This window comes from Gorilla gorilla, chromosome X, assembly GCF_029281585.2.
Source record: "Gorilla gorilla gorilla isolate KB3781 chromosome X, NHGRI_mGorGor1-v2.1_pri, whole genome shotgun sequence".
In the NCBI taxonomy this organism is placed as follows: Eukaryota; Metazoa; Chordata; class Mammalia; order Primates; family Hominidae; genus Gorilla; species Gorilla gorilla.
Window position 1 is genome coordinate 173,972,976 of NC_073247.2, and position 288,358 is coordinate 174,261,333.

Sequence of the window (288,358 nt, forward strand, 5' to 3'; positions counted from 1 at the left end):
TTTCCTGCAGATAGTGGTGTACAAATTTCCCTGTTCAAACAGTTAGCGGTGTAGATATTTCCATGTTCATAGAGATAGCGGTGTAGATATTTCCATGTTTATACAGATAGCGGTGAAGATGTATGCATGTTTACACTGATAGCGGTGTAGATATTTCCATGTTCATCCAGATGGCTGTGTAGATATATCCATGTTCATACAGATAGCGGTGTAGATATTTCCATGTTCATACAGATAGCGGTGCAGATATTTCCATGTTCATCCAGATGGCTGTGTAGATATATCCATGTTCATACAGATGGCGGTGAAGATATTTCCATGTTCATACAGATAGCGGTGTAGATATTTCCTTGCTCATACAAATAGCGGTGTAGATATTTCCATGTTCATACAGATAGCGGTGTATGTATTTCCATGTTCATACAGATAGCGGTGTAGATATTTCCATTTTCTTGCAGATAGCGGTGTACATATTTCCCTATTCAAACAGTTAGCGGTGTAGATATTTCCATGTTTGTAAAGATAGCGGTGTATATATTTCCATGTTTATACAGATAGCGGTGAAGATGTATGCATGTTTACACAGATAGCGGTGTAGATATTTCCATGTATATACAGATAGCGGTGTTGATATTTCCATGTGTATACAGATAGCGGTGTAGATATCTCCTTCTTCATACAGATGGCGGTGTAGATATTTATATGTTCATACAGATAGCGGTGCAGATATGTCCATGTTCATATAGATGGCGGTGTAGGTATTTCCATGTTTATAGAGATAGCGGTGTAGTTATTTCCATGTGTAAAGAGATAGCTGTGTAGATATTTCCATGTATATGCAGATAGCTGTGTAGATATTTCCATTTTCATGCAGATAGCGGTGTAGATATTTCCATGTTCAAACAGATAGCGGTGTAGATATTTCCATGTTCATCCAGATGGCTGTGTAGATATATCCATGTTCATGCAGATGGCGGTGAAGATATTTCCATGTTCATACAGATAGCGGTGTAGATATTTCCATGTTCATACAGATAGCGGTGCTGATATTTCCTTGTTCATCCACATGGCTGTGTAGATATTTCCATGTTCATAGAGATGGCGGTGAAGATATTTCCATGTTCATACAGATATCGGTGTAGATATTTCCATGTTCATACAGATAGCGGTGTAGATATTTCCATGTTCATACAGATAGCGGTGCTGATATTTCCATGTTTATACAGGTAGCGGTGTAGGTATTTCCATGTTTATACAGATATCGGTGTAGATATTTCCATGTTTATACAGGTAGCGGTGTAGATATTTCCATGTTTATACATATAGCGGTGTAGATATCTTCATCTTAATTCAGATGGCGGTGTAGATATTTATATGTTCATATAGATGACGGTGCAGACATTTCCATGTTCATACTGATGGCGGTGTAGATATTTCCATGTTTATAGAGATAGCGGTGTACTTATTTCCATGTGTAAAGAGATAACTTTGTAGATATTTCCATGTATGTGCAGATAGCTGTGTAGATATTTCCATTTTCATGCAGATAGCGGTGTAGATATTTCCATTTTCAAACAGATAGCGGTGTAGATATTTCCATGTTCATACAGATAGCGGTGTAGATATTTCCATGTTTATACAGATAGCGGTGAAGATGTATGCATGTTTACACAGATAGCGGTGTAGATATTTCCATTTTCTTGCAGATAGCGGTGTACATATTTCCCTATTCAAACAGTTAGCGGTGTAGATATTTCCATGTTTGTAAAGATAGCGGTGTATATATATCCATGTTTATACAGATAGCGGTGAAGATGTATGCATGTTTACACAGATAGCGGTGTAGATATTTCCATGTATATACAGATAGCGGAGTAGATATTTCCATGTTTATACAGATAGCGGTGTAGATATCTCCTTCTTCATACAGATGGCGGTGTAGATATTTATATGTTCATACAGATAGCGGTGTAGATATGTCCATGTTCATACAGATGGCGGTGTAGATATTTCCATGTTTATAGAGATAGCGGTGTAGTTATTTCCATGTGTAAAGAGATAGCTGTGTAGATATTTCCACGTATATGCAGATAGCTGTGTAAATATTTCCATTTTCATGCAGATAGCGGTGTAGATATTTCCATGTTCAAACAGATAGCGGTGTAGATATTTCCATGTTCATCCAGATGGCAGTGTAGATATATCCATGTTCATACAGATGGCGGTGAAGATATTTCCATGTTCATACAGATAGCGGTGTAGATATTTCCATGTTCATACAGATAGCGGTGCTGATATTTCCTTGTTCATCCAGATGGCTGTGTAGATATTTCCATGTTCATAGAGATGTCGGTGAAGATATTTCCATGTTCATATGGATATCGGTGTAGATATTTCCATGTTCATACAGATAGCGGTGTAGATATTTCCATGTTCATACAGTTAGCGGTGCTGATATTTCCATGTTTATACAGGTAGCAGTGTAGGTATTTCCATGTTTATACAGATAGCGGTGTAGATATTTCCATGTTTATACAGGTATCGGTGTAGATATTTCCATGTTTATACATATAGCGGTGTAGATATCTTCATCTTAATTCAGATGGCGGTGTAGATATTTATATGTTCATACAGATGACGGTGCAGATATTTCCATGTTCATACTGATGGCTGTGTAGATATTTCCATGTTTATAGAGATAGCGGTGTACTTATTTCCATGTGTAAAGCGATAGCTTTGTAGATATTTCCATGTATGTGCAGATAGCTGTGTAGATATTTCCATTTTCATGCAGATAGCGGTGTAGATATTTCCATTTTCAAACAGATAGCGGTGTAGATATTTCCATGTTCATACAGATAGCGGTTTAGATATTTCCATGTTTATACAGATAGCGGTGAAGATGTATGCATGTTTACGCATATAGCGGTGTAGATATTTCCATGTTCATACAGAAATCGGTGTAGATATTTCCATGTTTATACAGATAGCGGTGAAGGTGTATGCATGTTTACACAGATAGCGGTGTAGATAATTCCATGTTCATCCAGATGGCTGTGTAGATATTTCCACGTTCATCCAGATGGCTGTGTAGATATATCCATGTTCATACAGATGGCGGTGAAGATATTTCCATGTTCATACAGATAGCGGTGTAGATATTTCCATGTTTTTACAGGTAGCGGTGTAGATATTTCCATATTTATACAGATAGCGGTGTAGGTATTTCCATGTTTATACAGATAGCGGTGTAGATATTTCCATGTTTATTCAGATAGCGGTGTAGATATTTCCATGTTTATACAGATAGCAGTGCAGATATTTCTGTGTTTATACAGATAGCCGTGTAGATATTTCCATCAGCATTCAGCTGGCGGTGTAGATATTTGCAAGCTGATACAGATGGCGGTGTAGATATTTCCAAGTTTATAGAGATGGCGTACAGATATTTCCATGTTCTCACCGACGGCGGTGTAAATATTTCCATGTTTATAGAGATGGCGGTGTAGATATTTCCATGTTTATACACTTATCGCTGTAGATATTTCCATGTTTATTCACATAGCAGTGTTGATATTTCCATGTTTATACAAGTAGCGGTGTAGTTATTTCCATGTGTAAAGAGATAGCTGTGTAGATATTTCCATGTATATGCAGATAGCTGTGTAGATATTTCCATTTTCCTGCAGATAGTGGTGTACAAATTTCCCTGTTCAAACAGTTAGCGGTGTAGATATTTCCATGTTCATAGAGATAGCGGTGTAGATATTTCCATGTTTATACAGATAGCGGTGAAGATGTATGCATGTTTACACTGATAGCGGTGTAGATATTTCCATGTTCATCCAGATGGCTGTGTAGATATATCCATGTTCATACAGATAGCGGTGTAGATATTTCCATGTTCATACAGATAGCGGTGCAGATATTTCCATGTTCATCCAGATGGCTGTGTAGATATATCCATGTTCATACAGATGGCGGTGAAGATATTTCCATGTTCATACAGATAGCGGTGTAGATATTTCCTTGCTCATACAAATAGCGGTGTAGATATTTCCATGTTCATACAGATAGCGGTGTATGTATTTCCATGTTCATACAGATAGCGGTGTAGATATTTCCATTTTCTTGCAGATAGCGGTGTACATATTTCCCTATTCAAACAGTTAGCGGTGTAGATATTTCCATGTTTGTAAAGATAGCGGTGTATATATTTCCATGTTTATACAGATAGCGGTGAAGATGTATGCATGTTTACACAGATAGCGGTGTAGATATTTCCATGTATATACAGATAGCGGTGTTGATATTTCCATGTGTATACAGATAGCGGTGTAGATATCTCCTTCTTCATACAGATGGCGGTGTAGATATTTATATGTTCATACAGATAGCGGTGCAGATATGTCCATGTTCATACAGATGGCGGTGTAGGTATTTCCATGTTTATAGAGATAGCGGTGTAGTTATTTCCATGTGTAAAGAGATAGCTGTGTAGATATTTCCATGTATATGCAGATAGCTGTGTAGATATTTCCATTTTCATGCAGATAGCGGTGTAGATATTTCCATGTTCAAACAGATAGCGGTGTAGATATTTCCATGTTCATCCAGATGGCTGTGTAGATATATCCATGTTCATGCAGATGGCGGTGAAGATATTTCCATGTTCATACAGATAGCGGTGTAGATATTTCCATGTTCATACAGATAGCGGTGCTGATATTTCCTTGTTCATCCACATGGCTGTGTAGATATTTCCATGTTCATAGAGATGGCGGTGAAGATATTTCCATGTTCATACAGATATCGGTGTAGATATTTCCATGTTCATACAGATAGCGGTGTAGATATTTCCATGTTCATACAGATAGCGGTGCTGATATTTCCATGTTTATACAGGTAGCGGTGTAGGTATTTCCATGTTTATACAGATATCGGTGTAGATATTTCCATGTTTATACAGGTAGCGGTGTAGATATTTCCATGTTTATACATATAGCGGTGTAGATATCTTCATCTTAATTCAGATGGCGGTGTAGATATTTATATGTTCATATAGATGACGGTGCAGATATTTCCATGTTCATACTGATGGCGGTGTAGATATTTCCATGTTTATAGAGATAGCGGTGTACTTATTTCCATGTGTAAAGAGATAACTTTGTAGATATTTCCATGTATGTGCAGATAGCTGTGTAGATATTTCCATTTTCATGCAGATAGCGGTGTAGATATTTCCATTTTCAAACAGATAGCGGTGTAGATATTTCCATGTTCATACAGATAGCGGTGTAGATATTTCCATGTTTATACAGATAGCGGTGAAGATGTATGCATGTTTACACAGATAGCGGTGTAGATATTTCCATGTTCATACAGAAAACGGTGTAGATATTTCCATGTTTATACAGATAGCGGTGAAGATGTATGCATGTTTACACAGATAGCGGTGTAGATAATTCCATGTTCATCCAGATGGCTGTGTAGATATTTCCACGTTCATCCAGATGGCTGTGTAGATATATCCATGTTCATACAGATGGCGGTGAAGATATTTCCATGTTCATACAGATAGCGGTGTAGATATTTCCATGTTTTTACAGGTAGCGGTGTAGATATTTCCATGTTTATACAGATAGCGGTGTAGATATTTCCATGTTTATACAGATAGCAGTGCAGATATTTCTGTGTTTATACAGATAGCCGTGTAGATATTTCCATCATCATTCAGCTGGCGGTGTAGATATTTGCAAGCTGATACAGATGGCGGTGTAGATATTTCCAAGTTTATAGAGATGGCGTACAGATATTTCCATGTTCTCACCGACGGCGGTGTAAATATTTCCATGTTTATAGAGATGGCGGTGTAAATATTTCCATGTTTATACACTTATCGCTGTAGATATTTCCATGTTTATTCAGATAGCAGTGTTGATATTTCCATGTTTATACAAATAGCGGTGTAGATATTTCCATGTTTATAGAGATAGCGGTATAGATATTTCCATGTTGATACACATAGCGGTGTAGATATTTCCATGTTTATAGAGATAGCGGTGTAGATATGTCCAAGTTTATAGAGATGGCGGCTTGGATATTTCCATTTTTATATATGTGGCGGTGTATATATTTCCATGTTTATGCAGATGGCGATGTAGATATTTCCATGTTTATACAGATGGCGGTGTGGATATTTCCATGTTTATACAGATGGCGGTGTAGATACTTCCATATTTATACAGATGGCGCTGTAGATATTTTCATGTTCATACAGATAGCGGTGTAGATATTTCCATGTTTATAGAGATGGCGCTGTAGATATTTCCTTGTTTATACACATAGCAGTGTAGATATTTCCATGTTTAAAGAGATGGCGGTGTAGATATTTCCATGTTTGTACAGGTAGCGGTGAAGATATTTCCATATTTATACAGGTAGCGGTACAGATATGTGAATTCATTAAACCTCTTTTTCTTTATAAATTACCCATTCTTGGGTATGTCTTTATCAGCAGCATGAAAATTGACTAATACACTCACTGTCCATGAATGATACTCTGTTAGCCCATTTGCATTGTTATAAAGAAATACCTGAGGCTGGGTTATTTATAAAGAAATGCGGTTTATTTGGCTCCTTGTTGTGAAGGCTGTACATGAAGCATAGTACTGGCACCTGCTTCCAGGGAGGGCATCAGGAACCTTCCAATCATGGTGGAAGGTGAAGGGAAACCAGCATATCACATGGTGAGAGCGGAAGCAAGAGAGACAGGGAAGAGGTGTCAGTCTCTTTTAAACAACCAGATATCGCATGAACTCACAGGGTAAGAACTCATTCATTACCAAGAGGACAGCACCAAGCCATTCAGGAGGCATCTATCTCCAACATTGGGGATCACATTTTAACGTGAGATTTGAAGGGGACAAACATCCAAACTATGTCAGATACCAAAGCTGGCAATGCTTATTATCTTTAGCTGTTCCAGGTTCTGGGAAAAGGGAGAGAGTTAGCTTCCCTCGTCTATGCTGTGCTACTCCATATTATATTAGTAATTATTGTTCTCTAAAGGTTTTTGAAAGCAAATAAACAAATGCAAGGCAAAATATACGAAATGCAAGGCAAAACATACGAAATGCAAGGCAAATGCATTAAAAACTTTTGAGTGTTAATATATAGATTTTATTTTATCTTTTTAATTTCTTTTGCTTAACCAAATAGATTATGTAGTTTTGATTAACTGGCCATGAAATAGCTCTGTCTACATAGAATTTCCCATGAATAATTGGTTGTGGAGACTTTTGTGTGTGACCCCAATCCTCCCTCAAAACTGAAGTTTGCCCAGCTATTGGGAGTGTTGGCAAATCATGCCTCTCAGCTGATTCTCTCTAGAATTTATTCTCAGGAGATCTAATTAATAACTTGTCAAGCTGATGTCCATCCTTGGGGACAACTCGTATCTGAAGAATGGCCAGTGAAAGGTATTAAAACTCCATACTCCTGCCTCAATTTAGGGCAACTCTGAAGGGTCACCCCAGCTTCTCAGCTCCCCCTTGAGATTAGCTGAGGTATTTGTTGTGACTGCCTCACATCTCAACTCCCTTTGTCCAATTCAGCTTTTTAGCCACAGTTGTTGGCTCCTAGGATTTTACCCGGTTAAATGTTCTCTACACAAATCTCTATCTCAAATCTGCTTTACAGGGAACGTGGCCTCAGACAGGTTTTCATTAGGTTCTGGACGTAACTCTCATTAGTCATTGATATGATTCGGCTGTGTCTCCATCCGAATCTCACCTTGATTGTAATTATCCCCGCATGTCAAGGATGGAGTCAGGTGGAGATCATTGAATCATAGGGGCGGGTTCCCCCTACTGTTCTCCTGGTAGCGAATAAGTCTCACGAGATCTGATGCTTTTAAAATGGGAGCTTCCCTACACAAGCTTTCTTCTCTGCTACCATTTAAGATGTGCCTTTGCTTCTTTTTTGCCTTCTGCCGTGACTGTGAGGCCTCCCCAGCCATGTGGAATTGTGAGTTCATTAAACCTCTTTCCTTTCTAAATTACCCGGTCTTGGGTATGACTTTATTAGCAGCATGACAACAAACTAGTGCAGTCTGTTCTATAAGCCCAAGTCGGATCACAGAGTCCCGCTTTCTGTTTTTTTTTCTAGCCCATATTTCTACTAAAACTTGACTCATATAGACTTAAAACAAAATAATTAAGCATGGCTAGTAATTATTTAATATTTTATACGTGTCAGGTACTGTATTTTGTAACTTATCTTTTAATAATCTTTCCAAATCTCTAAAAGGAGAATTCTGCTCTTTTATAGAGAAAACAAGGATGGCTCAATCTTTTGATTTTTATTACAAGCTTTATTTTGTATAACATATAATAAACTAAAAATATTGAAAGTTTAGAAACCATCAGCACACAATCGAGGTGATGGAAATATACTTCACCTCCAGTTTCCTGATGCCTCTTTATAATACATTTCTCTGGCCCGTCATTCCTGGCCCTTAAAAACCACCAAACTGCTTTCTGTCACTGGACAGTAATTTATACAGTCAAAAAATGTATATAAATAAAATTTTACACTATGCACTTTTTTGTCTGACATTTTATGTTTTTTTCTCTGCATGTTTTACCTCTAGGGTCTGCCTTGTTTCACTTAGTATAGTTATTTTGAGATTCATTCATGTTATAGTATGTATCCATAATTAATTCGGATAAAGCAAGTTAATTCATTAATGTATTGATTGATATTTAGACTGTTTCTAGTTTGGGCTATTATGAATACATGTGCTATGAACATTTGTGTTGATATCATTATATGAACACCTACTTTTATCTCTCTTGGGTAAATACCCAGGAGTGCAATGGCTGAGTCTTACGGCAGAAGTATGTTTAACTTTTTAAGGGACTCTTAAACTGTTTTTCAAAGGTTACACTTTTTTGTATTCCCATCAGCAGTGTATGAGAGTTTCAGCTTCTCCACATCCAAGCCAGTGCTTGGCTATTATCAGTCATGCTAATCTTAGCTATTTAAAAATAGATAGTGGCGTCTCATTTTGGTTTTAATTTGCATTGCCCTAAGCATTAATTATGTTGAGCATATGTGCTTATTTACCAAACAAATGTCTACTTTGAAATGTCTGTTCCAGTCTTTCACCCAAGTTTTAAATGGGGTTGTTTGTTTTTCATTATTAAATTTTGAGCTTTTAAAATATATTTTTGATGCAAGCCTTTCATCAGATATATGAATTGCAAATATTTTCTCCCAGCCTGCAGCTTGTCTTTTCAGTCTCTTAATAGATTCTTTTGAAGAGCAGATTCTTTTTTTTAAATTTGATGAGTTCTTCTTATCAATATATTATTATATAAATCATGCTGTGGGGTCATATCAAAGAAAGCTTTGCCTGACTCAAAGTCCCAAATGTTTTCACATCTTCCCTCTCCTCTCCTTTGGGAACTGAGATTACACGTAAATTCAGTTACTTGAAATTTACTGTCTACTATTGCTCTGTTCATGTTTTTTAAAAGTTTATTTTCTCTCTATATTTTATTTTGAGAGGTGTCTATCTTTTCTTCTTTAATGACTAACGTGCTATCAGCCTACCATGTAGCTGGGACTACAGCCGCATGCTACTATGCCCCGCTAATTTTTGTATTTTTAGTAGAGATGGGATTTCACCATATTGGTCAGGCTGGTCCTGAACTCCTGACTTCGTGATCCACCTGCCTCGGCCTCACAAAATGCTGAGATTACAGGCGTGAGCCACTGCGCCCAGCCTCCTTTAGTGTATCTTGCATGTCTCTATTTTAGAACATATAGAATACTGTTTCAATAAGCATTTGAATGTTCTTAACTGATAACTCTGGCACCTTGATTTACTCTGGATCAGTTCTGACTCAGTGATTTTTCTCCTTATTATGAGCCACGTTCTTCTGTCTTTTGTTGTTACTGTTGTGTCTCTGCTAAACTGTGTCTGGATGTCAGATATGGTGACTTTTATCTTATTGAGTGCTGGAAGTATATATAAATATTCTTGATCTTTGTATTGGTATGTATTTAAGTTTAGTTGGAAAGAGTTTGACTCTTTTTGGTCTTGCTTTAAAAATTCATTAGGTGGGATCAGACCAGTTCTCATTTTAGAGCTAATCACTCCCAACTAGTGAGGCAAGATCCTTCTGGGTATCCCTGGGAATCTTGAGGTGTTCCTGGTTTGGCTGATAAAATAAGCACTATTACTGGACCTTGGTGAGCATGTGTACTGTTACTTTTCATCTTATCTGGGTGTTGTTTCCCCAACCGTAGGTACTTTTCTCTAGGCCTGTCCTAACAATTACTTAGCTATGTACTTTAGGGGGACCCTTTGCAGAGCTCTGGAGTTCTCTTTCTGTGCAGCCCCTTCTTCTCGGAAACCTTGTCCTGAGAGCTCATGTCAACATGGTTTCTGTGGACTCTCAGCTCTGTCCCCTCAGCTCAGGGAGAACGATGGGCTCCTCTTGGGCTTTTCTCCTGGAGTAGTGGGCTGGAAAACTTTCTCCAGGCATAAATTAGGGCAGTTGATAGGCTCACCTTGTTTGAGACTGACTTTACAGGGTCTTGCAAACTTTTGTGGCATACATTTTGGCCATTTTTTTGGTTGTTTCAGGAGGGAGAGAAAGTCCAGTTCTTGTTACTCCATCATGGTCATTGCAGAAGTCAACCTAACTGATATTTATCAATACAGTCTGTTGCTACACATTGAACTTGCTTAAGATAATTTTTAGATGGCACAGAACTTTCTGTCCATTGAATGAGACTCTCTGCTTATTTTGCAAGTGCTCATTTGTATGGAGACATTTGTATGGAGAAACTTCAAAAAGTTTGTGGAAAAATGAAGTTAAAAGATAAACATTGAAAATGTGATCTTCGGTTTTCATCCCTAAAGAACTGATGGTCCTGGGAACTTAACAATGTCAATGCAGTCTCTTATACATTATTAACTTAAGAAAAATGGGTGCCCTTTCCACATTTGTTGAGATTGGGAAACAAAAAGAAGTCAGAAGGAGCCAAATCAGAGCTGTAAGGTGGATGCCTGACAATTTCCCATTGAGACTCTCACAAAATTGCCTTTGCTTGATGACAGGAATGAGCAGAAACATTGTGGTGTTAGAGGACTGTCTGCTAAAGCTTTCCCAGGTATTTTGCCCTAAAACTTTGGCTAACTTATTCAAAACACTCTCATGATATGCAGATATTATTGTTCTTTGACCTTCCACAAAGTCAACAAGCAAAATGCCTGGAATGTCCCCAAAAAACTGTTGCCGTGACCTTTGCTCTTGAGTGATCCCCTTTAGCTTTGACTGGACCACTTCCACCTTTGGTAGCCATTGCTTTGATTGTGTTTTGCCCTCAGGATCATACTGGGAAAGCCATGTTTTATCTTCTGTTACAATTCTTCAAAGAAATCCTTCAGGATCTTGACCCTAGTTCTTTAAAATTTCCATTGAGAGCTCTCCTCTTGTCTGCAGCTGATCTGAGCACAACACTTTTGGCACCCATGCAGTGGAAAGTTGGTTCAACTTTAATTTTTTAGTCAGAACTGTGTAAGCTGAACCAATTAAGATGTCTACAATGTTGGCTATTGTTTGTGCTGTTGATTATCAGTCCTCTTCAATTAGGGCACAAACAAGATTAATTTTTTTCCTTGCAAATTGATATGGATGATCTGTCCCTGTGGACTTCATCTTCCACATCATCTCGTTTCTTCTTTAAAAAAGCTGTCCGCTTGTGAACTACTGATTTCTTTGGTGCATTGTCCCCTCAAGCTTCTTGTAAAGCATCAGTGATTTCACCATTCTTTCACTCAAGCTTCATCATAATCTAATGTTTGTTCTTGCTTCAATTTTAGCAGAATTTACATTGCTCTGCTAGGGGCTCTTTTCAAACTAATGTCTACTCCTTCTTACTGTCTCAAACTAGATCCTGTTCAAACATGCTATAATAAATTAGTATGAGTTTATTTTGCTGCCAAAATTGAAACCTTTGCATAGTTTTTTTCATAATATACATTTTCCATGAACTTTTTAAGGCCTCTCATGTATCCACAGGTAGAGTGCCTTACCTATTCTGACTTCAGTCAATTATTCAAGACCTTTCCTTGTCAGTGATACATTAGAAAGGTAGAGTATTGAAAAATAAGAGTAGCTTCTGCTGATTAAGAAATACTATATCTTTTTCTACTTCTTTCTTTTTTTTTTTCTTTTTTTTTTTTTTTTTGATACAGCATCTTTCTCTGTCACCCAGGCTGGTGTGCAGTGGTGTGATCTCAGCTCACTGCAACCTCTGCCTCCCAGGGTCAAGTGATTCTCCTGCCTCAGCCTCCCGAGTAGCTGGGACTATAGGTGCCTGCCACCACACCCAGCTAATTTTTGTATTTTTAGTGGAGACAAGGTTTTACCATATTGGCCAGGCTGGTCTTGAACTCCTGACCTTGTGATCTGCCTGATTCGGCCTCCCAAAGCGCTGGGATTACAGTCATGAGCCACCGTACCTAGCTTTCTACTTCTTTCTTATTATTTTCCTCCTCTCTCATTCCTATATTCTCTCCTTTCTCCTACTTTCCTCCCCACTCCCTGTTTCCTTCCTTTCATCTTTCCTATTTTCAAGACTTAATATTTCTTGAACCTCCGATGTTATCATAGTATGTTATTTGTTTAATTTTCACATAACAATAATAGTTTAAATACAAATAATATTTATTTTCATCCCCATGTTATCAGTATAACAGTAAAGATGTGGAGAGGCCAGCTGGGCATGGTGGCTCAAGCCTGTAATCCCAGCACATTGGGAGGCCGAGGTGGGTGGATCACGAGGTCAGGAGATCGAGACCATCCTGGCTAACATGGTGAAACCCCATCTCTACTAAAAAATAGAAAAAATTAGCTGGGCGTGGTGGCACGTGCCTGTAGTCCCAGCTACTCGGGAGGCTGAGGCAGGAGAATAGTGTGAACCCGGGAGGCAGAACTTGCAGTGAGCCAAGATCACGCCACTGCACTCCAGCCTGGGTGACAGAGCGAGACTCTGTCTCAAAAAATAAATAAATAAATAAATGAAAATAAAATTAAAAAAATGATGTGGAGAGGCCAAACCAATGGCTCTTATATCCACGTTCTTTCTTCTAAATGATTTCACCTTAGTTTTGGTCTGCATCTCTAACCATAGCTAGTTGCAGCAGGACTTCTATCTGGCCTTGCTGCTCTCATTTTTGGACCTCCTCACTGAAATCAAATTGATCTTTCTAAAATGCAAACCTGGTCTTAGTATTTTATTACTTAAAACCCATTGGTGGCTTTCCATGATTTATGGAATAAAGTCAAAATTCCTGTTTTTGCCCATGTTTCTGTGTGCCTCTCATCCCTACATTTACTGATTCCTGTGTGCCATAAATTGCCAGTTGTCCAGAGTTCATTCTCTTTTTGTACTTGGGAGGACTTCTGCATCCTGCAACTTTTCCCCTGAAACGTGCTTGGAAAATACCTACTCATTTTTTTCAGATTCAGGTTAGCTTTTTACTTCAGTTTCTTTTCCTGAAGCTTATACTGACTGCTCCATATGGCTTTGGGGATTAGCTACTCATTCCTTTGTGCCCTTTGTAGATACACATTTATCATGGAGTCTTTTTTTTTTTTTTTTTTTTTGAGACAGAGTCTCACTCTGTCACCAGGCTGGAGTGCAGTGGTGTGATCTCAGCTCACTGCAACCTTTACCTTCCAGGTTCAACTGATTCTCTTGCCTCAGCCTCCCAAGTAACTACAGGCGTGCACCACCGTGCCCAGCTAATTTTTGTATTTTTAGTAGAGACGGGGTTTCACTATGTTGGCCAGGATGGTCTCGATCTCTTGACCTCGTGATCTGCCCACGTTGGCCTCCCAAAGTGCTGGGATTACAGGCATGAACCACCGCTCCCAATCAGTCATGCAGTCTTTATACTTACTTGTTTACTTGCCTGTGAGCTCACTGAATGCAGGGACTATTTCCTTGTTGCGCTAGCACCTACACCAGTACCTGGTATCCAGAAGCTGTATGCTAAATGTTTGTTGAGTGGCTGTTTGACTGAATGATTGTACTCCTAATTAGTAGATAGAAAGCCATGAACTTCCCAGTTCATCATTCTTTGTGCTCAATTCTGGTTTCTTTATTGTGTTCAAAAGAGTTCCTTAGTGACATAAAACTATGGAGCTAGTATGTCAGCTCATTTAAGCAATGATTGGTTTATGTATATAAGAGACTTCAATAATTATATATTTTTATTTCAGTTTCAGTAAATGATCAATTGATTAATTTTCTCTGTTTTGGCTTATTGTTCACATTTAATATCAAATAAAAGTGTTTTACTTAAAATTATTCATGCCAATTATGACAGTTAGGTGAATATTACTTTGATTTACATTCCAGTAGTAGTTTTGGTTGAACCCTGAATATGCTAAGACGTCCCTTTTCTTTTTTCTTATGAACAGGCTACTGTGTTTACATATATTATTAAAATCTTCTTTGAAAATACGAAGAATGTTACATTTCTTATATTTAGTTCTCTGTGCTTCAGAATTCCTGTGATACTTGCACTTAAGTCCTTCTGAGCAGTTGATGTTGATATTTATGTGGTTAATTTCATGAAACGTGGTGGTTTTCATTTCTATCATTAATTTATACAGGAGATAGACTGTTTTCCAGGTGTAAGCTCAGTCATATAATTAGAAAATTTATAAGCAGAAAGGAGTTATTTGGTCTAACCCATTTATTCTACAGATAGAGAAATTAGAGTCCAGAAACTCTGTCTTCTTTAAAGTCTTACAGGTATTTAAGAAAAAAGAATAGACTTGAGGTTTCTGTGCTCTGAACCCAGTGATCTTGACACTGTAACGATCTTCATCCATATTATTCACAGAAGTAAATATAATCACATATTAAATAAGAAACAAAAATACTAAGGAGATATTATACTGAAAAATGAAATAATATTATCTTAATTATTTTGATCAGATTCAATCTATAGCAGCTTGAAGGCTAATAATTCCAATGATTCTCTGAATAAACCATTTTTCTAATAAGATTACAGGTTTTAGTAATCTAATTATTTTGACTGATGCAAATGTTACCCCGCCAGTCTGAAAAATGTGTTTATTTATATGTCATAAAGAATAATTTATTCCAAAAAGGCTAATTTTCAAAATATATGTATCTTCTGAAACTGTATCTATTTTTTCCCCACGTTTTCTAAATATATTTTAGAGGGCATTTGTAGATTTTCATGGTGCTGAAAAATTAAGGTATAATGGTCTCATGAAGGAGAATAATGTCATTTAGACATTGTAATTTTGGAGGATCACAATACTTTTTGGAATGTGGTTGTTGCAGCACTGGTCACTTATACTAATTATATAATAACATACTATACTAATGCAATAATATACCATATGAAATTATTCAGTGGTAAATTTGTCTTAAATCCTCTAGAATACTGCAAAGAAATAGTTTATATAAGAAAGAGTACCATAGCAGATGTGAACACAATATTTCCTATTTTTTTCTTCTTTTTTATTTTTTTGAAGACAAGTTCTCACTCTGTTGCCCAGACTGGAGTTCAGTGCCATGTTCATAGTTCACTGCAACCTCAAACTCCCAAGCTCAAGTGATCCTCTTGATTCAGCCTCTGAAGTAGCTGTGCCTATAGGTGTGCACCACCACACCGGCTAAGTTTTAAAATTTTTTATAGATATGTTGCCCAAGCTGGTCTCAAATTCTTGAGCTCAAGAGATCTTCTCACCTTGGCCTCCCAGAGTGTTGGGATTACAGGCATGAGCCACCATACTCAGCCAATATTTCTTTTGTAAAAGACATTTTCTAACATACTTCTCATTTTAACTAACATAATATTCAAAGTGTAGATCTGAGAAAGAGATAGTGCCTGCAGATCTGGGATCCTACATGCTAATATTATGGGATGCATTCAGATTTGATCAGCAGATATTCCATTTATTCTAGAACACCACCAGCAGAAGAATGTAATTACGTCTATCACTAAAACTTTGTGTCAATACAGACTACTGTATTTGTTATCATAGATGGTCCTTGGATGGCAGCCTTAAGCAATTTTAAACCTAGACAGGTGATGTACTTTTTCTTCTTGGATAATTTTCATGGTTTTATCTAATTTGGTTGTAACTAATGTGTTTAATATGGCTTGCTTGTTTTTTAAAAAGTTGTTCAGTATCCTTAGAACTCAGTGCTGATTTCTTTTTCTAGCAGGCCTTTTATATAGGACATCTCACTTTCTCCTGGCTCTCTACTACTAGCATGAGGTCTCTGAAAAATCAAGACAGCAAAATAATTTGTTATAGAACAGCCTATGTAGAGGGACAGGGGAGGAGTCATATTCCAAGAGGGAAAGACCTTTGAGCCAGGCTCAATTTGTAGAGGCTGTTGAATGAAAATGAGAGAGAGAGAATGCACACTTTATTGCACTATTAAAGCAAAATTCTGACAATAACTTCTAAAAATGATTCAACTCTTATACACTGAGAATATGACAGACCTTCCAAAAGTATAATTTCTTATATGAACGTCCAGGTATATAAGGAAAAATAACTATTTCATACCAATATCTCCAGCCGCCTTTATTGTTGGTTCACCACATAGGTTTTTATCAGAATCGCAGAACATTAATTTTTTAAAGTAGCTACCATTACAACTAGCTTGAGAAGAACTTTCTTTTTAATAATTCGACCCAGATGCATTCTAGATACTCCAGTGTTACGAATCGATGGCTTCATGAGGAGCCGCTGTTGACTCATGCTATCTCTGGACACACTGACAGGAAACGTTTTCTTACACCTGTTTTCCTCCTGCTTTTCCTTGGTAGGACTTAGTGCCTTGGCATAGTTCAGTATCAATGGCAGTCATAGAGAAGTGTTACAGAAACCCAGCTTATTCCAACTTGTGAATTATTTGGCACCCAGGAACCAGGTCTTACAATCTTCAACCCACTTTTTCCTAACATGGCCCCTTTTCTGAAATGTTTATTTATATATGATGTAGGCCTGGGGAAAGGACATGGACTTTCAAAGAAAATATTCTCCAATAGATCTCTCAACTCCAGAGAACCTTCTGACTAAATCTGAAAGAATTCCACTGTGCTCTGATAACATCCTTTAATAATGAAGGAAAAGATATTTTTCCCCCAGGAGGATTTTGTAGTGAAAGAGATGGCATAATTTTCTTAAAAAATGTTGTTTATAATCTCATTTGTTTTTTCATTTGTGGGGTGTGTCTTAAATCCTAAATGGTACATCCTTTTTAAAATACTTCTAGTAATAAAATGTTTCTGAAGTTATGTTGTAAGTATCATTGGACTATGTTTAATAATGTTAAGTTGATCCCACTTCCCCTGAAATTATATACATAAATGCTGAAAGTATAAATTTACATATACAACTTCATGGAACATTTTTCTTCCAAGTGTGCATTTGCTAGAATTTGCATTGAAAGGTTTTGGAAGGAGCCTGTTGGTATGAATCCTGTGTGAGCAACACTCAGATTTGTTGCATACTGAACAGCATGCTAAATCTCACTTCACAATCTTAGATTTCTCATCTACCATCTTGAGCTGAATTTAAAATGTAACTGCAGTTTATTATGTCACCTGTTCGTCAAACACTGATGCAAAGCTTAGTTTTCAGTGTGAAGAACCCATGACTAGAGAAGGGAAGAAGAAAGGGTCAAGCAGACCTCATTAAAGAGTGTATGGGCAAGAAAACACATCAGATGTCTTGATAGGTTTTTTAAAGTCCTGTTAGACTTGTCATGATTTCCAAAACACTAAATGCCATCTAGTATTTTGGACCCTCCAAAATTACAGTAGAATATTATTATGGGTCATCTTAATTGGAAATATACAGGGAAATCCTGATGATTAATGTAGACTAGTGATAGCTCTCACACATTTATATAACCTATGTTGAAAAAGAAAGAAGAAAGTCAGGAAGGAAAGAAGGAAAAAGAGCGGAGAGAGAGGAACAAGAAAACACGTGGATTTGTGGAAATGAAAATTTTTAAATTACTAATTTGCAAGAATGGGTAAGAAAAATACCGAGTATGAACATAAATGCTTTCAATTCCGTTTGTCTCTTAATCCTTCTCAGTCCGTGGCCAGTTTTGAAACTTGGTGTAACTTCCTTCCTTTATTCCTCCCTCCCTTGCTCCCTCCATCCCTTCTTGCCAGCCTCCTTCCCTTCCTCTCTCCTTGAGTTTCCTTCTTCTTTCTTGTTCCCTCCCTCCCTCCCTCTCTCTTTTTTCCCCTTAGTTTCCCCAGAAGCACATATACCAGCCATTTGAATGCTTTCTGCTCATAGATACTGCCAAGCCCCCTCACCCAGACTGCTGACTAGATTTGGTAGAATGGAGTGAGAAACATAGACTTTGTGTCTGTGGCGGCCACCTCTGATGTTGCAGACTTTTGCCGTGATTATGCACTCCAGCCGAGGGACGCTAGAGAGGTTGAAATTTCAACTGTGGGATTTGCCATTTTGGAATTTGCAGAAATGTACTGGATATGCTAACAGCAGCCTGGCTAGCCTCCACTTCACAAGGAAGTATTTAAATATACACGTGTAATATGAAGAAAATTGCATTAGATCATAAGGGATGAATTATTTTGTAAATGACTATACCATCAAATACCATACCTGATATCAATCATCTTCATCAGACAGTATCTGTGTATGTAAGTAGATAAACAAAAAAGCAGGAGTTTATTTCTCTCTAATGTATCCTCGACTCTCTAGCAGTGACCTCTGAAATGTCTCTTCTGATCCAGACTTGTTTGAATCATGTGCAACATTTTAGATTTGTCTTTTCTCTGCAAGTTTTTTTTCATTAAGTACCATAACATATTGAACCAAAGAGTTTTGCTTGCTTTCTATTGATGACACATGATTTTGGCTTTTATCTTCAGTGGAAAATCAATGTGTCACACGGAGTTCACTAAGAAAAAGGTATGGGGCCTCTTTGTAATTCTTTGTCAGATGATTGCTTTATCTTGATTTATGCCTTCAAACTTTTTCCCATTCAGCAGAAAATATTGTGTCGCTATCTGTGAGAGCAAAGCGATCTATACCAATTTATGCTCTAAGTGTAGCCTCCTTCCAGAACTGCTTATGGAACATATCAACTCACTATAGATTAGGGACATAATGGATTCTTCTTTCTTAAAAGTGGCAGATTGACAATTTTAGTTCATATACAAGCTTTTATATTAACATTAAAACAATATTTCTATGTAAAGTAAAATATTGTAGTTGATTATTATTTGAGGGCCTCCCAGAATTTCAAGGTCTGAAAATAAATTCAGTGTTCCTGGTGGTAACAAAATTGCCCCTACTTCCTTGTATCAGGACTGCCATTTGGAACTGCTGGGGAAGCTCTTTTCAGAAATTATTTTCAAAACAGCATTGTTGCCTTTTGCCAAACTGAAATCTGGTTGTAAACTTTTGAAAACTAGTTCCTTGGAATGGAATTCAAGTTGTCTTCTAAGCAATTTTTTTTAACTCAAACATACATTCTGTCTTGCTTTATTATGTCGCTATTTGTGTAGGAAACATATTTCTATTTTTACCATTTTCAATTTATTTACATTTACATTTACATTTGTGTGTATATATATATACACACATACATACACTTTAAGTTCTGGGATACATTTGCAGAACTTGCAGTTTTGTGAAATAGGTATACATGTGCTGTCGTGGTTTGCTGCACCCATCAACTCGTCATCTACATTAAGTATTTCTCCTAATGCTATCCCTCCTCTTTCCTTCCTACCCACTGACAGGCCCCAGTGTGTGATGTTCCCCTCCCTGTGTCTATGTGTTCTCATTGTTCAACTCCCACTTATGAGTGAGAACATGTGGTGTTTGGTTTTCTGTTCTTGTGATAGTTTGCTGAGAATGATGGTTTCCAGCTTCATCCATGTCTCTGCAAAAGACATTAATCCATCCTTTTTTATAGCTGCATGGTATTCCATGGTGTATATGTGCCACATATTCTTTATCCAGTCTATCATTGATGGGCATTTGGGTTGGTTCCTAGTCTTTGCTCTTGTGAATAGTGCTGCAATAAACATATGTGTGAATGTGTCTTTATAGTAGAATGATTTATAATCCTTTGGATGTGTACCTAGTAATGAGACTGTTAGGTCAAATGATATTTCTAGTTCTGGATCCTTGAGGAATTGCTACACTGTCTTCCACAATGGTTGAACTAATTTACACTCCCACCAACAGTGTAAAAGCATTCCTATTTCTCCACATCCTCTCTAGCACCTGTTGTTTCCTGACTTTTTAATGATTGCCATTCTAACTGGCGCGAGATGGTATCTCATTGGACCAGGGGTGATGAGCTTTTTTTTTTTTTTCTTCGAGACAGCCTCACTCTGTCACCCAGGGTGGAGTGCAGTGGCACAATTTCGGCTCACTGCAACCTCCACCTAATGGGTTCAAGCAATTCTCCTGTCTTAGCCTCTTGAGTAGCTGGGATTACAGATATATACCACCACGCCTGGCTAAAGTTTTTTTGTGTGTTTTTGGTAGAGACAGAGTTTCACCATAGTGGCCAGGCAAGTCTCAAACTCCTGACCTTGTGATCCACTCGCCTTGGCCTCCCAAAGTGATGGGATTACAGGCGTGAGCCACCACGCCCAGCCTATGATGAGCTTTTTCTCATGTGTTTATTGGCCGCATAAATGTCTTCTTTTGAGAAGTGTCTGTTCATATCCTTTTCCCACTTTTTGATGGGGTTGTTTTTTTCTTGTAAATTTGTTTAAGTTCCTTGTAGATTCTGGATATTAGCCCTTTGTTAGATGGATAGATTGCAAAAATTTTCTCCCACTCTGTAGGTTGTGTGTTCACTCCGATGATAGTGTCTTTTGCTGTGCAGAAGCTATCTTTAGTTTAATTAGATCCCATTTCTCAATTTTGGCTTTTGTTGCCACTGCTTTTGGTGTTTTGGTCGTGAAGTCTTTGCCTATGCCTATGTTCTGAATGGTATTGGCTAGGTTGTCTTCTAGAGTTTTTATGGTTTTAGATCTTATGTTTAAGTCTTTAATCCATCTTGAGTTAATTATTTTATAAGGTGTAAGGAAGGGGTCCACTTTCAGCTTTCTTCATTTGGCTAGCCAGTTTTCCCATCACCATTTATTAAATAGTCAATCTTTCCCCATTGTTTGTTTTCGTCAGGTGTGTCAGAGATATGTTGTATATTTCATGGTACAATGCCTTCTGTCAATGGGGAAAAATAACAAGCATATATGGGATGAATGAAGTCTGCTATGGTTAAGGTTGAGAATATTTACTGATCCTTGAGTTCAGTCTCCAGGAATGTTGGAAATAGAGAATGGAGATAATGGAGATAAAGAAAAGTTCTGAAAATGACACTTCCCATAGTGTCAAAATTGTGATCTATTGCAGAATTCTGTGATACATCAAAATCTCTGTTTATACTGAGGTTTGTTATTGTGTATGAGCATATCTTTATCAGGTGTAGGCTATTTCTATACTTTCATGTCTTTAAATCAATGTTTCTATTCACATATGTATATGTGCAAATAGAAGCATGTTAATATTATATATATATTTTCTGTCATTACCATGATTGCTATGATTATCATTAGCATGTATTATTAGTGTGACCGAAGTATCATCAGTATCAGTTTCTTTCTCACTGCAGTGCTCCTGTAATGCTTCATTTCTACAGAGCCAACCTACACCCACCGTTTCCCTGACTATAACTTTACCTAAAGTATAAGCCCTTATAAAGCCATGAAAGCCTACCAAGAATTGTCAAAGAAGCTAGGCAGCAGCCAGGCTCTGCCTTAGGAAAAGATTTTACTTGTTATTATCATGTGCAGTACTTAACTACTTGTTTTGACCTCTAAGATTTTGCTCTCCTATATTTCTATCCCCTGGCTTTCTGATATTTCATGTGATTATATTTGAAATTTTAACCTTGCTTTTCTTTTTGGAATCTCTGATATCTCTGCTGCCACAGGTAATGACAGGTTCCTCTCTAACTGTTGGTGTTATCCCTGGTCAGATTATTACTGATGACAGAAGTAGATGTTTTACGTGGATTCTCTCGATATCAGAAACAAATACAGATATCACAACTCAAAAATGACAGACTGATAACCATTATGAACTTAGATGCAACATTCTTAATACAATATTAGCAAATTGAGTCTAGGAATATTTAAAAATGATAATGTGTTTTAACCAAGTGGGGTTTATCTCAAGTTGGTTTCAACAACTGAAAATCTACCATGCTGACAGAAAAAAGAAAAATCACGTGACACTCTCAATAGATGCAAAAAAGGAATTTACAAAATGTAACACATTTTTTAAATTAAAAACTCCCAGCAAACTGAGGATAGAAAAGTACATTTTCAAACTGATTATGTGTTTACAAAAAATCTATAGCAAACATCTTACTTAAAATGGTGAAAGCCTTAATACTTTCTACATAAGATTATGAAAAATGCAATGATGTCCTCTCTCCCTAGTTCTTTAAAGTATTGCATTCAATATTAAATAAGTGGAAATATATACCAAGTTCATTGATAAATATTTAATACTTATGAGATGATAATTCTCCTGAAATTGATCTCTAGATTCAGTGGAATTCCCATGAAACCTTATAGGTCCTTTTGGATAAATTACAAAACTGATTCTAAAACAGGGAGAAAGAAAGAAGGGAAGGAAGGAGGAATGGACAGAAAGAAGAAAGAAATAAAGAGAAAAGAAAAGAAAATAAGAAATAAGTGACACCCAAGTTGGGAAGAAAGAAAAATACTATTCTCACGTGATGTCAACATATACATAGAAAATCCTTAGGCATCTGCAGAAGTGTGCTAGAGGTATGAAGTGAATTTAACAAAGTTGTAGGATGAAAGATCAATAAATAAAATCAATTGTGTTTCTATACACAATCAACACCAATTAGAAAATAAAATTATGTAAGCAATTTAACTTATAATAGCCTCAAAAATAATAAAATAATTCAGAATAAATTTAATAAAAGGTATGCTGATCCAAAATTTCTAAATCACTAATACGAGAGATTGAATAGGTAGAAATATGTATCAAGTTCATTGGTAAATATACATGTCATACTTATTAGATGATAATTCTTCTGAAACTGATCTCCAGATTTGGCACAATCCCAGTCAAACCTATAGGCCTTTTTGGAGAAATTACAAAGCTGATTCTAATTTTTTTTTTTAAATGCAGAAGTCCTAGAATAGCCAGAGCATGTTTTAGAAAGAAGAATAAAGTTGGAAAACTTTCCAAATTTCAAGACATATTGTAAAGCTACACTAAACAGTACAGTAAACTTACTGGCATGAAGAAGACATATATATCAGTGAAACAGAATAAATAATTTAGAAATATATCCTGCCTTACATGGCCAAAGTTGCCAAAATATTTCAATAAGGAAATCAATGTCTTTATAAAGATGGTACTATTAAAATTGGATATTAAATGGAGAATATGAACTTCAGAATTACCTCACACCATATCCTCAAATTAACTCAACATGTATTTTATACATAATGTAAATATAAAAAGTATAAAGCTTACTGAATAGGAAAAATTTTTAATAATCTTACTATAGCTAAAAATTTTTTAGATAAGAAAAGGATGGATGAAAATGGAAAAAAATAGTAAGTTGGACTTCATGAAATTAAGACTTTTGCAACTTAAAACATAGCATCAAAAAATGAAAAGGCAAACCACAGATTGGGACAGAATAATTTTAAATATGTCTGATAAAGAACTTTCATCTAGAATGTACACATAACTAAAAAACTAAATAACAAAACACAAATAACTCATTTAACGTAATATTTTGACCTAAATGGGCCAAATATTTGTACAGATATTTTAATTTAAAAAGAGATGGTGTCCAATACACAAATGAAAAGATACTTAACATTACCCGTCATCAGGGAAATTCAAGTTAAAACCACATTGAGGTACCACTGTACACCCACTGGAGTGGCTGACACGAGCAGAACTGACCATACCACATGATGTGAAGAATTGCTATTCACACCTGGCTAGTGGGACTTCAAAATGGTACAGACATTTTGGAAAGCAGTTTGGCAGTTTCTTTTAATGTTAAACTTAGTACTGATCATATAGCCAAATAATTCCACTGCGACTCAAAATAAATAAAAACATATCCGTACCAAGCCTCATCCTTGAAGTTCATAGCAGATGTGTCCATCAACTTGTAAATGGATAAACCAGTTGTAGATGGAGTACCACTCAACAATAAAAAGGAGCAAACTGATACAACAGCAATATAAATGAATATCAAAAGCATTATGCTCAGTGAAAGAAGCTAGACATGAAAGACACCAATGTATCATTCCACTAATAGGATACTCTAGAAAATGCAAACTGTAGAAACAGAAGCAGATTAGTGGTTGCCTGTGTTCAGGAATGGAGAAAAGATCAAATGCAAAACAGCAAAAGAAAACGTTTTGTGATGATGCAGATTTTCTGTATCTTGATCATGATTGTGGTCAAATGATGATATTCATCTGCCATAACCCATTAAATTGCACATTGAAAAGGGTGAATTTTACTGTGTGTACATTATACTTAAATGGAGCTGTAAATATGTTTGGAGCTTATCTGTGAACATTAGTTGCAGAGCAGGAGTTACTTTTATAGAGTGGAAATCTGCTGAGTGCCAACTTGAGAAGGGTTGAAAAAAATTAGAACCTTCTTCCAACACATTTCAGTTAGAACACTCTTAGGATGTCGTTACAGCTGCGCTCTATATTGGTGTCTCTGATGAAATCACATGTCTGACGATCTCAGCATGCCTTTAATCAACAGAATATACACGTGTTTTCTTTTATTACTATAAAGGATATACCAAACAACTTTTTCAAGACTTTACTTCAAAAAGGCACGTAGTTTTGCAACATTTTTGGTAAGTCTTTAATTATTTCAAAATGAAAAATTGAAAATAAAATGCAATTATTTACTCAGGCCCCCCAAAAAAAGGTCTGTACGGGGAATGCATGTGGTGTGTGTGTGTGTAAGTGTGTGATTTGAAGAATTGAAAAAATTTTAGTGGGGTTTTGTAGCATCACTTTGATAGCATCCTGTAATTTTGTATTGTGTTTGAAATAAAAATAAAGTGAATACACTGATAAAAGAATTTGAAAAGAATTTGCATTATTGCCTAAATTATGTGTGGTTTCCACAGTGGCATGAATCGAGCATCTTTAACCTACATAACAATATATCAGAAGTATTAGGTAAAAAATAAGTAAACTAGTATAACAAAGTTAAATATTTCTAAAGTAAAATTATAGCTTTATTTTTTTTCCTGAAATGTTTTGAGGAGATATTTACACCAAAAGATATTATCACTGATCAATGAAACTTTTTAAGAATTTGCTTGTGTCCCACCAATATTTGATTACATAGTGCTTCTGTGAGTTCCATTTCATTAATTTAGCTTTGACAGGAGAGAAGGCAATGGCTCTGCAGCCTCTCTCGGTGTGGCATGATCCTGGTTCCGCTGGCTGATCTCTATTAGAACCATGGCCTTAATCATGCCTTTCATGCTTCTAACTTGATTTGCATTTGTTGTGTGATCCAAATTTATTCTCTCGTTTAGTCGCTTCCACCCATAGAAAAGCAGGTCTTTTTCATTTCTCCTTCACCATTGCCCCCATTTTTTCTTTTTGTCCTCCCATGATGAAAAACAAGACAGAAAACAAACTATAACAACAACAGACACCTTTTGTCTGTGGTCACCAATGCATTGTAGCACTAAACTTTGTTAAAAATCTCTAGATCTGACCTCTATATCTGCTGTTCCCAGAGTTTTTCAATGTGTTCTCTAGACTGCTGTGACCCACTGACAGAAAGTCTAGCTATATTTAATTGAAAGTTATTACTGTCTGATATGGTTTGGCTGTGTCCCCACTGAAATCTCATCTTGCACTGTAGCTCCCATAATTCACATGTTGTGGGAGGGACCCAGTGAGAGGTAAGTGGATCATGGGGGCAGTTTTCCCCACACTGTTCTAGTGGTAGTGAATAAGTCTCATGAGATCTGATGGTTTTATAAGGGGAAACCCCTTTCGCCTTTCACTTGGTTCTCATTTGCTGTTTGCCTGCTGCCATGTAAGATGCGCCTTTCGCCTTCTGCCATAACTGTGAGGCCTCCTCAGCCATGTGGAACTGTGAATTCATTAAACCTCTTTTTCTTTATAAATGACCCAGTCTTGGGTATGTCTTTATCAGCAGCATGAAAATTGACTAATACACTCACTGTCCATGAATGATACTCTGTTAGCCCATTTGCATTGTTATAAAGAAATACCTGAGGCTGGGTAATTTATAAAGAAATGCGGTTTATTTGGCTCCTTGTTGTGAAGGCTGTACATGAAGCATAGTACTGGCACCTGCTTCCAGGGAGGGCCTCAGGAACCTTCCAATCATGGTGGAAGGTGAAGGGAAACCAGCATATCACATGGTGAGAGCGGAAGCAAGAGAGACAGGGAGGAGGTGTCAGTCTCTTTTAAACAACCAGATATCGCATGAACTCACAGGGTAAGAACTCATTCATTACCAAGAGGACAGCACCAAGCCATTCAGGAGGCATCTATCTCCAACATTGGGGATCACATTTTAACGTGAGATTTGAAGGGGACAAACATCCAAACTATGTCAGATACCAAAGCTGACAATGCTTAGGATCTTTAGCTGTTCCAGGTTCTGGGAAAAGGGAGAGAGTTAGCTTCCCTCGTCTATGCTCTGCTACTCCATATTATATTAGTAATTATTGTTCTCTAAAGGTTCTTAAAAGCAAATAAACAAATGCAAGGCAAAACATATAAAAGGCAAGGCAAAACATACGAAATGCAAGGCAAATGCATTAAAAAACTTTTGAGTGTTAATACATAGATTTTATTTTATCTTTTTAATTTCTTTTGCTTAACCAAATAGATTATGTAGTTTTGATTAACTGGCCATGAAATAGCTCTGCCTACATGGAATTTCCCATGAATAATTGGTTGTGGAGACTTTTGTGTGTGACCCAAATCCTCCCTCAAAACTGAAGTTTGCCCAGCTATTGGGAGTGTTGGCAAATCATGCCTCTCAGCTGATTCTCTCTAGAATTTATTCTCAGGAGATCTAATTAATAACTTGTCAAGCTGATGTCCATCCTTGGGGACAACTCGTATCTGAAGAATGGCCAGTGAAAGGTATTAAAACTCCATACTCCTGCCTCAATTTAGGGCAACTCTGAAGGGTCGCCCCAGCTTCTCAGCTCCCCCTTGAGATTAGCTGAGGTATTTGTTGTGACTGCCTCACATCTCAACTCCCTTTATCCAATTCAGCTTTTTCGCCACAGTTGTTGGTTCCTAGGATTTTACCCAGTTAAATGTTCTCTACACAAATCTCTATCTCAAATCTGCTTTACAGGGAATGTGGCCTCAGACAGGTTTTCATTAGGTTCTGGACGTAACTCTCATTAGTCATTGATATGATTCGGCTGTGTCTCCATCCGAATCTCACCTTGATTGTAATTATCCCCGCATGTCAAGGATGGAGTCAGGTGGAGATCATTGAATCATAGGGGCGGGTTCCCCCTACTGTTCTCCTGGTAGCGAATAAGTCTCACGAGATCTGATGCTTTTAAAATGGGAGCTTCCCTACACAAGCTTTCTTCTCTGCTACCATTTAAGATGTGCCTTTGCTTCTTTTTTGCCTTCTGCCGTGACTGTGAGGCCTCCCCAGCCATGTGGAATTGTGAGTTCCTTAAACCTCTTTCCTTTCTAAATTACCCGGTCTTGGGTATGACTTTATTAGCAGCGTGAGAACAAACTAGTGCAGTCTGTTCTATAAGCCCAAGTCGGATCACAGAGTCCCGCTTTCTGTTTTTTTTTTCTAGCCCATATTTCTACTAAAACTTGACTCATATAGACTTAAAACAAAATAATTAAGCATGGCTAGTATTTATTTATTATTTTATACGTGTCAGGTACTGTATTTTGTAACTTATCTTTTAATAATCTTTCCAAATCTCTAAAAGGAGAACTCTGCTCTTTTATAGAGAAAATAAGGATGGCTCTGAAAATGTTAGCATTAGGGGAAGTAGGGTGAGGGACATAGGGGGCACTTTGTGTTATTTGTGCATTTTGCTATCAATCTAAAATCAGGTCAAAATAAAAATTAAAAAAAATGGGTAGTAGAAGCAGGTTGTTAAGATTTTCAGTGTGACTCTAGAATTTTTTTGTTTGTTGTTTGTTTTGGAGTGTAGTGGTAAGATCTCTGCTCACTGCAACCTCCACTTCCCAGGCTCAAGCAATTCTCCTGCCTCAGTCTCCCAAGTAGCTGGGATTATAGGTGCCCGCCACCACACCCAGCTAAGTTTTCTATTTTTTTTTTTTTAGTAGAGATGGGGTTTCAGCATGTTGGCCAGTCCAGTCTCCTACTCCTGACTTCAAGTCATCCGCCCGCCTCAGCCTCCCGAAGTGCTGGGATTATAGGCATGAGCTCCCACTCCTGGCCCAAAGTTCATATTTTAACTACTAACCTAAATTATTTTAAAAACAAAAGCCTCCTTGGACTCAAACCAGGTCAGAGTGACATGATCATGTGCCTGTTTTGTGCAGGGTGAAGTGAGATTATTATCTAGGAAATAGCTGAAATGTCTTGTTGTGGGCATACATATTTCATATAAATTCTAAGCTTCATATTAGCACTTAGATTATAATTATCTAAAGAATAGAGAACAATTTCATATAATTTTCAGTGTATCAGGCGAATCAAAAGTGTACATACAAGCATGCAGATGAATTTCAGTGAATATAGTGGTGACAATGCTCAACAGAATATATGTCCCCCACCCAACCCTGCTTCTTGCTCTTTCACTGTCCTAAAGATAGAACAAAATGGTTCAGGCATCCAGCTTGTCCCCTCCACACTTCACACTTTTACTTAATAGCAGCTTATCTTTAACACTTTGTCATCTTTAAGATGTTGCTAATTCTTTCTGGTAGATCCCAGGACTGAGGATGAGGAAGAATGATTTTATTTAAATAAAGTTGCTTAATAAAAAACAATTTTTTTAGTTTTAAAATATTTTCATTATTTTATAAAATTTTTGTGGGTACATAGGAGGTTTATATATTTGTGGGGTACATGAGATGTTTTGATACAGGCATGCAGTGTGAAATAATCACGTCATGAGGAATGGGCTTTCCATCCCCTCAAGCATTTATCCTCTGAGTTAAAAACTATTCAATTGGCTGGGCACGGTGGCTCACGCCTGTAGTCCCAGCTCTTTGGGAGGCCGAGGTTGGCGGATCGCCTGAGGTCAGGAGTTTGAGACCAGCCTGGCCAACATGATGAAACCCCATCTCTACTAAAAATACAAAAATTAGCCGGGTGTGGTGGCGAGTGCCTGTCATCCCAGCTACTCGGGAGGCTGAGACAGGAGAATCATTTGAACCTGGGAGGTGGAGGTTACAGTGAGCCGAGATCATGCCATTGTACTCCAGCCTGAGTGACAAGAGTGAAACTCCATGTCAAAAACAAACAAAAATCAATTACATTCTTTAAGTTATTAAAATTAAACATTGTAAATGATTTTTTTTCCCAAAGCTTTTTCAAAGAAAAAAAAGTAGAAACAAAGACACTTTCTACTGATTTCCAATATGGTGACTCTGTATTTCTAGCATGTGTTAAGGTGAAAAATTGATTTTATGTTTAATACAAAACATAGCATAATGTAATGAAAAGCAAGATTGTAATGATAAAGGAAAATAACACTAGTGCTAATTTTTTTCAATTTGAAGCATTGGATTAAAATGAATTAGGTTATATTCCAACATGTTTATATTGAATTTCTTTTTTCTCCAATTGGTTTCTTTTTATTAATGGGTGAGTGTTGCATTTGTATAAGGTTTCCCTATTATATTCAATTGTTTTGAGATGCTTTTAATTTGAAGTTTTTATGTTTTCTTTTTGATGTATACATGTTATGCTTTTATGCTGAATTTGATAATTGGTGCTGTATATGCAAAGCAAATGTAATTTCCCAGCTTTTATTTTTTAAAGCCCTGGGAAGCAACATAATAAAGTAGAAATAGTATCAAGACAGGAGTTAGAATACCTGGATTCTAAAATTTAAATTAAATTAGGATCTAGTGACATTATAGGTGTTCCTTGATCTTCTGATGACCTGATTCCTCAAAAGAAAAATAAAATAATCTATAAATTGTTTCTAATTCTAAAACTCTATAAATCCTATTTTTAAAATTATAATTAGTTGAACTCTATAAGGTCACAAAAATCCCTATTAAGAAACTAAAATAAAATTTTATCATATCTTAAAAATACTCTGATCTTTTTTTATATGCTGACATGAATTCTAATTATTTTTGAGCCCCTAAAAAACATTTAAGATCACAGTTTATGTTTTATTATTGACTTTCAGATAATTAACATTTTACTGATAGATATGAACAAATCTACTCTAACAGAGATAGTCATTAGTTTATTTCTCTCTTTTCAGTATCAACAAAAAGTATCGATTTACCAATAACAATGAATTAATTGCCTGAAATAAATGAAACGTAAGCAGCAAAAGTGAACTTTTTAGTATAACTCTTCTTGTAAACATTGACTTAGTTCAAAGGGAGCTTATCTTTAAAAAAACAAGCGCTAATTCATGTCTATTGGTATAGATATAATCTTTTTTTCCTTGAAAATAGATCCTACTATACTCCAGACACTATGCCACTAGGTGCAGATATTAACACAAATAGCAGGTGATCATTGTCCTCATGGAGTTTATTTTAAAGAGAACAAAGTGAGACAAAGGCACACAAGCAAAGAACTACAATACAAAGGGGATGGCATCTGACTCAGCATGGAGGTGTCACGGAAGGTGTTGTTTTGCTTAGGTTTTGAAGTGTGGGTAGGAGATGGCCCATGTTGAGAGTGGGAACTGGGAATTAAAAAGATGAGGAGGTCTCTGCAAATCTACATGGATGGGAAGTAGCATGCTGATGTGGGAAACAACTAAAAAGTTCCAGAATGCATGGTTTATAAAGCGTGAGTCAGAGAGGGCTAGACCAGTAGCCAGATCAAGGATATCTCAGATGTTATAGTCATGAATTAGTGCATTGACCTGCAGGCCATGGGAGTCACTGAAGGTTTCAGTCAGGTAAGTGAGCTGATCAGAACAGTCCTTTAGATAGGCCGCTCTTTTGGCTGTAATGGGGACACGTTTGAAGTAGGGCTATAGCTAAAAATATACAGACACTTCCTCTTGTCTACAGCCCTGCTGGCATCTGTTGTATTTTGACTTTTTAATAATAGCCATTCCAACCGCTATGAAATGGTATCTCATTGTGTTTTGATTTGCATTTTTCTGATGATTAGTGATTCTAAGCATTTTTTTTTTCGTGTATTTGTTGGCCATTTGTATGTGTTCTTTTGAGAAGTGTTTGTTCATGTCCTTTGCCCATTTTTTAATTGGGTTATTTTTTTTTCTAATTGATTTAAGTTCCCTGTAGATTCTGGATACTAAAAAACAAACAAAAACCAGAAGTAAATAAATTCTCAGGACACACACACCCACACCCACACCCACAGAGAGAGAGAGAGAGAGAGAGAGCGCGCGCCTAGGTAAGAGGCCACCAACCACCAGGGTCTAAACTGGGAACACTTTCTAGTACAGAATGAATGGAAAGGATTCATGAAATATCTAGAAAGTAACGTTAATGAGATTTACATGTATGGAGTGAATGAGGAGAAACAGGGATCATTCAGGATTCTGGTGGGAATAACAGGGGGAGCCATTAGTTGAAATTTTGAAGTGGGAGAAGGAGAGGGAGTTTTAGGGAGAAAGATGAGTTGTTTTTTTAGGTATTTCAAACCCTTGAAGCTTCTATGGGAAATCGAAGTGGAAATAACAGTCTGTGGGTTGGGACAATAAAGAAAGAAATTGGTTGAAGACTAGGGGAAGAGTATAGAGCAAAGAAATATTTAAGATAATAAACATATAGAGATAGCTGAAAATGTGGGACTGGATTACAAAGGAAGAATGATTTAGTTATGAAGCCCAAGGGCTGACAGGAATGGGTGACTAGTCGAGGAGTTCATATGCATCTGTTATTGTATGAATAAAAAAAATTATCTGTTCCTTCCTAAAGATATCTTCAACCTGTTTTTGGATACATATGGGCACTGCTTTTCACTCTCTTAGCCCCATTTCTTATTTTAGCCTCTGCTGTAGCGATCAGTTCTGCACAGGCTTTGACCCAGGCTTTGACTAGTTGGTGCAGGTGTGATATGACACTTACCTGGAATGGCCCACAGTTTGTGGCTGCTCTTACTTAAGCAGGTGGGATGCTCATGTAGGTGTAACCTAGCAGCTTGGTAGAGTTTATGCCCATGGGGCAACCTGTGACCACTCAAAAATAAAGCCCTTTCCTCCTCCCAGATTGAGGAGTCTTGCATTATGTAATAAAACTCCTTAGAAGGCCTATTAGGTTCCAATACAGCATTAGGCAACTTGATAAGGTATCCCATCATCAGCCTTCCTTTCTTCCCTCATTCCTCTGCCTCTCACTCTTTCTTCCTAAGTTAACTTCTTAGATAAAATGCCAACTTTCTATATTTTGTCTCACATCAGGGAAAATAATTGTATACCCCATTTCAAAAGCACATAAAAAGGTTACTGTATAGAAAATTTGTCTTTAAGAGATTAAGCTGTAATTTTCCAAATACTTTAAAATTTTATTTCAGATACGTTTTTCATTTTTATAAGCTTCATCTAAAAGCAGAGTTCACCTAAGAATATACCTAAGAGCATATTACATAGAATATATTTTATATTTCAGTAGTTTAGCTAGGATTCTTTCAAAATTGAGAGGATCTACAAATATTTCTAACACATTAGTTTTCAGTCTTAAGGCTGAGTCAAGAACAAAGCTCCTAAACTTTGCATTGGTGATTGAGAACATTTTAAAATTGTTATTTAATTCATTAATTTATTTTTAAAAAAATTTCACATTGTAATTATATAGATTTATAGGATACAATTTGATGTTTCAATGAATATGTATGTTGTCTAATGATCCAATAAGGATAGTTAGTGTATTAATTACCTCATGCATTCATCATTTCTTTTTAATAAGAAATTTCAAAATCCTTTCTTCTAGATACTTTGTAATATACAATACTTTACTTTTAACTATAGTCACCCTGCTTTGCAAAGAACACTACAACTTATTCTTCCTATATAATTGTGATTTCATAACTGTTAACCAATCTATCTCCATTTTGCCCTCCCCACTTCTTCCTCACTGTTTGGTAACCACTATTCTACTCTACTTCTCTATTAACATTTTTTTTTTTAAGATTCCACATATGAGCGAGATCATGCGGTATTTGCTTTCTGTGTCTGGCTTATTTCACTTAACATTGTATCCTACAGGGTCATCCATGTTGTTGCAACTGGCAGAATTTCATTCTTTTTTTATGGCTGAATAGTATTTCATTGTGTGTGTGTCCATATATATATATATATATATATATATAATTTTATGTATAATTATAATTACACATAAAATTATATATAATTATAATTAATTTTATGCATAATTCTAATTACACATAAAATTATATATAATTATAATTATAATTATATATAATTATATATAATAATATATATTATATGTAATATATAATATACATAACATACATAATGTATATTATATATAATATACATAATGTATATTATATACATTATACATTATATATATTATAATATACATAATATATATTATGTATATAATATACATAATATGTATTATATATAAAATATACATAATATATAATGTATATTATACATATAATATATATTATATATTAATAATATATTAATATCAATATTAATTATTATTAATTATTATTAATTGTTATTAATTATTAATTAATAATTATTATTTATTATTAATAATTAATTAATAATTATTATTTATTATTAATATTATTAATATTAATATATAATATATTAATATTAATAATATATTAATATATTATATATTATACATAATATATTATATATAATATACATAATATGTATTATATATAATATACATAATATATATTATATATATATAATTCACTTGTTTGTTTTTATACACATAGGTTGATTCCATATCTGATTATTAGAAATAGTGCTACAGTAAACATAAGAGTGCAGATATTTTTCAAACACAATGATTTCATTTCCTATGGATATATACCCAGTAGTGGGATTGCTGGGTTATGTGATCGAATGATTGTTTTTTTTTTTTATTTTTTATTTTTTAGCGAACTTCCATAAAGTTTTGCTTAATGGTTGTACTAGTTTACAACCCCATCAACAGTGCGTAAGTGTTCCGTTTTCTCCACTTCCTTGCCAACTCTTGTTATCTTTTACCTTTTTGCTAATAGCCATTCTAATGGGTGAACTGGTATCTCATTGCGGTTTTGATTTGCATTTCCCTGATGGTTAGTGATGTTGAACATGATTTTATTATATATTCGTCTTGACCCTTTCTATATTTTCTCTTGTGGCATTTCTTTTAGTTTATTTTGTCCTTTTTTTTTTTTTTTTTGCGAAGGAGTCTTGCTCTGTTGCCCAAGCTGGAGTGCAGTGGTGCAATCGGGGCTCACGGCAACCTCCATCTCCCTGGTTCAAGCAATTCCCCTGCCTCAGCCTGCTGAGTAGCTGGGGTTACAGGCACACGCCATCATGTTTGGCTAAATTTTTGTATTTTTAGTAGAGAAATGATTTCACCATATTGGTCAGGCTGGTCTCAAACTCCTGACCTCAGGCAATCCGCCTGCCTCAGCCTCCCAGTTTTGCCCATTTTTAAATAAGTTATTTATGTTTTTGCTGTTGAGTTGTTTAAGTTTGTTATATAATCTGGGCATTAACTCCTTAGCAGATGTATAGTTTGCAAATATTGTATCCCATTCTGTAAGTTGTTTTTTCACTCTGTTAAGTTTCCTTTGCTGTGCAAAAGCATTTTAGTTTGATGAAACCCCATTTATCTCTTTTTGCTTTTGTTGCCTGTGCTTTTGACGTCTCATTTAAAAAATCCTTGTAGAACCCAAAGTTATAGAGAATTTCCCACATGTTATCTTCTAGTAGTTTTTCATAGTTTTCAATCTTACCTTTAGGTCTTTAATCGCATTTGAGTTGATTTTTGTATAAGGTAAAAGATAGGGGTCTAATTTCATTATCCCACATATAGATATCCAGTCTTCTCAGTACCATTTAATGAAGAGACTGTCTTTACCCCTGTGTGTGCTCTTGACTCCTTTTTTGAAAATCAGTTGACTTTAGGTATGAGAATTTATTTCTGAGCTGTATATTCTCTTCCATTGGTCTATGTGTTTGCTTTATGGCAGTGCCATGCTGTTTTGCTTACTATGGCTTTGTAGTATATTTTGAAGTCAGGTAGTGTGGTGCCTCCAGCTTTGTTATTTTTGCACAGGATTGCTTTGGTTATTTGGGGTCTTTTCTGGTTTCATACAAATTTTAGGGTATTTTTTTCTATTTCTGTGAAGAATTTCATTGGTATTTTGATAGGGATTGCATTGAATCTGTAGGACATTTTGTTAGTATGGTCATTTCAATAGTATCAGTTCTTCCATTCCATGAGTACATAGTGTCCATTTTTTGTGGATCGTAAATTTTTCCATCAGTGTGTTATAGTTTTCATTGTAGAGATCTTTCACGACCTTGATTAAATTTATCTGCAGATTTCTTGGTAGCTATTGTAAATGGAATTCCTTTCTTGATGACTTTTTCAGATAGTTCACTATTAGTGTATAGAAACAACACTGAATTTTCTGTGTTGATTTTGTATACTACAACTTTACTGAATTTATTTATGATTTCTAGTAGTTTTTGGTCAAGTCTTTAGGGTTCTCACTCTATATAAGTATATATAGAAAGAACCCTAAAGAGAGAGAGATCATATATATCTATATGATCATATATATAGATGTATACATATGTATGTGAGATCACATTTTCTACAAACAGAAACAATCTGACTTCCTTCTTTCCAGTTTGGATCCCTCTTATTTATTTCTTTTGTCTAATTGCTCTGGCTCTGACCTCCAGTACTATGCTAAATAGAAGTGGTAGAAGTTGACATCCTTGTCTTCCTCCATATCATAGAGGAAAAGCATTTAACTATTCACCATAAATAAGATGTTAGCTGTGGGTTTGTCACATATGGCCTTTACTGCGTTGAGGTACACTCCTATACCTACTTTCTTGACAGTTTTTATCATAAAGGAATGTTGACTTTTGTCAAGTGTTCTTTTTGCATCTGTTGAAATGATCACATGGTTTTTGTTCTTCTTTCTATTGTGGTGGTGTATCATATTTACTGATTTGTGCGTGTTAAGCCATCCTTTCATCCCTGGGATGAACCCCACTTGATTATAGTGAATACTCTTTTTAGTGTGCTGTCGAAGTCAGTTCACTTGTATCTTGTTGAGAATTTTTGTATCTATGTTCTTCAGGAATATTGGCCTGTTATTTTCATTTTGTGCGTGTCTTTGTCTGGTTTTAGAATCAGGATGTTGCGAGCCTCATAAGATGAGTATGGAAGTATTCCTTCCTCATTACTTTTGTGGAAAAGTTTGTGGAGAATTGGTAGTTATTCTTTAACTGTTTGGTAGAATTCAGCAGTGAAGACATCAGGTCCTGGGTGTTGGTTGTTGTTGTTGTTGTTTTGATGGAAGATGTTTTATTATTGATTCAATTTCCAAACTCATTATTGATGTGTTCAGATGTTATATTTCCTCACAATTTAATCTGGGTAGTTGTATGTGTGCAGAAATTTATTCATTTTATTCTACATTATCAAATTTGTTGGCATATAGTTATGAGTAATGTCTTACAATCCCTTCTATTTCTGTGGTGTATCAGTTGTAATGTCTCCTTTTTCATCTTTTATTTATTTGAATTTTCTCTCCTTTTGTCTTAGTTTAGCTAAAGGTTTGTCAGTTTTACCTTTACACTTTGTCTTATTTATCTTTTGAAATATTTTTTAGTGTCTGTTTCATTTATATCTGCTGTGAGCTTTATTATTTCCTTCCTTCTACCAATTTTGGGTTTAGTTTGTTTTTGATGTTCTAGTTACTTGAAGTGTATAATTTTGCTTTGTGATTTGAAAATCTTTCTTCTTTTTTTGGTGTAGGCTTTTATTGCTATAAATTTCCCTCTTAGAACTGCTTTTGCTACGTTCCATAGGTTTGGGTATGTTGGATTTTCATTCTTACTTGTCTCAGTGACTTTTGAAATTTTCCTATTAATGTCTTAATGAGACCTATTGATTTCTTGGGTGCGTGCTATTTAATTTCCATGTTTTTATAAAATTTCCAAGGGCTTTCCTGTTGTTGATTTCTGACTTTATATCCCTGTAATCAGAAAAGATACTTCATATGATATCTGTCTTCTTAAGTTTGTTAAGACTTATTATGTGTCATAATGTATGACTGGTCCTAGAGAATGTTTGGTGTACAGTTGAGAATAATTTGTATTCTGCAGCTGTTGGATGATGTATTAGTCTGTTTTCATACTGCTGATAAAGACATACCCGAGACTGGGTAATTTACAGAGAAAAAGAGGTTTAGTGGACTCATAGTTCCACGTGGCTGGGGAGGTCTCCCAATCATGATGGAAGGCGAAAGACACATCTTACATGGTAGCAAACAAAATAGAATTGAGAACCAAGTGAAAGGGTTCCCCCTTATAAAACCATCAGATCTTGTTAGACGTATTCACTACCACAAGAACAGTATGGGGGAACCGCCCCCATGATTCAATTATCTCCCACTGGTTCCCTCCCACAACATGTATGAATTATGGGAGCTATAATCAAGATGAGATTTGGGTGGGGATATACAGCCAAACCATATCAGGTGAGATCTTCTTTACCTGCTAGGTCCATTTGGTCTATGGTATAGTTTGAGTCTGTCATTTTTTGGTTGATTTTCTCTTCATAGAATCTGTCCATTTTTAAAGTGGAGTGTTGAAATTTCCTACTAATATTGTATTGCAGTCTATCTCTACCTTTAAATCTAATATTTGCTTTATATATCTGGTTGTTCTGGTGTTGGGTACATATATAGTTACACCTAAGTAATATATATGTTATGTCCTCGTATTGAATTGGGCCTTTTATCATTTCATTATACAGTGACATTCTTTTTTTATATAGTTTTTTTATTTAAAGCCTTTTAAAATATGACATGCCTGTGGCTACTCCTGCTTGCTTTTCATTTGTTTGCATAAAATATATTTTTCCATCTCTTCACTTTCAGTCTATTTGTCTTTAATAGTGAGGTAAGTATCATGTAGGCAGCATATAGGTGGGTTTTGCTATCTGAATCCATTCATCCACTTTATATCTTTTAAGTAGAGTTTAATCCACTTCTATTCAAGTTTATTATTGATAAATTAGGACTTCCTTCTACCATTTCATTAGTTGTTTTTTAGATTACTTGTTCACTTCTTCCTTTCTTATTGTTTATCCCTCTAGTTTGGTGGTTTTCTGTGGTGCTAAGCTTTGTTTCTTTTCCCTTTTTTGGTGTGTGTGTGTGTATCTGCTGTAATTTCTTTCTTTCTGGTTAGTGAAACTAACATACAGAGTCCTGTATTTGTAACAGACTATTTTATACTGATAACAACTTAACTTCTGTCACATAAAAATACTCTTGACTTCTCCCCCCCACACACATAATTTATATTTTTGTTACCTTACATTGCATCTTTATGAATGGTAGACTCCATGGAACATAGGATCTATGTCACAACTAAATCAATTATTTAATGGCAGCATTAAAGCAGCCCAAAGAATGTGAAAAACTGGTGTGGGTGTATTTAACTTTTTAAAAACTATGTTTCATAATGTTTTCATTAAAAAGTCTTTATCAGTTTGCTAATGCCTAATTTTTACAACCAGCCACCATAGATTTTACAGGATAAATATATTATTTCAGTGGTAATTGAAGCAGAATTTTTGTTGCTCTTCTTACCCTTAGAGATTGTGTATTATCCTCAGACGTAATTCTTTGATTTTTTTTTCTTTTCATGTTGTTACACATAGTTACCAACAATCAACGTGAGAATAACCTTTGAATATTTTCAAGCATTAAGATTTGTTTATACAGCTGCACAATTAGACAACCAACACTCTTGGGTCTTTACCTCTCAGCATACACCTGATTATTAACTTAAAGGTATGATGGGAAAAGTATCAATTTTTGTTGGTCACCTAGATTTGGAAATATGTAATAACTATAAGCTTGGGTCTGCTTCTTCAGAAGCCTAGGAATTGGAGTGATGGTTCTCTGAAGAGGCTGGAAACAAAGTATGTGTTTCCAGAAGGCTTAATAGAATATGTTGAGACATAGGCCATTAACACAAAAGTGAAAGAAATGCAAAAAATGTATGAAAGTAAGGATTTGAGAAGGGAAATTTTATTTTTAAGTCTAAGATTCCTATGAATTATATGAAAATAAATGTCCTATCCTTAAAATTAGCCAAAGGAAGCACTTTACTTATCAATATGATATGACTTTTCATACTCTTATCTAAAGATATCCTAAACTAAGATCCAGTTTTCTAAGTAAAGACGTTTTAATCATGCTTTAAAGCATGTTAGATGATTCCTACCACATCACATCATGTTGTTTACATGTATGATTTAAACTGCATTTATTCTTCAACTCACTGGTTCCTTAGGCTTCTTATCTTTCCTTGCACGCTTAGATAATTTTATGTTAAATTGATTTTTAGAAGTTTAGTTGCTGGGCGTAGTGGCTGTCGCCTGTAAACCCAGTACTTTGGGAATTCAAGGCAGGTGGATTGCTTGAGTCTTGGAGTTTCAGGCCTGCCTGGGAAAGATGACAAACCCCATTGGTACAAAAATAAAAATATTAGCTGGATATGGTGGCACATGCCTGTGGTCCCAGCTACTCCAAGGCTGAGGTGGGAGGATGGCTTGAGTCCGAGAGGCAGAGGTGTGAGCCAAGATCATGCCCTGCTCTTCAGCCTGGGCAACCAAGCCAGACCCTGTTTCAAAAAAAAAAATCTAGTGAGATTTGATTTCTATTTCTATGTGATTCAAAACTAGGAGAGCTTCAAGGCTAATGACTATTAAAAAATGGCCATTGCTACTTGCATTTTCTATGAAGCCAGCATACACAGCAACGTGCAACCTAAAAACCAAGCTATTTAATAAGTAGATTAGATTTCAGGTTTGATTGTCTTTGAGGTTTGATTATTGCAGAGATCAATTGCCAGAAAAAATACAGACTAATTCTGTATTTGGTCCTTTTATCATATGAAACATCCCATCGTTGGGTATAAATTAAGAGCAAATACGGATGTTTATACCGATAGCGGTGCAGATATTTCCATGTTTATACAGATAGCGGTGTAGATATTTCCATGTTCATACAGATAGCGGTGTAGATATTTCCATGTTCATACAGATAGCGGTGTAGCTATTTCCATGTTCATACAGATAGCGGTGTAGATATTTCCATGTTCATCCAGATGGCTGTGTAGATATATCCATGTTCATACAGATGGCAGTGAAGATATTTCCATGCTCATACAGATAGCGGTGTAGGTATTTTCATGTTCATACAGATAGCGGTGTAGATATTTCCATGTTCATACAGATAGAGGGGCTGATATTTCCATGTTCATACAGATAGCGGTGCTGATATTTCCATGTTTATACAGGTAGCGGTGTAGATATTTCCATGTTTATACAGATAGCGGAGTAGATATTTCCATGTTCATACAGATAGCGGTGTAGATATTTCCATGTTTATACAGATAGCGGTGCAGATTTCTCCATCTTAATACAGATGGCAGTGCAGATATTTATATGTTCATACAGATGGCCGTGCAGATATTTCCATGTTCATACAGATGGTGGTGTAGATATTTCCATGTGTAAAGAGATAGCTGTGTAGATATTTCCATGTATATGCAGATAGCTGTGAAGATATTTCCATTTTCATGCAGATAGCGGTTTAGATATTTCCAAGTTCAAACAGATAGCGGTGTAGATATTTCCATGTTCATACAGATAGCGGTGTAGATATTTCCATGTTTAAACAGATAGCGGTGAAGATGTATGCATGTTTACACAGATAGCGGTGTGGATATTTCCATGTTCATACAGATAGCGGTGTAGATATTTCCATGTTCATCCAGATGGCTGTGTAGATATATCCATTTTCATAGAGTTAGCGGTGTAGATATTTCCATGTTCATACAGATAGTGGTGTAGATATTTCCATGTTCATACAGATAGCGGTGTAGCTATTTCCATGTTCATACAGATAGCGGTGTAGATATTTCCATGTTCGTACAGATAGCGGTGTAGGTATTTCAATGTTCATACAGATAGCGGTGCTGATATTTCCATGTTTATACAGGTAGCGGTGCAGATATTTCCATGTTTATACAGATAGCGGTGTAGATATTTCCATGTTTATAAAGATAGCGGTGTAGATATTTCCAGGTTTATACAGATAGCGGTGTAGATATTTCCATGTTCATACATATAGCGGTGTAGCTATTTCCATGTTCATACAGATAGCGGTGTAGATATCTCCATATTAATACAGCTGGCGGTGTAGATATTTATATGTTCATACAGATGGCGGTGCAGATATTTCCATGTTCATACAGATGACGGTGTAAATATTTCCATGTTTATAGAGACAGCGGTGTAGTCATTTCCATGTGTAAAGAAATAGCTTTGTAGATATTTCCATGTATATGCAGATAGCTGTGTAGATATATCCATTTTCATGCAGATTGCGGTGTAGATATTTCCATGTTCAAACACATAGCGGTGTAGATATTTCCATGTTCATACAGATAGCGGTGTAGATATTTCCATGTTTATACAGATAGCGGTGAAGATGTATGCATGTTTACACAGATAGCGGTGTAGATATTTCCATGTTCATGCAGATAGCGGTGTAGGTATTTCCATGTTCATCCAGATGGCTGTGTAGATATATCAATGTTCATACAGATAGCGGTGTAGATATTTCCATGTTCATAAAGATAGCGGTGTAGATATTTCCATGTTCATACAGATAGCGGTGTAGCTATTTCCATGTTCATACAGATAGCGGTGTAGATATTTCCATGTTCAAACAGATAGCGGTGTAGATATTTCCATGTTCATACAGATAGCGGTGCTGATATTTCCATGTTCATACAGATAGCGGTGTAGATATTTCCATGTTCATACAGATAGCGGTGTAGATATTTCCATGTTCATACAGATAGCGGTGTAGATATTTCCATGTTCATACAGATAGCGGTGCTGATATTTCCATGTTTATATAGGTAGCAGTGTAGATATTTCCGTGTTCATACAGATAGCGGTGTAGATATTTCCATGTTTATACAGATAGCGGTGTAGATATTTCCATGTTCATACAGATAGCGGTGCTGATATTTCCATGTTTATATAGGTAGCAGTGTAGATATTTCCGTGTTCATACAGATAGCGGTGTAGATATTTCCATGTTTATACAGATAGCGGTGTAGATATTTCCATGTTCGTACAGATAGCGGTGTGGATATCTCCATCTTAATACAGATGGTGGTGTAGTTATTTATATGTTCATACAGATGGCGGTGCAGATATTTCCATGTTCATACAGATGGCGGTGTAGATATTTACATGTTCATACAGATGGCGGTATTGCTATTTCCATGTTCATGGAGATAGCGGTGTAGATATTTCCATGTTAATCCAGATGGCTGTGTAGAGATATCCATGTTCATACAGATGGCGGTGAAGATATTTCCATGTTCATACAGATAGCGGTGTAGATATTTCCATGTTCATACAGATAGTGGTGTAGATATTTCCATGTTCATACAGATAGGGGGGCTGATATTTCCATGTTCATACAGATAGCGGTGCTGATATTTCCATGTTTATACAGGTAGCGGTGTAGATATTTCCAGGTTTATACAGATAGCGGTGTAGACATTTCCATGTTTATACAGATAGTGGTGTAGATATTTCCATGTTTATACAGATAGAGGTGTAGATATCTCCATCTTAATACAGATGGCAGTTTAGATATGTATATGTTCATACAGATGGCCGTGCAGATATTTCCATGTTCATACAGATGGCGGTGTAGATATATCCATGTTCATACAGATAGTGGTGAAGTTTTTTCCATGTGTAAAGAGATATCTGTGTAGATATTTCCAGGTATACGCAGATAGCTGTGTAGACATTTCCATTTTCATGCAGATAGCGGTTTAGATATTTCCATGTTCAAACAGATAGCGGTGTAGATATTTCCATGTTCATACAGATAGCTTTGTAGATATATCCATGTTTATACAGATAGCGGCGAAGATGAATGCATGTTTACACAGATAGCGGTGTAGATATTTCCATGTTTATACAGATAGCGGTGTAGATATTTCCATGTTCATACAGATAGTGCTGTAGATATTTCCATGTTCATACAGATAGCGGTGCAGCTATTTCCATGTTCATACAGATAGCGGTGTAGATATTTCCATGTTCGTACAGATAGCGGTGTAGATATTTCCATGTTCATACAGATAGCGGTGCTTATATTTCCATGTTTATACAGATAGCGGTGTAGATATTTCCATGTTCATACAGATAGCGGTGTAGATATTTCCATGTTCATACAGATAGCGGTGTAGATATTTCCATGTTCATCCAGAAGGCTGTGTAGATATTTCCATGTTCATACAGATAGCGGTGCTGATATTTCCATGTTTATATAGGTAGCAGTGTAGATATTTCCGTGTTCATACAGATAGCGGTGTAGATATTTCCATGTTTATACAGATAGCGGTGTAGATATTTCCAGGTTTATACAGATAGCGGTGTAGATATCTCCATCTTAATACAGATGGTGGTGTAGTTATTTATATGTTCATACAGATGGCGGTGCAGATATTTCCATGTTCATACAGATGGCGGTGTAGATATTTACATGTTCATACAGATGGCGGTATTGCTATTTCCATGTTCATGGAGATAGCGGTGTAGATATTTCCATGTTAATCCAGATGGCTGTGTAGAGATATCCATGTTCATACAGATGGCGGTGAAGATATTTCCATGTTCATACAGATAGCGGTGTAGATATTTCCATGTTCATACAGATAGTGGTGTAGATATTTCCATGTTCATACAGATAGGGGGGCTGATATTTCCATGTTCATACAGATAGCGGTTCTGATATTTCCATGTTTATACAGGTAGCGGTGTAGATATTTCCAGGTTTATACAGATAGCGGTGTAGACATTTCCATGTTTATACAGATAGTGGTGTAGATATTTCCATGTTTATACAGATAGAGGTGTAGATATCTCCATCTTAATACAGATGGCAGTTTAGATATGTATATGTTCATACAGATGGCCGTGCAGATATTTCCATGTTCATACAGATGGCGGTGTAGATATATCCATGTTCATACAGATAGTGGTGAAGTTTTTTCCATGTGTAAAGAGATATCTGTGTAGATATTTCCAGGTATACGCAGATAGCTGTGTAGACATTTCCATTTTCATGCAGATAGCGGTTTAGATATTTCCATGTTCAAACAGATAGCGGTGTAGATATTTCCATGTTCATACAGATAGCTTTGTAGATATATCCATGTTTATACAGATAGCGGCGAAGATGAATGCATGTTTACACAGATAGCGGTGTAGATATTTCCATGTTTATACAGATAGCGGTGTAGATATTTCCATGTTCATACAGATAGTGCTGTAGATATTTCCATGTTCATACAGATAGCGGTGCAGCTATTTCCATGTTCATACAGATAGCGGTGTAGATATTTCCATGTTCGTACAGATAGCGGTGTAGATATTTCCATGTTCATACAGATAGCGGTGCTTATATTTCCATGTTTATACAGATAGCGGTGTAGATATTTCCATGTTCATACAGATAGCGGTGTAGATATTTCCATGTTCACAAAGATAGCGGTGTAGATATTTCCATGTTCATACAGATAGCGGTGTAGATATTTCCATGTTCATCCAGATGGCTGTGTAGATATATCCATGTTCATACAGATGGCGGTGAAGATATTTCCATGTTCATACAGATAGCGGTGCAGATATTTCCATGTTCATACAGATAGCTGTGTAGATATTGCCATGTTTATATCGATAGCGGTGCTGATACTTCCATGTTTATACAGGTAGCAGTGTACATATTTCCATGTTCATACAGATAGCGGTGTAGATATTTCCATGTTCATACAGATAGCGGTGTAGATAATTCCATGTTCATAGAGATAGCGGTGTAGATATTTACATGTTCATACAGATAGCGGTGCTGATATATCCATGTTTATACAGGTAGCAGTGTAGACATTTCCATGTTTATACAGATAATGGTGTAGATATTTCCAAGTTTATTCAGATAGCAGTGTAGATATCTCCATCTTAATACAGATGGCGTTGTAGATATTTATATGTTCATACAGATGGCGGTGCAGATATTTCCATGTTCATACAGATGGCGGTGTAGATATATCCATGTTCATACAGATAGCGGTGTAGTTATTTCCATGTGTAAAGAGATAGCTGTGTAGATATTTCCATGTATATGCAGATAGCTGTGTAGATATTTCCATTTTCATGCAGATAGCGGTGTATATATTTCCCTGTTCAAACAGATAGCGGTGTGGATATTTCCATGTTCATACAGATAGAGGTGTAGATATTTCCATGTTCATACAGATAGTGGTGTAGATATTTCCATGTTCATACAGATAGCGGTGTAGCTATTTCCATGTTCATACAGATAGCGGTGTAGATATTTCCATGTTCATAGAGATAGCGGTGTAGATATTTACATGTTCATACAGATAGCGGTGCTGATATTTCCATGTTTTTACAGGTAGCGGTGTAGATATTTCCATGTTTATACAGATACTAATGTAGATATTTCCATGTTTATTCAGATAGCGGTGTAGATATTTCCAAGTTTATACAGATAGCGGTGTAGATATCTCCATCTTAATACAGATGGCGGTGTAGATATTTATATGTTCCTACAGATGGCGGCGCAGATATTTCCATGTTCATATAGATGGCGGTGTAGATATTTCCATGTTTATAGAGATAGCAGTGTAGTTATTTCCATGTGTAAAGAGATAGCTTTGTAGATATTTCCATGTGTATGCAGATAGCTGTGTAGATATTTCCATTTTCATGCAGATAGCGGTGTAGATATTTCCATGTTCAAACAGATAGCGGTGTAGATATTTCCATGTTCATACACATAGCGGTGTAGATATTTCCATGTTTATACAGAAAGCAGTGAAGATGTATGCATGTTTACAAGGATAGCAGTGTAGATATTTCCATGTTCATGCAGATAGCGGTGTAGATATTTCCATGTTCATCCAGATGGCATTGTAGATATATCCATGTTCATACAGATGGCAGTGAAGATATTTCCATGTTCATACAGATAGCGGTGTAGATATTCCCATGTTTGTACAGATAGCGGTGTAGATATTTCCATGTTTATACAGATAGCAGTGTAGATATTTCCATGTTTATGCAGATATCGGTGTAGATATCTCCTTCTTAATACAGATGGCGGTGTAGATATTTATATGTTCATACAGATGGAAGTGCAGATATTTCGATGTTCATACAGATGGCGGTGTAGATATTTCCATGTTCATACAGATAGCGGTGTAGTTATTTCCATGTGTAAAGAGATAGCTGTGTAGATCTTCCCATGTATATTCAGATAGCTGTGTAGATATTTCCATTTTCATGCAGATAGCGGTGTATATATTTCCCTGTTCAAACAGATAGCGGTGTAGATATTTCCATGTTCATACAGATAGTGGTGTAGATATTTCCATGTTCATACAGATAGCGGTGTAGATATTTCCATGTTCAAAGAGATAGCGGTGTAGATATTTCCATGTTCATACAGATAGCTGTGCTGATACTTCCATTTTTATACAGGTAGCGGTGTAGATATTTCCATGTTTATACAGATAGTGGTGTAGATATTTCCATGTTTATACAGATAGCGGTGTAGATATTTCCAAGTTTATACAGACAGATGTGTAGATATCTCCATCTTAATACAGATGGCGGTGTAGATATTTATATGTTCATACAGATGGCGGTGCAGATATTTCCATGTTCATATAGATGGCGGTGTAGATATTTCCATGTTTATAGAGATAGCGGTGTAGTTATTTCCGTGTGTGAAGAGATAGATTTGTAGATATTTCCATCTGTATGCAGATATCTGTGTAGATATTTCCATTTTCATGCGGATAGCGGTGTAGATATTTCCATGTTCAAACAGATAGCTGTGTAGATATTTCCATGTTCATACAGATAGCGGTGTAGATATTTCCATGTTTATACAGATAGCGGTGAAGATGTATGCATGTTTACAAGGATAGCAGTGTAGATATTTCCATGTTCATCCAGATAGCGGTGTAGATATTTCCATGTTCATCCAGATGGCTGTGTAGATATATCCATGTTCATACAAAAGGCAGTGAACATATTTCCATGTTCATACAGATAGCGGTGTAGATATATCCATGTTCATACAGATAGCAGTGTAGATATTTCCGTGTTCATACCGATAGCGGTGCTGATATTTCCATGTTTATACATGTAACGGTGTAGATATTTCCATGTTTACACAGATAGCGGTGTAGATATTTCCATGTTTATACAGATTGCAGTGTAGATATTTCCATGTTTATACAGATAGCGGTGTAGATATCTCCTTCTTAATACAGATGGCGGTGTAGATATTTATATGTTCATACAGATGGCGGCGCAGATATTTCCATGTTCATACAGATGGCGGTGTAGATATTTCCATGTTCATACAGATAGCGGTGTAGTTATTTCCATGTGTAAAGAGATAGCTGTGTAGATATTTCCATGTATATGCAGATAGCTGTGTAGATATTTCCATTTTCATGCAGATAGCGGTGTATATATTTCCCTGTTCAAACAGATAGAGGTGTAGATATTTCCATTTTCATACAGATAGAGTTGTAGATATTTCCATGTTCATACAGATAGTGGTGTAGATATTTCCATGTTCATACAGATAGCGGTGTAGCTCTTTCCATGTTCATACAGATAGCGGTGTAGATATTTCCATGTTCATAGAGATAGCGGTGTAGATATTTACATGTTCATACAGATAGCGGTGCTGATATTTCCATGTTTTTACAGGTAGCGGTGTAGATATTTCCATGTTTATACAGATACTAATGTAGATAATTCCATGTTTATTCAGATAGCGGTGTAGATATTTCCAAGTTTATACAGATAGCGGTGTAGATATCTCCATCTTAATACAGATGGCGGTGTAGATATTTATATGTTCATACAGATGGCGGTGCAGATATTTCCATGTTCATATAGATGGCGGTGTAGATATTTCCATGTTTATAGAGATAGCAGTGTAGTTATTTCCATGTGTAAAGAGATAGCTTTGTAGATATTTCCATGTGTACAGATAGCTGTGTAGATATTTCCATTTTCATGCAGATAGCGGTGTAGATATTTCCATGTTCAAACAGATAGCGGTGTAGATATTTCCATGTTCATACACATAGCGGTGTAGATATTTCCATGTTTATACAGAAAGCGGTGAAGATGTATGCATGTTTACAAGGATAGCAGTGTAGATATTTCCATGTTCATGCAGATAGCGGTGTAGATATTTCCATGTTCATCCAGATGGCATTGTAGATATATCCATGTTCATACAGATGGCAGTCAAGATATTTCCATGTTCATACCGATAGCGGTGCTGATATTTCCATGTTTATACAGGTAGCGATGTAGATATTTCCATGTTTGTACAGATAGCGGTGTAGATATTTCCATGTTTATACAGATAGCAGTGTAGATATTTCCATGTTTATACAGATATCGGTGTAGATATCTCCTTCTTAATACAGATGGCGGTGTAGATATTTATATGTTCATACAGATGGCAGTGCAGATATTTCGATGTTCATACAGATGGCGGTGTAGATATTTCCATGTTCATACAGATAGCGGTGTAGTTATTTCCATGTGTAAAGAGATAGCTGTGTAGATCTTCCCATGTATATTCAGATAGCTGTGTAGATATTTCCATTTTCATGCAGATTGCGGTGTATATATTTCCCTGTTCATACAGATAGCGGTGTAGATATTTCCATGTTCATACAGATAGTGGTGTAGATATTTCCATGTTCATACAGATAGCGGTGTAGCTATTTCCATGTTCATACAGATAGCGGTGTGGATATTTCCATGTTCATAGAGATAGCGGGGTAGATATTTCCATGTTCATACAGATAGCGGTGCTTATATTTCCATGTTTATACAGGTAGCGGTGTAGATATTTCCATGTTTATACAGATAGCGGTGAAGATGTATGCATGTTTACACATATAGCGGTGTAGATATTTTCATGTTCATCCAGATGGCTGTGTAGATATTTCCATGTTCATACTGATAGCGGTGTAGATATTTCCATGTTCATCCAGATGGCTGTGTAGATATATCCATGTTCACACAGATGGCAGTGAAGATATTTCCATGTTCATACAGATAGCGGTGTAGATATTTCTATGTTCATACAGATAGCGGTGTAGATATTTCCGTGTTCATACCGATAGCGGTGCTGATATTTCCATGTTTATACAGGTAGCGGTGTAGAAATTTCCATGTTTATACAGATAGCGGTGTAGATATTTCCATGTTTATACAGATAGCAGTGTAGATATTTCCATGTTTATACAGATAGCGGTGTAGATATCTCCTTCTTAATACAGATGGCAGTGTAGATATTTATATGTTCATAGAGATGGCGGTGCAGATATTTCCATGTTCATACAGATAGCGGTGTAGATATTTCCATGTTTATAGAGATAGCAGTGTAGTTATTTCCATGTGTAAAGAGATAGCTTTGTAGATATTTCCATGTATATGCAGATAGCTGTGTAGATATTTCCATTTTCATGCAGATAGCGGTGAAGATGTATACATGTTTACACAGATAGCGGTGTAGATATTTCCATGTTCATACAGATAGCGGTGTAGATATTTCCATGTTCATACAGATGGCTGTGTAGATATATCTATGTTCTTACAGATGGCGGAGAAGATATTTCCATGTTCATACAGATAGCGGTGTAGATATTTCCATGTTCATACAGATAGCGGTGTAGATATTTCCATGTTCACAAAGATAGCGGTGTAGATATTTCCATGTTCATACAGATAGCGGTGTAGATATTTCCATGTTCATCCAGATGGCTGTGTAGATATATCCATGTTCATACAGATGGCGGTGAAGATATTTCCATGTTCATACAGATAGCGGTGCAGATATTTCCATGTTCATACAGATAGCTGTGTAGATATTGCCATGTTTATATCGATAGCGGTGCTGATACTTCCATGTTTATACAGGTAGCAGTGTACATATTTCCATGTTCATACAGATAGCGGTGTAGATATTTCCATGTTCATACAGATAGCGGTGTAGATAATTCCATGTTCATAGAGATAGCGGTGTAGATATTTACATGTTCATACAGATAGCGGTGCTGATATATCCATGTTTATACAGGTAGCAGTGTAGACATTTCCATGTTTATACAGATAATGGTGTAGATATTTCCAAGTTTATTCAGATAGCGGTGTAGGTATCTCCATCTTAATACAGATGGCGTTGTAGATATTTATATGTTCATACAGATGGCGGTGCAGATATTTCCATGTTCATACAGATGGCGGTGTAGATATTTCCATGTTCATACAGATAGCGGTGTAGTTATTTCCATGTGTAAAGAGATAGCTGTGTAGATATTTCCATGTATATGCAGATAGCTGTGTAGATATTTCCATTTTCATGCAGATAGCGGTGTATATATTTCCCTTTTCAAACAGATAGCGGTGTGGATATTTCCATGTTCATACAGATAGAGGTGTAGATATTTCCATGTTCATACAGATAGTGGTGTAGATATTTCCATGTTCATACAGATAGCGGTGTAGCTATTTCCATGTTCATACAGATAGCGGTGTAGATATTTCCATGTTCATAGAGATAGCGGTGTAGATATTTACATGTTCATACAGATAGCGGTGCTGATATTTCCATGTTTTTACAGGTAGCGGTGTAGATATTTCCATGTTTATACAGATACTAATGTAGATATTTCCATTTTTATTCAGATAGCGGTGTAGATATTTCCAAGTTGATACAGATAGCGGTGTAGATATCTCCATCTTAATACAGATGGCGGTGTAGATATTTATATGTTCATACAGATGGCGGCGCAGATATTTCCATGTTCATATAGATGGCGGTGTAGATATTTCCATGTTTATAGAGATAGCAGTGTAGTTATTTCCATGTGTAAAGAGATAGCTTTGTAGATATTTCCATGTGTATGCAGATAGCTGTGTAGATATTTCCATTTTCATGCAGATAGCGGTGTAGATATTTCCATGTTCAAACAGATAGCGGTGTAGATATTTCCATGTTCATACACATAGCGGTGTAGATATTTCCATGTTTATACAGAAAGCAGTGAAGATGTATGCATGTTTACAAGGATAGCAGTGTAGATATTTCCATGTTCATGCAGATAGCGGTGTAGATATTTCCATGTTCATCCAGATGGCATTGTAGATATATCCATGTTCATACAGATGGCAGTGAAGATATTTCCATGTTCATACAGATAGCGGTGTAGATATTTCCATGTTCATACAGATAGCGGTGGAGATATTTCCGTGTTCATACCGATAGTGGTGCTGATATTTCCATGTTTATACAGGTAGCGATGTAGATATTCCCATGTTTGTACAGATAGCGGTGTAGATATTTCCATGTTTATACAGATAGCAGTGTAGATATTTCCATGTTTATGCAGATATCGGTGTAGATATCTCCTTCTTAATACAGATGGCGGTGTAGATATTTATATGTTCATACAGATGGCAGTGCAGATATTTCGATGTTCATACAGATGGCGGTGTAGATATTTCCATGTTCATACAGATAGCGGTGAAGATGTTTCCATGTTCATAGAGATAGCGGGGTAGATATTTCCATGTTCATACAGATAGCGGTGCTTATATTTCCATGTTTATACAGGTAGCGGTGTAGATATTTCCATGTTTATACAGATAGCGGTGAAGATGTATGCATGTTTACACATATAGCGGTGTAGATATTTTCATGTTCATCCAGATGGCTGTGTAGATATTTCCATGTTCATACTGATAGCGGTGTAGATATTTCCATGTTCATCCAGATGGCTGTGTAGATATATCCATGTTCACACAGATGGCAGTGAAGATATTTCCATGTTCATACAGATAGCGGTGTAGATATTTCCATGTTCATACAGATAGCGGTGTAGATATTTCCGTGTTCATACCGATAGCGGTGCTGATATTTCCATGTTTATACAGGTAGCGGTGTAGAAATTTCCATGTTTATACAGATAGCGGTGTAGATATTTCCATGTTTATACAGATAGCAGTGTAGATATTTCCATGTTTATACAGATAGCGGTGTAGATATCTCCTTCTTAATACAGATGGCAGTGTAGATATTTATATGTTCATAGAGATGGCGGTGCAGATATTTCCATGTTCATACAGATGGCGGTGTAGATATTTCCATGTTCATACAGATAGCGGTGTAGTTATTTCCATGTGTAAAGAGATAGCTGTATAGATATTTCCATGTATATGCAGATAGCTGTGTAGATATTTCCATTTTCATGCAGATAGCGGTGTATATATTTCCCTGTTCAAACAGATAGCGGTGTAGCTATTTCCATGTTCATACAGATGGCGGTGTAGATATTTCCATGTTCATCCAGATGGCTGTGTAGATATATCCATGTTCATACAGATGGCGGTGAAGATATTTCCATGTTCATACAGATAGCGGTGTAGATATTTCCATGTTCATACAGATAGTGGTGTAGATATTTCCATGTTCATACAGGTAGCGGTATAGCTATTTCCATGTTCATACAGATAGCGGTGTAGATATTTCCATGTTCATCCAGATGGCTGTGTAGCTATTTACGTGTTCATACAGATAGCGGTGCTGATATTTCCATGTTTATACAGGTAGCAGTGAAGATATTTCCTTGTTTATACAGAAAGCGGCATAGATATTTCCATGTTTATACAGATAGCGGTGTAGATATTTCCAAGTTTATACAGATAGCGGTGTAGATATCTCCATCTTAATACAGATGGCGGTGTAGATATTTATATGTTCATACAGATGTCGGTGCAGATATTTCCATGTTCATACAGATAGCGGTGTAGATATTTCCATGTTTATGGAGATAGCAGTGTAGTTATTTCCATGTGTAAAGAGATAGCTTTGTAGATATTTCCATGTATATGCAGATAGCTGTGTAGATATTTCCATTTTCATGCAGATAGCGGTGAAGATGTATACATGTTTACACAGATAGCGGTGTAGATATTTCCATGTTCATACAGATAGCGGTGTAGATATTTCCATGTTCATACAGATGGCTGTGTAGATATATCTATGTTCTTACAGATGGCGGAGAAGATATTTCCATGTTCATACAGATAGCGGTGTAGATATTTCCATGTTCATACAGATAGCGGTGTAGATATTTCCATGTTCACACAGATAGCGGTGTAGATATTTCCATGTTCATACAGATAGCGGTGTAGATATTTCCATGTTCATCCAGATGGCTGTGTAGATATATCCATGTTCATACAGATGGCGGTGAAGATATTTCCATGTTCATACAGATAGCGGTGCAGATATTTCCATGTTCATACAGATAGCTGTGTAGATATTGAAATGTTTATATCGATAGCGGTGCTGATACTTCCATGTTTATACAGGTAGCAGTGTACATATTTCCATGTTCATACAGATAGCGGTGTAGATATTTCCATGTTCATACAGATAGCGGTGTAGATAATTCCATGTTCATAGAGATAGCGGTGTAGATATTTACATGTTCATACAGATAGCGGTGCTGATATATCCATGTTTATACAGGTAGCAGTGTAGACTTTTCCATGTTTATACAGATAATGGTGTAGATATTTCCAAGTTTATTCAGATAGCAGTGTAGATATCTCCATCTTAATACAGATGGCGGTGTAGATATTTATATGTTCATACAGATGGCGGTGCAGATATATCCATGTTCATACAGATGGCAGTGTATATATTTCCATGTTCATACAGATAGCGGTGTAGTTATTTCCATGTGTAAAGAGATAGCTGTGTAGATTTTCCCATGTATATGCAGATAGCTGTGTAGATATTTCCATTTTCAAGCACATAGCGGTGTATATACTTCCCTGTTCAAACAGATACCGGTGTAGATATTTCCATGTTCATACAGATAGTGGTGTAGATATTTCCATGTTCATACAGATAGCGGTGTAGCTATTTCCATGTTCATACAGATAGCGGTGTGGATATTTCCATGTTCATAGAGGTAGCGGTGTAGATATTTCCATGTTGATACAGATAGTGGTGTAGATATTTCCATGTTTATACAGATAGCGGTGTAGATATTTCCATGTTTGTACACATAGCGGTGTAGATATTTCCATGTTTATACAGATAGCGGTGTAGATATCTCCATCTTAATACAGATGGCGGTGTAGATATTTATATGTTCATACAGATGGCGGTGCAGATATTTCCATGTTCATACAGATGGCGGTGAAGATATTTCCATGTTCATACAGATGGCGGTGTAGATATTTCCATGTTCATACTGATAGCGGTGCTGATATTTCCATGTTTATACAGGTAGCGGTGTAGATATTTCCATGTTTATACAGATAGCGGTGTAGATATTTCCATGTTTATACACATAGCGGTGTAGATATTTCCATGTTTATACAGATAGCTGTGCAGATATCTCCATCTTAATACAGATGGCCTTGTAGATATTTATATGTTCATTCAGATGGCGGTGCAGATATTTCCATGTTCATACAGATGGCGGTGTAGATATTTCCATGTTCATACAGATAGCGGTGTAGTTATTTCCATGTGTAAAGAGATAGCTGTGTAGATATTTCCATGTATATGCAGATATCTGTGTAGACATTTCCATTTTCATGCATATAGCGGTGTATATATTTCCCTGTTCAAACAGTTAGCGGTGTAGATATTTACATGTTCATAGAGATAGCAGTGTACATATTTCCATGTTTATACAGATAGCGGTGAAGATGTATGCATGTTTACACAGATAGCGGTGTAGATATTTCCATGTTCATCCAGAGGCTGCGTAGATATATCCATGTTCATACAGATAGCGGTGTAGATATTTCCATGTTCATGCAGATAGCGGTGCAGATATTTCCATGTTCATCCAGATGGCTGCGTAGATATATCCATGTTCATACAGATGGCGGTGAAGTTATTTCCATGTTCATACAGATGGCGGTGTAGATATTTGCATGTTCATACAGATAGCGGTGTAGATATTTCCATGTTCATACAGATAGCGGTGTATGTATTTCCATGTTCAGATAGCGGTGTAGATATTTCCATGTTCATCCAGATGGCTGTGTATATATATCCATCTTCATTCAGATAGCGGTGTAGATATTTCCATGTTCATCCAGATGGCTGTGTAGCTATTTCCATGTTTATACAGATAGCGGTGTAGATATTTCCAAGTTTATACAGATAGCGGTGAAGATGTATGCATGTTTACACAGATAGCGGTGTAGATATTTCTATGTTCATACAGATAGTGGTGTAGATATTTTCATGTTCATCCAGATGGCTGTGTAGACATATCCATTTTCATACAGATGGCGTTGAAGATATTTCCATGTTCATACAGATAGCGGTGTAGATATTTCCATGTTCATACAGATAGCTGGTTAGATATTTCCATGTTCATACAGATGGCTCTGTAGATATATCCATGTTCATACAGATGGCGGTGAAGATATTTCCATGTTCATACAGATGGCAGTGTAGATATTTCCATGTTCATACCGATAGCGGTGCTGTTATTTCCATGTTTATACAGGTAGCGGTGTAGATATTTCCATGTTCATACAGATAGCGGTGTAGTTATTTCCATGTGTAAAGAGATAGCTGTGTAGATATTTCCATGTATATGCAGATAGCTGTGTAGACATTTCCATTTTCATGCATATAGCGGTGTATATATTTCCCTGTTCAAACAGTTAGCGGTGTAGATATTTACATGTTCATAGAGATAGCAGTGTAGATATTTCCATGTTTATACAGATAGCGGTGAAGATGTATGCATGTTTACACAGATAGCGGTGTAGATATTTCCATGTTCATCCAGAGGCTGCGTAGATATATCCATGTTCATACAGATAGCGGTGTAGATATTTCCATGTTCATGCAGATAGCGGTGCAGATATTTCCATGTTCATCCAGATGGCTGTGTAGATATATCCATGTTCATACAGATGGCGGTGAAGTTATTTCCATGTTCATACAGATGGCGGTGTAGATATTTGCATGTTCATACAGATAGCGGTGTAGATATTTCCATGTTCATACAGATAGCGGTGTATGTATTTCCATGTTCATAGAGATAGCGGTGTAGATATTTCCATGTTCATCCAGATGGCTGTGTATATATATCCATGTTCATTCAGATAGCGGTGTAGATATTTCCATGTTCATCCAGATGGCTGTGTAGCTATTTCCATGTTTATACAGATAGCGGTGTAGATATTTCCAAGTTTATACAGATAGCGGTGAAGATGTATGCATGTTTACACAGATAGCGGTGTAGATATTTCTATGTTCATACAGATAGTGGTGTAGATGTTTTCATGTTCATCCAGATGGCTGTGTAGACATATCCATTTTCATACAGATGGCGTTGAAGATATTTCCATGTTCATACAGATAGCGGTGTAGATATTTCCATGTTCATACAGATAGCTGGTTAGATATTTCCATGTTCATACAGATGGCTGTGTAGATATATCCATTTTCATACAGATGGCGTTGAAGATATTTCCATGTTCATACAGATAGCGGTGTAGATATGTCCATGTTCATACAGATAGCGGTGTAGATATTTCCGTGTTCATACCGATAGCGGTGCTGATATTTCCATGTTTATACAGGTAGCGGTGTAGAAATTTCCATGTTTATACAGATAGCGGTGTAGATATTTCCATGTTTATACAGATAGCAGTGTAGATATTTCCATGTTTATACAGATAGCGGTGTAGATATCTCCTTCTTAATACAGATGGCAGTGTAGATATTTATATGTTCATAGAGATGGCGGTGCAGATATTTCCATGTTCATACAGATGGCGGTGCAGATATATCCATGTTCATACAGATGGCAGTGTATATATTTCCATGTTCATACAGATAGCGGTGTAGTTATTTCCATGTGTAAAGAGATAGCTGTGTAGATTTTCCCATGTATATGCAGATAGCTGTGTAGATATTTCCATTTTCAAGCACATAGCGGTGTATATACTTCCCTGTTCAAACAGATACCGGTGTAGATATTTCCATGTTCATACAGATAGTGGTGTAGATATTTCCATGTTCATACAGATAGCGGTGTAGCTATTTCCATGTTCATACAGATAGCGGTGTGGATATTTCCATGTTCATAGAGGTAGCGGTGTAGATATTTCCATGTTGATACAGATAGTGGTGTAGATATTTCCATGTTTATACAGATAGCGGTGTAGATATTTCCATGTTTGTACACATAGCGGTGTAGATATTTCCATGTTTATACAGATAGCGGTGTAGATATCTCCATCTTAATACAGATGGCGGTGTAGATATTTATATGTTCATACAGATGGCGGTGCAGATATTTCCATGTTCATACAGATGGCGGTGAAGATATTTCCATGTTCATACAGATGGCGGTGTAGATATTTCCATGTTCATACTGATAGCGGTGCTGATATTTCCATGTTTATACAGGTAGCGGTGTAGATATTTCCATGTTTATACAGATAGCGGTGTAGATATTTCCATGTTTATACACATAGCGGTGTAGATATTTCCATGTTTATACAGATAGCTGTGCAGATATCTCCATCTTAATACAGATGGCCTTGTAGATATTTATATGTTCATTCAGATGGCGGTGCAGATATTTCCATGTTCATACAGATGGCGGTGTAGATATTTCCATGTTCATACAGATAGCGGTGTAGTTATTTCCATGTGTAAAGAGATAGCTGTGTAGATATTTCCATGTATATGCAGATATCTGTGTAGACATTTCCATTTTCATGCATATAGCGGTGTATATATTTCCCTGTTCAAACAGTTAGCGGTGTAGATATTTACATGTTCATAGAGATAGCAGTGTACATATTTCCATGTTTATACAGATAGCGGTGAAGATGTATGCATGTTTACACAGATAGCGGTGTAGATATTTCCATGTTCATCCAGAGGCTGCGTAGATATATCCATGTTCATACAGATAGCGGTGTAGATATTTCCATGTTCATGCAGATAGCGGTGCAGATATTTCCATGTTCATCCAGATGGCTGCGTAGATATATCCATGTTCATACAGATGGCGGTGAAGTTATTTCCATGTTCATACAGATGGCGGTGTAGATATTTGCATGTTCATACAGATAGCGGTGTAGATATTTCCATGTTCATACAGATAGCGGTGTATGTATTTCCATGTTCAGATAGCGGTGTAGATATTTCCATGTTCATCCAGATGGCTGTGTATATATATCCATCTTCATTCAGATAGCGGTGTAGATATTTCCATGTTCATCCAGATGGCTGTGTAGCTATTTCCATGTTTATACAGATAGCGGTGTAGATATTTCCAAGTTTATACAGATAGCGGTGAAGATGTATGCATGTTTACACAGATAGCGGTGTAGATATTTCTATGTTCATACAGATAGTGGTGTAGATATTTTCATGTTCATCCAGATGGCTGTGTAGACATATCCATTTTCATACAGATGGCGTTGAAGATATTTCCATGTTCATACAGATAGCGGTGTAGATATTTCCATGTTCATACAGATAGCTGGTTAGATATTTCCATGTTCATACAGATGGCTCTGTAGATATATCCATGTTCATACAGATGGCGGTGAAGATATTTCCATGTTCATACAGATGGCAGTGTAGATATTTCCATGTTCATACCGATAGCGGTGCTGTTATTTCCATGTTTATACAGGTAGCGGTGTAGATATTTCCATGTTCATACAGATAGCGGTGTAGTTATTTCCATGTGTAAAGAGATAGCTGTGTAGATATTTCCATGTATATGCAGATAGCTGTGTAGACATTTCCATTTTCATGCATATAGCGGTGTATATATTTCCCTGTTCAAACAGTTAGCGGTGTAGATATTTACATGTTCATAGAGATAGCAGTGTAGATATTTCCATGTTTATACAGATAGCGGTGAAGATGTATGCATGTTTACACAGATAGCGGTGTAGATATTTCCATGTTCATCCAGAGGCTGCGTAGATATATCCATGTTCATACAGATAGCGGTGTAGATATTTCCATGTTCATGCAGATAGCGGTGCAGATATTTCCATGTTCATCCAGATGGCTGTGTAGATATATCCATGTTCATACAGATGGCGGTGAAGTTATTTCCATGTTCATACAGATGGCGGTGTAGATATTTGCATGTTCATACAGATAGCGGTGTAGATATTTCCATGTTCATACAGATAGCGGTGTATGTATTTCCATGTTCATAGAGATAGCGGTGTAGATATTTCCATGTTCATCCAGATGGCTGTGTATATATATCCATGTTCATTCAGATAGCGGTGTAGATATTTCCATGTTCATCCAGATGGCTGTGTAGCTATTTCCATGTTTATACAGATAGCGGTGTAGATATTTCCAAGTTTATACAGATAGCGGTGAAGATGTATGCATGTTTACACAGATAGCGGTGTAGATATTTCTATGTTCATACAGATAGTGGTGTAGATGTTTTCATGTTCATCCAGATGGCTGTGTAGACATATCCATTTTCATACAGATGGCGTTGAAGATATTTCCATGTTCATACAGATAGCGGTGTAGATATTTCCATGTTCATACAGATAGCTGGTTAGATATTTCCATGTTCATACAGATGGCTGTGTAGATATATCCATTTTCATACAGATGGCGTTGAAGATATTTCCATGTTCATACAGATAGCGGTGTAGATATGTCCATGTTCATACAGATAGCGGTGTAGATATTTCCGTGTTCATACCGATAGCGGTGCTGATATTTCCATGTTTATACAGGTAGCGGTGTAGAAATTTCCATGTTTATACAGATAGCGGTGTAGATATTTCCATGTTTATACAGATAGCAGTGTAGATATTTCCATGTTTATACAGATAGCGGTGTAGATATCTCCTTCTTAATACAGATGGCAGTGTAGATATTTATATGTTCATAGAGATGGCGGTGCAGATATTTCCATGTTCATACAGATGGCGGTGTAGATATTTCCATGTTCATACAGATAGCGGTGTAGTTATTTCCATGTGTAAAGAGATAGCTGTATAGATATTTCCATGTATATGCAGATAGCTGTGTAGATATTTCCATTTTCATGCAGATAGCGGTGTATATATTTCCCTGTTCAAACAGATAGCGGTGTAGCTATTTCCATGTTCATACAGATGGCGGTGTAGATATTTCCATGTTCATCCAGATGGCTGTGTAGATATATCCATGTTCATACAGATGGCGGTGAAGATATTTCCATGTTCATACAGATAGCGGTGTAGATATTTCCATGTTCATACAGATAGTGGTGTAGATATTTCCATGTTCATACAGGTAGCGGTATAGCTATTTCCATGTTCATACAGATAGCGGTGTAGATATTTCCATGTTCATCCAGATGGCTGTGTAGCTATTTACGTGTTCATACAGATAGCGGTGCTGATATTTCCATGTTTATACAGGTAGCAGTGAAGATATTTCCTTGTTTATTCAGAAAGCGGCATAGATATTTCCATGTTTATACAGATAGCGGTGTAGATATTTCCAAGTTTATACAGATAGCGGTGTAGATATCTCCATCTTAATACAGATGGCGGTGTAGATATTTGTATGTTCATACAGATGTCGGTGCAGATATTTCCATGTTCATACAGATAGCGGTGTAGATATTTCCATGTTTATGGAGATAGCAGTGTAGTTATTTCCATGTGTAAAGAGATAGCTTTGTAGATATTTCCATGTATATGCAGATAGCTGTGTAGATATTTCCATTTTCATGCAGATAGCGGTGAAGATGTATACATGTTTACACAGATAGCGGTGTAGATATTTCCATGTTCATACAGATAGCGGTGTAGATATTTCCATGTTCATACAGATGGCTGTGTAGATATATCTATGTTCTTACAGATGGCGGAGAAGATATTTCCATGTTCATACAGATAGCGGTGTAGATATTTCCATGTTCATACAGATAGCGGTGTAGATATTTCCATGTTCACACAGATAGCGGTGTAGATATTTCCATGTTCATACAGATAGCGGTGTAGATATTTCCATGTTCATCCAGATGGCTGTGTAGATATATCCATGTTCATACAGATGGCGGTGAAGATATTTCCATGTTCATACAGATAGCGGTGCAGATATTTCCATGTTCATACAGATAGCTGTGTAGATATTGCCATGTTTATATCGATAGCGGTGCTGATACTTCCATGTTTATACAGGTAGCAGTGTACATATTTCCATGTTCATACAGATAGCGGTGTAGATATTTCCATGTTCATACAGATAGCGGTGTAGATAATTCCATGTTCATAGAGATAGCGGTGTAGATATTTACATGTTCATACAGATAGCGGTGCTGATATATCCATGTTTATACAGGTAGCAGTGTAGACATTTCCATGTTTATACAGATAATGGTGTAGATATTTCCAAGTTTATTCAGATAGCAGTGTAGATATCTCCATCTTAATACAGATGGCGGTGTAGATATTTATATGTGCATACAGATGGCGGTGCAGATATATCCATGTTCATACAGATGGCAGTGTATATATTTCCATGTTCATACAGATAGCGGTGTAGTTATTTCCATGTGTAAAGAGATAGCTGTGTAGATTTTCCCATGTATATGCAGATAGCTGTGTAGATATTTCCATTTTCAAGCACATAGCGGTGTATATACTTCCCTGTTCAAACAGATACCGGTGTAGATATTTCCATGTTCATACAGATAGTGGTGTAGATATTTCCATGTTCATACAGATAGCGGTCTAGCTATTTCCATGTTCATACAGATAGCGGTGTGGATATTTCCATGTTCATAGAGGTAGCGGTGTAGATATTTCCATGTTGATACAGATAGCGGTGTAGATATTTCCATGTTTATACAGATAGCGGTGTAGATATTTCCATGTTTGTACACATAGTGGTGTAGATATTTCCATGTTTATACAGATAGCGGTGTAGATATCTCCATCTTAATACAGATGGCGGTGTAGATATTTATATGTTCATACAGATGGCGGTGCAGATATTTCCATGTTCATACAGATGGCGGTGAAGATATTTCCATGTTCATACAGATGGCGGTGTAGATATTTCCATGTTCATACTGATAGCGGTGCTGATATTTCCATGTTTATACAGGTAGCGGTGTAGATATTTCCATGTTTATACAGATAGCGGTGTAGATATTTCCATGTTTATACACATAGCGGTGTAGATATTTCCATGTTTATACAGATAGCTGTGTAGATATCTCCATCTTAATACAGATGGCCTTGTAGATATTTATATGTTCATTCAGATGGCGGTGCAGATATTTCCATGTTCATACAGATGGCGGTGTAGATATTTCCATGTTCATACAGATAGCGGTGTAGTTATTTCCATGTGTAAAGAGATAGCTGTGTAGATATTTCCATGTATATGCAGATAGCTGTGTAGACATTTCCATTTTCATGCATATAGCGGTGTATATATTTCCCTGTTCAAACAGTTAGCGGTGTAGATATTTACATGTTCATAGAGATAGCAGTGTAGATATTTCCATGTTTATACAGATAGCGGTGAAGATGTATGCATGTTTACACAGATAGCGGTGTAGATATTTCCATGTTCATCCAGATGGCTGTGTAGATATATCCATGTTCATACAGATAGCGGTGTAGATATTTCCATGTTCATGCAGATAGCGGTGCAGATATTTCCATGTTCATCCAGATGGCTGTGTAGATATATCCATGTTCATACAGATGGCGGTGAAGTTATTTCCATGTTCATACAGATGGCGGTGTAGATATTTCCATGTTCATACAGATAGCGGTGTAGATATTTCCATGTTCATACAGATAGCGGTGTATGTATTTCCATGTTCATACAGATAGCGGTGTAGATATTTCCATGTTCATCCAGATGGCTGTATAGATATATCCATGTTCATTCAGATAGCGGTGTAGATATTTCCATGTTCATCCAGATGGCTGTGTAGCTATTTCCATGTTTATACAGATAGCGGTGTAGATATTTCCAAGTTTATACAGATAGCGGTGAAGATGTATGCATGTTTACACAGATAGCGGTGTAGATATTTCTATGTTCATACAGATAGCGGTGTAGATATTTCCATGTTCATACAGATGGCTGTGTAGATATATCTATGTTCTTACAGATGGCGGAGAAGATATTTCCATGTTCATACAGATAGCGGTGTAGATATTTCCATGTTCATACAGATAGCGGTGTAGATATTTCCATGTTCACAAAGATAGCGGTGTAGATATTTCCATGTTCATACAGATAGCGGTGTAGATATTTCCATGTTCATCCAGATGGCTGTGTAGATATATCCATGTTCATACAGATGGCGGTGAAGATATTTCCATGTTCATACAGATAGCGGTGCAGATATTTCCATGTTCATACAGATAGCTGTGTAGATATTGCCATGTTTATATCGATAGCGGTGCTGATACTTCCATGTTTATACAGGTAGCAGTGTACATATTTCCATGTTCATACAGATAGCGGTGTAGATATTTCCATGTTCATACAGATAGCGGTGTAGATAATTCCATGTTCATAGAGATAGCGGTGTAGATATTTACATGTTCATACAGATAGCGGTGCTGATATATCCATGTTTATACAGGTAGCAGTGTAGACATTTCCATGTTTATACAGATAATGGTGTAGATATTTCCAAGTTTATTCAGATAGCGGTGTAGGTATCTCCATCTTAATACAGATGGCGTTGTAGATATTTATATGTTCATACAGATGGCGGTGCAGATATTTCCATGTTCATACAGATGGCGGTGTAGATATTTCCATGTTCATACAGATAGCGGTGTAGTTATTTCCATGTGTAAAGAGATAGCTGTGTAGATATTTCCATGTATATGCAGATAGCTGTGTAGATATTTCCATTTTCATGCAGATAGCGGTGTATATATTTCCCTTTTCAAACAGATAGCGGTGTGGATATTTCCATGTTCATACAGATAGAGGTGTAGATATTTCCATGTTCATACAGATAGTGGTGTAGATATTTCCATGTTCATACAGATAGCGGTGTAGCTATTTCCATGTTCATACAGATAGCGGTGTAGATATTTCCATGTTCATAGAGATAGCGGTGTAGATATTTACATGTTCATACAGATAGCGGTGCTGATATTTCCATGTTTTTACAGGTAGCGGTGTAGATATTTCCATGTTTATACAGATACTAATGTAGATATTTCCATTTTTATTCAGATAGCGGTGTAGATATTTCCAAGTTGATACAGATAGCGGTGTAGATATCTCCATCTTAATACAGATGGCGGTGTAGATATTTATATGTTCATACAGATGGCGGCGCAGATATTTCCATGTTCATATAGATGGCGGTGTAGATATTTCCATGTTTATAGAGATAGCAGTGTAGTTATTTCCATGTGTAAAGAGATAGCTTTGTAGATATTTCCATGTGTATGCAGATAGCTGTGTAGATATTTCCATTTTCATGCAGATAGCGGTGTAGATATTTCCATGTTCAAACAGATAGCGGTGTAGATATTTCCATGTTCATACACATAGCGGTGTAGATATTTCCATGTTTATACAGAAAGCAGTGAAGATGTATGCATGTTTACAAGGATAGCAGTGTAGATATTTCCATGTTCATGCAGATAGCGGTGTAGATATTTCCATGTTCATCCAGATGGCATTGTAGATATATCCATGTTCATACAGATGGCAGTGAAGATATTTCCATGTTCATACAGATAGCGGTGTAGATATTTCCATGTTCATACAGATAGCGGTGGAGATATTTCCGTGTTCATACCGATAGTGGTGCTGATATTTCCATGTTTATACAGGTAGCGATGTAGATATTCCCATGTTTGTACAGATAGCGGTGTAGATATTTCCATGTTTATACAGATAGCAGTGTAGATATTTCCATGTTTATGCAGATATCGGTGTAGATATCTCCTTCTTAATACAGATGGCGGTGTAGATATTTATATGTTCATACAGATGGCAGTGCAGATATTTCGATGTTCATACAGATGGCGGTGTAGATATTTCCATGTTCATACAGATAGCGGTGAAGATGTTTCCATGTTCATAGAGATAGCGGGGTAGATATTTCCATGTTCATACAGATAGCGGTGCTTATATTTCCATGTTTATACAGGTAGCGGTGTAGATATTTCCATGTTTATACAGATAGCGGTGAAGATGTATGCATGTTTACACATATAGCGGTGTAGATATTTTCATGTTCATCCAGATGGCTGTGTAGATATTTCCATGTTCATACTGATAGCGGTGTAGATATTTCCATGTTCATCCAGATGGCTGTGTAGATATATCCATGTTCACACAGATGGCAGTGAAGATATTTCCATGTTCATACAGATAGCGGTGTAGATATGTCCATGTTCATACAGATAGCGGTGTAGATATTTCCGTGTTCATACCGATAGCGGTGCTGATATTTCCATGTTTATACAGGTAGCGGTGTAGAAATTTCCATGTTTATACAGATAGCGGTGTAGATATTTCCATGTTTATACAGATAGCAGTGTAGATATTTCCATGTTTATACAGATAGCGGTGTAGATATCTCCTTCTTAATACAGATGGCAGTGTAGATATTTATATGTTCATAGAGATGGCGGTGCAGATATTTCCATGTTCATACAGATGGCGGTGTAGATATTTCCATGTTCATACAGATAGCGGTGTAGTTATTTCCATGTGTAAAGAGATAGCTGTATAGATATTTCCATGTATATGCAGATAGCTGTGTAGATATTTCCATTTTCATGCAGATAGCGGTGTATATATTTCCCTGTTCAAACAGATAGCGGTGTAGCTATTTCCATGTTCATACAGATGGCGGTGTAGATATTTCCATGTTCATCCAGATGGCTGTGTAGATATATCCATGTTCATACAGATGGCGGTGAAGATATTTCCATGTTCATACAGATAGCGGTGTAGATATTTCCATGTTCATACAGATAGTGGTGTAGATATTTCCATGTTCATACAGGTAGCGGTATAGCTATTTCCATGTTCATACAGATAGCGGTGTAGATATTTCCATGTTCATCCAGATGGCTGTGTAGCTATTTACGTGTTCATACAGATAGCGGTGCTGATATTTCCATGTTTATACAGGTAGCAGTGAAGATATTTCCTTGTTTATACAGAAAGCGGCATAGATATTTCCATGTTTATACAGATAGCGGTGTAGATATTTCCAAGTTTATACAGATAGCGGTGTAGATATCTCCATCTTAATACAGATGGCGGTGTAGATATTTATATGTTCATACAGATGTCGGTGCAGATATTTCCATGTTCATACAGATAGCGGTGTAGATATTTCCATGTTTATGGAGATAGCAGTGTAGTTATTTCCATGTGTAAAGAGATAGCTTTGTAGATATTTCCATGTATATGCAGATAGCTGTGTAGATATTTCCATTTTCATGCAGATAGCGGTGAAGATGTATACATGTTTACACAGATAGCGGTGTAGATATTTCCATGTTCATACAGATAGCGGTGTAGATATTTCCATGTTCATACAGATGGCTGTGTAGATATATCTATGTTCTTACAGATGGCGGAGAAGATATTTCCATGTTCATACAGATAGCGGTGTAGATATTTCCATGTTCATACAGATAGCGGTGTAGATATTTCCATGTTCACACAGATAGCGGTGTAGATATTTCCATGTTCATACAGATAGCGGTGTAGATATTTCCATGTTCATCCAGATGGCTGTGTAGATATATCCATGTTCATACAGATGGCGGTGAAGATATTTCCATGTTCATACAGATAGCGGTGCAGATATTTCCATGTTCATACAGATAGCTGTGTAGATATTGAAATGTTTATATCGATAGCGGTGCTGATACTTCCATGTTTATACAGGTAGCAGTGTACATATTTCCATGTTCATACAGATAGCGGTGTAGATATTTCCATGTTCATACAGATAGCGGTGTAGATAATTCCATGTTCATAGAGATAGCGGTGTAGATATTTACATGTTCATACAGATAGCGGTGCTGATATATCCATGTTTATACAGGTAGCAGTGTAGACTTTTCCATGTTTATACAGATAATGGTGTAGATATTTCCAAGTTTATTCAGATAGCAGTGTAGATATCTCCATCTTAATACAGATGGCGGTGTAGATATTTATATGTTCATACAGATGGCGGTGCAGATATATCCATGTTCATACAGATGGCAGTGTATATATTTCCATGTTCATACAGATAGCGGTGTAGTTATTTCCATGTGTAAAGAGATAGCTGTGTAGATTTTCCCATGTATATGCAGATAGCTGTGTAGATATTTCCATTTTCAAGCACATAGCGGTGTATATACTTCCCTGTTCAAACAGATACCGGTGTAGATATTTCCATGTTCATACAGATAGTGGTGTAGATATTTCCATGTTCATACAGATAGCGGTGTAGCTATTTCCATGTTCATACAGATAGCGGTGTGGATATTTCCATGTTCATAGAGGTAGCGGTGTAGATATTTCCATGTTGATACAGATAGTGGTGTAGATATTTCCATGTTTATACAGATAGCGGTGTAGATATTTCCATGTTTGTACACATAGCGGTGTAGATATTTCCATGTTTATACAGATAGCGGTGTAGATATCTCCATCTTAATACAGATGGCGGTGTAGATATTTATATGTTCATACAGATGGCGGTGCAGATATTTCCATGTTCATACAGATGGCGGTGAAGATATTTCCATGTTCATACAGATGGCGGTGTAGATATTTCCATGTTCATACTGATAGCGGTGCTGATATTTCCATGTTTATACAGGTAGCGGTGTAGATATTTCCATGTTTATACAGATAGCGGTGTAGATATTTCCATGTTTATACACATAGCGGTGTAGATATTTCCATGTTTATACAGATAGCTGTGCAGATATCTCCATCTTAATACAGATGGCCTTGTAGATATTTATATGTTCATTCAGATGGCGGTGCAGATATTTCCATGTTCATACAGATGGCGGTGTAGATATTTCCATGTTCATACAGATAGCGGTGTAGTTATTTCCATGTGTAAAGAGATAGCTGTGTAGATATTTCCATGTATATGCAGATATCTGTGTAGACATTTCCATTTTCATGCATATAGCGGTGTATATATTTCCCTGTTCAAACAGTTAGCGGTGTAGATATTTACATGTTCATAGAGATAGCAGTGTACATATTTCCATGTTTATACAGATAGCGGTGAAGATGTATGCATGTTTACACAGATAGCGGTGTAGATATTTCCATGTTCATCCAGAGGCTGCGTAGATATATCCATGTTCATACAGATAGCGGTGTAGATATTTCCATGTTCATGCAGATAGCGGTGCAGATATTTCCATGTTCATCCAGATGGCTGCGTAGATATATCCATGTTCATACAGATGGCGGTGAAGTTATTTCCATGTTCATACAGATGGCGGTGTAGATATTTGCATGTTCATACAGATAGCGGTGTAGATATTTCCATGTTCATACAGATAGCGGTGTATGTATTTCCATGTTCAGATAGCGGTGTAGATATTTCCATGTTCATCCAGATGGCTGTGTATATATATCCATCTTCATTCAGATAGCGGTGTAGATATTTCCATGTTCATCCAGATGGCTGTGTAGCTATTTCCATGTTTATACAGATAGCGGTGTAGATATTTCCAAGTTTATACAGATAGCGGTGAAGATGTATGCATGTTTACACAGATAGCGGTGTAGATATTTCTATGTTCATACAGATAGTGGTGTAGATATTTTCATGTTCATCCAGATGGCTGTGTAGACATATCCATTTTCATACAGATGGCGTTGAAGATATTTCCATGTTCATACAGATAGCGGTGTAGATATTTCCATGTTCATACAGATAGCTGGTTAGATATTTCCATGTTCATACAGATGGCTCTGTAGATATATCCATGTTCATACAGATGGCGGTGAAGATATTTCCATGTTCATACAGATGGCAGTGTAGATATTTCCATGTTCATACCGATAGCGGTGCTGTTATTTCCATGTTTATACAGGTAGCGGTGTAGATATTTCCATGTTCATACAGATAGCGGTGTAGTTATTTCCATGTGTAAAGAGATAGCTGTGTAGATATTTCCATGTATATGCAGATAGCTGTGTAGACATTTCCATTTTCATGCATATAGCGGTGTATATATTTCCCTGTTCAAACAGTTAGCGGTGTAGATATTTACATGTTCATAGAGATAGCAGTGTAGATATTTCCATGTTTATACAGATAGCGGTGAAGATGTATGCATGTTTACACAGATAGCGGTGTAGATATTTCCATGTTCATCCAGAGGCTGCGTAGATATATCCATGTTCATACAGATAGCGGTGTAGATATTTCCATGTTCATGCAGATAGCGGTGCAGATATTTCCATGTTCATCCAGATGGCTGTGTAGATATATCCATGTTCATACAGATGGCGGTGAAGTTATTTCCATGTTCATACAGATGGCGGTGTAGATATTTGCATGTTCATACAGATAGCGGTGTAGATATTTCCATGTTCATACAGATAGCGGTGTATGTATTTCCATGTTCATAGAGATAGCGGTGTAGATATTTCCATGTTCATCCAGATGGCTGTGTATATATATCCATGTTCATTCAGATAGCGGTGTAGATATTTCCATGTTCATCCAGATGGCTGTGTAGCTATTTCCATGTTTATACAGATAGCGGTGTAGATATTTCCAAGTTTATACAGATAGCGGTGAAGATGTATGCATGTTTACACAGATAGCGGTGTAGATATTTCTATGTTCATACAGATAGTGGTGTAGATGTTTTCATGTTCATCCAGATGGCTGTGTAGACATATCCATTTTCATACAGATGGCGTTGAAGATATTTCCATGTTCATACAGATAGCGGTGTAGATATTTCCATGTTCATACAGATAGCTGGTTAGATATTTCCATGTTCATACAGATGGCTGTGTAGATATATCCATTTTCATACAGATGGCGTTGAAGATATTTCCATGTTCATACAGATAGCGGTGTAGATATGTCCATGTTCATACAGATAGCGGTGTAGATATTTCCGTGTTCATACCGATAGCGGTGCTGATATTTCCATGTTTATACAGGTAGCGGTGTAGAAATTTCCATGTTTATACAGATAGCGGTGTAGATATTTCCATGTTTATACAGATAGCAGTGTAGATATTTCCATGTTTATACAGATAGCGGTGTAGATATCTCCTTCTTAATACAGATGGCAGTGTAGATATTTATATGTTCATAGAGATGGCGGTGCAGATATTTCCATGTTCATACAGATGGCGGTGTAGATATTTCCATGTTCATACAGATAGCGGTGTAGTTATTTCCATGTGTAAAGAGATAGCTGTATAGATATTTCCATGTATATGCAGATAGCTGTGTAGATATTTCCATTTTCATGCAGATAGCGGTGTATATATTTCCCTGTTCAAACAGATAGCGGTGTAGCTATTTCCATGTTCATACAGATGGCGGTGTAGATATTTCCATGTTCATCCAGATGGCTGTGTAGATATATCCATGTTCATACAGATGGCGGTGAAGATATTTCCATGTTCATACAGATAGCGGTGTAGATATTTCCATGTTCATACAGATAGTGGTGTAGATATTTCCATGTTCATACAGGTAGCGGTATAGCTATTTCCATGTTCATACAGATAGCGGTGTAGATATTTCCATGTTCATCCAGATGGCTGTGTAGCTATTTACGTGTTCATACAGATAGCGGTGCTGATATTTCCATGTTTATACAGGTAGCAGTGAAGATATTTCCTTGTTTATACAGAAAGCGGCATAGATATTTCCATGTTTATACAGATAGCGGTGTAGATATTTCCAAGTTTATACAGATAGCGGTGTAGATATCTCCATCTTAATACAGATGGCGGTGTAGATATTTGTATGTTCATACAGATGTCGGTGCAGATATTTCCATGTTCATACAGATAGCGGTGTAGATATTTCCATGTTTATGGAGATAGCAGTGTAGTTATTTCCATGTGTAAAGAGATAGCTTTGTAGATATTTCCATGTATATGCAGATAGCTGTGTAGATATTTCCATTTTCATGCAGATAGCGGTGAAGATGTATACATGTTTACACAGATAGCGGTGTAGATATTTCCATGTTCATACAGATAGCGGTGTAGATATTTCCATGTTCATACAGATGGCTGTGTAGATATATCTATGTTCTTACAGATGGCGGAGAAGATATTTCCATGTTCATACAGATAGCGGTGTAGATATTTCCATGTTCATACAGATAGCGGTGTAGATATTTCCATGTTCACACAGATAGCGGTGTAGATATTTCCATGTTCATACAGATAGCGGTGTAGATATTTCCATGTTCATCCAGATGGCTGTGTAGATATATCCATGTTCATACAGATGGCGGTGAAGATATTTCCATGTTCATACAGATAGCGGTGCAGATATTTCCATGTTCATACAGATAGCTGTGTAGATATTGCCATGTTTATATCGATAGCGGTGCTGATACTTCCATGTTTATACAGGTAGCAGTGTACATATTTCCATGTTCATACAGATAGCGGTGTAGATATTTCCATGTTCATACAGATAGCGGTGTAGATAATTCCATGTTCATAGAGATAGCGGTGTAGATATTTACATGTTCATACAGATAGCGGTGCTGATATATCCATGTTTATACAGGTAGCAGTGTAGACATTTCCATGTTTATACAGATAATGGTGTAGATATTTCCAAGTTTATTCAGATAGCAGTGTAGATATCTCCATCTTAATACAGATGGCGGTGTAGATATTTATATGTGCATACAGATGGCGGTGCAGATATATCCATGTTCATACAGATGGCAGTGTATATATTTCCATGTTCATACAGATAGCGGTGTAGTTATTTCCATGTGTAAAGAGATAGCTGTGTAGATTTTCCCATGTATATGCAGATAGCTGTGTAGATATTTCCATTTTCAAGCACATAGCGGTGTATATACTTCCCTGTTCAAACAGATACCGGTGTAGATATTTCCATGTTCATACAGATAGTGGTGTAGATATTTCCATGTTCATACAGATAGCGGTCTAGCTATTTCCATGTTCATACAGATAGCGGTGTGGATATTTCCATGTTCATAGAGGTAGCGGTGTAGATATTTCCATGTTGATACAGATAGCGGTGTAGATATTTCCATGTTTATACAGATAGCGGTGTAGATATTTCCATGTTTGTACACATAGCGGTGTAGATATTTCCATGTTTATACAGATAGCGGTGTAGATATCTCCATCTTAATACAGATGGCGGTGTAGATATTTATATGTTCATACAGATGGCGGTGCAGATATTTCCATGTTCATACAGATGGCGGTGAAGATATTTCCATGTTCATACAGATGGCGGTGTAGATATTTCCATGTTCATACTGATAGCGGTGCTGATATTTCCATGTTTATACAGGTAGCGGTGTAGATATTTCCATGTTTATACAGATAGCGGTGTAGATATTTCCATGTTTATACACATAGCGGTGTAGATATTTCCATGTTTATACAGATAGCTGTGTAGATATCTCCATCTTAATACAGATGGCCTTGTAGATATTTATATGTTCATTCAGATGGCGGTGCAGATATTTCCATGTTCATACAGATGGCGGTGTAGATATTTCCATGTTCATACAGATAGCGGTGTAGTTATTTCCATGTGTAAAGAGATAGCTGTGTAGATATTTCCATGTATATGCAGATAGCTGTGTAGACATTTCCATTTTCATGCATATAGCGGTGTATATATTTCCCTGTTCAAACAGTTAGCGGTGTAGATATTTACATGTTCATAGAGATAGCAGTGTAGATATTTCCATGTTTATACAGATAGCGGTGAAGATGTATGCATGTTTACACAGATAGCGGTGTAGATATTTCCATGTTCATCCAGATGGCTGTGTAGATATATCCATGTTCATACAGATAGCGGTGTAGATATTTCCATGTTCATGCAGATAGCGGTGCAGATATTTCCATGTTCATCCAGATGGCTGTGTAGATATATCCATGTTCATACAGATGGCGGTGAAGTTATTTCCATGTTCATACAGATGGCGGTGTAGATATTTCCATGTTCATACAGATAGCGGTGTAGATATTTCCATGTTCATACAGATAGCGGTGTATGTATTTCCATGTTCATACAGATAGCGGTGTAGATATTTCCATGTTCATCCAGATGGCTGTATAGATATATCCATGTTCATTCAGATAGCGGTGTAGATATTTCCATGTTCATCCAGATGGCTGTGTAGCTATTTCCATGTTTATACAGATAGCGGTGTAGATATTTCCAAGTTTATACAGATAGCGGTGAAGATGTATGCATGTTTACACAGATAGCGGTGTAGATATTTCTATGTTCATACAGATAGTGGTGTAGATATTTTCATGTTCATCCAGATGGCTGTGTAGACATATCCATTTTCATACAGATGGCGTTGAAGATATTTCCATGTTCATACAGATAGCGGTGTAGATATTTCCATGTTCATACAGATAGCTGGTTAGATATTTCAATGTTCATACAGATGGCTCTGTAGATATATCCATGTTCATACAGATGGCGGTGAAGATATTTCCATGTTCCTACAGATGGCAGTGTAGATATTTCCATGTTCATACCGATAGCGGTGCTGTTATTTCCATGTTTATACAGGTAGCGGTGTAGATATTTCCATGTTCATACAGATAGCGGTGTAGATATTTCCATGTTTATACAGACAGCAGTGTAGATATTTCCTTGTTTATACACATAGCGGTGTAGATTTCTCCTTCTTAATACAGACGGCGGTGTAGATGTTTATATGTTCATACAGATGGCGGTGCAGATATTTCCATGTTCATACAGATAGAGGTGTAGATATTTCCATGTTCATACAGATAGCGGTGTAGATATTTCCATGTTCATACAGATAGAGGTGTAGATATTTCCATGTTCATACAGATAGCGGTGTAGATATTTCCATGTTCATACAGATAGCGGTGCTGATATTTCCATGTTTATACAGGTAGCGGTGTAGATATTTCCATGTTTATACAGATAGCGGTGTAGATATCTCCATCTTAATAGAGATGGCGGTGTAGATATTTATATGTTCATACAGATGGCGGTGCAGATATTCCCATGTTAATACAGATGGCGGTGTAGATATTTCCATGCTCATACAGATAGCGGTGTAGTTTTTCCCATGTGTAAAGAGATAGCTGTATAGATATTTCCATGTATATGCAGATAGCTGTGTAGATATTTCCATTTTCATGCAGATAGCGGTGTATATATTTCCATGTTCAAACAGATAGCGGTGTAGATATTTCCATGTTTATACAGATAGCGGTGAAGATGTATGCATGTCTACACAGATAGCAGTGTAGATATTTCCATGTTCATCCAGATGGCTGTGTAGATATATCCATGTTCATACAGATAGCGGTGTAGATATTTCCATGTTCATACAGATAGTGGTGTAGATATTTCCATGTTCATAAAGATAGTGGTGTAGCTATTTCCATGTTCATACAGATAGTGGTGTAGATATTTCCATGTTCAAGGAGATAGCGGTGTAGATATTTCCATGTTCATACAGATAGCTGTGCTGATATTTCCATATTTATACAGGTAGCGGTGTAGATATTTCCATGTTTATACAGATAGTGGTGTAGATATTTCCATGTTTATACAGATAGCGGTGTAGATATTTCCAAGTTTATACTGATAGATGTGTAGATATCTCCATCTTAATACAGATGGTGGTGTAGATATTTATATGTTCATACAGATGGCGGTGCAGATATTTCCGTGTTCATATAGATGGCCGTGTGGATATTTCCATGTTTATAGAGATAGCGGTGTAGTTATTTCCATGTGCAAAGAGACAGCTTTGTAGATATTTCCATGTGTATGCAGATAGCTGTGTAGATATTTCCATTTTCATGCGGATAGCGGTGTAGATATTTCCATGTTCAAACAGATAGCGGTGTAGATATTTCCATGTTCATACAGATAGCGGTGTAGATATTTCCATGTTTATACAGATAGCGGTGAAGATGTATGCATGTTTACAAGGATAGCAGTGTAGATATTTCCATGTTCATTCAGATAGCGGTGTAGATATTTCCATGTTCATCCAGATGGCTGTGTAGATATATCCATGTTCATACAGATGGCAGTGAAGATATTTCCATGTTCACACAGAAGGCGGTGTAGATATTTCCATGTTCCTACACATAGCGGTGTAGATATTTCCATGTTCATACCGATAGCGGTGCTGTTATTTCCATGTTTATACAGGTAGCGGTGTAGATATTTCCATGTTCATACAGATAGCGGTGTAGATATTTCCATGTTTATACAGACAGCAGTGTAGATATTTCCTTGTTTATACAGATAGCGGTGTAGATATCTCCTTCTTAATACAGACGGCGGTGTAGATGTTTATATGTTCATACAGATGGCGGTGCAGATATTTCCATGTTTATACAGATGGCGGTGTAGATATTTCCATGTTTATAGAGATAGCGGTGTAGATATCTCCTTCTTAATACAGATGGCGGTGTAGATGTTTATATGTTCATAAAGATGGCGGTGCAGATTTTTCGATGTTCATACAGATAGCTGTGTAGATATTTCCATGCATATGCAGATAGCTGTGTAGATATTTCCATTTTCATGCAGATAGCGGTGTAGATATTTCCATGTTCAAACAGATAGCGGTGCAGATATTTCCATGTTCATACAGATAGCGATGTAGATATTTCCATGTTCATACAGATAGAGGTGTAGATATTTCCATGTTCATACAGAGAGCGGTGTAGATATTTTCATGTTCATACAGATAGCGGTGCTGATATTTCCATGTTTATACAGGTAGCGGTGTAGATATTTCCATGTTTATACAGATAGCGGTGTAGATATCTCCATCTTAATACAGATGGCTGTGTAGATATTTATATGTTCATACAGATGGCGGTGCAGATATTCCCATGTTAATACAGATGGCGGTGTAGATATTTCCATGTTCAAATAGATAGCGGTGTAGATATTTCCAAGTTTATACAGATAGAGGTGAAGATGTATGCATGTCTACACAGATAGCAGTGTAGATATTTCCATGTTCATCCAGATGGCTGTGTAGATATATCCATGTTCATACAGATAGCGGTGTAGATATTTCCATGTTCATACAGATAGCGGTGTAGATATTTCCATGTTCATACAGATGGCTGTGTAGATATATCCATGTTCATACAGATAGCGGTGTAGATATTTCCATGTTCATACAGATAGCGGTGTAGATATTTCCATGTTCATACAGATAGCGGTGTAGCTATTTCCATGTTCATACAGATAGCGGTGTAGATATTTCCATGTTCAAAGAGATAGTGGTGTAGATATTTCCATGTTCATACAGATAGCTGTGCTGATATTTCCATGTTTATACAGGTAGTGGTGTAGATATTTCCATGTTTATACAGATAGTGGTGTAGATATTTCCATGTTTATACAGATAGCGGTGTAGATATTTCCAAGTTTATACAGATAGATGTGTAGATATCTCCATCTTAATACAGATGGTGGTGTAGATATTTATATGTTCATACAGATGGCGGTGCAGATATTTCCATGTTCATATAGATGGCGGTGTAGATATTTCCATGTTTATAGAGATAGCGGTGTAGTTATTTCCATGTGTAAAGAGATAGCTTTGTAGATATTTCCATGTGTATGCAGATAGCTGTGTAGATATTTCCATTTTCATGCGGATAGCGGTGTAGATATTTCCATGTTCAAACAGATAGCGGTGTAGATATTTCCATGTTCATACAGATAGCGGTGTAGATATTTCCATGTTTATACAGATAGCGGTGAAGATGTATGCATGTTTACAAGGATAGCAGTGTAGATATTTCCATGTTCATACAGATAGCGGTGTAGATATTTCCATGTTCATCCAGATGGCTGTGTAGATATATCCATGTTCATACAAAAGGCAGTGAACATATTTCCATGTTCATACAGATAGCGGTGTAGATATTTCCATGTTCATACAGATAGCGGTGTAGATATTTCCGTGTTCATACCGATAGCGGTGCTGATATTTCCATGTTTATACATGTAACGGTGTAGATATTTCCATGTTTACACAGATAGCGGTGTAGATATTTCCATGTTTATACAGATTGCAGTGTAGATATTTCCATGTTTATACAGATAGCGGTGTAGATATCTCCTTCTTAATACAGATGGCGGTGTAGATATTTATATGTTCATACAGATGGCGGTGCAGATATTTCCATGTTCATACAGATGGCGGTGTAGATATTTCCATGTTCATACAGATAGCGGTGTAGTTATTTCCATGTGTAAAGAGATAGCTGTGTAGATATTTCCATGTATGTGCAGATAGCTGTGTAGATATTTCCATTTTCATGCAGATAGCGGTGTATATATTTCCCTGTTCAAACAGATAGCGGTGTAGATATTTCCATGTTCATACAGATAGAGGTGTAGATATTTCCATGTTCATACAGATAGTGGTGTAGATATTTCCATGTTCATACAGATAGCTGTGTAGCTATTTCCATGTTCATACAGATAGCGGTGGAGATATTTCCATGTTCATAGAGATAGTGGTGTAGATATTTACATGTTCATACAGATAGCGGTGCTGATATTTCCATGTTTATACAGGTAGCGATGTAGGTATTTCCATGTTTGTACAGATAGCGGTGTAGATATTTCCATGTTTATACAGATAGCAGTGTAGATATTTCCATGTTTATACAGATATCGGCGTAGATATCTCCTTCTTAATACAGATGGTGGTGTAGATATTTATATGTCCATACAGATGGCAGTGCAGATATTTCGATGTTCATACAGATGGCGGTGTAGATATTTCCATGTTCATACAGATAGCGGTGTAGTTATTTCCATGTGTAAAGAGATACCTGTGTAGATCTTCCCATGTATATTCAGATAGCTGTGTAGATATTTCCATTTTCATGCAGATAGCGGTGTATATATTTCCCTGTTCAAACAGATAGCGGTGTAGATATTTCCATGTTCATACAGATAGTGGTGTAGATATTTCCATGTTCATACAGATAGCGGTGTACCTATTTCCATGTTCATACAGATAGCGGTGTGGATATTTCCATGTTTATAGAGATAGCGGGGTAGATATTTCCATGTTCATACAGATATCGGTGCTGATATTTCCATGTTTATACAGGTAGCGGTGTAGATATTTCCATGTTTATACAGATAGCGGTGAAGATGTATGCATGTTTACACATATAGCGCTGTAGATATTTTCATGTTCATCCAGATGGCTGTGTTGATATTTCCATGTTCATACAGATAGCGGTGTAGATATTTCCATGTTCATCCAGATGGCTGTGTAGATATATCCATGTTCACACAGATGGCAGTGAAGATATTTCCATGTTCATACAGATAGCGGTGTAGATATTTCCATGTTCATACAGATAGCGGTGTAGATATTTCCGTGTTCATACCGATAGCGGTGCTGATATTTCCATGTTTATACAGGCAGCGGTGTAGAAATTTCCATGTTTATACAGATAGCGGTGTAGATATTTCCATGTTTATACAGATAGCAGTGTAGCTATTTCCATGTTTATACAGATAGCGGTGTAGATATCTCCTTCTTAATACAGATGGCAGTGTAGATATTTATATGTTCATAGAGATGGCGGTGCAGATATTTCCATGTTCATACAGATGGCGGTGTAGATATTTCCATGTTCATACAGATAGCGGTGTAGTTATTTCCATGTGTAAAGAGATAGCTGTATAGATATTTCCATGTATATGCAGATAGCTGTGTAGATATTTCCATTTTCATGCATATAGCGGTGTATATATTTCCCTGTTCAAACAGATAGCGGTGTAGCTATTTCCATGTTCATACAGATGGCGGTGTAGATATTTCCATGTTCATCCAGATGGCTGTGTAGATATATCCATGTTCATACAGATGGCGGTGAAGATATTTCCATGTTCATACAGATAGCGGTGTAGATATTTCCATGTTCATACAGATAGTGGTGTAGATATTTCCATGTTCATACAGATAGCGGTGTAGCTATTTCCATGTTCATACAGATAGCGGTGTAGATATTTCCATGTTCATCCAGATGGCTGTGTAGCTATTTACGTGTTCATACAGATAGCGGTGCTGATATTTCCATGTTTATACAGGTAGCAGTGAAGATATTTCCTTGTTTATACAGAAAGCGGCATAGATATTTCCATGTTTATACAGATAGCGGTGTAGATATTTCCAAGTTTATACAGATAGCGGTGTAGATATCTCCATCTTAATACAGATGGCGGTGTAGATATTTATATGTTCATACAGATGTCGGTGCAGATATATCCATGTTCATACAGATAGCGGTGTAGATATTTCCATGTTTATAGAGATAGCTTTGTAGTTATTTCCATGTATATGCAGATAGCTGTGTAGATATTTCCATTTTCATGCAGGTAGCGGTGAAGATGTATACATGTTTACACAGATAGCGGTGTAGATATTTCCATGTTCATACAGATAGCGGTGTAGATATTTCCATGTTCATACAGATGTCTGTGTAGATATATCTATGTTCTTACAGATGGCGGAGAAGATATTTCCATGTTCATACAGATAGCGGTGTAGATATTTCCATGTTCATACAGATTGCGGTGTAGATATTTCCATGTTCACACAGATAGCGGTGTAGATATTTCCATTTTCATACAGATAGCGGTGTAGATATTTCCATGTTCATCCAGATGGCTGTGTAGATATATCCATGTTCATACAGATGGCGGTGAAGATATTTCCATGTTCATACACATAGCGGTGCAGATATTTCCATGTTCATACAGATAGCCGTGTAGATATTGCCATGTTTATATCGATAGCGGTGCTGATACTTCCATGTTTATACAGGTAGCAGTGTACATATTTCCATGTTCATACAGATAGCGGTGTAGATATTTCCATGTTCATACAGATAGCGGTGTAGATAATTCCATGTTCATAGAGATAGCGGTGTAGATATTTACATGTTCATACAGATAGCGGTGCTGATATATCCATGTTTATACAGGTAGCAGTGTAGACATTTCCATGTTTATACAGATAATGGTGTAGATATTTCCAAGTTTATTCAGATAGCGTTGTAGATATCTCCATCTTAATACAGATGGCGGTGTAGATATTTGTATGTTCATACAGATGGCGGTGCAGATATTTCCATGTTCATACAGATGGCAGTGTATATATTTCCATGTTCATACAGATAGCGGTGTAGTTATTTCCATGTGTAAAGAGATAGCTGTGTAGATTTTCCCATGTATATGCAGATAGCTGTGTAGATATTTCCATTTTCAAGCAGATAGCGGTGTATATACTTCCCTGTTCAAACAGATACCGGTGTAGATATTTCCATGTTCATACAGATAGTGGTGTAGATATTTACATGTTCATACAGATGGCGGTGTAGCTATTTCCATGTTCATACAGATAGCGGTGTGGATATTACCATGTTCATAGAGGTAGCGGTGTAGATATTTCCATGTTGATACAGATAGCGGTGTAGATATTTCCATGTTTATACAGATAGCGGTGTAGATATTTCCATGTTTGTACACATAGCGGTGTAGATATTTCCATGTTTATACAGATAGCGGTGTAGATATCTCCATCTTAATACAGATGGCGGTGTAGATATTTATATGTTCATACAGATGGCGGTGCAGATATTTCCATGTTCATACAGATGGCGGTGTAGATATTTCCATGTTCATACAGATAGCGGTGTAGTTATTTCCATGTGTAAAGAGATAGCTGTGTAGATATTTCCATGTATATGCAGATAGCTGTGTAGACATTTCCATTTTCATGCATATAGCGGTGTATATATTTCCCTGTTCAAACAGTTAGCGGTGTAGATATTTACATGTTCATAAAGATAGCAGTGTAGATATTTCCATGTTTATACAGATAGCGGTGAAGATGTATGCATGTTTACACAGATAGCGGTGTAGATATTTCCATGTTCATCCAGATGGCTGTGTAGATATATCCATGTTCATACAGATAGCGGTGTAGATATTTCCATGTTCATACAGATAGCGGTGCAGATATTTCCATGTTCATCCAGATGGCTGTGTAGATATATCCATGTTCATACAGATGGCGGTGAAGATATTTCCATGTTCATACAGATGGCGGTGTAGTTATTTACATGTTCATACAGATAGCGGTGTAGATATTTCCATGTTCATACAGATAGCGGTGTATGTATTTCCATGTTCATACAGATAGCGGTGTATATATTTCCATGTTCATCCAGATGGCTGTGTAGATATATCCATGTTCATTCAGATAGCGGTGTAGATATTTCCATGTTCATCCAGATGGCTGTGTAGCTATTTCCATGTTTATACAGATAGCGGTGTAGATATTTCCAAGTTTATACAGATAGCGGTGAAGATGTATGCATGTTTACACAGATAGCGGTGTAGATATTTCTATGTCCATACAGATAGCGGTGTAGATATTTTCATGTTCATCCAGATGGCTGTGTAGACATATCCATTTTCATACAGATGGCGTTGAAGATATTTCCATGTTCATACAGATAGCGGTGTAGATATTTCCATGTTCATACAGATAGCTGGTTAGATATTTCCATGTTCATACAGATGGCTGTGTAGATATATCCATGTTGATACAGATGGCGGTGAAGATATTTCCATGTTCATACAGATGGCAGTGTAGATATTTCCATGTTCATACCGATAGCGGTGCTGTTATTTCCATGTTTATACAGGTAGTGGTGTAGATATTTCCATGTTCATACAGATAGCGGTGTAGATATTTCCATGTTTATACAGACAGCAGTGTAGATATTTCCTTGTTTATACAGATAGAAGTGTAGATATTTCCATTGATATACAGATAGCTGTGTAGATATTTGCATGTTCATACAGATAGCGGTGTAGATATTTCCATGTTCATACAGATAGCGGTGTAGATATTTCCATGTTCATACAGATAGCGGTGCTGATATTTCCATGTTCAAACAGATAGCGGTGTAGATATTTCCATGCTCATACAGATAGCGGTGTACTTTTTCCCATGTGTAAAGAGATAGCTGTATAGATATTTCCATGTATATGTAGATAGCTGTGTAGATATTTCCATTTTCATGCAGATAGCGGTGTATATATTTCCATGTTCAAACAGATAGCGGTGTAGATATTTCCATGTTTATACAGATAGCGGTGAAGATGTATGCATGTCTACACAGATAGCAGTGTAGATATTTCCATGTTCATCCAGATGGCTGTGTAGATATATCCATGTTCATACAGATAGCGGTGTAGATATTTCCATGTTCATACAGATAGCGGTGTAGATATTTCCATGTTCATCCAGATGGCTGTATAGATATATCCATGTTCATACAGATAGCGGTGTAGATATTTCCATGTTCATACAGATAGTGGTGTCGATATTTCCATGTTCATAAAGATAGTGGTGTAGCTATTTCCATGTTCATACAGATAGTGGTGTAGATATTTCCATGTTCAAGGAGATAGCGGTGTAGATATTTCCATGTTCATACAGATAGCTGTGCTGATATTTCCATATTTATACAGGTAGCGGTGTAGATATTTCCATGTTTATACAGATAGTGGTGTAGATATTTCCATGTTTATACAGATAGTGGTGTAGATATTTCCAAGTTTATACACATAGATGTGTAGATATCTCCATCTTAATACAGATGGTGGTGTAGATATTTATATGTTCATACAGATGGCGGTGCAGATATTTCCGTGTTCATATAGATGGCCGTGTAGATATTTCCATGTTTATAGAGATAGCGGTGTAGTTATTTCCATGTGCAAAGAGATAGCTTTGTAGATATTTCCATGTGTATGCAGAGAGCTGTGTAGATATTTCCATTTTCATGCGGATAGCGGTGTAGATATTTCCATGTTCAAACAGATAGCGGTGTAGATATTTCCATGTTCATACAGATAGCGGTGTAGATATTTCCATGTTTATACAGATAGCGGTGAAGATGTATGCATGTTTACAAGGATAGCAGTGTAGATATTTCCATGTTCATTCAGATAGCGGTGTAGATATTTCCATGTTCATCCAGATGGCTGTGTAGATATATCCATGTTCATACAGATGGCAGTGAAGATATTTCCATGTTCACACAGAAGGCGGTGTAGATATTTCCATGTTCCTACACATAGCGGTGTAGATATTTCCATGTTCATACCGATAGCGGTGCTGTTATTTCCATGTTTATACAGGTAGCGGTGTAGATATTTCCATGTTAATACAGATAGCGGTGTAGATATTTCCATGTTTATACAGATAGCAGTGTAGATATTTCCTTGTTTATACAGATAGCGGTTTAGATATCTCCTTCTTAATACAGACGGCGGTGTAGATGTTTATATGTTCATACAGATGGCGGTGCAGATATTTCCATGTTCATACAGATGGCGGTGTAGATATTTCCGTGTTTATAGAGATAGCGGTGTAGATATATCCTTCTTAATACAGATGGCGGTGTAGATGTTTATATGTTCATAAGGATGGCGGTGCAGATATTTCGATGTTCATACAGATAGCTGTGTAGATATTTCCATGTATATGCAGATAGCTTTGTAGATATTTCCATTTTCATGCAGATAGCGGTGTAGATATTTCCATGTTCAAACAGATAGCGGTGTAGATATTTCCATGTTCATACAGATAGCGATGTAGATATTTCCATGTTCATACAGATAGAGGTGTAGATATTTCCATGTTCATACAGAGAGCGGTGCAGATATTTCCATCTTCATACAGATAGCGGTGCTGATATTTCCATGTTTATACAGGTAGCTGTGTAGATATTTCCATGTTTATACAGATAGCGGTGTAGATATCTCCATCTTAATACAGATGGCTGTGTAGATATTTATATGTTCATACAGATGGCGGTGCAGATATTCCCATGTTAATACAGATGGCGGTGTAGATATTTCCATGTTCAAACAGATAGCGGTGTAGATATTTCCACGTTTATACAGATAGCGGTGAAGATGTATGCATGTCTACACAGATAGCAGTGTAGATATTTCCATGTTCATCCAGATGGCTGTGTAGATATATCCATGTTCATACAGATAGCGGTGTAGATATTTCCATGTTTATACAGATAGCGGTGTAGATATTTCCATGTTCATACAGATGGGTGTGTATATATATCCATGTTCATACAGATAGCGGTGTAGATATTTCCATGTTCATACAGATAGTGGTGTAGATATTTCCATGTTCATACAGATAGCGGTGTAGCTATTTCCATGTTCATACAGATAGCGGTGTAGATATTTCCATGTTCAAAGAGATAGTGGTGTAGATATTTCCATGTTCATACAGATAGCTGTGCTGATATTTCCATGTTTATACAGGTAGTTGTGTAGATATTTCCATGTTTATACAGATAGTGGTGTAGATATTTCCATGTTTATACAGATGGCGGTGTAGATATTTCCAAGTTTATACAGATAGATGTGTAGATATCTCCATCTTAATACAGATGGCGGTGTAGATATTTATATGTTCATACAGATGGCGGTGCAGATATTTCCATGTTCATATAGATGGCGGTGTAAATATTTCCATGTTTATAGAGATAGCGGTGTAGTTATTTCCATGTGTAAAGAGATAGCTTTGTAGATATTTCCATGTGTATGCAGATAGCTGTGTAGATATTTCCATTTTCATGCGGATAGCGGTATAGATATTTCCATGATCAGATAGCGGTGTAGATATTTCCATGTTCATACAGATAGCGGTGTAGATATTTCCATGTTTATACAGATAGCGGTGAAGATGTATGCATGTTTACAAGGATAGCAGAGTAGATATTTCCATGTTCATACAGATAGCGGTGTAGATATTTCCATGTTCATCCAGATGGCTGTGTAGATATATCCATGTTCATACAAAAGGCAGTGAACATATTTCCATGTTCATACAGATAGCGGTGTAGATATTTCCATGTTCATACAGATAGCGGTGTAGATATTTCCGTGTTCATACCGATAGCGGTGCTGATATTTCCATGTTTATACATGTAACGGTGTAGATATTTCCATGTTTACACAGATAGCGGTGTAGATATTTCCATGTTTATACAGATTGCAGTGTAGATATTTCCATGTTTATACAGATAGCGGTGTAGATATCTCCTTCTTAATACAGATGGCGGTGTAGATATTTATATGTTCATACAGATGGCGGTGCAGATATTTCCATGTTCATACAGATGGCGGTGTAGATATTTCCATGTTCATACATATAGCGGTGTAGTTATTTCCATGTTTAAAGAGATAGCTGTGTAGATATTTCCATGTATGTGCAGATAGCTCTGTAGATATTTCCATTTTCATGCAGATAGCGGTGTATATATTTCCCTCTTCAAACTGATAGCGGTGTAGATATTTCCATGTTCATACAGATAGAGGTGTAGATATTTCCATGTTCATACAGATAGTGGTGTCGATATTTCCATGTTCATACAGATAGCGGTGTAGCTATTTCCATGTTCATACAGATAGCGGTGTAGATATTTCCATTTTCATAGAGATAGCGGTGTAGATATTCACATGTTCATACAGATAGCGGTGCTGATATTTCCATGTTTTTACAGGTAGCGGTGTAGATATTTCCATGTTTATACAGATACTAATGTAGATATTTCCATGTTTATTCAGATAGCGGTGTAGATATTTCCAAGTTTATACAGATAGCGGTGTAGATATCTCCATCTTAATACAGATGGCGGTGTAGATATTTATATGTTCATACAGATGGCGGTGCAGATATTTCCATGTTCATATAGATGGCGGTGTAGATATTTCCATGTTTATAGAGATAGCAGTGTAGTTATTTCCATGTGTAAAGAGATAGCTTTGTAGATATTTCCATGTGTATGCAGATAGCTGTGTAGATATTTCCATTTTCATGCAGATAGCGGTGTAGATATTTCCATCTTCAAACAGATAGCGGTGTAGATATTTCTATGTTCATACACATAGCGGTGTAGATATTTCCATGTTTATACAGAAAGCGGTGAAGATGTATGCATGTTTACAAGGATAGCAGTGTAGATATTTCCATGCTCATGCAGATAGCGGTGTAGATATTTCCACGTTCATCCAGATGGCATTGTAGATATATCCATGTTCATACAGATGCCAGTGAAGATATTTCCATGTTCATATAGATAGCGGTGTAGATATTTCCATGTTCATACAGATAGCGGTGGAGATATTTCCGTGTTCATACCGATAGCGGTGCTGATATTTCCATGTTTATACAGGTAGCGATGTAGATATTTCCATGTTTGTACAGATAGCGGTGTAGATATTTCCATGTTTATACAGATAGCAGTGTAGATATTTCCATGTTTATACAGATATCGGTGTAGATATCTCCTTATTAATACAGATGGCGTTGTAGATATTTATATGTTCATACAGATGGCAGTGCAGATATTTCGATGTTCATACAGATGGCGGTGTAGATATTTCCATGTTCATACAGATAGCGGTGTAGTTATTTCCATGTGTAAAGAGATAGCTGTGTAGATCTTCCCATGTATATTCAGATAGCTGTGTAGATATTTCCATTTTCATGCAGATAGCGGTGTATATATTTCCCTGTTCAAACAGATAGCGGTGTAGATATTTCCATGTTCATACAGATAGTGGTGTAGATATTTCCATGTTCATACAGATAGCGGTGTAGCTATTTCCATGTTCATACAGATAGCGGTGTGGATATTTCCATGTTCATAGAGATAGCGGGGTAGATATTTCCATGTTCATACAGATAGCGGTGCTGATATTTCCATGTTTATACAGGTAGCGGTGTAGATATTTCCATGTTTATACAGATAGCGGTGAAGATGTATGCATGTTTACACATATAGCGGTGTAGATATTTTCATGTTCATCCAGATGGCTGTGTAGATATTTCCATGTTCATACAGATAGCGGTGTAGATATTTCCATGTTCATCCAGATGGCTGTGTAGATATATCCATGTTCACACAGATGGCAGTGAAGATATTTCCATGTTCGTACAGATAGCGGTGTAGATATTTCCATGTTCCTACAGATAGCGGTGTAGATATTTCCGTGTTCATACCGATAGCGGTGCTGATATTTCCATGGTTATACAGGTAGCGGTGTAGGAATTTCCATGTTTATACAGATAGCGGTGTAAATATTTCCATGTTTATACAGATAGCAGTGTAGATATTTTCATGTTTATACAGATAGCGGTGTAGATATCTCCTTCTTAATACAGATGGCGGTGTAGATATTTCCATGTTCATACAGATAGCGGTGTAGTTATTTCCATGTGTAAAGAGATAGCTGTATAGATATTTCCATGTATATGCAGATAGCTGTGTAGATATTTCCATTTTCATGCAGATAGCGGTGTATATATTTCCCTGTTCAAACAGATAGCGGTGTAGATATTTCCATGTTCATACAGATAGTGGTGTAGATATTTCCATGTTCATCCAGATGGCTGTGTAGATATATCCATGTTCATACAGATGGCGGTGAAGATATTTCCATGTTCATACAGATAGCGGTGTAGATATTTCCATGTTCATACAGATAGTGGTGTAGATATTTCCATGTTCATACAGATAGCGATGTAGCTATTTCCATGTTCATACAGACAGCGGTGTAGATATTTCCATGTTCATCCAGATGGCTGTGTAGCTATTTACGTGTTCATACAGATAGCGGTGCTGATATTTCCATGTTTATACAGGTAGCAGTGAAGATATTTCCTTGTTTATACAGAAAGCGGCATAGAGATTTCCATGTTTATACAGATAGCGGTGTAGATATTTCCAAGTTTATACAGATAGCGGTGTAGATATCTCCATCTTAATACAGATGGCGGTGTAGATATTTATATGTTCATACAGATGTCGGTGCAGATATTTCCATGTTCATACAGATGGCGGTGTAGATATTTCCATGTTTATAGAGATAGCAGTGTAGTTATTTCCATGTGTAAAGAGATAGCTTTGTAGATATTTCCATGTATATGCAGATAGCTGTGTAGATATTTCCATTTTCATGCAGATAGTGGTGAAGATGTATACATGTTTACACAGATAGCGGTGTAGATATTTCCATGTTCATACAGATAGCGGTGTAGATATTTCCATGTTCATACAGATGGCTGTGTAGATATATCTATGTTCTTACAGATGGCGGAGAAGATATTTCCATGTTCATACAGATAGCGGTGTAGATATTTCCATGTTCATACAGATAGCGGTGTAGATATTTCCATGTTCATACAGATAGCGGTGTAGATATTTCCATGTTCATACAGATAGCGGTGTAGATATTTCCATGTTTATACAGGTAGCAGTGTACATATTTCCATGTTTATACAGATAGCGGTGTAGATATTTCCATGTTCATACAGATAGCGTTGTAGATAATTCCATGTTCATAGAGATAGCGGTGTAGATATTTACATGTTCATACAGATAGCGGTGCTGATATATCCATGTTTATACAGGTAGCAGTGTAGACCTTTCCATGTTTATACAGATAGTGGTGTAGATATTTCCAAGTTTATTCAGATAGCGGTGTAGATACCTCCATCTTAATACAGATGGCGGTGGAGATATTTATATGTTCATACAGATGGCGGTGCAGATATTTCCATGTTCATAGAGATGGCAGTGTATATATTTCCATGTTCATACAGATAGAGGTGTAGTTATTTCCATGTGTAAAGAGATAGCTGTGTAGATTTTGCCACGTATAGGCAGATAGCTGGGTAGATATTTCCATTTTCAAGCAGATAGCGGTGTATATACTTCCCTGTTCAAACAGATACCGGTTTAGATATTTCCATGTTCATACAGATAGTGGTGTAGATATTTCCATGTTCATACAGATAGCGGTGCAGCTATTTCCATGTTCATACACATAGCAGTGTGGATATTTCCATGTTCATAGAGGTAGCGGTGTAGATATTTCCATGTTGATACAGATAGCGGTGTAGATATTTCCATGTTTATACAGATAGCGGTGTAGATATTTCCATGTTTATAGAGATAGCGGTGTAGTTATTTCCATGTGTAAAGAGATAGCTGTGTAGATATTTCCATGTTTATAGAGATAGCGGTGTAGTTATTTCCATGTGCAAAGAGATAGCTGTGTAGATATTTCCATTTATATGCAGATAATTGTGTAGATATTTCCATTTTCATGCAGATAGCGGTGTAGATATTTCCATGTTCATACAGATAGCGGTGTAGATATTTCCATGTTTATACAGATAGCGGTGAAGATGTATGCATGTTTACACAGATAGCGGTGTTGATATTTCCATGTTCATACAGATAGCGGTGTAGATATTTCCATGTTCATCCAGACGGCTGTGTAGAGATATCCATGTTCATACAGATGGCGGTGAAGATATTTCCATGTTCATACAGATGGCTGTGTAGATATATCCATGTTCATACAGATGGCGGTGACGATATTTCTATGTTCATACAGATGGTGGTGTGGATATTTCCATGTTCATACAGATAGCGGTGCTGATATTTCCATGTTTATACAGGTATCGGTGTATATATTTCCATGTTTATACAGATAGCGGTGTAGATATTTCCATGTTTATACAGATAGCGGTGTAGATATTTCCATGTTTATACAGTTAGCGGTGTAGATATCTCCATCTTAATACAGATGGCGGTGTAGATATATATGTTCATACAGATGGCGGTGCAGATATTTCCATGTTCATACGGATGGCGGTGAAGATATTTCCATGTTCATACAGATGGCGGTGTAGAAACTTCCATGTTCATACTGATAGCGGTGCTGATATCTCCATGTTTATACAGGTAGCGGTGTAGATATTTCCATGTTTATACAGATAGCGGTGTAGATATTTCCATGTTTATACACATAGCGGTGTAGATATTTCCATGTTTATACAGATTGCGGTGTAGATATTTCCATGTTTATGCAGATAGTTGTGTAGATATCTCCATCTTAATACAGATGGCGGTGTAGATATTTAAATGTTCATTCAGATGGCTGTGTAGACATATCCATGTTCATACAGATGGCGGTGAAGATATTTCCATGTTCATGCAGATAGCGGTGTAGATATTTCCATGTTCATACAGATAGCGGTGTAGATATTTCCATGTTAATACAGATGGCTGTGTAGATATATCCATGCTCCTACAGATGGCGGTGAAGATATTTCCATGTTCATACAGATGGCGGTGTAGATATTTCCATGTTCATACAGATAGCGGGGCTGATATTTCCATGTTTGTACATGTAGCGGTGTAGATATTTCCATGTTTATACAGATAGCAGTGTAGATATTTCCATGTTCATACAGATAGTGGTGTAGATATTTCCATCTTCATACAGATAGCGGTGTAGCTATTTCCATGTTCATACAGACAGCTGTGTAGATATTTCCATGTTCATCCAGATGGCTGTGTAGCTATTTACGTGTTCAAACAGATAGCGGTGCTGATATTTCCATGTTTATACAGGTAGCAGTGAAGATATTTCCTTGTTTATACAGAAAGCGGCATAGATATTTCCAAGTTTATACAGATAGCGGTGTAGATATTTCCAAGTTTATACAGATAGCAGTGTAGATATCTCCATCTTAATACAGATGGCGGTGTAGATATTTATATGTTCATACAGATGTCGGTGCAGATATTTCCATGTTCATACAGATGGCGGTGTAGATATTTCCATGTTTATAGAGATAGCAGTGTAGTTATTTCCATGTGTAAAGAGATAGCTTTGTAGATATTTCCATGTATATGCAGATAGCTGTGTAGATATTTCCATTTTCATGCAGATAGTGGTGAAGATGTATACATGTTTACACAGATAGCGGTGTAGATATTTCCATGTTCATACAGATAGCGGTGTAGATATTTCCATGTTCATACAGATGGCTGTGTAGATATATCTATGTTCTTACAGATGGCGGAGAAGATATTTCCATGTTCATACAGATAGCGGTGTAGATATTTCCATGTTCATACAGATAGCGGTGTAGATATTTCCATGTTCATACAGATAGCGGTGTAGATATTTCCATGTTCATACAGATAGCGGTGTAGATATTTCCATGTTTATACAGGTAGCAGTGTACATATTTCCATGTTTATACAGATAGCGGTGTAGATATTTCCATGTTCATACAGATAGCGTTGTAGATAATTCCATGTTCATAGAGATAGCGGTGTAGATATTTACATGTTCATACAGATAGCGGTGCTGATATATCCATGTTTATACAGGTAGCAGTGTAGACCTTTCCATGTTTATACAGATAGTGGTGTAGATATTTCCAAGTTTATTCAGATAGCGGTGTAGATACCTCCATCTTAATACAGATGGCGGTGGAGATATTTATATGTTCATACAGATGGCGGTGCAGATATTTCCATGTTCATAGAGATGGCAGTGTATATATTTCCATGTTCATACAGATAGAGGTGTAGTTATTTCCATGTGTAAAGAGATAGCTGTGTAGATTTTCCCACGTATAGGCAGATAGCTGGGTAGATATTTCCATTTTCAAGCAGATAGCGGTGTATATACTTCCCTGTTCAAACAGATACCGGTTTAGATATTTCCATGTTCATACAGATAGTGGTGTAGATATTTCCATGTTCATACAGATAGCGGTGCAGCTATTTCCATGTTCATACACATAGCAGTGTGGATATTTCCATGTTCATAGAGGTAGCGGTGTAGATATTTCCATGTTGATACAGATAGCGGTGTAGATATTTCCATGTTTATACAGATAGCGGTGTAGATATTTCCATGTTTATAGAGATAGCGGTGTAGTTATTTCCATGTGTAAAGAGATAGCTGTGTAGATATTTCCATGTTTATAGAGATAGCGGTGTAGTTATTTCCATGTGCAAAGAGATAGCTGTGTAGATATTTCCATTTATATGCAGATAATTGTGTAGATATTTCCATTTTCATGCAGATAGCGGTGTAGATATTTCCATGTTCATACAGATAGCGGTGTAGATATTTCCATGTTTATACAGATAGCGGTGAAGATGTATGCATGTTTACACAGATAGCGGTGTTGATATTTCCATGTTCATACAGATAGCGGTGTAGATATTTCCATGTTCATCCAGACGGCTGTGTAGAGATATCCATGTTCATACAGATGGCGGTGAAGATATTTCCATGTTCATACAGATGGCTGTGTAGATATATCCATGTTCATACAGATGGCGGTGACGATATTTCTATGTTCATACAGATGGTGGTGTGGATATTTCCATGTTCATACAGATAGCGGTGCTGATATTTCCATGTTTATACAGGTATCGGTGTATATATTTCCATGTTTATACAGATAGCGGTGTAGATATTTCCATGTTTATACAGATAGCGGTGTAGATATTTCCATGTTTATACAGTTAGCAGTGTAGATATCTCCATCTTAATACAGATGGCGGTGTAGATATATATGTTCATACAGATGGCGGTGCAGATATTTCCATGTTCATACGGATGGCGGTGAAGATATTTCCATGTTCATACAGATGGCGGTGTAGAAACTTCCATGTTCATACTGATAGCGGTGCTGATATCTCCATGTTTATACAGGTAGCGGTGTAGATATTTCCATGTTTATACAGATAGCGGTGTAGATATTTCCATGTTTATACACATAGCGGTGTAGATATTTCCATGTTTATACAGATTGCGGTGTAGATATTTCCATGTTTATGCAGATAGTTGTGTAGATATCTCCATCTTAATACAGATGGCGGTGTAGATATTTAAATGTTCATTCAGATGGCTGTGTAGACATATCCATGTTCATACAGATGGCGGTGAAGATATTTCCATGTTCATGCAGATAGCGGTGTAGATATTTCCATGTTCATACAGATAGCGGTGTAGATATTTCCATGTTAATACAGATGGCTGTGTAGATATATCCATGCTCCTGCAGATGGCGGTGAAGATATTTCCATGTTCATACAGATGGCGGTGTAGATATTTCCATGTTCATACAGATAGCGGGGCTGATATTTCCATGTTTGTACATGTAGCGGTGTAGATATTTCCATGTTTATACAGATAGCAGTGTAGATATTTCCATGTTCATACAGATAGTGGTGTAGATATTTCCATCTTCATACAGATAGCGGTGTAGCTATTTCCATGTTCATACAGACAGCTGTGTAGATATTTCCATGTTCATCCAGATGGCTGTGTAGCTATTTACGTGTTCAAACAGATAGCGGTGCTGATATTTCCATGTTTATACAGGTAGCAGTGAAGATATTTCCTTGTTTATACAGAAAGCGGCATAGATATTTCCAAGTTTATACAGATAGCGGTGTAGATATTTCCAAGTTTATACAGATAGCAGTGTAGATATCTCCATCTTAATACAGATGGCGGTGTAGATATTTATATGTTCATACAGATGTCGGTGCAGATATTTCCATGTTCATACAGATGGCGGTGTAGATATTTCCATGTTTATAGAGATAGCAGTGTAGTTATTTCCATGTGTAAAGAGATAGCTTTGTAGATATTTCCATGTATATGCAGATAGCTGTGTAGATATTTCCATTTTCATGCAGATAGTGGTGAAGATGTATACATGTTTACACAGATAGCGGTGTAGATATTTCCATGTTCGTACAGATAGCGGTGTAGATATTTCCATGTTCATACAGATGGCTGTGTAGATATATCTATGTTCTTACAGATGGCGGAGAAGATATTTCCATGTTCATACAGATAGCGGTGTAGATATTTCCATGTTCATACAGATAGCGGTGTAGATATTTCCATGTTCATACAGATAGCGGTGTAGATATTTCCATGTTTATACAGGTAGCGGTGTACATATTTCCATGTTTATACAGATAGCGGTGTAGATATTTCCATGTTCATACAGATAGCGGTGTAGATAATTCCATGTTCATAGAGATAGCGGTGTAGATATTTACATATTCATACAGATAGCGGTGCTGATATATCCATGTTTATACAGGTAGCAGTGTAGACCTTTCCATGTTTATACAGATAGTGGTGTAGATATTTCCAAGTTTATTCAGATAGCGGTGTAGATATCTCCATCTTAATACAGATGGCGGTGTAGATATTTATATGTTCATACAGATGGCGGTGCAGATATTTCCATGTTCATACAGATGGCAGTGTATATATTTCCATGTTCATACAGATAGCGGTGTAGTTATTTCCATGTGTAAAGAGATAGCTGTGTAGATTTTCCCATGTATATGCAGATAGCTGTGTAGATATTTCCATTTTCAAGCAGATAGCGGTGTATATACTTCCCTGTTCAAACAGATACCGGTGTAGATATTTCCATGTTCATACAGATAGTGGTGTAGGTATTTCCATGTTCATACAGATAGCGGTGTAGCTATTTCCATGTTCATACAGATAGCGTTGTGGATATTTCCATGTTTATACAGATAGCGGTGTAGATATTTCCATGTTTATACACATAGCGGTGTAGATATTTCCATGTTTATACAGATTGCGGTGTAGATATTTCCATGTTTATGCAGATAGTTGTGTAGATATCTCCATCTTAATACAGATGGCGGTGTAGATATTTAAATGTTCATTCAGATGGCTGTGTAGACATATCCATGTTCATACAGATGGCGGTGAAGATATTTCCATGTTCATGCAGATAGCGGTGTAGATATTTCCATGTTCATACAGATAGCGGTGTAGATATTTCCATGTTAATACAGATGGCTGTGTAGATATATCCATGCTCCTACAGATGGCGGTGAAGATATTTCCATGTTCATACAGATGGCGGTGTAGATATTTCCATGTTCATACAGATAGCGGGGCTGATATTTCCATGTTTGTACATGTAGCGGTGTAGATATTTCCATGTTTATACAGATAGCAGTGTAGATATTTCCATGTTCATACAGATAGTGGTGTAGATATTTCCATCTTCATACAGATAGCGGTGTAGCTATTTCCATGTTCATACAGACAGCTGTGTAGATATTTCCATGTTCATCCAGATGGCTGTGTAGCTATTTACGTGTTCAAACAGATAGCGGTGCTGATATTTCCATGTTTATACAGGTAGCAGTGAAGATATTTCCTTGTTTATACAGAAAGCGGCATAGATATTTCCAAGTTTATACAGATAGCGGTGTAGATATTTCCAAGTTTATACAGAAGCAGTGTAGATATCTCCATCTTAATACAGATGGCGGTGTAGATATTTATATGTTCATACAGATGTCGGTGCAGATATTTCCATGTTCATACAGATGGCGGTGTAGATATTTCCATGTTTATAGAGATAGCAGTGTAGTTATTTCCATGTGTAAAGAGATAGCTTTGTAGATATTTCCATGTATATGCAGATAGCTGTGTAGATATTTCCATTTTCATGCAGATAGTGGTGAAGATGTATACATGTTTACACAGATAGCGGTGTAGATATTTCCATGTTCATACAGATAGCGGTGTAGATATTTCCATGTTCATACAGATGGCTGTGTAGATATATCTATGTTCTTACAGATGGCGGAGAAGATATTTCCATGTTCATACAGATAGCGGTGTAGATATTTCCATGTTCATACAGATAGCGGTGTAGATATTTCCATGTTCATACAGATAGCGGTGTAGATATTTCCATGTTCATACAGATAGCGGTGTAGATATTTCCATGTTTATACAGGTAGCAGTGTACATATTTCCATGTTTATACAGATAGCGGTGTAGATATTTCCATGTTCATACAGATAGCGTTGTAGATAATTCCATGTTCATAGAGATAGCGGTGTAGATATTTACATGTTCATACAGATAGCGGTGCTGATATATCCATGTTTATACAGGTAGCAGTGTAGACCTTTCCATGTTTATACAGATAGTGGTGTAGATATTTCCAAGTTTATTCAGATAGCGGTGTAGATACCTCCATCTTAATACAGATGGCGGTGGAGATATTTATATGTTCATACAGATGGCGGTGCAGATATTTCCATGTTCATAGAGATGGCAGTGTATATATTTCCATGTTCATACAGATAGAGGTGTAGTTATTTCCATGTGTAAAGAGATAGCTGTGTAGATTTTCCCACGTATAGGCAGATAGCTGGGTAGATATTTCCATTTTCAAGCAGATAGCGGTGTATATACTTCCCTGTTCAAACAGATACCGGTTTAGATATTTCCATGTTCATACAGATAGTGGTGTAGATATTTCCATGTTCATACAGATAGCGGTGCAGCTATTTCCATGTTCATACACATAGCAGTGTGGATATTTCCATGTTCATAGAGGTAGCGGTGTAGATATTTCCATGTTGATACAGATAGCGGTGTAGATATTTCCATGTTTATACAGATAGCGGTGTAGATATTTCCATGTTTATAGAGATAGCGGTGTAGTTATTTCCATGTGTAAAGAGATAGCTGTGTAGATATTTCCATGTTTATAGAGATAGCGGTGTAGTTATTTCCATGTGCAAAGAGATAGCTGTGTAGATATTTCCATTTATATGCAGATAATTGTGTAGATATTTCCATTTTCATGCAGATAGCGGTGTAGATATTTCCATGTTCATACAGATAGCGGTGTAGATATTTCCATGTTTATACAGATAGCGGTGAAGATGTATGCATGTTTACACAGATAGCGGTGTTGATATTTCCATGTTCATACAGATAGCGGTGTAGATATTTCCATGTTCATCCAGACGGCTGTGTAGAGATATCCATGTTCATACAGATGGCGGTGAAGATATTTCCATGTTCATACAGATGGCTGTGTAGATATATCCATGTTCATACAGATGGCGGTGACGATATTTCTATGTTCATACAGATGGTGGTGTGGATATTTCCATGTTCATACAGATAGCGGTGCTGATATTTCCATGTTTATACAGGTATCGGTGTATATATTTCCATGTTTATACAGATAGCGGTGTAGATATTTCCATGTTTATACAGATAGCGGTGTAGATATTTCCATGTTTATACAGTTAGCAGTGTAGATATCTCCATCTTAATACAGATGGCGGTGTAGATATATATGTTCATACAGATGGCGGTGCAGATATTTCCATGTTCATACGGATGGCGGTGAAGATATTTCCATGTTCATACAGATGGCGGTGTAGAAACTTCCATGTTCATACTGATAGCGGTGCTGATATCTCCATGTTTATACAGGTAGCGGTGTAGATATTTCCATGTTTATACAGATAGCGGTGTAGATATTTCCATGTTTATACACATAGCGGTGTAGATATTTCCATGTTTATACAGATTGCGGTGTAGATATTTCCATGTTTATGCAGATAGTTGTGTAGATATCTCCATCTTAATACAGATGGCGGTGTAGATATTTAAATGTTCATTCAGATGGCTGTGTAGACATATCCATGTTCATACAGATGGCGGTGAAGATATTTCCATGTTCATGCAGATAGCGGTGTAGATATTTCCATGTTCATACAGATAGCGGTGTAGATATTTCCATGTTAATACAGATGGCTGTGTAGATATATCCATGCTCCTGCAGATGGCGGTGAAGATATTTCCATGTTCATACAGATGGCGGTGTAGATATTTCCATGTTCATACAGATAGCGGGGCTGATATTTCCATGTTTGTACATGTAGCGGTGTAGATATTTCCATGTTTATACAGATAGCAGTGTAGATATTTCCATGTTCATACAGATAGTGGTGTAGATATTTCCATCTTCATACAGATAGCGGTGTAGCTATTTCCATGTTCATACAGACAGCTGTGTAGATATTTCCATGTTCATCCAGATGGCTGTGTAGCTATTTACGTGTTCAAACAGATAGCGGTGCTGATATTTCCATGTTTATACAGGTAGCAGTGAAGATATTTCCTTGTTTATACAGAAAGCGGCATAGATATTTCCAAGTTTATACAGATAGCGGTGTAGATATTTCCAAGTTTATACAGATAGCAGTGTAGATATCTCCATCTTAATACAGATGGCGGTGTAGATATTTATATGTTCATACAGATGTCGGTGCAGATATTTCCATGTTCATACAGATGGCGGTGTAGATATTTCCATGTTTATAGAGATAGCAGTGTAGTTATTTCCATGTGTAAAGAGATAGCTTTGTAGATATTTCCATGTATATGCAGATAGCTGTGTAGATATTTCCATTTTCATGCAGATAGTGGTGAAGATGTATACATGTTTACACAGATAGCGGTGTAGATATTTCCATGTTCGTACAGATAGCGGTGTAGATATTTCCATGTTCATACAGATGGCTGTGTAGATATATCTATGTTCTTACAGATGGCGGAGAAGATATTTCCATGTTCATACAGATAGCGGTGTAGATATTTCCATGTTCATACAGATAGCGGTGTAGATATTTCCATGTTCATACAGATAGCGGTGTAGATATTTCCATGTTTATACAGGTAGCGGTGTACATATTTCCATGTTTATACAGATAGCGGTGTAGATATTTCCATGTTCATACAGATAGCGGTGTAGATAATTCCATGTTCATAGAGATAGCGGTGTAGATATTTACATATTCATACAGATAGCGGTGCTGATATATCCATGTTTATACAGGTAGCAGTGTAGACCTTTCCATGTTTATACAGATAGTGGTGTAGATATTTCCAAGTTTATTCAGATAGCGGTGTAGATATCTCCATCTTAATACAGATGGCGGTGTAGATATTTATATGTTCATACAGATGGCGGTGCAGATATTTCCATGTTCATACAGATGGCAGTGTATATATTTCCATGTTCATACAGATAGCGGTGTAGTTATTTCCATGTGTAAAGAGATAGCTGTGTAGATTTTCCCATGTATATGCAGATAGCTGTGTAGATATTTCCATTTTCAAGCAGATAGCGGTGTATATACTTCCCTGTTCAAACAGATACCGGTGTAGATATTTCCATGTTCATACAGATAGTGGTGTAGGTATTTCCATGTTCATACAGATAGCGGTGTAGCTATTTCCATGTTCATACAGATAGCGTTGTGGATATTTCCATGTTCATAGAGGTAGCGGTGTAGATATTTCCATGTTGATACAGATAGCGGTGTAGATATTTCCATGTTTATACAGATAGCGGTGTAGATATTTCCATGTTTATAGAGATAGCTGTGTAGTTATTTCCATGTGTAAAGAGATAGCTGTGTAGATATTTCCATGTTTATAGAGATAGCGGTGTAGTTATTTCCATGTGCAAAGAGATAGCTGTGTAGATATTTCCATTTATATGCAGATAATTGTGTAGATATTTCCATTTTCATGCAGATAGCGGTGTAGATATTTCCATGTTCATACAGATAGCGGTGTAGATATTTCCATGTTCATACAGATAGCGATGTAGATATTTCCATGTTCATACAGATAGCCGTGTAGATATTGCCATGTTCATAACGATAGCGGTGCTGATAGTTCCATGTTTATACAGGTAGCGGTGTACATATTTCCGTGTTTATACAGGTAGCGGTGTAGATATTTCCATGTTCATATAGATAGCGGTGTAGATATTTCCATGTTTATACAGATAGCGGTGTAGATATCTCCTTCTTAATACAGATTGCGGTGTAGATATTTATATGTTCATACAGACGGCGGTGCAGATATTTCCATGTTCATACAGATGGTGGTGTAGATATTTCCATGTTCATACAGATAGCGGTGTAGATATTTCCATGTTCATCCAGATGGCTTTGTAGACATATCCATGTTCATACAGATGGCGGTGAAGATATTTCCATGTTCATACAGATAGCGGTGTAGATATTTCCATGTTCATACACATAGCGGTGTAGATATTTCCATGTTCATACAGAAAACGGTGTAGATATTTCCATTTTTATACAGATAGCGGTGAAGATGTATGCATGTTTACACAGATAACGGTGTAGATAATTCCATGTTCATCCAGATGGCTGTATAGATATTTCCACGTTCATCCAGATGGCTGTGTAGATATATCCATGTTCATACAGATGGTGGTGAAGATATTTCCATGTTTATGCAGATGGCGGTGTAGATATTTCCATGTTCATACCGATAGCGGTGCTGATATTTCCATGTTCATACAGGTAACTGTGTAGGTATTTCCATGTTTATACAGATAGTGGTGTAGATATTTCTATGTTTATACACATAGCGGTGTAGATATTTCCATGTTTATACTGATAGCGGTGTAGATATCTCCATCTTAATACAGGTGGCGGTGTAGATATTTATATGTTCATACAGATGGCGGTGCAGATATTTCCATGTTCATACAGATGGCGGTGTAGATATTACCATGTTTATAGAGATAGCGGTGTAGTTATTTCCATGTGTAAAGAGATAGCTGTATAGATATTTCCATGTATATGCAGATAGCTGTGTAGATATTTCCATTTTCATGCAGATAGCGGTGTAGGTATTTCCATGTTCAAACAGATAGCGGTGTAGATATTTCCATGTTCATACAGATAGCGGTGTAGATATTTCCATGTTCATACAGATAGCGGTGCAGATATTTCCATGTTCATCCAGATGGCTGTGTAGATATATCCATGTTCATACAGATGGAGGTGAAATTATTTCCATGTTCATACAGATAGCGGTGTAGATATTTCCATGTTCATACAGGTAGCGGTGTAGATATTTCCATGTTCATACAGATAGCGGTGTATGTATTTCCATGTTCATACAGATAGCGGTGTAGACATTTCCATGTTCATCCAGATGGCTGTGTAGATATTTCCATGTTCATACAGATAGCGGTGTAGATATTTCCATGTTCATACAGATAGCGGTGTAGATATTTCGATGTTCATCCTGATGGCTGTGTAGATATATCCATGTTCATACAGATGGCGGTGAAGATATTTCCATGTTCATAGAGATAGCGGTGTAGATATTTCCATGTTCATACAGATAGCCGTGTTGATATTGCCAAGTTCATACCGATAGCGGTGCTGATACTTCCATGTTTATACAGGTAGCGGTGTACATATTTCCGTGTTTATACAGATAGCGGTGTAGATATTTCCATGTTCGTACAGATGGCGGTGTAGATATTTCCATGTTTATAGAGATACCGGTGTAGTTATTTCCATGTGTAAAGAGATAGCTGTGTAGATATTTCCATGTATATGCAGATAGCTGTGTAGATATTTCCATTTTCATGCAGATAGCGGTGTAGATATTTCCATGTTTATTCAGATAGCGGTGTAGATATTTCCATGGTTATACAGATAGCGGTGTAGATATCTCCATCTTAATACAGATGGCGGTGTAGATATTTATATGTTCATACAGATAGCAGTGCTGATATTTCCATGTTTATACAGGTAGCCGTGTAGATAATTCCATGTTCATACAGATAGCGGTGTATATATTTCCATGTTCATACAGATGGCGGTGAAGATATTTCCATGTTCATACAGATTGCGGTGCACATATTTCCTTGTTCATACAGATAGTGGTGTAGATATTTCCATGTTCATACAGATAGCGGGGCTGATATTTCCTTGTTCATACAGATAGCGGTGCTGATATTTCCATGTTTATACAGGTAGCGGTGTAGATATTTCCATGTTTATACAGATAGCGGTGAAGATATTTCCATGTTTATACAGATAGCGGTGTAGATGTCTCCATCTTTATACAGATGGCTGTGTAGATATTTATATGTTCATAGAGATGGCGGTGCAGATATTTCCATGTTCATACAGATGGCGGTGTAGATATTACCATGTTTATAGAGATAGCGGTGTAGTTATTTCCATGTGTAAAGAGATAGCTGTATAGATATTTCCATGTATATGCAGATAGCTGTGTAGATATTTCCATTTTCATGCAGATAGCGGAGTAGATGTTTCCATGTTCAAACAGATAGCGGTGTAGATATTTCCATGTTCATACAGATAGCGGTGTAGATATTTCCATGTTCATCTAGATGGCTGTGTAGCTATTTCCATGTTCCTACAGATGGTGGTGTAGATATTTCCATATGCATACCGATAGCGGTGTAGATATTTCCATGTTCATACAGATTGCGGTGCTGATATTTCCATGTTCATACAGATGGCTGTGTAGATATATCCATGTTCATACAGATGGCGGTGAAGATATTTCCATGTTCATACAGATGGCGGTGTGGATATTTCCATGTTCATACAGATTGCGGTGTAGATATTTCCATGTTCATACAGATGGCTGTGTAGATATATCCATGTTCATACAGATGGCGGTGAAGATATTTCCATGTTCATACAGAAAGCGGTGTAGATATTTCCATGTTCATACAGATTGCGGTGTAGACATTTCCATGTTCATACAAATGGCTCTGTAGATATATCCATGCTCATACAGATGGCGGTGAAGATATTTCCATGTTCATACAGATGGCGGTGTAGATATTTCCATGTTCATACCGTTAGCGGTGCTGATATTTCCATGTTCATACAGGTAGCTGTGTAGATATTTCCATGTTTACACAGATAGCACTGTAGATATTTCTATGTTTATACACATAGCGGTGTAGATATATCCATGTTTATACAGATAGCGTTGCTGATATTTCCATGTTTATGCAGATAGCGGTGTAGATATCTCCATCTTAATACAGATGGCTGTGTAGATATTTATATGTTCATACTGATGGCGGTGCAGATATTTCCATGTTCATACAGATGACGGTGTAGATACTTCCATGTTCATACAGATAGCGGTGTAGTTATTTCCATGTGTAAAGAGATAGCTGTGTAAATATTTCCATGTATATGCAGATAGCTGTGTAGATATTTCCATTTTCATGCAGATAGTGGTGTACATATTTCCCTGTTCAAACAGTTAGCGGTGTAGATATTTCCATGTTCATAGAGATAGCGGTGTAGATATTTCCATGTTTATACAGATAGCGGTGAAGATATATGCATGTTTACACTTATAGCGGTGTAGATATTTCCATGTTCATCCAGATGGCTGTGTAGATATATCCATGTTCATACAGATAGCGGTGTAGATATTTCCATGTTCATACAGATAGCGGTGCAGATATTTCCATGTTCATCCAGATGGCTGTGTAGATATATCCATGTTCATACAGATGGCGGTGAAGATATTTCCATGTTCATACAGATAGCGGTGTAGATATTTCCTTGCTCATACAAATAGCGGTGTAGATATTTCCATGTTCATACAGATAGCGGTGTATGTATTTCCATGTTCATACAGATAGCGGTGTAGATATTTCCATTTTCTTGCAGATAGCGGTGTACATATTTCCCTATTCAAACAGTTAGCGGTGTAGATATTTCCATGTTTGTAAAGATAGCGGTGTATATATTTCCATGTTTATACAGATAGCGGTGAAGATGTATGCATGTTTACACAGATAGCGGTGTAGATATTTCCATGTATATACAGATAGCGGAGTAGATATTTCCATGTTTATACAGATAGCGGTGTAGATATCTCCTTCTTCATACAGATGGCGGTGTAGATATTTATATGTTCATACAGATAGCGGTGTAGATATGTCCATGTTCATACAGATGGCGGTGTAGATATTTCCATGTTTATAGAGATAGCGGTGTAGTTATTTCCATGTGTAAAGAGATAGCTGTGTAGATATTTCCACGTATATGCAGATAGCTGTGTAAATATTTCCATTTTCATGCAGATAGCGGTGTAGATATTTCCATGTTCAAACAGATAGCGGTGTAGATATTTCCATGTTCATCCAGATGGCTGTGTAGATATATCCATGTTCATACAGATGGCGGTGAAGATATTTCCATGTTCATACAGATAGCGGTGTAGATATTTCCATGTTCATACAGATAGCGGTGCTGATATTTCCTTGTTCATCCAGATGGCTGTGTAGATATTTCCATGTTCATAGAGATGTCGGTGAAGATATTTCCATGTTCATATGGATATCGGTGTAGATATTTCCATGTTCATACAGATAGCGGTGTAGATATTTCCATGTTCATACAGATAGCGGTGCTGATATTTCCATGTTTATACAGGTAGCAGTGTAGGTATTTCCATGTTTATACAGATAGCGGTGTAGATATTTCCATGTTTATACAGGTATCGGTGTAGATATTTCCATGTTTATACATATAGCGGTGTAGATATCTTCATCTTAATTCAGATGGCGGTGTAGATATTTATATGTTCATACAGATGACGGTGCAGATATTTCCATGTTCATACTGATGGCTGTGTAGATATTTCCATGTTTATAGAGATAGCGGTGTACTTATTTCCATGTGTAAAGCGATAGCTTTGTAGATATTTCCATGTATGTGCAGATAGCTGTGTAGATATTTCCATTTTCATGCAGATAGCGGTGTAGATATTTCCATTTTCAAACAGATAGCGGTGTAGATATTTCCATGTTCATACAGATAGCGGTTTAGATATTTCCATGTTTATACAGATAGCGGTGAAGATGTATGCATGTTTACGCATATAGCGGTGTAGATATTTCCATGTTCATACAGAAATCGGTGTAGATATTTCCATGTTTATACAGATAGCGGTGAAGGTGTATGCATGTTTACACAGATAGCGGTGTAGATAATTCCATGTTCATCCAGATGGCTGTGTAGATATTTCCACGTTCATCCAGATGGCTGTGTAGATATATCCATGTTCATACAGATGGCGGTGAAGATATTTCCATGTTCATACAGATAGCGGTGTAGATATTTCCATGTTTTTACAGGTAGCGGTGTAGATATTTCCATATTTATACAGATAGCGGTGTAGGTATTTCCATGTTTATACAGATAGCGGTGTAGATATTTCCATGTTTATTCAGATAGCGGTGTAGATATTTCCATGTTTATACAGATAGCAGTGCAGATATTTCTGTGTTTATACAGATAGCCGTGTAGATATTTCCATCAGCATTCAGCTGGCGGTGTAGATATTTGCAAGCTGATACAGATGGCGGTGTAGATATTTCCAAGTTTATAGAGATGGCGTACAGATATTTCCATGTTCTCACCGACGGCGGTGTAAATATTTCCATGTTTATAGAGATGGCGGTGTAGATATTTCCATGTTTATACACTTATCGCTGTAGATATTTCCATGTTTATTCACATAGCAGTGTTGATATTTCCATGTTTATACAAGTAGCGGTGTAGTTATTTCCATGTGTAAAGAGATAGCTGTGTAGATATTTCCATGTATATGCAGATAGCTTTGTAGATATTTCCATTTTCATGCAGATAGTGGTGTACAAATTTCCCTGTTCAAACAGTTAGCGGTGTAGATATTTCCATGTTCATAGAGATAGCGGTGTAGATATTTCCATGTTTATACAGATAGCGGTGAAGATGTATGCATGTTTACACTGATAGCGGTGTAGATATTTCCATGTTCATCCAGATGGCTGTGTAGATATATCCATGTTCATACAGATAGCGGTGTAGATATTTCCATGTTCATACAGATAGCGGTGCAGATATTTCCATGTTCATCCAGATGGCTGTGTAGATATATCCATGTTCATACAGATGGCGGTGAAGATATTTCCATGTTCATACAGATAGCGGTGTAGATATTTCCTTGCTCATACAAATAGCGGTGTAGATATTTCCATGTTCATACAGATAGCGGTGTATGTATTTCCATGTTCATACAGATAGCGGTGTAGATATTTCCATTTTCTTGCAGATAGCGGTGTACATATTTCCCTATTCAAACAGTTAGCGGTGTAGATATTTCCATGTTTGTAAAGATAGCGGTGTATATATTTCCATGTTTATACAGATAGCGGTGAAGATGTATGCATGTTTACACAGATAGCGGTGTAGATATTTCCATGTATATACAGATAGCGGAGTAGATATTTCCATGTTTATACAGATAGCGGTGTAGATATCTCCTTCTTCATACAGATGGCGGTGTAGATATTTATATGTTCATACAGATAGCGGTGTAGATATGTCCATGTTCATACAGATGGCGGTGTAGATATTTCCATGTTTATAGAGATAGCGGTGTAGTTATTTCCATGTGTAAAGAGATAGCTGTGTAGATATTTCCACGTATATGCAGATAGCTGTGTAAATATTTCCATTTTCATGCAGATAGCGGTGTAGATATTTCCATGTTCAAACAGATAGCGGTGTAGATATTTCCATGTTCATCCAGATGGCTGTGTAGATATATCCATGTTCATACAGATGGCGGTGAAGATATTTCCATGTTCATACAGATAGCGGTGTAGATATTTCCATGTTCATACAGATAGCGGTGCTGATATTTCCTTGTTCATCCAGATGGCTGTGTAGATATTTCCATGTTCATAGAGATGTCGGTGAAGATATTTCCATGTTCATATGGATATCGGTGTAGATATTTCCATGTTCATACAGATAGCGGTGTAGATATTTCCATGTTCATACAGATAGCGGTGCTGATATTTCCATGTTTATACAGGTAGCAGTGTAGGTATTTCCATGTTTATACAGATAGCGGTGTAGATATTTCCATGTTTATACAGGTATCGGTGTAGATATTTCCATGTTTATACATATAGCGGTGTAGATATCTTCATCTTAATTCAGATGGCGGTGTAGATATTTATATGTTCATACAGATGACGGTGCAGATATTTCCATGTTCATACTGATGGCTGTGTAGATATTTCCATGTTTATAGAGATAGCGGTGTACTTATTTCCATGTGTAAAGCGATAGCTTTGTAGATATTTCCATGTATGTGCAGATAGCTGTGTAGATATTTCCATTTTCATGCAGATAGCGGTGTAGATATTTCCATTTTCAAACAGATAGCGGTGTAGATATTTCCATGTTCATACAGATAGCGGTTTAGATATTTCCATGTTTATACAGATAGCGGTGAAGATGTATGCATGTTTACGCATATAGCGGTGTAGATATTTCCATGTTCATACAGAAATCGGTGTAGATATTTCCATGTTTATACAGATAGCGGTGAAGGTGTATGCATGTTTACACAGATAGCGGTGTAGATAATTCCATGTTCATCCAGATGGCTGTGTAGATATTTCCACGTTCATCCAGATGGCTGTGTAGATATATCCATGTTCATACAGATGGCGGTGAAGATATTTCCATGTTCATACAGATAGCGGTGTAGATATTTCCATGTTTTTACAGGTAGCGGTGTAGATATTTCCATATTTATACAGATAGCGGTGTAGGTATTTCCATGTTTATACAGATAGCGGTGTAGATATTTCCATGTTTATTCAGATAGCGGTGTAGATATTTCCATGTTTATACAGATAGCAGTGCAGATATTTCTGTGTTTATACAGATAGCCGTGTAGATATTTCCATCAGCATTCAGCTGGCGGTGTAGATATTTGCAAGCTGATACAGATGGCGGTGTAGATATTTCCAAGTTTATAGAGATGGCGTACAGATATTTCCATGTTCTCACCGACGGCGGTGTAAATATTTCCATGTTTATAGAGATGGCGGTGTAGATATTTCCATGTTTATACACTTATCGCTGTAGATATTTCCATGTTTATTCACATAGCAGTGTTGATATTTCCATGTTTATACAAGTAGCGGTGTAGTTATTTCCATGTGTAAAGAGATAGCTGTGTAGATATTTCCATGTATATGCAGATAGCTGTGTAGATATTTCCATTTTCATGCAGATAGTGGTGTACAAATTTCCCTGTTCAAACAGTTAGCGGTGTAGATATTTCCATGTTCATAGAGATAGCGGTGTAGATATTTCCATGTTTATACAGATAGCGGTGAAGATGTATGCATGTTTACACTGATAGCGGTGTAGATATTTCCATGTTCATCCAGATGGCTGTGTAGATATATCCATGTTCATACAGATAGCGGTGTAGATATTTCCATGTTCATACAGATAGCGGTGCAGATATTTCCATGTTCATCCAGATGGCTGTGTAGATATATCCATGTTCATACAGATGGCGGTGAAGATATTTCCATGTTCATACAGATAGCGGTGTAGATATTTCCTTGCTCATACAAATAGCGGTGTAGATATTTCCATGTTCATACAGATAGCGGTGTATGTATTTCCATGTTCATACAGATAGCGGTGTAGATATTTCCATTTTCTTGCAGATAGCGGTGTACATATTTCCCTATTCAAACAGTTAGCGGTGTAGATATTTCCATGTTTGTAAAGATAGCGGTGTATATATTTCCATGTTTATACAGATAGCGGTGAAGATGTATGCATGTTTACACAGATAGCGGTGTAGATATTTCCATGTATATACAGATAGCGGTGTTGATATTTCCATGTGTATACAGATAGCGGTGTAGATATCTCCTTCTTCATACAGATGGCGGTGTAGATATTTATATGTTCATACAGATAGCGGTGCAGATATGTCCATGTTCATACAGATGGCGGTGTAGGTATTTCCATGTTTATAGAGATAGCGGTGTAGTTATTTCCATGTGTAAAGAGATAGCTGTGTAGATATTTCCATGTATATGCAGATAGCTGTGTAGATATTTCCATTTTCATGCAGATAGCGGTGTAGATATTTCCATGTTCAAACAGATAGCGGTGTAGATATTTCCATGTTCATCCAGATGGCTGTGTAGATATATCCATGTTCATGCAGATGGCGGTGAAGATATTTCCATGTTCATACAGATAGCGGTGTAGATATTTCCATGTTCATACAGATAGCGGTGCTGATATTTCCTTGTTCATCCACATGGCTGTGTAGATATTTCCATGTTCATAGAGATGGCGGTGAAGATATTTCCATGTTCATACAGATATCGGTGTAGATATTTCCATGTTCATACAGATAGCGGTGTAGATATTTCCATGTTCATACAGATAGCGGTGCTGATATTTCCATGTTTATACAGGTAGCGGTGTAGGTATTTCCATGTTTATACAGATATCGGTGTAGATATTTCCATGTTTATACAGGTAGCGGTGTAGATATTTCCATGTTTATACATATAGCGGTGTAGATATCTTCATCTTAATTCAGATGGCGGTGTAGATATTTATATGTTCATATAGATGACGGTGCAGACATTTCCATGTTCATACTGATGGCGGTGTAGATATTTCCATGTTTATAGAGATAGCGGTGTACTTATTTCCATGTGTAAAGAGATAACTTTGTAGATATTTCCATGTATGTGCAGATAGCTGTGTAGATATTTCCATTTTCATGCAGATAGCGGTGTAGATATTTCCATTTTCAAACAGATAGCGGTGTAGATATTTCCATGTTCATACAGATAGCGGTGTAGATATTTCCATGTTTATACAGATAGCGGTGAAGATGTATGCATGTTTACACAGATAGCGGTGTAGATATTTCCATTTTCTTGCAGATAGCGGTGTACATATTTCCCTATTCAAACAGTTAGCGGTGTAGATATTTCCATGTTTGTAAAGATAGCGGTGTATATATATCCATGTTTATACAGATAGCGGTGAAGATGTATGCATGTTTACACAGATAGCGGTGTAGATATTTCCATGTATATACAGATAGCGGAGTAGATATTTCCATGTTTATACAGATAGCGGTGTAGATATCTCCTTCTTCATACAGATGGCGGTGTAGATATTTATATGTTCATACAGATAGCGGTGTAGATATGTCCATGTTCATACAGATGGCGGTGTAGATATTTCCATGTTTATAGAGATAGCGGTGTAGTTATTTCCATGTGTAAAGAGATAGCTGTGTAGATATTTCCACGTATATGCAGATAGCTGTGTAAATATTTCCATTTTCATGCAGATAGCGGTGTAGATATTTCCATGTTCAAACAGATAGCGGTGTAGATATTTCCATGTTCATCCAGATGGCAGTGTAGATATATCCATGTTCATACAGATGGCGGTGAAGATATTTCCATGTTCATACAGATAGCGGTGTAGATATTTCCATGTTCATACAGATAGCGGTGCTGATATTTCCTTGTTCATCCAGATGGCTGTGTAGATATTTCCATGTTCATAGAGATGTCGGTGAAGATATTTCCATGTTCATATGGATATCGGTGTAGATATTTCCATGTTCATACAGATAGCGGTGTAGATATTTCCATGTTCATACAGTTAGCGGTGCTGATATTTCCATGTTTATACAGGTAGCAGTGTAGGTATTTCCATGTTTATACAGATAGCGGTGTAGATATTTCCATGTTTATACAGGTATCGGTGTAGATATTTCCATGTTTATACATATAGCGGTGTAGATATCTTCATCTTAATTCAGATGGCGGTGTAGATATTTATATGTTCATACAGATGACGGTGCAGATATTTCCATGTTCATACTGATGGCTGTGTAGATATTTCCATGTTTATAGAGATAGCGGTGTACTTATTTCCATGTGTAAAGCGATAGCTTTGTAGATATTTCCATGTATGTGCAGATAGCTGTGTAGATATTTCCATTTTCATGCAGATAGCGGTGTAGATATTTCCATTTTCAAACAGATAGCGGTGTAGATATTTCCATGTTCATACAGATTGCGGTGTAGACATTTCCATGTTCATACAAATGGCTCTGTAGATATATCCATGCTCATACAGATGTCGGTGAAGATATTTCCATGTTCATACAGATGGCGGTGTAGATATTTCCATGTTCATACCGTTAGCGGTGCTGATATTTCCATGTTCATACAGGTAGCTGTGTAGATATTTCCATGTTTACACAGATAGCACTGTAGATATTTCTATGTTTATACACATAGCGGTGTACATATATCCATGTTTATACAGATAGCGTTGCTGATATTTCCATGTTTATGCAGATAGCGGTGTAGATATCTCCATCTTAATACAGATGGCTGTGTAGATATTTATATGTTCATACTGATGGCGGTGCAGATATTTCCATGTTCATACAGATGACGGTGTAGATACTTCCATGTTCATACAGATAGCGGTGTAGTTATTTCCATGTGTAAAGAGATAGCTGTGTAAATATTTCCATGTATATGCAGATAGCTGTGTAGATATTTCCATTTTCATGCAGATAGTGGTGTACATATTTCCCTGTTCAAACAGTTAGCGGTGTAGATATTTCCATGTTCATAGAGATAGCGGTGTAGATATTTCCATGTTTATACAGATAGCGGTGAAGATATATGCATGTTTACACTTATAGCGGTGTAGATATTTCCATGTTCATCCAGATGGCTGTGTAGATATATCCATGTTCATACAGATAGCGGTGTAGATATTTCCATGTTCATACAGATAGCGGTGCAGATATTTCCATGTTCATCCAGATGGCTGTGTAGATATATCCATGTTCATACAGATGGCGGTGAAGATATTTCCATGTTCATACAGATAGCGGTGTAGATATTTCCTTGCTCATACAAATAGCGGTGTAGATATTTCCATGTTCATACAGATAGCGGTGTATGTATTTCCATGTTCATACAGATAGCGGTGTAGATATTTCCATTTTCTTGCAGATAGCGGTGTACATATTTCCCTATTCAAACAGTTAGCGGTGTAGATATTTCCATGTTTGTAAAGATAGCGGTGTATATATTTCCATGTTTATACAGATAGCGGTGAAGATGTATGCATGTTTACACAGATAGCGGTGTAGATATTTCCATGTATATACAGATAGCGGAGTAGATATTTCCATGTTTATACAGATAGCGGTGTAGATATCTCCTTCTTCATACAGATGGCGGTGTAGATATTTATATGTTCATACAGATAGCGGTGTAGATATGTCCATGTTCATACAGATGGCGGTGTAGATATTTCCATGTTTATAGAGATAGCGGTGTAGTTATTTCCATGTGTAAAGAGATAGCTGTGTAGATATTTCCACGTATATGCAGATAGCTGTGTAAATATTTCCATTTTCATGCAGATAGCGGTGTAGATATTTCCATGTTCAAACAGATAGCGGTGTAGATATTTCCATGTTCATCCAGATGGCTGTGTAGATATATCCATGTTCATACAGATGGCGGTGAAGATATTTCCATGTTCATACAGATAGCGGTGTAGATATTTCCATGTTCATACAGATAGCGGTGCTGATATTTCCTTGTTCATCCAGATGGCTGTGTAGATATTTCCATGTTCATAGAGATGTCGGTGAAGATATTTCCATGTTCATATGGATATCGGTGTAGATATTTCCATGTTCATACAGATAGCGGTGTAGATATTTCCATGTTCATACAGATAGCGGTGCTGATATTTCCATGTTTATACAGGTAGCAGTGTAGGTATTTCCATGTTTATACAGATAGCGGTGTAGATATTTCCATGTTTATACAGGTATCGGTGTAGATATTTCCATGTTTATACATATAGCGGTGTAGATATCTTCATCTTAATTCAGATGGCGGTGTAGATATTTATATGTTCATACAGATGACGGTGCAGATATTTCCATGTTCATACTGATGGCTGTGTAGATATTTCCATGTTTATAGAGATAGCGGTGTACTTATTTCCATGTGTAAAGCGATAGCTTTGTAGATATTTCCATGTATGTGCAGATAGCTGTGTAGATATTTCCATTTTCATGCAGATAGCGGTGTAGATATTTCCATTTTCAAACAGATAGCGGTGTAGATATTTCCATGTTCATACAGATAGCGGTTTAGATATTTCCATGTTTATACAGATAGCGGTGAAGATGTATGCATGTTTACGCATATAGCGGTGTAGATATTTCCATGTTCATACAGAAATCGGTGTAGATATTTCCATGTTTATACAGATAGCGGTGAAGGTGTATGCATGTTTACACAGATAGCGGTGTAGATAATTCCATGTTCATCCAGATGGCTGTGTAGATATTTCCACGTTCATCCAGATGGCTGTGTAGATATATCCATGTTCATACAGATGGCGGTGAAGATATTTCCATGTTCATACAGATAGCGGTGTAGATATTTCCATGTTTTTACAGGTAGCGGTGTAGATATTTCCATATTTATACAGATAGCGGTGTAGGTATTTCCATGTTTATACAGATAGCGGTGTAGATATTTCCATGTTTATTCAGATAGCGGTGTAGATATTTCCATGTTTATACAGATAGCAGTGCAGATATTTCTGTGTTTATACAGATAGCCGTGTAGATATTTCCATCAGCATTCAGCTGGCGGTGTAGATATTTGCAAGCTGATACAGATGGCGGTGTAGATATTTCCAAGTTTATAGAGATGGCGTACAGATATTTCCATGTTCTCACCGACGGCGGTGTAAATATTTCCATGTTTATAGAGATGGCGGTGTAGATATTTCCATGTTTATACACTTATCGCTGTAGATATTTCCATGTTTATTCACATAGCAGTGTTGATATTTCCATGTTTATACAAGTAGCGGTGTAGTTATTTCCATGTGTAAAGAGATAGCTGTGTAGATATTTCCATGTATATGCAGATAGCTGTGTAGATATTTCCATTTTCATGCAGATAGTGGTGTACAAATTTCCCTGTTCAAACAGTTAGCGGTGTAGATATTTCCATGTTCATAGAGATAGCGGTGTAGATATTTCCATGTTTATACAGATAGCGGTGAAGATGTATGCATGTTTACACTGATAGCGGTGTAGATATTTCCATGTTCATCCAGATGGCTGTGTAGATATATCCATGTTCATACAGATAGCGGTGTAGATATTTCCATGTTCATACAGATAGCGGTGCAGATATTTCCATGTTCATCCAGATGGCTGTGTAGATATATCCATGTTCATACAGATGGCGGTGAAGATATTTCCATGTTCATACAGATAGCGGTGTAGATATTTCCTTGCTCATACAAATAGCGGTGTAGATATTTCCATGTTCATACAGATAGCGGTGTATGTATTTCCATGTTCATACAGATAGCGGTGTAGATATTTCCATTTTCTTGCAGATAGCGGTGTACATATTTCCCTATTCAAACAGTTAGCGGTGTAGATATTTCCATGTTTGTAAAGATAGCGGTGTATATATTTCCATGTTTATACAGATAGCGGTGAAGATGTATGCATGTTTACACAGATAGCGGTGTAGATATTTCCATGTATATACAGATAGCGGTGTTGATATTTCCATGTGTATACAGATAGCGGTGTAGATATCTCCTTCTTCATACAGATGGCGGTGTAGATATTTATATGTTCATACAGATAGCGGTGCAGATATGTCCATGTTCATACAGATGGCGGTGTAGGTATTTCCATGTTTATAGAGATAGCGGTGTAGTTATTTCCATGTGTAAAGAGATAGCTGTGTAGATATTTCCATGTATATGCAGATAGCTGTGTAGATATTTCCATTTTCATGCAGATAGCGGTGTAGATATTTCCATGTTCAAACAGATAGCGGTGTAGATATTTCCATGTTCATCCAGATGGCTGTGTAGATATATCCATGTTCATGCAGATGGCGGTGAAGATATTTCCATGTTCATACAGATAGCGGTGTAGATATTTCCATGTTCATACAGATAGCGGTGCTGATATTTCCTTGTTCATCCACATGGCTGTGTAGATATTTCCATGTTCATAGAGATGGCGGTGAAGATATTTCCATGTTCATACAGATATCGGTGTAGATATTTCCATGTTCATACAGATAGCGGTGTAGATATTTCCATGTTCATACAGATAGCGGTGCTGATATTTCCATGTTTATACAGGTAGCGGTGTAGGTATTTCCATGTTTATACAGATATCGGTGTAGATATTTCCATGTTTATACAGGTAGCGGTGTAGATATTTCCATGTTTATACATATAGCGGTGTAGATATCTTCATCTTAATTCAGATGGCGGTGTAGATATTTATATGTTCATATAGATGACGGTGCAGACATTTCCATGTTCATACTGATGGCGGTGTAGATATTTCCATGTTTATAGAGATAGCGGTGTACTTATTTCCATGTGTAAAGAGATAACTTTGTAGATATTTCCATGTATGTGCAGATAGCTGTGTAGATATTTCCATTTTCATGCAGATAGCGGTGTAGATATTTCCATTTTCAAACAGATAGCGGTGTAGATATTTCCATGTTCATACAGATAGCGGTGTAGATATTTCCATGTTTATACAGATAGCGGTGAAGATGTATGCATGTTTACACAGATAGCGGTGTAGATATTTCCATTTTCTTGCAGATAGCGGTGTACATATTTCCCTATTCAAACAGTTAGCGGTGTAGATATTTCCATGTTTGTAAAGATAGCGGTGTATATATATCCATGTTTATACAGATAGCGGTGAAGATGTATGCATGTTTACACAGATAGCGGTGTAGATATTTCCATGTATATACAGATAGCGGAGTAGATATTTCCATGTTTATACAGATAGCGGTGTAGATATCTCCTTCTTCATACAGATGGCGGTGTAGATATTTATATGTTCATACAGATAGCGGTGTAGATATGTCCATGTTCATACAGATGGCGGTGTAGATATTTCCATGTTTATAGAGATAGCGGTGTAGTTATTTCCATGTGTAAAGAGATAGCTGTGTAGATATTTCCACGTATATGCAGATAGCTGTGTAAATATTTCCATTTTCATGCAGATAGCGGTGTAGATATTTCCATGTTCAAACAGATAGCGGTGTAGATATTTCCATGTTCATCCAGATGGCAGTGTAGATATATCCATGTTCATACAGATGGCGGTGAAGATATTTCCATGTTCATACAGATAGCGGTGTAGATATTTCCATGTTCATACAGATAGCGGTGCTGATATTTCCTTGTTCATCCAGATGGCTGTGTAGATATTTCCATGTTCATAGAGATGTCGGTGAAGATATTTCCATGTTCATATGGATATCGGTGTAGATATTTCCATGTTCATACAGATAGCGGTGTAGATATTTCCATGTTCATACAGTTAGCGGTGCTGATATTTCCATGTTTATACAGGTAGCAGTGTAGGTATTTCCATGTTTATACAGATAGCGGTGTAGATATTTCCATGTTTATACAGGTATCGGTGTAGATATTTCCATGTTTATACATATAGCGGTGTAGATATCTTCATCTTAATTCAGATGGCGGTGTAGATATTTATATGTTCATACAGATGACGGTGCAGATATTTCCATGTTCATACTGATGGCTGTGTAGATATTTCCATGTTTATAGAGATAGCGGTGTACTTATTTCCATGTGTAAAGCGATAGCTTTGTAGATATTTCCATGTATGTGCAGATAGCTGTGTAGATATTTCCATTTTCATGCAGATAGCGGTGTAGATATTTCCATTTTCAAACAGATAGCGGTGTAGATATTTCCATGTTCATACAGATAGCGGTTTAGATATTTCCATGTTTATACAGATAGCGGTGAAGATGTATGCATGTTTACGCATATAGCGGTGTAGATATTTCCATGTTCATACAGAAATCGGTGTAGATATTTCCATGTTTATACAGATAGCGGTGAAGGTGTATGCATGTTTACACAGATAGCGGTGTAGATAATTCCATGTTCATCCAGATGGCTGTGTAGATATTTCCACGTTCATCCAGATGGCTGTGTAGATATATCCATGTTCATACAGATGGCGGTGAAGATATTTCCATGTTCATACAGATAGCGGTGTAGATATTTCCATGTTTTTACAGGTAGCGGTGTAGATATTTCCATATTTATACAGATAGCGGTGTAGGTATTTCCATGTTTATACAGATAGCGGTGTAGATATTTCCATGTTTATTCAGATAGCGGTGTAGATATTTCCATGTTTATACAGATAGCAGTGCAGATATTTCTGTGTTTATACAGATAGCCGTGTAGATATTTCCATCAGCATTCAGCTGGCGGTGTAGATATTTGCAAGCTGATACAGATGGCGGTGTAGATATTTCCAAGTTTATAGAGATGGCGTACAGATATTTCCATGTTCTCACCGACGGCGGTGTAAATATTTCCATGTTTATAGAGATGGCGGTGTAGATATTTCCATGTTTATACACTTATCGCTGTAGATATTTCCATGTTTATTCACATAGCAGTGTTGATATTTCCATGTTTATACAAGTAGCGGTGTAGTTATTTCCATGTTTAAAGAGATAGCTGTGTAGATATTTCCATGTATATGCAGATAGCTGTGTAGATATTTCCATTTTCCTGCAGATAGTGGTGTACAAATTTCCCTGTTCAAACAGTTAGCGGTGTAGATATTTCCATGTTCATAGAGATAGCGGTGTAGATATTTCCATGTTTATACAGATAGCGGTGAAGATGTATGCATGTTTACACTGATAGCGGTGTAGATATTTCCATGTTCATCCAGATGGCTGTGTAGATATATCCATGTTCATACAGATAGCGGTGTAGATATTTCCATGTTCATACAGATAGCGGTGCAGATATTTCCATGTTCATCCAGATGGCTGTGTAGATATATCCATGTTCATACAGATGGCGGTGAAGATATTTCCATGTTCATACAGATAGCGGTGTAGATATTTCCTTGCTCATACAAATAGCGGTGTAGATATTTCCATGTTCATACAGATAGCGGTGTATGTATTTCCATGTTCATACAGATAGCGGTGTAGATATTTCCATTTTCTTGCAGATAGCGGTGTACATATTTCCCTATTCAAACAGTTAGCGGTGTAGATATTTCCATGTTTGTAAAGATAGCGGTGTATATATTTCCATGTTTATACAGATAGCGGTGAAGATGTATGCATGTTTACACAGATAGCGGTGTAGATATTTCCATGTATATACAGATAGCGGTGTTGATATTTCCATGTGTATACAGATAGCGGTGTAGATATCTCCTTCTTCATACAGATGGCGGTGTAGATATTTATATGTTCATACAGATAGCGGTGCAGATATGTCCATGTTCATACAGATGGCGGTGTAGGTATTTCCATGTTTATAGAGATAGCGGTGTAGTTATTTCCATGTGTAAAGAGATAGCTGTGTAGATATTTCCATGTATATGCAGATAGCTGTGTAGATATTTCCATTTTCATGCAGATAGCGGTGTAGATATTTCCATGTTCAAACAGATAGCGGTGTAGATATTTCCATGTTCATCCAGATGGCTGTGTAGATATATCCATGTTCATGCAGATGGCGGTGAAGATATTTCCATGTTCATACAGATAGCGGTGTAGATATTTCCATGTTCATACAGATAGCGGTGCTGATATTTCCTTGTTCATCCACATGGCTGTGTAGATATTTCCATGTTCATAGAGATGGCGGTGAAGATATTTCCATGTTCATACAGATATCGGTGTAGATATTTCCATGTTCATACAGATAGCGGTGTAGATATTTCCATGTTCATACAGATAGCGGTGCTGATATTTCCATGTTTATACAGGTAGCGGTGTAGGTATTTCCATGTTTATACAGATATCGGTGTAGATATTTCCATGTTTATACAGGTAGCGGTGTAGATATTTCCATGTTTATACATATAGCGGTGTAGATATCTTCATCTTAATTCAGATGGCGGTGTAGATATTTATATGTTCATATAGATGACGGTGCAGATATTTCCATGTTCATACTGATGGCGGTGTAGATATTTCCATGTTTATAGAGATAGCGGTGTACTTATTTCCATGTGTAAAGAGATAACTTTGTAGATATTTCCATGTATGTGCAGATAGCTGTGTAGATATTTCCATTTTCATGCAGATAGCGGTGTAGATATTTCCATTTTCAAACAGATAGCGGTGTAGATATTTCCATGTTCATACAGATAGCGGTGTAGATATTTCCATGTTTATACAGATAGCGGTGAAGATGTATGCATGTTTACACAGATAGCGGTGTAGATATTTCCATGTTCATACAGAAAACGGTGTAGATATTTCCATGTTTATACAGATAGCGGTGAAGATGTATGCATGTTTACACAGATAGCGGTGTAGATAATTCCATGTTCATCCAGATGGCTGTGTAGATATTTCCACGTTCATCCAGATGGCTGTGTAGATATATCCATGTTCATACAGATGGCGGTGAAGATATTTCCATGTTCATACAGATAGCGGTGTAGATATTTCCATGTTTTTACAGGTAGCGGTGTAGATATTTCCATGTTTATACAGATAGCGGTGTAGATATTTCCATGTTTATACAGATAGCAGTGCAGATATTTCTGTGTTTATACAGATAGCCGTGTAGATATTTCCATCATCATTCAGCTGGCGGTGTAGATATTTGCAAGCTGATACAGATGGCGGTGTAGATATTTCCAAGTTTATAGAGATGGCGTACAGATATTTCCATGTTCTCACCGACGGCGGTGTAAATATTTCCATGTTTATAGAGATGGCGGTGTAAATATTTCCATGTTTATACACTTATCGCTGTAGATATTTCCATGTTTATTCAGATAGCAGTGTTGATATTTCCATGTTTATACAAATAGCGGTGTAGATATTTCCATGTTTATAGAGATAGCGGTATAGATATTTCCATGTTGATACACATAGCGGTGTAGATATTTCCATGTTTATAGAGATAGCGGTGTAGATATGTCCAAGTTTATAGAGATGGCGGCTTGGATATTTCCATTTTTATATATGTGGCGGTGTATATATTTCCATGTTTATGCAGATGGCGATGTAGATATTTCCATGTTTATACAGATGGCGGTGTGGATATTTCCATGTTTATACAGATGGCGGTGTAGATACTTCCATATTTATACAGATGGCGCTGTAGATATTTTCATGTTCATACAGATAGCGGTGTAGATATTTCCATGTTTATAGAGATGGCGCTGTAGATATTTCCTTGTTTATACACATAGCAGTGTAGATATTTCCATGTTTAAAGAGATGGCGGTGTAGATATTTCCATGTTTGTACAGGTAGCGGTGAAGATATTTCCATATTTATACAGGTAGCGGTACAGATATGTGAATTCATTAAACCTCTTTTTCTTTATAAATTACCCATTCTTGGGTATGTCTTTATCAGCAGCATGAAAATTGACTAATACACTCACTGTCCATGAATGATACTCTGTTAGCCCATTTGCATTGTTATAAAGAAATACCTGAGGCTGGGTTATTTATAAAGAAATGCGGTTTATTTGGCTCCTTGTTGTGAAGGCTGTACATGAAGCATAGTACTGGCACCTGCTTCCAGGGAGGGCATCAGGAACCTTCCAATCATGGTGGAAGGTGAAGGGAAACCAGCATATCACATGGTGAGAGCGGAAGCAAGAGAGACAGGGAAGAGGTGTCAGTCTCTTTTAAACAACCAGATATCGCATGAACTCACAGGGTAAGAACTCATTCATTACCAAGAGGACAGCACCAAGCCATTCAGGAGGCATCTATCTCCAACATTGGGGATCACATTTTAACGTGAGATTTGAAGGGGACAAACATCCAAACTATGTCAGATACCAAAGCTGGCAATGCTTATTATCTTTAGCTGTTCCAGGTTCTGGGAAAAGGGAGAGAGTTAGCTTCCCTCGTCTATGCTGTGCTACTCCATATTATATTAGTAATTATTGTTCTCTAAAGGTTTTTGAAAGCAAATAAACAAATGCAAGGCAAAATATACGAAATGCAAGGCAAAACATACGAAATGCAAGGCAAATGCATTAAAAACTTTTGAGTGTTAATATATAGATTTTATTTTATCTTTTTAATTTCTTTTGCTTAACCAAATAGATTATGTAGTTTTGATTAACTGGCCATGAAATAGCTCTGTCTACATAGAATTTCCCATGAATAATTGGTTGTGGAGACTTTTGTGTGTGACCCCAATCCTCCCTCAAAACTGAAGTTTGCCCAGCTATTGGGAGTGTTGGCAAATCATGCCTCTCAGCTGATTCTCTCTAGAATTTATTCTCAGGAGATCTAATTAATAACTTGTCAAGCTGATGTCCATCCTTGGGGACAACTCGTATCTGAAGAATGGCCAGTGAAAGGTATTAAAACTCCATACTCCTGCCTCAATTTAGGGCAACTCTGAAGGGTCACCCCAGCTTCTCAGCTCCCCCTTGAGATTAGCTGAGGTATTTGTTGTGACTGCCTCACATCTCAACTCCCTTTGTCCAATTCAGCTTTTTAGCCACAGTTGTTGGCTCCTAGGATTTTACCCGGTTAAATGTTCTCTACACAAATCTCTATCTCAAATCTGCTTTACAGGGAACGTGGCCTCAGACAGGTTTTCATTAGGTTCTGGACGTAACTCTCATTAGTCATTGATATGATTCGGCTGTGTCTCCATCCGAATCTCACCTTGATTGTAATTATCCCCGCATGTCAAGGATGGAGTCAGGTGGAGATCATTGAATCATAGGGGCGGGTTCCCCCTACTGTTCTCCTGGTAGCGAATAAGTCTCACGAGATCTGATGCTTTTAAAATGGGAGCTTCCCTACACAAGCTTTCTTCTCTGCTACCATTTAAGATGTGCCTTTGCTTCTTTTTTGCCTTCTGCCGTGACTGTGAGGCCTCCCCAGCCATGTGGAATTGTGAGTTCATTAAACCTCTTTCCTTTCTAAATTACCCGGTCTTGGGTATGACTTTATTAGCAGCATGACAACAAACTAGTGCAGTCTGTTCTATAAGCCCAAGTCGGATCACAGAGTCCCGCTTTCTGTTTTTTTTTCTAGCCCATATTTCTACTAAAACTTGACTCATATAGACTTAAAACAAAATAATTAAGCATGGCTAGTAATTATTTAATATTTTATACGTGTCAGGTACTGTATTTTGTAACTTATCTTTTAATAATCTTTCCAAATCTCTAAAAGGAGAATTCTGCTCTTTTATAGAGAAAACAAGGATGGCTCAATCTTTTGATTTTTATTACAAGCTTTATTTTGTATAACATATAATAAACTAAAAATATTGAAAGTTTAGAAACCATCAGCACACAATCGAGGTGATGGAAATATACTTCACCTCCAGTTTCCTGATGCCTCTTTATAATACATTTCTCTGGCCCGTCATTCCTGGCCCTTAAAAACCACCAAACTGCTTTCTGTCACTGGACAGTAATTTATACAGTCAAAAAATGTATATAAATAAAATTTTACACTATGCACTTTTTTGTCTGACATTTTATGTTTTTTTCTCTGCATGTTTTACCTCTAGGGTCTGCCTTGTTTCACTTAGTATAGTTATTTTGAGATTCATTCATGTTATAGTATGTATCCATAATTAATTCGGATAAAGCAAGTTAATTCATTAATGTATTGATTGATATTTAGACTGTTTCTAGTTTGGGCTATTATGAATACATGTGCTATGAACATTTGTGTTGATATCATTATATGAACACCTACTTTTATCTCTCTTGGGTAAATACCCAGGAGTGCAATGGCTGAGTCTTACGGCAGAAGTATGTTTAACTTTTTAAGGGACTCTTAAACTGTTTTTCAAAGGTTACACTTTTTTGTATTCCCATCAGCAGTGTATGAGAGTTTCAGCTTCTCCACATCCAAGCCAGTGCTTGGCTATTATCAGTCATGCTAATCTTAGCTATTTAAAAATAGATAGTGGCGTCTCATTTTGGTTTTAATTTGCATTGCCCTAAGCATTAATTATGTTGAGCATATGTGCTTATTTACCAAACAAATGTCTACTTTGAAATGTCTGTTCCAGTCTTTCACCCAAGTTTTAAATGGGGTTGTTTGTTTTTCATTATTAAATTTTGAGCTTTTAAAATATATTTTTGATGCAAGCCTTTCATCAGATATATGAATTGCAAATATTTTCTCCCAGCCTGCAGCTTGTCTTTTCAGTCTCTTAATAGATTCTTTTGAAGAGCAGATTCTTTTTTTTAAATTTGATGAGTTCTTCTTATCAATATATTATTATATAAATCATGCTGTGGGGTCATATCAAAGAAAGCTTTGCCTGACTCAAAGTCCCAAATGTTTTCACATCTTCCCTCTCCTCTCCTTTGGGAACTGAGATTACACGTAAATTCAGTTACTTGAAATTTACTGTCTACTATTGCTCTGTTCATGTTTTTTAAAAGTTTATTTTCTCTCTATATTTTATTTTGAGAGGTGTCTATCTTTTCTTCTTTAATGACTAACGTGCTATCAGCCTACCATGTAGCTGGGACTACAGCCGCATGCTACTATGCCCCGCTAATTTTTGTATTTTTAGTAGAGATGGGATTTCACCATATTGGTCAGGCTGGTCCTGAACTCCTGACTTCGTGATCCACCTGCCTCGGCCTCACAAAATGCTGAGATTACAGGCGTGAGCCACTGCGCCCAGCCTCCTTTAGTGTATCTTGCATGTCTCTATTTTAGAACATATAGAATACTGTTTCAATAAGCATTTGAATGTTCTTAACTGATAACTCTGGCACCTTGATTTACTCTGGATCAGTTCTGACTCAGTGATTTTTCTCCTTATTATGAGCCACGTTCTTCTGTCTTTTGTTGTTACTGTTGTGTCTCTGCTAAACTGTGTCTGGATGTCAGATATGGTGACTTTTATCTTATTGAGTGCTGGAAGTATATATAAATATTCTTGATCTTTGTATTGGTATGTATTTAAGTTTAGTTGGAAAGAGTTTGACTCTTTTTGGTCTTGCTTTAAAAATTCATTAGGTGGGATCAGACCAGTTCTCATTTTAGAGCTAATCACTCCCAACTAGTGAGGCAAGATCCTTCTGGGTATCCCTGGGAATCTTGAGGTGTTCCTGGTTTGGCTGATAAAATAAGCACTATTACTGGACCTTGGTGAGCATGTGTACTGTTACTTTTCATCTTATCTGGGTGTTGTTTCCCCAACCGTAGGTACTTTTCTCTAGGCCTGTCCTAACAATTACTTAGCTATGTACTTTAGGGGGACCCTTTGCAGAGCTCTGGAGTTCTCTTTCTGTGCAGCCCCTTCTTCTCGGAAACCTTGTCCTGAGAGCTCATGTCAACATGGTTTCTGTGGACTCTCAGCTCTGTCCCCTCAGCTCAGGGAGAACGATGGGCTCCTCTTGGGCTTTTCTCCTGGAGTAGTGGGCTGGAAAACTTTCTCCAGGCATAAATTAGGGCAGTTGATAGGCTCACCTTGTTTGAGACTGACTTTACAGGGTCTTGCAAACTTTTGTGGCATACATTTTGGCCATTTTTTTGGTTGTTTCAGGAGGGAGAGAAAGTGTAGTTCTTGTTACTCCATCATGGTCATTGCAGAAGTCAACCTAACTGATATTTATCAATACAGTCTGTTGCTACACATTGAACTTGCTTAAGATAATTTTTAGATGGCACAGAACTTTCTGTCCATTGAATGAGACTCTCTGCTTATTTTGCAAGTGCTCATTTGTATGGAGACATTTGTATGGAGAAACTTCAAAAAGTTTGTGGAAAAATGAAGTTAAAAGATAAACATTGAAAATGTGATCTTCGGTTTTCATCCCTAAAGAACTGATGGTCCTGGGAACTTAACAATGTCAATGCAGTCTCTTATACATTATTAACTTAAGAAAAATGGGTGCCCTTTCCACATTTGTTGAGATTGGGAAACAAAAAGAAGTCAGAAGGAGCCAAATCAGAGCTGTAAGGTGGATGCCTGACAATTTCCCATTGAGACTCTCACAAAATTGCCTTTGCTTGATGACAGGAATGAGCAGAAACATTGTGGTGTTAGAGGACTGTCTGCTAAAGCTTTCCCAGGTATTTTGCCCTAAAACTTTGGCTAACTTATTCAAAACACTCTCATGATATGCAGATATTATTGTTCTTTGACCTTCCACAAAGTCAACAAGCAAAATGCCTGGAATGTCCCCAAAAAACTGTTGCCGTGACCTTTGCTCTTGAGTGATCCCCTTTAGCTTTGACTGGACCACTTCCACCTTTGGTAGCCATTGCTTTGATTGTGTTTTGCCCTCAGGATCATACTGGGAAAGCCATGTTTTATCTTCTGTTACAATTCTTCAAAGAAATCCTTCAGGATCTTGACCCTAGTTCTTTAAAATTTCCATTGAGAGCTCTCCTCTTGTCTGCAGCTGATCTGAGCACAACACTTTTGGCACCCATGCAGTGGAAAGTTGGTTCAACTTTAATTTTTTAGTCAGAACTGTGTAAGCTGAACCAATTAAGATGTCTACAATGTTGGCTATTGTTTGTGCTGTTGATTATCAGTCCTCTTCAATTAGGGCACAAACAAGATTAATTTTTTTCCTTGCAAATTGATATGGATGATCTGTCCCTGTGGACTTCATCTTCCACATCATCTCGTTTCTTCTTTAAAAAAGCTGTCCGCTTGTGAACTACTGATTTCTTTGGTGCATTGTCCCCTCAAGCTTCTTGTAAAGCATCAGTGATTTCACCATTCTTTCACTCAAGCTTCATCATAATCTAATGTTTGTTCTTGCTTCAATTTTAGCAGAATTTACATTGCTCTGCTAGGGGCTCTTTTCAAACTAATGTCTACTCCTTCTTACTGTCTCAAACTAGATCCTGTTCAAACATGCTATAATAAATTAGTATGAGTTTATTTTGCTGCCAAAATTGAAACCTTTGCATAGTTTTTTTCATAATATACATTTTCCATGAACTTTTTAAGGCCTCTCATGTATCCACAGGTAGAGTGCCTTACCTATTCTGACTTCAGTCAATTATTCAAGACCTTTCCTTGTCAGTGATACATTAGAAAGGTAGAGTATTGAAAAATAAGAGTAGCTTCTGCTGATTAAGAAATACTATATCTTTTTCTACTTCTTTCTCTTTTTTTTTCTTTTTTTTTTTTTTTTTGATACAGCATCTTTCTCTGTCACCCAGGCTGGTGTGCAGTGGTGTGATCTCAGCTCACTGCAACCTCTGCCTCCCAGGGTCAAGTGATTCTCCTGCCTCAGCCTCCCGAGTAGCTGGGACTATAGGTGCCTGCCACCACACCCAGCTAATTTTTGTATTTTTAGTGGAGACAAGGTTTTACCATATTGGCCAGGCTGGTCTTGAACTCCTGACCTTGTGATCTGCCTGATTCGGCCTCCCAAAGCGCTGGGATTACAGTCATGAGCCACCGTACCTAGCTTTCTACTTCTTTCTTATTATTTTCCTCCTCTCTCATTCCTATATTCTCTCCTTTCTCCTACTTTCCTCCCCACTCCCTGTTTCCTTCCTTTCATCTTTCCTATTTTCAAGACTTAATATTTCTTGAACCTCCGATGTTATCATAGTATGTTATTTGTTTAATTTTCACATAACAATAATAGTTTAAATACAAATAATATTTATTTTCATCCCCATGTTATCAGTATAACAGTAAAGATGTGGAGAGGCCAGCTGGGCATGGTGGCTCAAGCCTGTAATCCCAGCACATTGGGAGGCCGAGGTGGGTGGATCACGAGGTCAGGAGATCGAGACCATCCTGGCTAACATGGTGAAACCCCATCTCTACTAAAAAATAGAAAAAATTAGCTGGGCGTGGTGGCACGTGCCTGTAGTCCCAGCTACTCGGGAGGCTGAGGCAGGAGAATAGTGTGAACCCGGGAGGCAGAACTTGCAGTGAGCCAAGATCACGCCACTGCACTCCAGCCTGGGTGACAGAGCGAGACTCTGTCTCAAAAAATAAATAAATAAATAAATGAAAATAAAATTAAAAAAATGATGTGGAGAGGCCAAACCAATGGCTCTTATATCCACGTTCTTTCTTCTAAATGATTTCACCTTAGTTTTGGTCTGCATCTCTAACCATAGCTAGTTGCAGCAGGACTTCTATCTGGCCTTGCTGCTCTCATTTTTGGACCTCCTCACTGAAATCAAATTGATCTTTCTAAAATGCAAACCTGGTCTTAGTATTTTATTACTTAAAACCCATTGGTGGCTTTCCATGATTTATGGAATAAAGTCAAAATTCCTGTTTTTGCCCATGTTTCTGTGTGCCTCTCATCCCTACATTTACTGATTCCTGTGTGCCATAAATTGCCAGTTGTCCAGAGTTCATTCTCTTTTTGTACTTGGGAGGACTTCTGCATCCTGCAACTTTTCCCCTGAAACGTGCTTGGAAAATACCTACTCATTTTTTTCAGATTCAGGTTAGCTTTTTACTTCAGTTTCTTTTCCTGAAGCTTATACTGACTGCTCCATATGGCTTTGGGGATTAGCTACTCATTCCTTTGTGCCCTTTGTAGATACACATTTATCATGGAGTCTTTTTTTTTTTTTTTTTTTTTGAGACAGAGTCTCACTCTGTCACCAGGCTGGAGTGCAGTGGTGTGATCTCAGCTCACTGCAACCTTTACCTTCCAGGTTCAACTGATTCTCTTGCCTCAGCCTCCCAAGTAACTACAGGCGTGCACCACCGTGCCCAGCTAATTTTTGTATTTTTAGTAGAGACGGGGTTTCACTATGTTGGCCAGGATGGTCTCGATCTCTTGACCTCGTGATCTGCCCACGTTGGCCTCCCAAAGTGCTGGGATTACAGGCATGAACCACCGCTCCCAATCAGTCATGCAGTCTTTATACTTACTTGTTTACTTGCCTGTGAGCTCACTGAATGCAGGGACTATTTCCTTGTTGCGCTAGCACCTACACCAGTACCTGGTATCCAGAAGCTGTATGCTAAATGTTTGTTGAGTGGCTGTTTGACTGAATGATTGTACTCCTAATTAGTAGATAGAAAGCCATGAACTTCCCAGTTCATCATTCTTTGTGCTCAATTCTGGTTTCTTTATTGTGTTCAAAAGAGTTCCTTAGTGACATAAAACTATGGAGCTAGTATGTCAGCTCATTTAAGCAATGATTGGTTTATGTATATAAGAGACTTCAATAATTATATATTTTTATTTCAGTTTCAGTAAATGATCAATTGATTAATTTTCTCTGTTTTGGCTTATTGTTCACATTTAATATCAAATAAAAGTGTTTTACTTAAAATTATTCATGCCAATTATGACAGTTAGGTGAATATTACTTTGATTTACATTCCAGTAGTAGTTTTGGTTGAACCCTGAATATGCTAAGACGTCCCTTTTCTTTTTTCTTATGAACAGGCTACTGTGTTTACATATATTATTAAAATCTTCTTTGAAAATACGAAGAATGTTACATTTCTTATATTTAGTTCTCTGTGCTTCAGAATTCCTGTGATACTTGCACTTAAGTCCTTCTGAGCAGTTGATGTTGATATTTATGTGGTTAATTTCATGAAACGTGGTGGTTTTCATTTCTATCATTAATTTATACAGGAGATAGACTGTTTTCCAGGTGTAAGCTCAGTCATATAATTAGAAAATTTATAAGCAGAAAGGAGTTATTTGGTCTAACCCATTTATTCTACAGATAGAGAAATTAGAGTCCAGAAACTCTGTCTTCTTTAAAGTCTTACAGGTATTTAAGAAAAAAGAATAGACTTGAGGTTTCTGTGCTCTGAACCCAGTGATCTTGACACTGTAACGATCTTCATCCATATTATTCACAGAAGTAAATATAATCACATATTAAATAAGAAACAAAAATACTAAGGAGATATTATACTGAAAAATGAAATAATATTATCTTAATTATTTTGATCAGATTCAATCTATAGCAGCTTGAAGGCTAATAATTCCAATGATTCTCTGAATAAACCATTTTTCTAATAAGATTACAGGTTTTAGTAATCTAATTATTTTGACTGATGCAAATGTTACCCCGCCAGTCTGAAAAATGTGTTTATTTATATGTCATAAAGAATAATTTATTCCAAAAAGGCTAATTTTCAAAATATATGTATCTTCTGAAACTGTATCTATTTTTTCCCCACGTTTTCTAAATATATTTTAGAGGGCATTTGTAGATTTTCATGGTGCTGAAAAATTAAGGTATAATGGTCTCATGAAGGAGAATAATGTCATTTAGACATTGTAATTTTGGAGGATCACAATACTTTTTGGAATGTGGTTGTTGCAGCACTGGTCACTTATACTAATTATATAATAACATACTATACTAATGCAATAATATACCATATGAAATTATTCAGTGGTAAATTTGTCTTAAATCCTCTAGAATACTGCAAAGAAATAGTTTATATAAGAAAGAGTACCATAGCAGATGTGAACACAATATTTCCTATTTTTTTCTTCTTTTTTATTTTTTTGAAGACAAGTTCTCACTCTGTTGCCCAGACTGGAGTTCAGTGCCATGTTCATAGTTCACTGCAACCTCAAACTCCCAAGCTCAAGTGATCCTCTTGATTCAGCCTCTGAAGTAGCTGTGCCTATAGGTGTGCACCACCACACCGGCTAAGTTTTAAAATTTTTTATAGATATGTTGCCCAAGCTGGTCTCAAATTCTTGAGCTCAAGAGATCTTCTCACCTTGGCCTCCCAGAGTGTTGGGATTACAGGCATGAGCCACCATACTCAGCCAATATTTCTTTTGTAAAAGACATTTTCTAACATACTTCTCATTTTAACTAACATAATATTCAAAGTGTAGATCTGAGAAAGAGATAGTGCCTGCAGATCTGGGATCCTACATGCTAATATTATGGGATGCATTCAGATTTGATCAGCAGATATTCCATTTATTCTAGAACACCACCAGCAGAAGAATGTAATTACGTCTATCACTAAAACTTTGTGTCAATACAGACTACTGTATTTGTTATCATAGATGGTCCTTGGATGGCAGCCTTAAGCAATTTTAAACCTAGACAGGTGATGTACTTTTTCTTCTTGGATAATTTTCATGGTTTTATCTAATTTGGTTGTAACTAATGTGTTTAATATGGCTTGCTTGTTTTTTAAAAAGTTGTTCAGTATCCTTAGAACTCAGTGCTGATTTCTTTTTCTAGCAGGCCTTTTATATAGGACATCTCACTTTCTCCTGGCTCTCTACTACTAGCATGAGGTCTCTGAAAAATCAAGACAGCAAAATAATTTGTTATAGAACAGCCTATGTAGAGGGACAGGGGAGGAGTCATATTCCAAGAGGGAAAGACCTTTGAGCCAGGCTCAATTTGTAGAGGCTGTTGAATGAAAATGAGAGAGAGAGAATGCACACTTTATTGCACTATTAAAGCAAAATTCTGACAATAACTTCTAAAAATGATTCAACTCTTATACACTGAGAATATGACAGACCTTCCAAAAGTATAATTTCTTATATGAACGTCCAGGTATATAAGGAAAAATAACTATTTCATACCAATATCTCCAGCCGCCTTTATTGTTGGTTCACCACATAGGTTTTTATCAGAATCGCAGAACATTAATTTTTTAAAGTAGCTACCATTACAACTAGCTTGAGAAGAACTTTCTTTTTAATAATTCGACCCAGATGCATTCTAGATACTCCAGTGTTACGAATCGATGGCTTCATGAGGAGCCGCTGTTGACTCATGCTATCTCTGGACACACTGACAGGAAACGTTTTCTTACACCTGTTTTCCTCCTGCTTTTCCTTGGTAGGACTTAGTGCCTTGGCATAGTTCAGTATCAATGGCAGTCATAGAGAAGTGTTACAGAAACCCAGCTTATTCCAACTTGTGAATTATTTGGCACCCAGGAACCAGGTCTTACAATCTTCAACCCACTTTTTCCTAACATGGCCCCTTTTCTGAAATGTTTATTTATATATGATGTAGGCCTGGGGAAAGGACATGGACTTTCAAAGAAAATATTCTCCAATAGATCTCTCAACTCCAGAGAACCTTCTGACTAAATCTGAAAGAATTCCACTGTGCTCTGATAACATCCTTTAATAATGAAGGAAAAGATATTTTTCCCCCAGGAGGATTTTGTAGTGAAAGAGATGGCATAATTTTCTTAAAAAATGTTGTTTATAATCTCATTTGTTTTTTCATTTGTGGGGTGTGTCTTAAATCCTAAATGGTACATCCTTTTTAAAATACTTCTAGTAATAAAATGTTTCTGAAGTTATGTTGTAAGTATCATTGGACTATGTTTAATAATGTTAAGTTGATCCCACTTCCCCTGAAATTATATACATAAATGCTGAAAGTATAAATTTACATATACAACTTCATGGAACATTTTTCTTCCAAGTGTGCATTTGCTAGAATTTGCATTGAAAGGTTTTGGAAGGAGCCTGTTGGTATGAATCCTGTGTGAGCAACACTCAGATTTGTTGCATACTGAACAGCATGCTAAATCTCACTTCACAATCTTAGATTTCTCATCTACCATCTTGAGCTGAATTTAAAATGTAACTGCAGTTTATTATGTCACCTGTTCGTCAAACACTGATGCAAAGCTTAGTTTTCAGTGTGAAGAACCCATGACTAGAGAAGGGAAGAAGAAAGGGTCAAGCAGACCTCATTAAAGAGTGTATGGGCAAGAAAACACATCAGATGTCTTGATAGGTTTTTTAAAGTCCTGTTAGACTTGTCATGATTTCCAAAACACTAAATGCCATCTAGTATTTTGGACCCTCCAAAATTACAGTAGAATATTATTATGGGTCATCTTAATTGGAAATATACAGGGAAATCCTGATGATTAATGTAGACTAGTGATAGCTCTCACACATTTATATAACCTATGTTGAAAAAGAAAGAAGAAAGTCAGGAAGGAAAGAAGGAAAAAGAGCGGAGAGAGAGGAACAAGAAAACACGTGGATTTGTGGAAATGAAAATTTTTAAATTACTAATTTGCAAGAATGGGTAAGAAAAATACCGAGTATGAACATAAATGCTTTCAATTCCGTTTGTCTCTTAATCCTTCTCAGTCCGTGGCCAGTTTTGAAACTTGGTGTAACTTCCTTCCTTTATTCCTCCCTCCCTTGCTCCCTCCATCCCTTCTTGCCAGCCTCCTTCCCTTCCTCTCTCCTTGAGTTTCCTTCTTCTTTCTTGTTCCCTCCCTCCCTCCCTCTCTCTTTTTTCCCCTTAGTTTCCCCAGAAGCACATATACCAGCCATTTGAATGCTTTCTGCTCATAGATACTGCCAAGCCCCCTCACCCAGACTGCTGACTAGATTTGGTAGAATGGAGTGAGAAACATAGACTTTGTGTCTGTGGCGGCCACCTCTGATGTTGCAGACTTTTGCCGTGATTATGCACTCCAGCCGAGGGACGCTAGAGAGGTTGAAATTTCAACTGTGGGATTTGCCATTTTGGAATTTGCAGAAATGTACTGGATATGCTAACAGCAGCCTGGCTAGCCTCCACTTCACAAGGAAGTATTTAAATATACACGTGTAATATGAAGAAAATTGCATTAGATCATAAGGGATGAATTATTTTGTAAATGACTATACCATCAAATACCATACCTGATATCAATCATCTTCATCAGACAGTATCTGTGTATGTAAGTAGATAAACAAAAAAGCAGGAGTTTATTTCTCTCTAATGTATCCTCGACTCTCTAGCAGTGACCTCTGAAATGTCTCTTCTGATCCAGACTTGTTTGAATCATGTGCAACATTTTAGATTTGTCTTTTCTCTGCAAGTTTTTTTTCATTAAGTACCATAACATATTGAACCAAATAGTTTTGCTTGCTTTCTATTGATGACACATGATTTTGGCTTTTATCTTCAGTGGAAAATCAATGTGTCACACGGAGTTCACTAAGAAAAAGGTATGGGGCCTCTTTGTAATTCTTTGTCAGATGATTGCTTTATCTTGATTTATGCCTTCAAACTTTTTCCCATTCAGCAGAAAATATTGTGTCGCTATCTGTGAGAGCAAAGCGATCTATACCAATTTATGCTCTAAGTGTAGCCTCCTTCCAGAACTGCTTATGGAACATATCAACTCACTATAGATTAGGGACATAATGGATTCTTCTTTCTTAAAAGTGGCAGATTGACAATTTTAGTTCATATACAAGCTTTTATATTAACATTAAAACAATATTTCTATGTAAAGTAAAATATTGTAGTTGATTATTATTTGAGGGCCTCCCAGAATTTCAAGGTCTGAAAATAAATTCAGTGTTCCTGGTGGTAACAAAATTGCCCCTACTTCCTTGTATCAGGACTGCCATTTGGAACTGCTGGGGAAGCTCTTTTCAGAAATTATTTTCAAAACAGCATTGTTGCCTTTTGCCAAACTGAAATCTGGTTGTAAACTTTTGAAAACTAGTTCCTTGGAATGGAATTCAAGTTGTCTTCTAAGCAATTTTTTTTAACTCAAACATACATTCTGTCTTGCTTTATTATGTCGCTATTTGTGTAGGAAACATATTTCTATTTTTACCATTTTCAATTTATTTACATTTACATTTACATTTGTGTGTATATATATATACACACATACATACACTTTAAGTTCTGGGATACATTTGCAGAACTTGCAGTTTTGTGAAATAGGTATACATGTGCTGTCGTGGTTTGCTGCACCCATCAACTCGTCATCTACATTAAGTATTTCTCCTAATGCTATCCCTCCTCTTTCCTTCCTACCCACTGACAGGCCCCAGTGTGTGATGTTCCCCTCCCTGTGTCTATGTGTTCTCATTGTTCAACTCCCACTTATGAGTGAGAACATGTGGTGTTTGGTTTTCTGTTCTTGTGATAGTTTGCTGAGAATGATGGTTTCCAGCTTCATCCATGTCTCTGCAAAAGACATTAATCCATCCTTTTTTATAGCTGCATGGTATTCCATGGTGTATATGTGCCACATATTCTTTATCCAGTCTATCATTGATGGGCATTTGGGTTGGTTCCTAGTCTTTGCTCTTGTGAATAGTGCTGCAATAAACATATGTGTGAATGTGTCTTTATAGTAGAATGATTTATAATCCTTTGGATGTGTACCTAGTAATGAGACTGTTAGGTCAAATGATATTTCTAGTTCTGGATCCTTGAGGAATTGCTACACTGTCTTCCACAATGGTTGAACTAATTTACACTCCCACCAACAGTGTAAAAGCATTCCTATTTCTCCACATCCTCTCTAGCACCTGTTGTTTCCTGACTTTTTAATGATTGCCATTCTAACTGGCGCGAGATGGTATCTCATTGGACCAGGGGTGATGAGCTTTTTTTTTTTTTTCTTCGAGACAGCCTCACTCTGTCACCCAGGGTGGAGTGCAGTGGCACAATTTCGGCTCACTGCAACCTCCACCTAATGGGTTCAAGCAATTCTCCTGTCTTAGCCTCTTGAGTAGCTGGGATTACAGATATATACCACCACGCCTGGCTAAAGTTTTTTTGTGTGTTTTTGGTAGAGACAGAGTTTCACCATAGTGGCCAGGCAAGTCTCAAACTCCTGACCTTGTGATCCACTCGCCTTGGCCTCCCAAAGTGATGGGATTACAGGCGTGAGCCACCACGCCCAGCCTATGATGAGCTTTTTCTCATGTGTTTATTGGCCGCATAAATGTCTTCTTTTGAGAAGTGTCTGTTCATATCCTTTTCCCACTTTTTGATGGGGTTGTTTTTTTCTTGTAAATTTGTTTAAGTTCCTTGTAGATTCTGGATATTAGCCCTTTGTTAGATGGATAGATTGCAAAAATTTTCTCCCACTCTGTAGGTTGTGTGTTCACTCCGATGATAGTGTCTTTTGCTGTGCAGAAGCTATCTTTAGTTTAATTAGATCCCATTTCTCAATTTTGGCTTTTGTTGCCACTGCTTTTGGTGTTTTGGTCGTGAAGTCTTTGCCTATGCCTATGTTCTGAATGGTATTGGCTAGGTTGTCTTCTAGAGTTTTTATGGTTTTAGATCTTATGTTTAAGTCTTTAATCCATCTTGAGTTAATTATTTTATAAGGTGTAAGGAAGGGGTCCACTTTCAGCTTTCTTCATTTGGCTAGCCAGTTTTCCCATCACCATTTATTAAATAGTCAATCTTTCCCCATTGTTTGTTTTCGTCAGGTGTGTCAGAGATATGTTGTATATTTCATGGTACAATGCCTTCTGTCAATGGGGAAAAATAACAAGCATATATGGGATGAATGAAGTCTGCTATGGTTAAGGTTGAGAATATTTACTGATCCTTGAGTTCAGTCTCCAGGAATGTTGGAAATAGAGAATGGAGATAATGGAGATAAAGAAAAGTTCTGAAAATGACACTTCCCATAGTGTCAAAATTGTGATCTATTGCAGAATTCTGTGATACATCAAAATCTCTGTTTATACTGAGGTTTGTTATTGTGTATGAGCATATCTTTATCAGGTGTAGGCTATTTCTATACTTTCATGTCTTTAAATCAATGTTTCTATTCACATATGTATATGTGCAAATAGAAGCATGTTAATATTATATATATATTTTCTGTCATTACCATGATTGCTATGATTATCATTAGCATGTATTATTAGTGTGACCGAAGTATCATCAGTATCAGTTTCTTTCTCACTGCAGTGCTCCTGTAATGCTTCATTTCTACAGAGCCAACCTACACCCACCGTTTCCCTGACTATAACTTTACCTAAAGTATAAGCCCTTATAAAGCCATGAAAGCCTACCAAGAATTGTCAAAGAAGCTAGGCAGCAGCCAGGCTCTGCCTTAGGAAAAGATTTTACTTGTTATTATCATGTGCAGTACTTAACTACTTGTTTTGACCTCTAAGATTTTGCTCTCCTATATTTCTATCCCCTGGCTTTCTGATATTTCATGTGATTATATTTGAAATTTTAACCTTGCTTTTCTTTTTGGAATCTCTGATATCTCTGCTGCCACAGGTAATGACAGGTTCCTCTCTAACTGTTGGTGTTATCCCTGGTCAGATTATTACTGATGACAGAAGTAGATGTTTTACGTGGATTCTCTCGATATCAGAAACAAATACAGATATCACAACTCAAAAATGACAGACTGATAACCATTATGAACTTAGATGCAACATTCTTAATACAATATTAGCAAATTGAGTCTAGGAATATTTAAAAATGATAATGTGTTTTAACCAAGTGGGGTTTATCTCAAGTTGGTTTCAACAACTGAAAATCTACCATGCTGACAGAAAAAAGAAAAATCACGTGACACTCTCAATAGATGCAAAAAAGGAATTTACAAAATGTAACACATTTTTTAAATTAAAAACTCCCAGCAAACTGAGGATAGAAAAGTACATTTTCAAACTGATTATGTGTTTACAAAAAATCTATAGCAAACATCTTACTTAAAATGGTGAAAGCCTTAATACTTTCTACATAAGATTATGAAAAATGCAATGATGTCCTCTCTCCCTAGTTCTTTAAAGTATTGCATTCAATATTAAATAAGTGGAAATATATACCAAGTTCATTGATAAATATTTAATACTTATGAGATGATAATTCTCCTGAAATTGATCTCTAGATTCAGTGGAATTCCCATGAAACCTTATAGGTCCTTTTGGATAAATTACAAAACTGATTCTAAAACAGGGAGAAAGAAAGAAGGGAAGGAAGGAGGAATGGACAGAAAGAAGAAAGAAATAAAGAGAAAAGAAAAGAAAATAAGAAATAAGTGACACCCAAGTTGGGAAGAAAGAAAAATACTATTCTCACGTGATGTCAACATATACATAGAAAATCCTTAGGCATCTGCAGAAGTGTGCTAGAGGTATGAAGTGAATTTAACAAAGTTGTAGGATGAAAGATCAATAAATAAAATCAATTGTGTTTCTATACACAATCAACACCAATTAGAAAATAAAATTATGTAAGCAATTTAACTTATAATAGCCTCAAAAATAATAAAATAATTCAGAATAAATTTAATAAAAGGTATGCTGATCCAAAATTTCTAAATCACTAATACGAGAGATTGAATAGGTAGAAATATGTATCAAGTTCATTGGTAAATATACATGTCATACTTATTAGATGATAATTCTTCTGAAACTGATCTCCAGATTTGGCACAATCCCAGTCAAACCTATAGGCCTTTTTGGAGAAATTACAAAGCTGATTCTAATTTTTTTTTTTAAATGCAGAAGTCCTAGAATAGCCAGAGCATGTTTTAGAAAGAAGAATAAAGTTGGAAAACTTTCCAAATTTCAAGACATATTGTAAAGCTACACTAAACAGTACAGTAAACTTACTGGCATGAAGAAGACATATATATCAGTGAAACAGAATAAATAATTTAGAAATATATCCTGCCTTACATGGCCAAAGTTGCCAAAATATTTCAATAAGGAAATCAATGTCTTTATAAAGATGGTACTATTAAAATTGGATATTAAATGGAGAATATGAACTTCAGAATTACCTCACACCATATCCTCAAATTAACTCAACATGTATTTTATACATAATGTAAATATAAAAAGTATAAAGCTTACTGAATAGGAAAAATTTTTAATAATCTTACTATAGCTAAAAATTTTTTAGATAAGAAAAGGATGGATGAAAATGGAAAAAAATAGTAAGTTGGACTTCATGAAATTAAGACTTTTGCAACTTAAAACATAGCATCAAAAAATGAAAAGGCAAACCACAGATTGGGACAGAATAATTTTAAATATGTCTGATAAAGAACTTTCATCTAGAATGTACACATAACTAAAAAACTAAATAACAAAACACAAATAACTCATTTAACGTAATATTTTGACCTAAATGGGCCAAATATTTGTACAGATATTTTAATTTAAAAAGAGATGGTGTCCAATACACAAATGAAAAGATACTTAACATTACCCGTCATCAGGGAAATTCAAGTTAAAACCACATTGAGGTACCACTGTACACCCACTGGAGTGGCTGACACGAGCAGAACTGACCATACCACATGATGTGAAGAATTGCTATTCACACCTGGCTAGTGGGACTTCAAAATGGTACAGACATTTTGGAAAGCAGTTTGGCAGTTTCTTTTAATGTTAAACTTAGTACTGATCATATAGCCAAATAATTCCACTGCGACTCAAAATAAATAAAAACATATCCGTACCAAGCCTCATCCTTGAAGTTCATAGCAGATGTGTCCATCAACTTGTAAATGGATAAACCAGTTGTAGATGGAGTACCACTCAACAATAAAAAGGAGCAAACTGATACAACAGCAATATAAATGAATATCAAAAGCATTATGCTCAGTGAAAGAAGCTAGACATGAAAGACACCAATGTATCATTCCACTAATAGGATACTCTAGAAAATGCAAACTGTAGAAACAGAAGCAGATTAGTGGTTGCCTGTGTTCAGGAATGGAGAAAAGATCAAATGCAAAACAGCAAAAGAAAACGTTTTGTGATGATGCAGATTTTCTGTATCTTGATCATGATTGTGGTCAAATGATGATATTCATCTGCCATAACCCATTAAATTGCACATTGAAAAGGGTGAATTTTACTGTGTGTACATTATACTTAAATGGAGCTGTAAATATGTTTGGAGCTTATCTGTGAACATTAGTTGCAGAGCAGGAGTTACTTTTATAGAGTGGAAATCTGCTGAGTGCCAACTTGAGAAGGGTTGAAAAAAATTAGAACCTTCTTCCAACACATTTCAGTTAGAACACTCTTAGGATGTCGTTACAGCTGCGCTCTATATTGGTGTCTCTGATGAAATCACATGTCTGACGATCTCAGCATGCCTTTAATCAACAGAATATACACGTGTTTTCTTTTATTACTATAAAGGATATACCAAACAACTTTTTCAAGACTTTACTTCAAAAAGGCACGTAGTTTTGCAACATTTTTGGTAAGTCTTTAATTATTTCAAAATGAAAAATTGAAAATAAAATGCAATTATTTACTCAGGCCCCCCAAAAAAAGGTCTGTACGGGGAATGCATGTGGTGTGTGTGTGTGTAAGTGTGTGATTTGAAGAATTGAAAAAATTTTAGTGGGGTTTTGTAGCATCACTTTGATAGCATCCTGTAATTTTGTATTGTGTTTGAAATAAAAATAAAGTGAATACACTGATAAAAGAATTTGAAAAGAATTTGCATTATTGCCTAAATTATGTGTGGTTTCCACAGTGGCATGAATCGAGCATCTTTAACCTACATAACAATATATCAGAAGTATTAGGTAAAAAATAAGTAAACTAGTATAACAAAGTTAAATATTTCTAAAGTAAAATTATAGCTTTATTTTTTTTCCTGAAATGTTTTGAGGAGATATTTACACCAAAAGATATTATCACTGATCAATGAAACTTTTTAAGAATTTGCTTGTGTCCCACCAATATTTGATTACATAGTGCTTCTGTGAGTTCCATTTCATTAATTTAGCTTTGACAGGAGAGAAGGCAATGGCTCTGCAGCCTCTCTCGGTGTGGCATGATCCTGGTTCCGCTGGCTGATCTCTATTAGAACCATGGCCTTAATCATGCCTTTCATGCTTCTAACTTGATTTGCATTTGTTGTGTGATCCAAATTTATTCTCTCGTTTAGTCGCTTCCACCCATAGAAAAGCAGGTCTTTTTCATTTCTCCTTCACCATTGCCCCCATTTTTTCTTTTTGTCCTCCCATGATGAAAAACAAGACAGAAAACAAACTATAACAACAACAGACACCTTTTGTCTGTGGTCACCAATGCATTGTAGCACTAAACTTTGTTAAAAATCTCTAGATCTGACCTCTATATCTGCTGTTCCCAGAGTTTTTCAATGTGTTCTCTAGACTGCTGTGACCCACTGACAGAAAGTCTAGCTATATTTAATTGAAAGTTATTACTGTCTGATATGGTTTGGCTGTGTCCCCACTGAAATCTCATCTTGCACTGTAGCTCCCATAATTCACATGTTGTGGGAGGGACCCAGTGAGAGGTAAGTGGATCATGGGGGCAGTTTTCCCCACACTGTTCTAGTGGTAGTGAATAAGTCTCATGAGATCTGATGGTTTTATAAGGGGAAACCCCTTTCGCCTTTCACTTGGTTCTCATTTGCTGTTTGCCTGCTGCCATGTAAGATGCGCCTTTCGCCTTCTGCCATAACTGTGAGGCCTCCTCAGCCATGTGGAACTGTGAATTCATTAAACCTCTTTTTCTTTATAAATGACCCAGTCTTGGGTATGTCTTTATCAGCAGCATGAAAATTGACTAATACACTCACTGTCCATGAATGATACTCTGTTAGCCCATTTGCATTGTTATAAAGAAATACCTGAGGCTGGGTAATTTATAAAGAAATGCGGTTTATTTGGCTCCTTGTTGTGAAGGCTGTACATGAAGCATAGTACTGGCACCTGCTTCCAGGGAGGGCCTCAGGAACCTTCCAATCATGGTGGAAGGTGAAGGGAAACCAGCATATCACATGGTGAGAGCGGAAGCAAGAGAGACAGGGAGGAGGTGTCAGTCTCTTTTAAACAACCAGATATCGCATGAACTCACAGGGTAAGAACTCATTCATTACCAAGAGGACAGCACCAAGCCATTCAGGAGGCATCTATCTCCAACATTGGGGATCACATTTTAACGTGAGATTTGAAGGGGACAAACATCCAAACTATGTCAGATACCAAAGCTGACAATGCTTAGGATCTTTAGCTGTTCCAGGTTCTGGGAAAAGGGAGAGAGTTAGCTTCCCTCGTCTATGCTCTGCTACTCCATATTATATTAGTAATTATTGTTCTCTAAAGGTTCTTAAAAGCAAATAAACAAATGCAAGGCAAAACATATAAAAGGCAAGGCAAAACATACGAAATGCAAGGCAAATGCATTAAAAAACTTTTGAGTGTTAATACATAGATTTTATTTTATCTTTTTAATTTCTTTTGCTTAACCAAATAGATTATGTAGTTTTGATTAACTGGCCATGAAATAGCTCTGCCTACATGGAATTTCCCATGAATAATTGGTTGTGGAGACTTTTGTGTGTGACCCAAATCCTCCCTCAAAACTGAAGTTTGCCCAGCTATTGGGAGTGTTGGCAAATCATGCCTCTCAGCTGATTCTCTCTAGAATTTATTCTCAGGAGATCTAATTAATAACTTGTCAAGCTGATGTCCATCCTTGGGGACAACTCGTATCTGAAGAATGGCCAGTGAAAGGTATTAAAACTCCATACTCCTGCCTCAATTTAGGGCAACTCTGAAGGGTCGCCCCAGCTTCTCAGCTCCCCCTTGAGATTAGCTGAGGTATTTGTTGTGACTGCCTCACATCTCAACTCCCTTTATCCAATTCAGCTTTTTCGCCACAGTTGTTGGTTCCTAGGATTTTACCCAGTTAAATGTTCTCTACACAAATCTCTATCTCAAATCTGCTTTACAGGGAATGTGGCCTCAGACAGGTTTTCATTAGGTTCTGGACGTAACTCTCATTAGTCATTGATATGATTCGGCTGTGTCTCCATCCGAATCTCACCTTGATTGTAATTATCCCCGCATGTCAAGGATGGAGTCAGGTGGAGATCATTGAATCATAGGGGCGGGTTCCCCCTACTGTTCTCCTGGTAGCGAATAAGTCTCACGAGATCTGATGCTTTTAAAATGGGAGCTTCCCTACACAAGCTTTCTTCTCTGCTACCATTTAAGATGTGCCTTTGCTTCTTTTTTGCCTTCTGCCGTGACTGTGAGGCCTCCCCAGCCATGTGGAATTGTGAGTTCCTTAAACCTCTTTCCTTTCTAAATTACCCGGTCTTGGGTATGACTTTATTAGCAGCGTGAGAACAAACTAGTGCAGTCTGTTCTATAAGCCCAAGTCGGATCACAGAGTCCCGCTTTCTGTTTTTTTTTTCTAGCCCATATTTCTACTAAAACTTGACTCATATAGACTTAAAACAAAATAATTAAGCATGGCTAGTATTTATTTATTATTTTATACGTGTCAGGTACTGTATTTTGTAACTTATCTTTTAATAATCTTTCCAAATCTCTAAAAGGAGAACTCTGCTCTTTTATAGAGAAAATAAGGATGGCTCTGAAAATGTTAGCATTAGGGGAAGTAGGGTGAGGGACATAGGGGGCACTTTGTGTTATTTGTGCATTTTGCTATCAATCTAAAATCAGGTCAAAATAAAAATTAAAAAAAATGGGTAGTAGAAGCAGGTTGTTAAGATTTTCAGTGTGACTCTAGAATTTTTTTGTTTGTTGTTTGTTTTGGAGTGTAGTGGTAAGATCTCTGCTCACTGCAACCTCCACTTCCCAGGCTCAAGCAATTCTCCTGCCTCAGTCTCCCAAGTAGCTGGGATTATAGGTGCCCGCCACCACACCCAGCTAAGTTTTCTATTTTTTTTTTTTTAGTAGAGATGGGGTTTCAGCATGTTGGCCAGTCCAGTCTCCTACTCCTGACTTCAAGTCATCCGCCCGCCTCAGCCTCCCGAAGTGCTGGGATTATAGGCATGAGCTCCCACTCCTGGCCCAAAGTTCATATTTTAACTACTAACCTAAATTATTTTAAAAACAAAAGCCTCCTTGGACTCAAACCAGGTCAGAGTGACATGATCATGTGCCTGTTTTGTGCAGGGTGAAGTGAGATTATTATCTAGGAAATAGCTGAAATGTCTTGTTGTGGGCATACATATTTCATATAAATTCTAAGCTTCATATTAGCACTTAGATTATAATTATCTAAAGAATAGAGAACAATTTCATATAATTTTCAGTGTATCAGGCGAATCAAAAGTGTACATACAAGCATGCAGATGAATTTCAGTGAATATAGTGGTGACAATGCTCAACAGAATATATGTCCCCCACCCAACCCTGCTTCTTGCTCTTTCACTGTCCTAAAGATAGAACAAAATGGTTCAGGCATCCAGCTTGTCCCCTCCACACTTCACACTTTTACTTAATAGCAGCTTATCTTTAACACTTTGTCATCTTTAAGATGTTGCTAATTCTTTCTGGTAGATCCCAGGACTGAGGATGAGGAAGAATGATTTTATTTAAATAAAGTTGCTTAATAAAAAACAATTTTTTTAGTTTTAAAATATTTTCATTATTTTATAAAATTTTTGTGGGTACATAGGAGGTTTATATATTTGTGGGGTACATGAGATGTTTTGATACAGGCATGCAGTGTGAAATAATCACGTCATGAGGAATGGGCTTTCCATCCCCTCAAGCATTTATCCTCTGAGTTAAAAACTATTCAATTGGCTGGGCACGGTGGCTCACGCCTGTAGTCCCAGCTCTTTGGGAGGCCGAGGTTGGCGGATCGCCTGAGGTCAGGAGTTTGAGACCAGCCTGGCCAACATGATGAAACCCCATCTCTACTAAAAATACAAAAATTAGCCGGGTGTGGTGGCGAGTGCCTGTCATCCCAGCTACTCGGGAGGCTGAGACAGGAGAATCATTTGAACCTGGGAGGTGGAGGTTACAGTGAGCCGAGATCATGCCATTGTACTCCAGCCTGAGTGACAAGAGTGAAACTCCATGTCAAAAACAAACAAAAATCAATTACATTCTTTAAGTTATTAAAATTAAACATTGTAAATGATTTTTTTTCCCAAAGCTTTTTCAAAGAAAAAAAAGTAGAAACAAAGACACTTTCTACTGATTTCCAATATGGTGACTCTGTATTTCTAGCATGTGTTAAGGTGAAAAATTGATTTTATGTTTAATACAAAACATAGCATAATGTAATGAAAAGCAAGATTGTAATGATAAAGGAAAATAACACTAGTGCTAATTTTTTTCAATTTGAAGCATTGGATTAAAATGAATTAGGTTATATTCCAACATGTTTATATTGAATTTCTTTTTTCTCCAATTGGTTTCTTTTTATTAATGGGTGAGTGTTGCATTTGTATAAGGTTTCCCTATTATATTCAATTGTTTTGAGATGCTTTTAATTTGAAGTTTTTATGTTTTCTTTTTGATGTATACATGTTATGCTTTTATGCTGAATTTGATAATTGGTGCTGTATATGCAAAGCAAATGTAATTTCCCAGCTTTTATTTTTTAAAGCCCTGGGAAGCAACATAATAAAGTAGAAATAGTATCAAGACAGGAGTTAGAATACCTGGATTCTAAAATTTAAATTAAATTAGGATCTAGTGACATTATAGGTGTTCCTTGATCTTCTGATGACCTGATTCCTCAAAAGAAAAATAAAATAATCTATAAATTGTTTCTAATTCTAAAACTCTATAAATCCTATTTTTAAAATTATAATTAGTTGAACTCTATAAGGTCACAAAAATCCCTATTAAGAAACTAAAATAAAATTTTATCATATCTTAAAAATACTCTGATCTTTTTTTATATGCTGACATGAATTCTAATTATTTTTGAGCCCCTAAAAAACATTTAAGATCACAGTTTATGTTTTATTATTGACTTTCAGATAATTAACATTTTACTGATAGATATGAACAAATCTACTCTAACAGAGATAGTCATTAGTTTATTTCTCTCTTTTCAGTATCAACAAAAAGTATCGATTTACCAATAACAATGAATTAATTGCCTGAAATAAATGAAACGTAAGCAGCAAAAGTGAACTTTTTAGTATAACTCTTCTTGTAAACATTGACTTAGTTCAAAGGGAGCTTATCTTTAAAAAAACAAGCGCTAATTCATGTCTATTGGTATAGATATAATCTTTTTTTCCTTGAAAATAGATCCTACTATACTCCAGACACTATGCCACTAGGTGCAGATATTAACACAAATAGCAGGTGATCATTGTCCTCATGGAGTTTATTTTAAAGAGAACAAAGTGAGACAAAGGCACACAAGCAAAGAACTACAATACAAAGGGGATGGCATCTGACTCAGCATGGAGGTGTCACGGAAGGTGTTGTTTTGCTTAGGTTTTGAAGTGTGGGTAGGAGATGGCCCATGTTGAGAGTGGGAACTGGGAATTAAAAAGATGAGGAGGTCTCTGCAAATCTACATGGATGGGAAGTAGCATGCTGATGTGGGAAACAACTAAAAAGTTCCAGAATGCATGGTTTATAAAGCGTGAGTCAGAGAGGGCTAGACCAGTAGCCAGATCAAGGATATCTCAGATGTTATAGTCATGAATTAGTGCATTGACCTGCAGGCCATGGGAGTCACTGAAGGTTTCAGTCAGGTAAGTGAGCTGATCAGAACAGTCCTTTAGATAGGCCGCTCTTTTGGCTGTAATGGGGACACGTTTGAAGTAGGGCTATAGCTAAAAATATACAGACACTTCCTCTTGTCTACAGCCCTGCTGGCATCTGTTGTATTTTGACTTTTTAATAATAGCCATTCCAACCGCTATGAAATGGTATCTCATTGTGTTTTGATTTGCATTTTTCTGATGATTAGTGATTCTAAGCATTTTTTTTTTCGTGTATTTGTTGGCCATTTGTATGTGTTCTTTTGAGAAGTGTTTGTTCATGTCCTTTGCCCATTTTTTAATTGGGTTATTTTTTTTTCTAATTGATTTAAGTTCCCTGTAGATTCTGGATACTAAAAAACAAACAAAAACCAGAAGTAAATAAATTCTCAGGACACACACACCCACACCCACACCCACAGAGAGAGAGAGAGAGAGAGAGAGCGCGCGCCTAGGTAAGAGGCCACCAACCACCAGGGTCTAAACTGGGAACACTTTCTAGTACAGAATGAATGGAAAGGATTCATGAAATATCTAGAAAGTAACGTTAATGAGATTTACATGTATGGAGTGAATGAGGAGAAACAGGGATCATTCAGGATTCTGGTGGGAATAACAGGGGGAGCCATTAGTTGAAATTTTGAAGTGGGAGAAGGAGAGGGAGTTTTAGGGAGAAAGATGAGTTGTTTTTTTAGGTATTTCAAACCCTTGAAGCTTCTATGGGAAATCGAAGTGGAAATAACAGTCTGTGGGTTGGGACAATAAAGAAAGAAATTGGTTGAAGACTAGGGGAAGAGTATAGAGCAAAGAAATATTTAAGATAATAAACATATAGAGATAGCTGAAAATGTGGGACTGGATTACAAAGGAAGAATGATTTAGTTATGAAGCCCAAGGGCTGACAGGAATGGGTGACTAGTCGAGGAGTTCATATGCATCTGTTATTGTATGAATAAAAAAAATTATCTGTTCCTTCCTAAAGATATCTTCAACCTGTTTTTGGATACATATGGGCACTGCTTTTCACTCTCTTAGCCCCATTTCTTATTTTAGCCTCTGCTGTAGCGATCAGTTCTGCACAGGCTTTGACCCAGGCTTTGACTAGTTGGTGCAGGTGTGATATGACACTTACCTGGAATGGCCCACAGTTTGTGGCTGCTCTTACTTAAGCAGGTGGGATGCTCATGTAGGTGTAACCTAGCAGCTTGGTAGAGTTTATGCCCATGGGGCAACCTGTGACCACTCAAAAATAAAGCCCTTTCCTCCTCCCAGATTGAGGAGTCTTGCATTATGTAATAAAACTCCTTAGAAGGCCTATTAGGTTCCAATACAGCATTAGGCAACTTGATAAGGTATCCCATCATCAGCCTTCCTTTCTTCCCTCATTCCTCTGCCTCTCACTCTTTCTTCCTAAGTTAACTTCTTAGATAAAATGCCAACTTTCTATATTTTGTCTCACATCAGGGAAAATAATTGTATACCCCATTTCAAAAGCACATAAAAAGGTTACTGTATAGAAAATTTGTCTTTAAGAGATTAAGCTGTAATTTTCCAAATACTTTAAAATTTTATTTCAGATACGTTTTTCATTTTTATAAGCTTCATCTAAAAGCAGAGTTCACCTAAGAATATACCTAAGAGCATATTACATAGAATATATTTTATATTTCAGTAGTTTAGCTAGGATTCTTTCAAAATTGAGAGGATCTACAAATATTTCTAACACATTAGTTTTCAGTCTTAAGGCTGAGTCAAGAACAAAGCTCCTAAACTTTGCATTGGTGATTGAGAACATTTTAAAATTGTTATTTAATTCATTAATTTATTTTTAAAAAAATTTCACATTGTAATTATATAGATTTATAGGATACAATTTGATGTTTCAATGAATATGTATGTTGTCTAATGATCCAATAAGGATAGTTAGTGTATTAATTACCTCATGCATTCATCATTTCTTTTTAATAAGAAATTTCAAAATCCTTTCTTCTAGATACTTTGTAATATACAATACTTTACTTTTAACTATAGTCACCCTGCTTTGCAAAGAACACTACAACTTATTCTTCCTATATAATTGTGATTTCATAACTGTTAACCAATCTATCTCCATTTTGCCCTCCCCACTTCTTCCTCACTGTTTGGTAACCACTATTCTACTCTACTTCTCTATTAACATTTTTTTTTTTAAGATTCCACATATGAGCGAGATCATGCGGTATTTGCTTTCTGTGTCTGGCTTATTTCACTTAACATTGTATCCTACAGGGTCATCCATGTTGTTGCAACTGGCAGAATTTCATTCTTTTTTTATGGCTGAATAGTATTTCATTGTGTGTGTGTCCATATATATATATATATATATATATATAATTTTATGTATAATTATAATTACACATAAAATTATATATAATTATAATTAATTTTATGCATAATTCTAATTACACATAAAATTATATATAATTATAATTATAATTATATATAATTATATATAATAATATATATTATATGTAATATATAATATACATAACATACATAATGTATATTATATATAATATACATAATGTATATTATATACATTATACATTATATATATTATAATATACATAATATATATTATGTATATAATATACATAATATGTATTATATATAAAATATACATAATATATAATGTATATTATACATATAATATATATTATATATTAATAATATATTAATATCAATATTAATTATTATTAATTATTATTAATTGTTATTAATTATTAATTAATAATTATTATTTATTATTAATAATTAATTAATAATTATTATTTATTATTAATATTATTAATATTAATATATAATATATTAATATTAATAATATATTAATATATTATATATTATACATAATATATTATATATAATATACATAATATGTATTATATATAATATACATAATATATATTATATATATATAATTCACTTGTTTGTTTTTATACACATAGGTTGATTCCATATCTGATTATTAGAAATAGTGCTACAGTAAACATAAGAGTGCAGATATTTTTCAAACACAATGATTTCATTTCCTATGGATATATACCCAGTAGTGGGATTGCTGGGTTATGTGATCGAATGATTGTTTTTTTTTTTTATTTTTTATTTTTTAGCGAACTTCCATAAAGTTTTGCTTAATGGTTGTACTAGTTTACAACCCCATCAACAGTGCGTAAGTGTTCCGTTTTCTCCACTTCCTTGCCAACTCTTGTTATCTTTTACCTTTTTGCTAATAGCCATTCTAATGGGTGAACTGGTATCTCATTGCGGTTTTGATTTGCATTTCCCTGATGGTTAGTGATGTTGAACATGATTTTATTATATATTCGTCTTGACCCTTTCTATATTTTCTCTTGTGGCATTTCTTTTAGTTTATTTTGTCCTTTTTTTTTTTTTTTTTGCGAAGGAGTCTTGCTCTGTTGCCCAAGCTGGAGTGCAGTGGTGCAATCGGGGCTCACGGCAACCTCCATCTCCCTGGTTCAAGCAATTCCCCTGCCTCAGCCTGCTGAGTAGCTGGGGTTACAGGCACACGCCATCATGTTTGGCTAAATTTTTGTATTTTTAGTAGAGAAATGATTTCACCATATTGGTCAGGCTGGTCTCAAACTCCTGACCTCAGGCAATCCGCCTGCCTCAGCCTCCCAGTTTTGCCCATTTTTAAATAAGTTATTTATGTTTTTGCTGTTGAGTTGTTTAAGTTTGTTATATAATCTGGGCATTAACTCCTTAGCAGATGTATAGTTTGCAAATATTGTATCCCATTCTGTAAGTTGTTTTTTCACTCTGTTAAGTTTCCTTTGCTGTGCAAAAGCATTTTAGTTTGATGAAACCCCATTTATCTCTTTTTGCTTTTGTTGCCTGTGCTTTTGACGTCTCATTTAAAAAATCCTTGTAGAACCCAAAGTTATAGAGAATTTCCCACATGTTATCTTCTAGTAGTTTTTCATAGTTTTCAATCTTACCTTTAGGTCTTTAATCGCATTTGAGTTGATTTTTGTATAAGGTAAAAGATAGGGGTCTAATTTCATTATCCCACATATAGATATCCAGTCTTCTCAGTACCATTTAATGAAGAGACTGTCTTTACCCCTGTGTGTGCTCTTGACTCCTTTTTTGAAAATCAGTTGACTTTAGGTATGAGAATTTATTTCTGAGCTGTATATTCTCTTCCATTGGTCTATGTGTTTGCTTTATGGCAGTGCCATGCTGTTTTGCTTACTATGGCTTTGTAGTATATTTTGAAGTCAGGTAGTGTGGTGCCTCCAGCTTTGTTATTTTTGCACAGGATTGCTTTGGTTATTTGGGGTCTTTTCTGGTTTCATACAAATTTTAGGGTATTTTTTTCTATTTCTGTGAAGAATTTCATTGGTATTTTGATAGGGATTGCATTGAATCTGTAGGACATTTTGTTAGTATGGTCATTTCAATAGTATCAGTTCTTCCATTCCATGAGTACATAGTGTCCATTTTTTGTGGATCGTAAATTTTTCCATCAGTGTGTTATAGTTTTCATTGTAGAGATCTTTCACGACCTTGATTAAATTTATCTGCAGATTTCTTGGTAGCTATTGTAAATGGAATTCCTTTCTTGATGACTTTTTCAGATAGTTCACTATTAGTGTATAGAAACAACACTGAATTTTCTGTGTTGATTTTGTATACTACAACTTTACTGAATTTATTTATGATTTCTAGTAGTTTTTGGTCAAGTCTTTAGGGTTCTCACTCTATATAAGTATATATAGAAAGAACCCTAAAGAGAGAGAGATCATATATATCTATATGATCATATATATAGATGTATACATATGTATGTGAGATCACATTTTCTACAAACAGAAACAATCTGACTTCCTTCTTTCCAGTTTGGATCCCTCTTATTTATTTCTTTTGTCTAATTGCTCTGGCTCTGACCTCCAGTACTATGCTAAATAGAAGTGGTAGAAGTTGACATCCTTGTCTTCCTCCATATCATAGAGGAAAAGCATTTAACTATTCACCATAAATAAGATGTTAGCTGTGGGTTTGTCACATATGGCCTTTACTGCGTTGAGGTACACTCCTATACCTACTTTCTTGACAGTTTTTATCATAAAGGAATGTTGACTTTTGTCAAGTGTTCTTTTTGCATCTGTTGAAATGATCACATGGTTTTTGTTCTTCTTTCTATTGTGGTGGTGTATCATATTTACTGATTTGTGCGTGTTAAGCCATCCTTTCATCCCTGGGATGAACCCCACTTGATTATAGTGAATACTCTTTTTAGTGTGCTGTCGAAGTCAGTTCACTTGTATCTTGTTGAGAATTTTTGTATCTATGTTCTTCAGGAATATTGGCCTGTTATTTTCATTTTGTGCGTGTCTTTGTCTGGTTTTAGAATCAGGATGTTGCGAGCCTCATAAGATGAGTATGGAAGTATTCCTTCCTCATTACTTTTGTGGAAAAGTTTGTGGAGAATTGGTAGTTATTCTTTAACTGTTTGGTAGAATTCAGCAGTGAAGACATCAGGTCCTGGGTGTTGGTTGTTGTTGTTGTTGTTTTGATGGAAGATGTTTTATTATTGATTCAATTTCCAAACTCATTATTGATGTGTTCAGATGTTATATTTCCTCACAATTTAATCTGGGTAGTTGTATGTGTGCAGAAATTTATTCATTTTATTCTACATTATCAAATTTGTTGGCATATAGTTATGAGTAATGTCTTACAATCCCTTCTATTTCTGTGGTGTATCAGTTGTAATGTCTCCTTTTTCATCTTTTATTTATTTGAATTTTCTCTCCTTTTGTCTTAGTTTAGCTAAAGGTTTGTCAGTTTTACCTTTACACTTTGTCTTATTTATCTTTTGAAATATTTTTTAGTGTCTGTTTCATTTATATCTGCTGTGAGCTTTATTATTTCCTTCCTTCTACCAATTTTGGGTTTAGTTTGTTTTTGATGTTCTAGTTACTTGAAGTGTATAATTTTGCTTTGTGATTTGAAAATCTTTCTTCTTTTTTTGGTGTAGGCTTTTATTGCTATAAATTTCCCTCTTAGAACTGCTTTTGCTACGTTCCATAGGTTTGGGTATGTTGGATTTTCATTCTTACTTGTCTCAGTGACTTTTGAAATTTTCCTATTAATGTCTTAATGAGACCTATTGATTTCTTGGGTGCGTGCTATTTAATTTCCATGTTTTTATAAAATTTCCAAGGGCTTTCCTGTTGTTGATTTCTGACTTTATATCCCTGTAATCAGAAAAGATACTTCATATGATATCTGTCTTCTTAAGTTTGTTAAGACTTATTATGTGTCATAATGTATGACTGGTCCTAGAGAATGTTTGGTGTACAGTTGAGAATAATTTGTATTCTGCAGCTGTTGGATGATGTATTAGTCTGTTTTCATACTGCTGATAAAGACATACCCGAGACTGGGTAATTTACAGAGAAAAAGAGGTTTAGTGGACTCATAGTTCCACGTGGCTGGGGAGGTCTCCCAATCATGATGGAAGGCGAAAGACACATCTTACATGGTAGCAAACAAAATAGAATTGAGAACCAAGTGAAAGGGTTCCCCCTTATAAAACCATCAGATCTTGTTAGACGTATTCACTACCACAAGAACAGTATGGGGGAACCGCCCCCATGATTCAATTATCTCCCACTGGTTCCCTCCCACAACATGTATGAATTATGGGAGCTATAATCAAGATGAGATTTGGGTGGGGATATACAGCCAAACCATATCAGGTGAGATCTTCTTTACCTGCTAGGTCCATTTGGTCTATGGTATAGTTTGAGTCTGTCATTTTTTGGTTGATTTTCTCTTCATAGAATCTGTCCATTTTTAAAGTGGAGTGTTGAAATTTCCTACTAATATTGTATTGCAGTCTATCTCTACCTTTAAATCTAATATTTGCTTTATATATCTGGTTGTTCTGGTGTTGGGTACATATATAGTTACACCTAAGTAATATATATGTTATGTCCTCGTATTGAATTGGGCCTTTTATCATTTCATTATACAGTGACATTCTTTTTTTATATAGTTTTTTTATTTAAAGCCTTTTAAAATATGACATGCCTGTGGCTACTCCTGCTTGCTTTTCATTTGTTTGCATAAAATATATTTTTCCATCTCTTCACTTTCAGTCTATTTGTCTTTAATAGTGAGGTAAGTATCATGTAGGCAGCATATAGGTGGGTTTTGCTATCTGAATCCATTCATCCACTTTATATCTTTTAAGTAGAGTTTAATCCACTTCTATTCAAGTTTATTATTGATAAATTAGGACTTCCTTCTACCATTTCATTAGTTGTTTTTTAGATTACTTGTTCACTTCTTCCTTTCTTATTGTTTATCCCTCTAGTTTGGTGGTTTTCTGTGGTGCTAAGCTTTGTTTCTTTTCCCTTTTTTGGTGTGTGTGTGTGTATCTGCTGTAATTTCTTTCTTTCTGGTTAGTGAAACTAACATACAGAGTCCTGTATTTGTAACAGACTATTTTATACTGATAACAACTTAACTTCTGTCACATAAAAATACTCTTGACTTCTCCCCCCCACACACATAATTTATATTTTTGTTACCTTACATTGCATCTTTATGAATGGTAGACTCCATGGAACATAGGATCTATGTCACAACTAAATCAATTATTTAATGGCAGCATTAAAGCAGCCCAAAGAATGTGAAAAACTGGTGTGGGTGTATTTAACTTTTTAAAAACTATGTTTCATAATGTTTTCATTAAAAAGTCTTTATCAGTTTGCTAATGCCTAATTTTTACAACCAGCCACCATAGATTTTACAGGATAAATATATTATTTCAGTGGTAATTGAAGCAGAATTTTTGTTGCTCTTCTTACCCTTAGAGATTGTGTATTATCCTCAGACGTAATTCTTTGATTTTTTTTTCTTTTCATGTTGTTACACATAGTTACCAACAATCAACGTGAGAATAACCTTTGAATATTTTCAAGCATTAAGATTTGTTTATACAGCTGCACAATTAGACAACCAACACTCTTGGGTCTTTACCTCTCAGCATACACCTGATTATTAACTTAAAGGTATGATGGGAAAAGTATCAATTTTTGTTGGTCACCTAGATTTGGAAATATGTAATAACTATAAGCTTGGGTCTGCTTCTTCAGAAGCCTAGGAATTGGAGTGATGGTTCTCTGAAGAGGCTGGAAACAAAGTATGTGTTTCCAGAAGGCTTAATAGAATATGTTGAGACATAGGCCATTAACACAAAAGTGAAAGAAATGCAAAAAATGTATGAAAGTAAGGATTTGAGAAGGGAAATTTTATTTTTAAGTCTAAGATTCCTATGAATTATATGAAAATAAATGTCCTATCCTTAAAATTAGCCAAAGGAAGCACTTTACTTATCAATATGATATGACTTTTCATACTCTTATCTAAAGATATCCTAAACTAAGATCCAGTTTTCTAAGTAAAGACGTTTTAATCATGCTTTAAAGCATGTTAGATGATTCCTACCACATCACATCATGTTGTTTACATGTATGATTTAAACTGCATTTATTCTTCAACTCACTGGTTCCTTAGGCTTCTTATCTTTCCTTGCACGCTTAGATAATTTTATGTTAAATTGATTTTTAGAAGTTTAGTTGCTGGGCGTAGTGGCTGTCGCCTGTAAACCCAGTACTTTGGGAATTCAAGGCAGGTGGATTGCTTGAGTCTTGGAGTTTGAGGCCTGCCTGGGAAAGATGACAAACCCCATTGGTACAAAAATAAAAATATTAGCTGGATATGGTGGCACATGCCTGTGGTCCCAGCTACTCCAAGGCTGAGGTGGGAGGATGGCTTGAGTCCGAGAGGCAGAGGTGTGAGCCAAGATCATGCCCTGCTCTTCAGCCTGGGCAACCAAGCCAGACCCTGTTTCAAAAAAAAAAATCTAGTGAGATTTGATTTCTATTTCTATGTGATTCAAAACTAGGAGAGCTTCAAGGCTAATGACTATTAAAAAATGGCCATTGCTACTTGCATTTTCTATGAAGCCAGCATACACAGCAACGTGCAACCTAAAAACCAAGCTATTTAATAAGTAGATTAGATTTCAGGTTTGATTGTCTTTGAGGTTTGATTATTGCAGAGATCAATTGCCAGAAAAAATACAGACTAATTCTGTATTTGGTCCTTTTATCATATGAAACATCCCATCGTTGGGTATAAATTAAGAGCAAATACGGATGTTTATACCGATAGCGGTGCAGATATTTCCATGTTTATACAGATAGCGGTGTAGATATTTCCATGTTCATACAGATAGCGGTGTAGATATTTCCATGTTCATACAGATAGCGGTGTAGCTATTTCCATGTTCATACAGATAGCGGTGTAGATATTTCCATGTTCATCCAGATGGCTGTGTAGATATATCCATGTTCATACAGATGGCAGTGAAGATATTTCCATGCTCATACAGATAGCGGTGTAGGTATTTTCATGTTCATACAGATAGCGGTGTAGATATTTCCATGTTCATACAGATAGAGGGGCTGATATTTCCATGTTCATACAGATAGCGGTGCTGATATTTCCATGTTTATACAGGTAGCGGTGTAGATATTTCCATGTTTATACAGATAGCGGAGTAGATATTTCCATGTTCATACAGATAGCGGTGTAGATATTTCCATGTTTATACAGATAGCGGTGCAGATTTCTCCATCTTAATACAGATGGCAGTGCAGATATTTATATGTTCATACAGATGGCCGTGCAGATATTTCCATGTTCATACAGATGGTGGTGTAGATATTTCCATGTGTAAAGAGATAGCTGTGTAGATATTTCCATGTATATGCAGATAGCTGTGAAGATATTTCCATTTTCATGCAGATAGCGGTTTAGATATTTCCAAGTTCAAACAGATAGCGGTGTAGATATTTCCATGTTCATACAGATAGCGGTGTAGATATTTCCATGTTTAAACAGATAGCGGTGAAGATGTATGCATGTTTACACAGATAGCGGTGTGGATATTTCCATGTTCATACAGATAGCGGTGTAGATATTTCCATGTTCATCCAGATGGCTGTGTAGATATATCCATTTTCATAGAGTTAGCGGTGTAGATATTTCCATGTTCATACAGATAGTGGTGTAGATATTTCCATGTTCATACAGATAGCGGTGTAGCTATTTCCATGTTCATACAGATAGCGGTGTAGATATTTCCATGTTCGTACAGATAGCGGTGTAGGTATTTCAATGTTCATACAGATAGCGGTGCTGATATTTCCATGTTTATACAGGTAGCGGTGCAGATATTTCCATGTTTATACAGATAGCGGTGTAGATATTTCCATGTTTATAAAGATAGCGGTGTAGATATTTCCAGGTTTATACAGATAGCGGTGTAGATATTTCCATGTTCATACATATAGCGGTGTAGCTATTTCCATGTTCATACAGATAGCGGTGTAGATATCTCCATATTAATACAGCTGGCGGTGTAGATATTTATATGTTCATACAGATGGCGGTGCAGATATTTCCATGTTCATACAGATGACGGTGTAAATATTTCCATGTTTATAGAGACAGCGGTGTAGTCATTTCCATGTGTAAAGAAATAGCTTTGTAGATATTTCCATGTATATGCAGATAGCTGTGTAGATATATCCATTTTCATGCAGATTGCGGTGTAGATATTTCCATGTTCAAACACATAGCGGTGTAGATATTTCCATGTTCATACAGATAGCGGTGTAGATATTTCCATGTTTATACAGATAGCGGTGAAGATGTATGCATGTTTACACAGATAGCGGTGTAGATATTTCCATGTTCATGCAGATAGCGGTGTAGGTATTTCCATGTTCATCCAGATGGCTGTGTAGATATATCAATGTTCATACAGATAGCGGTGTAGATATTTCCATGTTCATAAAGATAGCGGTGTAGATATTTCCATGTTCATACAGATAGCGGTGTAGCTATTTCCATGTTCATACAGATAGCGGTGTAGATATTTCCATGTTCAAACAGATAGCGGTGTAGATATTTCCATGTTCATACAGATAGCGGTGCTGATATTTCCATGTTCATACAGATAGCGGTGTAGATATTTCCATGTTCATACAGATAGCGGTGTAGATATTTCCATGTTCATACAGATAGCGGTGTAGATATTTCCATGTTCATACAGATAGCGGTGCTGATATTTCCATGTTTATATAGGTAGCAGTGTAGATATTTCCGTGTTCATACAGATAGCGGTGTAGATATTTCCATGTTTATACAGATAGCGGTGTAGATATTTCCATGTTCATACAGATAGCGGTGCTGATATTTCCATGTTTATATAGGTAGCAGTGTAGATATTTCCGTGTTCATACAGATAGCGGTGTAGATATTTCCATGTTTATACAGATAGCGGTGTAGATATTTCCATGTTCGTACAGATAGCGGTGTGGATATCTCCATCTTAATACAGATGGTGGTGTAGTTATTTATATGTTCATACAGATGGCGGTGCAGATATTTCCATGTTCATACAGATGGCGGTGTAGATATTTACATGTTCATACAGATGGCGGTATTGCTATTTCCATGTTCATGGAGATAGCGGTGTAGATATTTCCATGTTAATCCAGATGGCTGTGTAGAGATATCCATGTTCATACAGATGGCGGTGAAGATATTTCCATGTTCATACAGATAGCGGTGTAGATATTTCCATGTTCATACAGATAGTGGTGTAGATATTTCCATGTTCATACAGATAGGGGGGCTGATATTTCCATGTTCATACAGATAGCGGTGCTGATATTTCCATGTTTATACAGGTAGCGGTGTAGATATTTCCAGGTTTATACAGATAGCGGTGTAGACATTTCCATGTTTATACAGATAGTGGTGTAGATATTTCCATGTTTATACAGATAGAGGTGTAGATATCTCCATCTTAATACAGATGGCAGTTTAGATATGTATATGTTCATACAGATGGCCGTGCAGATATTTCCATGTTCATACAGATGGCGGTGTAGATATATCCATGTTCATACAGATAGTGGTGAAGTTTTTTCCATGTGTAAAGAGATATCTGTGTAGATATTTCCAGGTATACGCAGATAGCTGTGTAGACATTTCCATTTTCATGCAGATAGCGGTTTAGATATTTCCATGTTCAAACAGATAGCGGTGTAGATATTTCCATGTTCATACAGATAGCTTTGTAGATATATCCATGTTTATACAGATAGCGGCGAAGATGAATGCATGTTTACACAGATAGCGGTGTAGATATTTCCATGTTTATACAGATAGCGGTGTAGATATTTCCATGTTCATACAGATAGTGCTGTAGATATTTCCATGTTCATACAGATAGCGGTGCAGCTATTTCCATGTTCATACAGATAGCGGTGTAGATATTTCCATGTTCGTACAGATAGCGGTGTAGATATTTCCATGTTCATACAGATAGCGGTGCTTATATTTCCATGTTTATACAGATAGCGGTGTAGATATTTCCATGTTCATACAGATAGCGGTGTAGATATTTCCATGTTCATACAGATAGCGGTGTAGATATTTCCATGTTCATCCAGAAGGCTGTGTAGATATTTCCATGTTCATACAGATAGCGGTGCTGATATTTCCATGTTTATATAGGTAGCAGTGTAGATATTTCCGTGTTCATACAGATAGCGGTGTAGATATTTCCATGTTTATACAGATAGCGGTGTAGATATTTCCAGGTTTATACAGATAGCGGTGTAGATATCTCCATCTTAATACAGATGGTGGTGTAGTTATTTATATGTTCATACAGATGGCGGTGCAGATATTTCCATGTTCATACAGATGGCGGTGTAGATATTTACATGTTCATACAGATGGCGGTATTGCTATTTCCATGTTCATGGAGATAGCGGTGTAGATATTTCCATGTTAATCCAGATGGCTGTGTAGAGATATCCATGTTCATACAGATGGCGGTGAAGATATTTCCATGTTCATACAGATAGCGGTGTAGATATTTCCATGTTCATACAGATAGTGGTGTAGATATTTCCATGTTCATACAGATAGGGGGGCTGATATTTCCATGTTCATACAGATAGCGGTTCTGATATTTCCATGTTTATACAGGTAGCGGTGTAGATATTTCCAGGTTTATACAGATAGCGGTGTAGACATTTCCATGTTTATACAGATAGTGGTGTAGATATTTCCATGTTTATACAGATAGAGGTGTAGATATCTCCATCTTAATACAGATGGCAGTTTAGATATGTATATGTTCATACAGATGGCCGTGCAGATATTTCCATGTTCATACAGATGGCGGTGTAGATATATCCATGTTCATACAGATAGTGGTGAAGTTTTTTCCATGTGTAAAGAGATATCTGTGTAGATATTTCCAGGTATACGCAGATAGCTGTGTAGACATTTCCATTTTCATGCAGATAGCGGTTTAGATATTTCCATGTTCAAACAGATAGCGGTGTAGATATTTCCATGTTCATACAGATAGCTTTGTAGATATATCCATGTTTATACAGATAGCGGCGAAGATGAATGCATGTTTACACAGATAGCGGTGTAGATATTTCCATGTTTATACAGATAGCGGTGTAGATATTTCCATGTTCATACAGATAGTGCTGTAGATATTTCCATGTTCATACAGATAGCGGTGCAGCTATTTCCATGTTCATACAGATAGCGGTGTAGATATTTCCATGTTCGTACAGATAGCGGTGTAGATATTTCCATGTTCATACAGATAGCGGTGCTTATATTTCCATGTTTATACAGATAGCGGTGTAGATATTTCCATGTTCATACAGATAGCGGTGTAGATATTTGCATGTTTATACAGATAGCGGTGAAGATGTATGCATGTTTGCACAGATAGCGGTGTAGATATTTCCATGTTCATACAGATAGCGGTGTAGATATTTCCATGTTCATACAGATAGCGGTGTAGATATTTCCATGTTCATACAGATAGCGGTGTAGATATTTCCATGTTCATACAGATAGCGGTGTAGATATTTCCATGTTCATCCAGAAGGCTGTGTAGATATTTCCATGTTCATACAGATAGCGGTGCTGATATTTCCATGTTTATATAGGTAGCAGTGTAGATATTTCCGTGTTCATACAGATAGCGGTGTAGATATTTCCATGTTTATACAGATAGAGGTGTAGATATTTCCATGTTTATACAGATAGCGGTGTGGATATCTCCATCTTAATACAGATGGTGGTGTAGATATTTATATGTTCATGCAGATGGCGGTGGAGATATTTCCATGTTCATACAGATGGCGGTGTAGATATTTCTATGTTTATAGAGATAGCGGTGTAGTTATTTCCATGTGTAAAGAAATAGCTTTGTAGATATTTCCATGTATATGCAGATAGCTCTGTAGATATTTCCATTTTCATGCAGATAGCGGTGGAGATATTTCCATGTTTATACAGATAGCGGTGAAGATGTATGCATGTTTACACAGATAGCAGTGTAGATATTTCCATGTTCATTCAGGTAGCGGTGTAGATAATTCCATGTTCATCCAGATGGCTGTGTAGATATATCCATGTTCATACAGATGGCGGTGAAGATATTTCCATGTTCATACAGATAGCGGTGTAGATCTTTCCATGTTCTTACAGATTGCGGCGTTGATATTTCCATGTTCATACAGATAGAGGTGTAGCTATTTCCATGTTCATACAGATTGTGGCGTAGATATTTCCATGTTCATCCAGATGGCTATGTAGATATATCCATGTTCATACAGATAGCATTGTAGATATTTCCATGTTCATACAAATAGCGGTGTAGCTATTTCCATGTTTATACAGATAGCGGTGTATCTATTTTCATGTTCATACATATAGCGGTGTAGAAATTTCCATGTTCATCCAGATGGCTGTGTAGATATTTCCATGTTCATACAGATAGCGGTGCTGATATTTCCATGTTTATACAGGTAGCGGTGTAGATATTTCCATGTTTATACAGATAGCGGTGTAGATATTTCCATGTTTATACAGATAGCGGTGTAGATATTTCCATGTTTATACAGATAGCGGTGTAGATATCTCCATCTTAATACAGATTGCGGTGTAGATATTTATATGTTCATACAGATGGCGGTGAAGATATCTCCATGTTCATACAGATGGCGGTGTAGATATTTCCATGTTAATAGAGATAGTGGTGTAGTTATTTCCATGTGTAAAGAAATAGCTTTGTAGATATTTCCATGTATATGCAGATAGCTGTGTAGATATTTCCATTTTCATGCAGATAGCGGAGTAGATATTTCCATGTTCAAACAGATAGCGGTGTAGATATTTCTATGTTCATACAGATAGCGGTGTAGATATTTCCATGTTTATACAGATAGCGGTGAAGATGTATGCATGTTTACACAGATAGTGGTGTAGATATTTCCATGTTCATACATATAGCGGTGTAGATATTTCCATGTTCATACAGATAGCTTTGTGGATATATCCATGTTTATACAGATAGCGGCGAAGATGAATGCATGTTTACACAGATAGCGGTGTAGATATTTCCATGTTTATACAGATAGCGGTGTAGATATTTCCATGTTCATACAGATAGTGCTGTAGATATTTCCATGTTCATACAGATAGCGGTGCAGCTATTTCCATGTTCATACAGATAGCGGTGTAGATATTTCCATGTTCGTACAGATAGCGGTGTAGATATTTCCATGTTCATACAGATAGCGGTGCTTATATTTCCATGTTTATACAGATAGCGGTGTAGATATTTCCATGTTCATACAGATAGCGGTGTAGATATTTGCATGTTTATACAGATAGCGGTGAAGATGTATGCATGTTGGCACAGATAGCAGTGTAGATATTTCCATGTTCATACAGATAGCGGTGTAGATATTTCCATGTTCATACAGATAGCGGTGTAGATATTTCCATGTTCATACAGATAGCGGTGTAGATATTTCCATGTTCATACAGATAGCGGTGTAGATATTTCCATGTTCATCCAGAAGGCTGTGTAGATATTTCCATGTTCATACATATAGCGGTGCAGATATTTCCATGTTTATATAGGTAGCAGTGTAGATATTTCCATGTTCATACAGATAGCGGTGTAGATATTTCCATGTTTATACAGATAGCGGTGTGGATATCTCCATCTTAATACAGATGGTGGTGTAGATATTTATATGTTCATGCAGATGGCGGTGCAGATATTTCCATGCTCATACAGATGGCGGTGTAGATATTTCTATGTTTATAGAGATAGCGGTGTAGTTATTTCCATGTGTAAAGAAATAGCTTTGTAGATATTTCCATGTATATGCAGATAGCTCTGTAGATATTTCCATTTTCATGCAGATAGCGGTGCAGATATTTCCATGTTCATACAGATAGCGGTGGATATATTTCCATGTTTATACAGATAGCGGTGAAGATGTATGGATGTTTACAGAGATAGCGGTGTAGAAATTTCCATGTTCATTCAGGTAGCGGTGTAGATATTTCCATGTTCATCCAGATGGCTGTGTAGATATATCCATGTTCATACAGATGGAGGTGAAGATATTTCCATGTTCATACAGATAGCGGTGTAGATCTTTCCATGTTCTTACAGATTGTGGTGTAGATATTTCTATGTTCATACAGATAGAGGTGTAGCTATTTCCATGTTCATACAGATTGCGGCGTAGATATTTCCATGTTCATCCAGAAGGCTGTGTAAATATATCCATGTTCATACAGATGGCGGTGAAGATATCTCCATGTTCATACAGATGGCGGTGTAGATATTTCCATGTTAATAGAGATAGTGGTGTAGTTATTTCCATGTGTAAAGAAATAGCTTTGTAGATATTTCCATGTATATGCAGATAGCTGTGTAGATATTTCCATTTTCATGCAGATAGCGGAGTAGATATTTCCATGTTCAAACAGATAGCGGTGTAGATATTTCTATGTTCATACAGATAGCGGTGTAGATATTTCCATGTTTATACAGATAGCGGTGAAGATGTATGCATGTTTACACAGATAGTGGTGTAGATATTTCCATGTTCATACATATAGCGGTGTAGATATTTCCATGTTCATTCAGATGGCTATGTAGATATATCCATGTTCATACAGATGGCGGTGAAGATATTTCCATGTTCATACAGATAGCAGTGTATATATTTCCACGTTCATACAGATAGCGGTGTAGCTATTTCCATGTTCATACAGATAGCGGTGTATCTATTTCCATGTTCATACATATAGCGGTGTAGATATTTCCATGTTCATTCAGATGGCTGTGTAGATATTTCCATGTTCATACAGATAGCGGTGCTGATATTTCCATGTTTATACAGGTAGTGGTGTAGATATTTCCATGTTTATACAGATAGCGGTGTAGATATTTCCATGTTTATACAGATAGCGGTGTAGATATTTCCATGTTTATACAGATAGCAGTGTAGATATCTCCATCTTAATACAGATGGCGGTGTAGATATTTATATGTTCATACAGATGGCGGTGAAGATATCTCCATGTTCATACAGATGGCGGTGTAGATATTTCCATGTTAATAGAGATAGTGGTGTAGTTATTTCCATGTGTAAAGAAATAGCTTTGTAGATATTTCCATGTATATGCAGATAGCTGTGTAGATATTTCCATTTTCATGCAGATAGCGGAGTAGATATTTCCATGTTCAAACAGATAGCGGTGTAGATATTTCTATGTTCATACAGATAGCGGTGTAGATATTTCCATGTTTATACAGATAGCGGTGAAGATGTATGCATTTTTACACAGATAGTGGTGTAGATATTTCCATGTTCATACATATAGCGGTGTTGATATTTCCATGTTCATTCAGATGGCTATGTAGATATATCCATGTTCATACAGATGGCGGTGAAGATATTTCCATGTTCATACAGATAGCGGTGTAGATATTTCCATGTTCATACACATAGCTGTGTAGATATTTCCATGTTCATTCATACAGCGGTGTAGATATTTCCATGTTCATACAGATAGTGGTGTAGATATTTCCATGTTCATACAGATAGCGGTGTAGCTATTTCCATGTTCATCCAGATGGCTGTGTAGTTATATCCATGTTCATACAGATGGCGGTGAAGATATTTCCATGATCATACAGATAGCGGTGTAGATATTTCCATGTTCATACAGATAGCGGTGTAGACATTTCCATGTTCATACTAATAGCGGTGTAGCTATTTCCGTGTTCATACAGATAGCGGTGTAGATATTTCCATGTTCATCCAGATGGCTGTGTAGATATTTCCATGTTCATACAGATAGCGGTGCTGATATTTCCATGTTTATACAGGTAGCTGTGTAGATATTACCATGTTTATACAGATAGCGGTGCTGATATTTCCATGTTTATACAGGTAGCGGTGTAGATATTTCCGTGTTTATACAGATAGTGGTGTAGATATTTCCATGTTTATACAGATAGCGGTGTAGAAATTTCCATGTTTATACAGATAGTGGTGTAGATATTTCCATGTTTATAGAGATAGCGGTGTTGTTATTTCCATGTGTAAAGAGATAGCTTTGTAGATATTTCCATGTATATGCAGATAGCTGTGTAGATATTTCCATTTTCATGCAGATAGCGGTGTAGATATTTCCATGTTCATACAGATAGCGGTGTAGATATTTCCATGTTCATACAGATAGCGGTGCTGATATTTCCATGTTTATACAGGTAGCGGTGTAGATATTTCCTTGTTTATACAGATAACGGTGTAGATATTTCCATGTTTATACAGATAGCGGTGTAGATATTTCCATGTTTATACAGATAGCAGTGTAGATATCTCCATCTTAATAGAGATGGCGGTGTAGATATTTATATGTTCATACAGATGGCGGTGCAGATATTTCCAAGTTCATACAGATGGTGGTGTAGATATTTCCATGTTTATAGAGATAGCGGTGTAGTTATTTCCATGTGTAAAGAAATAGCTTTGTAGATATTTCCGTGTATATGAAGATAGCTGTGTAGATATTTCCATTTTCATGCAGATAGCGGTGTAGATATTTCCATGTTCAGATAGCGGTGTAGATATTTCCATGTTCATACAGATAGCGGTGTAGATATTTCCATGTTTATACAGATAGCGGTGAAGATGTATGCATGTTTGCACAGATAGCGGTGTAGATATTTCCGTGTTCATACAGATAGCGGTGTAGATATTTCCATGTTCATACAGATAGCGGTGTAGATATTTCCATGTTCATCCAGAAGGCTGTGTAGATATTTCCATGTTCATACAGATAGCGGTGCTGATAGTTCCATGTTTATACAGGTAGCCGTGTAGATATTTCCATGTTTATACTGATAGCGGTGTAGATATTTCCATGTTTATACAGATAGCGGTGTAGATATTTCCATGTTTATACAGATAGCGGTGTAGATATCTCCATATTAATACAGCTGGCGGTGTAGATATTTATATGTTCATACAGATGGCGGTGCAGATATTTCCATGTTCATACAGATGGCGGTGTAGATATTTCCATGTTTATAGAGATAGCGGTGTAGTTATTTCCATGTGTAAAGAAATAGCTTTGTAGATATTTCCGTGTATATGCAGATAGCTGTGTAGATATTTCCATTTTCATGCAGATAGCGGTTTAGATATTTCCATGTTCAAACAGATAGCAGTGTAGATATTTCCATGTTCATACAGATAGCGGTGTAGATATGTGCATGTTTATACAGATAGCGGTGAAGATGTATGCATGTTTGCACAGATAGCGGTGTAGATATTTCCATGTTCATCCAGAAGGCTGTGTAGATATTTCCATGTTCATACAGATAGCGGTGCTGATATTTCCATGTTTATGTAGGTAGCGGTGTAGATATTTCCATGTTCATACAGATAGCGGTGTAGATATTTCCATGTTAATACAGATAGCGGTGTAGGTATTTCCATGTTTATACAGATAGCAGTGTGGATATCTCCATCTTAATTGAGATGGTGGTGTAGATATTTATATGTTCATGCAGATGGCGGTGCAGATATTTCCATGTTCATACAGAAGGCGGTGTAGATATTTCTATGTTTATAGAGATAGCGGTGTAGTTATTTCCATGTGTAAAGAAATAGCTTTGTAGATATTTCCATGTATATGCAGATAGCTCTGTAGATATTTCCATTTTCATGCAGATAGCGGTGTAGATATTTCCATGTTCATACAGATAGCGGTGTAGATATTTCCATGTTCATACAGGTAGCGGTGTAGATATTTCCATGTTCATCCAGATGGCTGTGTAGATATATCCATGTTCATACAGATGGCGGTGAAGATATTTCAATGTTCATACAGATAGTGGTGTAGATCTTTCCATGTTCATACAGATGGCGGTGTAGGTATTTCCATGTTCATACAGATAGAGGTGTAGTTATTTCCATGTTCATACAGATTGCAGTGTAGATATTTCCATGTTCATCCAGATGGCTGTGTAGATATATCCATGTTCATACAGATGGCGGTGAATATATTTCCATGTTCATACAGATAGCGGTGTAGATATTTCCATGATCATACAGATAGTGGTGTAGATATTTCCATGTTCATACAGATAGCGGTGTATGTATTTCCATGTTCATACAGATAGCGGTGTAGATATATCCATGTTCATCCAGATGGCTGTGTAGATATTTCCATGTTCATACAGATAGCGGTGCTGATATTTCCATGTTTATACAGGTAGCGGTGTAGATATTTCCATGTTTATACAGATAGCGGTGTAGATATTTCCATGTTTATACAGATAGCGGTGTAGATATTTCCATGTTTATACAGATAGCGGTGTAGATATCTCCATCTTAATACAGATGGCGGTGTAGATATTTATATGTTCATACAGATGGCGGTGAAGATATCTCCATGTTCATACAGATGGCGGTGTAGATATTTCCATGTTAATAGAGATAGCGGTGTAGATATTTCCATGTGTAAAGAAATATCTTTGTAGATATTTCCATGTATATGCAGATAGCTTTGTAGATATTTCCATTTTCATGCAGATAGCGGAGTAGATATTTCCATGTTCAAACAGATAGCGGTGTAAATATTTCCATGTTCATACAGATATCGGTGTAGATATTTCCATGTTTATACAGATAGCGGTGAAGATGTATGCATGTTTACACAGATAGTGGTGTAGATATTTCCATGTTCATACAGATAGCGGTGTAGATATTTCCATGTTCATTCAGATGGCTATGTAGATATATCCATGTTCATACAGATAGCGGTGTAGATATTTCCATGTTCATAGAGATAGCGGTGTAGATATTTCCATGTTCATACTGATAGCGGTGCTGATATTTCCATGTTTATACAGGTAGCGGTGTAGATATTTCCATGTTTTTACAGATAGCGGTGTAGATATTTCCATGTTTATACAGATAGCGGTGTAGATATTTCCATGTTTATACAGATAGCGGTGTAGATATTTCCATGTTTATACAGATAGCAGTGTAGATATCTCCATCTTAATAGAGATGGCGGTGTAGATATTTATATGTTCATACAGATGGCGGTGCAGATATTTCCATGTTCATACAGATGGTGGTGTAGATATTTCCATGTTTATAGAGATAGCGGTGTAGTTATTTCCATGTGTAAAGAAATAGCTTTGTAGATATTTCCGTGTATATGAAGATAGCTGTTTAGATATTTCCATTTTCATGCAGATAGCGGTGTAGATATTTCCATGTTCAGATAGCGGTGTAGATATTTAAATGTTCATACAGATAGCGGTGTAGATATTTCCATGTTTATACAGATAGCGGTGAAGATGTATGCATGTTTGCACAGATAGCGGTGTAGATATTTCCGTGTTCATACAGATAGCGGTGTAGATATTTCCATGTTCATACAGATAGCGGTGTAGATATTTCCATGTTCATCCAGAAGGCTGTGTAGATATTTCCATGTTCATACAGATAGCGGTGCTGATAGTTCCATGTTTATACAGGTAGCCGTGTAGATATTTCCATGTTTATACTGATAGCGGTGTAGATATTTCCATGTTTATACAGATAGCGGTGTAGATATTTCCATGTTTATACAGATAGCGGTGTAGATATCTCCATATTAATACAGCTGGCGGTGTAGATATTTATATGTTCATACAGATGGCGGTGCAGATATTTCCATGTTCATACAGATGGCGGTGTAGATATTTCCATGTTTATAGAGATAGCGGTGTAGTTATTTCCATGTGTAAAGAAATAGCTTTGTAGATATTTCCGTGTATATGCAGATAGCTGTGTAGATATTTCCATTTTCATGCAGATAGCGGTTTAGATATTTCCATGTTCAAACAGATAGCAGTGTAGATATTTCCATGTTCATACAGATAGCGGTGTAGATATTTGCATGTTTATACAGATAGCGGTGAAGATGTATGCATGTTTGCACAGATAGCGGTGTAGATATTTCCATGTTCATCCAGAAGGCTGTGTAGATATTTCCATGTTCATACAGATAGCGGTGCTGATATTTCCATGTTTATGTAGGTAGCGGTGTAGATATTTCCATGTTCATACAGATAGCGGTGTAGATATTTCCATGTTTATACAGATAGCGGTGTAGGTATTTCCATGTTTATACAGATAGCGGTGTGGATATCTCCATCTTAATTGAGATGGTGGTGTAGATATTTATATGTTCATGCAGATGGCGGTGCAGATATTTCCATGTTCATACAGATGGCGTTGTAGATATTTCTATGTTTATAGAGATAGCGGTGTAGTTATTTCCATGTGTAAAGAAATAGCTTTGTAGATATTTCCATGTATATGCAGATAGCTCTGTAGATATTTCCATTTTCATGCAGATAGCGGTGTAGATATTTCCATGTTCATACAGATAGCGGTGTAGATATTTCCATGTTCATTCAGGTAGCGGTGTAGATATTTCCATGTTCATCCAGATGGCTGTGTAGATATATCCATGTTCATACAGATGGCGGTGAAGATATTTCAATGTTCATACAGATAGTGGTGTAGATCTTTCCATGTTCATACAGACAGCGGTGTAGGTATTTCCATGTTCATACAGATAGAGGTGTAGCTATTTCCATGTTCATACAGATTGCAGTGTAGATATTTCCATGTTCATCCAGATGGCTGTGTAGATATATCCATGTTCATACAGATGGCGGTGAATACATTTCCATGTTCATACAGATAGCGGTGTAGATATTTCCATGATCATACAGATAGTGGTGTAGATATTTCCATGTTCATACAGATAGCGGTGTATGTATTTCCATGTTCATACAGATAGCGGTGTAGATATTTCCATGTTCATCCAGATGGCTGTGTAGATATTTCCATGTTCATACAGATAGCGGTGCTGATATTTCCATGTTTATACAGGTAGCGGTGTAGATATTTCCATGTTTATACAGATAGCGGTGTAGATATTTCCATGTTTATACAGATAGCGGTGTAGATATTTCCATGTTTATACAGATAGCGGTGTAGATATCTCCATCTTAATACAGATGGCGGTGTAGATATTTATATGTTCATACAGATGGCGGTGAAGATATCTCCATGTTCATACAGATGGAGGTGTAGATATTTCCATGTTAATAGAGATAGCGGTGTAGATATTTCCATGTGTAAAGAAATATCTTTGTAGATATTTCCATGTATATGCAGATAGCTTTGTAGATATTTCCATTTTCATGCAGATAGCGGAGTAGATATTTCCATGTTGAAACAGATAGCGGTGTAAATATTTCCATGTTCATACAGATATCGGTGTAGATATTTCCATGTTTATACAGATAGCGGTGAAGATGTATGCATGTTTACACAGATAGTGGTGTAGATATTTCCATGTTCATACAGATAGCGGTGTAGATATTTCCATGTTCATTCAGATGGCTATGTAGATATATCCATGTTCATACAGATAGCGGTGTAGATATTTCCATGTTCATAGAGATAGCGGTGTAGATATTTCCATGTTCATACTGATAGCGGTGCTGATATTTCCATGTTTATACAGGTAGCGGTGTAGATATTTCCATGTTTTTACAGATAGCGGTGTAGATATTTCCATGTTTATACAGATAGCGGTGTAGATATTTCCATGTTTATACAGATAGCGGTGTAGATATTTCCATGTTTATACAGATAGCAGTGTAGATATCTCCATCTTAATAGAGATGGCGGTGTAGATATTTATATGTTCATACAGATGGCGGTGCAGATATTTCCATGTTCATACAGATGGTGGTGTAGATATTTCCATGTTTATAGAGATAGCGGTGTAGTTATTTCCATGTGTAAAGAAATAGCTTTGTAGATATTTCCGTGTATATGAAGATAGCTGTGTAGATATTTCCATTTTCATGCAGATAGCGGTGTAGATATTTCCATGTTCAGATAGCGGTGTAGATATTTAAATGTTCATACAGATAGCGGTGTAGATATTTCCATGTTTATACAGATAGCGGTGAAGATGTATGCATGTTTGCACAGATAGCGGTGTAGATATTTCCGTGTTCATACAGATAGCGGTGTAGATATTTCCATGTTCATACAGATAGCGGTGTAGATATTTCCATGTTCATCCAGAAGGCTGTGTAGATATTTCCATGTTCATACAGATAGCGGTGCTGATAGTTCCATGTTTATACAGGTAGCCGTGTAGATATTTCCATGTTTATACTGATAGCGGTGTAGATATTTCCATGTTTATACAGATAGCGGTGTAGATATTTCTATGTTTATACAGATAGCGGTGTAGATATCTCCATATTAATACAGCTGGCGGTGTAGATATTTATATGTTCATACAGATGGCGGTGCAGATATTTCCATGTTCATACAGATGGCGGTGTAGATATTTCCATGTTTATAGAGATAGCGGTGTAGTTATTTCCATGTGTAAAGAAATAGCTTTGTAGATATTTCCGTGTATATGCAGATAGCTGTGTAGATATTTCCATTTTCATGCAGATAGCGGTTTAGATATTTCCATGTTCAAACAGATAGCAGTGTAGATATTTCCATGTTCATACAGATAGCGGTGTAGATATTTGCATGTTTATACAGATAGCGGTGAAGATGTATGCATGTTTGCACAGATAGCGGTGTAGATATTTCCATGTTCATCCAGAAGGCTGTGTAGATATTTCCATGTTCATACAGATAGCGGTGCTGATATTTCCATGTTTATGTAGGTAGCGGTGTAGATATTTCCATGTTCATACAGATAGCGGTGTAGATATTTCCATGTTCATCCAGATGGCTGTGTAGATATATCCATGTTCATACAGATGGCGGTGAAGATATTTCCATGTTCATACAGATAGCGGTGTAGATATTTCCATGTTGATATAGATATCGGTGTAGATATTTCCATGTTTATACAGATAGCGGTGTAGAAATCTCCATCTTAATACAGATGGCGGTGTAGATAATTATAAGATCATACAGATGGCGGTGCAGATATTTCCATGTTCATACAGATGGCGGTGTAGATATTTCCATGTTTATAGAGATAGCGGTGTAGTTATTTCCATTTGTAAAGAGATAGCTGTATAGATATTTCCATGTATATGCAGATAGCTTTGTAGATACTTCCATTTTCATACAGATAGCGGTGTATATATTTCCATGTTCAAACAGATAGCGGTGTAGATATTTCCATGTTCATACAGATAGCAGTGTAGATATTTCCATGTTTAAACAGATAGTGGTGAAGATGTATACATGTTTACAGAGATAGCGGTGTAGATATTTCCATGCTCATACAGATAGCAGTGTAGATATTTCCGTGTTCATCCAGATGGCTGTGTAGATATATCCATGTTCATACAGATGGCGGTGTAGATATTTCCATGTTCATACAGACAGCGGTGCTGATATTTCCATGTTCATCCAGATGGCTGTGTAGATATATCTATGTTCATGCAGATGGTGGTGAAGATATTTCCATGTTCATACAGATATCGGTGTAGATATTTCCATGTTCATACAGATAGCAGTGTAGGTATTTCTATGTTCATACAGATAGCGGTGCTGATATTTCCATGTTTATACAGGTAGCGGTGTAGATATTTCTATGTTTATACAGATAGTGGTGTAGATATTTCCATGTTCATACAGATATCGGTGTAGATATTTCCATGTTCATACAGATAGCAGTGTAGGTATTTCCATGTTCATACAGATAGCGGTGCTGATATTTCCATGTTTATACAGGTAGCGGTGTAGATATTTCCATGTTTATACAGATAGCGGTGTAGATATTTCCATGTTTATACAGATAGCGGTGTAGATATCTCCATCTTAATAGAGATGGCGGTGTAGATATTTATATGTTCATACAGATGGCGGTGCAGATATTTCCATGTTCATACAGATGGTGGTGTAGATATTTCCATGTTTATAGAGATAGCGGTGTAGTTATTTCCATGTGTAAAGAAATAGCTTTGTAGATATTTCCGTGTATATGCAGATAGCTGTGTAGAAATTTCCATTTTCATGCAGATAGCGGTGTAGATATTTCCATGTTCAAACAGATAGCGGTGTAGATATTTCCATGTTCATACAGATAGCGGTGTAGATATTTCCATGTTTATACAGATAGCGGTGAAGATGTATGCATTTTTGCACAGATAGCGGTGTAGATATTTCCATGTTCATACAGATAGCGGTGCTGATATTTCCAAGTTTATACAGATAGCGGTGTAGATATTTCCATGTTTATACACATAGCGGTGTAGATATTTAGATGTTTATACAGATAGCGGAGTAGATATCTCCATCTTAATACAGATGGCGGTGTAGATATTTATATGATCATACAGATGGCGGTGCAGATATTTCCATGTTCATACAGATGGCGGTGTAGATATTTCCATGTTTATAGAGATAGCGGTGTAGTTATTTCCATGTGTAAAGAGATAGCTGTATAGATATTTCCATGTATATGCAGATAGCTTTGTAGATATTTCCATTTTCATGCAGATAGCGGTGTAGATATTTCCATGTTCAAACAGATAGCGGTGTAGATATTTCCATGTTCATACAGATAGCAGTGTAGATATTTCCATGTTTAAACACATAGTGGTGAAGATGTATACATGTTTACACAGATAGCGGTGTAGATATTTCCATGCTCATACAGATAGCGGTGTAGATATTTCCATGTTCATACAGACAGCGGTCCTGATATTTCCATGTTCATCCAGATGGCTGTGTAGATATATCTATGTTCATACAGATGGTGGTGAAAATATTTCCATGTTCATACAGATAGCGGTGTAGATATTTAGATGTTCCTACAGATAGCAGTGTAGGTATTTCCATGTTCATACAGATAGCGGTGCTGATATTTCCATGTTTATGCAGGTAGCGGTGTAGATATTTCCATGTTTATACAGATAGTGGTGTAGATATTTCCATGTTTATACAGATAGCGGTGTAGATATTTCCATGTTTATACAGATAGTGGTGTAGATATTTCCATGTTTATAGAGATAGCGGTGTAGTTATTTCCATGTGTAAAGAGATAGCCTTGTAGATATTTCCATGTATATGCAGATAGCTGTGTAGATATTTCCATTTTCATGCAGATAGCGGTGTAGATATTTCCATGTTCATTCAGATAGCGGTGTAGATATTTCCATGTTCATACAGATAGCGGTGCTGATATTTCCATGTTTATACAGGTAGCGGTGTAGATATTTCCATGTTTATACAGATAGCGGTGTAGATATTTCCATGTTTATACAGATAGCGGTGTAGATATTTCCATGTTTATACAGATAGCAGTGTAGATATCTCCATCTTAATAGAGATGGCGGTGTAGATATTTATATGTTCATACAGATGGCGGTGCAGATATTTCCATGTTCATACAGATGGCGGTGTAGATATTTCTATGTTTGTAGAGATAGCGGTGTAGTTATTTCCATGTGTAAAGAAATAGCTTTGTAGATATTTCCATGTATATGCAGATAGCTCTGAAGATATTTCCATTTTCATGCATATAGCGGTGTAGATATTTCCATGTTCATACAGATAGCAGTGTAGATATTTCCATGTTTATACAGATAGCGGTGAAGATGTATGCTTGTTAACACAGATAGCGGTGTAGATATTTCCATGTTCATACATATAGCGGTGTAGATATTTCCATGTTCATCCAGATGGCTGTGTAGATATATCCATGTTCATACAGATGGCGGTGAAGATATTTCCATGTTCATACAGATAGCGGTGTAGATATTTCCATGTTCATACAGATAGCGGTGTAGATATTTCCATGTTCATACAGATAGCGGTGTAGCTATTTCCATGTTCATACAGATAGCGGTGTAGATATTTCCATGTTCATCCAGATGGCTGTGTAGGTATATCCATGTTCATACAGATGGCGGTGAAGATATTTCCATGTTCATACAGATAGCGGTGTAGATATTTCCATGTTTATATAGATATCGGTGTAGATATTTCCATGTTTATACAGATAGCGGTGTAGATATCTCCATCTTAATACAGATGGCGGTGTAGATAATTATAAGATCATACAGATGGCGGTGCAGATATTTCCATGTTCATACAGATGGCGGTGTAGATATTTCCATGTTTATAGAGATAGCGGTGTAGTTATTTCCATTTGTAAAGAGATAGCTGTATAGATATTTCCATGTATATGCAGATACCTTTGTAGATACTTCCATTTTCATGCAGATAGCGGTGTATATATTTCCATATTCAAACAGATAGCGGTGTAGATATTTCCATGTTCATACAGATAGCACTGTAGATATTTCCATGTTTAAACAGATAGTGGTGAAGATGTATACATGTTTACAGAGATAGCGGTGTAGATATTTCCATGCTCAGATAGCGGTGTAGATATTTCCATGTTCATACAGATAGCGGTGTAGATATTTCCATGTTTATACAGATAGCGGTTAAGATGTATGCATGTTTGCACAGATAGCGGTGTAGATATTTCCATGTTCATACAGATAGCGGTGTAGATATTTCCATGTTCATACAGATAGCGGTGTAGATATTTCCATGTTCATCCAGAAGGCTGTGTAGATATTTCCATGTTCATACAGATAGCGGTGCTGATAGTTCCATGTTTATTCAGGTAGCCATGTAGATATCTCCATGTTTATACAGATAGCGGTGTAGATATTTCCATGTTTATATAGATAGCGGTGTAGATATTTCCATGTTTATACAGATAGCGGTGTAGATATCTCCATATTAATACAGATGGCGGTGTAGATATTTATATGTTCATACAGATGGCGGTGAAGATATTTCCATGTTCATACAGATGGCGGTGTAGATATTTCCATGTTTATAGAGATAGCGGTGTAGTTATTTCCATGTGTAAAGAAATAGCTTTGTAGATATTTCCGTGTATATGCAGATAGCTGTGTAGATATTTCCATTTTCATGCAGATAGCGGTATAGATATTTCCATGTTCAAACAGATAGCAGTGTAGATATTTCCATGTTCATACAGATAGCGCTGTAGATATTTGCATGTTTATACAGATAGCGGTGAAGATGTATGCAAGTTTGCACAGATACCGGTGTAGATATTTCCATGTTCATACAGATAGCGGTGTAGATATTTCCATGTTCATACAGATAGCGGTGTAGATATTTCCATGTTCATCCAGAAGGCTGTGAAGATATTTCCATGTTCATACAGATAGCGGTGCTGATATTTCCATGTTTATATAGGTAGCAGTGTAGATATTTCCATGTTCATACAGATAGCGGTGTAGATATTTCCATGTTTATACAGATAGCGGTGTAGGTATTTCCATGTTTATACAGATAGCGGTGTGGATATCTCCATCTTAATACAGATGGTGGTGTAGATATTTATATATTCATGCAGATGGCGGTGCAGATACTTCCATGTTCATACAGATGGCGGTGTAGATATTTCTATGTTTATAGAGATAGCGGTGTAGTTATTTCCATGTGTAAAGAAATAGCTTTGTAGATATTTCCATGTATATGCAGATAGCTCTGTAGATATTTCCATTTTCATGCAGATAGCGGTGTAGATATTTCCATGTTCATACAGATAGCGGTGTAGATATTTCCATGTTCATTCAGGTAGCGGTGTAGATATTTCCATGTTATCCAGATGGCTGTGTAGATATATCCATGTTCATACAGATGGCGGTGAAGATATTTCAATGTTCATACAGATAGCGGTGTAGATCTTTCCATGTTCATACAGATAGCGGTGTAGGTATTTCCATGTTCATACAGATAGAGGTGTAGCTATTTCCATGTTCATACAGATTGCGGTGTAGATATTTCCATGTTCATCTAGATGGCTGTGTAGATATATCCATGTTCATACAGATGGCGGTGAAGATATTTCCATGTTCATACAGATAGCGGTGTAGATATTTCCATGTTCATACAGATAGTGGTGTAGATATTTCCATGTTCATAGAGATAGCGGTGTATGTATTTCCATGTTCATACAGATAGCGGTGTAGATATTTCCATGTTCATCCAGATGGCTGTGTAGATATTTCCATGTTCATACAGATAGCGGTGCGGATATTTCCATGTTTATACAGGTAACAGTGTAGATATTTCCATGTTTATACAGATAGCGGTGTAGATATTTCCATGCTTATACAGATAGCGGTGTAGATATCTCCATGTTTATACAGATAGCGGTGTAGATATCTCCATCTTAATACAGATGGCGGAGTAGATATTTATATGTTCATACAGATGGCGGTGAAGATATCTCCATGTTCTTACAGATGGCGGTGTAGATATTTCCATGTTAATAGAGATAGCGGTGTAGATATTTCCATGTGTAAAGAAATAGCTTTGTAGATATTTCCATGTATATGCAGATAGCTGTGTAGATATTTCCATTTTCATGCAGATAGCGGAGTAGATATTTCCATGTTCAAACAGATAGCGGTGTAAATATTTCCATGTTCATACAGATAGCGGTGTAGATATTTCCATGTTTATACAGATAGCGGTGAATATGTATGCATGTTTACACAGATAGTGGTGTAGATATTTCCATGTTCATACAGATAGCGGTGTAGATATTTCCATGTTCCTTCAGATGGCTATGTAGATATATCCATGTTCATACAGATGGCGGTGAAGATATTTCCATGTTCATACAGATAGCGGTGTAGATATTTCCATGTTCATACAGATAGCGGTGTACATATTTCCATGTTTATACATATAGCGGTGTAGATATTTCCATGTTCATAAAGATAGCGGTGTAGATATTTCCATGTTCATCCAGATGGCTGTGTAGTTATATCCATGTTCATACAGATGGCGGTGAAGATATTTCCATGATCATACAGATAGCGGTGTAGATATTTCCATGTTCATACAGATAGCGGTGTAGACATTTCCATGTTCATACAGATAGCGGTGTAGCTATTTCAATGTTCATACAGATAGCGGTGTAGATATTTCCATGTTCATCCAGATGGCTGTGTAGATATTTCCATGTTCATACAGATAGCGGTGCTGGTATTTCCATGTTTATACAGGTAGCGGTGTAGATATTCCCATGTGTATACAGATAGCGGTGTAGATATTTCCATGTTTATACACATAGAGGTGAAGATGTATGCATGTTTACACAGTTAGCGGTGCAGATATTTCCATGTTCATACAGATAGCGGTGTAGATATTTCCATGTTCATCCAGATGGCTGTGTAGATATATTCATGTTCATTCAGATGGCGGTGAAGATATTTCCATGTTCATACAGATAGCGGTGTAGCTATTTCCATGTTCATACGGATAGCGGTGTAGATATTTCCATGTTCATAGAGATAGCGGTGTAGATATTTCCATGTTCATACAGATAGCGGTGCTGATATTTCCATGTTTATACAGGTAGCGGTGTAGATATTTCCATGTTTATACAGATAGCGGTGTAGATATTTCCATGTTTATACAGATAGCGGTGTAGATATTTTCATGTTTCTACAGATGGCGGTGTAGATATCTCCATCTTAATACAGATGGCGGTGTAGATATTTATATGTTCATACAGATGGCGGTGCAGATATTTCCATGTTCATACAGATGGCGGTGTAGATATTTCCATGTTTATAGAGACTGCGGTGTAGATATTTCCATGTTTAAAGAAATAGCTTTGTAAACATTTCCATGTATATGCAGATAGCTGTGTAGATATTTCCATTTTCATGCAGATAGCCGTGTAGATATTTCCATGTTCAGATAGCGGTGTAGATATTTCCATGTTCATACAGATAGCGGTGTAGATATTTCCAAGTTTATACAGATAGCGGTGAAGATGTATGCATGTTTGCACAGATAGCGGTGTAGATATTTCCATGTTCATACAGATAGCGTTGTAGATATTTCCATGTTCATACAGATAGCGGTGTAGATATTTTCATGTTCATCCAGAAGGCTGTGTAGATATTTCCATGTTCATACAGATAGCGGTGCTGATAGTTCCATGTTTATACAGGTAGCCGTGTAGATATCTCCATGTTTATACAGATAGCGGTGTAGATATTTCCATGTTTATACAGATAGCGGTGTAGATATTTCCATGTTTATACAGATAGCGGTGTAGATATCTCCATATTAATACAGATGGCGGTGTAGATATTTATATGTTCATACAGATGGCGGTGAAGATATTTCCATGTTCATACAGATGGCAGTGTAGATATTTCCATGTTTATAGAGATAGCGGTGTAGTTATTTCCATGTGTAAAGAAATAGCTTTGTAGATATTTCCGTGTATATGCAGATAGCTGTGTAGATATTTCCATTTTCATGCAGATAGCGGTGTAGATATTTCCATGTTCAAACAGATAGCAGTGTAGATATTTCCATGTTCATAGAGATAGCGCTGTAGATATTTCCATGTTCATCCAGAAGGCTGTGAAGATATTTCCATGTTCATACAGATAGCGGTGCTAATATTTCCATGTTTATATAGGTAGCGGTGTAGATATTTCCATGTTCATACAGATAGCGGTGTAGATATTTCCATGTTTATACAGATAGCGGTGTAGGTATTTCCATGTTTATACAGATAGCGGTGTGGATATCTCCATCTTAATACAGATGGTGGTTTAGATATTTATATGTTCATGCAGATGGCAGTGCAGATACTTCCATGTTCATACAGATGGCGGTGTAGATATTTCTATGTTTATAGAGATAGCGGTGTAGTTATTTCCATGTGTAAAGAAATAGCTTTGTAGATATTTCCATGTATATGCAGATAGCTCTGTAGATATTTCCATTTTCATGCAGATAGCGGTGTAGATATTTCCATGTTCATACAGATAGCGGTGTAGATATTTCCATGTTCATTCAGGTAGCGGTGTAGATATTTCCATGTTCATCCACATGGCTGTGTAGATATATCCATGTTCATACAGATGGCGGTGAAGATATTTCAATGTTCATACAGATAGCGGTGTAGATCTTTCCATGTTCATACAGATAGCGGTGTAGTTATTTCCATGTTCATACAGATAGAGGTGTAGCTATTTCCATGTTCATACAGATTGCGGTGTAGATATTTCCATGTTCATCTAGATGGCTGTGTAGATATATCCATGTTCATACAGATGGTGGTGAAGATATTTCCATGTTCATACAGATAGCGGTGTAGATATTTCCATGTTCATACAGATAGTGGTGTAGATATTTCCATGTTCATACAGATAGCGGTGTATGTATTTCCATGTTCATACAGATAGCGGTGTAGATATTTCCATGTTCATCCAGATGGCTGTGTAGATATTTCCATGTTCATACAGATAGCGGTGCGGATATTTCCATGTTTATACAGGTAACGGTGTAGATATTTCCATGTTTATACAGATAGCGGTGTAGATATTTCCATGTTTATACAGATAGCGGTGTAGATATCTCCATGTTTATACAGATAGCGGTGTAGATATCTCCATCTTAATACAGATGGCGGAGTAGATATTTATATGTTCATACAGATGGCGGTGAAGATATCTCCATGTTCATACAGATGGCGGTGTAGATATTTCCATGTTAATAGAGATAGCGGTGTAGATATTTCCATGTGTAAAGAAATAGCTTTGTAGATATTTCCATGTATATGCAGATAGCTGTGTAGATATTTCCATTTTCATGCAGATAGCGGAGTAGATATTTCCATGTTCAAACAGATAGCGGTGTAAATATTTCCATGTTCATACAGATAGCGGTGTAGATATTTCCATGTTTATACAGATAGCGGTGAAGATGTATGCATGTTTACACAGATAGTGGTGTAGATATTTCCATGTTCATACAGATAGCGGTGTAGATATTTCCATGTTCGTTCAGATGGCTATGTAGATATATCCATGTTCATACAGATGGCGGTGAAGATATTTCCATGTTCATACAGATAGCGGTGTAGATATTTCCATGTTCATACAGATAGCGGTGTACATATTTCCATGTTTATACATATAGCGGTGTAGATATTTCCATGTTCATAAAGATAGCGGTGTAGATATTTCCATGTTCATCCAGATGGCTGTGTAGTTATATCCATGTTCATACAGATGGCGGTGAAGATATTTCCATGATCATACAGATAGCGGTGTAGATATTTCCATGTTCATACAGATAGCGGTGTAGACATTTCCATGTTCATACAGATAGCGGTGTAGCTATTTCAATGTTCATACAGATAGCGGTGTAGATATTTCCATGTTCATCCAGATGGCTGTGTAGATATTTCCATGTTCATACAGATAGCGGTGCTGGTATTTCCATGTTTATACAGATAGCGGTGTAGATATTCCCATGTGTATACAGATAGCGGTGTAGATATTTCCATGTTTATACACATAGAGGTGAAGATGTATGCATGTTTACACAGTTAGCGGTGCAGATATTTCCATGTTCATACAGATAGCGGTGTAGATATTTCCATGTTCATCCAGATGGCTGTGTAGATATATTCATGTTCATTCAGATGGCGGTGAAGATATTTCCATGTTCAGACAGATAGCGGTGTAGCTATTTCCATGTTCATACGGATAGCGGTGTAGATATTTCCATGTTCATAGAGATAGCGGTGTAGATATTTCCATGTTCATACAGATAGCGGTGCTGATATTTCCATGTTTATACAGGTAGCGGTGTAGATATTTCCATGTTTATACAGATAGCGGTGTAGATATTTCCATGTTTATACAGATAGCGGTGTAGATATTTTCATGTTTCTACAGATGGCGGTGTAGATATCTCCATCTTAATACAGATGGCGGTGTAGATATTTATATGTTCATACAGATGGCGGTGCAGATATTTCCATGTTCATACAGATGGCGGTGTAGATATTTCCATGTTTATAGAGACTGCGGTGTAGATATTTCCATGTTTAAAGAAATAGCTTTGTAAACATTTCCATGTATATGCAGATAGCTGTGTAGATATTTCCATTTTCATGCAGATAGCCGTGTAGATATTTCCATGTTCAGATAGCGGTGTAGATATTTCCATGTTCATACAGATAGCGGTGTAGATATTTCCAAGTTTATACAGATAGCGGTGAAGATGTATGCATGTTTGCACAGATAGCGGTGTAGATATTTCCATGTTCATACAGATAGCGTTGTAGATATTTCCATGTTCATACAGATAGCGGTGTAGATATTTCCATGTTCATCCAGAAGGCTGTGTAGATATTTCCATGTTCATACAGATAGCGGTGCTGATAGTTCCATGTTTATACAGGTAGCCGTGTAGATATCTCCATGTTTATACAGATAGCGGTGTAGATATTTCCATGTTTATACAGATAGCGGTGTAGATATTTCCATGTTTATACAGATAGCGGTGTAGATATCTCCATATTAATACAGACGGTGGTGTAGATATTTATATGTTCATACAGATGGCGGTGAAGATATTTCCATGTTCATACAGATGGCGGTGTAGATATTTCCATGTTTATAGAGATAGCGGTGTAGTTATTTCCATGTGTAAAGAAATAGCTTTGTAGATATTTCCGTGTATATGCAGATAGCTGTGTAGATATTTCCATTTTCATGCAGATAGCGGTGTAGATATTTCCATGTTCAAACAGATAGCAGTGTAGATATTTCCATGTTCATAGAGATAGCGCTGTAGATATTTCCATGTTCATCCTGAAGGCTGTGAAGATATTTCCATGTTCATACAGATAGCGGTGCTAATATTTCCATGTTTATATAGGTAGCGGTGTAGATATTTCCATGTTCATACAGATAGCGGTGTAGATATTTCCATGTTTATACAGATAGCGGTGTAGGTATTTCCATGTTTATACAGATAGCGGTGTGGATATCTCCATCTTAATACAGATGGTGGTTTAGATATTTATATGTTCATGCAGATGGCAGTGCAGATACTTCCATGTTCATACAGATGGCGGTGTAGATATTTCTATGTTTATAGAGATAGCGGTGTAGTTATTTCCATGTGTAAAGAAATAGCTTTGTAGATATTTCCATGTATATGCAGATAGCTCTGTAGATATTTCCATTTTCATGCAGATAGCGGTGTAGATATTTCCATGTTCATACAGATAGCGGTGTAGATATTTCCATGTTCATTCAGGTAGCGGTGTAGATATTTCCATGTTCATCCAGATGGCTGTGTAGATATATCCATGTTCATACAGATGGCGGTGAAGATATTTCAATGTTCATACAGATAGCGGTGTAGATCTTTCCATGTTCATACAGATAGCGGTGTAGTTATTTCCATGTTCATACAGATAGAGGTGTAGCTATTTCCATGTTCATACAGATTGCGGTGTAGATATTTCCATGTTCATCTAGATGGCTGTGTAGATATATCCATGTTCATACAGATGGTGGTGAAGATATTTCCATGTTCATACAGATAGCGGTGTAGATATTTCCATGTTCATACAGATAGTGGTGTAGATATTTCCATGTTCATAGAGATAGCGGTGTATGTATTTCCATGTTCATACAGATAGCGGTGTAGATATTTCCATGGTCATCCAGATGGCTGTGTAGATATTTCCATGTTCATACAGATAGCGGTGCGGATATTTCCATGTTTATACAGGTAACGGTGTAGATATTTCCATGTTTATACAGATAGCGGTGTAGATATTTCCATGTTTATACAGATAGCGGTGTAGATATCTCCATCTTAATACAGATGGCGGAGTAGATATTTATATGTTCATACAGATGGCGGTGAAGATATCTCCATGTTCATACAGATGGCGGTGTAGATATTTCCATGTTAATAGAGATAGCGTTGTAGATATTTCCATGTGTAAAGAAATAGCTTTGTAGATATTTCCATGTATATGCAGATAGCTGTGTAGATATTTCCATTTTCATGCAGATAGCGGAGTAGATATTTCCATGTTCAAACAGATAGCGGTGTAAATATTTCCATGTTCATACAGATAGCGGTGTAGATATTTCCATGTTTATACAGATAGCGGTGAAGATGTATGCATGTTTACACAGATAGTGGTGTAGATATTTCCATGTTCATACAGATAGCGGTGTAGATATTTCCATGTTCGTTCAGATGGCTATGTAGATATATCCATGTTCATACAGATGGCGGTGAAGATATTTCCATGTTCATACAGATAGCGGTGTAGATATTTCCATGTTCATACAGATAGCGGTGTACATAGTTCCATGTTTATACATATAGCGGTGTAGATATTTCCATGTTCATAAAGATAGCGGTGTAGATATTTCCATGTTCATCCAGATGGCTGTGTAGTTATATCCATGTTCATACAGATGGCGGTGAAGATATTTCCATGATCATACAGATAGCGGTGTAGATATTTCCATGTTCATACAGATAGCGGTGTAGACATTTCCATGTTCATACAGATAGCGGTGTAGCTATTTCAATGTTCATACAGATAGCGGTGTAGATATTTCCATGTTCATCCAGATGGCTGTGTAGATATTTCCATGTTCATACAGATAGCGGTGCTGGTATTTCCATGTTTATACAGGTAGCGGTGTAGATATTCCCATGTGTATACAGATAGCGGTGTAGATATTTCCATGTTTATACACATAGAGGTGAAGATGTATGCATGTTTACACAGTTAGCGGTGCAGATATTTCCATGTTCATACAGATAGCGGTGTAGATATTTCCATGTTCATCCAGATGGCTGTGTAGATATATTCATGTTCATTCAGATGGCGGTGAAGATATTTCCATGTTCATACAGATAGCGGTGTAGCTATTTCCATGTTCATACGGATAGCGGTGTAGATATTTCCATGTTCATAGAGATAGCGGTGTAGATATTTCCATGTTCATACAGATAGCGGTGCTGATATTTCCATGTTTATACAGGTAGCGGTGTAGATATTTCCATGTTTCTACAGATAGCGGTGTAGATATTTCCATGTTTATACAGATAGCGGTGTAGATATTTTCATGTTTCTACAGATGGCGGTGTAGATATCTCCATCTTAATACAGATGGCGGTGTAGATATTTATATGTTCATACAGATTGCGGTGCAGATATTTCCATGTTCATACAGATGGCGGTGTAGATATATCCATGTTTATAGAGACTGCGGTGTAGATATTTCCATGTTTAAAGAAATAGCTTTGTAAACATTTCCATGTATATGCAGATAGCTGTGTAGATATTTCCATTTTCATGCAGATTGCCGTGTAGATATTTCCATGTTCAGATAGCGGTGTAGATATTTCCTTGTTCATACAGATAGCGGTGTAGATATTTCCAAGTTTATACAGATAGCGGTGAAGATGTATGCATGTTTGCACAGATAGCGGTGTAGATATATCCATGTTCATACAGATAGCGTTGTAGATATTTCCATGTTCATACAGATAGCGGTGTAGATATTTCCATGTTCATCCAGAAGGCTGTGTAGATATTTCCATGTTCATACAGATAGCGGTGCTGATAGTTCCATGTTTATACAGGTAGCCGTGTAGATATCTCCATGTTTATACAGATAGCGGTGTAGATATTTCCATGTTTATACAGATAGCGGTGTAGATATTTCCATGTTTATACAGATAGCGGTGTAGATATCTCCATATTAATACAGATGGCGGTGTAGATATTTATATGTTCATACAGATGGCGGTGAAGATATTTGCATGTTCATACAGATGGCGGTGTAGATATTTCCATGTTTATAGAGATAGCGGTGTAGTTATTTCCATGTGTAAAGAAATAGCTTTGTAGATATTTCCGTGTATATGCAGATAGCTGTGTAGATATTTCCATTTTCATGCAGATAGCGGTGTAGATATTTCCATGTTCAAACAGATAGCAGTGTAGATATTTCCATGTTCATAGAGATAGCGCTGTAGATATTTCCATGTTCATCCAGAAGGCTGTGAAGATATTTCCATGTTCATACAGATAGAGGTGCTAATATTTCCATGTTTATATAGGTAGCGGTGTAGATATTTCCATGTTCATACAGATAGCGGTGTAGACATTTCCATGTTCATACAGATAGCGGTGTAGCTATTTCAATGTTCATACAGATAGCGGTGTAGATATTTCCATGTTCATCCAGATGGCTGTGTAGATATTTCCATGTTCATACAGATAGCGGTGCTGGTATTTCCATGTTTATACAGGTAGCGGTGTAGATATTCCCATGTGTATACAGATAGCGGTGTAGATATTTCCATGTTTATACACATAGAGGTGAAGATGTATGCATGTTTACACAGTTAGCGTTGCAGATATTTCCATGTTCATACAGATAGCGGTGTAGATATTTCCATGTTCATCCAGATGGCTGTGTCGATATATTCATGTTCATTCAGATGGCGGTGAAGATATTTCCATGTTCATACAGATAGCGGTGTAGCTATTTCCATGTTCATACGGATAGCGGTGTAGATATTTCCATGTTCATAGAGATAGCGGTGTAGATATTTCCATGTTCATACAGATAGCGGTGCTGATATTTCCATGTTTATACAGGTAGCGGTGTAGATATTTCCATGTTTATACAGATAGCGGTGTAGATATTTCCATGTTTATACAGATAGCGGTGTAGATATTTTCATGTTTCTACAGATGGCGGTGTAGATATCTCCATCTTAATACAGATGGCGGTGTAGATATTTATATGTTCATACAGATGGCGGTGCAGATATTTCCATGTTCATACAGATGGCGGTGTAGATATTTCCATGTTTATAGAGACTGCGGTGTAGATATTTCCATGTTTAAAGAAATAGCTTTGTAAACATTTCCATGTATATGCAGATAGCTGTGTAGATATTTCCATTTTCATGCAGATAGCCGTGTAGATATTTCCATGTTCAGATAGCGGTGTAGATATTTCCTTGTTCATACAGATAGCGGTGTAGATATTTCCAAGTTTATACAGATAGCGGTGAAGATGTATGCATGTTTGCACAGATAGCGGTGTAGATATTTCCATGTTCATACAGATAGCGTTGTACATATTTCCATGTTCATACAGATAGCGGTGTAGATATTTCCATGTTCATCCAGAAGGCTGTGTAGATATTTCCATGTTCATACAGATAGCGGTGCTGATAGTTCCATGTTTATACAGGTAGCCGTGTAGATATCTCCATGTTTATACAGATAGCGGTGTAGATATTTCCATGTTTATACAGATAGCGGTGTAGATATTTCCATGTTTATACAGATAGCGGTGTAGATATCTCCATATTAATACAGATGGCGGTGTAGATATTTATATGTTCATACAGATGGCGGTGAAGATATTTCCATGTTCATACAGATGGCGGTGTAGATATTTCCATGTTTATAGAGATAGCGGTGTAGTTATTTCCATGTGTAAAGAAATAGCTTTGTAGATATTTCCGTGTATATGCAGATAGCTGTGTAGATATTTCCATTTTCATGCAGATAGCGGTGTAGATATTTCCATGTTCAAACAGATAGCAGTGTAGATATTTCCATGTTCATAGAGATAGCGCTGTAGATATTTCCATGTTCATCCAGAAGGCTGTGAAGGTATTTCCATGTTCATACAGATAGCGGTGCTAATATTTCCATGTTTATATAGGTAGCGGTGTAGATATTTCCATGTTCATACAGATAGCGGTGTAGATATTTCCATGTTTATACAGATAGCGGTGTAGGTATTTCCATGTTTATACAGATAGCGGTGTGGATATCTCCATCTTAATACAGATGGTGGTGTAGATATTTATATGTTCATGCAGATGGCAGTGCAGATACTTCCATGTTGATACAGATGGCGGTGTAGATATTTCTATGTTTATAGAGATAGCGGTGTAGTTATTTCCATGTGTAAAGAAATAGCTTTGTAGATATTTCCATGTATATGCAGATAGCTCTGTAGATATTTCCATTTTCATGCAGATAGCGGTGTAGATATTTCCATGTTCATACAGATAGCGGTGTAGCTATTTCCATGTTCATACGGATAGCGGTGTAGATATTTCCATGTTCATAGAGATAGCGGTGTAGATATTTCCATGTTCATACAGATAGCGGTGCTGATATTTCCATGTTTATACAGGTAGCGGTGTAGATATTTCCATGTTTATACAGGTAGCGGTGTAGATATTTCCATGTTTCTACAGATAGCGGTGTAGATATTTCCATGTTTATACAGATAGCGGTGTAGATATTTTCATGTTTCTACAGATGGCGGTGTAGATATCTCCATCTTAATACAGATGGCGGTGTAGATATTTATATGTTCATACAGATGGCGGTGCAGATATTTCCATGTTCATACAGATGGCGGTGTAGATATTTCCATGTTTATAGAGACTGCGGTGTAGATATTTCCATGTTTAAAGAAATAGCTTTGTAAACATTTCCATGTATATGCAGATAGCTGTGTAGATATTTCCATTTTCATGCAGATAGCCGTGTAGATATTTCCATGTTCAGATAGCGGTGTAGATATTTCCATGTTCATACAGATAGCGGTGTAGATATTTCCAAGTTTATACAGATAGCGGTGAAGATGTATGCATGTTTGCACAGATAGCGGTGTAGATATTTCCATGTTCATACAGATAGCGTTGTAGATATTTCCATGTTCATACAGATAGCGGTGTAGATATTTCCATGTTCATCCAGAAGGCTGTGTAGATATTTCCATGTTCATACAGATAGCGGTGCTGATAGTTCCATGTTTATACAGGTAGCCGTGTAGATATCTCCATGTTTATACAGATAGCGGTGTAGATATTTCCATGTTTATACAGATAGCGGTGTAGATATTTCCATGTTTATACAGATAGCGGTGTAGATATCTCCATATTAATACAGATGGCGGTGTAGATATTTATATGTTCATACAGATGGCGGTGAAGATATTTCCATGTTCATACAGATGGCGGTGTAGATATTTCCATGTTTATAGAGATAGCGGTGTAGTTATTTCCATGTGTAAAGAAATAGCTTTGTAGATATTTCCGTGTATATGCAGATAGCGGTGTAGATATTTCCATTTTCATGCAGATAGCGGTGTAGATATTTCCATGTTCAAACAGATAGCAGTGTAGATATTTCCATGTTCATAGAGATAGCGCTGTAGATATTTCCATGTTCATCCAGAAGGCTGTGAAGATATTTCCATGTTCATACAGATAGCGGTGCTAATATTTCCATGTTTATATAGGTAGCGGTGTAGATATTTCCATGTTCATACAGATAGCGGTGTAGACATTTCCATGTTCATACAGATAGCGGTGTAGCTATTTCAATGTTCATACAGATAGCGGTGTAGATATTTCCATGTTCATCCAGATGGCTGTGTAGATATTTCCATGTTCATACAGATAGCGGTGCTGGTATTTCCATGTTTATACAGGTAGCGGTGTAGATATTCCCATGTGTATACAGATAGCGGTGTAGATATTTCCATGTTTATACACATAGAGGTGAAGATGTATGCATGTTTACACAGTTAGCGGTGCAGATATTTCCATGTTCATACAGATAGCGGTGTAGATATTTCCATGTTCATCCAGATGGCTGTGTATATATATTCATGTTCATTCAGATGGCGGTGAAGATATTTCCATGTTCATACAGATAGCGGTGTAGCTATTTCCATGTTCATACGGATAGCGGTGTAGATATTTCCATGTTCATAGAGATAGCGGTGTAGATATTTCCATATTCATACAGATAGCGGTGCTGATATTTCCATGTTTATACAGGTAGCGGTGTAGATATTTCCATGTTTATACAGATAGCGGTGTAGATATTTCCATGTTTATACAGATAGCGGTGTAGATATTTTCATGTTTCTACAGATGGCGGTGTAGATATCTCCATCTTAATACAGATGGCGGTGTAGATATTTATATGTTCATACAGATGGCGGTGCAGATATTTCCATGTTCATACAGATGGCGGTGTAGATATTTCCATGTTTATAGAGACTGCGGTGTAGATATTTCCATGTTTAAAGAAATAGCTTTGTAAACATTTCCATGTATATGCAGATAGCTGTGTAGATATTTCCATTTTCATGCAGATAGCCGTGTAGATATTTCCATGTTCAGATAGCGGTGTAGATATTTCCTTGTTCATACAGATAGCGGTGTAGATATTTCCAAGTTTATACAGATAGCGGTGAAGATGTATGCATGTTTGCACAGATAGCGGTGTAGATATTTCCATGTTCATACAGATAGCGTTGTACATATTTCCATGTTCATACAGATAGCGGTGTAGATATTTCCATGTTCATCCAGAAGGCTGTGTAGATATTTCCATGTTCATACAGATAGCGGTGCTGATAGTTCCATGTTTATACAGGTAGCCGTGTAGATATCTCCATGTTTATACAGATAGCGGTGTAGATATTTCCATGTTTATACAGATAGCGGTGTAGATATTTCCATGTTTATACAGATAGCGGTGTAGATATCTCCATATTAATACAGATGGCGGTGTAGATATTTATATGTTCATACAGATGGCGGTGAAGATATTTCCATGTTCATACAGATGGCTGTGTAGATATTTCCATGTTTATAGAGATAGCGGTGTAGTTATTTCCATGTGTAAAGAAATAGCTTTGTAGATATTTCCGTGTATATGCAGATAGCTGTGTAGATATTTCCATTTTCATGCAGATAGCGGTGTAGATATTTCCATGTTCAAACAGATAGCAGTGTAGATATTTCCATGTTCATAGAGATAGCGCTGTAGATATTTCCATGTTCATCCAGAAGGCTGTGAAGATATTTCCATGTTCATACAGATAGCGGTGCTAATATTTCCATGTTTATATAGGTAGCGGTGTAGATATTTCCATGTTCATACAGATAGCGGTGTAGATATTTCCATGTTTATACAGATAGCGGTGTAGGTATTTCCATGTTTATACAGATAGCGGTGTGGATATCTCCATCTTAATACAGATGGTGGTGTAGATATTTATATGTTCATGCAGATGGCAGTGCAGATACTTCCATGTTGATACAGATGGCGGTGTAGATATTTCTATGTTTATAGAGATAGCGGTGTAGTTATTTCCATGTGTAAAGAAATAGCTTTGTAGATATTTCCATGTATATGCAGATAGCTCTGTAGATATTTCCATTTTCATGCAGATAGCGGTGTAGATATTTCCATGTTCATACAGATAGCGGTGTAGATATTTCCATGTTCATTCAGGTAGCGGTGTAGATATTTCCATGTTCATCCAGATGGCTGTGTAGATATATCCATGTTCATACAGATGGCGGTGAAGATATTTCAATGTTCATACAGATAGCGGTGTAGATCTTTCCATGTTCATACAGATAGCGGTGTAGTTATTTCCATGTTCATACAGATAGAGGTGTAGCTATTTCCATGTTCATACAGATTGCGGTGTAGATATTTCCATGTTCATCTAGATGGCTGTGTAGATATATCCATGTTCATACAGATGGTGGTGAAGATATTTCCATGTTCATACAGATAGCGGTGTAGATATTTCCATGTTCATACAGATAGTGGTGTAGATATTTCCATGTTCATACAGATAGCGGTGTATGTATTTCCATGTTCATACAGATAGCGGTGTAGATATTTCCATGGTCATCCAGATGGCTGTGTAGATATTTCCATGTTCATACAGATAGCGGTGCGGATATTTCCATGTTTATACAGGTAACGGTGTAGATATTTCCATGTTTATACAGATAGCGGTGTAGATATTTCCATGTTTATACAGATAGCGGTGTAGATATCTCCATGTTTATACAGATAGCGGTGTAGATATCTCCATCTTAATACAGATGGCGGAGTAGATATTTATATGTTCATACAGATGGCGGTGAAGATATCTCCATGTTCATACAGATGGCGGTGTAGATATTTCCATGTTAATAGAGATAGCGGTGTAGATATTTCCATGTGTAAAGAAATAGCTTTGTAGATATTTCCATGTATATGCAGATAGCTGTGTAGATATTTCCATTTTCATGCAGATAGCGGAGTAGATATTTCCATGTTCAAACAGATAGCGGTGTAAATATTTCCATGTTCATACAGATAGCGGTGTAGATATTTCCATGTTTATACAGATAGCGGTGAAGATGTATGCATGTTTACACAGATAGTGGTGTAGATATTTCCATGTTCATGCAGATAGCGGTGTAGATATTTCCATGTTCGTTCAGATGGCTATGTAGATATATCCATGTTCATACAGATGGCGGTGAAGATATTTCCATGTTCATACAGATAGCGGTGTAGATATTTCCATGTTCATACAGATAGCGGTGTACATATTTCCATGTTTATACATATAGCGGTGTAGATATTTCCATGTTCATAAAGATAGCGGTGTAGATATTTCCATGTTCATCCAGATGGCTGTGTAGTTATATCCATGTTCATACAGATGGCGGTGAAGATATTTCCATGATAATACAGATAGCGGTGTAGATATTTCCATGTTCATACAGATAGCGGTGTAGACATTTCCATGTTCATACAGATAGCGGTGTAGCTATTTCAATGTTCATACAGATAGCGGTGTAGATATTTCCATGTTCATCCAGATGGCTGTGTAGATATTTCCATGTTCATACAGATAGCGGTGCTGGTATTTCCATGTTTATACAGGTAGCGGTGTAGATATTCCCATGTGTATACAGATAGCGGTGTAGATATTTCCATGTTTATACACATAGAGGTGAAGATGTATGCATGTTTACACAGTTAGCGGTGCAGATATTTCCATGTTCATACAGATAGCGGTGTAGATATTTCCATGTTCATCCAGATGGCTGTGTAGATATATTCATGTTCATTCAGATGGCGGTGAAGATATTTCCATGTTCATACAGATAGCGGTGTAGCTATTTCCATGTTCATACGGATAGCGGTGTAGATATTTCCATGTTCATAGAGATAGCGGTGTAGATATTTCCATGTTCATACAGATAGCGGTGCTGATATTTCCATGTTTATACAGGTAGCGGTGTAGATATTTCCATGTTTATACAGATAGCGGTGTAGATATTTCCATGTTTATACAGATAGCGGTGTGGATATTTTCATGTTTCTACAGATGGCGGTGTAGATATCTCCATCTTAATACAGATGGCGGTGTAGATATTTATATGTTCATACAGATGGCGGTGCAGATATTTCCATGTTCATACAGATGGCGGTGTAGATATTTCCATGTTTATAGAGACTGCGGTGTAGATATTTCCATGTTTAAAGAAATAGCTTTGTAAACATTTCCATGTATATGCAGATAGCTGTGTAGATATTTCCATTTTCATGCAGATAGCCGTGTAGATATTTCCATGTTCAGATAGCGGTGTAGATATTTCCATGTTCATACAGATAGCGGTGTAGATATTTCCAAGTTTATACAGATAGCGGTGAAGATGTATGCATGTTTGCACAGATAGCGGTGTAGATATTTCCATGTTCATACAGATAGCGTTGTAGATATTTCCATGTTCATACAGATAGCGGTGTAGATATTTCCATGTTCATCCAGAAGGCTGTGTAGATATTTCCATGTTCATACAGATAGCGGTGCTGATAGTTCCATGTTTATACAGGTAGCCGTGTAGATATCTCCATGTTTATACAGATAGCGGTGTAGATATTTCCATGTTTATACAGATAGCGGTGTAGATATTTCCATGTTTATACAGATAGCGGTGTAGATATCTCCATGTTAATACAGATGGCGGTGTAGATATTTATATGTTCATACAGATGGCGGTGAAGATATTTCCATGTTCATACAGATGGCGGTGTAGATATTTCCATGTTTATAGAGATAGCGGTGTAGTTATTTCCATGTGTAAAGAAATAGCTTTGTAGATATTTCCGTGTATATGCAGATAGCTGTGTAGATATTTCCATTTTCATGCAGATAGCGGTGTAGATATTTCCATGTTCAAACAGATAGCAGTGTAGATATTTCCATGTTCATAGAGATAGCGCTGTAGATATTTCCATGTTCATCCAGAAGGCTGTGAAGATATTTCCATGTTCATACAGATAGCGGTGCTAATATTTCCATGTTTATATAGGTAGCGGTGTAGATATTTCCATGTTCATACAGATAGCGGTGTAGATATTTCCATGTTTATACAGATAGCGGTGTAGGTATTTCCATGTTTATACAGATAGCGGTGTGGATATCTCCATCTTAATACAGATGGTGGTTTAGATATTTATATGTTCATGCAGATGGCAGTGCAGATACTTCCATGTTCATACAGATGGCGGTGTAGATATTTCTATGTTTATAGAGATAGCGGTGTAGTTATTTCCATGTGTAAAGAAATAGCTTTGTAGATATTTCCATCTATATGCAGATAGCTCTGTAGATATTTCCATTTTCATGCAGATAGCGGTGTAGATATTTCCATGTTCATACAGATAGCGGTGTAGATATTTCCATGTTCATTCAGGTAGCGGTGTAGATATTTCCATGTTCATCCAGATGGCTGTGTAGATATATCCATGTTCATACAGATGGCGGTGAAGATATTTCAATGTTCATACAGATAGCGGTGTAGATCTTTCCATGTTCATACAGATAGCGGTGTAGTTATTTCCATGTTCATACAGATAGAGGTGTAGCTATTTCCATGTTCATACAGATTGCGGTGTAGATATTTCCATGTTCATCTAGATGGCTGTGTAGATATATCCATGTTCATACAGATGGTGGTGAAGATATTTCCATGTTCATACAGATAGCGGTGTAGATATTTCCATGCTCATACAGATAGTGGTGTAGCTATTTCCATGTTCATACAGATAGCGGTGTATGTATTTCCATGTTCATACAGATAGCGGCGTAGATATTTCCATGTTCATCCAGATGGCTGTGTAGATATTTCCATGTTCATACAGATAGCGGTGCGGATATTTCCATGTTTATACAGGTAACGGTGTAGATATTTCCATGTTTATACAGATAGCGGTGTAGATATTTCCATGTTTATACAGATAGCGGTGTAGATATCTCCATGTTTATACAGATAGCGGTGTAGATATCTCCATCTTAATACAGATGGCGGAGTAGATATTTATATGTTCATACAGATGGCGGTGAAGATATCTCCATGTTCATACAGATGGCGGTGTAGATATTTCCATGTTAATAGAGATAGCGGTGTAGATATTTCCATGTGTAAAGGAATAGCTTTGTAGATATTTCCATGTATATGCAGATAGCTGTGTAGATATTTCCATTTTCATGCAGATAGCGGAGTAGATATTTCCATGTTCAAACAGATAGCGGTGTAAATATTTCCATGTTCATACAGATAGCGGTGTAGATATTTCCATGTTTATACAGATAGCGGTGAAGATGTATGCATGTTTACACAGATAGTGGTGTAGATATTTCCATGTTCATACAGATAGCGGTGTAGATATTTCCATGTTCGTTCAGATGGCTATGTAGATATATCCATGTTCATACAGATGGCGGTGAAGATATTTCCATGTTCATACAGATAGCGGTGTAGATATTTCCATGTTCATACAGATAGCGGTGTACATATTTCCATGTTTATACATATAGCGGTGTAGATATTTCCATGTTCATAAAGATAGCGGTGTAGATATTTCCATGTTCATCCAGATGGCTGTGTAGTTATATCCATGTTCATACAGATGGCGGTGAAGATATTTCCATGATCATACAGATAGCGGTGTAGATATTTCCATGTTCATACAGATAGCGGTGTAGACATTTCCATGTTCATACAGATAGCGGTGTAGCTATTTCAATGTTCATACAGATAGCGGTGTAGATATTTCCATGTTCATCCAGATGTCTGTGTAGATATTTCCATGTTCATACAGATAGCGGTGCTGGTATTTCCATGTTTATACAGGTAGCGGTGTAGATATTCCCATGTGTATACAGATAGCGGTGTAGATATTTCCATGTTTATACACATAGAGGTGAAGATGTATGCATGTTTACACAGTTAGCGGTGCAGATATTTCCATGTTCATACAGATAGCGGTGTAGATATTTCCATGTTCATCCAGATGGCTGTGTAGATATATTCATGTTCATTCAGATGGCGGTGAAGATATTTCCATGTTCATACAGATAGCGGTGTAGCTATTTCCATGTTCATACGGATAGCGGTGTAGATATTTCCATGTTCATAGAGATAGCGGTGTAGATATTTCCATGTTCATACAGATAGCGGTGCTGATATTTCCATGTTTATACAGGTAGCGGTGTAGATATTTCCATGTTTATACAGATAGCGGTGTAGATATTTCCATGTTTATACAGATAGCGGTGTAGATATTTTCATGTTTCTACAGATGGCGGTGTAGATATCTCCATCTTAATACAGATGGCGGTGTAGATATTTATATGTTCATACAGATGGCGGTGCAGATATTTCCATGTTCATACAGATGGCGGTGTAGATATTTCCATGTTTATAGAGACTGAGGTGTAGATATTTCCATGTTTAAAGAAATAGCTTTGTAAACATTTCCATGTATATGCAGATAGCTGTGTAGATATTTCCATTTTCATGCAGATAGCCGTGTAGATATTTCCGTGTTCAGATAGCGGTGTAGATATTTCCATGTTCATACAGATAGCGGTGTAGATATTTCCAAGTTTATACAGATAGCGGTGAAGATGTATGCATGTTTGCACAGATAGCGGTGTAGATATTTCCATGTTCATACAGATAGCGTTGTAGATATTTCCATGTTCATACAGATAGCGGTGTAGATATTTCCATGTTCATCCAGAAGGCTGTGTAGATATTTCCATGTTCATACAGATAGCGGTGCTGATAGTTCCATATTTATACAGGTAGCCGTGTAGATATCTCCATGTTTATACAGATAGCGGTGTAGATATTTCCATGTTTATACAGATAACGGTGTAGATATTTCCATGTTTATACAGATAGCGGTGTAGATATCTCCATATTAATACAGATGGCGGTGTAGATATTTATATGTTCATACAGATGGCGGTGAAGATATTTCCATGTTCATACAGATGGCGGTGTAGATATTTCCATGTTTATAGAGATAGCGGTGTAGTTATTTCCATGTGTAAAGAAATAGCTTTGTAGATATTTCCGTGTATATGCAGATAGCTGTGTAGATATTTCCATTTCCATGCAGATAGCGGTGTAGATATTTCCATGTTCAAACAGATAGCGGTGTAGATATTTCCATGTTCATCCAGAAGGCTGTGAAGATATTTCCATGTTCATACAGATAGCGGTGCTGATATTTCCATGTTTATATAGGTAGCGGTGTAGATATTTCCATGTTCATACAGATAGCGGTGTAGATATTTCCATGTTTATACAGATAGCGGTGTAGGTATTTCCATGTTTATACAGATAGCGGTGTGGGTTTCTCCATCTTAATACAGATGGTGGTGTAGATATTTATATGTTCATGCAGATGGCGGTGCAGATACTTCCATGTTCATACAGATGGCGGTGTAGATATTTCTATGTTTATAGAGATAGCGGTGTAGTTATTTCCATGTGTAAAGAAATAGCTTTGTAGATATTTCCATGTATATGCAGATAGCTCTGTACGTATTTCCATTTTCATGCAGATAGCGGTGTAGATATTTCCATGTTCATACAGATAGCGGTGTAGATATTTCCATGTTCATTCAGGTAGCGGTGTAGATATTTCCATGTTCATCCAGATGGCTGTGTAGATATATCCATGTTCATACAGATGGCGGTGAAGATATTTCAATGTTCATACAGATAGCGGTGTAGATCTTTCCATGTTCATACAGATAGCGGTGTAGTTATTTCCATGTTCATACAGATAGAGGTGTAGCTATTTCCATGTTCATACAGATTGCGGTGTAGATATTTCCATGTTCATCTAGATGGCTGTGTAGATATATCCATGTTCATACAGATGGTGGTGAAGATATTTCCATGTTCATACAGATAGCGGTGTAGATATTTCCATGTTCATACAGATAGTGGTGTAGATATTTCCATGTTCATACAGATAGCGGTGTATGTATTTCCATGTTCATACAGATAGCGGTGTAGATATTTCCATGTTCATCCAGATGGCTGTGTAGATATTTCCATGTTCATACAGATAGCGGTGCGGATATTTCCATGTTTATACAGGTAACGGTGTAGATATTTCCATGTTTATACAGATAGCGGTGTAGATATTTCCATGTTTATACAGATAGCGGTGTAGATATCTCCATGTTTATACAGATAGCGGTGTAGATATCTCCATCTTAATACAGATGGCGGTGTAGATATTTATATGTTCATACAGATGGCGGTGAAGATATCTCCATGTTCATACAGATGGCGGTGTAGATATTTCCATGTTAATAGAGATAGCGGTGTAGATATTTCCATGTGTAAAGAAATAGCTTTGTAGATATTTCCATGTATATGCAGATAGCTGTGTAGATATTTCCATTTTCATGCAGATAGCGGAGTAGATATTTCCATGTTCAAACAGATAGCGGTGTAAATATTTCCATGTTCATACAGATAGCGGTGTAGATATTTCCATGTTTATACAGATAGCGGTGAAGATGTATGCATGTTTACACAGATAGTGGTGTAGATATTTCCATGTTCATACAGATAGCGGTGTAGATATTTCCATGTTCGTTCAGATGGCTATGTAGATATATCCATGTTCATACAGATGGCGGTGAAGATATTTCCATGTTCATACAGATAGCGGTGAAGATATTTCCATGTTCATACAGATAGCGATGTAGATATTTCCGTGTTAATCCAGATAGTGGTGTAGATATCTCCATCTTAATACAGATGGCGGTGTAGAAATTTATATGTTCATACAGATGGCGGTGAAGATAATTCCATGTTCATTCAGATGGCGGTTTAGATATTTCCATGTTCATTCAGATGGCGGTGTAGATATTTCCATGTGTAAAGAAATAGCTTTGTAGATATTGACATGTACATGCAGAGAGCTGTGTAGATATTTCCATTTTCATGCAGATAGCGGTGTAGATATTTCCATGTTCAAGCAGATAGCAGTGTAGATATTTCCATGTTCATACAGATAGCGGTGTAGATATTTCCATGTTTATACAGGTAGCGGTGTAGATATTTCCATGTTTATACAGATAGCGGTGTAGATATTTCCATGTTTATACAGATAGCGGTGTAGATATTTCCATGTTTATACAGATAGCGGTGTAGATATCTCCATCTTAATAGACATGGCGGTGTAGTTATTTATATGTTCATACAGATGGCGGTGCAGATATTTCCATGTTCATACAGATGGTGGTGTAGATATTTCCATGTTTATAGAGATAGCGGTGTAGTTATTTCCATGTGTAAAGAAATAGCTTTGTAGATATTTCCGTGTATATGCAGATAGCTGTGTAGATATTTCCATTTTCATGCAGATAGCGGTGTAGATATTTCCATGTTCAAACAGATAGCGGTGTATATATTTCCATGTTCATACAGATAGCGGTGTAGATATTTCCATGTTTATACAGATAGCGGTGAAGATGTATGCATGTTTGCACAGATAGCGGTGTAGATATTTCCATGTTCATACAGATAGCGGTGTAGATATTTCCATGTTCATACAGATAGCGGTGTAGATATTTCCATGCTCATCCAGAAGGCTGTGTAGATATTTCCATGTTCATACAGATAGCGGTGCTGATATTTCCATGTTTATACAGGTAGCGGTGTAGATATTTCCATGTTTATACAGATAGCGGTGTAGATATTTCCATGTTTATACAGATAGCGGTGTAGATATTTCCATGTATATACAGATAGCGGTGTAGATATCTCCATCTTAATACAGATGGCGGTGTAGATATTTATATGTTCATACAGATGGCGGTGCAGATATTTCCATGTTCATACAGATGGCGGTGTAGATATTTCCATGTTTATAGAGATAGCGGTTTAGTTATTTCCACGTGTAATGAAATAGCTTTGTAGATATTTCCGTGTATATGCAGATAGCTGTGTAGATATTTCCATTTTCATGCAGATAGCGGTGTAGATATTTCCATGTTCAAACAGATAGCGGTGTAGATATTTCCATATTCATACAGATAGCGGTGTAGATATTTGCATGTTTATACTGATAGCGGTGAAGATGTATGCATGTTTGCACAAATAGCGGTGTAGATATTTCCATGATCATACAGATAGCGGTGTAGATATTTCCATGTTCATACAGATAGCGGTGTAGATATTTCCATGTTCATACAGATAGCGGTGTAGATATTTCCATGTTTATACAGATAGCGGTGAAGATGTATGCATTTTTGCACAGATAGCGGTGTAGATATTTCCATGTTCATACAGATAGCGGTGCTGATATTTCCAAGTTTATACAGATAGCGGTGTAGATATTTCCATGTTTATACACATAGCGGTGTAGATATTTACATGTTTATACAGATAGCGGAGTAGATATCTCCATCTTAATACAGATGGCGGTGTAGATATTTATATGATCATACAGATGGCGGTGCAGATATTTCCATGTTCATACAGATGGCGGTGTAGATATTTCCATGTTTATAGAGAGAGCGGTGTAGTTATTTCCATGTGTTAAGAGATAGCTGTATAGATATTTCCATGTATATGCAGATAGCTTTGTAGATATTTCCATTTTCATTCAGATAGCGGTGTAGATATTTCCATGTTCAAACAGATAGCGTTGTAGATATTTCCATGTTCATACAGATAGCAGTGTAGATATTTCCATGTTTAAACACATAGTGGTGAAGATGTATACATGTTTACACAGATAGCGGTGTAGATATTTCCATGCTCATACAGATAGCGGTGTAGATATTTCCATGTTCATACAGACAGCGGTCCTGATATTTCCATGTTCATCCAGATGGCTGTGTAGATATATCTATGTTCATACAGATGGTGGTGAAAATATTTCCATGTTCATACAGATAGCGGTGTAGATATTTCCATGTTCATACAGATAGCAGTGTAGGTATTTCCATGTTCATACAGATAGCGGTGCTGATATTTCCATGTTTATGCAGGTAGCGGTGTAGATATTTCCATGTTTATACAGATAGTGGTGTAGATATTTCCATGTTTATACAGATAGTGGTGTAGATATTTCCATGTTTATAGAGATAGCGGTGTAGTTATTTCCATGTGTAAGGAGATAGCCTTGTAGATATTTCCATGTATATGCAGATAGCTGTGTAGATATTTCCATTTTCATGCAGATAGCGGGGTAGATATTTCCATGTTCATACAGATAGCGGTGTAGATATTTCCATGTTCATACAGATAGCGGTGCTGATATTTCCATGTTTATACAGGTAGCGGTGTAGATATTTCCATGTTTATACAGATAGCGGTGTAGATATTTCCATGTTTATACAGATAGCGGTGTAGATATTTCCATGTTTATACAGATAGCGGTGTAGATATCTCCATCTTAATAGAGATGGCGGTGTAGATATTTATATGTTCATACAGATGGCGGTGCAGATATTTCCATGTTAATACAGATGGCGGTGTAGATATTTCTATGTTTGTAGAGATAGCGGTGTAGTTATTTCCATGTGTAAAGAAATAGCTTTGTAGATATTTCCATGTATATGCAGATAGCTCTGAAGATATTTCCATTTTCATGCATATAGCGGTGTAGATATTACCATGTTCAAACAGATAGCGGTGTAGATATTTCCATGTTCATACAGATAGCGGTGTAGATATTTCCATGTTTATACAGATAGCGGTGAAGATGTATGCATGTTAACACAGATAGCGGTGTAGATATTTCCATGTTCATACAGATAGCGGAGTAGATATTTCCATGTTCATCCAGATGGCTGTGTAGATATATCCATGTTCATACAGATGGCGGTGAAGATATTTCCATGTTCATACAGATAGCGGTGTAGATATTTCCATGTTCATACAGATAGCGGTGTAGATATTTCCATGTTCATACAGATAGCGGTGTAGCTATTTCCATGTTCATACAGATAGCGGTGTAGATATTTCCATGTTCATCCAGATGGCTGTGTAGATATATCCATGTTCATACAGATGGCGGTGAAGATATTTCCATGTTCATACAGATAGCGGTGTATATATTTCCATGTTTATATAGATATCGGTGTAGATATTTCCATGTTTATACAGATAGCGGTGTAGATATCTCCATCTTAATACAGATGGCGGTGTAGATAATTATAAGATCATACAGATGGCGGTGCAGATATTTCCATGTTCATACAGATGGCGGTGTAGATATTTCCATGTTTATAGAGATAGCGGTGTAGTTATTTCCATTTGTAAAGAGATAGCTGTATAGATATTTCCATGTATATGCAGATACCTTTGTAGATACTTCCATTTTCATGCAGATAGCGGTGTATGTATTTCCATGTTCAAACAGATAGCGGTGTAGATATTTCCATGTTCATACAGATAGCACTGTAGATATTTCCATGTTTAAACAGATAGTGGTGAAGATGTATACATGTTTACAGAGATAGCGGTGTAGATATTTCCATGCTCAGATAGCGGTGTAGATATTTCCATGTTCATACAGATAGCGGTGTAGATATTTCCATGTTTATACAGATAGCGGTTAAGATGTATGCATGTTTGCACAGATAGCGGTGTAGATATTTCCATGTTCATACAGATAGCGGTGTAGATATTTCCATGTTCATACAGATAGCGGTGTAGATATTTCCATGTTCAAACAGATAGCAGTGTAGATATTTCCATGTTCATACAGATAGCGCTGTAGATATTTGCATGTTTATACAGATAGCGGTGAAGATGTATCCATGTTTGCACAGATACCGGTGTAGATATTTCCATGTTCATACAGATAGCGGTGTAGATATTTCCATGTTCATACAGATAGCGGTGTAGATATTTCCATGTTCATCCAGAAGGCTGTGAAGATATTTCCATGTTCATACAGATAGCGGTGCTGATATTTCCATGTTTATATAGGTAGCGGTGTAGATATTTCCATGTTCATACAGATAGCGGTGTAGATATTTCCATGTTTATACAGATAGCGGTGTAGGTATTTCCATGTTTATACAGATAGCGGTGTGGATATCTCCATCTTAATACAGATGGTGGTGTAGATATTTATATGTTCATGCAGATGGCGGTGCAGATACTTCCATGTTCATACAGATGGCGGTGTAGATATTTCTATGTTTATAGAGATAGCGGTGTAGTTATTTCCATGTGTAAAGAAATAGCTTTGTAGATATTTCCATGTATATGCAGATAGCTCTGTAGATATTTCCATTTTCATGCAGATAGCGGTGTAGATATTTCCATGTTCATACAGATAGCGGTGTAGATATTTCCATGTTCATTCAGGTAGCGGTGTAGATATTTCCATGTTATCCAGATGGCTGTGTAGATATATCCATGTTCATACAGATGGCGGTGAAGATATTTCAATGTTCATACAGATAGCGGTGTAGATCTTTCCATGTTCATACAGATAGCGGTGTAGGTATTTCCATGTTCATACAGATAGAGGTGTAGCTATTTCCATGTTCATACAGATTGCGGTGTAGATATTTCCATGTTCATCTAGATGGCTGTGTAGATATATCCATGTTCATACAGATGGCGGTGAAGATATTTCCATGTTCATACAGATAGCGGTGTAGATATTTCCATGTTCATACAGATAGTGGTGTAGATATTTCCATGTTCATAGAGATAGCGGTGTATGTATTTCCATGTTCATACAGATAGCGGTGTAGATATTTCCATGTTCATCCAGATGGCTGTGTAGATATTTCCATGTTCATACAGATAGCGGTGCGGATATTTCCATGTTTATACAGGTAACGGTGTAGATATTTCCATGTTTATACAGATAGCGGTGTAGATATTTCCATGCTTATACAGATAGCGGTGTAGATATCTCCATGTTTATACAGATAGCGGTGTAGATTTCTCCATCTTAATACAGATGGCGGAGTAGATATTTATATGTTCATACAGATGGCGGTGAAGATATCTCCATGTTCATACAGATGGCGGTGTAGATATTTCCATGTTAATAGAGATAGCGGTGTAGATATTTCCATGTGTAAAGAAATAGCTTTGTAGATATTTCCATGTATTTGCAGATAGCTGTGTAGATATTTCCATTTTCATGCAGATAGCGGAGTAGATATTTCCATGTTCAAACAGATAGCGGTGTAAATATTTCCATGTTCATACAGATAGCGGTGTAGATATTTCCATGTTTATACAGATAGCGGTGAATATGTATGCATGTTTACACAGATAGTGGTGTAGATATTTCCAAGTTCATACAGATAGCGGTGTAGATATTTCCATGTTCGTTCAGATGGCTATGTAGATATATCCATGTTCATACAGATGGCGGTGAAGATATTTCCATGTTCATACAGATAGCGGTGTAGATATTTCCATGTTCATACAGATAGCGGTGTACATATTTCCATGTTTATACATATAGCGGTTTAGATATTTCCATGTTCATAAAGATAGCGGTGTAGATATTTCCATGTTCATCCAGATGGCTGTGTAGTTATATCCATGTTCATACAGATGGCGGTGAAGATATTTCCATGATCATACAGATAGCGGTGTAGATATTTCCATGTTCATACAGATAGTGGTGTAGACATTTCCGTGTTCATACAGATAGCGGTGTAGCTATTTCAATGTTCATACAGATAGCGGTGTAGATATTTCCATGTTCATCCAGATGGCTGTGTAGATATTTCCATGTTCATACAGATAGCGGTGCTGGTATTTCCATGTTTATACAGGTAGCGGTGTAGATATTCCCATGTGTATACAGATAGCGGTGTAGATATTTCCATGTTTATACACATAGAGGTGAAGATGTATGCATGTTTACACAGTTAGCGGTGCAGATATTTCCATGTTCATACAGATAGCGGTGTAGATATTTCCATGTTCATCCAGATGGCTGTGTAGATATATTCATGTTCATTCAGATGGCGGTGAAGATATTTCCATGTTCATACAGATAGCGGTGTAGCTATTTCCATGTTCATACGGATAGCGGTGTAGATATTTCCATGTTCATAGAGATAGCGGTGTAGATATTTCCATGTTCATTCAGATAGCGGTGCTGATATTTCCATGTTTATACAGGTAGCGGTGTAGATATTTCCATGTTTATACAGATAGCGGTGTAGATATTTCCATGTTTATACAGATAGCGGTGTAGATATTTTCATGTTTCTACAGATGGCGGTGTAGATATCTCCATCTTAATACAGATGGCGGTGTAGATATTTATATGTTCATACAGATGGCGGTGCAGATATTTCCATGTTCATACAGATGGCGGTGTAGATATTTCCATGTTTATAGAGACTGCGGTGTAGATATTTCCATGTTTAAAGAAATAGCTTTGTAAACATTTCCATGTATATGCAGATAGCTGTGTAGATATTTCCATTTTCATGCAGATAGCCGTGTAGATATTTCCATGTTCAGATAGCGGTGTAGATATTTCCATGTTCATACAGATAGCGGTGTAGATATTTCCAAGTTTATACAGATAGCGGTGAAGATGTATGCATGTTTGCACAGATAGCGGTGTAGATTTTTCCATGTTCATACAGATAGCGTTGTAGATATTTCCATGTTCATACAGATAGCGGTGTAGATATTTCCATGTTCATCCAGAAGGCTGTGTAGATATTTCCATGTTCATACAGATAGCGGTGCTGATAGTTCCATGTTTATACAGGTAGCCGTGTAGATATCTCCATGTTTATACAGATAGCGGTGTAGATATTTCCATGTTTATACAGATAGCGGAGTAGATATTTCCATGTTTATACAGATAGCGGTGTAGATATCTCCATATTAATACAGATGGCGGTGTAGATATTTATATGTTCATACAGATGGCGGTGAAGATATTTCCATGTTCATACAGATGGCGGTGTAGATATTTCCATGTTTATAGAGATAGCGGTGTAGTTATTTCCATGTGTAAAGAAATAGCTTTGTAGATATTTCCGTGTATATGCAGATAGCTGTGTAGATATTTCCATTTTCATGCAGATAGCGGTGTAGATATTTCCATGTTCAAACAGATAGCAGTGTAGATATTTCCATGTTCATAGAGATAGCGCTGTAGATATTTCCATGTTCATCCAGAAGGCTGTGAAGATATTTCCATGTTCATACAGATAGCGGTGCTAATATTTCCATGTTTATATAGGTAGCGGTGTAGATATTTCCATGTTCATACAGATAGCGGTGTATGTATTTCCATGTTCATACAGATAGCGGTGTAGATATTTCCATGTTCATCCAGATGGCTGTGTAGATATTTCCATGTTCATACAGATAGCGGTGCGGATATTTCCATGTTTATACAGGTAACGGTGTAGATATTTCCATGTTTATACAGATAGCGGTGTAGATATTTCCATGTTTATACAGATAGCGGTGTAGATATCTCCATGTTTATACAGATAGCGGTGTAGATATCTCCATCTTAATACAGATGGCGGTGTAGATATTTATATGTTCATACAGATGGCGGTGAAGATATCTCCATGTTCATACAGATGGCGGTGTAGATATTTCCATGTTAATAGAGATAGCGGTGTAGATATTTCCATGTGTAAAGAAATAGCTTTGTAGATATTTCCATGTATATGCAGATAGCTGTGTAGATATTTCCATTTTCATGCAGATAGCGGAGTAGATATTTCCATGTTCAAACAGATAGCGGTGTAAATATTTCCATGTTCATACAGATAGCGGTGTAGATATTTCCATGTTTATACAGATAGCGGTGAAGATGTATGCATGTTTACACAGATAGTGGTGTAGATATTTCCATGTTCATACAGATAGCGGTGTAGATATTTCCATGTTCGTTCAGATGGCTATGTAGATATATCCATGTTCATACAGATGGCGGTGAAGATATTTCCATGTTCATACAGATAGCGGTGAAGATATTTCCATGTTCATACAGATAGCGATGTAGATATTTCCGTGTTAATCCAGATAGTGGTGTAGATATCTCCATCTTAATACAGATGGCGGTGTAGAAATTTATATGTTCATACAGATGGCGGTGAAGATAATTCCATGTTCATTCAGATGGCGGTTTAGATATTTCCATGTTCATTCAGATGGCGGTGTAGATATTTCCATGTGTAAAGAAATAGCTTTGTAGATATTGACATGTACATGCAGAGAGCTGTGTAGATATTTCCATTTTCATGCAGATAGCGGTGTAGATATTTCCATGTTCAAGCAGATAGCAGTGTAGATATTTCCATGTTCATACAGATAGCGGTGTAGATATTTCCATGTTTATACAGGTAGCGGTGTAGATATTTCCATGTTTATACAGATAGCGGTGTAGATATTTCCATGTTTATACAGATAGCGGTGTAGATATTTCCATGTTTATACAGATAGCGGTGTAGATATCTCCATCTTAATAGACATGGCGGTGTAGTTATTTATATGTTCATACAGATGGCGGTGCAGATATTTCCATGTTCATACAGATGGTGGTGTAGATATTTCCATGTTTATAGAGATAGCGGTGTAGTTATTTCCATGTGTAAAGAAATAGCTTTGTAGATATTTCCGTGTATATGCAGATAGCTGTGTAGATATTTCCATTTTCATGCAGATAGCGGTGTAGATATTTCCATGTTCAAACAGATAGCGGTGTATATATTTCCATGTTCATACAGATAGCGGTGTAGATATTTCCATGTTTATACAGATAGCGGTGAAGATGTATGCATGTTTGCACAGATAGCGGTGTAGATATTTCCATGTTCATACAGATAGCGGTGTAGATATTTCCATGTTCATACAGATAGCGGTGTAGATATTTCCATGCTCATCCAGAAGGCTGTGTAGATATTTCCATGTTCATACAGATAGCGGTGCTGATATTTCCATGTTTATACAGGTAGCGGTGTAGATATTTCCATGTTTATACAGATAGCGGTGTAGATATTTCCATGTTTATACAGATAGCGGTGTAGATATTTCCATGTATATACAGATAGCGGTGTAGATATCTCCATCTTAATACAGATGGCGGTGTAGATATTTATATGTTCATACAGATGGCGGTGCAGATATTTCCATGTTCATACAGATGGCGGTGTAGATATTTCCATGTTTATAGAGATAGCGGTTTAGTTATTTCCACGTGTAATGAAATAGCTTTGTAGATATTTCCGTGTATATGCAGATAGCTGTGTAGATATTTCCATTTTCATGCAGATAGCGGTGTAGATATTTCCATGTTCAAACAGATAGCGGTGTAGATATTTCCATATTCATACAGATAGCGGTGTAGATATTTGCATGTTTATACAGATAGCGGTGAAGATGTATGCATGTTTGCACAAATAGCGGTGTAGATATTTCCATGATCATACAGATAGCGGTGTAGATATTTCCATGTTCATACAGATAGCGGTGTAGATATTTCCATGTTCATACAGATAGCGGTGTAGATATTTCCATGTTTATACAGATAGCGGTGAAGATGTATGCATTTTTGCACAGATAGCGGTGTAGATATTTCCATGTTCATACAGATAGCGGTGCTGATATTTCCAAGTTTATACAGATAGCGGTGTAGATATTTCCATGTTTATACACATAGCGGTGTAGATATTTACATGTTTATACAGATAGCGGAGTAGATATCTCCATCTTAATACAGATGGCGGTGTAGATATTTATATGATCATACAGATGGCGGTGCAGATATTTCCATGTTCATACAGATGGCGGTGTAGATATTTCCATGTTTATAGAGAGAGCGGTGTAGTTATTTCCATGTGTTAAGATATAGCTGTATAGATATTTCCATGTATATGCAGATAGCTTTGTAGATATTTCCATTTTCATTCAGATAGCGGTGTAGATATTTCCATGTTCAAACAGATAGCGTTGTAGATATTTCCATGTTCATACAGATAGCAGTGTAGATATTTCCATGTTTAAACACATAGTGGTGAAGATGTATACATGTTTACACAGATAGCGGTGTAGATATTTCCATGCTCATACAGATAGCGGTGTAGATATTTCCATGTTCATACAGACAGCGGTCCTGATATTTCCATGTTCATCCAGATGGCTGTGTAGATATATCTATGTTCATACAGATGGTGGTGAAAATATTTCCATGTTCATACAGATAGCGGTGTAGATATTTCCATGTTCATACAGATAGCAGTGTAGGTATTTCCATGTTCATACAGATAGCGGTGCTGATATTTCCATGTTTATGCAGGTAGCGGTGTAGATATTTCCATGTTTATACAGATAGTGGTGTAGATATTTCCATGTTTATACAGATAGTGGTGTAGATATTTCCATGTTTATAGAGATAGCGGTGTAGTTATTTCCATGTGTAAGGAGATAGCCTTGTAGATATTTCCATGTATATGCAGATAGCTGTGTAGATATTTCCATTTTCATGCAGATAGCGGGGTAGATATTTCCATGTTCATACAGATAGCGGTGTAGATATTTCCATGTTCATACAGATAGCGGTGCTGATATTTCCATGTTTATACAGGTAGCGGTGTAGATATTTCCATGTTTATACAGATAGCGGTGTAGATATTTCCATGTTTATACAGATAGCGGTGTAGATATTTCCATGTTTATACAGATAGCGGTGTAGATATCTCCATCTTAATAGAGATGGCGGTGTAGATATTTATATGTTCATACAGATGGCGGTGCAGATATTTCCATGTTAATACAGATGGCGGTGTAGATATTTCTATGTTTGTAGAGATAGCGGTGTAGTTATTTCCATGTGTAAAGAAATAGCTTTGTAGATATTTCCATGTATATGCAGATAGCTCTGAAGTTATTTCCATTTTCATGCATATAGCGGTGTAGATATTACCATGTTCAAACAGATAGCGGTGTAGATATTTCCATGTTCATACAGATAGCGGTGTAGATATTTCCATGTTTATACAGATAGCGGTGAAGATGTATGCATGTTAACACAGATAGCGGTGTAGATATTTCCATGTTCATACAGATAGCGGAGTAGATATTTCCATGTTCATCCAGATGGCTGTGTAGATATATCCATGTTCATACAGATGGCGGTGAAGATATTTCCATGTTCATACAGATAGCGGTGTAGATATTTCCATGTTCATACAGATAGCGGTGTAGATATTTCCATGTTCATACAGATAGCGGTGTAGCTATTTCCATGTTCATACAGATAGCGGTGTAGATATTTCCATGTTCATCCAGATGGCTGTGTAGATATATCCATGTTCATACAGATGGCGGTGAAGATATTTCCATGTTCATACAGATAGCGGTGTATATATTTCCATGTTTATATAGATATCGGTGTAGATATTTCCATGTTTATACAGATAGCGGTGTAGATATCTCCATCTTAATACAGATGGCGGTGTAGATAATTATAAGATCATACAGATGGCGGTGCAGATATTTCCATGTTCATACAGATGGCGGTGTAGATATTTCCATGTTTATAGAGATAGCGGTGTAGTTATTTCCATTTGTAAAGAGATAGCTGTATAGATATTTCCATGTATATGCAGATACCTTTGTAGATACTTCCATTTTCATGCAGATAGCGGTGTATGTATTTCCATGTTCAAACAGATAGCGGTGTAGATATTTCCATGTTCATACAGATAGCACTGTAGATATTTCCATGTTTAAACAGATAGTGGTGAAGATGTATACATGTTTACAGAGATAGCGGTGTAGATATTTCCATGCTCAGATAGCGGTGTAGATATTTCCATGTTCATACAGATAGCGGTGTAGATATTTCCATGTTTATACAGATAGCGGTTAAGATGTATGCATGTTTGCACAGATAGCGGTGTAGATATTTCCATGTTCATACAGATAGCGGTGTAGATATTTCCATGTTCATACAGATAGCGGTGTAGATATTTCCATGTTCAAACAGATAGCAGTGTAGATATTTCCATGTTCATACAGATAGCGCTGTAGATATTTGCATGTTTATACAGATAGCGGTGAAGATGTATCCATGTTTGCACAGATACCGGTGTAGATATTTCCATGTTCATACAGATAGCGGTGTAGATATTTCCATGTTCATACAGATAGCGGTGTAGATATTTCCATGTTCATCCAGAAGGCTGTGAAGATATTTCCATGTTCATACAGATAGCGGTGCTGATATTTCCATGTTTATATAGGTAGCGGTGTAGATATTTCCATGTTCATACAGATAGCGGTGTAGATATTTCCATGTTTATACAGATAGCGGTGTAGGTATTTCCATGTTTATACAGATAGCGGTGTGGATATCTCCATCTTAATACAGATGGTGGTGTAGATATTTATATGTTCATGCAGATGGCGGTGCAGATACTTCCATGTTCATACAGATGGCGGTGTAGATATTTCTATGTTTATAGAGATAGCGGTGTAGTTATTTCCATGTGTAAAGAAATAGCTTTGTAGATATTTCCATGTATATGCAGATAGCTCTGTAGATATTTCCATTTTCATGCAGATAGCGGTGTAGATATTTCCATGTTCATACAGATAGCGGTGTAGATATTTCCATGTTCATTCAGGTAGCGGTGTAGATATTTCCATGTTATCCAGATGGCTGTGTAGATATATCCATGTTCATACAGATGGCGGTGAAGATATTTCAATGTTCATACAGATAGCGGTGTAGATCTTTCCATGTTCATACAGATAGCGGTGTAGGTATTTCCATGTTCATACAGATAGAGGTGTAGCTATTTCCATGTTCATACAGATTGCGGTGTAGATATTTCCATGTTCATCTAGATGGCTGTGTAGATATATCCATGTTCATACAGATGGCGGTGAAGATATTTCCATGTTCATACAGATAGCGGTGTAGATATTTCCATGTTCATACAGATAGTGGTGTAGATATTTCCATGTTCATAGAGATAGCGGTGTATGTATTTCCATGTTCATACAGATAGCGGTGTAGATATTTCCATGTTCATCCAGATGGCTGTGTAGATATTTCCATGTTCATACAGATAGCGGTGCGGATATTTCCATGTTTATACAGGTAACGGTGTAGATATTTCCATGTTTATACAGATAGCGGTGTAGATATTTCCATGCTTATACAGATAGCGGTGTAGATATCTCCATGTTTATACAGATAGCGGTGTAGATTTCTCCATCTTAATACAGATGGCGGAGTAGATATTTATATGTTCATACAGATGGCGGTGAAGATATCTCCATGTTCATACAGATGGCGGTGTAGATATTTCCATGTTAATAGAGATAGCGGTGTAGATATTTCCATGTGTAAAGAAATAGCTTTGTAGATATTTCCATGTATTTGCAGATAGCTGTGTAGATATTTCCATTTTCATGCAGATAGCGGAGTAGATATTTCCATGTTCAAACAGATAGCGGTGTAAATATTTCCATGTTCATACAGATAGCGGTGTAGATATTTCCATGTTTATACAGATAGCGGTGAATATGTATGCATGTTTACACAGATAGTGGTGTAGATATTTCCAAGTTCATACAGATAGCGGTGTAGATATTTCCATGTTCGTTCAGATGGCTATGTAGATATATCCATGTTCATACAGATGGCGGTGAAGATATTTCCATGTTCATACAGATAGCGGTGTAGATATTTCCATGTTCATACAGATAGCGGTGTACATATTTCCATGTTTATACATATAGCGGTTTAGATATTTCCATGTTCATAAAGATAGCGGTGTAGATATTTCCATGTTCATCCAGATGGCTGTGTAGTTATATCCATGTTCATACAGATGGCGGTGAAGATATTTCCATGATCATACAGATAGCGGTGTAGATATTTCCATGTTCATACAGATAGCGGTGTAGACATTTCCGTGTTCATACAGATAGCGGTGTAGCTATTTCAATGTTCATACAGATAGCGGTGTAGATATTTCCATGTTCATCCAGATGGCTGTGTAGATATTTCCATGTTCATACAGATAGCGGTGCTGGTATTTCCATGTTTATACAGGTAGCGGTGTAGATATTCCCATGTGTATACAGATAGCGGTGTAGATATTTCCATGTTTATACACATAGAGGTGAAGATGTATGCATGTTTACACAGTTAGCGGTGCAGATATTTCCATGTTCATACAGATAGCGGTGTAGATATTTCCATGTTCATCCAGATGGCTGTGTAGATATATTCATGTTCATTCAGATGGCGGTGAAGATATTTCCATGTTCATACAGATAGCGGTGTAGCTATTTCCATGTTCATACGGATAGCGGTGTAGATATTTCCATGTTCATAGAGATAGCGGTGTAGATATTTCCATGTTCATACAGATAGCGGTGCTGATATTTCCATGTTTATACAGGTAGCGGTGTAGATATTTCCATGTTTATACAGATAGCGGTGTAGATATTTCCATGTTTATACAGATAGCGGTGTAGATATTTTCATGTTTCTACAGATGGCGGTGTAGAAATCTCCATCTTAATACAGATGGCGGTGTAGATATTTATATGTTCATACAGATGGCGGTGCAGATATTTCCATGTTCATACAGATGGCGGTGTAGATATTTCCATGTTTATAGAGACTGCGGTGTAGATATTTCCATGTTTAAAGAAATAGCTTTGTAAACATTTCCATGTATATGCAGATAGCTGTGTAGATATTTCCATTTTCATGCAGATAGCCGTGTAGATATTTCCATGTTCAGATAGCGGTGTAGATATTTCCATGTTCATACAGATAGCGGTGTAGATATTTCCAAGTTTATACAGATAGCGGTGAAGATGTATGCATGTTTGCACAGATAGCGGTGTAGATTTTTCCATGTTCATACAGATAGCGTTGTAGATATTTCCATGTTCATACAGATAGCGGTGTAGATATTTCCATGTTCATCCAGAAGGCTGTGTAGATATTTCCATGTTCATACAGATAGCGGTGCTGATAGTTCCATGTTTATACAGGTAGCCGTGTAGATATCTCCATGTTTATACAGATAGCGGTGTAGATATTTCCATGTTTATACAGATAGCGGTGTAGATATTTCCATGTTTATACAGATAGCGGTGTAGATATCTCCATATTAATACAGATGGCGGTGTAGATATTTATATGTTCATACAGATGGCGGTGAAGATATTTCCATGTTCATACAGATGGCGGTGTAGATATTTCCATGTTTATAGAGATAGCGGTGTAGTTATTTCCATGTGTAAAGAAATAGCTTTGTAGATATTTCCGTGTATATGCAGATAGCTGTGTAGATATTTCCATTTTCATGCAGATAGCGGTGTAGATATTTCCATGTTCAAACAGATAGCAGTGTAGATATTTCCATGTTCATAGAGATAGCGCTGTAGATATTTCCATGTTCATCCAGAAGGCTGTGAAGATATTTCCATGTTCATACAGATAGCGGTGCTAATATTTCCATGTTTATATAGGTAGCGGTGTAGATATTTCCATGTTCATACAGATAGCGGTGTAGATATTTCCATGTTTATACAGATAGCGGTGTAGGTATTTCCATGTTTATACAGATAGCGGTGTGGATATCTCCATCTTAATACAGATGGTGGTTTAGATATTTATATGTTCATGCAGATGGCAGTGCAGATACTTCCATGTTCATACAGATGGCGGTGTAGATATTTCTATGTTTATAGAGATAGCGGTGTAGTTATTTCCATGTGTAAAGAAATAGCTTTGTAGATATTTCCATGTATATGCAGATAGCTCTGTAGATATTTCCATTTTCATGCAGATAGCGGTGTAGATATTTCCATGTTCATACAGATAGCGGTGTAGATATTTCCATGTTCATTCAGGTAGCGGTGTAGATATTTCCATGTTCATCCAGATGGCTGTGTAGATATATCCATGTTCATACAGATGGCGGTGAAGATATTTCAATGTTCATACAGATAGCGGTGTAGATCTTTCCATGTTCATACAGATAGCGGTGTAGTTATTTCCATGTTCATACAGATAGAGGTGTAGCTATTTCCATGTTCATACAGATTGCGGTGTAGATATTTCCATGTTCATCTAGATGGCTGTGTAGATATATCCATGTTCATACAGATGGTGGTGAAGATATTTCCATGTTCATACAGATAGCGGTGTAAATATTTCCATGTTCATACAGATAGTGGTGTAGATATTTCCATGTTCATACAGATAGCGGTGTATGTATTTCCATGTTCATACAGATAGCGGTGTAGATATTTCCATGTTCATCCAGATGGCTGTGTAGATATTTCCATGTTCATACAGATAGCGGTGCGGATATTTCCATGTTTATACAGGTAACGGTGTAGATATTTCCATGTTTATACAGATAGCGGTGTAGATATTTCCATGTTTATACAGATAGCGGTGTAGATATCTCCATGTTTATACAGATAGCGGTGTAGATATCTCCATCTTAATACAGATGGCGGAGTAGATATTTATATGTTCATACAGATGGCGGTGAAGATATCTCCATGTTCATACAGATGGCGGTGTAGATATTTCCATGTTAATAGAGATAGCGGTGTAGATATTTCCATGTGTAAAGAAATAGCTTTGTAGATATTTCCATGTATATGCAGATAGCTGTGTAGATATTTCCATTTTCATGCAGATAGCGGAGTAGATATTTCCATGTTCAAACAGATAGCGGTGTAAATATTTCCATGTTCATACAGATAGCGGTGTAGATATTTCCATGTTTATACAGATAGCGGTGAAGATGTATGCATGTTTACACAGATAGTGGTGTAGATATTTCCATGTTCATACAGATAGCGGTGTAGATATTTCCATGTTCGTTCAGATGGCTATGTAGATATATCCATGTTCATACAGATGGCGGTGAAGATATTTCCATGTTCATACAGATAGCGGTGTAGATATTTCCATGTTCATACAGATAGCGGTGTACATATTTCCATGTTTATACATATAGCGGTGTAGATATTTCCATGTTCATAAAGATAGCGGTGTAGATATTTCCATGTTCATCCAGATGGCTGTGTAGTTATATCCATGTTCATACAGATGGCGGTGAAGATATTTCCATGATCATACAGATAGCGGTGTAGATATTTCCATGTTCATACAGATAGCGGTGTAGACATTTCCATGTTCATACAGATAGCGGTGTAGCTATTTCAATGTTCATACAGATAGCGGTGTAGATATTTCCTTGTTCATCCAGATGGCTGTGTAGATATTTCCATGTTCATACAGATAGCGGTGCTGGTATTTCCATGTTTATACAGGTAGCGGTGTAGATATTCCCATGTGTATACAGATAGCGGTGTAGATATTTCCATGTTTATACACATAGAGGTGAAGATGTATGCATGTTTACACAGTTAGCGGTGCAGATATTTCCATGTTCATACAGATAGCGGTGTAGATATTTCCATGTTCATCCAGATGGCTGTGTAGATATATTCATGTTCATTCAGATGGCGGTGAAGATATTTCCATGTTCATACAGATAGCGGTGTAGCTATTTCCATGTTCATACGGATAGCGGTGTAGATATTTCCATGTTCATAGAGATAGCGGTGTAGATATTTCCATGTTCATACAGATAGCGGTGCTGATATTTCCATGTTTATACAGGTAGCGGTGTAGATATTTCCATGTTTATACAGATAGCGGTGTAGATATTTCCATGTTTATACAGATAGCGGTGTAGATATTTTCATGTTTCTACAGATGGCGGTGTAGATATCTCCATCTTAATACAGATGGCGGTGTAGATATTTATATGTTCATACAGATGGCGGTGCAGATATTTCCATGTTCATACAGATGGCGGTGTAGATATTTCCATGTTTATAGAGACTGCGGTGTAGATATTTCCATGTTTAAAGAAATAGCTTTGTAAACATTTCCATGTATATGCAGATAGCTGTGTAGATATTTCCATTTTCATGCAGATAGCCGTGTAGATATTTCCATGTTCAGATAGCGGTGTAGATATTTCCATGTTCATACAGATAGCGGTGTAGATATTTCCAAGTTTATACAGATAGCGGTGAAGATGTATGCATGTTTGCAGAGATAGCGGTGTAGATTTTTCCATGTTCATACAGATAGCGTTGTAGATATTTCCATGTTCATACAGATAGCGGTGTAGATATTTCCATGTTCATCCAGAAGGCTGTGTAGATATTTCCATGTTCATACAGATAGCGGTGCTGATAGTTCCATGTTTATACAGGTAGCCGTGTAGATATCTCCATGTTTATACAGATAGCGGTGTAGATATTTCCATGTTTATACAGATAGCGGTGTAGATATTTCCATGTTTATACAGATAGCGGTGTAGATATCTCCATATTAATACAGATGGCGGTGTAGATATTTATATGTTCATACAGATGGCGGTGAAGATATTTCCATGTTCATACAGATGGCGGTGTAGATATTTCCATGTTTATAGAGATAGCGGTGTAGTTATTTCCATGTGTAAAGAAATAGCTTTGTAGATATTTCCGTGTATATGCAGATAGCTGTGTAGATATTTCCATTTTCATGCAGATAGCGGTGTAGATATTTCCATGTTCAAACAGATAGCAGTGTAGATATTTCCATGTTCATAGAGATAGCGCTGTAGATATTTCCATGTTCATCCAGAAGGCTGTGAAGATATTTCCATGTTCATACAGATAGCGGTGCTAATATTTCCATGTTTATATAGGTAGCGGTGTAGATATTTCCATGTTCATACAGATAGCGGTGTAGATATTTCCATGTTTATACAGATAGCGGTGTAGGTATTTCCATGTTTATACAGATAGCGGTGTGGATATCTCCATCTTAATACAGATGGTGGTTTAGATATTTATATGTTCATGCAGATGGCAGTGCAGATACTTCCATGTTCATACAGATGGCGGTGTAGATATTTCTATGTTTATAGAGATAGCGGTGTAGTTATTTCCATGTGTAAAGAAATAGCTTTGTAGATATTTCCATGTATATGCAGATAGCTCTGTAGATATTTCCATTTTCATGCAGATAGCGGTGTAGATATTTCCATGTTCATACAGATAGCGGTGTAGATATTTCCATGTTCATTCAGGTAGCGGTGTAGATATTTCCATGTTCATCCAGATGGCTGTGTAGATATATCCATGTTCATACAGATGGCGGTGAAGATATTTCAATGTTCATACAGATAGCGGTGTAGATCTTTCCATGTTCATACATATAGCGGTGTAGTTATTTCCATGTTCATACAGATAGAGGTGTAGCTATTTCCATGTTCATACAGATTGCGGTGTAGATATTTCCATGTTCATCTAGATGGCTGTGTAGATATATCCATGTTCATACAGATGGTGGTGAAGATATTTCCATGTTCATACAGATAGCGGTGTAGATATTTCCATGTTCATACAGATAGTGGTGTAGATATTTCCATGTTCATACAGATAGCGGTGTATGTATTTCCATGTTCATACAGATAGCGGTGTAGATATTTCCATGTTCATGCAGATGGCTGTGTAGATATTTCCATGTTCATACAGATAGCGGTGCGGATATTTCCATGTTTATACAGGTAACGGTGTAGATATTTCCATGTTTATACAGATAGCGGTGTAGATATTTCCATGTTTATACAGATAGCGGTGTAGATATCTCCATGTTTATACAGATAGCGGTGTAGTTATCTCTTTCTTAATACAGATGGCGGAGTAGATATTTATATGTTCATACAGATGGCGGTGAAGATATCTCCATGTTCATACAGATGGCGGTGTAGATATTTCCATGTTAATAGAGATAGCGGTGTAGATATTTCCATGTGTAAAGAAATAGCTTTGTAGTTATTTCCATGTTTATGCAGATAGCTGTGTAGGTATTTCCATTTTCATGCAGATAGCGGAGTAGATATTTCCATGTTCAAACAGATAGCGGTGTAAATATTTCCATGTTCATACAGATAGCGGTGTAGATATTTCCATGTTTATACAGATAGCGGTGAAGATGTATGCATGTTTACACAGATAGTGGTGTAGATATTTCCATGTTCATACAGATAGCGGTGTAGATATTTCCATGTTCGTTCAGATGGCTATGTAGATATATCCATGTTCATACAGATGGCGGTGAAGATATTTCCATGTTCATACAGATAGCGGTGTAGATATTTCCATGTTCATACAGATAGCGGTGTACATATTTCCATGTTTATACATATAGCGGTGTAGATATTTCCATGTTCATAAAGATAGCGGTGTAGATATTTCCATGTTCATCCAGATGGCTGTGTAGTTATATCCATGTTCATACAGATGGCGGTGAAGATATTTCCATGATCATACAGATAGCGGTGTAGATATTTCCATGTTCATACAGATAGCGGTGTAGACATTTCCATGTTCATACAGATAGCGGTGTAGCTATTTCAATGTTCATACAGATAGCGGTGTAGATATTTCCATGTTCATCCAGATGGCTGTGTAGATATTTCCATGTTCATACAGATAGCGGTGCTGGTATTTCCATGTTTATACAGGTAGCGGTGTAGATATTCCCATGTGTATACAGATAGCGGTGTAGATATTTCCATGTTTATACACATAGAGGTGAAGATGTATGGATGTTTACACAGTTAGCGGTGCAGATATTTCCATGTTCATACAGATAGCGGTGTAGATATTTCCATGTTCATCCAGATGGCTGTGTAGATATATTCATGTTCATTCAGATGGCGGTGAAGATATTTCCATGTTCATACAGATAGCGGTGTAGCTATTTCCATGTTCATACGGATAGCGGTGTAGATATTTCCATGTTCATAGAGATAGCGGTGTAGATATTTCCATGTTCATACAGATAGCGGTGCTGATATTTCCATGTTTATACAGGTAGCGGTGTAGATATTTCCATGTTTATACAGATAGCGGTGTAGATATTTCCATGTTTATACAGATAGCGGTGTAGATATTTTCATGTTTCTACAGATGGCGGTGTAGATATCTCCAACTTAATACAGATGGCGGTGTAGATATTTATATCTTCATACAGATGGCGGTGCAAATATTTCCATGTTCATACAGATGGCGGTGTAGATATTTCCATGTTTATAGAGACTGCGGTGTAGATATTTCCATGTTTAAAGAAATAGCTTTGTAAACATTTCCATGTATATGCAGATAGCTGTGTAGATATTTCCATTTTCATGCAGATAGCCGTGTAGATATTTCCATGTTCAGATAGCGGTGTAGATATTTCCATGTTCATACAGATAGCGGTGTAGATATTTCCAAGTTTATACAGATAGCGGTGAAGATGTATGCATGTTTGCACAGATAGCGGTGTAGATATTTCCATGTTCATACAGATAGCGTTGTAGATATTTCCATGTTCATACAGATAGCGGTGTAGATATTTCCATGTTCATCCAGAAGGCTGTGTAGATATTTCCATGTTCATACAAATAGCGGTGCTGATAGTTCCATGTTTATACAGGTAGCCGTGTAGATATCTCCATGTTTATACAGATAGCGGTGTAGATATTTCCATGTTTATACAGATAGCGGTGTAGATATTTCCATGTTTATACAGATAGCGGTGTAGATATCTCCATATTAATACAGATGGCGGTGTAGATATTTATATGTTCATACAGATGGCGGTGAAGATATTTCCATGTTCATACAGATGGCGGTGTAGATATTTCCATGTTTATAGAGATAGCGGTGTAGTTATTTCCATGTGTAAAGAAATAGCTTTGTAGATATTTCCGTGTATATGCAGATAGCTGTGTAGATATTTCCATTTTCATGCAGATAGCGGTGTAGATATTTCCATGTTCAAACAGATAGCAGTGTAGATATTTCCATGTTCATAGAGATAGCGCTGTAGATATTTCCATGTTCATCCAGAAGGCTGTGAAGATATTTCCATGTTCATACAGATAGCGGTGCTAATATTTCCATGTTTATATAGGTAGCGGTGTAGATATTTCCATGTTCATACAGATAGCGGTGTAGATATTTCCATGTTTATACAGATAGCGGTGTAGGTATTTCCATGTTTATACAGATAGCAGTGTGGATATCTCCATCTTAATACAGATGGTGGTTTAGATATTTATATGTTCATGCAGATGGCAGTGCAGATACTTCCATGTTCATACAGATGGCGGTGTAGATATTTCTATGTTTATAGAGATAGCGGTGTAGTTATTTCCATGTGTAAAGAAATAGCTTTGTAGATATTTCCATGTATATGCAGATAGCTCTGTAGATATTTCCATTTTCATGCAGATAGCGGTGTAGATATTTCCATGTTCATACAGATAGCGGTGTAGATATTTCCATGTTCATTCAGGTAGCGGTGTAGATATTTCCATGTTCATCCAGATGGCTGTGTAGATATATCCATGTTCATACAGATGGCGGTGAAGATATTTCAATGTTCATACAGATAGCGGTGTAGATCTTTCCATGTTCATACAGATAGCGGTGTAGTTATTTCCATGTTCATACAGATAGAGGTGTAGCTATTTCCATGTTCATACAGATTGCGGTGTAGATATTTCCATGTTCATCTAGATGGCTGTGTAGATATATCCATGTTCATACAGATGGTGGTGAAGATATTTCCATGTTCATACAGATAGCGGTGTAGATATTTCCATGTTCATACAGATAGTGGTGTAGATATTTCCATGTTCATACAGATAGCGGTGTATGTATTTCCATGTTCATACAGATAGCGGTGTAGATATTTCCATGTTCATCCAGATGGCTGTGTAGATATTTCCATGTTCATACAGATAGCGGTGCGGATATTTCCATGTTTATACAGGTAACGGTGTAGATATTTCCATGTTTATACAGATAGCGGTGTAGATATTTCCATGTTTATACAGATAGCGGTGTAGATATCTCCATGTTTATACAGATAGCGGTGTAGATATCTCCATCTTAATACAGATGGCGGAGTAGATATTTATATGTTCATACAGATGGCGGTGAAGATATCTCCATGTTCATACAGATGGCGGTGTAGATATTTCCATGTTAATAGAGATAGCGGTGTAGATATTTCCATGTGTAAAGAAATAGCTTTGTAGATATTTCCATGTATATGCAGACAGCTGTGTAGATATTTCCATTTTCATTCAGATAGCGGAGTAGATATTTCCATGTTCAAACAGATAGCGGTGTAAATATTTCCATGTTCATACAGATAGCGGTGTAGATATTTCCATGTTTATACAGATAGCGGTGAAGATGTATGCATGTTTACACAGATAGTGGTGTAGATATTTCCATGTTCATACAGATAGCGGTGTAGATATTTCCATGTTCGTTCATATGGCTATGTAGATATATCCATGTTCATACAGATGGCGGTGAAGATATTTCCATGTTCATACAGATAGCGGTGTAGATATTTCCATGTTCATACAGATAGCGGTGTACATATTTCCCTGTTTATACATATAGCGGTGTAGATATTTCCATGTTCATAAAGATAGCGGTGTAGATATTTCCATGTTCATCCAGATGGCTGTGTAGTTATATCCATGTTCATACAGATGGCGGTGACGATATTTCCATGATCATACAGATAGCGGTGTAGATATTTCCATGTTCATACAGATAGCGGTGTAGACATTTCCATGTTCATACAGATAGCGGTGTAGCTATTTCAATGTTCATAGAGATAGCGGTGTAGATATTTCCATGTTCATCCAGATGGCTGTGTAGATATTTCCATGTTCATACAGATAGCGGTGCTGGTATTTCCATGTTTATACAGGTAGCGGTGTAGATATTCCCATGTGTATACAGATAGCGGTGTAGATATTTCCATGTTTATACACATAGAGGTGAAGATGTATGCATGTTTACACAGTTAGCGGTGCAGATATTTCCATGTTCATACAGATAGCGGTGTAGATATTTCCATGTTCATCCAGATGGCTGTGTAGATATATTCATGTTCATTCAGATGGCGGTGAAGATATTTCCATGTTCATACAGATAGCGGTGTAGCTATTTCCATGTTCATACGGATAGCGGTGTAGATATTTCCATGTTCATAGAGATAGCGGTGTAGATATTTCCATGTGTAAAGAAATAGCTTTGTAGATATTTCCATGTTTATGCAGATAGCTGTGTAGGTATTTCCATTTTAATGCAGATAGCGGAGTAGATATTTCCATGTTCAAACAGATAGCGGTGTAAATATTTCCATGTTCATACAGATAGCGGTGTAGATATTTCCATGTTTATACAGATAGCGGTGAAGATGTATGCATGTTTACACAGATAGTGGTGTAGATATTTCCATGTTCATACAGATAGCGGTGTAGATATTTCCATGTTCGTTCAGATGGCTATGTAGATATATCCATGTTCATACAGATGGCGGTGAAGATATTTCCATGTTCATACAGATAGCGGTGTAGATATTTCCATGTTCATACAGATAGCGGTGTACATATTTCCATGTTTATACATATAGCGGTGTAGATATTTCCATGTTCATAAAGATAGCGGTGTAGATATTTCCATGTTCATCCAGATGGCTGTGTAGTTATATCCATGTTCATACAGATGGCGGTGAAGATATTTCCATGATCATACAGATAGCGGTGTAGATATTTCCATGTTCATACAGATAGCGGTGTAGACATTTCCATGTTCATACAGATAGCGGTGTAGCTATTTCAATGTTCATACAGATAGCGGTGTAGATATTTCCATGTTCATCCAGATGGCTGTGTAGATATTTCCATGTTCATACAGATAGCGGTGCTGGTATTTCCATGTTTATACAGGTAGCGGTGTAGATATTCCCATGTGTATACAGATAGCGGTGTAGATATTTCCATGTTTATACACATAGAGGTGAAGATGTATGCATGTTTACACAGTTAGCGGTGCAGATATTTCCATGTTCATACAGATAGCGGTGTAGATATTTCCATGTTCATCCAGATGGCTGTGTAGATATATTCATGTTCATTCAGATGGCGGTGAAGATATTTCCATGTTCATACAGATAGCGGTGTAGCTATTTCCATGTTCATACGGATAGCGGTGTAGATATTTCCATGTTCATAGAGATAGCGGTGTAGATATTTCCATGTTCATACAGATAGCGGTGCTGATATTTCCATGTTTATACAGGTAGCGGTGTAGATATTTCCATGTTTATACAGATAGCGGTGTAGATATTTCCATGTTTATACAGATAGCGGTGTAGATATTTTCATGTTTCTACAGATGGCGGTGTAGATATCTCCATCTTAATACAGATGGCGGTGTAGATATTTATATGTTCATACAGATGGCGGTGCAGATATTTCCATGTTCATACAGATGGCGGTGTAGATATTTCCATGTTTATAGAGACTGCGGTGTAGATATTTCCATGTTTAAAGAAATAGCTTTGTAAACATTTCCATGTATATGCAGATAGCTGTGTAGATATTTCCATTTTCATGCAGATAGCCGTGTAGATATTTCCATGTTCAGATAGCGGTGTAGATATTTCCATGTTCATACAGATAGCGGTGTAGATATTTCCAAGTTTATACAGATAGCGGTGAAGATGTATGCATGTTTGCACAGATAGCGGTGTAGATATTTCCATGTTCATACAGATAGCGTTGTAGATATTTCCATGTTCATACAGATAGCGGTGTAGATATTTCCATGTTCATCCAGAAGGCTGTGTAGATATTTCCATGTTCATACAGATAGCGGTGCTGATAGTTCCATGTTTATACAGGTAGCCGTGTAGATATCTCCATGTTTATACAGATAGCGGTGTAGATATTTCCATGTTTATACAGATAGCGGTGTAGATATTTCCATGTTTATACAGATAGCGGTGTAGATATCTCCATATTAATACAGATGGCGGTGTAGATATTTATATGTTCATACAGATGGCGGTGAAGATATTTCCATGTTCATACAGATGGCGGTGTAGATATTTCCATGTTTATAGAGATAGCGGTGTAGTTATTTCCATGTGTAAAGAAATAGCTTTGTAGATATTTCCGTGTATATGCAGATAGCTGTGTAGATATTTCCATTTTCATGCAGATAGCGGTGTAGATATTTCCATGTTCAAACAGATAGCAGTGTAGATATTTCCATGTTCATAGAGATAGCGCTGTAGATATTTCCATGTTCATCCAGAAGGCTGTGAAGATATTTCCATGTTCATACAGATAGCGGTGCTAATATTTCCATGTTTATATAGGTAGCGGTGTAGATATTTCCATGTTCATACAGATAGCGGTGTAGGTATTTCCATGTTTATACAGATAGCGGTGTGGATATCTCCATCTTAATACAGATGGTGGTTTAGATATTTATATGTTCATGCAGATGGCAGTGCAGATACTTCCATGTTCATACAGATGGCGGTGTAGATATTTCTATGTTTATAGAGATAGCGGTGTAGTTATTTCCATGTGTAAAGAAATAGCTTTGTAGATATTTCCATGTATATGCAGATAGCTCTTTAGATATTTCCATTTTCATGCAGATAGCGGTGTAGATATTTCAATGTTCATACAGATAGCGGTGTAGATATTTCCATGTTCATTCAGGTAGCGGTGTAGATATTTCCATGTTCATCCAGATGGCTGTGTAGATATATCCATGTTCATACAGATGGCGGTGAAGATATTTCAATGTTCATACAGATAGCGGTGTAGATCTTTCCATGTTCATACAGATAGCGGTGTAGTTATTTCCATGTTCATACAGATAGAGGTGTAGCTATTTCCATGTTCATACAGATTGCGGTGTAGATATTTCCATGTTCATCTAGATGGCTGTGTAGATATATCCATGTTCATACAGATGGTGGTGAAGATATTTCCATGTTCATACAGATAGTGGTGTAGATATTTCCATGTTCATACAGATAGCGGTGTATGTATTTCCATGTTCATACAGATAGCGGTGTAGATATTTCCATGTTCATCCAGATGGCTGTGTAGATATTTCCATGTTCATACAGATAGCGGTGCGGATATTTCCATGTTTATACAGGTAACGGTGTAGATATTTCCATGTTTATACAGATAGCGGTGTAGATATTTCCATGTTTATACAGATAGCGGTGTAGATATCTCCATGTTTATACAGATAGCGGTGTAGATATCTCCATCTTAATACAGATGGCGGAGTAGATATTTATATGTTCATACAGATGGCGGTGAAGATATCTCCATGTTCATACAGATGGCGGTGTAGATATTTCGATGTTAATAGAGATAGCGGTGTAGATATTTCCATGTGTAAAGAAATAGCTTTGTAGATATTTCCATGTATATGCAGATAGCTGTGTAGATATTTCCATTTTCATGCAGATAGCGGAGTAGATATTTCCATGTTCAAACAGATAGCGGTGTAAATATTTCCATGTTCATACAGATAGCGGTGTAGATATTTCCATGTTTATACAGATAGCGGTGAAGATGTATGCATGTTTACACAGATAGTGGTGTAGATATTTCCATGTTCATACAGATAGCGGTGTAGATATTTCCATGTTCGTTCAGATGGCTATGTAGATATATCCATGTTCATACAGATGGCGGTGAAGATATTTCCATGTTCATACAGATAGCGGTGTAGATATTTCCATGTTCATACAGATAGCGGTGTACATATTTCCATGTTTATACATATAGCGGTGTAGATATTTCCATGTTCATAAAGATAGCGGTGTAGATATTTCCATGTTCATCCAGATGGCTGTGTAGTTATATCCATGTTCATACAGATGGTGGTGAAGATATTTCCATGATCATACAGATAGCGGTGTAGATATTTCCATGTTCATACAGATAGCGGTGTAGACATTTCCATGTTCATACAGATAGCGGTGTATCTATTTCAATGTTCATACAGATAGCGGTGTAGATATTTCCATGTTCATCCAGATGGCTGTGTAGATATTTCCATGTTCATACAGATAGCGGTGCTGGTATTTCCATGTTTATACAGGTAGCGGTGTAGATATTCCCATGTGTATACAGATAGCGGTGTAGATATTTCCATGTTTATACACATAGAGGTGAAGATGTATGCATGTTTACACAGTTAGCGGTGCAGATATTTCCATGTTCATACAGATAGCGGTGTAGATATTTCCATGTTCATCCAGATGGCTGTGTAGATATATTCATGTTCATTCAGATGGCGGTGAAGATATTTCCATGTTCATACAGATAGCAGTGTAGATATTTCCATGTTTAAACACATAGTGGTGAAGATGTATACATGTTTACACAGATAGCGGTGTAGATATTTCCATGCTCATACAGATAGCGGTGTAGATATTTCCATGTTCATACAGACAGCGGTCCTGATATTTCCATGTTCATCCAGATGGCTGTGTAGATATATCTATGTTCATACAGATGGTGGTGAAAATATTTCCATGTTCATACAGATAGCGGTGTAGATATTTCCATGTTCATACAGATAGCAGTGTAGGTATTTCCATGTTCATACAGATAGCGGTGCTGATATTTCCATGTTTATGCAGGTAGCGGTGTAGATATTTCCATGTTTATACAGATAGTGGTGTAGATATTTCCATGTTTATACAGATAGTGGTGTAGATATTTCCATGTTTATAGAGATAGCGGTGTAGTTATTTCCATGTGTAAAGAGATAGCCTTGTAGATATTTCCATGTATATGCAGATAGCTGTGTAGATATTTCCATTTTCATGCAGATAGCGGTGTAGATATTTCCATGTTCATACAGATAGCGGTGTAGATATTTCCATGTTCATACAGATAGCGGTGCTGATATTTCCATGTTTATACAGGTAGCGGTGTAGATATTTCCATGTTTATACAGATAGCGGTGTAGATATTTCCATGTTTATACAGATAGCGGTGTAGATATTTCCATGTTTATACAGATAGCGGTGTAGATATCTCCATCTTAATAGAGATGGCGGTGTAGATATTTATATGTTCATACAGATGGCGGTGCAGATATTTCCATGTTAATACAGATGGCGGTGTAGATATTTCTATGTTTGTAGAGATAGCGGTGTAGTTATTTCCATGTGTAAAGAAATAGCTTTGTAGATATTTCCATGTATATGCAGATAGCTCTGAAGATATTTCCATTTTCATGCATATAGCGGTGTAGATATTACCATGTTCAAACAGATAGCGGTGTAGATATTTCCATGTTCATACAGATAGCGGTGTAGATATTTCCATGTTTATACAGATAGCGGTGAAGATGTATGCATGTTAACACAGATAGCGGTGTAGATATTTCCATGTTCATACAGATAGCGGAGTAGATATTTCCATGTTCATCCAGATGGCTGTGTAGATATATCCATGTTCATACAGATGGCGGTGAAGATATTTCCATGTTCATACAGATAGCGGTGTAGATATTTCCATGTTCATACAGATAGCGGTGTAGATATTTCCATGTTCATACAGATAGCGGTGTAGCTATTTCCATGTTCATACAGATAGCGGTGTAGATATTTCCATGTTCATCCAGATGGCTGTGTAGATATATCCATGTTCATAAAGATGGCGGTGAAGATATTTCAATGTTCATACAGATAGCGGTGTAGATATTTCCATGTTTATATAGATATCGGTGTAGATATTTCCATGTTTATACAGATAGCGGTGTAGATATCTCCATCTTAATACAGATGGCGGTGTAGATAATTATAAGATCATACAGATGGCGGTGCAGATATTTCCATGTTCATACAGATGGCGGTGTAGATATTTCCATGTTTATAGAGATAGCGGTGTAGTTATTTCCATTTGTAAAGAGATAGCTGTATAGATATTTCCATGTATATGCAGATACCTTTGTAGATACTTCCATTTTCATGCAGATAGCGGTGTATGTATTTCCATGTTCAAACAGATAGCGGTGTAGATATTTCCATGTTCATACAGATAGCACTGTAGATATTTCCATGTTTAAACAGATAGTGGTGAAGATGTATACATGTTTACAGAGATAGCGGTGTAGATATTTCCATGCTCAGATAGCGGTGTAGATATTTCCATGTTTATATAGATAGCGGTGTAGATATTTCCATGTTTATACAGATAGCGGTGTAGATATCTCCATATTAATACAGATGGCGGTGTAGATATTTATATGTTCATACAGATGGCGGTGAAGATATTTCCATGTTCATACAGATGGCGGTGTAGATATTTCCATGTTTATAGAGATAGCGGTGTAGTTATTTCCATGTGTAAAGAAATAGCTTTGTAGATATTTCCGTGTATATGCAGATAGCTGTGTAGATATTTCCATTTTCATGCAGATAGCGGTATAGATATTTCCATGTTCAAACAGATAGCAGTGTAGATATTTCCATGTTCATACAGATAGCGCTGTAGATATTTGCATGTTTATACAGATAGCGGTGAAGATGTATGCATGTTTGCACAGATACCGGTGTAGATATTTCCATGTTCATACAGATAGCGGTGTAGATATTTCCATGTTCATACAGATAGCGGTGTAGATATTTCCATGTTCATCCAGAAGGCTGTGAAGATATTTCCATGTTCATACAGATAGCGGTTCTGATATTTCCATGTTTATATAGGTAGCGGTGTAGATATTTCCATGTTCATACAGATAGCGGTGTAGATATTTCCATGTTTATACAGATAGCGGTGTAGGTATTTCCATGTTTATACAGATAGCGGTGTGGATATCTCCATCTTAATACAGATGGTGGTGTAGATATTTATATGTTCATGCAGATGGCGGTGCAGATACTTCCATGTTCATACCGATGGCGGTGTAGATATTTCTATGTTTATAGAGATAGCGGTGTAGTTATTTCCATGTGTAAAGAAATAGCTTTGTAGATATTTCCATGTATATGCAGATAGCTCTGTAGATATTTCCATTTTCATGCAGATAGCGGTGTAGATATTTCCATGTTCATACAGATAGCGGTGTAGATATTTCCATGTTCATTCAGGTAGCGGTGTAGATATTTCCATGTTATCCAGATGGCTGTGTAGATATATCCATGTTCATACAGATGGCGGTGAAGATATTTCAATGTTCATACAGATAGCGGTGTAGATCTTTCCATGTTCATACAGATAGCGGTGTAGGTATTTCCATGTTCATACAGATAGAGGTGTAGCTATTTCGATGTTCATACAGATTGCGGTGTAGATATTTCCATGTTCATCTAGATGGCTGTGTAGATATATCCATGTTCATACAGATGGCGGTGAAGATATTTCCATGTTCATACAGATAGCGGTGTAGATATTTCCATGTTCATACAGATAGTGGTGTAGATATTTCCATGTTCATAGAGATAGCGGTGTATGTATTTCCATGTTCATACAGATAGCGGTGTAGATATTTCCATGTTCATCCAGATGGCTGTGTAGATATTTCCATGTTCATACAGATAGCGGTGCGGATATTTCCATGTTTATACAGGTAACGGTGTAGATATTTCCATGTTTATACAGATAGCGGTGTAGATATTTCCATGCTTATACAGATAGCGGTGTAGATATCTCCATGTTTATACAGATAGCGGTGTAGATATCTCCATCTTAATACAGATGGCGGAGTAGATATTTATATGTTCATACAGATGGCGGTGAAGATATCTCCATGTTCATACAGATGGCGGTGTAGATATTTCCATGTTAATAGAGATAGCGGTGTAGATATTTCCATGTGTAAAGAAATAGCTTTGTAGATATTTCCATGTATATGCAGATAGCTGTGTAGATATTTCCATTTTCATGCAGATAGCGGAGTAGATATTTCCATGTTCAAACAGATAGCGGTGTAAATATTTCCATGTTCATACAGATAGCGGTGTAGATATTTCCATGTTTATACAGATAGCGGTGAATATGTATGCATGTTTACACAGATAGTGGTGTAGATATTTCCATGTTCATACAGATAGCGGTGTAGATATTTCCATGTTCGTTCAGATGGCTATGTAGATATATCCATGTTCATACAGATGGCGGTGAAGATATTTCCATGTTCATACAGATAGCGGTGTAGATATTTCCATGTTCATACAGATAGCGGTGTACATATTTCCATGTTTATACATATAGCGGTGTAGATATTTCCATGTTCATAAAGATAGCGGTGTAGATATTTCCATGTTCATCCAGATGGCTGTGTAGATATATTCATGTTCATTCAGATGGCGGTGAAGATATTTCCATGTTCATACAGATAGCGGTGTAGCTATTTCCATGTTCATACGGATAGCGGTGTAGATATTTCCATGTTCATAGAGATAGCGGTGTAGATATTTCCATGTTCATACAGATAGCGGTGCTGATATTTCCATGTTTATACAGGTAGCGGTGTAGATATTTCCATGTTTATACAGATAGCGGTGTAGATATTTCCATGTTTATACAGATAGCGGTGTAGATATTTTCATGTTTCTACAGATGGCGGTGTAGATATCTCCATCTTAATACAGATGGCGGTGTAGATATTTATATGTTCATACAGATGGCAGTGCAGATATTTCCATGTTCATACAGATGGCGGTGTAGATATTTCCATGTTTATAGAGACTGCGGTGTAGATATTTCCATGTTTAAAGAAATAGCTTTGTAAACATTTCCATGTATATGCAGATAGCTGTGTAGATATTTCCATTTTCATGCAGATAGCCGTGTAGATATTTCCATGTTCAGATAGCGGTGTAGATATTTCCATGTTCATACAGATAGCGGTGTAGATATTTCCAAGTTTATACAGATAGCGGTGAAGATGTATGCATGTTTGCACAGATAGCGGTGTAGATTTTTCCATGTTCATACAGATAGCGTTGTAGATATTTCCATGTTCATACAGATAGCGGTGTAGATATTTCCATGTTCATCCAGAAGGCTGTGTAGATATTTCCATGTTCATACAGATAGCGGTGCTGATAGTTCCATGTTTATACAGGTAGCCGTGTAGATATCTCCATGTTTATACAGATAGCGGTGTAGATATTTCCATGTTTATACAGATAGCGGTGTAGATATTTCCATGTTTATACAGATAGCGGTGTAGATATCTCCATATTAATACAGATGGCGGTGTAGATATTTATATGTTCATACAGATGGCGGTGAAGATATTTCCATGTTCATACAGATGGCGGTGTAGATATTTCCATGTTTATAGAGATAGCGGTGTAGTTATTTCCATGTGTAAAGAAATAGCTTTGTAGATATTTCCGTGTATATGCAGATAGCTGTGTAGATATTTCCATTTTCATCCAGATAGCGGTGTAGATATTTCCATGTTCAAACAGATAGCAGTGTAGATATTTCCATGTTCATAGAGATAGCGCTGTAGATATTTCCATGTTCATCCAGAAGGCTGTGAAGATATTTCCATGTTCATACAGATAGCGGTGCTAATATTTCCATGTTTATATAGGTAGCGGTGTAGATATTTCCATGTTCATACAGATAGCGGTGTAGATATTTCCATGTTTATACAGATAGCGGTGTAGGTATTTCCATGTTTATACAGATAGCGGTGTGGATATCTCCATCTTAATACAGATGGTGGTTTAGATATTTATATGTTCATGCAGATGGCAGTGCAGATACTTCCATGTTCATACAGATGGCGGTGTAGATATTTCTATGTTTATAGAGATAGCGGTGTAGTTATTTCCATGTGTAAAGAAATAGCTTTGTAGATATTTCCATGTATATGCAGATAGCTCTGTAGATATTTCCATTTTCATGCAGATAGCGGTGTAGATATTTCCATGTTCATACAGATAGCGGTGTAGATATTTCCATGTTCATTCAGGTAGCGGTGTAGATATTTCCATGTTCATCCAGATGGCTGTGTAGATATATCCATGTTCATACAGATGGCGGTGAAGATATTTCAATGTTCATACAGATAGCGGTGTAGATCTTTCCATGTTCATACAGATAGCGGTGTAGTTATTTCCATGTTCATACAGATAGAGGTGTAGCTATTTCCATGTTCATACAGATTGCGGTGTAGATATTTCCATGTTCATCTAGATGGCTGTGTAGATATATCCATGTTCATACAGATGGTGGTGAAGATATTTCCATGTTCATACAGATAGCGGTGTAGATATTTCCATGTTCATACAGATAGTGGTGTAGATATTTCCATGTTCATACAGATAGCGGTGTATGTATTTCCATGTTCATACAGATAGCGGTGTAGATATTTCCATGTTCATCCAGATGGCTGTGTAGATATTTCCATGTTCATACAGATAGCGGTGCGGATATTTCCATGTTTATACAGGTAACGGTGTAGATATTTCCATGTTTATACAGATAGCGGTGTAGATATTTCCATGTTTATACAGATAGCGGTGTAGATATCTCCATGTTTATACAGATAGCGGTGTAGATATCTCCATCTTAATACAGATGGCGGAGTAGATATTTATATGTTCATACAGATGGCGGTGAAGATATCTCCATGTTCATACAGATGGCGGTGTAGATATTTCCATGTTAATAGAGATAGCGGTGTAGATATTTCCATGTGTAAAGAAATAGCTTTGTAGATATTTCCATGTATATGCAGACAGCTGTGTAGATATTTCCATTTTCATGCAGATAGCGGAGTAGATATTTCCATGTTCAAACAGATAGCGGTGTAAATATTTCCATGTTCATACAGATAGCGGTGTAGATATTTCCATGTTTATACAGATAGCGGTGAAGATGTATGCATGTTTACACAGATAGTGGTGTAGATATTTCCATGTTCATACAGATAGCGGTGTAGATATTTCCATGTTCGTTCAGATGGCTATGTAGATATATCCATGTTCATACAGATGGCGGTGAAGATATTTCCATGTTCATACAGATAGCGGTGTAGATATTTCCATGTTCATACAGATAGCGGTGTACATATTTCCATGTTTATACATATAGCGGTGTAGATATTTCCATGTTCATAAAGATAGCGGTGTAGATATTTCCATGTTCATCCAGATGGCTGTGTAGTTATATCCATGTTCATACAGATGGCGGTGAAGATATTTCCATGATCATACAGATAGCGGTGTAGATATTTCCATGTTCATACAGATAGCGGTGTAGACATTTCCATGTTCATACAGATAGCGGTGTAGCTATTTCAATGTTCATACAGATAGCGGTGTAGATATTTCCTTGTTCATCCAGATGGCTGTGTAGATATTTCCATGTTCATACAGATAGCGGTGCTGGTATTTCCATGTTTATACAGGTAGCGGTGTAGATATTCCCATGTGTATACAGATAGCGGTGTAGATATTTCCATGTTTATACACATAGAGGTGAAGATGTATGCATGTTTACACAGTTAGCGGTGCAGATATTTCCATGTTCATACAGATAGCGGTGTAGATATTTCCATGTTCATCCAGATGGCTGTGTAGATATATTCATGTTCATTCAGATGGCGGTGAAGATATTTCCATGTTCATACAGATAGCGGTGTAGCTATTTCCATGTTCATACGGATAGCGGTGTAGATATTTCCATGTTCATAGAGATAGCGGTGTAGATATTTCCATGTTCATACAGATAGCGGTGCTGATATTTCCATGTTTATACAGGTAGCGGTGTAGATATTTCCATGTTTATACAGATAGCGGTGTAGATATTTCCATGTTTATACAGATAGCGGTGTAGATATTTTCATGTTTCTACAGATGGCGGTGTAGATATCTCCATCTTAATACAGATGGCGGTGTAGATATTTATATGTTCATACAGATGGCGGTGCAGATATTTCCATGTTCATACAGATGGCGGTGTAGATATTTCCATGTTTATAGAGACTGCGGTGTAGATATTTCCATGTTTAAAGAAATAGCTTTGTAAACATTTCCATGTATATGCAGATAGCTGTGTAGATATTTCCATTTTCATGCAGATAGCCGTGTAGATATTTCCATGTTCAGATAGCGGTGTAGATATTTCCATGTTCATACAGATAGCGGTGTAGATATTTCCAAGTTTATACAGATAGCGGTGAAGATGTATGCATGTTTGCAGAGATAGCGGTGTAGATTTTTCCATGTTCATACAGATAGCGTTTTAGATATTTCCATGTTCATACAGATAGCGGTGTAGATATTTCCATGTTCATCCAGAAGGCTGTGTAGATATTTCCATGTTCATACAGATAGCGGTGCTGATAGTTCCATGTTTATACAGGTAGCCGTGTAGATATCTCCATGTTTATACAGATAGCGGTGTAGATATTTCCATGTTTATACAGATAGCGGTGTAGATATTTCCATGTTTATACAGATAGCGGTGTAGATATCTCCATATTAATACAGATGGCGGTGTAGATATTTATATGTTCATACAGATGGCGGTGAAGATATTTCCATGTTCATACAGATGGCGGTGTAGATATTTCCATGTTTATAGAGATAGCGGTGTAGTTATTTCCATGTGTAAAGAAATAGCTTTGTAGATATTTCCGTGTATATGCAGATAGCTGTGTAGATATTTCCATTTTCATGCAGATAGCGGTGTAGATATTTCCATGTTCAAACAGATAGCAGTGTAGATATTTCCATGTTCATAGAGATAGCGCTGTAGATATTTCCATGTTCATCCAGAAGGCTGTGAAGATATTTCCATGTTCATACAGATAGCGGTGCTAATATTTCCATGTTTATATAGGTAGCGGTGTAGATATTTCCATGTTCATACAGATAGCGGTGTAGATATTTCCATGTTTATACAGATAGCGGTGTAGGTATTTCCATGTTTATACAGATAGCGGTGTGGATATCTCCATCTTAATACAGATGGTGGTTTAGATATTTATATGTTCATGCAGATGGCAGTGCAGATACTTCCATGTTCATACAGATGGCGGTGTAGATATTTCTATGTTTATAGAGATAGCGGTGTAGTTATTTCCATGTGTAAAGAAATAGCTTTGTAGATATTTCCATGTATATGCAGATAGCTCTGTAGATATTTCCATTTTCATGCAGATAGCGGTGTAGATATTTCCATGTTCATACAGATAGCGGTGTAGATATTTCCATGTTCATTCAGGTAGCGGTGTAGATATTTCCATGTTCATCCAGATGGCTGTGTAGATATATCCATGTTCATACAGATGGCGGTGAAGATATTTCAATGTTCATACAGATAGCGGTGTAGATCTTTCCATGTTCATACATATAGCGGTGTAGTTATTTCCATGTTCATACAGATAGAGGTGTAGCTATTTCCATGTTCATACAGATTGCGGTGTAGATATTTCCATGTTCATCTAGATGGCTGTGTAGATATATCCATGTTCATACAGATGGTGGTGAAGATATTTCCATGTTCATACAGATAGCGGTGTAGATATTTCCATGTTCATACAGATAGTGGTGTAGATAGTTCCATGTTCATACAGATAGCGGTGTATGTATTTCCATGTTCATACAGATAGCGGTGTAGATATTTCCATGTTCATGCAGATGGCTGTGTAGATATTTCCATGTTCATACAGATAGCGGTGCGGATATTTCCATGTTTATACAGGTAACGGTGTAGATATTTCCATGTTTATACAGATAGCGGTGTAGATATTTCCATGTTTATACAGATAGCGGTGTAGATATCTCCATGTTTATACAGATAGCGGTGTAGTTATCTCTTTCTTAATACAGATGGCGGAGTAGATATTTATATGTTCATACAGATGGCGGTGAAGATATCTCCATGTTCATACAGATGGCGGTGTAGATATTTCCATGTTAATAGAGATAGCGGTGTAGATATTTCCATGTGTAAAGAAATAGCTTTGTAGTTATTTCCATGTTTATGCAGATAGCTGTGTAGGTATTTCCATTTTCATGCAGATAGCGGAGTAGATATTTCCATGTTCAAACAGATAGCGGTGTAAATATTTCCATGTTCATACAGATAGCGGTGTAGATATTTCCATGTTTATACAGATAGCGGTGAAGATGTATGCATGTTTACACAGATAGTGGTGTAGATATTTCCATGTTCATACAGATAGCGGTGTAGATATTTCCATGTTCGTTCAGATGGCTATGTAGATATATCCATGTTCATACAGATGGCGGTGAAGATATTTCCATGTTCATACAGATAGCGGTGTAGATATTTCCATGTTCATACAGATAGCGGTGTACATATTTCCATGTTTATACATATAGCGGTGTAGATATTTCCATGTTCATAAAGATAGCGGTGTAGATATTTCCATGTTCATCCAGATGGCTGTGTAGTTATATCCATGTTCATACAGATGGCGGTGAAGATATTTCCATGATCATACAGATAGCGGTGTAGATATTTCCATGTTCATACAGATAGCGGTGTAGACATTTCCATGTTCATACAGATAGCGGTGTAGCTATTTCAATGTTCATACAGATAGCGGTGTAGATATTTCCATGTTCATCCAGATGGCTGTGTAGATATTTCCATGTTCATACAGATAGCGGTGCTGGTATTTCCATGTTTATACAGGTAGCGGTGTAGATATTCCCATGTGTATACAGATAGCGGTGTAGATATTTCCATGTTTATACACATAGAGGTGAAGATGTATGGATGTTTACACAGTTAGCGGTGCAGATATTTCCATGTTCATACAGATAGCGGTGTAGATATTTCCATGTTCATCCAGATGGCTGTGTAGATATATTCATGTTCATTCAGATGGCGGTGAAGATATTTCCATGTTCATACAGATAGCGGTGTAGCTATTTCCATGTTCATACGGATAGCGGTGTAGATATTTCCATGTTCATAGAGATAGCGGTGTAGATATTTCCATGTTCATACAGATAGCGGTGCTGATATTTCCATGTTTATACAGGTAGCGGTGTAGATATTTCCATGTTTATACAGATAGCGGTGTAGATATTTCCATGTTTATACAGATAGCGGTGTAGATATTTTCATGTTTCTACAGATGGCGGTGTAGATATCTCCAACTTAATACAGATGGCGGTGTAGATATTTATATGTTCATACAGATGGCGGTGCAAATATTTCCATGTTCATACAGATGGCGGTGTAGATATTTCCATGTTTATAGAGACTGCGGTGTAGATATTTCCATGTTTAAAGAAATAGCTTTGTAAACATTTCCATGTATATGCAGATAGCTGTGTAGATATTTCCATTTTCATGCAGATAGCCGTGTAGATATTTCCATGTTCAGATAGCGGTGTAGATATTTCCATGTTCATACAGATAGCGGTGTAGATATTTCCAAGTTTATACAGATAGCGGTGAAGATGTATGCATGTTTGCACAGATAGCGGTGTAGATATTTCCATGTTCATACAGATAGCGTTGTAGATATTTCCATGTTCATACAGATAGCGGTGTAGATATTTCCATGTTCATCCAGAAGGCTGTGTAGATATTTCCATGTTCATACAAATAGCGGTGCTGATAGTTCCATGTTTATACAGGTAGCCGTGTAGATATCTCCATGTTTATACAGATAGCGGTGTAGATATTTCCATGTTTATACAGATAGCGGTGTAGATATTTCCATGTTTATACAGATAGCGGTGTAGATATCTCCATATTAATACAGATGGCGGTGTAGATATTTATATGTTCATACAGATGGCGGTGAAGATATTTCCATGTTCATACAGATGGCGGTGTAGATATTTCCATGTTTATAGAGATAGCGGTGTAGTTATTTCCATGTGTAAAGAAATAGCTTTGTAGATATTTCCGTGTATATGCAGATAGCTGTGTAGATATTTCCATTTTCATGCAGATAGCGGTGTAGATATTTCCATGTTCAAACAGATAGCAGTGTAGATATTTCCATGTTCATAGAGATAGCGCTGTAGATATTTCCATGTTCATCCAGAAGGCTGTGAAGATATTTCCATGTTCATACAGATAGCGGTGCTAATATTTCCATGTTTATATAGGTAGCGGTGTAGATATTTCCATGTTCATACAGATAGCGGTGTAGATATTTCCATGTTTATACAGATAGCGGTGTAGGTATTTCCATGTTTATACAGATAGCAGTGTGGATATCTCCATCTTAATACAGATGGTGGTTTAGATATTTATATGTTCATGCAGATGGCAGTGCAGATACTTCCATGTTCATACAGATGGCGGTGTAGATATTTCTATGTTTATAGAGATAGCGGTGTAGTTATTTCCATGTGTAAAGAAATAGCTTTGTAGATATTTCCATGTATATGCAGATAGCTCTGTAGATATTTCCATTTTCATGCAGATAGCGGTGTAGATATTTCCATGTTCATACAGATAGCGGTGTAGATATTTCCATGTTCATTCAGGTAGCGGTGTAGATATTTCCATGTTCATCCAGATGGCTGTGTAGATATATCCATGTTCATACAGATGGCGGTGAAGATATTTCAATGTTCATACAGATAGCGGTGTAGATCTTTCCATGTTCATACAGATAGCGGTGTAGTTATTTCCATGTTCATACAGATAGAGGTGTAGCTATTTCCATGTTCATACAGATTGCGGTGTAGATATTTCCATGTTCATCTAGATGGCTGTGTAGATATATCCATGTTCATACAGATGGTGGTGAAGATATTTCCATGTTCATACAGATAGCGGTGTAGATATTTCCATGTTCATACAGATAGTGGTGTAGATATTTCCATGTTCATACAGATAGCGGTGTATGTATTTCCATGTTCATACAGATAGCGCTGTAGATATTTCCATGTTCATCCAGATGGCTGTGTAGATATTTCCATGTTCATACAGATAGCGGTGCGGATATTTCCATGTTTATACAGGTAACGGTGTAGATATTTCCATGTTTATACAGATAGCGGTGTAGATATTTCCATGTTTATACAGATAGCGGTGTAGATATCTCCATGTTTATACAGATAGCGGTGTAGATATCTCCATCTTAATACAGATGGCGGAGTAGATATTTATATGTTCATACAGATGGCGGTGAAGATATCTCCATGTTCATACAGATGGCGGTGTAGATATTTCCATGTTAATAGAGATAGCGGTGTAGATATTTCCATGTGTAAAGAAATAGCTTTGTAGATATTTCCATGTATATGCAGACAGCTGTGTAGATATTTCCATTTTCATTCAGATAGCGGAGTAGATATTTCCATGTTCAAACAGATAGCGGTGTAAATATTTCCATGTTCATACAGATAGCGGTGTAGATATTTCCATGTTTATACAGATAGCGGTGAAGATGTATGCATGTTTACACAGATAGTGGTGTAGATATTTCCATGTTCATACAGATAGCGGTGTAGATATTTCCATGTTCGTTCATAGGGCTATGTAGATATATCCATGTTCATACAGATGGCGGTGAAGATATTTCCATGTTCATACAGATAGCGGTGTAGATATTTCCATGTTCATACAGATAGCGGTGTACATATTTCCCTGTTTATACATATAGCGGTGTAGATATTTCCATGTTCATAAAGATAGCGGTGTAGATATTTCCATGTTCATCCAGATGGCTGTGTAGTTATATCCATGTTCATACAGATGGCGGTGACGATATTTCCATGATCATACAGATAGCGGTGTAGATATTTCCATGTTCATACAGATAGCGGTGTAGACATTTCCATGTTCATACAGATAGCGGTGTAGCTATTTCAATGTTCATAGAGATAGCGGTGTAGATATTTCCATGTTCATCCAGATGGCTGTGTAGATATTTCCATGTTCATACAGATAGCGGTGCTGGTATTTCCATGTTTATACAGGTAGCGGTGTAGATATTCCCATGTGTATACAGATAGCGGTGTAGATATTTCCATGTTTATACACATAGAGGTGAAGATGTATGCATGTTTACACAGTTAGCGGTGCAGATATTTCCATGTTCATACAGATAGCGGTGTAGATATTTCCATGTTCATCCAGATGGCTGTGTAGATATATTCATGTTCATTCAGATGGCGGTGAAGATATTTCCATGTTCATACAGATAGCGGTGTAGCTATTTCCATGTTCATACGGATAGCGGTGTAGATATTTCCATGTTCATAGAGATAGCGGTGTAGATATTTCCATGTGTAAAGAAATAGCTTTGTAGATATTTCCATGTTTATGCAGATAGCTGTGTAGGTATTTCCATTTTCATGCAGATAGCGGAGTAGATATTTCCATGTTCAAACAGATAGCGGTGTAAATATTTCCATGTTCATACAGATAGCGGTGTAGATATTTCCATGTTTATACAGATAGCGGTGAAGATGTATGCATGTTTACACAGATAGTGGTGTAGATATTTCCATGTTCATACAGATAGCGGTGTAGATATTTCCATGTTCGTTCAGATGGCTATGTAGATATATCCATGTTCATACAGATGGCGGTGAAGATATTTCCATGTTCATACAGATAGCGGTGTAGATATTTCCATGTTCATACAGATAGCGGTGTACATATTTCCATGTTTATACATATAGCGGTGTAGATATTTCCATGTTCATAAAGATAGCGGTGTAGATATTTCCATGTTCATCCAGATGGCTGTGTAGTTATATCCATGTTCATACAGATGGCGGTGAAGATATTTCCATGATCATACAGATAGCGGTGTAGATATTTCCATGTTCATACAGATAGCGGTGTAGACATTTCCATGTTCATACAGATAGCGGTGTAGCTATTTCAATGTTCATACAGATAGCGGTGTAGATATTTCCATGTTCATCCAGATGGCTGTGTAGATATTTCCATGTTCATACAGATAGCGGTGCTGGTATTTCCATGTTTATACAGGTAGCGGTGTAGATATTCCCATGTGTATACAGATAGCGGTGTAGATATTTCCATGTTTATACACATAGAGGTGAAGATGTATGCATGTTTACACAGTTAGCGGTGCAGATATTTCCATGTTCATACAGATAGCGGTGTAGATATTTCCATGTTCATCCAGATGGCTGTGTAGATATATTCATGTTCATTCAGATGGCGGTGAAGATATTTCCATGTTCATACAGATAGCGGTGTAGCTATTTCCATGTTCATACGGATAGCGGTGTAGATATTTCCATGTTCATAGAGATAGCGGTGTAGATATTTCCATGTGTAAAGAAATAGCTTTGTAGATATTTCCATGTTTATGCAGATAGCTGTGTAGGTATTTCCATTTTCATGCAGATAGCGGAGTAGATATTTCCATGTTCAAACAGATAGCGGTGTAAATATTTCCATGTTCATACAGATAGCGGTGTAGATATTTCCATGTTTATACAGATAGCGGTGAAGATGTATGCATGTTTACACAGATAGTGGTGTAGATATTTCCATGTTCATACAGATAGCGGTGTAGATATTTCCATGTTCGTTCAGATGGCTATGTAGATATATCCATGTTCATACAGATGGCGGTGAAGATATTTCCATGTTCATACAGATAGCGGTGTAGATATTTCCATGTTCATACAGATAGCGGTGTACATATTTCCATGTTTATACATATAGCGGTGTAGATATTTCCATGTTCATAAAGATAGCGGTGTAGATATTTCCATGTTCATCCAGATGGCTGTGTAGTTATATCCATGTTCATACAGATGGCGGTGAAGATATTTCCATGATCATACAGATAGCGGTGTAGATATTTCCATGTTCATACAGATAGCGGTGTAGACATTTCCATGTTCATACAGATAGCGGTGTAGCTATTTCAATGTTCATACAGATAGCGGTGTAGATATTTCCATGTTCATCCAGATGGCTGTGTAGATATTTCCATGTTCATACAGATAGCGGTGCTGGTATTTCCATGTTTATACAGGTAGCGGTGTAGATATTCCCATGTGTATACAGATAGCGGTGTAGATATTTCCATGTTTATACACATAGAGGTGAAGATGTATGGATGTTTACACAGTTAGCGGTGCAGATATTTCCATGTTCATACAGATAGCGGTGTAGATATTTCCATGTTCATCCAGATGGCTGTGTAGATATATTCATGTTCATTCAGATGGCGGTGAAGATATTTCCATGTTCATACAGATAGCGGTGTAGCTATTTCCATGTTCATACGGATAGCGGTGTAGATATTTCCATGTTCATAGAGATAGCGGTGTAGATATTTCCATGTTCATACAGATAGCGGTGCTGATATTTCCATGTTTATACAGGTAGCGGTGTAGATATTTCCATGTTTATACAGATAGCGGTGTAGATATTTCCATGTTTATACAGATAGCGGTGTAGATATTTTCATGTTTCTACAGATGGCGGTGTAGATATCTCCAACTTAATACAGATGGCGGTGTAGATATTTATATGTTCATACAGATGGCGGTGCAAATATTTCCATGTTCATACAGATGGCGGTGTAGATATTTCCATGTTTATAGAGACTGCGGTGTAGATATTTCCATGTTTAAAGAAATAGCTTTGTAAACATTTCCATGTATATGCAGATAGCTGTGTAGATATTTCCATTTTCATGCAGATAGCCGTGTAGATATTTCCATGTTCAGATAGCGGTGTAGATATTTCCATGTTCATACAGATAGCGGTGTAGATATTTCCAAGTTTATACAGATAGCGGTGAAGATGTATGCATGTTTGCACAGATAGCGGTGTAGATATTTCCATGTTCATACAGATAGCGTTGTAGATATTTCCATGTTCATACAGATAGCGGTGTAGATATTTCCATGTTCATCCAGAAGGCTGTGTAGATATTTCCATGTTCATACAAATAGCGGTGCTGATAGTTCCATGTTTATACAGGTAGCCGTGTAGATATCTCCATGTTTATACAGATAGCGGTGTAGATATTTCCATGTTTATACAGATAGCGGTGTAGATATTTCCATGTTTATACAGATAGCGGTGTAGATATCTCCATATTAATACAGATGGCGGTGTAGATATTTATATGTTCATACAGATGGCGGTGAAGATATTTCCATGTTCATACAGATGGCGGTGTAGATATTTCCATGTTTATAGAGATAGCGGTGTAGTTATTTCCATGTGTAAAGAAATAGCTTTGTAGATATTTCCGTGTATATGCAGATAGCTGTGTAGATATTTCCATTTTCATGCAGATAGCGGTGTAGATATTTCCATGTTCAAACAGATAGCAGTGTAGATATTTCCATGTTCATAGAGATAGCGCTGTAGATATTTCCATGTTCATCCAGAAGGCTGTGAAGATATTTCCATGTTCATACAGATAGCGGTGCTAATATTTCCATGTTTATATAGGTAGCGGTGTAGATATTTCCATGTTCATACAGATAGCGGTGTAGATATTTCCATGTTTATACAGATAGCGGTGTAGGTATTTCCATGTTTATACAGATAGCAGTGTGGATATCTCCATCTTAATACAGATGGTGGTTTAGATATTTATATGTTCATGCAGATGGCAGTGCAGATACTTCCATGTTCATACAGATGGCGGTGTAGATATTTCTATGTTTATAGAGATAGCGGTGTAGTTATTTCCATGTGTAAAGAAATAGCTTTGTAGATATTTCCATGTATATGCAGATAGCTCTGTAGATATTTCCATTTTCATGCAGATAGCGGTGTAGATATTTCCATGTTCATACAGATAGCGGTGTAGATATTTCCATGTTCATTCAGGTAGCGGTGTAGATATTTCCATGTTCATCCAGATGGCTGTGTAGATATATCCATGTTCATACAGATGGCGGTGAAGATATTTCAATGTTCATACAGATAGCGGTGTAGATCTTTCCATGTTCATACAGATAGCGGTGTAGTTATTTCCATGTTCATACAGATAGAGGTGTAGCTATTTCCATGTTCATACAGATTGCGGTGTAGATATTTCCATGTTCATCTAGATGGCTGTGTAGATATATCCATGTTCATACAGATGGTGGTGAAGATATTTCCATGTTCATACAGATAGCGGTGTAGATATTTCCATGTTCATACAGATAGTGGTGTAGATATTTCCATGTTCATACAGATAGCGGTGTATGTATTTCCATGTTCATACAGATAGCGCTGTAGATATTTCCATGTTCATCCAGATGGCTGTGTAGATATTTCCATGTTCATACAGATAGCGGTGCGGATATTTCCATGTTTATACAGGTAACGGTGTAGATATTTCCATGTTTATACAGATAGCGGTGTAGATATTTCCATGTTTATACAGATAGCGGTGTAGATATCTCCATGTTTATACAGATAGCGGTGTAGATATCTCCATCTTAATACAGATGGCGGAGTAGATATTTATATGTTCATACAGATGGCGGTGAAGATATCTCCATGTTCATACAGATGGCGGTGTAGATATTTCCATGTTAATAGAGATAGCGGTGTAGATATTTCCATGTGTAAAGAAATAGCTTTGTAGATATTTCCATGTATATGCAGACAGCTGTGTAGATATTTCCATTTTCATTCAGATAGCGGAGTAGATATTTCCATGTTCAAACAGATAGCGGTGTAAATATTTCCATGTTCATACAGATAGCGGTGTAGATATTTCCATGTTTATACAGATAGCGGTGAAGATGTATGCATGTTTACACAGATAGTGGTGTAGATATTTCCATGTTCATACAGATAGCGGTGTAGATATTTCCATGTTCGTTCATAGGGCTATGTAGATATATCCATGTTCATACAGATGGCGGTGAAGATATTTCCATGTTCATACAGATAGCGGTGTAGATATTTCCATGTTCATACAGATAGCGGTGTACATATTTCCCTGTTTATACATATAGCGGTGTAGATATTTCCATGTTCATAAAGATAGCGGTGTAGATATTTCCATGTTCATCCAGATGGCTGTGTAGTTATATCCATGTTCATACAGATGGCGGTGACGATATTTCCATGATCATACAGATAGCGGTGTAGATATTTCCATGTTCATACAGATAGCGGTGTAGACATTTCCATGTTCATACAGATAGCGGTGTAGCTATTTCAATGTTCATAGAGATAGCGGTGTAGATATTTCCATGTTCATCCAGATGGCTGTGTAGATATTTCCATGTTCATACAGATAGCGGTGCTGGTATTTCCATGTTTATACAGGTAGCGGTGTAGATATTCCCATGTGTATACAGATAGCGGTGTAGATATTTCCATGTTTATACACATAGAGGTGAAGATGTATGCATGTTTACACAGTTAGCGGTGCAGATATTTCCATGTTCATACAGATAGCGGTGTAGATATTTCCATGTTCATCCAGATGGCTGTGTAGATATATTCATGTTCATTCAGATGGCGGTGAAGATATTTCCATGTTCATACAGATAGCGGTGTAGCTATTTCCATGTTCATACGGATAGCGGTGTAGATATTTCCATGTTCATAGAGATAGCGGTGTAGATATTTCCATGTGTAAAGAAATAGCTTTGTAGATATTTCCATGTTTATGCAGATAGCTGTGTAGGTATTTCCATTTTCATGCAGATAGCGGAGTAGATATTTCCATGTTCAAACAGATAGCGGTGTAAATATTTCCATGTTCATACAGATAGCGGTGTAGATATTTCCATGTTTATACAGATAGCGGTGAAGATGTATGCATGTTTACACAGATAGTGGTGTAGATATTTCCATGTTCATACAGATAGCGGTGTAGATATTTCCATGTTCGTTCAGATGGCTATGTAGATATATCCATGTTCATACAGATGGCGGTGAAGATATTTCCATGTTCATACAGATAGCGGTGTAGATATTTCCATGTTCATACAGATAGCGGTGTACATATTTCCATGTTTATACATATAGCGGTGTAGATATTTCCATGTTCATAAAGATAGCGGTGTAGATATTTCCATGTTCATCCAGATGGCTGTGTAGTTATATCCATGTTCATACAGATGGCGGTGAAGATATTTCCATGATCATACAGATAGCGGTGTAGATATTTCCATGTTCATACAGATAGCGGTGTAGACATTTCCATGTTCATACAGATAGCGGTGTAGCTATTTCAATGTTCATACAGATAGCGGTGTAGATATTTCCATGTTCATCCAGATGGCTGTGTAGATATTTCCATGTTCATACAGATAGCGGTGCTGGTATTTCCATGTTTATACAGGTAGCGGTGTAGATATTCCCATGTGTATACAGATAGCGGTGTAGATATTTCCATGTTTATACACATAGAGGTGAAGATGTATGCATGTTTACACAGTTAGCGGTGCAGATATTTCCATGTTCATACAGATAGCGGTGTAGATATTTCCATGTTCATCCAGATGGCTGTGTAGATATATTCATGTTCATTCAGATGGCGGTGAAGATATTTCCATGTTCATACAGATAGCGGTGTAGCTATTTCCATGTTCATACGGATAGCGGTGTAGATATTTCCATGTTCATAGAGATAGCGGTGTAGATATTTCCATGTTCATACAGATAGCGGTGCTGATATTTCCATGTTTATACAGGTAGCGGTGTAGATATTTCCATGTTTATACAGATAGCGGTGTAGATATTTCCATGTTTATACAGATAGCGGTGTAGATATTTTCATGTTTCTACAGATGGCGGTGTAGATATCTCCATCTTAATACAGATGGCGGTGTAGATATTTATATGTTCATACAGATGGCGGTGCAGATATTTCCATGTTCATACAGATGGCGGTGTAGATATTTCCATGTTTATAGAGACTGCGGTGTAGATATTTCCATGTTTAAAGAAATAGCTTTGTAAACATTTCCATGTATATGCAGATAGCTGTGTAGATATTTCCATTTTCATGCAGATAGCCGTGTAGATATTTCCATGTTCAGATAGCGGTGTAGATATTTCCATGTTCATACAGATAGCGGTGTAGATATTTCCAAGTTTATACAGATAGCGGTGAAGATGTATGCATGTTTGCACAGATAGCGGTGTAGATATTTCCATGTTCATACAGATAGCGTTGTAGATATTTCCATGTTCATACAGATAGCGGTGTAGATATTTCCATGTTCATCCAGAAGGCTGTGTAGATATTTCCATGTTCATACAGATAGCGGTGCTGATAGTTCCATGTTTATACAGGTAGCCGTGTAGATATCTCCATGTTTATACAGATAGCGGTGTAGATATTTCCATGTTTATACAGATAGCGGTGTAGATATTTCCATGTTTATACAGATAGCGGTGTAGATATCTCCATATTAATACAGATGGCGGTGTAGATATTTATATGTTCATACAGATGGCGGTGAAGATATTTCCATGTTCATACAGATGGCGGTGTAGATATTTCCATGTTTATAGAGATAGCGGTGTAGTTATTTCCATGTGTAAAGAAATAGCTTTGTAGATATTTCCGTGTATATGCAGATAGCTGTGTAGATATTTCCATTTTCATGCAGATAGCGGTGTAGATATTTCCATGTTCAAACAGATAGCAGTGTAGATATTTCCATGTTCATAGAGATAGCGCTGTAGATATTTCCATGTTCATCCAGAAGGCTGTGAAGATATTTCCATGTTCATACAGATAGCGGTGCTAATATTTCCATGTTTATATAGGTAGCGGTGTAGATATTTCCATGTTCATACAGATAGCGGTGTAGATATTTCCATGTTTATACAGATAGCGGTGTAGGTATTTCCATGTTTATACAGATAGCGGTGTGGATATCTCCATCTTAATACAGATGGTGGTTTAGATATTTATATGTTCATGCAGATGGCAGTGCAGATACTTCCATGTTCATACAGATGGCGGTGTAGATATTTCTATGTTTATAGAGATAGCGGTGTAGTTATTTCCATGTGTAAAGAAATAGCTTTGTAGATATTTCCATGTATATGCAGATAGCTCTGTAGATATTTCCATTTTCATGCAGATAGCGGTGTAGATATTTCCATGTTCATACAGATAGCGGTGTAGATATTTCCATGTTCATTCAGGTAGCGGTGTAGATATTTCCATGTTCATCCAGATGGCTGTGTAGATATATCCATGTTCATACAGATGGCGGTGAAGATATTTCAATGTTCATACAGATTGCGGTGTAGATCTTTCCATGTTCATACAGATAGCGGTGTAGTTATTTCCATGTTCATACAGATAGAGGTGTAGCTATTTCCATGTTCATACAGATTGCGGTGTAGATATTTCCATGTTCATCTAGATGGCTGTGTAGATATATCCATGTTCATACAGATGGTGGTGAAGATATTTCCATGTTCATACAGATAGCGGTGTAGATATTTCCATGTTCATACAGATAGTGGTGTAGATATTTCCATGTTCATACAGATAGCGGTGTATGTATTTCCATGTTCATACAGATAGCGGTGTAGATATTTCCATGTTCATCCAGATGGCTGTGTAGATATTTCCATGTTCATACAGATAGCGGTGCGGATATTTCCATGTTTATACAGGTAACGGTGTAGATATTTCCATGTTTATACAGATAGCGGTGTAGATATTTCCATGTTTATACAGATAGCGGTGTAGATATCTCCATGTTTATACAGATAGCGGTGTAGATATCTCCATCTTAATACAGATGGCGGAGTAGATATTTATATGTTCATACAGATGGCGGTGAAGATATCTCCATGTTCATACAGATGGCGGTGTAGATATTTCCATGTTAATAGAGATAGCGGTGTAGATATTTCCATGTGTAAAGAAATAGCTTTGTAGATATTTCCAAGTATATGCAGACAGCTGTGTAGATATTTCCATTTTCATGCAGATAGCGGAGTAGATATTTCCATGTTCAAACAGATAGCGGTGTAAATATTTCCATGTTCATACAGATAGCGGTGTAGATATTTCCATGTTTATACAGATAGCGGTGAAGATGTATGCATGTTTACACAGATAGTGGTGTAGATATTTCCATGTTCATACAGATAGCGGTGTAGATATTTCCATGTTCGTTCATATGGCTATGTAGATATATCCATGTTCATACAGATGGCGGTGAAGATATTTCCATGTTCATACAGATAGCGGTGTAGATATTTCCATGTTCATACAGATAGCGGTGTACATATTTCCCTGTTTATACATATAGCGGTGTAGATATTTCCATGTTCATAAAGATAGCGGTGTAGATATTTCCATGTTCATCCAGATGGCTGTGTAGTTATATCCATGTTCATACAGATGGCGGTGAAGATATTTCCATGATCATACAGATAGCGGTGTAGATATTTCCATGTTCATACAGATAGCGGTGTAGACATTTCCATGTTCATACAGATAGCGGTGTAGCTATTTCAATGTTCATACAGATAGCGGTGTAGATATTTCCATGTTCATCCAGATGGCTGTGTAGATATTTCCATGTTCATACAGATAGCGGTGCTGGTATTTCCATGTTTATACAGGTAGCGGTGTAGATATTCCCATGTGTATACAGATAGCGGTGTAGATATTTCCATGTTTATACACACAGAGGTGAAGATGTATGCATGTTTACACAGTTAGCGGTGCAGATATTTCCATGTTCATACAGATAGCGGTGTAGCTATTTCCATGTTCATCCAGATGGCTGTGTAGATATATTCATGTTCATTCAGATGGCGGTGAAGATATTTCCATGTTCATACAGATAGCGGTGTAGCTATTTCCATGTTCATACGGATAGCGGTGTAGATATTTCCATGTTCATAGAGATAGCGGTGTAGATATTTCCATGTTCATACAGATAGCGGTGCTGATATTTCCATGTTTATACAGGTAGCGGTGTAGATATTTCCATGTTTATACAGATAGCGGTGTAGATATTTCCATGTTTATACAGATAGCGGTGTAGATATTTTCATGTTTCTACAGATGGCGGTGTAGATATCTCCATCTTAATACAGATGGCGGTGTAGATATTTATATGTTCATACAGATGGCGGTGCAGATATTTCCATGTTCATACAGATGGCGGTGTAGATATTTCCATGTTTATAGAGACTGCGGTGTAGATATTTCCATGTTTAAAGAAATAGCTTTGTAAACATTTCCATGTATATGCAGATAGCTGTGTAGATATTTCCATTTTCATGCAGATAGCCGTGTAGATATTTCCATGTTCAGATAGCGGTGTAGATATTTCCATGTTCATACAGATAGCGGTGTAGATATTTCCAAGTTTATACAGATAGCGGTGAAGATGTATGCATGTTTGCACAGATAGCGGTGTAGATATTTCCATGTTCATACAGATAGCGTTGTAGATATTTCCATGTTCATACAGATAGCGGTGTAGATATTTCCATGTTCATCCAGAAGGCTGTGTAGATATTTCCATGTTCATACAGATAGCGGTGCTGATAGTTCCATGTTTATACAGGTAGCCGTGTAGATATCTCCATGTTTATACAGATAGCGGTGTAGATATTTCCATGTTTATACAGATAGCGGTGTAGATATTTCCATGTTTATACAGATAGCGGTGTAGATATCTCCATATTAATACAGATGGCGGTGTAGATATTTATATGTTCATACAGATGGCGGTGAAGATATTTCCATGTTCATACAGATGGCGGTGTAGATATTTCCATGTTTATAGAGATAGCGGTGTAGTTATTTCCATGTGTAAAGAAATAGCTTTGTAGATATTTCCGTGTATATGCAGATAGCTGTGTAGATATTTCCATTTTCATGCAGATAGCGGTGTAGATATTTCCATGTTCAAACAGATAGCAGTGTAGATATTTCCATGTTCATAGAGATAGCGCTGTAGATATTTCCATGTTCATCCAGAAGGCTGTGAAGATATTTCCATGTTCATATAGATAGCGGTGCTAATATTTCCATGTTTATATAGGTAGCGGTGTAGATATTTCCATGTTCATACAGATAGCGGTGTAGATATTTCCATGTTTATACAGATAGCGGTGTAGGTATTTCCATGTTTATACAGATAGCGGTGTGGATATCTCCATCTTAATACAGATGGTGGTTTAGATATTTATATGTTCATGCAGATGGCAGTGCAGATACTTCCATGTTCATACAGATGGCGGTGTAGATATTTCTATGTTTATAGAGATAGCGGTGTAGTTATTTCCATGTGTAAAGAAATAGCTTTGTAGATATTTCCATGTATATGCAGATAGCTCTGTAGATATTTCCATTTTCATGCAGATAGCGGTGTAGATATTTCCATGTTCATACAGATAGCGGTGTAGATATTTCCCTGTTCATTCAGGTAGCGGTGTAGATATTTCCATGTTCATCCAGATGGCTGTGTAGATATATCCATGTTCATACAGATGGCGGTGAAGATATTTCAATGTTCATACAGATAGCGGTGTAGATCTTTCCATGTTCATACAGATAGCGGTGTAGTTATTTCCATGTTCATACAGATAGAGGTGTAGCTATTTCCATGTTCATACAGATTGCGGTGTAGATATTTCCATGTTCATCTAGATGGCTGTGTAGATATATCCATGTTCATACAGATGGTGGTGAAGATATTTCCATGTTCATACAGATAGCGGTGTAGATATTTCCATGTTCATACAGATAGTGGTGTAGATATTTCCATGTTCATACAGATAGCGGTGTATGTATTTCCATGTTCATACAGATAGCGGTGTAGATATTTCCATGTTCATCCAGATGGCTGTGTAGATATTTCCATGTTCATACAGATAGCGGTGCGGATATTTCCATGTTTATACAGGTAACGGTGTAGATATTTCCATGTTTATACAGATAGCGGTGTAGATATTTCCATGTTTATACAGATAGCGGTGTAGATATCTCCATGTTTATACAGATAGCGGTGTAGATATCTCCATCTTAATACAGATGGCGGAGTAGATATTTATATGTTCATACAGATGGCGGTGAAGATATCTCCATGTTCATACAGATGGCGGTGTAGATATTTCCATGTTAATAGAGATAGCGGTGTAGATATTTCCATGTGTAAAGAAATAGCTTTGTAGATATTTCCAAGTATATGCAGACAGCTGTGTAGATATTTCCATTTTCATGCAGATAGCGGAGTAGATATTTCCATGTTCAAACAGATAGCGGTGTAAATATTTCCATGTTCATACAGATAGCGGTGTAGATATTTCCATGTTTATACAGATAGCTGTGAAGATGTATGCATGTTTACACAGATAGTGGTGTAGATATTTCCATGTTCATACAGATAGCGGTGTAGATATTTCCATGTTCGTTCAGATGGCTATGTAGATATATCCATGTTCATACAGATGGCGGTGAAGATATTTCCATGTTCATACAGATAGCGGTGTAGATATTTCCATGTTCATACAGATAGCGGTGTACATATTTCCATGTTTATACATATAGCGGTGTAGATATTTCCATGTTCATAAAGATAGCGGTGTAGATATTTCCATGTTCATCCAGATGGCTGTGTAGTTATATCCATGTTCATACAGATGGCGGTGAAGATATTTCCATGTTCGTTCAGATGGCTATGTAGATATATCCATGTTCATACAGATGGCGGTGAAGATATTTCCATGTTCATACAGATAGCGGTGTAGATATTTCCATGTTCATACAGATAGCGGTGTACATATTTCCATGTTTATACATATAGCGGTGTAGATATTTCCATGTTCATAAAGATAGCGGTGTAGATATTTCCATGTTCATCCAGATGGCTGTGTAGTTATATCCATGTTCATACAGATGGCGGTGAAGATATTTCCATGATCATACAGATAGCGGTGTAGATATTTCCATGTTCATACAGATAGCGGTGTAGACATTTCCATGTTCATACAGATAGCGGTGTAGCTATTTCCATGTTCATACAGATAGCGGTGTAGATATTTCCATGTTCATCCAGATGGCTGTGTAGATATTTCCATGTTCATACAGATAGCGGTGCTGGTATTTCCATGTTTATACAGGTAGCGGTGTAGATATTCCCATGTGTATACAGATAGCGGTGTAGATATTTCCATGTTTATACACATAGAGGTGAAGATGTATGCATGTTTACACAGTTAGCGGTGCAGATATTTCCATGTTCATACAGATAGCGGTGTAGATATTTCCATGTTCATCCAGATGGCTGTGTAGATATATTCATGTTCATTCAGATGGCGGTGAAGATATTTCCATGTTCATACAGATAGCGGTGTAGCTATTTCCATGTTCATACGGATAGCAGTGTAGATATTTCCATGTTCATAGAGATAGCGGTGTAGATATTTCCATGTTCATACAGATAGCGGTGCTGATATTTCCATGTTTATACAGGTAGCGGTGTAGATATTTCCATGTTTATACAGATAGCGGTGTAGATATTTCCATGTTTATACAGATAGCGGTGTAGATATTTTCATGTTTCTACAGATGGCGGTGTAGATATCTCCATCTTAATACAGATGGCGGTGTAGATATTTATATGTTCATACAGATGGCGGTGCAGATATTTCCATGTTCATACAGATGGCGGTGTAGATATTTCCATGTTTATAGAGACTGCGGTGTAGATATTTCCATGTTTAAAGAAATAGCTTTGTAAACATTTCCATGTATATGCAGATAGCTGTGTAGATATTTCCATTTTCATGCAGATAGCCGTGTAGATATTTCCATGTTCAGATAGCGGTGTAGATATTTCCATGTTCATACAGATAGCGGTGTAGATATTTCCATGTTCATCCAGAAGGCTGTGTAGATATTTCCATGTTCATACAGATAGCGGTGCTGATAGTTCCATGTTTATACAGGTAGCCGTGTAGATATCTCCATGTTTATACAGATAGCGGTGTAGATATTTCCATGTTTATACAGATAGCGGTGTAGATATTTCCATGTTTATACAGATAGCGGTGTAGATATCTCCATATTAATACAGATGGCGGTGTAGATATTTATATGTTCATACAGATGGCGGTGAAGATATTTCCATGTTCATACAGATGGCGGTGTAGATATTTCCATGTTTATAGAGATAGCGGTGTAGTTATTTCCATGTGTAAAGAAATAGCTTTGTAGATATTTCCGTGTATATGCAGATAGCTGTGTAGATATTTACATTTTCATGCAGATAGCGGTGTAGATATTTCCATGTTCAAACAGATAGCAGTGTAGATATTTCCATGTTCATAGAGATAGCGCTGTAGATATTTCCATGTTCATCCAGAAGGTTGTGAAGATATTTCCATGTTCATACAGATAGCGGTGCTAATAGGTAGCGGTGTAGATATTTCCATGTTCATACAGATAGCGGTGTAGATATTTCCATGTTTATACAGATAGCGGTGTAGGTATTTCCATGTTTATACAGATAGCGGTGTGGATATCTCCATCTTAATACAGATGGTGGTTTAGATATTTATATGTTCATGCAGATGGCAGTGCAGATACTTCCATGTTCATACAGATGGCGGTGTAGATATTTCTATGTTTATAGAGATATCGGTGTAGTTATTTCCATGTGTAAAGAAATAGCTTTGTAGATATTTCCATGTATATGCAGATAGCTCTGTAGATATTTCCATTTTCATGCAGATAGCAGTGTAGATATTTCCATGTTCATACAGATAGCGGTGTAGATATTTCCATGTTCATTCAGGTAGCGGTGTAGATATTACCATGTTCATCCAGATGGCTGTGTAGATATATCCATGTTCATACAGATGGCGGTGAAGATATTTCAATGTTCATACAGATAGCGGTGTAGATCTTTCCATGTTCATACAGATAGCGGTGTAGTTATTTCCATGTTCATACAGATAGAGGTGTAGCTATTTCCATGTTCATACAGATTGCGGTGTAGATATTTCCATGTTCATCTAGATGGCTGTGTAGATATATCCATGTTCATACAGATGGTGGTGAAGATATTTCCATGTTCATACAGATAGCGGTGTAGATATTTCCATGTTCATACAGATAGTGGTGTAGATATTTCCATGTTCATACAGATAGCGGTGTATGTATTTCCATGTTCATACAGATAGCGGTGTAGATATTTCCATGTTCATCCAGATGGCTGTGTAGATATTTCCATGTTCATACAGATAGCGGTGCGGATATTTCCATGTTTATACAGGTAACGGTGTAGATATTTCCATGTTTATACAGATAGCGGTGTAGATATTTCCATGTTTATACAGATAGCGTTGTGGATATCTCCTTGTTTATACAGATAGCGGTGTAGATATCTCCATCTTAATACAGATGGCGGAGTAGATATTTATATGTTCATACAGATGGCGGTGAAGATATCTCCATGTTCATACAGATGGCGGTGTAGATATTTCCATGTTAATAGAGATAGCGGTGTAGATATTTCCATGTGTAAAGAAATAGCTTTGTAGATATTTCCCTGTATATGCAGATAGCTGTGTAGATATTTCCATTTTCATGCAGATAGCGGAGTAGATATTTCCATGTTCAAGCAGATAGCGGTGTAAATACTTCCATGTTCATACAGATAGCGGTGTAGATATTTCCATGTTTATACAGATAGCGGTGAAGATGTATGCATGTTTACACAGATAGTGGTGTAGATATTTCCATGTTCATACAGATAGCGGTGTAGATATTTCCATGTTCGTTCAGATGGCTATGTAGATATATCCATGTTCATACAGATGGCGGTGAAGATATTTCCATGTTCATACAGATAGCGGTGTAGATATTTCCATGTTCATACAGATAGCGGTGTAGATATTTCCATGTTTATATATATAGCGGTGTAGATATTTCCATGTTCATAAAGATAGCAGTGTAGACATTTCCATGTTCATCCAGATGGCTGTGTAGTTATATCCATGTTCATACAGATGGCGGTGAAGATATTTCCATGATCATACAGATAGCGGTGTAGATATTTCCATGTTCATACAGATAGCGGTGTAGACATTTCCATGTTCATACAGATAGCGGTGTAGCTATTTCAATGTTCATACAGATAGCGGTGTAGATATTTCCATGTTCATCCAGATGGCTGTGTAGATATTTCCATGTTCATACAGATAGCGGTGCTGGTATTTCCATATTTATACAGGTAGCGGTGTAGATATTCCCATGTGTATACAGATAGCGGTGTAGATATTTCCATGTTTATACACATAGAGGTGAAGATGTATGCATGTTTACACAGTTAGCGGTGCAGATATTTCCATGTTCATCCAGATGGCTGTGTAGATATATCCATGTTCATTCAGATGGCGGTGAAGATATTTCCATGTTCATACAGATAGCGGTGTAGCTATTTCCATGTTCATACGGATAGCGGTGTAGATATTTCCATGTTCATAGAGATAGCGGTGTAGATATTTCCATGTTCATACAGATAGCGGTGCTGATATTTCCATGTTTATACAGGTAGCGGTGTAGATATTTCCATGTTTATACAGATAGCGGTGTAGATATTTCCATGTTTATACAGATAGCGGTGTAGATATTTTCATGTTTCTACAGAGGGCGGTGTAGATATCTCCATCTTTATACAGATGGCGGTGTAGATATTTATATGTTCATACAGATGGCGGTGCAGATATTTCCATGTTCATACAGATGGCGGTGTAGATATTTCCATGTTTATAGAGACTGCGGTGTAGATATTTCCATGTTTAAAGAAATAGCTTTGTAAACATTTCCATGTATATGCAGATAGCTGTGTAGATATTTCCATTTTCATGCAGATAGCCGTGTAGATATTTCCATGTTCAGATAGCGGTGTAGATATTTCCATGTTCATACAGATAGCGGTGTAGATATTTCCAAGTTTATACAAATAGCGGTGAAGATGTATGCATGTTTGCACAGATAGCGGTGTAGATATTTCCATGTTCATACAGATAGCGGTGTAGATATTTCCATGTTCATACAGATAGCGGTGTAGATATTTCCATGTTCATCCAGAAGGCTGTGTAGATATTTCCATGTTCATACAGATAGCGGTGCTGATAGTTCCATGTTTATACAGGTAGCCGTGTAGATATCTCCATGTTTATACAGATAGCGGTGTAGATATTTCCATGTTTATACAGATAGCGGTGTAGATATTTCCATGTTTATACAGATAGCGGTGTAGATATCTCCATATTAATACAGATGGCGGTGTAGATATTTATATGTTCATACAGATGGCGGTGAAGATATTTCCATGTTCATACAGATGGCGGTGTAGATATTTCCATGTTTATAGAGATAGCGGTGTAGTTATTTCCATGTGTAAAGAAATAGCTTTGTAGATATTTCCGTGTATATGCAGATAGCTGTGTAGATATTTCCATTTTCATGCAGATAGCGGTGTAGATATTTCCATGTTCAAACAGATAGCAGTGTAGATATTTCCATGTTCATAGAGATAGCGCTGTAGATATTTCCATCTTCATCCAGAAGGCTGTGAAGATATTTCCATGTTCATACAGATAGCGGTGCTAATATTTCCATGTTTATATAGGTAGCGGTGTAGATATTTCCATGTTCATACAGATAGCGGTGTAGATATTTCCATGTTTATACAGATAGCGGTGTAGGTATTTCCATGTTTATACAGATAGCGGTGTGGATATCTCCATCTTAATACAGATGGTGGTTTAGATATTTATATGTTCATGCAGATGGCAGTGCAGATACTTCCATGTTCATACAGATGGCGGTGTAGATATTTCTATGTTTATAGAGATAGCGGTGTAGTTATTTCCATGTGTAAAGAAATAGCTTTGTAGATATTTCCATGTATATGCAGATAGCTCTGTAGATATTTCCATTTTCATGCAGATAGCGGTGTAGATATTTCCATGTTCATACAGATAGCGGTGTAGATATTTCCATGTTCATTCAGGTAGCGGTGTAGATATTTCCATGTTCATCCAGATGGCTGTGTAGATATATCCATGTTCATACAGATGGCGGTGAAGATATTTCAATGTTCATACAGATAGCGGTGTAGATCTTTCCATGTTCATACAGATAGCGGTGTAGTTATTTCCATGTTCATACAGATAGAGGTGTAGCTATTTCCATGTTCATACAGATTGCGGTGTAGATATTTCCATGTTCATCTAGATGGCTGTGTAGATATATCCATGTTCATACAGATGGTGGTGAAGATATTTCCATGTTCATACAGATAGCGGTGTAGATATTTCCATGTTCATACAGATAGTGGTGTAGATATTTCCATGTTCATACAGATAGCGGTGTATGTATTTCCATGTTCATACAGATAGCGGTGTAGATATTTCCATGTTCATCCAGATGGCTGTGTAGATATTTCCATGTTCATACAGATAGCGGTGCGGATATTTCCATGTTTATACAGGTAACGGTGTAGATATTTCCATGTTTATACAGATAGCGGTGTAGATATTTCCATGTTTATACAGATAGCGGTGTAGATATCTCCATGTTTATACAGATAGCGGTGTAGATATCTCCATCTTAATACAGATGGCGGAGTAGATATTTATATGTTCATACAGATGGCGGTGAAGATATCTCCATGTTCATACAGATGGCGGTGTAGATATTTCCATGTTAATAGAGATAGCGGTGTAGATATTTCCATGTGTAAAGAAATAGCTTTGTAGATATTTCCATGTATATGCAGACAGCTGTGTAGATATTTCCATTTTCATGCAGATAGCGGAGTAGATATTTCCATGTTCAAACAGATAGCAGTGTAGATATTTCCATGTTTATACAGATAGCGGTGTAGATATTTCCATGTTCATACAGATAGCGGTGTAGATATTTCCATGTTTATACAGATAGCGGTGAAGATGTATGCATGTTTACACAGATAGTGGTGTAGATATTTCCATGTTCATACAGATAGCGGTGTAGATATTTCCATGTTCGTTCATATGGCTATGTAGATATATCCATGTTCATACAGATGGCGGTGAAGATATTTCCATGTTCATACAGATAGCGGTGTAGATATTTCCATGTTCATACAGATAGCGGTGTACATATTTCCCTGTTTATACATATAGCGGTGTAGATATTTCCATGTTCATAAAGATAGCGGTGTAGATATTTCCATGTTCATCCAGATGGCTGTGTAGTTATATCCATGTTCATACAGATGGCGGTGAAGATATTTCCATGATCATACAGATAGCGGTGTAGATATTTCCATGTTCATACAGATAGCGGTGTAGACATTTCCATGTTCATACAGATAGCGGTGTAGCTATTTCAATGTTCATACAGATAGCGGTGTAGATATTTCCATGTTCATCCAGATGGCTGTGTAGATATTTCCATGTTCATACAGATAGCGGTGCTGGTATTTCCATGTTTATACAGGTAGCGGTGTAGATATTCCCATGTGTATACAGATAGCGGTGTAGATATTTCCATGTTTATACACACAGAGGTGAAGATGTATGCATGTTTACACAGTTAGCGGTGCAGATATTTCCATGTTCATACAGATAGCGGTGTAGATATTTCCATGTTCATCCAGATGGCTGTGTAGATATATTCATGTTCATTCAGATGGCGGTGAAGATATTTCCATGTTCATACAGATAGCGGTGTAGCTATTTCCATGTTCATACGGATAGCGGTGTAGATATTTCCATGTTCATAGAGATAGCGGTGTAGATATTTCCATGTTCATACAGATAGCGGTGCTGATATTTCCATGTTTATACAGGTAGCGGTGTAGATATTTCCATGTTTATACAGATAGCGGTGTAGATATTTCCATGTTTATACAGATAGCGGTGTAGATATTTTCATGTTTCTACAGATGGCGGTGTAGATATCTCCATCTTAATACAGATGGCGGTGTAGATATTTATATGTTCATACAGATGGCGGTGCAGATATTTCCATGTTCATACAGATGGCGGTGTAGATATTTCCATGTTTATAGAGACTGCGGTGTAGATATTTCCATGTTTAAAGAAATAGCTTTGTAAACATTTCCATGTATATGCAGATAGCTGTGTAGATATTTCCATTTTCATGCAGATAGCCGTGTAGATATTTCCATGTTCAGATAGCGGTGTAGATATTTCCATGTTCATACAGATAGCGGTGTAGATATTTCCAAGTTTATACAGATAGCGGTGAAGATGTATGCATGTTTGCACAGATAGCGGTGTAGATATTTCCATGTTCATACAGATAGCGTTGTAGATATTTCCATGTTCATACAGATAGCGGTGTAGATATTTCCATGTTCATCCAGAAGGCTGTGTAGATATTTCCATGTTCATACAGATAGCGGTGCTGATAGTTCCATGTTTATACAGGTAGCCGTGTAGATATCTCCATGTTTATACAGATAGCGGTGTAGATATTTCCATGTTTATACAGATAGCGGTGTAGATATTTCCATGTTTATACAGATAGCGGTGTAGATACCTCCATATTAATACAGATGGCGGTGTAGATATTTATATGTTCATACAGATGGCGGTGAAGATATTTCCATGTTCATACAGATGGCGGTGTAGATATTTCCATGTTTATAGAGATAGCGGTGTAGTTATTTCCATGTGTAAAGAAATAGCTTTGTAGATATTTCCGTGTATATGCAGATAGCTGTGTAGATATTTCCATTTTCATGCAGATAGCGGTGTAGATATTTCCATGTTCAAACAGATAGCAGTGTAGATATTTCCATGTTCATAGAGATAGCGCTGTAGATATTTCCATGTTCATCCAGAAGGCTGTGAAGATATTTCCATGTTCATATAGATAGCGGTGCTAATATTTCCATGTTTATATAGGTAGCGGTGTAGATATTTCCATGTTCATACAGATAGCGGTGTAGATATTTCCATGTTTATACAGATAGCGGTGTAGGTATTTCCATGTTTATACAGATAGCGGTGTGGATATCTCCATCTTAATACAGATGGTGGTTTAGATATTTATATGTTCATGCAGATGGCAGTGCAGATACTTCCATGTTCATACAGATGGCGGTGTAGATATTTCTATGTTTATAGAGATAGCGGTGTAGTTATTTCCATGTGTAAAGAAATAGCTTTGTAGATATTTCCATGTATATGCAGATAGCTCTGTAGATATTTCCATTTTCATGCAGATAGCGGTGTAGATATTTCCATGTTCATACAGATAGCGGTGTAGATATTTCCCTGTTCATTCAGGTAGCGGTGTAGATATTTCCATGTTCATCCAGATGGCTGTGTAGATATATCCATGTTCATACAGATGGCGGTGAAGATATTTCAATGTTCATACAGATAGCGGTGTAGATCTTTCCATGTTCATACAGATAGCGGTGTAGTTATTTCCATGTTCATACAGATAGAGGTGTAGCTATTTCCATGTTCATACAGATTGCGGTGTAGATATTTCCATGTTCATCTAGATGGCTGTTTAGATATATCCATGTTCATACAGATGGTGGTGAAGATATTTCCATGTTCATACAGATAGCGGTGTAGATATTTCCATGTTCATACAGATAGTGGTGTAGATATTTCCATGTTCATACAGATAGCGGTGTATGTATTTCCATGTTCATACAGATAGCGGTGTAGATATTTCCATGTTCATCCAGATGGCTGTGTAGATATTTCCATGTTCATACAGATAGCGGTGCGGATATTTCCATGTTTATACAGGTAACGGTGTAGATATTTCCATGTTTATACAGATAGCGGTGTAGATATTTCCATGTTTATACAGATAGCGGTGTAGATATCTCCATGTTTATACAGATAGCGGTGTAGATATCTCCATCTTAATACAGATGGCGGAGTAGATATTTATATGTTCATACAGATGGCGGTGAAGATATCTCCATGTTCATACAGATGGCGGTGTAGATATTTCCATGTTAATAGAGATAGCGGTGTAGATATTTCCATGTGTAAAGAAATAGCTTTGTAGATATTTCCATTTATATGCAGATAGCTGTGTAGATATTTCCATTTTCATGCAGATAGCGGAGTAGATATTTCCATGTTCAAACAGATAGCGGTGTAAATATTTCCATGTTCATACAGATAGCGGTGTAGATATTTCCATGTTTATACAGATAGCTGTGAAGATGTATGCATGTTTACACAGATAGTGGTGTAGATATTTCCATGTTCATACAGATAGCGGTGTAGATATTTCCATGTTCGTTCAGATGGCTATGTAGATATATCCATGTTCATACAGATGGCGGTGAAGATATTTCCATGTTCATACAGATAGCGGTGTAGATATTTCCATGTTCATACAGATAGCGGTGTACATATTTCCATGTTTATACATATAGCGGTGTAGATATTTCCATGTTCATAAAGATAGCGGTGTAGATATTTCCATGTTCATCCAGATGGCTGTGTAGTTATATCCATGTTCATACAGATGGCGGTGAAGATATTTCCATGATCATACAGATAGCGGTGTAGATATTTCCATGTTCATACAGATAGCGGTGTAGACATTTCCATGTTCATACAGATAGCGGTGTAGCTATTTCCATGTTCATACAGATAGCGGTGTAGATATTTCCATGTTCATCCAGATGGCTGTGTAGATATTTCCATGTTCATACAGATAGCGGTGCTGGTATTTCCATGTTTATACAGGTAGCGGTGTAGATATTCCCATGTGTATACAGATAGCGGTGTAGATATTTCCATGTTTATACACATAGAGGTGAAGATGTATGCATGTTTACACAGTTAGCGGTGCAGATATTTCCATGTTCATACAGATAGCGGTGTAGATATTTCCATGTTCATCCAGATGGCTGTGTAGATATATTCATGTTCATTCAGATGGCGGTGAAGATATTTCCATGTTCATACAGATAGCGGTGTAGCTATTTCCATGTTCATACGGATAGCAGTGTAGATATTTCCATGTTCATAGAGATAGCGGTGTAGATATTTCCATGTTCATACAGATAGCGGTGCTGATATTTCCATGTTTATACAGGTAGCGGTGTAGATATTTCCATGTTTATACAGATAGCGGTGTAGATATTTCCATGTTTATACAGATAGCGGTGTAGATATTTTCATGTTTCTACAGATGGCGGTGTAGATATCTCCATCTTAATACAGATGGCGGTGTAGATATTTATATGTTCATACAGATGGCGGTGCAGATATTTCCATGTTCATACAGATGGCGGTGTAGATATTTCCATGTTTATAGAGACTGCGGTGTAGATATTTCCATGTTTAAAGAAATAGCTTTGTAAACATTTCCATGTATATGCAGATAGCTGTGTAGATATTTCCATTTTCATGCAGATAGCCGTGTAGATATTTCCATGTTCAGATAGCGGTGTAGATATTTCCATGTTCATACAGATAGCGGTGTAGATATTTCCATGTTCATCCAGAAGGCTGTGTAGATATTTCCATGTTCATACAGATAGCGGTGCTGATAGTTCCATGTTTATACAGGTAGCCGTGTAGATATCTCCATGTTTATACAGATAGCGGTGTAGATATTTCCATGTTTATACAGATAGCGGTGTAGATATTTCCATGTTTATACAGATAGCGGTGTAGATATCTCCATATTAATACAGATGGCGGTGTAGATATTTATATGTTCATACAGATGGCGGTGAAGATATTTCCATGTTCATACAGATGGCGGTGTAGATATTTCCATGTTTATAGAGATAGCGGTGTAGTTATTTCCATGTGTAAAGAAATAGCTTTGTAGATATTTCCGTGTATATGCAGATAGCTGTGTAGATATTTCCATTTTCATGCAGATAGCGGTGTAGATATTTCCATGTTCAAACAGATAGCAGTGTAGATATTTCCATGTTCATAGAGATAGCGCTGTAGATATTTCCATGTTCATCCAGAAGGTTGTGAAGATATTTCCATGTTCATACAGATAGCGGTGCTAATAGGTAGCGGTGTAGATATTTCCATGTTCATACAGATAGCGGTGTAGATATTTCCATGTTTATACAGATAGCGGTGTAGGTATTTCCATGTTTATACAGATAGCGGTGTGGATATCTCCATCTTAATACAGATGGTGGTTTAGATATTTATATGTTCATGCAGATGGCAGTGCAGATACTTCCATGTTCATACAGATGGCGGTGTAGATATTTCTATGTTTATAGAGATAGCGGTGTAGTTATTTCCATGTGTAAAGAAATAGCTTTGTAGATATTTCCATGTATATGCAGATAGCTCTGTAGATATTTCCATTTTCATGCAGATAGCAGTGTAGATATTTCCATGTTCATACAGATAGCGGTGTAGATATTTCCATGTTCATTCAGGTAGCGGTGTAGATATTACCATGTTCATCCAGATGGCTGTGTAGATATATCCATGTTCATACAGATGGCGGTGAAGATATTTCAATGTTCATACAGATAGCGGTGTAGATCTTTCCATGTTCATACAGATAGCGGTGTAGTTATTTCCATGTTCATACAGATAGAGGTGTAGCTATTTCCATGTTCATACAGATTGCGGTGTAGATATTTCCATGTTCATCTAGATGGCTGTGTAGATATATCCATGTTCATACAGATGGTGGTGAAGATATTTCCATGTTCATACAGATAGCGGTGTAGATATTTCCATGTTCATACAGATAGTGGTGTAGATATTTCCATGTTCATACAGATAGCGGTGTATGTATTTCCATGTTCATACAGATAGCGGTGTAGATATTTCCATGTTCATCCAGATGGCTGTGTAGATATTTCCATGTTCATACAGATAGCGGTGCGGATATTTCCATGTTTATACAGGTAACGGTGTAGATATTTCCATGTTTATACAGATAGCGGTGTAGATATTTCCATGTTTATACAGATAGCGTTGTGGATATCTCCTTGTTTATACAGATAGCGGTGTAGATATCTCCATCTTAATACAGATGGCGGAGTAGATATTTATATGTTCATACAGATGGCGGTGAAGATATCTCCATGTTCATACAGATGGCGGTGTAGATATTTCCATGTTAATAGAGATAGCGGTGTAGATATTTCCATGTGTAAAGAAATAGCTTTGTAGATATTTCCCTGTATATGCAGATAGCTGTGTAGATATTTCCATTTTCATGCAGATAGCGGAGTAGATATTTCCATGTTCAAGCAGATAGCGGTGTAAATATTTCCATGTTCATACAGATAGCGGTGTAGATATTTCCATGTTTATACAGATAGCGGTGAAGATGTATGCATGTTTACACAGATAGTGGTGTAGATATTTCCATGTTCATACAGATAGCGGTGTAGATATTTCCATGTTCGTTCAGATGGCTATGTAGATATATCCATGTTCATACAGATGGCGGTGAAGATATTTCCATGTTCATACAGATAGCGGTGTAGATATTTCCATGTTCATACAGATAGCGGTGTAGATATTTCCATGTTTATATATATAGCGGTGTAGATATTTCCATGTTCATAAAGATAGCAGTGTAGATATTTCCATGTTCATCCAGATGGCTGTGTAGTTATATCCATGTTCATACAGATGGCGGTGAAGATATTTCCATGATCATACAGATAGCGGTGTAGATATTTCCATGTTCATACAGATAGCGGTGTAGACATTTCCATGTTCATACAGATAGCGGTGTAGCTATTTCAATGTTCATACAGATAGCGGTGTAGATATTTCCATGTTAATCCAGATGGCTGTGTAGATATTTCCATGTTCATACAGATAGCGGTGCTGGTATTTCCATATTTATACAGGTAGCGGTGTAGATATTCCCATGTGTATACAGATAGCGGTGTAGATATTTCCATGTTTATACACATAGAGGTGAAGATGTATGCATGTTTACACAGTTAGCGGTGCAGATATTTCCATGTTCATCCAGATGGCTGTGTAGATATATCCATGTTCATTCAGATGGCGGTGAAGATATTTCCATGTTCATACAGATAGCGGTGTAGCTATTTCCATGTTCATACGGATAGCGGTGTAGATATTTCCATGTTCATAGAGATAGCGGTGTAGATATTTCCATGTTCATACAGATAGCGGTGCTGATATTTCCATGTTTATACAGGTAGCGGTGTAGATATTTCCATGTTTATACAGATAGCGGTGTAGATATTTCCATGTTTATACAGATAGCGGTGTAGATATTTTCATGTTTCTACAGAGGGCGGTGTAGATATCTCCATCTTTATACAGATGGCGGTGTAGATATTTATATGTTCATACAGATGGCGGTGCAGATATTTCCATGTTCATACAGATGGCGGTGTAGATATTTCCATGTTTATAGAGACTGCGGTGTAGATATTTCCATGTTTAAAGAAATAGCTTTGTAAACATTTCCATGTATATGCAGATAGCTGTGTAGATATTTCCATTTTCATGCAGATAGCCGTGTAGATATTTCCATGTTCAGATAGCGGTGTAGATATTTCCATGTTCATACAGATAGCGGTGTAGATATTTCCAAGTTTATACAAATAGCGGTGAAGATGTATGCATGTTTGCACAGATAGCGGTGTAGATATTTCCATGTTCATACAGATAGCGGTGTAGATATTTCCATGTTCATACAGATAGCGGTGTAGATATTTCCATGTTCATCCAGAAGGCTGTGTAGATATTTCCATGTTCATACAGATAGCGGTGCTGATAGTTCCATGTTTATACAGGTAGCCGTGTAGATATCTCCATGTTTATACAGATAGCGGTGTAGATATTTCCATGTTTATACAGATAGCGGTGTAGATATTTCCATGTTTATACAGATAGCGGTGTAGATATCTCCATATTAATACAGATGGCGGTGTAGATATTTATATGTTCATACAGATGGCGGTGAAGATATTTCCATGTTCATACAGATGGCGGTGTAGATATTTCCATGTTCATACAGATAGCGGTGTAGATATTTCCATGTTCATACAGATAGCGGTGTAGATATTTCCATGTTCATCCAGAAGGCTGTGAAGATATTTCCATGTTCATACAGATAGCGGTGCTGATATTTCCATGTTTATATAGGTAGCGGTGTAGATATTTCCATGTTCATACAGATAGCGGTGTAGATATTTCCATGTTTATACAGATAGCGGTGTAGGTATTTCCATGTTTATACAGATAGCGGTGTGGGTATCTCCATCTTAATACAGATGGTGTTGTAGATATTTATATGTTCATGCAGATGGCGGTGCAGATACTTCCATGTTCATACAGATGGCGGTGTAGATATTTCTATGTTTATAGAGATAGCGGTGTAGTTATTTCCATGTGTAAAGAAATAGCTTTGTAGATATTTCCATGTATATGCAGATAGCTCTGTAGGTATTTCCATTTTCATGCAGATAGCGGTGTAGATATTTCCATGTTCATACAGATAGCGGTGTAGATATTTCCATGTTCATTCAGGTAGCGGTGTAGATATTTCCATGTTCATCCAGATGGCTGTGTAGATATATCCATGTTCATACAGATGGCGGTGAAGATATTTCAATGTTCATACAGATAGCGGTGTAGATCTTTCCATGTTCATACAGATAGCGGTGTAGTTATTTCCATGTTCATACAGATAGAGGTGTAGCTATTTCCATGTTCATACAGATTGCGGTGTAGATATTTCCATGTTCATCTAGATGGCTGTGTAGATATATCCATGTTCATACAGATGGTGGTGAAGATATTTCCATGTTCATACAGATAGCGGTGTAGATATTTCCATGTTCATACAGATAGTGGTGTAGATATTTCCATGTTCATACAGATAGCGGTGTATGTATTTCCATGTTCATACAGATAGCGGTGTAGATATTTCCATGTTCATCCAGATGGCTGTGTAGATATTTCCATGTTCATACAGATAGCGGTGCGGATATTTCCATGTTTATACAGGTAACGGTGTAGATATTTCCATGTTTATACAGATAGCGGTGTAGATATTTCCATGTTTATACAGATAGCGGTGTAGATATCTCCATGTTTATACAGATAGCGGTGTAGATATCTCCATCTTAATACAGATGGCGGTGTAGATAATTATATGTTCATAAAGATGGCGGTGAAGATATCTCCATGTTCATACAGATGGCGGTGTAGATATTTCGATGTTAATAGAGATAGCGGTGTAGATATTTCCATGTGTAAAGAAATAGCTTTGTAGATATTTCCATGTATATGCAGATAGCTGTGTAGATATTTCCATTTTCATGCAGATAGCGGAGTAGATATTTCCATGTTCAAACAGATAGCGGTGTAAATATTTCCATGTTCATACAGATAGCGGTGTAGATATTTCCATGTTTATACAGATAGCGGTGAAGATGTATGCATGTTTACACAGATAGTGGTGTAGATATTTCCATGTTCATACAGATAGCGGTGTAGATATTTCCATGTTCGTTCAGATGGCTATGTAGATATATCCATGTTCATACAGATGGCGGTGAAGATATTTCCATGTTCATACAGATAGCGGTGTAGATATTTCCATGTTCATACAGATAGTGGTGTTGATATTTCCATGTTTATACATATAACGGTGTAGATATTTCCATGTTCATAAAGATAGCGGTGTAGATATTTCCATGTTCATCCAGATGGCTGTGTAGTTATATCCATGTTCATACAGATGGCGGTGAAGATATTTCCATGATCATTCAGATAGCGGTGTAGATGTTTCATGTTCATACAGATAGCGGTGCAGACATTTCCATGTTCATACAGATAGCGGTGTAGCTATTTCAATGTTCATACAGATAGCGGTGTAGATATTTCCATGTTCATCCAGATGGCTGTGTAGATATTTCCATGTTCATACAGATAGCGGTGCTGGTATTTCCATGTTTATACAGGTAGCGGTGTAGATATTCCCATGTGTATACAGATAGCGGTGTAGATATTTCCATGTTTATACACATAGAGGTGAAGATGTATGCATGTTTACACAGTTAGCCTTGCAGATATTTCCATGTTCATACAGATAGCGGTGTAGATATTTCCATGTTCATCCAGATGGCTGTGTAGATATATCCATGTTCATTCAGATGGCGGTGAAGATATTTCCATGTTCATACAGATAGCGGTGTAGCTATTTCCATGTTCATACGGATAGCGGTGTAGATATTTCCATGTACATAGAGATAGCGGTGTAGATATTTCCAGGTTCATACAGATAGCAGTGCTGATATTTCCATGTTTATACAGGTAGCGGTGTAGATATTTCCATGTTTATACAGATAGCGGTGTAGATATTTCCATGTTTATACAGATAGCGGTGTAGATATTTTCATGTTTCTACAGATGGCGGTGTAGATATCTCCATCTTAATACAGATGGCGGTGTAGATATTTATATGTTCATACAGATGGCGGTGCAGATATTTCCATGTTCATACAGATGGCGGTGTAGATATTTCCATGTTTATAGAGACTGCGGTGTAGATATTTCAATGTTTATAGAAATAGCTTTGTAAACATTTCCATGTATATGCAGATAGCTGTGTAGATATTTCCATTTTCATGCAGATAGCGGTGTAGATATTTCCATGTTCAAACAGATAGCTGTGTAGATATTTCCATGTTCATACAGATAGCGGTGTAGATATTTCCATGTTTATACAGATAGCGGTGAAGATGTATGCATGTTAACACAGATAGCAGTGTAGATATTTCCAAGTTCATACAGATAGCGGTGTAGATATTTCCATGTTCATCCAGATGGCTGTGTAGATATATCCATGTTCATACAGATGGCGGTGAAGATATTTCCATGTTCATGCAGATAGCGGTGTAGATATTTCCATGTTTATACAGATAGTGGTGTAGATATCTCCATCTTAATACAGATGGCGGTGTAGAAATTTATATGTTCATACAGATGGCGGTGAAGATAATTCCATGTTCATTCAGATGGCGGTTTAGATATTTCCATGTTCATTCAGATGGCGGTGTAGATATTTCCATGTGTAAAGAAATAGCTTTGTAGATATTGACATGTACATGCAGAGAGCTGTGTAGATATTTCCATTTTCATGCAGATAGCGGAGTAGATATTTCCATGTTCAAGCAGATAGCGGTGTAAATATTTCCATGTTCATACAGATAGCGGTGTAGATATTTCCATGTTTATACAGATAGCGGTGAAGATGTATGCATGTTTACACAGATAGTGGTGTAGATATTTCCATGTTCATACAGATAGCGGTGTAGATATTTCCATGTTCGTTCAGATGGCTATGTAGATATATCCATGTTCATACAGATGGCGGTGAAGATATTTCCATGTTCATACAGATAGCGGTGTAGATATTTCCATGTTCATACAGATAGCGGTGTAGATATTTCCATGTTTATATATATAGCGGTGTAGATATTTCCATGTTCATAAAGATAGCGGTGTAGATATTTCCATGTTCATCCTGATGGCTGTGTAGTTATATCCATGTTCATACAGATGGCGGTGAAGATATTTCCATGATCATACAGATAGCGGTGTAGATATTTCCATGTTCATACAGATAGCGGTGTAGACATTTCCATGTTCATACAGATAGCGGTGTAGCTATTTCAATGTTCATACAGATAGCGGTGTAGATATTTCCATGTTCATCCAGATGGCTGTGTAGATATTTCCATGTTCATACAGATAGCGGTGCTGGTATTTCCATATTTATACAGGTAGCGGTGTAGATATTCCCATGTGTATACAGATAGCGGTGTAGATATTTCCATGTTTATACACATAGAGGTGAAGATGTATGCATGTTTACACAGTTAGCGGTGCAGATATTTCCATGTTCATCCAGATGGCTGTGTAGATATATCCATGTTCATTCAGATGGCGGTGAAGATATTTCCATGTTCATACAGATAGCGGTGTAGCTATTTCCATGTTCATACGGATAGCGGTGTAGATATTTCCATGTTCATAGAGATAGCGGTGTAGATATTTCCATGTTCAAACAGATAGCGGTGCTGATATTTCCATGTTTATACAGGTAGCGGTGTAGATATTTCCATGTTTATACAGATAGCGGTGTAGATATTTCCATGTTTATACAGATAGCGGTGTAGATATTTTCATGTTTCTACAGAGGGCGGTGTAGATATCTCCATCTTTATACAGATGGCGGTGTAGATATTTATATGTTCATACAGATGGCGGTGCAGATATTTCCATGTTCATACAGATGGCGGTGTAGATATTTCCATGTTTATAGAGACTGCGGTGTAGATATTTCCATGTTTAAAGAAATAGCTTTGTAAACATTTCCATGTATATGCAGATAGCTGTGTAGATATTTCCATTTTCATGCAGATAGCCGTGTAGATATTTCCATGTTCAGATAGCGGTGTAGATATTTCCATGTTCATACAGATAGCGGTGTAGATATTTCCAAGTTTATACAAATAGCGGTGAAGATGTATGCATGTTTGCACAGATAGCGGTGTAGATATTTCCATGTTCATACAGATAGCGGTGTTGATATTTCCATGTTCATACAGATAGCGGTGTAGATATTTCCATGTTCATCCAGAAGGCTGTGTAGATATTTCCATGTTCATACAGATAGCGGTGCTGATAGTTCCATGTTTATACAGGTAGCCGTGTAGATATCTCCATGTTTATACAGATAGCGGTGTAGATATTTCCATGTTTATACAGATAGCGGTGTAGATATTTCCATGTTTATACAGATAGCGGTGTAGATATCTCCATATTAATACAGATGGCGGTGTAGATATTTATATGTTCATACAGATGGCGGTGAAGATATTTCCATGTTCATACAGATGGCGGTGTAGATATTTCCATGTTCATACAGATAGCGGTGTAGATATTTCCATGTTCATACAGATAGCGGTGTAGATATTTCCATGTTCATCCAGAAGGCTGTGAAGATATTTCCATGTTCATACAGATAGCGGTGCTGATATTTCCATGTTTATATAGGTAGCGGTGTAGATATTTCCATGTTCATACAGATAGCGGTGTAGATATTTCCATGTTTATACAGATAGCGGTGTAGGTATTTCCATGTTTATACAGATAGCGGTGTGGGTATCTCCATCTTAATACAGATGGTGGTGTAGATATTTATATGTTCATGCAGATGGCGGTGCAGATACTTCCATGTTCATACAGATGGCGGTGTAGATATTTCTATGTTTATAGAGATAGCGGTGTAGTTATTTCCATGTGTAAAGAAATAGCTTTGTAGATATTTCCATGTATATGCAGATAGCTCTGTAGGTATTTCCATTTTCATGCAGATAGCGGTGTAGATATTTCCATGTTCATACAGATAGCGGTGTAGATATTTCCATGTTCATTCAGGTAGCGGTGTAGATATTTCCATGTTCATCCAGATGGCTGTGTAGATATATCCATGTTCATACAGATGGCGGTGAAGATATTTCAATGTTCATACAGATAGCGGTGTAGATCTTTCCATGTTCATACAGATAGCGGTGTAGTTATTTCCATGTTCATACAGATAGAGGTGTAGCTATTTCCATGTTCATACAGATTGCGGTGTAGATATTTCCATGTTCATCTAGATGGCTGTGTAGATATATCCATGTTCATACAGATGGTGGTGAAGATATTTCCATGTTCATACAGATAGCGGTGTAGATATTTCCATGTTCATACAGATAGTGGTGTAGATATTTCCATGTTCATACAGATAGCGGTGTATGTATTTCCATGTTCATACAGATAGCGGTGTAGATATTTCCATGTTCATCCAGATGGCTGTGTAGATATTTCCATGTTCATACAGATAGCGGTGCGGATATTTCCATGTTTATACAGGTAACGGTGTAGATATTTCCATGTTTATACAGATAGCGGTGTAGATATTTCCATGTTTATACAGATAGCGGTGTAGATATCTCCATGTTTATACAGATAGCGGTGTAGATATCTCCATCTTAATACAGATGGCGGTGTAGATATTTATATGTTCATACAGATGGCGGTGAAGATATCTCCATGTTCATACAGATGGCGGTGTAGATATTTCGATGTTAATAGAGATAGCGGTGTAGATATTTCCATGTGTAAAGAAATAGCTTTGTAGATATTTCCATGTATATGCAGATAGCTGTGTAGATATTTCCATTTTCATGCAGATAGCGGAGTAGATATTTCCATGTTCAAACAGATAGCGGTGTAAATATTTCCATGTTCATACAGATAGCGGTGTAGATATTTCCATGTTTATACAGATAGCGGTGAAGATGTATGCATGTTTACACAGATAGTGGTGTAGATATTTCCATGTTCATACAGATAGCGGTGTAGATATTTCCATGTTCGTTCAGATGGCTATGTAGATATATCCATGTTCATACAGATGGCGGTGAAGATATTTCCATGTTCATACAGATAGCGGTGTAGATATTTCCATGTTCATACAGATAGTGGTGTTGATATTTCCATGTTTATACATATAACGGTGTAGATATTTCCATGTTCATAAAGATAGCGGTGTAGATATTTCCATGTTCATCCAGATGGCTGTGTAGTTATATCCATGTTCATACAGATGGCGGTGAAGATATTTCCATGATCATTCAGATAGCGGTGTAGATGTTTCATGTTCATACAGATAGCGGTGCAGACATTTCCATGTTCATACAGATAGCGGTGTAGCTATTTCAATGTTCATACAGATAGCGGTGTAGATATTTCCATGTTCATCCAGATGGCTGTGTAGATATTTCCATGTTCATACAGATAGCGGTGCTGGTATTTCCATGTTTATACAGGTAGCGGTGTAGATATTCCCATGTGTATACAGATAGCGGTGTAGATATTTCCATGTTTATACACATAGAGGTGAAGATGTATGCATGTTTACACAGTTAGCCTTGCAGATATTTCCATGTTCATACAGATAGCGGTGTAGATATTTCCATGTTCATCCAGATGGCTGTGTAGATATATCCATGTTCATTCAGATGGCGGTGAAGATATTTCCATGTTCATACAGATAGCGGTGTAGATATTTCCATGTTCATATGGATAGCGGTGTAGATATTTCCATGTTCATAGAGATAGCGGTGTAGATATTTCCAGGTTCATACAGATAGCAGTGCTGATATTTCCATGTTTATACAGGTAGCGGTGTAGATATTTCCATGTTTATACAGATAGCGGTGTAGATATTTCCATGTTTATACAGATAGCGGTGTAGATATTTTCATGTTTCTACAGATGGCGGTGTAGATATCTCCATCTTAATACAGATGGCGGTGTAGATATTTATATGTTCATACAGATGGCGGTGCAGATATTTCCATGTTCATACAGATGGCGGTGTAGATATTTCCATGTTTATAGAGACTGCGGTGTAGATATTTCAATGTTTATAGAAATAGCTTTGTAAACATTTCCATGTATATGCAGATAGCTGTGTAGATATTTCCATTTTCATGCAGATAGCGGTGTAGATATTTCCATGTTCAAACAGATAGCTGTGTAGATATTTCCATGTTCATACAGATAGCGGTGTAGATATTTCCATGTTTATACAGATAGCGGTGAAGATGTATGCATGTTAACACAGATAGCAGTGTAGATATTTCCAAGTTCATACAGATAGCGGTGTAGATATTTCCATGTTCATCCAGATGGCTGTGTAGATATATCCATGTTCATACAGATGGCGGTGAAGATATTTCCATGTTCATGCAGATAGCGGTGTAGATATTTCCATGTTTATACAGATAGTGGTGTAGATATCTCCATCTTAATACAGATGGCGGTGTAGAAATTTATATGTTCATACAGATGGCGGTGAAGATAATTCCATGTTCATTCAGATGGCGGTTTAGATATTTCCATGTTCATTCAGATGGCGGTGTAGATATTTCCATGTGTAAAGAAATAGCTTTGTAGATATTGACATGTACATGCAGAGAGCTGTGTAGATATTTCCATTTTCATGCAGATAGCGGAGTAGATATTTCCATGTTCAAGCAGATAGCGGTGTAAATATTTCCATGTTCATACAGATAGCGGTGTAGATATTTCCATGTTTATACAGATAGCGGTGAAGATGTATGCATGTTTACACAGATAGTGGTGTAGATATTTCCATGTTCATACAGATAGCGGTGTAGATATTTCCATGTTCGTTCAGATGGCTATGTAGATATATCCATGTTCATACAGATGGCGGTGAAGATATTTCCATGTTCATACAGATAGCGGTGTAGATATTTCCATGTTCATACAGATAGCGGTGTAGATATTTCCATGTTTATATATATAGCGGTGTAGATATTTCCATGTTCATAAAGATAGCAGTGTAGATATTTCCATGTTCATCCAGATGGCTGTGTAGTTATATCCATGTTCATACAGATGGCGGTGAAGATATTTCCATGATCATACAGATAGCGGTGTAGATATTTCCATGTTCATACAGATAGCGGTGTAGACATTTCCATGTTCATACAGATAGCGGTGTAGCTATTTCAATGTTCATACAGATAGCGGTGTAGATATTTCCATGTTCATCCAGATGGCTGTGTAGATATTTCCATGTTCATACAGATAGCGGTGCTGGTATTTCCATATTTATACAGGTAGCGGTGTCGATATTCCCATGTGTATACAGATAGCGGTGTAGATATTTCCATGTTTATACACATAGAGGTGAAGATGTATGCATGTTTACACAGTTAGCGGTGCAGATATTTCCATGTTCATCCAGATGGCTGTGTAGATATATCCATGTTCATTCAGATGGCGGTGAAGATATTTCCATGTTCATACAGATAGCGGTGTAGCTATTTCCATGTTCATACGGATAGCGGTGTAGATATTTCCATGTTCATAGAGATAGCGGTGTAGATATTTCCATGTTCATACAGATAGCGGTGCTGATATTTCCATGTTTATACTGGTAGCGGTGTAGATATTTCCATGTTTATACAGATAGCGGTGTAGATATTTCCATGTTTATACAGATAGCGGTGTAGATATTTTCATGTTTCTACAGAGGGCGGTGTAGATATCTCCATCTTTATACAGATGGCGGTGTAGATATTTATATGTTCATACAGATGGCGGTGCAGATATTTCCATGTTCATACAGATGGCGGTGTAGATATTTCCATGTTTATAGAGACTGCGGTGTAGATATTTCCATGTTTAAAGAAATAGCTTTGTAAACATTTCCATGTATATGCAGATAGCTGTGTAGATATTTCCATTTTCATGCAGATAGCCGTGTAGATATTTCCATGTTCAGATAGCGGTGTAGATATTTCCATGTTCATACAGATAGCGGTGTAGATATTTCCAAGTTTATACAAATAGCGGTGAAGATGTATGCATGTTTGCACAGATAGCGGTGTAGATATTTCCATGTTCATACAGATAGCGGTGTAGATATTTCCATGTTCATACAGATAGCGGTGTAGATATTTCCATGTTCATCCAGAAGGCTGTGTAGATATTTCCATGTTCATACAGATAGCGGTGCTGATAGTTCCATGTTTATACAGGTAGCCGTGTAGATATCTCCATGTTTATACAGATAGCGGTGTAGATATTTCCATGTTTATACAGATAGCGGTGTAGATATTTCCATGTTTATACAGATAGCGGTGTAGATATCTCCATATTAATACAGATGGCGGTGTAGATATTTATATGTTCATACAGATGGCGGTGAAGATATTTCCATGTTCATACAGATGGCGGTGTAGATATTTCCATGTTCATACAGATAGCGGTGTAGATATTTCCATGTTCATACAGATAGCGGTGTAGATATTTCCATGTTCATCCAGAAGGCTGTGAAGATATTTCCATGTTCATACAGATAGCGGTGCTGATATTTCCATGTTTATATAGGTAGCGGTGTAGATATTTCCATGTTCATACAGATAGCGGTGTAGATATTTCCATGTTTATACAGATAGCGGTGTAGGTATTTCCATGTTTATACAGATAGCGGTGTGGGTATCTCCATCTTAATACAGATGGTGGTGTAGATATTTATATGTTCATGCAGATGGCGGTGCAGATACTTCCATGTTCATACAGATGGCGGTGTAGATATTTCTATGTTTATAGAGATAGCGGTGTAGTTATTTCCATGTGTAAAGAAATAGCTTTGTAGATATTTCCATGTATATGCAGATAGCTCTGTAGGTATTTCCATTTTCATGCAGATAGCGGTGTAGATATTTCCATGTTCATACAGATAGCGGTGTAGATATTTCCATGTTCATTCAGGTAGCGGTGTAGATATTTCCATGTTCATCCAGATGGCTGTGTAGATATATCCATGTTCATACAGATGGCGGTGAAGATATTTCAATGTTCATACAGATAGCGGTGTAGATCTTTCCATGTTCATACAGATAGCGGTGTAGTTATTTCCATGTTCATACAGATAGAGGTGTAGCTATTTCCATGTTCATACAGATTGCGGTGTAGATATTTCCATGTTCATCTAGATGGCTGTGTAGATATATCCATGTTCATACAGATGGTGGTGAAGATATTTCCATGTTCATACAGATAGCGGTGTAGATATTTCCATGTTCATACAGATAGTGGTGTAGATATTTCCATGTTCATACAGATAGCGGTGTATGTATTTCCATGTTCATACAGATAGCGGTGTAGATATTTCCATGTTCATCCAGATGGCTGTGTAGATATTTCCATGTTCATACAGATAGCGGTGCGGATATTTCCATGTTTATACAGGTAACGGTGTATATATTTCCATGTTTATACAGATAGCGGTGTAGATATTTCCATGTTTATACAGATAGCGGTGTAGATATCTCCATGTTTATACAGATAGCGGTGTAGATATCTCCATCTTAATACAGATGGCGGTGTAGATATTTATATGTTCATACAGATGGCGGTGAAGATATCTCCATGTTCATACAGATGGCGGTGTAGATATTTCGATGTTAATAGAGATAGCGGTGTAGATATTTCCATGTGTAAAGAAATAGCTTTGTAGATATTTCCATGTATATGCAGATAGCTGTGTAGATATTTCCATTTTCATGCAGATAGCGGAGTAGTTTTCCATGTTCAAACAGATAGCGGTGTAAATATTTCCATGTTCATACAGATAGCGGTGTAGATATTTCCATGTTTATACAGATAGCGGTGAAGATGTATGCATGTTTACACAGATAGTGGTGTAGATATTTCCATGTTCATACAGATAGCGGTGTAGATATTTCCATGTTCGTTCAGATGGCTATGTAGATATATCCATGTTCATACAGATGGCGGTGAAGATATTTCCATGTTCATACAGATAGCGGTGTAGATATTTCCATGTTCATACAGATAGTGGTGTTGATATTTCCATGTTTATACATATAACGGTGTAGATATTTCCATGTTCATAAAGATAGCGGTGTAGATATTTCCATGTTCATCCAGATGGCTGTGTAGTTATATCCATGTTCATACAGATGGCGGTGAAGATATTTCCATGATCATTCAGATAGCGGTGTAGATGTTTCATGTTCATACAGATAGCGGTGCAGACATTTCCATGTTCATACAGATAGCGGTGTAGCTATTTCAATGTTCATACAGATAGCGGTGTAGATATTTCCATGTTCATCCAGATGGCTGTGTAGATATTTCCATGTTCATACAGATAGCGGTGCTGGTATTTCCATGTTTATACAGGTAGCGGTGTAGATATTCCCATGTGTATACAGATAGCGGTGTAGATATTTCCATGTTTATACACATAGAGGTGAAGATGTATGCATGTTTACACAGTTAGCCTTGCAGATATTTCCATGTTCATACAGATAGCGGTGTAGATATTTCCATGTTCATCCAGATGGCTGTGTAGATATATCCATGTTCATTCAGATGGCGGTGAAGATATTTCCATGTTCATACAGATAGCGGTGTAGATATTTCCATGTTCATACAGATAGTGGTGTAGATATTTAAATGTTCATACAGATAGCGGTGTATCTATTTCCATGTTCACACATATAGCGGTGTAGATATTTCCATGTTCATCCAGATGGCTGTGTAGATATTTCCATGTTCATACAGATAGCGGTGCTGATATTTCCATGTTTATGCAGGTAGCGGTGTAGATATTTCCATGTTTATACAGATATCGGTGTAGATATTTCCATGTTTATACAGATAGCTGTGTAGTTATTTCCATGTTTATACAGATAGCGGTGTAGATATCTCCATCTTAATACAGATGGCGGTGTAGATATTTATATGTTCATACAGATGGCGGTGAAGATATCTCCATGTTCATACAGATGGCGGTGTAGATATTTCCATGTTAATAGAGATAGCGGTGTAGTTATTTCCATGTGTAAAGAAATAGATTTGTAGATATTTTCATGTATATGCAGATAGCTGTGTAGATATTTCCATTTTCATGCAGATAGCGGAGTAGATATTTCCATGTTCAAACAGATAGTGGTGTAGATATTTCCATGTTCATAGAGATAGCGGTGTAGATATTTCCATGTTTATACAGATAGAGGTGAAGATGTATGCATGTTTACAAAGATAGTGGTGAAGATATTTCCATGTTCATACAGATTGCGGTGTAGATATTTCCATGTTCATTCAGATGGCTATGTAGATATATCCATGTTCATACAGATGGCGGTGAAGATATTTCCATGTTCATACAGATAGCGGTGTAGATATTTCCATGTTCATACAGATATCAGTGTAGATATTTCCATGTTTATACATATAGCGGTGTAGATATTTCCATGTTCATACATATAGCGGTGTAGATATTTCCATGTTCATCCAGATGGCTGTGTAGTTATATCCATGTTCATACAGATGGCGGTGAAGATATTTCCATGTTCATACAGATAGCGGTGTAGATATTTCCATGTTCATACAGATAGCGGTGTAGACATTTCCATGTTCATACAGATTGCGGTGTAGCTATTTCCATGTTCATACAGATAGCGGTGTAGATATTTCCATGTTCATCCAGATTGCTGTGTAGATATTTCCATGTTCATACAGATAGTGGTGCTGATATTTCCATGTTTATACAGGTAGCGGTGTAGATATTCCCATGTTTATACAGATAGCGGTGAAGATATTTCCATGTTTATACAGGTAGAGGTGAAGATGTATGCATGTTTACACAGTTAGCGGTGCAGATATTTCCATGTTCATACAGATGGCGGTGTAGATATTTCCATGTTCATCCAGATGGCTGTGTAGATATATCCATGTTCATTCAGATGGCGGTGAAGATATTTCCATGTTCATACAGATAGCGGTGTAGATATTTCCATGTTCATACAGATAGCGGTGTAGATATTTCCATGTTCATAGAGACAGCGGTGTAGATATTTCCATGTTCATACAGATAGTGGTGTAGATATTTCCATGTTCATAGAGATAGCGGTTTAGCTATTTCCATGTTCATACAGATAGCGGTGTAGATATTTCCATGTTCATAGAGATAGCGGTGTAGATATTTCCATGTTCATACAGATAGCGGTGCTGATATTTCCATGTTTATACAGGTAGCGGTGTAGATATTTTCATGTTTATACAGATAGCGGTGTAGATAACTCCATCTTAATACAGATGGCGGTGTAGATATTTATATGTTCATACAGATGGCGGTGCAGATATTTCCATGTTCATACAGATGGCGGTGTAGATATTTCCATGTTTATAGAGACTGCGGTGTAGGTATTTCCATGTGTAAAGAAATAGCTTTGTAAATATTTCCATGTATATGCAGATAGCTGTGTAGATATTTCCATTTTCATGCAGATAGCGGTGTAGATATTTCCATGTTCAAACAGATAGCGGTGTAGATGTTCCCATGTTTATACAGATAGCGGTGAAGATGTATGCATGTTAACACAGATAGCGGTGTAGATATTTCCAAGTTCATACATATAGCAGTATAGATATTTCCATGTTCATCCAGATGGCTGTGTAGATATGTCCATGTTCATACAGATGGCGGTGAAGTTATTTCCATGTTCATACAGATAGCGGTGTAGATATTTCCATGTTCATACAGATAGCTGTGTAGCTATTTCCATGTTCATACAGATAGCGGTGTAGATATATCCATGTTCATCCAGATGGGTGTGTAGATAAATTCATGTTCATACAGATGGCGGTGAAGATATTTCCATGTTCATACAGATAGCGGTTTAGATATTTCCATGTTTATACAGATAGCGGAGTAGATATCTCCATCTTAATACAGATGGCGGTGTAGATATTTATATGATCATACAGATGGCGTTGCAGATATTTCCATGTTCATACAGATGGCGGTGTAGATATTTCCATGTTTATAGAGATAGCGGTGTAGTTATTACCATGTGTAAAGAGATAGCTGTATAGATATTTCCATGTATATGCAGATAGCTTTGTAGATATTTCCATTTTCATGCAGATAGCGGTGTAGATATTTCCATGTTCAAACAGATAGCAGTGTAGATATTTCCATGTTCATACAGATAGCAGTGTAGATATTTCCATGTTTAAACAGATAGTGGTGAAGATGTATACATGTTTACACAGATAGCGGTGTAGATATTTCCATGCTCATACAGATAGCGGTGTAGATATTTCCGTGTTCATCCAGATGGCTGTGTAGATATATCCATGTTCATACAGATGGCGGTGAAGATATTTCCATGTTCATACAGATAGTGGTGTAGATATTTCCATGTTCATCCAGAAGGCTGTGAAGATATTTCCATGTTCATACAGATAGCGGTGCTGATATTTCCATGTTTATATAGGTAGCGGTGTAGATATTTCCATGTTGATACAGATAGCGGTGTAGATATTTCCATGTTTATACAGATAGCGGTGTAGGTATTTCCATGTTTATACAGATAGTGGTGTGGATATCTCCATCTTAATACAGATGGTGGTGTAGATATTTATATGTTCATGCAGATGGCGGTGCAGATACTTCCATGTTCATACAGATGGCGGTGTAGATATTTCCATGTTCATACAGATAGCGGTGTAGATATTTCCATGTGTAAAGAAATAGCTTTGTAGATATTTCCATGTATATGCAGATAGCTGTGTAGATATTTCCATTTTCATGCAGATAGCGGAGTAGATATTTCCATGTTCAAACAGATAGCGGTGTAATTATTTCCATGTTCATACAGATAGCGGTGTAGATATTTCCATGTTTATACAGATAGCGGTGAAGATGTATGCATGTTTACACAGATAGTGGTGTAGTTATTTCCATGTTCATACAGATAGCGGTGTAGATATTTCCATGTTCGTTCAGATGGCTATGTAGATATATCCATGTTCATACAGATGGCGGTGAAGATATTTCCATGTTCATACAGATAGCGGTGTAGATATTTCCATGTTAATACAGATAGCGGTGTAGATATTTCCATGTTTATACATATAGCGGTGTAGATATTTCCATGTTCATAAAGATAGCGGTGTAGATATTTCCATGTTCATCCAGATGGCTGTGTAGTTATGTCCATGTTCATACAGATGGCGGTGAAGATATTTCCATGATCATACAGATAGCGGTGTAGATATTTCCATGTTCATACAGATAGCGGTGTAGACATTTCCATGTTCATACAGATAGCGGTGTAGCTATTTCAATGTTCATACAGATAGCTGTGTAGATATTTCCATGTTCATCCAGATGGCTGTGTAGATATGTCCATGTTCATACAGATAGCGGTGCTGGTATTTCCATGTTTATACAGGTAGCGGTGTAGATATTCCCATGTGTATACAGATAGCGGTGTAGATATTTCCATGTTTATACACATAGAGGTGAAGATGTATGCATGTTTACACAGTTAGCGGTGCAGATATTTCCATGTTCATACAGATAGCGGTGTAGATATTTCCATGTTCATCCAGATGGCTGTGTAGATATATCCATGTTCATTCAGATGGCGGTGAAGATATTTCCATGTTCATACAGATAGCGGTGTAGCTATTTCCATGTTCATACGGATACCGGTGTAGATATTTCCATGTTCATAGAGATAGCGGTGTAGATATTTCCATGTTCATACAGATAGCGGTGCTGATATTTCCATGTTTATACAGGTAGCGGTGTAGATATTTCCATGTTTATACAGATAGCGGTGTAGATATTTCCATGTTTATACAGATAGCGGTGTAGATATTTTCATGTTTCTACAGATGGCGGTGTAGATATCTCCATCTTAATACAGATGGCGGTGTAGATATTTATAAGTTCATACAGATGGCGCTGCAGATATTTCCATGTTCATACAGATGGCGGTGTAGATATTTCCATGTTTATAGAGACTGCGGTGTAGATATTTCCATGTTTAAAGAAATAGCTTTGTAAACATTTCCATGTATATGCAGATAGCTGTGTAGATATTTCCATTTTCATGCAGATAGCCGTGTAGATATTTCCATGTTCAGATAGCAGTGTAGATATTTCCACGTTCATACAGATAGCGGTGTAGATATTTCCATGTTTATACAGATAGCGGTGAAGATGTATGCATGTTTGCACAGATAGCGGTGTAGATATTTACATGTTCATACAGATAGCGGTGTAGATATTTCCATGTTCATACAGATAGCGGTGTAGATATTTCCATGTTCATCTAGAAGGCTGTGTAGATATTTCCATGTTCATACAGATAGCGGTGCTGATAGTTCCATGTTTATACAGGTAGCCGTGTAGATATCTCCATGTTTATACAGATAGCGGTGTAGATATTTCCATGTTTATACAGATAGCGGTGTAGATATTTCCATGTTTATACAGATAGCGGTGTAGATATCTCCATATTAATACAGATGGCGGTGTAGATATTTATATGTTCATACAGATGGCGGTGAAGATATTTCCATGTTCATACAGATGGCGGTGTAGATATTTCCATGTTTATAGAGATAGCGGTGTAGTTATTTCCATGTGTAAAGAAATAGCTTTGTAGATATTTCCTTGTATATGCAGATAGCTGTGTAGATATTTCCATTTTCATGCAGATAGCGGTGTAGATATTTCCATGTTCTAACAGATAGCAGTGTAGATATTACCATGTTCATACAGATAGCGCTGTAGATATTTGCATGTTTATACAGATAGCAGTGAAGATGTATGCATGTTTGCACAGATAGCGGTGTAGATATTTCCATGTTCATACAGATAGCGGTGTAGATATTTCCATGTTCATACAGATAGCGGTGTAGATATTTCCATGTTCATCCAGAAGGCTGTGAAGATATTTCCATGTTCATACAGATAGCGGTGCTGATATTTCCATGTTTATATAGGTAGCGGTGTAGATATTTCCATGTTCATACAGATAGCGGTGTAGATATTTCCATGTTTATACAGATAGCGGTGTAGGTATTTCCATGTTTATACAGATAGCGGTGTGGATATCTCCATCTTAATACAGATGGTGGTGTAGATATTTATATGTTCATGCAGATGGCGGTGCAGATACTTCCATGTTCATACAGATGGCGGTGTAGATATTTCTATGTTTATAGAGATAGCGGTGTAGTTATTTCCATGTGTAAAGAAATAGCTTTGTAGATATTTCCATGTATATGCAGATAGCTCTGTAGATATTTCCATTTTCATGCAGATAGCGGTGTAGATATTTCCATGTTCATACAGATAGCGGTGTAGATATTTCCATGTTCATTCAGGTAGCGGTGTAGATATTTCCATGTTCATCCAGATGGCTGTGTAGATATATCCATGTTCATACAGATGGCGGTGAAGATATTTCAATGTTCATACAGATAGCGGTGTAGATCTTTCCATGTTCATACAGATAGCGGTGTAGGTATTTCCATGTTCATACAGATAGAGGTGTAGCTATTTCCATGTTCATACAGATTGCGGTGTAGATATTTCCATGTTCATCTAGATGGCTGTGTAGATATATCCATGTTCATACAGATGGCGGTGAAGATATTTCCATGTTCATACAGATAGCGGTGTAGGTATTTCCATGTTCATACAGATAGTGGTGTAGATATTTCCATGTTCATACAGATAGCGGTGTATGTATTTCCATGTTCATACAGATAGCGGTGTAGATATTTCCATGTTCATCCAGATGGCTGTGTAGATATTTCCATGTTCATACAGATAGCGGTGCGGATATTTCCATGTTTATACAGGTAACGGTGTAGATATTTCCATGTTTATACAGATAGCGGTGTAGATATTTCCATGTTTATACAGATAGCGGTGTAGATATCTCCATGTTTATACAGATAGCGGTGTAGATATCTCCATCTTAATACAGATGGCTGTGTAGATATTTATATGTTCATACAGATGGCGGTGAAGATATCTCCATGTTCATACAGATGGCGGTGTAGATATTTCCATGTTCATACAGATAGCTGTGAAGATATTTCCATGTGTAAAGAAATAGCTTTGTAGATATTTCCATGTATATGCAGATAGCTGTGTAGTTATTTCCATTTTCATGCAGATAGCGGAGTAGATATTTCCATGTTCAAACAGATAGCGGTGTAAATATTTCCATGTTCATACAGATAGCGGTGTAGATATTTCCATGTTTATACAGATAGCGGTGAAGATGTATGCATGTTTACACAGATAGTGGTGTAGATATTTCCATGTTCATACAGACAGCGGTGTAGATATTTCCATGTTCGTTCAGATGGCTATGTAGATATATCCATGTTCATACAGATGGCGGTGAAGATATTTCCATGTTCATACAGATAGCGGTGTAGATATTTCCATGTTCATACAGATAGCGGTGTAGACATTTCCATGTTCATACAGACAGCGGTGTAGCTATTTCAATGTTCATACAGATAGCGGTGTAGATATTTCCATGTTCATCCAGATGGCTGTGTAGATATGTCCATGTTCATACAGATAGCGGTGCTGGTATTTCCATGTTTATACAGGTAGCGGTGTAGATATTCCCATGTGTATACAGATAGCGGTGTAGATATTTCCATGTTTATACACATAGAGGTGAAGATGTATGCATGTTTACACAGTTAGCGGTGCAGATATTTCCATGTTCATACAGATAGCGGTGTAGATATTTCCATGTTCATCCAGATGGCTGTGTAGATATATCCATGTTCATTCAGATGGCGGTGAAGATATTTCCATGTTCATACAGATAGCGGTGTAGCTATTTCCATGTTCATACGGATACCGGTGTAGATATTTCCATGTTCATAGAGATAGCGGTGTAGATATTTCCATGTTCATACAGATAGCGGTGCTGATATTTCCATGTTTATACAGGTAGCGGTGTAGATATTTCCATGTTTATACAGATAGCGGTGTACATATTTCCATGTTTATACAGATAGCGGTGTAGATATTTTCATGTTTCTACAGATGGCGGTGTAGATATCTCCATCTTAATACAGATGGTGGTGTAGATATTTATATGTTCATACAGATGGCGGTGCAGATATTTCCATGTTCATACAGATGGCGGTGTAGATATTTCCATGTTTATAGAGACTGCGGTGTAGATATTTCCATGTTTAAAGAAATAGCTTTGTAAACATTTCCATGTATATGCAGATAGCTGTGTAGATATTTCCATTTTCATGCAGATAGCCGTGTAGATATTTCCATGTTCAGATAGCAGTGTAGATATTTCCACGTTCATACAGATAGCGGTGTAGATATTTCCATGTTTATACAGATAGCGGTGAAGATGTATGCATGTTTGCACAGATAGCGGTGTAGATATTTCCATGTTCATACAGATAGCGGTGTAGATATTTCCATGTTCATACAGATAGCGGTGTAGATATTTCCATGTTCATCCAGAAGGCTGTGTAGATATTTCCATGTTCATACAGATAGCGGTGCTGATAGTTCCATGTTTATACAGGTACCCGTGTAGATATCTCCATGTTTATACAGATAGCGGTGTAGATATTTCCATGTTTATACAGATAGCGGTGTAGATATTTCCATGTTTATACAGATAGCGGTGTAGATATCTCCATATTAATACAGATGGCTGTGTAGATATTTATATGTTCATACAGATGGCGGTGAAGATATTTCCATGTTCATACAGATGGCGGTGTAGATATTTCCATGTTTATAGAGATAGCGGTGTAGTTATTTCCATGTGTAAAGAAATAGCTTTGTAGATATTTCCGTGTATATGCAGATAGCTGTGTAGATATTTCCATTTTCATGCAGATAGCGGTGTAGATATTTCCATGTTCAAACAGATAGCAGTGTAGATATTTCCATGTTCATACAGATAGCGCTGTAGATATTTGCATTTTTATACAGATAGCAGTGAAGATGTATGCATGTTTGCACAGATAGCGGTGTAGATATTTCCATGTTCATACAGATAGCGGTGTAGATATTTCCATGTTCATACAGATAGCGGTGTAGATATTTCCATGTTCATCCAGAAGGCTGTGAAGATATTTCCATGTTCATACAGATAGCGGTGCTGATATTTCCATGTTTATATAGGTAGCGGTGTAGATATTTCCTTGTTCATACAGATAGCGGTGTAGATATTTCCATGTTTATACAGATAGCGGTGTAGGTATTTCCATGTTTATACAGATAGCGGTGTGGATATCTCCATCTTAATACAGATGGCGGTGTAGATATTTATATGTTCATGCAGATGGCGGTGCAGATACTTCCATGTTCATACAGATGGCGGTGTAGATATTTCTATGTTTATA